This window comes from Schistocerca gregaria, chromosome X, assembly GCF_023897955.1.
Source record: "Schistocerca gregaria isolate iqSchGreg1 chromosome X, iqSchGreg1.2, whole genome shotgun sequence".
Taxonomy (NCBI): domain Eukaryota; kingdom Metazoa; phylum Arthropoda; class Insecta; order Orthoptera; family Acrididae; genus Schistocerca; species Schistocerca gregaria.
The window spans coordinates 299,364,783-299,653,140 of record NC_064931.1 but is presented as its reverse complement, the minus strand read 5'-3'; the positions used below and the strand labels follow the sequence as shown (position 1 = coordinate 299,653,140).

At 41.6% G+C, this 288,358-nt stretch overlaps 1 protein-coding gene across 19 annotated transcripts; it reads left to right on the top strand.

Moving 5' to 3' along the window:
* Positions 1 to 64,327: 64,327 nt before the first annotated feature.
* Positions 64,328 to 263,939, top strand: LOC126297808 (ELAV-like protein 1). Of its 19 annotated transcripts, none has more exons than XM_049989027.1 (10): positions 64,328 to 64,482; positions 116,557 to 116,823; positions 188,584 to 188,687; positions 207,579 to 207,732; positions 246,285 to 246,344; positions 250,690 to 250,728; positions 252,445 to 252,700; positions 253,207 to 253,248; positions 254,108 to 254,149; positions 254,761 to 263,939. In XM_049989027.1, the coding sequence occupies exons 2-10, from the start codon at positions 116,574 to 116,576 to the stop codon at positions 255,083 to 255,085; spliced, it is 1,272 nt and encodes a 423-aa protein (XP_049844984.1). In that variant the 5' UTR covers positions 64,328 to 64,482; positions 116,557 to 116,573; the 3' UTR covers positions 255,086 to 263,939. The 19 variants fall into 19 exon arrangements, with proteins under 19 accessions (XP_049844984.1, XP_049844982.1, XP_049844989.1 ...); XM_049989019.1 differs by lacking the exon at positions 64,328 to 64,482 and adding an exon at positions 81,220 to 81,480; XM_049989026.1 differs by lacking the exon at positions 64,328 to 64,482 and adding an exon at positions 114,304 to 114,421.
* The last annotated feature ends 24,419 nt before the right edge of the window (positions 263,940 to 288,358 follow it).

Here is a 288,358-nt window from a genome sequence, read left to right as displayed (position 1 = left end):
AATTTGCGCTAACACTTATAGTTATGGGGAGAGCATAATTCACTCTGGAAAATGAAGCTGAATCCGGAGTTGCCTCTTATATTAAGAAGGCAAACTAATAAAAAACTTTATCACCCTCGTATTTTGCAGTGATTAGCATTTTGAAGATTGTGCTGTAGAAGCAGAAATTCATAGCTATAGTCACGATATAATTGGCTCCTTCTGGCAGTTCTGAGTTGTTTACGAAACAAATAAGCACATTATTGAAGTTTTCAACTTCTAAACAAAACGAGGTAATATTAAGTTGACTGGATCGCTGATTTCCTGTCAGAGAGGTCACAGTTCGTTGTAATTGACGGAAAGTCATCGAGTAAAACAGAAGTGATTTCTGGCGTTCCCCAAGGTAGTGTTATAGGCCCTCTTGTTGTTCCTTATCTATATAAAAGATTTGGGAGACAATCTGAGCAGGCGTCTTCGGTTGTTTGCAGATGACGCTATCGTTTATCGTCTAATAAAGTCATCAGAAGATCAAAACAAACTGTAAAACGATTTAGAAGAAATAACGGAATGGTGCGAGAAGTGGTAGTTGACCTTAAATAACGAAAAGTGTGAAGTTATCTACATGAATGCTAAAAGGAACGCGTTAAACTTCGGTTACACGATAAATCAGTCTAATCTAAAAGCCGTAAATTCAACTAAATACCTAGGTATTACAATTACGAACAATTTAAATTGGAAGGAACACATTGAATATGTAGTGGGGAAGGCTAACCAAAGACTGCGTTTTATTGGCAGGACACTTAGAAAATATAACAGACCTACTAAGGAGACTGCCTACACTACTCTTGTCCGTCCCCTTTTAGAATACTGTTGCGCGGTGTGGGATCCTTACCAGATAGGACTGACTGAGTACATCGAAAAAGTTCAAAGAAAGGCAGCACGTTTTGTATTAGCGCGAAATATGAGAGAGAGTGTCACAGAAATGTTACAGGATTTGGGCTGGACATCATTAAAAGAAAGGCGTTTATCGTTACGACGGAATCTTCTCACGAAATTCCAATCACCAACTTTCTCCTCCGAATGCGAAAATATTTTGTTGACACCGACTTACATAGGGAGAAACGATCACCAAGATAAAATAAGGGAAATTAGAGCTCGTACGGAAAGATATAGGTGTTCATTCTTCCCGCGCGCTATACGAGATTGGGATAATAGAGTATTGTGAAGGTGGTTCGATGAACCCTCTGTCAGGCACTTAAATGTGAATTGCAGAGTATCCATGTAGATGTAGATGTAGAAATGATTAGACCGTACCTATTCTATAGCTGTACATACGTTCCTTGCCCTTTTATGGAATATATCTCTCTCACACAAACTTACAAGAGTTATGCAGGCCAGCAGTGAAACTATTGATAATATTTCTATGGCCTCATCGAGGTTTCAAAAGCTTTAAGAAGTATTTGAGAAATACGGATAGCGAAGAAGTGTACGACGCACTAGGCGCCACTGAAAAACGTTATGTATTGTATAGCATAGCGTAGTCCTAGTTTCCAAGCAAAACCTTTCAAAACAACTTTAATAAACTACAAATCCCGTTGTATTTCATTTACTTCATTTCTAGTATTGGTGGATAAATTGAGGTCACCGTCACTGCTTCTAAACGCAGCAGTTCATTTTCCACAGCAGACGTTCACGAGAGAGGCGTTCGAAATGCCGGATGAAACTTATTGGGAAATGGCTCCTGCGCTGCAAGGTCGAAGCCAGCGTCCGATTGCAGGTGATACCGCTAGCGATCGGTCGCTGGTGTGTGGGCCCTTAATGGAAGGGTACTTTTGCATGTCACGTCATCGCATCGCAGGCGCGAGCCGCCAGCACGCAGCAGCAGCCGTTGGCACGTGCCGCTGGCGGGGCGAGTGCAGATGGCGGCCGCGTTCTGCTCGGCTGCGGAGCCCGGCCGCAGCTGGCCGCTCCCCTCCACGCCAGCAGTGCCGGCCCTCTGCTCATCGCTATCAATCACAGACCTAAGCTGCACCAGCGCATAACGCCCTGTTAGCAAACAATAACGAACGTATTTATTCACTGAAAAGGAATATAACATAACAAGCGCATATCCTGTGGGAATTTCATAAAAATTTGTGTTAAATACACACTCTAACAAGGAGAGGCCACGACGTTTGGAACGCGGATTTACTTCAAAATTCGTACACTCGTAGTACTCCATTAGGACAACAAAATGTGTAAGCAGAAGCGCGAACTTCTCAAGCGCTATGGAGAAAATTTCGGGCGTCAAATAAATACCTGTACGTGGCCATTTTTTTACCACGAAGCGGCGGCAGCGGAGTGGAGCAGGCACAGTAGCTCAGCGTGTACGCCTGCACGGTAGCTCAGCGTGTTCAGTCAGAGGGTTATTTGCCCTCTGTAATAAAAAAAAAAAATTGAGTGAATGGATCAATAATGAACTTCAATGGAGGTCAAGGGACGTCCGGCACGAACAATATCAACGAACAACGAACAAAATGAGATTAAATTTAAAAAAAGCGTGTTCGGTCAGAGGACTGGTTAGCCTCTGTAATAAAAAACTGAGTGGAAGGATCAACAAACGAACTTTACCGGATGTCATGTGACGTGCGCAACGACCAAACACAACGATTATTGTGTTGGCAGAAGAGCCAACACCGTGTTACGAGGGGAGGTCGAAATGCACGCGTTTTAGCTCACGCAGGCTGGCGTGAGGAGGGAAGAAGTATACTGACGTGAGGTCTGGAACATGACAAGGAATTAGAATTCAGAAAGCGGACGTAATTAGTTTGATACTTAACTTTAATCCATTAATGAGGAAAGTCGCTCTTGACGGTACATGATTCACAATATTATCTGTTCAGAAAACATTCTTGAAGGATATGGCGCCTTGCTAGGTCGTAGCAAATGACGTAGCTGAAGGCTGTGCTAAGCTGTCGTCTCTGAAAATGAGAGCGTATGTAGACAGTGAATCATCGCTAGCAAAGTCGGCTGTACAACTGGAGCGACTGCTAGAGAGTCGCTCTAGACTAGACCTGCCGTGTAGCGGTGCTCGGTATGCATTCACTGATAATGACGATACGCGGTTCCGACGTATAGTAACGGACCGCGGCGGATTTAAAGGCTACCATCTAGCAAGTGTGGTGTCTGGCGGTGACACCACAACGACCAACAACGAGCAAAATGGAAAAAAAAGTGGTTAGCGTTCAAGCCTCGTAATCGCTGGATCGAGTCCGGTTCCTCAACTTCTTTTTTTTTTCAGCATAGTCATTTTCTTTACTATTTATATAGCAATATGCGGCTGTTTGCTGATGATGCTGTGGTGTACGGGAAGGTGTCGTTGTTGAGTGACTGTAGGAGGATTCAAGATGACTTGGGCAGGATTTGTGATTGGTGTGATGAATGGCAGCTAACTCTAAATATAGTTTAATGTAAATTAATGCAGATAAATAGGAAAAGGAATCCCGTAATGTTTGAATACTCCATTAGTAGTGTAGCGCTTGACACAGTCACGTCCATTAAATATTTGGGCGTATCACTGCAGAGCGATATGAAGAGGGACAAGCATGTGATAGCAGTTGCGGGGAAGGCGGATAGTCATCTTCGGTTCATTGGTAGTATTTTGGGAAGATGTGGTTCATCGTATAGGAGACCGCTTATAAAACACTAATACGACCTATTCTTGAGTACTGTTCGAGCGTTTGGGATCCCCATCAGGTCGGATTGAGGGAGGACATAGATGCAATTCAGAGGCGGGCTGCTTGATTTGTTACTGGTAGGTTTGATCATCACGCGAGTGTTACGGAAATGCTTCAGGAACTCGAGTGGGAGTCTCTGGAGGAAAGGAGGCGATCTTTTCGTGAATCGCTACTGAGGAAATTTAGAGAACCACCATTTGAGGCTGACTGCAGTACAATTTTACTGCCACTAACTTATATTGCGCGGAAAGACCACAAAGATAAGATAACAGAGATTAGGGCTCGTACAGAGGCATATATGCAGTCATTTTTCCCTCGTTCTGTTTGGGCGTGGAACAGGGATAGAAGATGCCAGTTGTGGTACGAGGTACCTTCCGCCACGCACCGTATGGTGGACTGCGGAGTATGTATGTAGATGTAGATAGATTACAATTGATATAATGGGAAAAATACGTGTAATCTGCTGAACTTTTACTAAATTTACAATGTTATTTGGCAGTCTACAAATTTTTATTTTCACAAATAATATAATATTCATAACTATCGACTAGTAAACGACCAAACGCATAAAATGTTAACGAGGTTTGTTTTTCCACGGAAAACCTCCAAACACCTTGCGTATGCGAAAACATAACATTTATTCAATGCAGCTGGAGCCGCTTAACTATATGTTTTCCATGTTTTTAAGAAATATACCATCCTACAACTTGTACTCGTAATGTCTAAAGCGACGATTAACTGTACATCTTTCGAAAGCCGTTTGTGGCGGTCAAAACTTGGAGGTTACAAGTAGTTTCGGGCTCCTTCCAGGTATAAGGGATTTCTCAAATCACGGACAAGCATACATTTTCAGTATCACTTAATGCGTTTGGTCCTTTACTAGTCGGTTGTTATCAATGTTATATTATCTGTGATAATAAAAATTTGTAGACTGCCAAATAACATTGTAAATTTAATAAGAGTTCAGCCAATTACACGTATTTTTCCCATTATATCAACTGTTATACAAATAGTAAAGAAAATGACTGAGTTGTAAATTAAAAAAAAACCAACGAACGCGACTCGATCCAGAGATTACGAGGCTTGAACGCTAACCACATTTTTTTCTTTTTTTCGATATTCTTCGCTGCGTTTGGTCTGGGCGAACGTCACAAGACATTCGTTCAAGTTGACCGTTGATTCCTTGACTCAGTTTTTTTTTATTTCAGAAAGCACGCAGCCCGCTGACCGAACACGCTTTTTTTAAATTCTTTGTTGATCTCATTTTTGTCCTATTTTGTTCGTTGTATATGTTCGGGGCGGACGTCCCATGACACCCGTTCAGGTTGTTCGTTGATCCGTTCACTCAGTTTTTTTTTTATTACAGAGGGTAGCTAACCCTCTGACCGAACACGCTGAGCTACCGTGCCGGCATACCACTCGGCTACCGCCGCTTCATAGTAAAAATGGCCCTTCAGAGGTGTATATTTGACGACCGAAATTATCTTGCGATTTTCTCAATAACGCTTGAGGAGTACGCGCTACTGCTTACACATTTTGTTGTCCTCATGGAGTACTACGAGTGTACGAAGTCTGAAGTAAATCCGCGTTCCAAAACCTCGTGGCCTCCCCTTGTAAGACAGAAAACAAACGACGCACTAAGAATGAATTATCCGAATGGGACGGAAATCGGTAGATGTGATTACATTTACAGACAAACAAATTATTACGATGTCGGAAAAAATGGAGGATTTGTTCTAGAGAAAGAATTTCACAAATTGAGCAAATCAATAACGCGTTGGTCCACCTCAGACCCTTATTCAAGCCGTTATTCGGCTTGGTACTGACTGCTGGAGTTCTTTGATGTTTCCTGAGGGATAAAGTGCCAAATTCTGTTCAACTGGAGTCTTAGATCGTCAGAATCCCGAGCAGGTTAAAGGGCCCTGCCCATAATGCTCCCTGTCCAAGGTAAGGTTTGGCAAGCAGGAAGACCAGCAGTAGATACTCTCTCCACATGCGAGAGAGCATTATCTTGCTGAAATGTAAACCTAGAAGGGCTTCCCATGTAGGGTAACTAAACGGGGAGTTGAATATCGTCAACGTACCGCTGTGCTGTAAGGGTGACGACAACCAAAGAAGTCCCACTATGAAATGAAATGGCACCCTAGACCATCGCTCCTGACTGTCGAGCCGTATGGTGGGTGACAGGTTGATATCCCACAGCTGTCTGGGGCGTCTCCAGACACCTCTACGCTGGTCATCGTGGCCTGGAATTATATTGACTGAAGTAGAATTGTCGTCAGTGATGAGCTCCACTTCTAACTGAGCCCAGGTGATCAGCGAAAACATGTCTGGAGACGACCCGGACAACGGTGGGATACGAATATGTCACTACCATAAGGCCTGAAAACCAGGAGAAATGGTCTGGCGTGCCATTTCAGGATTTCTTTGGCTGTCATCCGCAGCACCCTTACATAGAAACATGACGACTACGATATTCTACGTCCTGTTTTGTTTCCCTTCATGGGAAGCCTCCTGGGATTACATTTCAGCATCATAATGTCCGTCTGCACACGAACAGCTTTTCCACTACTTGCCTTCGTCCTTGCCAAACTCTTACCTTCGCCAGCAAGGGCGCCGAATCTTTCCACAATTTAGAACGTTTGGAACGTAATGGGCAGAGATCTCCTAGCAGCTCGGGCTTCTGACAGCCTAAGGTGCCAATTGGACAGAATTTGGCTCGATATCCACAGGAGATTACATGGGTAGATCACTTAACTAATGAGGAGGTATTGAATAGAATTGGGGCGAAGTGGGGCTTGTGGCACAACTTGACTAGAAGAAGTTCGTAGGACATATTCTGAAGCATCAAGGGATCACCAATTTAGTATTGGAGGGCAGCGTGGAGGGTAAAAATCGTAGAGGGAGGCCAAGAGATGAATACACTAAGCAGATTCAGAAGGATGTAGGCTGCAGTAGGTACTGGGAGATGAAGCAGCTTGCACACGATAGGGTAGCATGGAGAGCTGCATCAAACCAGTCTCAGGACTGAAGACCACAACGACATCCACATGAGGACATCAAACAACTCTGTCAATCAATACCAAGCCGGTTAACTGATTGCACGAGAGCCAGAGGTGGCCCAACCTCGTTATTGACTTGGCGGATTTGTGAAGCTCTTTCTCTTGAATAAAACGTCCAATTTTTCTGAAACTAAAATCATTTGTTTGTCTGTACATGGGTACATGGGTTTTTCTGTACATGTATGAGCGTAGTGCACAAAAATCAACGAACAAAACCAGTATGGATCTAGAAAAGACACGAACAATGTTTTGGCATGTTCTCAAAAGGAATCTGAATATGTACGTAATTGAAATTTTACAGAATCTGGAAGAGGAAGACTAAGACAAACGTTGGACTTGTGCTCCGGCAATGCTGGAAGCCACGGAAAAAGAAACATTTACTACTCGTTTCACTTTTAATAATGAGACAAACCTCCAATAAGTGACAATCGTAACGGGCCTAACATTCGAATATGGGGTACAGAAAAGCATTTATCTGTATTTGAACTTTACAATGACTCATTCTATGTTAATATGTTCTATGCGATTTCAGCACAAAAATTATAGTCCATTTTTCTTCATTGAGCAAAGTGTTAAAAATCACATTTATCGGGACTTGATGACTGATACGAATTCTACACATCACATCATTCAGAAAGACAGAGGACCGCACATAGGGGTATGGAGGTTCGCACACATTTAAACCAACGTCTTCGGAACCGTTGTGTCGGTCGTACGGGACACGACGACGCTGTGTTCTGCTCTTGGCCACTTATATCCCGGACCTGACGACCAATGATTTCTTCTTTTCTGGGCTTTTGTGAAAAACCTTGTGTATGTACATCATATGCCGAAAATAATTTCAGAAACAAAGTGCGCATTTCTAGTGCGCTCGCGTCGGTGACTCGACATATGCTTCAGAAAGTATGACATGACATGTATTATCTCTTTATATGTCAGTGTGAGACGGGCAGTCGTACAAAACACTATAAAGTATCACCAAAAAAATCCTTTACGTTCTCTGCAGTTCTTATCGATGTATCGATGTGTAGTAAATAGTCACGGGTTTGTCTAATAATTACATTCTTTTAGAAATACCCCTATTCTTAAAAAACACAACGATCAGTAGAATTTTTTAAGCAACTATGGTATTTTTCGCCAGAATATATCTCTGGGAGACAAATTCAGAGAAATATGTCTTTTGTATATTTAACGAAAAACTGCAAAGTAAAATTACTTTGAATAGTTTACGCCACTCTCCAGAGAAATTACCGCCCTTGAGACAAGTAATACTTTATGCTTATGTCACTTTCGACTGCGAGTGTAGTAAACATTGGACGGATAGTAAGTCAAAGAACAGTCATCGTATTCAGCATATTTTTCTTCCGTGATTTTTTTGTCAGATCTGTAAAAGAATTACTGCACTAACTTCGTCTCATATAGGCCTGCTATTCTGGCACAGAAAATAACATACTCTCATTTTAAAAATACTAGTAAACATTTTATTTTTTAGAATATATCGTTCGAGTAGTTTTCGATAGTGTAAGCAGAAAGGACTTACCGAGTCAAATAACCATTGTCTGAATCATTTTCTTGTGGCATCAAAATTAGCAAAGTTTTTGCAGATGACAGTTTAGTGTTACACCCTGCATATGTATCCCTACGTCATGCTTCTTGCACAGCCACCACCGATTTCTCTTGAGAAATTCTGTAAGGGGACTACCTCTCTAAAACGGTGTAAAACACTGCGAAGGAAACAAGACCTTCATTGACAATCAATTTTGTTTCATATCAGGTTTGGCTACTGTTTAAGCTGCTTCCTCACTTCCGACACGGTGCACAGCCACTAGAAAACGCATAAGATGTTCAAGCAAAACTTCAGCATGGTGCTGTCATTAGTGATGGAAGATAAAAGTACGAGCATTGCTCTTGAGGTGATCACAAGGCCATTTCGTCTGCAGGTGGAATGACGTGTTTGTAAAATTTTGAAAAGTTTCTGCTGCTGCATAAAGCAAGAGGGAAATCCACACACAAAATAGCGTAACTCAGCTATATATGTGGTTATGACAGAATACAGTCAAAACTCTACCTCCATAACAATCCATGTATATCTGTGTGATTTAGCATTAGCTTTGGAAGTTAGTGTTATGTGGACTGACATTCAAAAACGTCAAAAATACTGTAAAATCCGGATACGCAATGGTCACACACAGTATCTATTCTGTACTTCCCTAGAATGCTACAGGCTTGTGCCAAAGAAGCGAACTATTACAATTACGGAACTATTTACTCCCAAAAAGACCGAGAGTTCTGAGCTGAAAGTTGAGACAGCCTGCAGACCCCTGGGAAAAAAATATATGTTGTTTGTTATTTGGACAGAGGGAGGCAGACACATAACATCACACGTACACTTCGAAATAAAAGATCATTATATAGATGAACTTATCCGAATATACCGCAGAGAGGGCATGCAGGTCCCTAATGCAACGACTAGATACAAGAGAGAGTATGGCACCACATATGTCTTGGTGGTGGAAAGGCGGTGCATTCTAGAGAGACACGGTGACATATACGAAATTGTTATACTTCCACTAGTTCTGTGTGCGTGAGGAAACAGTAATGTTATTTGTTTGAATTCTGTATGCTGCGGTATTCTCTCCTGGCACATGCGAGATGCAAGTCATACCCTTTTTTAACTGTCAAATATTTGGATGCAATGTAAAGTGGCATGATTCCATAAACAAGAAGCTATACACATGGATCACATATTGATGCTACTACAGAAGGATTGAGAATAAAGAGGCTCTGTGTACAACACAGGTACCATACATTTTATCTACATAACTTAAGAGTACCACTTAATAGTATTACTCGGCATTTGTACAATTTTTTAAACCATTTATCTTACTTATAAGCATTCTTTCGTTTGTTCTTTCCAGCTGTATTAACTGTGGATAATACACTGGTTTCGACACACATACGTATGACTATTTTGGAGGAGAATTAATGGACACTGAAGAGAGACAAGTACAAAAATGCTGTCAGCTCTGTTGCTGCTCAGGTCTCATTGCTACTATGTGGCAGGTTATGCCTGTCGCTGATGATTCATCAGGACCACCTGGTATCATTATCTGCCAGCTCCTGTCGTAGTCCTATGATTTCAATGCATTATTATTTTTTAAACAAACAAATACACTCATCCTATAAAGTTGATCTGGACCAAGTTAAAATGATTTTCCTCCATCAGTATGCATTTTGGTGTGTTGATTAACACTATGCATACAAAAAAATCTCATCCACCCTACCCATGTCCCCTCAGCACAGACAAAAAATAATATGACTGAACTGCAACATTACGTCCACATTTAGACGATATGACCGAAAGTGCTGACATCTTGTGTCTTTACTCAAGGGTTTGTATTACTGATATGAATAATCGACTAAACTGTGTTTAACACACAGTAGTCTAATGCAAAATATTATCTGTCTGGCTATAATTTTAATTACTGAACGTGGAAATCTATTCCACAAACTAATGCTGTTGGTGTACTCACATAAAAAATTCTGACATGGTTACCACTGCAGAGGGTGCACAAGCGCAGGATTAGGTAAGGACTACGGGCCAGAATCTAGATTGTGCATATTCTTTTGTGATTAATGTCTTAGTTCTACTTAAACGACATCAGAGTCATCCACACATCACCAAAACCCTCCATGCAATAGTAACATTACTTCGTTCTTCTATAGAGTTGTCGGTGTTGGGCTCCACTGTTTCATTGGGAGTGGCATCTCGCATTTTACTATAGAGATTGGGGGTATCACTTTAATAAATATACGCTTTTTAATTTCCTCGCTTAGTATGCGCTTTCGGTGCTCTGAGGGATACTATGCACACAAACAAAACTCACACATGCTACTTGTCGTTGTTGGATGCACTCCCACAAGCTACCCCATGGCCCTGAGCTACTCATGTGGCAGCACACACAAAACGGTGCAACTAGATTGCAAGAAGAATCGAATGTAGACAGTATGACTAGAAAACCACATGACTGGAATTGTTATCATCGTGATATTTACCCAAAGGTTTTTGCTTCTGCTACGAATAATCATCGTCAGCAAAAAGCATTTGCTGTTGCTGGACATTCTGATCATATTGCTATGTTAAAACAAATTCTAGTGTTTCTTCTACACATACACAAGTACTAAGACAGACTTATGTGGGCTCTAAACCAGCATCTTCCGGATAATTGAAGTAAATTCGGTTGACTTGTGTAGTAGTACACACATTGCAGGTAATCAGAACCGACAAATTGGTTATAAAACTCTGCTCTGTATATCTACAGTTTTAATTATTTGCCGTGCACACGAATTACCAAACAGTCATCCAGATAGTTCTGCTCCAGAAAATATCTTGGTGGTCTATTCGTCGTGAGCAAATCACATTTCAAAATTAGTAAGGCATGTGTATGCATTAAAGTACCTACCCAGAGGTCTTTAGCTAGAATTAAGAATATGGAAAAGTCTAGCGACAGAAAATCTGGATATGCTAAGAACAGCTAGGGTCCTGACTGCCTCGCTGGCAATTCTGTAGATACCTAAAGGGATCAATGTGTTGAGCAGACTTAGACTATTACCCATTAAAGTTTTAGAATATGTGAAATTTTAATAACACTTCATTTCTGGAATTATTCCCAGCGATATGTAATTAAAGTTAAAACAAGCTGTATCCTGGTGAATTGCTGTTTATTGGGGCCAGGCCCTATTTTACATCGTTATTTGCGTAACGATGGGTGCATGCCTCCGCATCACGTTTATTTTATTTTTATATAAAATCTATTTCCTACCCTACACCTTTTCGTGTCGTAATTGTTTGCATTGTACCATGTTTCGGGGAATTACTCGAATTTTCAAGTGTGTTTTTCGATGTGTGTTACGTAAAAACACGGAAGGATATGTGATTTACTCGTCAGTCTGAGACTCGTACCTAATAGTATTAATACAAATGACATATAATTATCTTAAATGTATGTTCCCTAAAAAAAAATAACCTCAGCAGAGTGCAAGCTATAAGAAGTAATCAACACATGCAGGGATTGGAGACACCTTCCAAACGAAGCGACGCAATCACCGTCTTAGAAGAGATCGAAGAAGATATTTAGTTACATCGTATCTACAGACTTCCCCCTCGACAGCATCAGGCCTTGAATTTGACTCTTATGTTAGCCAATTTGTTCTTCGTCTTGAAGTATTACGGCGGAATTTATGGACTGCAACTGAGTCAACAACTTCGCTGGTGATCTCTCTTCAAGATACTTTTCTGACAACTTCTATTTTGATTATTTTCTTTCGGTAGCCTTGTCGTAGTTCCTTGAAGTTGTGGACCTGCTATGCAGTACTACTCCGTGTTCCGTGTGATTTCTTCTCCATCTACAGAGGTTCGAGGACTGTAAAAGAACTCAGGTCTACGCCAGCTCGCCATGAAATGACGTAATTGCTTTTTAAACAAAATCTTATGTATTTTGTTGCTCTTATGTAACAATTACAACACTTGGTGAACAGACCTCTTATTAATCAGAACAACAACTCCGATACGAATCTCAAAACGGAACAGAAGAAAATGACATTTCTCTTCAGCTTCTTTCTGGGCTTTGTCGTTGTAGGCAGCGCCTCTTGTTCTCTGCCTTCGAAAACACCGCCAGGCCTCGACGCCAAAGCATAAGCGACCGCTTAGCAGCAGGTGGAGACGCCCAATCGCCGCCGAGGCTTGGTGACGTTCTGTTTTCACGCGTCTCGCTCTAACTCTGTACATTGATCAAACCTGCGCACGCAGTATGGAAAGTTCTCTATGTGCTCACTACCCAAACAGCCTTTTGAGAAGAACATCTCTCATCTGACAGCGAGGAAGAGAGGATTTGATGGTACAGTATGGGGGTGTTTTTCGTGGTTAGCGTGTGTACACTCTTTGTGCTTAAGAAGACGCCAGATGTGGAAAGATATGAACACATTACACAGCACTCTGTAGTGCGTACAGTAGAGGAACTGTTCGGAGACGTTGACTGTTTGCATCAGCAAGAGTATGCACCCTGTTATTAAGCAGCACATGTGAGACAATGTTTCGTGGACAACAACATTTCTTAAGTTGTCTGGCCTTTCCAGAATCCCGATTTGCACACAATGGAACACCTCTGGGATGAGTTAGAGCGTCAGATTCCTGGCTCTGCGCGTTCAACATCACTATCTTCTCTGGTTTTGGCTCTTGAGGGAGATTGGGCTACCATTCCTCCACAGACATTCAGACATGTCACTGAATGTACTTGAATAATTATAACTAAACCAGCGGCTGTATTTGAACCTACGTTGTTTATTCTTTTTAACACATGCTACCAGTTTCGAGAACAAATGGTGTCATCTTCAGGCCCCAAGCGTAACCTACTATCCACAATCGTTTTCATGTGCAATGAACAGAATAACATGCGTCCGCACCGGGCTTTGTTATTGCCACGGAAGGTACGGAATGTAGTTAATTTTGGCCCGCTGCATACTATTCTGTTCATTGCACATGAGAATGGTTGTCGATGGCACGTTACGTCTAAGGCCTAATGATGACACCATCTGGTGTCGAAACTGGTAGCATGGTAGCATGTGTTAAAAAGAATAAACGACGTAGATCCAAATACAACCGCTGGTTTTGTTATCATTATTCAAGTACTTCGTGTCCGGCTGCGGTCTCTCTTTCCTCGATGGATTACCAGAGCGTCATTGACTGATTTCCCAGTAGTGTTGAAGCCGTTATAAAGACACAGCCCGTATTAAAGTCCACTCGTATGTGTACGGATACTTTTGATCAGATAGTGAAATATCCTGAATGCCGAACTAATGTATAGAGAAGTTTCACAACAGATATCATTATAATTGGTAGTTATTTAAAGAAGTGGGTATACATCCAGGAGAACATGAGCCGTTTAAGCCACATGGCCGACATCAGTCAGCTTGTTTGAAATGCACATTTGAAAGAATAGTGTGTGGAGGGTATAGATGGATCAGCAAACGCACCCCTACCATAAACAAGACTTGCGAATAGTGTGCCAAGTGACACAGGATCCCTGCTTCAGTTCTGACAATGTACGATAGGCCTGCAGAGCAGTAGTGATGTGCCGAACCTCCTACAGTTGCATTGTGCACGATTGAGGCCTCTTTCAACGGCAATGGTGTTTGCAACTACCCGAATAACAATGTTTGTAGTGATGAAAATCTACATGCACCGTTCCGCTTAGACCACCAGGAACCAGTAACCTGATGGCTGGAATCGCGCAAGATCGACGATCTGGGCTGTATTTGTCGCAAACTCTTTATTTTTTGTTCCCGTTATTTTGTGTTCATTCGAGATGTACTGTCACAGCTGCTTCAAAATGTAACTCTTGTTACCCGCGAGTGGATGTGGTTTAATACGGCAAAGCACCATCCCAATTCGATATTAACGTCCTTGAGTATCTGGATACCAGATACCTTCGTCTATTTCTTGAATCGGGAGGCCCTGCCCAGCTCACTCGTACAAAATTTTACCAGTAGGGTCACATGAAGTCCTTGATACATGAAACTCCAATAGAAATGAGCAGAAACAGGTTAATAGGATTCTACCTGCCTGTCGCATTACACAAAAGACATTAAGGATATTGAGGTAAAATTTTGGCATTGTAGTTTCAAATTCAATGAAATATTGCTATGGCCTTCAGTTGCTTTACGATATAAGTTCAGCATACAACATATTATTCGGCCCGTTAAAAGAGCACCCTGGTTAGCTTAGAGCGCATCAAATGGTGTAGACGTAGTATCAGGCGCTCCTGTAACCCTCCACTAATCACATAAGACACGGCAGTGCAGTAGGATGGGCAGATGTGGAGCCGTGGCAGAACAGAAGAATAGAGTTATCGTGTTTTGTCGTGCTCATGACCACAACGTGAATGGAGTCACCATATTTATTGGTGGATCGACACAGCCTGTCCACAGTGTCTACAAGAAATGTTGTAACGCTAACAATCACTACAATTCCATGTCCGAAATAACAGGCGCCATACATGTAATTGTATAAATACGTCTCGACGGGCATACTACTACTCAGTACAGATACATACCATCGTTCATCTCCTTGCGGGATTACAGTGAGGCTGCGAGCAATGGCGCTAATGAACGAGGTCGCAACATCGGTGTTGAGCGCACTTGGCGTCTAAGTTGGACGGGAAGTGTGTCCGACTGGTCGAGCCTGTTAAGGCAACCCTTCTAGAGATGCGGAGCAATGGCGCTAATGAACGAGGTCACAACATCGGTGTTGAGCGCAATTGGCGTCTAAGTTGGACGGGAAGTGTGTCCGACTGGTCGAGCCTGTTAAGGCAAACCTTCTAGAGATGCGGAGCAATGGCGCTAATGAACGAGGTCACAACATCGGTGTTGAGCGCACTTGGCATCTAAGTTGGACGGGAAGTGTGTCCAACTGGTCGAGCCTGTTAAGGCAAACCTTCTAGAGATGCGGAGCAATGGCGCTAATGAACGAGGTCACAACATCGGTGTTGAGCGCACTTGGCGTCTAAGTTGGACGGGAAGTGTGTCCGACTGGTCGAGCCTGTTAAGGCAACCCTTCTAGAGATGCGGAGCAATGGCGCTAATGAACGAGGTTACCACATCGGTGTTGAGCGCACTTGGCGCCTAAGTTGGACGGGAAGTGTGTCCGACTGGTCGAGCCTGTTAAGGCAACCCTTCTAGAGATGCGGAGCAATGGCGCTAATGAACGAGGTCACAACATTGGTGTTGAGTGCACTTGGCGTCTAAGTTGGACGGGAAGTGTGTCCGACTGGTCGAGCCTGTTAAGGCAACCCTTCTAGAGATGCGGAGCAATGGCGCTAATGAACGAAGTCACAACATCGGTGTAGAGCGCACTTGGCGTCTAAGTTGGACGGGAAGTGTGTCCGACTGGTCGAGCCTGTTAAGGCAAACCTTCTAGAGATGCGGAGCAATGGCGCTAATGAACGAGGTCACAACATCGGTGTTGAGCACACTTGGCGTCTAAGTTGGACGGGAAGTGTGTCCGACTGGTCGAGCCTGTTAAGGCAACCCTTCTAGAGATGCGGAGCAATGGCGCTAATGAACGAGGTCACAACATTGGTGTTGAGCGCACTTGGCGTCTAAGTTGGACGGGAAGTGTGTCCGACTGGTCGAGCCTGTTAAGGCAACCCTTCTAGAGATGCGGAGCAATGGCGCTAATGAACGAGGTCACAACATCGGTGTTGAGCGCACTTGGCGTCTAAGTTGGACGGGAAGTGTGTCCGACTGGTCGAGCCTATTAAGGCAACCCTTCTAGAGATGCGGAGCAATGGCGCTAATGAACGAGGTCACAACATCGGTGTTAAGCGCACTTGGCGTCTAAGTTGGACGGGAAGTGTGTCCGACTGGTCGAGCCTGTTAAGGCAACCCTTCTAGAGATGCGGAGCAATGGCGCTAATGAACGAGGTCACAACATCGGTGTTAAGCGCACTTGGCGTCTAAGTTGGACGGGAAGTGTGTCCGACTGGTCGAGCCTGTTAAGGCAACCCTTCTAGAGATGTGGAGCAATGGCGCTAATGAACGAGGTCACAACATCGGTGTTGAGCGCACTTGGCGTCAAAGTTGGACGGGAAGTGTGTCCGACTGGTCGAGCCTGTTAAGGCAACCCTTCTAGAGATGCGGAGCAATGGCGCTAATGAACGAGGTCACAACATCAGTGTTGAGCGCACTTGGCGTCTAAGTTGGATGGGAAGTGTGTCCGACTGGTCGAGCCTGTTACGGCAACCCTTCTAGAGATGCGGAGCAATGGCGCTAATGAACGAGGTCACAACATCGGTGTTGAGAGCACTTGGCGTCTAAGTTGGACGGGAAGTGTGTCCGACTGGTCGAGCCTGTTAAGGCAACCCTTCTAGAGATGCGGAGCAATGGCGCTAATGAACGAGGTCACAACATCGGTGTTAAGCGCACTTGGCGTCTAAGTTGGACGGGAAGTGTATCCAACTGGTCGAGCCTGTTAAGGCAACCCTTCTAGAGATGCGGAGCAATGGCGCTAATGAACGAGGTCACAACATCGGTGTTGAGCGCACTTGGCGTCTAAGTTGGACGGGAAGTGTGTCCGACTGGTCGAGCCTGTTAAGGCAACCCTTCTAGAGATGCGGAGCATCCTGATTCGAGTCCCAGTCCAGTCACAAATTTTCAAGTGCAGCTGTTGAATTGTTTCATCGCCCAAAGCAGCTAAGCCCTATAAACTTCCCTTTAGCTACTCCCAGTCATGAAACATGGTATAACAGCAGTGGTCACAACATGATCGTAATCGAAAGCGTCGAAGATGAGTGTCACACCTTTTCAATGACAATGAGTTTCAAACCCGACATAAGCTGCGGCTGTCAGTCATTGCAAGTCAAAAATGGTTCAAATGGCTCTGAGTACTATGGGACTTAACTTCTGAGGTCATCAGTCCATCTCGACCTCTCACAAGTGAACACTGTGTAGGAGACAGTACGAAATGTATATCTGGAGTCGCGTACCTTGCAAAAGACCATTTCTCACAGTGACGCATAGAACTATACCTCTTCAACGGAACAAACAATACAGAAACTGGAAAGTCGCTGACCGGAGGAGTGTGGTGTGGTCCGACGGATCGCGATTTTGCATGTTTCTAAATGATGCAAGGCGTCGATTGTACCGACAATCCAATGAGGCTTTTAACCTGCAGTGCGCGGTGGGTATACTCAGGCCAGAGGTGGGTATGTAATGTTTTGGGAATGTTTCTCGTACCGCGAATTGAATGTCTCCATTCAATTTTCCATGAAGATGAACCGGTATGTTTAGTTCAACATTTTTCTCCTATATCTTCATGAGTATGCTGTGAACATTCCCGTCTTCCAAGACGACAACAGCCACGTTCACAAATCTGCACGCGTACATTGGTGGTTTGATGAAATCTCGGGCATCTTGTTGCTCCTCGACTGGTTCACTAAATCACTTGACCTTCATCTCATAGAAAATTCCTGGGAACAGAGCATAAAACTTAGCAATCAGTCTCCAGCAGTTTCATGGCTCTGCGGAATCTGATAAGCAGCGAGTGCCTTTTGCTGTATAACACATACCCGACAAAACTTGTCGACTGTTTTCCTCTCCGATTTGAGGCAAGAGGCGATGATACGCAGTATTAGTGTGACGTGTCCTGGAGGTAACTTTTTTCCCCGCTTTGCTTAAGTTGTTTGTGTCAGTAAAAATTTAGCTGAGTGCAGGATGCTGGCGGATTTATGACGACAATCGGTTTTTATATTTGTAGTAACAAATGATCAATCGATGGCCAATAGAAAATTAAAATGGAAGTTTCCAGCAGGTACTGGCTACAATGTCGCCCATACTACTGCAAGGCAGAAGCCATCGTGACGACAGGAAAATAAAAATATAACTTCAGTATGCCCCATTTGTACACGAGCCGGAAAAGGCTCAAAAAGTAATTTATATGAATAAACAAATATTTCAAAAGCTACTGGTTGTAGTTTTATGTATTCACTTTCAATACACAGTCACATGATATAGAATATTCCTAATGGAATAAGCTTAATCTAAATCGTCACTTCCGACCATCAGCGACATATCTCAAAGATGTCAGTTTAGTAACTTCTAGCAACCGGATAATTTCGATCCCAAAGGTTTGGAAGACACTGGAGATGTGCTTATACGTGCGAGCACGAGCGGCGTGCATCAAAAGAGGATTATCGCCAAATATTCGATAAAGCTATAACAAATGCACGCCCTCTGGACATGGGCGTGCAGAAAGTAGTCTGTCGGGTCCCATACCCGCGCGTGGCGATGAAATGATAAAAAGGGGGATGTAGCGCATCTGGGGTCGTGTCGTCGAGGAAGCAGCAGTTGCCTTTCTGCGAGGGGGCAGTGCAAGGGGTGCGTGCATTCATCTGCCACCGGGGGAAGCGGTACAGTCATGCTACGGTATGGATTCCAAGTCACAGAACAACAACGCACATAACAAAACGCTATCTGATTAAACTGAAAGATCATTCTCTATACATAAAAACAATAATGAGGAGGCAGTGATTGCTTCCTGAAGAGATTAATATCGTACAATTCTTTATTTCTGACATTTTCCAGTCGTGTATGTCAGATTTCTACATATCTGAGGCTGCATCTGGCTTGCCAATTACAGGATACAAATTACTGCGGATGAAACAAGACACATTCGCATGTCGTCATAACACACCCAAGAGCATACCTAGTACCCAGGACGTTAGCTGGAGAGGAGGAGGGGAGGGGGCCGCAGCTTAGAGATTATCATTACAAATAACTTAGGCTGGAACTCTCACATAGATGATGTCGTGGGGAAAGCAAACAAAAGACTGTGATTTATTGGCAGAACACTTAGAAAATGTAACAGATCTACTAAACAGACAGCTTACACTACGCTTGCCTGCTTTATTCTGGAGCACTGCTGTGCGGTGTGGAATCCGCATTAGATAGGACTGACGGAGGACATCGAGAAAATTCAAATAAGGGCAGCTCGTTTTGTATTATCGCTAAATGAAGGAGAGAGTGTCACAGATACACGAATTGGGGTGGCATTTTTCGCTACGGCAGGACCTTCTCGTGAAATTTCAATCACCGGCTTTCTCCTCAGAATGTTAAAATATTTTGTCAGCGCCCATCTACAGAAGGAGAAATGATAACCATAATAAAATAAGAAAAATCAGAGCTCTCACGGAAAGATTTAAGTGTTTGTTTTTCCCACGCTCTGTTCGAGTTTGGAACGGTAGAGGAGTGGTTTAAAGGTGGTTCGATGAACCCTCTGTCAGGCACTTAATTGTGAATTGCGAAGTCATCATGTAGATGTAGATGCAAATGTAGGACTCAAGCTATTTTGGCGGTGAGTAACTAAATACTTTTTGAAATTTCACGACGAACGGCTTTAGGCCCACATGGTATTAGTCAGTATGCGTTATACGTTTTGGCTTCCTCAGACTGATACCGAATGGATACCTCTGTAATTAGCAAAGTATTATTTTTTCCTATGGTAGTCACAAGAGACGGGACGACAAGGACTGGGAACTCATTCTGCCGCGTCCTTTTCCAACAACAATCCTAGTATTTGCTTTAGTAGATGTGCTGGGCAATTTCGGGGAATTTCGGAAGGATTTGGACATATTTTCTATCCATAAAATGTGGATAAATACCAGATAACGGCCTCTGTGTGTGTGTGTGTGTGTGTGTGTGTGTGTGTGTGTGTGTGTGTATGTGTGTGTGTGTGTTGTGTGTGTGTGTGGAGCGGGTGGTGGAGGAAGAGTCATATTGATAAATGATATGAAAACAATTAATGTGAAAGGCGAATGGAAGACTTAGATTTGTTGCAAGGGTTCTGGATAGGTGGAGCGCATCTGTAAGGGAAGCTACCTATAACAAGATTGTGAACCCAGTTCTGGAGTACTGTTCCAGGGGATTTAAGCACTTATAAAGTAGCTATCGTAGTAGACGCCTAAATAATTGACGTGTTGCACGGATTGTAGCGTGCAAGTATAACACAGTAAACAAAAGTGTACCAGAGACTGTCAGGGAATATTAACGGAATGTTTGGAAGAAATGCGCCATTATACTCACGAAACCTGCTGGATACATTTTGAGACCCAGTAGAGGTAGGCGGTGCAACAGCTGTACCACCTCCGTGTGTATTTTGAATATGAATAAGTATAAGAATACAAGAAATATTAGGGTATAAAGGCATATACAAAGACTTCTTTTCTCATTCAGTACAAGAATGGAATAGGGCAAGTGGTTAGAATTACACTCTGCCGGACTCTGTACAATTACTTTCGGAGTGTATATGTACATGTAGATTTAGGAAACCAACGGACTATTTCAATATGAATGGTCAGATGGGACTTTGAACTCCGTTCCTCCTGAACATAAATCCGGTGTTAAATACTGAGTATCTCGCTCGATGTTTGCTAGTAGGAGTCTAGCCAAACAGCAGATGACCCATACTTACTACATATTGACAGTAATACCACAGCGTAAATTTCCGCAGTCGAATAGTACTCTTCACTGAGCAATCAAGTCTCCAAAGATCATGAAGTTTACAGCGTGCATGTTCTGATAAACATCTGTACGACCAGAATACGACATGTCTATTAGAAACATTTAAGCTATAGGAAAACTGGAGGGCCAGTACTACAGTCACCTACTCTTGAGGGTAAGAAAAAGAATGAGCTGGATAACTTTTGTGGTAGTGTGTTGTCCAACTAGATGTCTTCCTCCTTGTCTAATAACCGAGAGCAGTAACACAGTCGTTACGACGGGAACAAGCGGGCTATACTTATTTATGTTCAATCCAAGCTTGTGTTCCGTCTCCAGAGAAAGTTACACCTTACACCCTAATCTTCCTTTCTATGTATGACTTCCCACCCTCCCGATAGACAACCACTGTTCTACTCGCAAAATGTGATGGAAATGTAATTAACTATACCTTCTCAATTTGGTACCGCCATATTCTAAACCGAGCTTAAATTTAAATATCATTTCTAGTTCTCGAATTGCAGCCATTAGTTGTAATTTCTGTTCTTCCGCTAATTATTGCGTCCTACGTATAGCCAGTAGGCAGCACTGTTTTGAGTATGTAATTCTTACAACATGGTATCATTCCATGAACAGATAAATTCTCTGCACGTATTCATTACCTAATCATACTATTGCGTCCTACATATAACCAGTAGGCAGCACTGTTTGAGAAGGTAATTCTCACAACATGGTATCATTCCGTAATCAGATAAACTCTCTACATATTTTCAACACCTTATCGGTAACAGTATGGCCAAATAAGTGTCTTTAGTTCATTAGTATTGATATTTTGATGCTTCCTGAAGTGCCTTCAAGTGAATTGTGATATGCTTACAGCTATAAGTCTACCTTTAACAGGCGGGACAAACTGTGGAATATATGTCAATAACTTCTGTAATATTTGCGGTGACTTGTTACAACGAAATGTCCAGTTGCGCCTATTATAAGAACAAATGTTGTTGTTGTGATCTGTGGCCCGAAGACCGAGCGAGGTGACGCAGTGGTTACCACACTGGACTTGCATTCGGGAAGACGGTGAATCAAACCTGTGTCCGACCATCCCGATTTCGGTTTTCCATGATTTCCCTAAATCGCTCCACGCAAATTCCTGGATGGTCGATTTCGTTCTCCATCCTTGACGCAATCCGAGCTGGTGCTCCATCTCTAGTGACCTCGATGTCGACGGGACGTTGAACCTCTATATTCCTTTCTTCCTTTTTTTGGTCCGAAGACTGGTTTGATGCAGATATAACGTTAGTCTTTCCTGTACAAGCCATCTCTGCAGAACAACTCTAACCAACAACAATTTGAAACAACTTTCTATAGACAAATGTGGTTTCCCTCTACGATTTTTACCCCATCCATACCTACAATCACTACCAAACTGATGATTCCTTGATAGCTCAATATGTGCCCTATAAACTGATCCCTTCTTTTAGTGACAACTACGTCCGAACAGACCTCGTAGGCCCAAGAGTACTGACCGATCACAATGTCATTCTTAGCCTACAGCCATCATTGGATGCTGATATTGAGAGGCATGAGATCAGCACACGTCTCTCCCAGTCGTTGTCTGTTTTCGCGACAGAAGGCGCTACGTCTCAGTTAAGTACCTCCTCAATTATTGGTCTTACAAGCGCTGAGTGCACCCCGCTTGCCAACAGCGCCCGGCAGACCCTGACGGTCACCCACCCAAGGGATAGTCAAGCCCGACAGCTTCGGATCTGACGGGATCCTCATCATGACATACGAAAATGCGGCTCACGCTTACCACTCTGCTGACACTCAGGTGCGCAGTATGGCTGCAGCAGTCGCTTGAGAATTCAAGTTCAGCCCCAATATTTGTGAACAGTTCTAACGTGGAGACGTTTCTGTCCTGTCTTCGACTCCCTGCGCCGAAGTCTCCTCTGCTGCCATCCCAAGGCGAAGTACCTTTCTCTTCTCTCCCACAAAACCTCGCTGGTTCTACCAGCATCAGAATCTTAGTAGCCATTTAGAGTTCCAACCAATGAAAAGTTTACAACAGATGCAAAAACTTCCCTTCTGCTAACGAAGCTGTCGTGATTAACCACTACTGCTCAGCTCTCTCATAGAGACGGGCAGCAGACAAATTCTCTCCAACTATGAGTATATTTTCACTTTTCACCAGACTGAAATGCCTGCCCATACGTACTCACTAGTCTCAACCACTGTTACGAAATTAATTGGGATGAACCAACAGTAGACAGCCTTCGACCCACAACGGTTGTCTCCCACACCGAGTGCGTTTTGTTTTTCTCCTGCCGTAGCAGATTTTATCTCTTCCCTTTTTCAAGAGCATTCTGAAAGCTCCTAGCTTTCTGAAGGTTTACAACCTGCTGAGCACTCTCGCTCTTGCCCTGCCGCCCACTCGGCAACCCCATAATGTTTTCGCATTTGCCGAAAAAGCAGTGCCCTGTTCCTGGTCCGTGTGGCCCGTACTTGGCTAACTCATGGTTTTCAACGAAAACATTTTTATAGTCTGCCCGCCTCGCTCTCCCTTGGATCCCTCAACCGCTCTCATAGCCGGCTGACCGTCGCAAGTTACAGAAAAACACTAAAGGACCCGTCACGATACCGAGTTAAAGAGTACTACTTATATCTGCAGTCATTTGTATGAGATTCAACTGCATGCATACTTTCAAGTGGCATTAATAGTTAAATGGATTAGGTATCTTCATCTGCATAATAGTGTATTAATGAGGTTACAAAGCAGTTTTGGAAAAACTATCCCATAACAATGTAAGTGTATGCAACATTCTCAAACTGAAACGCTGTTAGACAATACAGCACATAAAAAAGATCAGTGCAGTGAGCGTTAAATTTCCGGCAATCTAAACTAATGGTATTTGCCCAAAATATACCATAAACACCCAACCCCAAATAGTCTGGACGATGTAGCTTGTGACATCTGTGGTATTCGATAAGCCAGACGACATTCGCGAGTCGGGTTAAATGCCAGGTACATCAGGAAAACTAAATATGAAAGGCTTACTATCAAAATATTTTCGGAGTCAGTTGCATAATCCGCAAGTAGAAAACTTTGTTGAAGCAGGTGTCATAGAAATTCTCATTCAGCACGTGGTTGCCTCTAGCTGTTAGCAATAATTTCACTGCTGCCAAGGCTCATTGTAGTACATGGAGAGCTTGGGAAAATAAGTGGGTAAATGGCAACTGCATCTAATGGATGTTTTGTGTCTGCTACACGGACCCCTTTCTCCATTTCCCTCACCCGCACCACGGGATAGAATTTTTGTCCCCCAACTGACTGCGTCTACTGTTGGCAACAGAACTTTTTATTAATGTTTGCGTATCGTGTAACTAAGGCGTGACGTAGATACCAGCCCAGTATTCACTTAGTCAGATGTGGAAAACTGTCTAAAAATGGCATCCACGTTGGCCGGCACACTGGCCCTCGTTGTTAATACGGTGAGCAGATTTGAACTGGAGTCGAGCGTCTCCCTGAATCCCGAAAAGCAGCATGCGACTACACGGGAGGGTCTGTGATATGTCATTCATTAGCTAATTCCCAAATTTAATAGAAGATAAAATTAAATTAATGTCCAGTTATCGTTGTCTGCTCTTTTCTGAAGGAAAAGTCAGACTTTTCCTGTCGCTGAGAAAACTGGTTATTTCAATATCAGCATTCGCACCAGTTCCAGTATTTACTGTATGGTTGCATACCATGTATTCCCACGTTTCATAGATATAAATAATAACAGTTACTTCGTTGTACACTCAGGTACACTAATCACTCGTTCTCGCATTCACTCTGGCGCCCTAAATACTACGTTTTGTTAATAAAAATCCACCATAGATGAATGCGACTACTTCGTTGAATGTATCTGCACTGTAAGCCAACCGTATTGCTCTTTTATTTGAACTAGGTTATTTGCAGAAAAATTACACCTGTAAATTCCTTCTAAGGATAGTATTCAATATAAAAGTATCAAAACCTTATTTCTCCAAAGCTGAAAATGTAACGTAATGTTTTCACCAGGCAAAAACCGACAGCCATCAACTGCTTCAGAAAATGGAAAAAAATGTTCAAATGTGTGTGAAATCTTATCAAAAAGCTCTTTTAATCAGAAGTGAAGTTTAAAATTTCATCTTAATCTGACGATTAGAAAATTATATATAGTCAATCAAAGGTGGTAGTTTTTGTAACAGTTGCGGTCCAAGTAATCAAACATCGCTCTAGCCAAGACAGATCAAGTTCCAGGTGTTCCAGACTGTGGGAGCCTCACTCCACAGCATATCTACGTACACGTTAACAGAGAGGCGGTCAAAACACTGCTTCTTGACTAGCAAATCTAATACTGCTATGCCAAAGACGGCCAGATGTGTCCCATTCTTTTGCGAGCATATCTGGATTAACTGCATTCACTGCTGTTGCTATGTAGCGGCGCAGTTCACCTAAAGACCTTGGAATTGGTGGTACTTAGACTGAGTCTTTCAAAGACTCCCACAAAACATATCATAGATCGTGATGCCAATAGTGGAATGGACCCCTTACGCTGTAGAAGGTGCAGTATCACACTTTCAACAAAAATAACAGGACGCAGTTGTAACTCAGCTGCACTTGTTGAAACTGAGAATACAAAACATCTTTCGTTGTTTTTTTATCATCGTCTCGATTCGACGCACATTGGATAATGAATGAGCAAGCGATCAAGCTAGTTCCCCTACCACCAACCAGCTAAAGTGGCAACTTACGTCTCGCTCCAAGGTAAACTTCTAGTAAGTGACGCGCAACTTAAAACCCATCCCAAGTTTTTTTATCTTCATTCATTTAGAACAGGGATGGCCAAGAATTCGGCTCACGCTACCCATGCCCTAGCACGAGGCTAATAGCGCTCAGCCCGGCTGCAAATTTCCCACAACACTACGGCACGCTGTCCGTGCTTCTGGAGGGGGAACAGGAGTAACTGTGAACGCGCCGCATTTAAATGGAAATGCAGCAGCACTGCAATGAGATGGTTTTATATTTCATATTAATTTTCTCAACAACATAGCTCACAAACAAAATAAATGTTCAGTCTTATGTAATTATTTTTGGCGTTGGTTGATTGGTTGGTTTGGGAGAGGGAATCAAACACAGAAGTCATCGGTCCCATTGGATTAGAGAAGGATGGGGATGGAAGTTGGCCGTGCCCTTTCAATGGAACCATCCCGGCATTTGCCTGAAGCGATTTAGGAAAATCACATTTTTGGCGTTCCAACGACAGAATGTTACTTTTATCTGGCGCCTATTATCGCCATACAGACAGAAGCAGACAGTTTCAGGATTTTCGCACTCAGGTTACCACGTAATCGTTACTTATTTATTTTCATAATCGAAAACCTCATTATGTTATATCTGAGGAAAACAATGCAGACGTCCTGGACAGTTTTAACATAAGAGTATTTGTCTTTTAAATGAGAATTACACTGCAGATCAATCAGTTACATCTGCACATGTGCAGGGTTACCTTCAACTGAAACGCCAGACGGTCTCGAAAACAGCTTGAAAACAGTTGTAAGATTGACAGTGACCCCATTGTAATTTTTTTTTTTTGCTGTTTAACCCATTGATTTACTAACATTTTTCCCCATAATAGACCATTTACCTACTATTTAAATTTACGAAAAACAGCATATTTTGTTTTACACACTTCCCTCAAAATTATATAATTTTTTCATAGGAATTCTTTACAAATCTCTCCTTACTATTTATTAAAGTGATGAGGAGTGAAGATAATACTGTTTTAGAAGATTTGTTAGTGTGGTATACCCGAAAACGTACAGCCATGTGCAACGCTACTAGACATTTCTCATATTCATACGCTGTATCATTTTTTCCTTGCTTTGGGCACCATACAATTTCTGGAGGGTGTTTTCTTGATGGGATTGGAGGGGGGGGGGGGGGGGGGATAACTCCAACAAAACCTGAAAACAATTGCTTATAATTCGCAAAATATCGAGTGAAATCGAGAGTATTATACACCACTAAATAGGTTTCTCAGCTTTACAATGGTATAGAACATGTTATGTCATATATTAACAAGAAAGAAGAAACACTACGAAGAAGCAATAGCTGTTCAACCTGTCTCACAGCCAGCAATGTAATGACCGACTTGGAACCTGCAAATGGCTATGACCCGGCTGTGTAAGCCAATGGGTTAAATCTTTAAATTCTTTCTGCATGGTATTGTAATGTCATTTTATAGCAAATTAGCAGTACCTTTCGATTATGCAAATGCGTTCTAGAAATTGAGAATTCTCATCCCTTCTTCTGTATTTCCCATTCAATTTTAAAGGCTTGTGATAAGATATCGCCAAATAGCCCTTTTTTTGCAAACAGCCACTGGATTTGCGAATGACCTCCATACCACGAATAAATACCGAAGGGTAAACAGCGCTGTTACCATGATTCTGATGAAGCGACGAGAGTTGTGCCAACCTGAAAATGCAACACCAGAATACTAAATGAAATGTCTCATTGTGTCGGGTACTTCCGAGAGTGGCCTAGCAAAGTCGAGACAATTGAAACCTCGGCTCTATATGACTTGTACATCTGGCTCAGGTGCGGTCTGGCACGCCATGGCCGGCCCTGATGTAGAAGATGCGGCCATGTAAAATCAGATGACTCTCTCTGAAACACCCTGCACTTTTAGCGTAAAAAGCTTTTACCATTCGAAAGATTATTTCAAACACTTGATCCGGTGTATTGCTTGTTGATCGCAATGAACAGTCCAGTTATCACTTGCAGAATCAGAGTATTCGAAAATAATAGCTCTAGAAAGCCCACAACCATCTGTGCGTAATATGTTCTCAAAAAAATAAAAAAACTGCGTTTCTCATTATCAGGTAGTGGATTTCCGCAAGTTGTTGTTGTTGTTGTCTTCAGTCCTGAGACTGGTTTGATGCAGCTCTCCATGCTACTCTATCCTGTGCAAGCTGCTTCATTTCCCAGTACCTACTACAACCTACATCCTTCTGAATCTGCTTAGTGTACTCATCTCTCGGTCTCCCTCTACGATTTTTACCCTCCACACTGCCCTCCAATGCTAAATTTGTGATCCCTTGATGCCTCAAAATATGTCCTACCAACCGATCCCTTCTTCTAGTCATGTTGTGCCACAAACTTCTCTTCTCCCCAATCCTATTCAATACCTCCTCATTAGTTACGTGATCTATCCACCTTATCTTCAGTATTCTTCTGTAGCACCACATTTCGAAAGCTTCTATTCTCTTCTTGTCCAAACTAGTTGTCGTCCATGTTTCACTTCCATACATGGCTACACTCCAAACAAATATTTTTAGAAATGACTTCCTGACACTTAAATCTATATTCGATGTTAACAAATTTCTCTTCTTCAGAAACGCTTTCCTTGCCATTGCCAGTCTACATTTTATATCCTCCCTACTTCGACCATCATCAGTTATTTTACTTCCTAAATAGCAAAACTCCTTTACTACTTTAAGTGTCTCATTTCCTAATCTAATTCCCTCAGCATCACCCGATTTAATTTGACTACATTCCATTATCCTCGTTTTGCTTTTGTTGATGTTCATCTTATATCCTCCTTTCAAGACACTGTCCAATCCGTTCAACTGCTCTTCCAAGTCCTTTGCCGTCTCTGACAGAATTACAATGTCATCGGCGAACCTCAAAGTTTTTACTTCGTCTCCATGAATTTTAATACCTACTCCAAATTTTTCTTTTGTTTCCTTTACTGCTTGCTCAATATAAAGATTGAATAACATCGGGGAGAGGCTACAACCCTGTCTTACTCCTTTGCCAACCACTGCATCCCTTTCATGCCCCTCGACTCTTATGACTGCCATCTGGTTTCTGTACAAATTGTAAATAGCCTTTCGCTCCCTGTATTTTACCCCTGCCACCTTCAGAATTTGAAAAAGAGTATTCCAGTCAACATTGTCAAAAGCTTTCTCTAAGTCTACAAATGCTAGAAACGTAGGTTTGCCTTTTCTTAATCTTTCTTCTAAGATAAGTCGTAAGGTCAGTATTGCCTCACGTGTTCCAACATTTCGACGGAATCCAAACTGATCCTCCCCGAGGTCCGCATCTACCAGTTTTTCCATTCGTCTGTAAAGAATTCGCGTTAGTATTTTGCAGCTGTGACTTATTAAACTGATAGTTCGGTAATTTTCACATCTGTCAGCACCTGCTTTCTTTGGGATTGGAATTATTATATTCTTCTTGAAGTCTGAGGGTATTTCGCCTGTCTCATACATCTTGCTCACCAGCTGGTAGAGTTTTGTCATGACTGGCTCTCCCAAGGCCGTCAGTAGTTCTAATGGAATGTTGTCTACTCAGGGGGCCTTCCGCAAGTATTGGAGCTGAAAACCAGCAAATAACCCAACAAATCTCAGTGAACCGTTAAACAATGCTATGGCTTCAGAAGCAGATTTTGTTCCGATCTTCGATGACGGCCATAGAATGACATTAACTGGCTATCCAACTGGCTGGTTTTAAAAGTAGTCCATTAAATAAAAATCAGTTGTGAGCTACAAAGAAAGCTATGATAAACGCTGTCACGCCGATTGCACAATTTGGCGGCTTTTTGCAATATCGGGATGTTCACCCTTCGACAACGTAATCTGGTTATTCGGAGAGCACAGGGAATTTGGGCTAATCCAGCCGCTGCCAAATGCCTCCGCAATACTCGCCGGTGCGGTATCCTATCCCACGTGCCGCTAAACAGCATACCATTCACGAACTGACATTTCGTAGTAAGAGACCTCCACTCGACTCCCGAGACGCTTTCTTTCTGCGTCAATACTTCGTGATTTCCAGCGACGACTCAAAACTGCACTGCACCTAATTTTTATTTAATATCATGGTTGTCCAGAAAGTAAGTTCCGATTGGTCGCGAAATGGAAACCACTGGGAAAATCCGGTAAAGCTTCGCACAGATGTGTTGGGCAGTGTCTCTAGTGTGCCCGTCGGTCGTGTCGCGTCGCTCTTTTCAGTTTTGAGTAAACAGTGAGCACGTAAAGATGCGTAGGGAATAGCGTCTCCCGCCAAGTATGGGGGCCTGGTTACGGATTTCGCCTGTCATGTAACCCACATAACACAACTGTCGAGCAGTTCCTTCTCCAGGACAATTCTCGGCCGCACACTGCAAGGGCAATGAAGACGCCCCTGCAGCGTTTCCGATGAGAAGTGTCTGATCACCTTCAATACAGTCCGTAATTGGCTCCCCTGAGTCTCGTCTCTGCTCACAAGAACCGCTGGCTCTGAAGACAAAATTTTTCCACAGACAACGAGCAGCAGACCAGTGCAGATAACCGACTGAAGGCACTGGCGGCTGCTTTCTATGACGAGGATATTGGAAAGTTGATACAACACTACGACAAAACTCGAAGTTGGAGCGGCGACTATACAGAGAAGTAGGTGGAAGCTGTACCTAACTGTTGCAAATAAAACGTTTGTGGTTTTCACTGTGGTTTCCTTTTCGCGAGAGATCGGAACTTACTTTCTGGACAACCCCCGTACGAGCCGAGTAGCTCCTTCATACATGCAGTCGTTAGTTGTCGCGCGTCAGAGAACTAAGCTGTTCATTGAGGCTGAATGGGAACGGTGGATAAGGGGAATGTGCTATATCAACTATTAAGTTTCTCCCGACATATACAGTTTCGAACAACTCGCGTGAATGCGGTCGAGCAAATTCGTTAAAAAGAAGTAAAATCTTGACAGATAACCACCTGCTGGTGGTGGGCTAACCAAGTCTACGTATGGATTCCAGCAGGTACAGTTTGGCATATACTATCTGATTAAAAGCATCTGGACAGCCCCATGTAATGCGGAATTGACCGTTAGATGCCACGAGAGGCGGACTCGCCACTATAAAATGAGGCGGGGAGTGTTGTGTTGTCAGCATAAAAGCACTGACACCAGAGTAGGCCCCCAGGAGAGCACAGTGACGTCACCTGAAAAAAAAATCCATCAAGGGCATTTAAACCCTTCTAATGCAGCTAAAGCAGCTCAAGTCGATTGTTACCTTTGTGCATTTGAAATGGAAACACGAAGGAGCAACCACAGCTAAACAAAGATCAGCCAGACCGCATGTATGACTGACAGGAACCATCCAGGATTCCGGAGAGTGCTTATAAAAAAATCCCATGAAATCAGCGGAAGGAATGACACATGAGTTCCAGCATACTACCAGCTTCGAGCTAGCACAGTGACTGTGCGTGGGGAGTTAAAAGGAGTGGGTTGTAATGGTCGAGCAGCTCCTCGTAAGCCACATATTTCTGTTGTCAATGCTGAGAGACGCTTGAGGTAGTGTAAAGAGTGACGTCACTCGACTGTTGATGGCAGCATTGGTTTTTGTTTGATAAATGACTGGAGATGTTACCTGTCACAATGTGTAGTGCCAAAAGCGAAGCACTCGAGCGCAGGAGTTGCTATTGCCGTATTGGGTGTTTTCGGTGGTTAGGGTGTGGTACTCCTGCAGCACTGAAGAAAACGCTAAATGTGATATGGACACAGTTTACAGCATTGTGTACTGCATTCAGTAAATGAACAGTTAGGAGCCGATGAGTGTCTGTATCAGCATCGCATTCATCCTACCTCAAAGCACCATCTGTGAGGCAATGGCTTGCGGACAATAACACTCCTGAAATGGACTGGCCTGCCCAGAGTCTCAACCTGAATACAATGGAATCCTTTAGGATAAGTTAGAACGGCGACTTCGCTCCAGGTCCCAGCGTATAACATCACTTCCTTCTCTGGTTGGCCGGCTGGAGTGGCCGAGCGGTTCTAGGCGCTTCAGTCTGGAACTGCGCGACCGCTAAGGTCGCAGGTTCGAATCCTGCCTCGGGTATGGATACGTGTGATATCCTTAGGTTAGTTAGCTTTAAGTCGTTCTAAGTTCTCCGGGACTGATGACCTCAGATGTTAAGTCCCATAGTGCTCAGAGCCATATCAACCATTTGAACCTTCTCTGGTTTCGGCTGTTGAGGGAGAATGGGCTGCCATTCCTCCACAAACATTCAAACACCCCACTGAAAGAGTCCCCATCAGGTTTCTAACTAATGGCGGGCATTCCCCATAATAATGTTCACTAATAGGCAGATAGTATACACTACTGGCCATTAAAATTGCTACAACAAGAAGAAATGCAGTTGATAAATGGGTATTCATTGGATAAATATATTATACTAGAACTGATATGTGATTACATTTTCACGCAATTTGGGTGCGTAGATCCTGAGAAATCAGTACCCAGAACAACCACCTTTGGCCGTAATAACGGCGTTGATACGCCTGGGCAATGAGCCAAACAGAGCTTTGGATGGCGTGTACAGGTACAGCTGCCGATGCAGCTTCAACACGATACCACAGTTCATCAAGAGTAGTGACTGACGTATTGTGACGAGTCAGTTGCTCGGCCACCATTGACCAGACGTTTTCAGTTGGTGAGAGATCTGGACAATGTGCAGGCCAGGGCAGCAGTCGAACATTTTCTGTATCCAGAAAGACCCGTACAGGACCTGCAACATGCGGTCGTGCATTATCCTGCTGAAATGTAGGGTTTCGCAGGGATTAAATTAAGGGTAGAGCCACGGGTCGTAACACATCTGAAATGTGACGTCCACTGTTCAAAGTGCCGTCAATGCGAACACGAGGTGACCAAGACGTGTAACGAATAGCATACCATACCATCACGCCGGTTCGTTACGAATACACGCTTCCAATGTGCGTTGACCGAGATGTCGCCAGACTCGGATGCGACCATCAAGATGTTGTAAACAGAACCTGGATTCATCCGAAAAAATTACGTTTTGCCATTCGTGTGCTCAGGTTCGTCGTTGAGTACACCATCGCAGGCGCTCCTGTCCGTGATGCAGCGTCAAGGGAAGCCGCAGCCATGGTCTCCGAGCTGATAGTCCATGCTGCTGCAAACGTCGTCGAACTGTTCGTGCAGATGGTTGTTGTCTTGCAAACGTCCCCATCTGTTGACGCAGGGATCGAGACGTGGGTGCACGGTCCGTTACAGCCATGCAGATTAGATGTCTGTCATCTAGACTGCTAGTGATAAGAGGCCGTTGGGATCCTGAACCCTCCGACTCAATATTCTGCTAACAGTCATTGGATCTCGACCAACGAGAGCAGCAATGTCGCGATACGATAAACCGCAATCGCGATAGGCTACAATCCGACCTTTATCGAAGTCAGAAACGAGACATCACAACAACGTTTCAACAGGCAACGCCGGTCAACTGCTATTTGTGTATGAGAAATCGGTTGGAAACTTTCCTCATGTCAGCACGTTTTAGGTGTCACCACCGGCGCCAACCTTGTGTGAATGCTGTGAAAAGCTAACCATTTGCATATCACAGCATCTTCTTCCTGTCGGTTAAATTTCGCATCTGTAGCACGTCATCTTCGTGGTGTAGCAATTTTAATGGCCCGTAATCACGAAAATACTGTTGTGTGGAACATAATCATTACACACGTTTATAAGTCAAGCAAATAGGCGATTGCTTAACACTGCCTCGGCACTGGCCTCACATGGAATACAACACCATGAAGATTTGGTCTCCATTTCCAACTATTTGGACTCTGTTATAATCACATCAGATGAATTCACAATTGTGAATAATAACTACCATCAGCTGTAGAAGGGAATGACGAAATTGTTTCTGTCGGAACGGGACACGAACACGGATGTCCCGCTTATCGCCTTATCACTTGACTATCAGTGCACAACTCACGGCCAGACCCAAACTTCCACATGTCGTCTACCATACGGCTAATATCTGTGGTCGTACATCCACTATGTGTATTCCCTTAAGGATCAGACGTTGTGCTTGAAAGTCGCATGCCCCGTATCGGCAGATAAATACGATATTGCAGTGCCGTTGTTATTCTGATGACGATGCAGTGCGGCGACGTATGGTTGACGAGATATGGAAGTTTGGGTGTGCCTGAGTCGTGCACGTATAGCCAATTGTAAGGCGACCGCTCGCGATAAGCGGGAAATGCGGGCTTTGAGTCCCGGTCCGGCCCATATTTTCATTGTCGTCTTCCATTCTACAGCTGATGGTAGTTATTATTCGCAACTGCGAATTCATCTGATGTGTTTAGCAACAGCTGCGGTCGCCGCAGTGCATCGTCATCAGAATACCACCGACAGTGTAATATCCTATCTTTTATAATCAGTCGTCGTGTGACTAGGGCCTCCCGTCGGGTAGACCGTTCGCCGGGTGCCAGTCTTTCGATTTGACGCCACTTCGGCGACTTGCGCGTCGATGGGGATGAAATGATAATGATTAGGATAACACAACACCCAGTCCCTGAGCGGAGATAATCTCCGACCCAACCGGGAATCGAACCTGGGCCCTTAGGATTGACGTTCTGTCGCGCTGACCACTCAGCTACCGGGGTCTGACTGTTAGAATCAGTGTGTTGCCTTAAGAAATTGGACGGAGGGTAATTGTTCGATAAATTCTCGTGAATGTCTTTCCTGATGATATAATAAAATTACTTGGGACTTATTCCCATATAAGTCATGAATTTGGAGCCCATCTGACCACTGAAGAGAGATTTTCGTTAAGCTAGAAGTTTGTAACATTTATATCTTCAGTAAAGCTATCATCGGCATAGATATGATACTCACAGTAGGATGCAAATTATCCCCGTAATGCAAATGAAAAAATGATTGACGTGGGACATATGGTAGTAGAACTGATAGTAGATGAACCAAGGAAGCTCTTTGCTGAAGTCAAAGAGGAAAGAAATGCCCAGACTATGACTAAAGTCTGTTAGGTAGATTACATTAGAAAGCAGCCAGTAGCAACATTTATGTCAATGACTAAAGATCGTATTGCATGGACCAGTCTTGATGTTTTTATCCAGCAGTTCATCTCAAACAGATTCTGCTGCTGATAATGATGACCTGAATGATTATAGGGTTCAGCGTATAGTTGAGGTCAGTCTGCAGAACAGCGTTGCTAACAACGGTCTGCGGCGCCTGTAACTCCAATGAAATCGGTTTCTCTCAGAAAATCCGAGGTTTTTTATGTCCCTGCAATCATACTACACAAGTCACTCATTTCTCTTGTTTGGCTGAGTTTTAAAGGAAATTCTTTTGTGTTGTTGTCGGATTAACCTCGCACTTGCATGTCACAGGATGTTTAGTCTGATGTCACACAAAGTTCGATCATTTCCATGTCCTGAGACTTTTGGTCATACGTGAGTATCGATGCCATTCAGGGACGCAGAATTCCCGTCCTTTTTCTATCTGAGAAGTTTAAGAAACAAAGCATAGTGGAACAGTATTTAGAATGAGTTCACATGTAACATCTTAGGATTCGTAGGAAAAATGAACAATATTTTATGTTACCGTCAGTGTAAAATAATACCGTATTCATCTGTCGCTCTTATATCGTAGTAACTACTAACGTGTGTTGATTTGTCTTGTGTTCACCATCGCACAGCATACGAAAGATTACGGTCATTTTCTCAAGGGTGTGAAGCAATGCAATGATTACCTGGTAGTATGACTCCTCCCTTCCTTTGATAAAGTCAGATCGAGTGTCATAAAATATTACCGTTTTCTTCTAAAAGATCTAAATTGCTATATCAGGTTTTGCGCTATTTTATTCCTCATTCCAGACGACATGGCTACCTAGGTGAAGTAGAACCTTTTTTCGTTTGATGGCAAGTTAAAAAATACGACAAAGATGATTTTTTTTCTTCGTTACAGTGTGATGACACAGGACTTGCATTTAGGTGCCCGGGATCCATTTCCGTTTCCGGCAAACAAGATTTACGTTTTCTGTGGCTAAGACAAACGCCTGGGGGGTTGCTTTGAAGAGGATATTACCTGTTTCATTCCATATCCTTCCCCGATTCGAATTTGTGCTCCGATCCTGATGACGTCGTAGTCGACAGGGCCTTAAACCCTAATCTTCTTTCTTTTTTCGTTAGGACACATACAAATGCGTGATCGAATGAATTTCTTGCAACTACGCAACACTTATGTTCTATTTTCTGCTGCCATGTTCCTATGCAGATTGGACATGAAATATCCGCCTTTTGAGAACCGCATATATCTTAATTCTTAATTAGTTATAATGAAACAAAAGCTTTCTTCTTTGCAATAATTTAATATGTCAGTATAGTTAAATTTTCATGTAACCAATGACGTAGCTCGCCAACTTTGTAAACGGGTGATACGTTTGCCAGCCGGCCGCTGGTGGCCGAGCGGTTCTGGCGCTACAGTCTGGAACCGCGCGACCGCTACCGTCGCAGGTTCGAATCCTGCCTCGTGCATGGATGTGTGTGTTGTCCTTAGGTTAGTTAGGTTTAAGTAGTTCTAAGTTCTAGGGGACTTATGACCTCAGCAATTGAGTCCCATAGTGCTCAGAGCCATCTGAACCATTTTTTTTATACGTTTGCCACAAACGCCTGAGGGTGCTCCAGTTGCGTGTTTGTAAATGCTCGTACGTTATGAATCGGCTAGTCCAGCTGATAAAGAATTTTTGTTCTGGTACAATATTCCCCGCTTTCAGCTAGGAGGTTTAGTCAGGGCTCCCTGGCAGTCATTCAAGTTGGTCACTTACCAACTAGCGTACTAGAAAATTGATGTCGAACAACAACGTTAAGAAAGTGAATAATGAAGAGGCACTCACCTTGCATAGCAGTTGAATCGTTAAGTTTGTGCCACTGAAACTTCCATTCTCCGGATCGACAGTTCCGATCGGTTGTCTCCGTAGAGCAAGGTTTGGGCGCAAACTAAAATATGTTTTCTACATATGGATTCCTATTCAGAATGTTATGTACTCACTCCCCTCTACAACTCTTGCAAGTTTCTAACGGGAATTTCCTAACACTTTCTATAAGCAGCAAATGAAGAGGACCAAAAGCAAAGAAGAGTGACTGAAGAAGTTATGACTCAGAGGCAGTCAGTACTACAACCGAGTTGTCGCAAGCAGTTCCACTGTCAAGCCTCGAATTCACTATAGAACGACACGTCGGTGCAACTACCGTAAGACACCTACAAGATTGCACGCATTCCAGGGAGGAACAGCTATTACCTTCCGTTCTCTACCTGTAAAGAAGAAGAACCACTATAGAGTTTATCTCTAGCAGATGTTACCAATATCTGATATTGTCTCCTATTGTGAATAAGTTACCTGATTGTGTAAGTAACAACAGGTAGTAGTTAAACTTTCTGTCTGTCAGTATGTTAAGAGGAACAAGTGCTGTCTCGAACTTGTCTCCATTTATCATTAAAGTATTTGACTGTGTATTGTCGAAACGAGCTGGAAGCAGAGCTGTCATATCTGATAGAGAAAAATAGAACTCAGAAAGGGCGAGTTGCCGGAAAGGCCTACAATAAAGAGTGGTAGAGTGCACTCTTTTGCAAAGATATATAGTCATTATTAAATAAATCTCCGAATTAGGTTGAACTGTTAGGAAAATGTTTTGTTCTTAAAATGAATCCGTTAAGTGTTTGCACGCTTATTCACCTCCTACGAATCACAGCTTCTCGTCTCCGTTCCAGAATCGCCTTTCCTGAGCATCCTAGGAGACTTCCTCCCTCTCATTCCGTTACGCGTGACTTAATAGATCTCTACCCATATTGTCCTCAACGTCGCTACGCAGGTCACACCTTCGTCCAAGCTGGTGACTGGACCCATACCGCGACGTGCTATCGGCGAGGACAATCAGCAAGGACAGTGCACTCTCCTGGCCACATCAATCGCCTGATCTCTCTCCATTTGATTTTTACCTGTGGGATAAACTGAAGGGTTAGGTGTAATCGAATCATCTTCACGCACTACACGTCCTACAACCGAGCACTGAAAACACTACTACTAATGTTCCCCAAGCAGAGCTTCTATGTGTGTCTCACAGTTTGATAAATAGAGCACAGCGCTGCATTGACGTTGAGGCGGCCATTTACAGCATCTTCTTTGATGTTCATTAACAAGGGTCAATCACGAATCTGTCTTATTACAAATATTTCCCGGGCTAGTTTTCTTTTTTTCTCCACCCTGTATTTGAGTATGTTGGAGTATGTCGGTAGGGGAGCCTAAGGGTGTACGGGAACCGAGAGAGACACGCAGCTCGAGACCAAAGATTTCTGAGGGAGAAATGGCGCCGCGAGAAAAAGCAAGAAACGCTGAAGTGTGAGAACGGCAGTGGCAGCAGAAATTGACTCACAGGAGGGAGCGGTAGCATGGGAACGGAATAAGGGGCTGGCAATAAAACGGGATCGCGGGAGTGGAAGGAGTTAAGAGCAGGGAAACGGCACACTAGGAGGAAGGGTTGAGCGGCGCGCTGGGGGGTGGGAGGGGGGATGGGGGGAGGGGGGGACAGCGCAGCCCCTTCACCTGTTATGCCTATACCCTGGGTGACCACCGCGTTCTCAGCGCTTAAAGCAAGGTTTACGCCACGTTCCACAAACCATTGCGTGGTGTAGTAGAACAAGCGAGCTGCTGTCTCACTGTTTAGTGCACCACGAATGGGCGCTCTCGGCCTTTTCCGCCGCAGTTAGTAGATTAAGTATTTTCCGTTTCCATTGCGAAATCTTTGACTTTGGAAAAAAAAAAAAAACATAACCATTTACAGTAAGGTGACAAAGGTCGTGGGATAGCGATATGCACACACACATATGGCGCTATTATCGCGTACGCAAGGTATAAAAGGCTGCCATTTGCACTCATGTGATTCACGTGAAAAGTTTTCCGACGTGATTATGGCCGCACAACGAGAATTAACACACTTTGTACACGGAATGGTAGTTGGAGCTAAACGCATGGGACATTCTATCTCAGAAACCGTTAGAGATGGTTCAAATGATTCAAAAGGCTCTGAGCACTATGCGACTTAACTTCTGAGGACATCAGTCGCCTAGAACTTAGCACTAATTAAATCTAACTAACCTAAGGACATCACACACATCCATGCTCGAGGCAGGATTCGAACCTGCGACCGTAGCGGTCGCTCGGCTCCAGACTGTAGCGCCTAGAACCGCACGGCCACTCCGGCCGGCAACCGTTAGGGAATTCAATATTCTGAGACCCACAGTGTCAAGATTGTGCAGAGAATACCAAATGTCAGACTTTACCTTTCACTACAGACAACACAGTGGCCGACGGCCTTCGCTTAACGACCGAGTGCAGCGGTGTTTCCGTAGAGTTGTCAGTGCTAAGAGACAAGCAACACTGCGGCATATAACCGCAGAAATTGATGTGGGACGAAAAACTAACGTATCCGTTAGGACAACGGTGATATTTGGCGTTAATTGGCTATAGCAGCAGATGACCGACGCAAGTGTCTTTTCTAACAGCACGACATCACCTGCGGCACCTCTCCTGGGCTCGTGACGATATCCGTTGGATCCTAAACGACTGGAAAACCGTGGCCTGGTTAGATGAGTTCCGATTTTAGTTGGTAAGACCTGATGGTAGAGTTTGAGTGTAACGCAGATCCCACAGAACCAAGTTGTCAACAAGGCACTGAGCAAGCTGGTGGTGGCTGCACCATGGTGTGGGCTGTGCTTACATGGAGTGAACGTGGTGCTTAGGTCCAACTGATCCGATCATTGACTAGAAATAGCTACGTTAGGCTATTTAGAGATAGATAAATTAAGGACTCCATGTTCCCAAACAGTGACATGATTATTATGAATATCAGCCAACTAGATTAGTCTTTAAATGGAAATTATAAAAGCAAGAAAACGGATAAAGTGATAAATGAGAGACACTAAGTAATACATATCCATAACAACAGCGATAACAACATGAAGAGTTTACAACAAAGACATAACAACAGCAAAACATCACAAATCGTAGGCAATAACAAAATTATTACGAAAGAATAAAAACATCACATAAAAATCTCAACTAAAACTAAAACAAATTCCAAGTAAAAACGTAATTAGAACGTAACCTACAAAAATAATAAAACAGCCTAATTCCCACATATCACTTACTTGTAATGGTATGTATGTAAGTATGTGATATCGCTGATATACTGTCATCTAAGCTGTCAAGAAATAAATAGCATAAGAAAAACCGACTAGAGTCAGATATACGTCTCCAACGTACATCTAAGGAAAATCTAATAAATCTAAAAAAAAATAGACAGGACATGGGAGCAACGATATCATATGTAAGATAAAAACACCAATCGAATGTATTATAACTTTTCTGATAATAGTTAAAGGCCATTATATTAAAAGCAACAATGAATTATGTATTTACGGACCACCTGATGATGGCAATATTCCGAAATGGGCTCATAGTGAGTGATTAACAAAATAAAAAACCATTTCAAGAGCGAGCTGGCTGATATTCACAATAATCAGGTCATCAGAGAACATATTTTGCACTGCGGGCACTAAACTACAAAAGCTCCCACATAAAGATGTGATTTGTATGGATGACAATGCGCCATGTCACCGGGCCACAGTTGTTAGCTGTTGGTCTGAAGAACATTCTGGACATTTCGAGTGAATGATCTGGCCGTCCAGATCGACGGACATGGAACATTGAGACATAACAGTGCGGTCAGTTCGTTCACAAATTCCTGCTCCGGCAACACTTTCGGAACTATGGGCGGTTATAGAGGGGCTTTCCAACCACCTGTCGAGTCATGCCACGTTGAGTTGCTGCACTACGCCGGGCAACAGGAACTCCGACATGATATTAGGAAGTATGCCATGACTTTTGCACCTCAGCGTATAAAATAATTGAAACATATTTTAGTGAAGAGAAAAGAAACGTTTACGAATCGTGTGAGGCGAATAATGACTAAACTAGTCCATCTGCTGCTCACTTTCACACTGAATACATTTTGTGTCCGTCCCCGTAAGTTTGTGCACATGTTCCTACTGCATCGCAAGCACACTGTTTTTGCTCTGTTGCTTTTATGTGTGTCATGTGTGTAACCATGTCCAGTTTTGGGTTCACCAGCCTGCTCTTTTTGATGCCTATACATAGGAAGAAAGACATGAATATCCTTGGGATAGAACGACATTTTCACTCTGCAGCGGAGTATGAGCTGATATGAAGCTACCTGACAGTTTAAAACTGTGTGCCGGACCGAGACTTGAACTCGGGACCTTTGCCTTTCGTGGGCAAGTGCTCTACCAACTGAACGACCCAAGCACGACTCATCACCCGCCTTCACAGCTTCAATTCTGCCAGTACCTCGTCTCCTACCTTCCAAACTTCACAGAGGCTCTTCTGCGAACCACTTGCCCTAGAGCACATGCCCGCGAAAGGCAAAGGTCCCTAGTTCGAGTCTCGGTCCGGTACACACTTTTAATCTGCCAGGAAGTTTCATATCAGCCCACACTCCACTGCAGGGTGAAAATCTCCTTCTGGAAACATCCCTCAGGCTGTGGCTAAGCCATGTCTCCGCAATATCCTTTCTTCCAGGAGTGCTAGTTCTGCAAGGTTCGCAGAAGAGCTTCTGTGAAGTTTGGAAGGTAGGAGACGAGGTACTGGCACAATTGAAGCTGTGAAGGCGGGTCGTGAGTCCTGGTAGGCCCTAAATTGGCATCATGAGGCTGAGTGGACCCTTTTCCACAAAGCCCATCAAGGAAAAATCCCTGACAGTACTGGGAATTGAAACCGGGTCATCTGCATGCCAGTCAAGAGCACTGACCACTGACCTAGAGAGACTGACTCCATTGTCCTATACCCACTGTTACTTTGTCTGATTAAAATGTAATAACATTTTCGAAGTGATTCGTGGTACATTAGTACGTTACGGGAGAGACACATGGTCCTTAAGTTCTTTTTATCAAGTATACCAATTTTTATTGTTAAGAGAGAGAAAAAGCACCTTCATAAGCGCTTGGTGGACCATAGACATAGATGGAACACGAGTCACTGGCAGTGAAAGCAAATAAAACCCTTAAGGCTATTTGAAACTGGTCAACTTGTAATTTTGAACATAAAAAACAACGTGAATTTCATCTTAAAGATGGAATAAATTCTGTTACTTTAAATGTATATAATAATTCCACAGATTTTATAACGAACTCAGTTTTTTACGGATGAATACCGATTACCACCTGGAGTAGGAGGAACACTAGAAGATGCCAGAAAAGAGGATGTCGTCAGCATATTACACACTGCGTTGTAGTCAGTAACTAGGTAATATTCATCCATGGACTCAGTCCTTAGCTATGGAATCAATTTTTCGTAATCTAGCACTCAGAAAATGGACACCGTTTTCAAACTACAGAACGAGAAGTAAGAATAAAGTAGTAACCGAAAATAGTAACTGGATTTGGTGTTAATAATTGTTCAAGCAGATGGCGATTCTAACTGTAACATACTAGAACATCTACCATTATATTATGGACACTACGAAGCACTTATGAAATTGAAAGTTACACCCCGTGGAACTGTCTGTGGTTAAACAGTTATTTATAAAAAAAATTCCCAGGTATGTACTTATTCCAGTCTTCTGTTAGCCAATCTCCTCGTTCCCCCTCTCTTTCCATCTCTTTCTACCTGCTTCTCTGCCATCTCCTCCATCCCCTCACTCTGTCCATGGCCTCCTCCCCCCCGCTATGTCTATCTCATCCTCTACCCACCCGCTGTTAATCTCCTGCCCCCTCCTCTCTCCATCCGTCTCCTCCTATTTCCTTTCTCTGTCGAGCTCCTCCTCTCGCCGTTAACTGTCCATTGCCTCCTCTCCTCTTCCCTTTCACTATCCATTTCCTGCGTTCTCTCTCTCTGCCCACCTTCTCCTCTCTCAATTTGTGTCCATCTCCTCCTTCCCCTTGTTTGTCTGACCATCCCTCATGCCCCATTCTCTCTCCAAGTAATCACCCCCGCTAGTAGTTCTTACCCCCACAGTATTTCTACCCAGATCGTAACTAATATGCGTACCAAATTGGATTGAAATCATTCCAGGGGCTTAGAATGAATTTTACCAGTGGCTTTGCCCACGTATGCAAATGTTAAATGTATTTCGCATTTATTTAATATGTCTCATACTTGAAACTTCGTGGCAGATTAAAACTGTGTACCGGACCGAGGCTCGAACTTAGGACCTTTGCCTTTCGCGGGCAAGTGCTCTACCATCTGAGCTACCGAAGCAGGACTCACGTCCCATCCTCACAGCTTTACTTCTGCCAGTACCTCGTCTCCTACATTTCAAACTTTACAGAAGCTCTGTGCGAACTTTGCAGAACTAGTACTCCTAAAAGAAAGGCTATTGCGGAGGCATGGCTTAGCTACTGCCTGGGGGTTGTTTCTAAAATTAAATTTTCACTCTACAGCGGAGTGTGCGCTGATATGAAACTTCCTGGCAGATTAAAACTGTGTGCCGGACAGAAACTGAACTCGGGACCTTTGCCTTTCGCGGGCAAGTGCTCCACCTACTGAGATACCCAAGCACGAATTACGCCCCGTCCTCACAGCTTTACTTCTGTCAGTACCTCGTCTCCTACCTTCCAAACTATACAGAGTGAAAATTTCATTATAGAAAAATCCCGCAGGCTGTGGCTAAGCCATGTCTCCGCAATATCCTTTCTTTCAGGACTGCTAGTTCTGCAAGGTTCGCAGGGGAGCTTCTGTAAAGTTTGGAAGGTAGGAGACGAGGTACTGACAGAAGTAAAGCTGTGAGGACGGGACGTGAGTCGTGCTTGGGTAGCTAAGTGGTGCCGGCACGGTAGCTCAGCGTGTTCGGTCAGAGGGTTAGCTGCCCTCTGTAATAAAAAAAACTGAGTTAATCGATTTATAACTAACTTAAACGGATGTCTTACGCCGTCAGCCCCGAGCAGATGCAACGAACAAAAGCGAACAAAATGATGCGGCACGGTAGCTCAGAGTGTTGGGTCAGAGAGCCGGTTGGCCTCTGGAAAAAAAAAAAAAAAAAAACACCTTGCGTGGAAGGACCAAGAAATGAACTTGAACGAATGTCAATGCGACGTCCACAACAACCAAACACAATGATCAACAACGAACAAAATGGAAAAAAGTGGTAGAGCACTTGCCCGCGAAAGGCAAATGTCCTGAGTTCGAGTCTCGGACCGGCACACAGTTTTAATTTGCCAGCAAGTTTCATATCAGCGCACACTCAGCTGTAGAGTGAAAATTTAATTTTAGAAACAACCCCCAGTTAGTGGCTAAGCCATGTCTCCGCAATATCCTTTCTTTTAGGAGTGCTAGTTCTGCAAAGTTCGCAGGAGAGCTTCTGTAAAGTTTGGAATGTAGGAGACGAGGTACTGGCTGTGAGGACGAGACGTGAGTCGTGCTTGGGTAGCTCAGTTGGTGGAGCACTTGCCCGCGGAAGGCAAAGGTCCTGAGTTCGAGCCTCGGTCCGGTACACCGTTTTAATCTGCCAGGAAGTTTCATATCAGCGCACACTGCGATGTAGAGTGAAAATTTCATTCTTGTCTCATACTTGTTTATGCACATATCTCATCCGCATCTCTAGAGAATTTCGCCCCGCGGTTTCATTTTCACGCAGCTCAATGTTTATGACGTCGTATCTCCTGAATTGTGTGTCGTACAAAGATATAATTTCGCAGGTACATCCAGTAGTGTATATCACTATGACTACGAAGAAGTACCAGTAAAGAAGTAATAAATCAAAACGCCATACATGTTGCAGCAATTTCTCACGGAACTCGATATTTGACGTCATATCTCCTGAACTATGAGTCGTATAATGATATATCTTTGTAGGTACATTCAGCTACATATGTGGATCCTGTCTGCGAAATTTGTCGCGAATCCAGTTAGCCAGTTAGTAGCAAAGAAGTAATAGATTAAAACGTCGTGCAGTTTCAGTGCACGAACAGTGAATATGTTGTAAGTGAGGAACTACTTTCCTTTCATCATTTTTTGGGGGTTGCCAACCAGAGAAACTTTCATAGATGTTTGTTATTATGTGTCAAGTTTGTTGCATGTCACAAAGTGCTCTTATTCTCAAATACCGGATGAAAAAGGCATATGAATTCGCGGGTCGTGGACTACACTACATTTTTATCCCCATCCCCACCCCTTTGATAGGTAAATATGTATAAGATAACCTGTGTGTTAATTCAGGGTATAAGCTATCTCGATTCCAAATTCCGTCAAAATTCGCCAAGCAGAGCCGTTTCAGGGTGAAAGAGTAACAAACATTCTAACCCCCCTTCCCTCTCTCTCTTTCTCTCTCTCTCTCTCTCTCTCTCTCTCTCTCTCTCTCTCTCTCACACACACACACACACACACACACACACACACACACACAGACAAATTTTCTCATTCATAATATATATAAGATTACCCTAACAGCAGTATTCATATTGACGGAACATGAGCCCGATTTAAGTTACATTTAACCACAAACATATATAATAAAGCCGGCCGATGTGGCCGAGCAGTTCTAGGCGCTTTAGTCTGGAACCGCGCGACCGCTACGGTCGCAGGTTCGTATCCTGCCTCGGGTATTGATGTGTGTGATGTCCTTAGGTTAGTTAGGTTTAAGTAGTTCTAAGTTGTAGGAGACTGAATATCTCAGATGTTAAGTCCCATAGTGCTCAGAGCCATTTTTGTTATATAAGAAACACCAAACACTTTTTTTTTACCAGGGAATAAAATTCTACAGACAATTGCTAAAGGAAATTAAAGAAGCATCTAAAATCTAGTAGTTTAAAACGTGCATCTTGAATAATGCATACTATACAGTTAAACATTGTTTAGGGAACATAGACAAGGAACTGTAGAAAACTGAACATAAATAATGCATGTGATATCTGTTCTTTCGAACATTTACAAAAGAACAGATACTATTTTCATTCGGCAGCCAGTATGAATCAAGGCATAGAGGAATTAAAGACATTACCTGCCAGTGAGCATTGATTTATATTAATGAGGAAGTTGAAAATTTGTGCCGGACCGGGATTCGAACGCAGGTCTGCTTACTAGGCAGATGCGCTGACCACACCAGCCACACGCAGTGGTCACCACAACCGCACTTACTACCCTTGCGTACCTCCTTTCAGACCCAAATTCTCAACTTATATCCGACATTACTGATGTAGTATCCCTACTCAGTAGCTTCGTTACTCGTTACATCTCACCATTCCCGTAATGGTTCGAGCTTGGAATGCATCTGCACTGAAGGGAGCACTGGTCGTCATCGCCGTAACTATATATGTGGTGTCTGTTCTTTTGGACATATTCTGATCCTGCAGCCACTACGAGTCAAAACACAAGGGACTTAAAGACATTAGCTGCAGTGGGGATTGATTCATATCAGACCAGGATTCGAACCCGGCCTGCTGCTTACTTGGCAGATGTGCTGCCACTACACCACACGGACTCAATGATCACCACAACATTAAGGGCTAACCCGGCACTCCTCCCATCACATCCAAGTTCTCCACTTATACTACAACTGCTGACGTCGTGCCCCTGCTCATTAGCCTCATTACTCGCGGCATCTCACTGATTCCCATAAGAGTTCGATCGATAACCGCGCAGTTGAGCGCCCCACAAACCAAACATCATCATCATGAGAGTTCGAGCATCCATCTGCACTGAAGGAATTATTGGCCATCATCGCCGTAACTCTGTATGTGATGTCTGTTCTTACATACACTCCTGGAAATGGAAAAAAGAACACATTGACACCGGTGTGTCAGACCCACCATACATGCTCCGGACACTGCGAGAGGGCTGTACAAGCAATGATCACACGCACGGCACAGCGGACACACCAGGAACCGCGGTGTTGGCCGTCGAATGGCGCTAGCTGCGCAGCATTTGTGCACCGCCGCCGTCAGTGTCAGCCAGTTTGCCGTGGCATACGGAGCTCCATCGCACTCTTTAACACTGGTAGCATGCCGCGACAGCGTGGACGTGAACCGTATGTGCAGTTGACGGACTTTGAGCGAGGGCGTATAGTGGGCATGCGGGAGGCCGGGTGGACGTACCGCCGAATTGCTCAACACGTGGGGCGTGAGGTCTCCACAGTACATCGATGTTGTCGCCTGTGGTCGGCGGAAGGTGCACGTGCCCGTCGACCTGGGACCAGACCGCAGCGACGCACGGATGCACGCTAAGACCGTAGGATCCTACGCAGTGCCGTAGGGGACCGCACCGCCACTTCCCAGCAAATTAGGGACACTGTTGCTCCTGGGGTATCGGCGAGGACCATTGGCAACCGTCTCCATGAAGCTGGGCTACGGTCCCGCACACCGTTAGGCCGTCTTCCGCTCACGCCCCAACATCGTGCAGCCCGCCTCCAGTAGTGTCGCGACAGGCGTGAATGGAGGGACGAATGGAGACGTGTCATCTTCAGCGATGAGAGTCGCTTCTGCCTTGGTGCCAATGATGGTCGTATGCGTGTTTGGCGCTGTGCAGGTGAGCGCCACAATCAGGACTGCATACGACCGAGGCACACAGGGCCAACACCCGGCATCATGGTGTGGGGAGCGATCTCCTACACTGGCCGTACACCTCTGGTGATCGTCGAGGGGACACTGAATAGTGCACGGTACATCCAAACCGTCATCGAACCCATCGTTCTACCATTCCTAGACCGGCAAGGGAACTTGCTGTTCCAACAGGACAATGCACGTCCGCATGTATCCCGTGCCACCCAACGTGCTCTAGAAGGTGTAAGTCAACTACCCTGGCCAGCAAGATCTCCGGATCTGTCCCCCATTGAGCATGTTTGGGACTGGATGAAGCGTCGTCTCACGCAGTCTGCACGTCCAGCACGAACGCTGGTCCAACTGAGGCGCCAGGTGGAAATGGCATGGCAAGCCGTTCCACAGGACTACATCCAGCATCTCTACGATCGTCTCCATGGAAGAATAGCAGCCTGCATTTCTGCGAAAGGTGGATATACACTGTACTAGTGCCGACATTGAGCATGCTCTGTTGCCTGTGGCTATGTGCCTGTGGTTCTGTCAGTGTGATCATGTGATGTATCTGACCCCAGGAATGTGTCAATAAAGTTTCCCCTTCCTGGGACAATGAATTCACGGTGTTCTTATTTCAATTTCCAGGAGTGTATATGGTGTCTGATGATGCTGATGTTTGGTTTGTGGGGCGCTAAACAGCACGGTCATCAGCGCACGTATTAAGTCCCAATTTTTTCACAGTCCAATTTTTTACACAGTCCAATCTAGCCACTTTCACGATTGAGGATGATGATGAACTGATGAGGACAACACAAACACCCAGGCCCGGGCAGAGAAAATCCTCAACCCAGCCGGGAATCGAACCCGGGACCCCGTGATCCAGAGCCAGCAGTATGGTGTCTGTTCTTTCGAATCCTGGTCCGGCACAAACTTTCAGCTTGCTCCATTAACATAAAACAATACCAAATGGTAGCTAATGTGTTTCATTTTTTGTCTTGAACCAAAATGAATTACGAACAGCGCGATGCTGCAAAATTTTATGCCCAAGAACTGCTATGGGTAATGTACCATCTTCCTTCCATTTTGTTTGGCTTAATATCTCGTTTAAGGCGTAACATTGCTACTTCCCCGGTTCTTCGGATAACTGGTAAAATACGAAAAACGTAACACAGAGACAGTGGTCCAGATGTCACCCGAAAATGTGTGTGTGTGTGTGTGTGTGTGTGTGTGTGTGTGTGTGTGTGTGTGTGTGTGTGGTGAAAGCAATACCTGTGAAACAGTATGACTATGATGGACCAGTGTTTCTTGAATACAAAAAACGGATTGTGCGCACCATACAAATCTTTCGTCACCTAAAGCTGTCTGTAACAATGTGGATATAGCTACGAATTAATTAACTTATTTATTGATTATCTGTTTGTATTAAGAAAATATGTCAAATATCATTCTGTAAATGATCTATGGACCAACAAATCAACTACGTACTTCAGTTAAGATGTCAGCGTAGTTTTTTATAAGACTGTGAATAAAGTAGTTAATGGGGAAGACGGAGCATGCGCCAAGTTTGCTATCACGAGCATGCTCAAATTCCGGGAAACACGTTCAGATTGACCAGGTCACACGCGAGGCATGGCCTACACAGAAAAGCATGATGCGAGGCGGACGACAGATTGGTTTGAAATCTTAAGACTAGAATGTTCGAAATCAGTGGCTGGTCTTTCGGTGGAACTGCGTTACGAAAAACATGCTGGGCGTGCGCAGCTATAACTTGCTCCCGAGATACGTTACATGCCTCGATATCGTTCTTAGAAACGCTCGAGTCTGTGGCGACCAGTCACTGTAGTTTGAATTCCACGAGAAAGAAATCACTGTCGGTCGTTATCATCTTCCGTTGAACAAAGGAATGGGAGTCCCTTCCCCCATCGTAAGCCCTGTGCTCGTGTGAGGCGTGCTTCGGGCAGCGCGATTGCAGAGGCAATGTAGATAAAAAAGATCCGTCGGCCCGGTTCCGTAGAAGCCTGCTCGTCGCGCTATCGCAGCCCTTAAGCAGATTCACAGGAAACGAACGTTTGTTAGAGTCTCCCTGCCGCCAGTTCGTGCTTAAACACTTCCAGTTCTCCTTTAACGAGATACCGCGGCGAACACGTCCGTTTCCGAAACACCGTTTACGAAGTGATTCATTCACGTACGGTATGCAATATCTTGCTACACAGGCCCTCGATTTTTCCGTTGCGGTGAAATTATGAAAGTGTGTGCTGTGTAGTACTTCGCATATCGTTTAAGCACAAGTCCAAGGAGGCCAAGACGAAGAACATATCGAACTGCACTTGTGTAAGGCCACAGATAATATTTGTACAGAGAGTATAAACATTATTCGAGAAGAAGTACAGAACAAGCACACCAAATCAGGGGGCGCAGCCTAGTACCAACACAGGAAGAATAGCTGCTGTTAGAATTTTAAGAAAACCAGGAATATATTGCAATAGGAATGCAGTCGTAAAATTCTTCCGTGCTTTTCAAGTTTCTTTGTTATGACCGTCTGCCATCATTCATTACGAGCAACGGCAGTGTGGTTGGCACCTAGATGCCCCCGCATGGGTGTGCGTGACGTTGAGCAATACTGACAGAGCCTGCGTTCCCGGCCAGGTTGGAGATTTTCTCTGCTCGGGGAATGGGTGTTTGTGTTGTCATCATTTCATCATTATTCGTGACAGTGGCTTGACTGGATTGTAAAAAACTTGGATTGTGTAAAAATTGGGACATTTGAGTGCCCCACAAATCCAACATTATCATCAACACGGCGTGGCCAAGCAATGGTGCGACGCCACTGCTTCTGTCAGCAAAGTCCTCTGGACTCAGCAGATGAGGCAGCGGAAGCCGAGGTACAGCTGATCTCTCCAGGGCTGCAGCAGCTGTGAGCCACTGCAGAAGTGTTGTGGCCAGCGCCCTTTGTCCCAGCACTTGGCTGGCCCCGTGGTGTGGCAGCTCTACATCTTGTGCCTCAGGGTGGACTGCCCTGATGCAAGGTCGAACTGCCGACTGCGTACAGTATTCCAGATGCCGGCCCAAGTGTTGCCATATTTACACAAAACGATTTTAGTACAAAAGTGGCTATGTATTTATAGGCTTACGGGGTGCGCTTGCTTGGGTTTTGCTATTCTTCGTGTCATGTATGCTAAACGCTTCCACAGCTGCTGGTGTGGAAAGATTTCCGTGCTGTGTCAAACATTCCCGTACCCCGCCTGGCCGGCTCGTCTCGCAGTGTGCAACAGCTATGTTGTGTTTTGTGAAACATCATATCTGCATTCACCTGCGGCTCACTCTGCAGTAATCGACTTCCTACTTCGTACATTTTTGACTAAATATTGTCAGAGTGCTGCAATGTTAATAAGAATCAACAGAAGCAAGTAGAGCAGTTGGCGAAGCAGAATGACAGTCTCAAAGAAAGGGGATGGGCCCACAGCAACAAGCAATACTATGGGGCAGATAAATAACTGTGTGCCACTTAGAAGTGTTACCGATTAGGAAGACAGCTGCGATAGAGGATGGGGTGTGGAAAGAATAAATTTATCCAAGTCACGAGAGAACTTTAAAGTGTGTGGAGCAGAGGCATTCAGCCAGGTAGAGAGATGTGCTGTGCTGGTACTGCGAACGGCTGAAAGCTAGGGGAAACTACAGCCGTAATTTTTCCCGAGGACATGCAGCTTTACTGTATGATTAAATGATAATGGCGTCCTCTTGGGTAAAATATTCCGGAGGTAAAATAGTCCCTCATTCGGATCTCCGGGCGGGGACTACTCAGGAGGACGTCGTTATCAGGAGAAAACTGGCGTTCTACGGATCGGAGCGTGGAATGTCAGATCCCTTAATCGGGCAGGTAGGTTAGAAAATTTAAAAAGGGAAATGGATAGGTTAAAAGTTAGATATAGTGGGAATTAGTGAAGTTCGGTGGCAGGAGGAACAAGACTTTTGGTCAGGTGACTACAGGGTTATAAACACAAAATCAAATAGGGGTAATGCAGGAGTAGGTTTAATAATGAATAGGAAAATAGGAATGCGGGTAAGCTACTACAAACAGCATATTGAACGCATTATTGTGGCCAAGATAGATACGAATCCCACACCTACTACAGTAGTAAAAGTTTATATGCCAACTAGCTCTGCAGATGATGAAGAAATTGAAGAAATGTACGATGAAATAAAAGAAATTATTCAGATAGTGAAGGGAGACGAAAATTTAATAGTAATGGGTGACTGAAATTCGAGTGTAGGAAAAGGGAGAGAAGGAAACATAGTAGGTGAATATGGATTGGGGCTAAGAAATGAAAGAGGAAGCCGCCTAGTAGAATTTTGCACAGAGCACAACTTAATCATAGCTAACACTTGGTTTAAGAACCATGAAAGAAGGTTGTATACGTGGAAGAACCCTGGAGATACTAAAAGGTATCAGATAGATTATATAATGGTAAGACAGAGATTTAGGAACCAGGTTTTAAGTTGTAAGACATTTCCAGGGGCAGATGTGGACTCTGACCACTATCTATTGGTTATGACCTGTAGATTAAAACTGAAGAAACTGCAAAAATGTGGGAAATTAAGGAGATGGGACCTGGATAAACTGAAAGAACCAGAGGTTGTACAGAGTTTCAGAGAGAGCATAAGGGAACAATTGACAGGAATAGGGGAAAGAAATACACTAGAAGAAGAATGGGTAGCTCTGAGGGATGTAGTAGTGAAGGCAGCAGAGGATAAAGTAGGTAACAGAAGAAATATTGAATTTAATTGATGAAAGGAGAAAACATAAAAATGCAGTAAATGAAGCAGGCAAAAAGGAATACAAACGTCTCAAAAATGAGATCGGCAGGAAGTGCAAAATGGCTAAGCAGAGATGGCTAGAGGACAAATGTAAGGATGTAGAGGGTTATCTCACTAAGGGTAAGATAGATACTGCCTACAGGAAAATTAAAGAGACCTTTGGAGAAAAGAGAACCACGTGTATGAATATCAAGAGCTCAGATGGCAACCCAGTTCTAAGCAAAGAAGGGAAGGCAGAAAGGTGGAAGGAGTATATAGAAGGTTTATACAAGGGCGATGTACTTGAGGACAATATTATGGAAATGGAAGAGGATGTAGATGAAGACGAAATGCGAGATAAGATACTGCGTGAAGAGTTTGACAGAGCACTGAAAGACCTGAGTCGAAAAAAGACCCCCGGAGTAGACAACATTCCATTAGAACTACTGACGGCCTTGGGAGAGCCAGTCATAACAAAACTCTACCAGCTGGTGAGCAAGACGTACGAGACAGGCGAAATACCCTCAGACTTCAAGAAGAATATAATAATTCCAATACCAAAGAAAGCAGGTGCTGACAGATGTGAAAATTACCGAACTATCAGTTTAATAAGTCACAGCTGCAAAATAGTAACGCGAATTCCTTACAGACGAATGGAAAAAACTGGTACATGCGGACCTCGGGGAGGATCAGTTTGCATTCCGTCGAAATTTTGGAACACGTGCGGCAATACTGACCTTACGACTTATTTTAGAAGAAAGATTAAGAACAGGCAAACCTACGTTTCTAGCATTTGTAGACTTAGAGAAAGCTTTTGACAATGTTGACTGGAATACTCTCTTTCAAATTCTGAAAGTGGCAGGGGTAAAATACAGGGAGAGAAAGGCTATTTACAATTTGTACAGAAACCAGATGGCAGTTATAAGAGTGAAGGAGCCTGAAAGGGAAGCAGTGGTTGGGAAGGTAGTGAGACAGGGCTGTAGCCTCTCCCCGACGTTATTCAATCTTTATATTGAGCAAGCAGTAAAGGAAACAAAAGAAAAATTTGGAGTAGGTATTAAAATTCATGGAGAAGAAGTAAAAACTTGGAGGTTCGCCGATGACATTGTAATTCTGTCAGAGACGGCAAAGGACTTGGAAGAGCAATTGAACGGAATGGACAGTATCTTGAAAGGAGGATATAAGATGAACATCAACAAAAGCAAAAAGAGGATAATGGAATGTAGTCAAATTAAATCGGGTGATGCTGAGGGAATTAGATTAGGAAATGAGACACTTAAAGTAGTAAAGGAGTTTTGCTATTTAGGAAGTAAAATAACTGATGATGGTCGAAGTAGAGAGGATATAAAATGTAGACTGGCAATGGCAAGGAAAGCGTTTCTGAAGAAGAGAAATTTGTTAACATCAAGTATAGATTTAAGTGTCAGGAAGCCATTTCTGAAAGTATTTGATTGGAGTGTAGCCATGTATGGAAGTGAAACATGGACGATAAATAGTTTGGACAGGAAGAGAATAGAAGCTTTTGAAAAGTGGTGCTACAGAAGAATGCTGAAGATTAGATGGGTAGATCACATAACTAATGAGGAAGTATTGAACAGGATTGGGGAGAAGAGAAGTTTGTGGCACAACATGACTAGAAGAAGGGATCAGTTGGTAGGACATGTTCTGAGGCATCAAGGGATCACAAATTTAGCATTGGAGGGCAGCGTGGGGGGTAAAAATCGTAGAGGGAGACCAAGAGATGAATACACTAAGCAGATTCAGAAGGATGTAGGTTGCAGTAGGTACTGGGAGATGAAGAAGCTTGCACAGGATAGAGTAGCATGGAGAGCTGCATCAAACCAGTCTCAGGACTGAAGACAACAACAACAACAACAACAGAGAGATGTGGGCTCGAACAATTCGATTAGGAGCATTACATGTCAGTATATAAGTATCATGTGTTCAAGGAGAATGGGAATATGTTCCATACCGAGGCTTCAATTGAACAGTTCAATAATCTAAATCATCCATCATGGTCACTGATGCAAAAACTTAAATACATATGCAGTTTATTCAGTGCTGAACCCACTGTGAAGATGCATCAGGTAGCACTAAGGTGCACATCACATCATGAGTTTAAGGAGGCATTTTTGGCCAACTACTAGTATAAACCGAAACAGGTATGAGATAAAAATGAGATTATTATAGGACATGACTTTCAAATGATGCGACTGAGGAGCCCCTCAAATTTTTCGAAGAGATGCTGAAAAAGAATCACTTCTCGGATATACCGTAGAGTGCAGAAGAGATCATGAATTTTTCTTTCAAAGACTGCCACGGCAGTATCATCATATTCGAATTAGATGTTGCAGTAATGACACAGGCGAGTTCAGTGACCTTTTGCATGAAATTCAATTTGCATATCAAGGCGATCGTAGACTGAATCAGCCAATAGTGCACGAACAGAATTTAATGGTCTGCAGAGACCACACTATGAAAGGATAAATAATCGTTCACATTCCAACGGTGGCAGACGTTTCAGACTTTATCAACAGAACCATACAGGATGCATTAATTCAAATGGATAGCATACTTACAATGGAAACAATAATAACAGGAATACAGGTAACAGATAGGAAAGGAATAAGCATGTAGTCATGACAAGCAGTAAACATTGTTGTATTATTAGTTCCTGGCCCACATATGAACCCAACTGCAGGGCTATCATCACAACAACGACTTGCGAACACCATGGGCACATGAAACAGAAGACCTGTGAATGAATTAAGAACAGAAAATGTAAACTACACTGCATATGAACATTTACAAGAAGTGTTATTAAGAAGAGAGAGACTACATGGATGCAAAACATACATCCATTAGCAAGTACATTAGTTGATAAAATAGGTTCTGAGGCAATCATCGAGAGAAGTATACAAATTTTGGCAGTAGCAGATGGCATATTTCTGTTATGTATGCAGGGGAATGAACAGCCAATACCAAAATTTATACAAGACGAAAATAAAGGAGGCATTAACTAGAAAGAGCACAAACATGTGGCAACAAGTACAGCTGAAATTTATGTATTGGGCCAGTACCCTGGAATGCAATTCCTTGATTGTACCAAACTTTCAGGGCAATAATAACCTGCAAAGGAATTCCTTGATTCTACCGAACTTCTCTGTATCAATGATTTTAGGAATGGACTTGAACCAAACATATCACACAGTGATGGACCTAAGCAGAGGCGAGATCTTTCTACAAAAGAACAATGAAAAATGCATATGTCTTGAAGAACACACCGAAGAGAAATACCATAGTCAGCTGCATGAGGACAATGAAATAATTTAATTGTGACAAGTGTCCCAGTCAGGAATTTGAACCCAGATTTCCCACTTTACGCAAACATTAACTGCTTTGGCTATCCAAGCACACTCCACATCCAACCCAAATCCCCAACTTGTTCCACATTATTTCCGCAGCGCCTCCTGTCCATCATCCTCACTGCTTACAGCATTAATCATGATTCCTGCAAGACGTCAGACCAGGGTGTATCCACACTGAAGTTATCATGAAATGCCATCAAGGCATATATATTACTTTTATATGTGTGGTGTCTCTTCTTTCAGACACATCCCAAAGAACAGATACCACCCATGTAATAGTAGTATATACACACCTTCACAGCATTTCATGTCTGCTATCCGAAAGGGTAGACATCACACACCACAGTAATATATATACCTTGGTGGCTTTTCCTGATATCTTCATTGTGAATATGCCCCAGATCCACCCACTTGAGGAAGTCATGCTAAATACTCTGAGCAATGAGGATGGTGAACAGGGGAGCACTATGCAAGCAGAGTGTGACAAGTTAACGATTTGGGTTGGATGGGAAGTGTGCTTGGATAGCCAAAGTAGATAAGCTGACCACTCATGTAAACTGGGAATTCTGTGTTTGAGACCTACTCCGGCACAAATTTTCGCTTGTCGCCAGAGATTTATTTCAATGCCCTCATGTGGCTGACGTCGGTATTTATCTTTCATTAAGGGCCGGGTAGTCAAAAAGTCAATATGCACTCCTGGAAATTGAAATAAGAACACCGTCAATTCAATGTCCCATGAAGGGGAAACTTTATTGACACATTCCTGGGGTCAGATCCATCACATGATCACACTGACAGAACCACAGGCACATAGACACAGGCAACAGAACATGCACAATGTCGGCACTAGTACAGTGTATATCCACCTTTCACAGAAATGCAGGCTGCTATTCTCCCATGGAGGCGATCGTAGAGATGCTGGATGTAGTCCTGTGGAACGGTTTGCCATGCCATTTCCACCTGGGGCCTCAGTTGGACGAGCGTTCGTGCTGGACTTGCAGACCGCGTGAGACGACGCTTCATCCAGTCCCAAATATGCTCAATGGGGGACAGATCCGGAGATCTTGCTGGCCAGGGTAGTTAACTTACACCTTCTAGAGCACGTTGGGTGGCACGGGATACATGCGGACGTGCATTGTCCTGTTGGAACAGCAAGTTCCCTTGCCGGTCTAGGAATGGTAGAACGATGGGTTATATGACGGTTTGGATGTACCGTGCACTATTCAGGGCGTGAGCGGAAGACGGCCTAACGGTGTGCGGGACCGTAGCCCAGCTTCATGGAGACGGTTGCGAATGGTCCTCGCCGATACCCCAGGAGCAACAGTGTCCCTAATTTGCTGGGAAGTGGCGGTGCGGTCCCCTACGGCACTGCGTAGGATCCTACGGTCTTGGCGTGCATCCGTCTGTCGCTGCGGTCCGGTCCCAGGTCGACGGGCACGTGCACCTTCCGCCGACCACAGGCGACAACATCGATGTACTGTGGAGACCTCACGCCCCACGTGTTGAGCAATTCGGCGGTACGTCCACCCGGCCTCCCGCATGCCCACTATACGCCTTCGCTCAAAGTCCGTCAACTGCACATACGGTTCACGTCCACGCTGTCGCGGCATGCTACCAGTGTTAAAGACTGCGATGGAGCTCCGTATGCCACGGCAAACTGGCTGACACTGACGGCGGCGGTGCACAAATGCTGCGCAGCAAGCGCCATTCGACGGCCAACACCGCGGTTCCTGGTGTGTCCGCTGTGCCGTGCGTGGGATCATTGCTTGTACAGCCCTCTCGCAGTGTCCGGAGCAAGTATGGTGGGTCTGACACACCGGTGTCAATGTGTTCTTTTTTCCATTTCCAGGAGTGTACTTCAGATTTTTACAAGATAGTCTAATAAAAGTCCAGACTGCTATATATCTTTTAAACAACAATGCACAGGTTTTCTGTTAAAAACGACTGTGAGAAAGAAAATGCTCTGCTATGCTGTGCTGAAAAAAATGACAGTTTAGTTTTCCTTCTTGTAGTCAGTTTTTTAAGCATGGTAGCAGCGCAATTAAACATTAGAAAGATCGGTTCTCCCATATATATATTCTTTATCCTAGCATATAATTTTAAAGAAAAATTGTCTTCGCAATTACGTACCGTTTTGTTTTTCTTCCTTGTAATCTGTTTTAACAGACAACAAGAAAGTTGTGTTTATGTCTTATAGGCTTATTATTAGAATACTACTAAGGAATCTGAATCGTCCAAAACGTGGTAGTCCAACCCGTTTGGGGAATAACACTATACGACATACTGTCACTGAATCTACTATTCTCACAGATCCAGCAGTAGGCGAAGTCTCTCATATCCCATACACCAATGAACCCATCCAGTTTACCCATTAATTTTAAGCGACTTCAGTTGCCAGTCAAAGATTCGTTGGCAATAGCAATAACCAACGCGCAAGGTCAGAGACAGGGGAGGAATGGGAGACGGACAGAAGGGAGCGTGGAGGGACGAAACGAACATAGTGAGGTGGAAGGGAGATAGACAGAAAGATGTGAGAGGAGGTGGTGGAGAGAGATATGGGAATGGAGAAGGTGAAGAGAGATACGGAGGAGCATCAGATGGACAGAGAGAGGGTGGAAAGGACATTATGATGTATATCCGAGTCTCATACATATTTAGCAATTGCGATGCATTGCCAGATTCGCTAGTCTATGTACATAATCTGCCTTCGTAGCTGAGTGGTCAGCATGGCTGTCTGTCTTGCAGTAGACCTGGGTTTGATACCCAGTTCTGTCAGGGTTTCTCCTTTAACACCTATATGAGTTAAAGGGTGAGAGTGCTCCTTGTATTTTCAAATTTACCGGCCATTTTAACTTAGGCCACATGTGCTGGGACGTCTGTGGGGTTCTGGGGGCGGGGGATGGGGATGACTACAGTAGCAATGTACTTGTGGTGGATCTCAGCACTATTCTTTCGAAGTTTTGAATTTCTGGCAGTTCTTATCTTATGGCAAATGGGCTCTTGCGTTCTAAACTTAGGACTTCTTGCCCGTGGTTTACGGCTAAGCAGGGACAGCTGAGGGGTCAATGGCGGTGCGAGGGTGTTGGGGCTATCCTCAGTAAGGCAGCTATCTAAGACATAAATTTTTCATGTTAATCACTGTGGAACATCGTGTCAATGGGGAACTACAATCATTTCATTGCGAACTTAGCACAACTAGTCTGTCAACCATTCAAGCTGTATCAGCAGGGGAAATCAAGGATGCTAATAACAATACCATTTCAAGAAGATTTTAGTGTGTGTGCTACATACATGCCATGGCCTGTCCAAACACATCATCCTGTAAGATTCATCCTGTTGGGTAACCTAATGGCTCAGCCTAAACTTGGGACAACTGGACTACCACAAAATTAAACTTAGTGCAAGTGACCATACAAACATGCACGTTATGACAGTGAGCTGTGATGTCAGAAGGATGGAGGAAAATTCAGGATAACTGGCAATCATGCAGGCTGGTGCAGTCAGCAGTCTTGGATCCTATACTAATCACAAGTGACCTGGAAGCCATACAGGCTGACCCAGTAACCCCAGGCCTACAGTGCTGTATTGTGTCATCATAGGCCTGTGACCATCTTGGGTTGTCTTCTTGGATTCTATCCTTAGCCCAAGTGACCTGGCATCCATGCAGACTGTACTAGTATCCTCAGATCCACCATTGTGGGTTCTATATTTAGAACAGGTGGTGCACTTCCGCCATCTTGGATTTCTCACCAATAAGACAATTGCCAAGCTTGGAATTATTGAATTTCCCACCAGCTTACACTTAGGACAACTTGGCTCTGAGCTCTGATATCAGAGGAGTGGGAAAAACCCTAGACTTCTTTAAACGTATCAGCAGTTTTTTGAATTTTCTGCCGTTTCATATAGCCTTGACCCATGTCACTGTGATGTCATAGGAGTGGGACGAAGGGTGAGGGTGTGGTGGAGGGGTGTGGGTGGAAAGTGATGGCTGTGGTGGAAATATGTCATTATTACATGTGACATCACTGATTACGTTATCAGAAATCTGGCAACAATGAAGCTTGGGTCAGAAAACACACAGCTGCCCTTTTTCTAAGATGGTGTAAAGTAGGAGATGCCACAGGGTTCTACTCTTAGACCGTTTCTACCCTTGATATGCAGTAATGAGCTAAAATATTAAGACAACATGCTTCAATGCATGCTGGTCCATATTTGGAACATGAATGCCATGGATCCAACAAATCTCTGGTAGTTTCTGGAGTTACGTGCCAATAGATGTCTACACACATGTCAAACAAATCCCACAAATTTCTGGCCAGTCTTTTGTGGCTACAGAACTGGTGCCCCATATTGCCCAAATGTGTTCCATTGGGTTCAGGTCAAGTGGATATGGTGGACAAGACATTAATGTGGTTTAACTGCTATGCTACACAAACCACCGCAGCACAAGCAAGAAGGGATGCAGGTAGTCCGCAACAATGTTCACGTAGTCCATAGCTGTCACTGTTCCTTTGAGAACTACCAGAGATCCCGTGGAAGCCCAGGTGGTTTTCCACATAGCGAAAGACGTCTCCAGTGGCCTGCATCCTTGGCGTGGTACAGTTTTCGAGCAGCCGTTCGCCTATATAACGATTATCTCTCCTGTACGAGCAGAAACGTCATTCAACAAGAAACGTCATTCAATAAGAAACGTCATTCAAATGACTAAGCGACACTTTTCCATTCATCCACGGTCCAATCTCGATGGTCCTGAGCCTATTGTAATCGTAACTGGCGACGTCGTTGGGTTGACATGGTAGCCCCATGCTGCAGAACGCCATGTTCAACAGCCTGCTCTGAACGGTGTGCTCCGAAAGACCTGTGCCTGCACCAGTATTTACGGTCGCCAAATCTACCACAGATCGCTGCCTTACAGAATGTGCCAGCCTCTGTCCGATCTCCACCTTCTGAGGTGAAGCGTCCAGTACATTGTTGCCTATTCGTGGTTTCCCCGTTCTTTAACCACTTCATAAAGATGCTCACAACACTAGCGCGCGGACAGCCGATCAGTTTTCCCGTTTCCGACATGGTTTCTGCAGTGCGCCGGGGCATAACAATCAGCCCTTTGTCAAATTTTTTACATCAGTTGATTTCCTTATTTACGGGCCCGTATCGCCGCTAGAATGATTTCCCATTCGTCTCTGCTCCTCTTATATACCGGGTGATCAAAAAGTCAGTATAAATTTGAGCACTGAATAAATCACGGTATAATGTAGATAGAGATGTACAAATTGACACACATGCTTGGAATGATATGGGGTTTTATTAGAACCAACAAAATACAAAAGGTCAAAAAATGTCTCACAGATGGCGCTTCATCTGATCGGAATAGCAATAATTAGCATAACAAGGTAAGACAAAGCAAAGATGATGATCTTTACAGGAAATGCTCAATATGTCCACCATCATTCCTCAACAATAGCTGTAGTCGAGGAATAATGTTGTGAACAGCACTGTGAAGCATGTCCGGAGTTATGGTGAGGTATTAACGTCGGATGTTGTCTTTCATCATCCCTAGAGATGTCGGTTCATCATGATGCGCTTGCGACTTCAGGTAACACCAAAGCCAATAATCGCACGGACTGAGGTCTGGGGACCTGGAAGGCAAAGCATGACGAAAGTGGCGGCTGAGCACACGATCATCACCAAACGACGCGCGCAAGAGATCTTTCACGCGTCTAGCAATACTTTTTTTTTTGTTCTAATAAAACCCCATATCATTCCAAGCATGTGTGTCAATTTGTACCTCTCTATCTACATTATTCCGTGGTTTATTAAGTTTTCAAATTTATACTGACTTTTTGATCACCCGGTAATTTCTCTATCGTTTAACGCGCCCACAACGCTACCGGTGGCATGCAGTCTCTCAGTGGGCAATGATGACAATGTTTTGGCTGGTCAGTGTATGTCAACGATCCATCAGTTATCATGGTAGTTAATATTTCTAAATCTACCTACACACGTAAAAGTTGCATCGAAACAAGCTGATGTAATGTATATAATTTTCTAACTCCATAGTGAGTAAAAGCAGCAGAATCCTGAGGGAAAACTACTCACAGTTGATAAATCTGCTATGGATAATATGGCTGACATAAACTGTAGAGCAAAAGTCCTTGTTATAGCTTGGAGAATTTTAGCGAGTCAAATGTCCAAACAACTATATTATCTTTCTATGGTACTTTTAACTATATTCTGTACAAAATTACTTTAGGACTGACAGATACGAGGAAGGCATTGGCACGCTTTCAGCCAATCCCACGAGGTCTGTAGTCGCGGCAACCACACCTTCAATCCCCCGGCCCCCACCACCACCCTTACCACACCACACCCACACTACAATGCATTCAGCTTTCACATGCTGCGGTTCCCGTTCCTAAAACAAAAGTATCTTGCATGTCGAAAAGTCGGTAACGTCGTCAGAAAATACATTTTTGTAATGTTTCCGTATGTCGTCTTAAAAATTTGTAGCCGCAAATAAATTGAAAATGAAAACATAGTATTAGAGCTTTTCCATCTTTGTACGCCGAATAGTTTGCGAGTTTGTGCGGGTTGAATGACCTGTATGATTACGTGTGTGCTCTGTGCGTGACGTAGAAGCTCGGCTCTGCGCCTCCGCGTGTTCCTGTCCAAGTATCAACCCTAAGGTAATTTTGAGCAGATTGTAGAGTTATTATTAAGCAGCATGTGTGATACCGGATACTTTTTAGCATTTACGATAGAGAGTGACCGTCAACTTCACTATTTTAAACTCAATTACGTGTACGTGAAGGTGACAGTACAAACAGTATCTCAAGCTACTCAACAGGATGGTGGAGCAACTGTGAAGGTCATGTCCTTAAAAAGAAGCCCTCGAAAGAAAGAGACTAACTGTTTATTTCTTAGGCTATAAAATTCACAATTTTTGAAGGTTGAAGCAGTACTACAGAAATATTTGTACTCGGCTGGACCTGATGGCCAGCTCTGGGAGCATTTTGGGACCATACTCAGGAGTTATTTATTATGATAAGCCAAGAACCTAACAGAGATAACTAGCGTGCTAGTTTTCTGTGATGCAACGTATACGCGACCTTCCGCTTGCGTGAAAACATCAAGCGATTCGGCTTGAATTTAGAGTTTGATTCGACGTGTACTTCGCTTTCTGGGAAGATTTCCTACTGGAACTGACAATGCATCATTATGCGTTGCTTGCAAAGTTATCTGCAACGGCTGTTTAAACAATAGATAACGCAAATGAAAGTATTTAGATGATAAATATTGCGCCAATATTGAGCTTTATTGTCACGTGCTATTCTGCCTGGAGCTTTCAGCTACGCACGACTCTTTTGCAACTGATGGAACGCCTCTAGTTTTGGTTTTTATGTCTTACGCTAATAAAATTTTGCAGAGCGCAGTGTGCTCACTAGCTGGTCATTTGTTGCTTAACGACTGGTGTCTGACGTATCGTAGGAGATACGAAATGGTAAACTCTAGGAGCATTCTGGGACCATACTCAGGAGTTATTTATCATGATAAGCCAACAACCTAACAGAGATAACTGGCGAGAAAGTTTTCTGTGATACAGCGTACACGCGACCTTCCATTTGCATGAAGACATCAACATGCTCCAGAAATATATAAATACTGCTCATTCTGAGTGAACAGGACGTTAAAAAAGCAAACGTACTAGCTAGAATGAAACGACAAACGTGTCGCAGCAACAACTTGAAAATTTCAGAATGCTACTTAAAGTTTTCGAACCACTTAAAATGACTCCTGTCCCACATCTGTGACATATTACGCAAAATCAGTGCTAATTACAACTGTGTACCTGATACCACGCTATATTACTAATGTGTAACCGATAGCATAGAGACTCCTTAAGCGTTCCCTCTTTTCTAGCGACACAGAAGTCTTTCCGCATCTGTTGCTGCCTTCATAAAGCGCACAGTACAGCAAACTGCATAGAATAAGTGAACAGACGATGAGAAGTTCACGTTTCAAACTCGGCGGGACGCTGTGTTTACACGCTGCAGCCTAGTGTCTGCGCATGAGTTGCCTTCCCTGCAAGTTAACTCCCGCCCCTTCCCCTCCAGGCATCAGCCTAGCCCCACCATGTCTTCACCGCGCGCCACTCACTCACGGCTCGTTTGCTGCCAAGGTACTGAATTCATTAACCCGTCACAACAATTTCCATTGTTGGGTACTATTTCCGAGAATCGGTCCTAATATCGTGACCGTAGGAATGATGGATGGAGAATTGTATCCTCTTCAGATCGTTTCAGACTTTCTGACTGCCAAACATCCACGTTTGTGTGTTACGATATTTTCCTCGTGACATAGTGCAAAACCCGACACACAGCAAGAAATCTATTTAAGGCATTTTGATTAAGAAGGTGATATCAGTGACAGTCATTGTTTTCCAAGGTATTAAGCTCTGGCTTAAGCCGGTGAAAATTTAGCAAGTGATGTGCTGGTGACACGATCCTGGCGGCTTGCTACGTTGCTGGAGACTGACCTGTGTCGAAGTCGCCCATTTGACTGTCTGGGCGCCGGCCTGCAGCGTCGTGACTGCAGCCCGAGGGCCCGTCGCGACGGCAGCCTGCCCGTGTCACACCGCTCCCGATCGATCTGACTTTGAACCACGCGCTCTCTGCATATGCGCACTGCACAACAGAGCACGGGATGCTTACGCGTCGAGAAAGAGTCCTCAGCTCTTAGCGTTTGTTTCTGTGGTTTTTCTGCTTAAATGAGCACGTAACTTTAACATTGCAAATTGGACGCCCATTGTGTGCCTATGAGATCCGTTTGCCAGCTGTTTATATACCGTTTTGACTATTTGCTGGATGGGCCATGGGGCAAGGTTACTACTAGCGCATCTTGCGCTGCGGTTCAATTTTCCCCCTTACATCTCGTTGACCGCTGTCATTTAGTTCCCGCACTGTCTGACTGCAACTTGTGTTCCGTTTGTAGGGATTCGTCGCAGATTTGGTTGCTGTTTTCCCTCCGTTTTGATCTGTTTCTCGGTCTGGTTAGATTCTGCATTTTCTAACTGGTCCAACGTCACCTAGTTTTCTTCAGATTGGTAGGTGTTTTACTAAGTTTTGTTTCCGAGAATTTTATTTTTCGAAACTGCCTTCTAAAATTGTTGCACGTTATTACAGCTCTTATTACGAAAGCGGTAGATTATGAAAAGCTGCACGTTTAGTTTTAGTACAATATTCCGTAAATTTTCTTTTATTTAAAGCATTATTTTCTTTTCTTTAAAGTGATAACGAAATTTTGGAGCTGCTAATAGCTAAAATAGCAGACGAATTTTAATATAACCAGATATTTACTATAAACAGTATTTTCTGTATTTACTTACTTTCCAGCTTTATAAAGGACGTGGCCCAACAGTTCCTTCGTTGGATTGCAGATGCCTTTACTGACACAATAATTGTCAGTACAGCATATAATAGTAATATTTCTCCTTTTATTATTTGTGACTTTCAAATATTTTGTTGCTATTGGTTCTTTTACTTTATCACTATGTTATCGGTGAACCAACGTCGACTGGATTACAAAGAGCGACGAATCTCTTATACAGATTTGTTTTGTAAATCTGCGTTTTATCTCTGATTTTTTTTTCCTTTTCATGTTTTTATTTTCATGCACAGCAAAACTATGTTATGTGGTGTCTACTTCGAGTGAACATGAAAGGTGCTGCAGAAGGCGTTTATAGGAAGAAGGTATCTGTTTACTGAGTTTATTTACGAATGATTTCTTGTTATTTAATTTAAATTGCCATGAGTAGATTTCCCTGGCGAGTGACATTCGTAACCGGCGGTTTCGTATAATATCGATTGCTTTCGTTTCCCTTTCAACATGGCGGTCAGATAAACTACAGTAGCAAACTAAATGTAGACGCGGATTCCCTCACCATCATTTATGGAAATTATGTGGATTGCTAGTGAAAAGATTAATAATATGTCCATAAAAGCACCCTATAAATACAAGTACTACATTTTCTTGTTCATGCGTGTAAGCATATTAAATGTTGCATTCTGCCAACCCTATTGTTACAATTTATACTAAATGTTGTGGTTCTACACATATAACATGAAACTTTGTATCCGTTAACATTATTTAGTTTTAATCTTATCTTCGAATTTCCAGCAATTTACAGTGTTTTACGCAACATCTAGCCATGTGCCCATCATTAGAATATGCTGTTAGTTTATTACATACCCGATCGACTCAACGTTTGTAACAACCACCTCTCAATTTATACTGAAAGCGAAATTTGACCAGCTGAATGTTAGAGCTGGAGAGAGATGTTCGCTTAAATGATACTACGATTTCGTTTGTAACTGAAAAGAACATCATCAAAACGAATTTTTCGCACAGTAAATATTTTGCTAGTAGTCAGACTACGTATATCTTATAACTCTGATGGTAACAGTAGCTGAAAACAGAATAGTGTATTAAATTACTAAGTCTAAACCAAAGTACTAATTGTAATTGGTAAACACATAACGAACTTGAGGCCTGATTTCTATTGTTTCCTACAGCTGTGTTCTGCTCTATATTGTTGATATTACATGTAACAGGTATAAAATATACTATGTACAAAATTAAAGGGAAATTACTACAGTCCTGATTTGATAATCATAGTAGGGAAATTAATATCAATTTGACGTGGGGCGAGATCATGATGTTATTTGAGAGTTACATCGGCATGGGGAGGAAATCATAATTATGTAAGTTTAACGTCGTGTAACACATTTCGTAGTCACCAGACTAGTTGAAAATAAACACCATCGGCTGCATGTTTCTAAATTTTGAGTAACAAACATTTATTTCACTTTATTCATGAACTGCAGTATGTTGAAGGATTTTTCCGCCGCAGAACAGTTTTGTAAGAAATCTAAACTGCTTTATGCTCCTCATGTACACACAAAATACTATAGCGTTTGTCGGCATAAATGTAAGGAGGTTCACTTAATCTCCTTATTAGAGCCAAAGAGATGTTAATGGAAAATACTATATTTATGATAAAAATAAAGACTCCTACAAACTGAGTGGTTTCAGTGTGAAAATTATTGTTGGTAGAAACAGAGGTACAGTAAATAATCACTTTGCATGATACATATTATGTCTAATCCAATTAATTTCAGCCATATAAATGTTTATTTCAAGTGGCTAGACTTAATTTTCCTATTATCAGCAGTTGCTTCAAGCTAGATTTCTAAAATAGCCACCGAACGGCTAACAAGCCATACACTAAAGGAAGAAAGAAATTTATAGAAACTGAGAAAGTATGCCTTAGCCACGGGTTCTTCAGTGAAGTAAACAATCCTGATGTAATCCTTGATTAAATTCATCCCGTGGTTAAGCGAGCATAACATTATGAGTAAACACTTTTTTTAGTAACATAACTGATTACATATTGATGACTAGTGGTTTTCAGTCATTTTCCGAATGCAGCTTACAAATCAGCCAAAAGCCGAAACTGGAAATTGATGGATAAGTAAGTTATATAATTGGCCGATAGTACAATGCTGTAATTTTAATTGTCTTCCTATTTTACTGTATGTGTGCAATATTCCTGTCAGTTAATCACTAATACCAAAAGAGAACACGGTATTACTGAATACGTTCAGCCGTGGTTGAGTCCGTTTATGACTCAACAGACCTACAGCTGGGTAACGGACGTCAAACTTCAAACAGTAAGAATCATTTTGCCATTGACACATAAACAGGGATACATGAAAAAATGTGACCCAAATGTTAGTTTCAATGCAAGGACGATTATACAATGAGTATTTGGAGTTAAAGTAATTCTCTGTCTTCATTATGGTGTAATGTACTCTGGCGGTCCTTAACACACTCGATAATTACTCAAAGTCAGTAAAAAACTATTTAATTTTTCCAGTCAGCCAGAAAATTTGTTTGTCTTTACTTACTGATAAATTTGTAAGATTATTCCGAAACAGTAGTTACTATGCTGAGCCGGTACATCACCAACCAAACGTTAACTGTCGTAAAAGCGGGATATAAAACGTCATTCGAAGTTTAATAATTACACTGTATAGTTTTAGTCGAGCCATTGTCGTCGCATGTTTATTGGCATTGGCGGACACGATTAAAAATGAACTCAAATCGCCCAACCCTTTCCCAAATCTAAGTGACGTGAAACACGAAAGCACGATCTCACGTACGGTGCAAGAGAAAGTAAAGTTGGTCTGTGCACCTCGGAGATTGTGCTTTACTCACTTTATTTGTGAATTATGAGTTTTGCTGGCGATCGGGGTGGGATCAAAGAAGAATTGAGAAGAATGGCTTTCTGTCACTCCCGATAAAAAAAAAGCCGTACAGTATTGGAATACTACAGTAATTTGACAGTCACTTCATCCTTACAGACGACACCAAGTCGGTGACATTACATGAGCAGCAATGGCGCTGTTTTTGTGAACACTTGATATGCGAATAATTAAGAGCATTGAGGGAGAAAATTATTTTGCATCTCACGCATCTTCCAGTAGGGTGTTATTTCAAAGTTGAAAAGGGGCACATTCTGGGAACTTTGAAATATTTTACAGAGACGCAGATCTGTATGAGGTTACTTTCAAACTACGCTTTCGAAAAGCAGTAGACTAACTCACAGATGGCTGGCCATCGGACCGAAATAATCGACGGAAGAAAAAGCCTTCGAGAATTGTGCAAGAAGCTTTTCCCAGAGGGCGAACAGGAGTGGCCGGCCAGCTGCTAGGCCTAACAAGTACGTGTCCAGAGGCAGGCGGCAAGACCAGGCCAGTGATTACAAGTGGCAACGTAGCAAGGGGGGAAGGGTAGTGCACGTGCTGTTGACAATGCGCGCCGCTTTTGGGGGGGGGGGGGGCGGCGGAGGGAGCGTACAGCTGTTGTTGGGGCGGCCCCAGCTGCTAAGTCTGCGGCGGACACTCATCAAAAAAATTGCACGCGCCACTACGAATAATGAGCCGGCCAGTGACCGGGCACGCGGTGCACCGGTACAGCTCATCACGTCGCTTGGCGGGGGACAACTTTCCTATTTATTGGAAGGAAAGGGAGATTCCTATCTACAGACGCCAAATACGCCAAGAGTCAAGAAATGTGGTATCAGATGAGAGTAGACCATAACGCAGAGACGGTAAAAGACCAGAACAGAACTTACACACCAGAGTTGTAAGTTATATACTCCATGAAGTAAAAAGCTACCCTTGCTTGATGACAACCTTGCACCTATATTTCGTTGGTTACTTATTATCCGGTTACGATAGTCTTTTCGGATAAGGCCCTCTGTTTGAGACTTCATGATTATTCCGATCGTGGGGACAGGACTTCCGACTAACCAAAAATTCCTGGGTGTTTGAAAATGATTAGGAAGGCTGTTAAATTTAGTGTCTCTGGGTTTTTAGTTGTCCTTCTCTTCCCACTCTGTGACTAATAAGACGCACTAAAATGGAACTTCAGAACTGCAGACTAAGCACCATGGATATCTTCATCTACTCTCTGTTTGTCTCCTCGTTGTTTTGCACCCTTTAATTGACAAGCTTATGTGCCCTGTATCGGTGAAATACCACGCAGCTGTTCAACTAATAAGTTTTCATACAGTTACCAAACCTCCTCTTCGTATGAGCTCCTCAGATGCAGTGCAAGCACATTTTGATGTCTTCTGTATTTTTTCCCTTGTAAGAGACGAAGTTCTGTAACGAGCAGCCAGTAATGAAAGCAACATTGCTTGGTAATGTGTCATCGTGTCCCTACCGTGGCTTGATAATTCGCAACGCTCAGAGTACTTAGATCACAAACACTTTATTTCTTCTTGTGACGAAGTGTATTGTGTCTCAAGGCAGCTAATATTGATTTTAATAGCCTTTTTCATATCCAGAGCATCTGGCCGTACGACTCAGTAAGTCAGAGCAGAGCTTGAATTACTTTTTCAAGCGTAGTATTTATTTATATGGAAGGGATGTCATCAGGAACACCCCAGTTTCTTCGCTTTTTCTAACATATTCGCAATTTCTAATGGGACGCAAGAAGGTATACTAGAATAAATTAAATGGTTGCCACAGAAAAAGACAGTAAGTGGTTACCAGTAATTACGACTTCCTGAAACCTCCGGTACATATAGATTACATCACGCCAAAACACACACTATCATTTATCTCCTCTTTTCAAAAGTACATACCTACGTTCAGCGGTTGCCCTCCATAGAACACGTAAATGTACGGGAGATTTACTACTGAAATGGGTTGCTTGCGAAACTGCCAAAGTCTGTGTTAGTGCATAATGCTCAGAGAGCAAGACTATGCTTGTTTCTAGGTTCCTCGTGTTCCCCACGTTTCTTCAGAAGAATGCCAGGACGGTTCCCTCTGCATATGACTTATTTCTCTCTTGAGTAGGAGCGACTCCTCTAACGACCTACCGGATGAGGGACCCCTCTATATCAGTTCTACCCAGTAATTCCTTATCGTCTGAGAGTGGAAATTCCCGAAGGAGACAGCTATTGCACTCTTGCAAATATGGCTATCTTCGTTGTGACTTTTATGAGGTTACTTCCATTTTTAAATTGCTCGACACCACTTATTTATTTGGAATGGTATACCCCAAATGACAGTCATGAACGATAGCGACATAGCTCACTATCAGATGCTATAGCAAATCCATCTCAAACAGTTTCCATGTGTAAGGGAAATTAAACGTTGCAATCATTGCAAACTCAATCGCTGAGCTTGACGAGTGTTGAAACGAAGCCTTGTCCCACATCCCAACGTTGTCTCCAATTCGCCGTTTGTGGCAATACTCTCCACTGTCAGCATGAGCTGTCATGTTGATGACGAAATAACAAGTGTCTTTGCCCACTGACCGCAAGGATCTCTCGTGCTGGTTCCTGGAAATTTTGTGAGATATGTAAATGAATCTTAATTGTCTCCAAAGGACCAATCTTCTATGTTTCTTCTATGTTTTCACTATAGTCTTATTCGAGAGAGGCCTTGTACATCGAGAAAGCTGTTCTTTCTCAATTTTGATAACAAGTGGGCTATCAGTAACGCATAATGTATCCTTGTGTGACCAAAGATGGACCTTGTTCCGTTTCAAAATATATTCTGTGATAAGCTGATATTGTCCAGCAACATTAATTTGCGCCTTTCAAAGACACTAAAAACATGGCACTAAGAAGCTGGTTGCGACCACCTCGTAATCATCGCAGCAAATGCGAGAGGTTAGTGTTGCTCCGGTGAAGCGTTTCCAACTTGCATCACTTGTTTATTCCTACTGCGTGTCATACGACTGGGAAATCACGTCATTTTGATGTTTCTGTGTTCTTATAATTCAAAAAATGCTACACGCATAGTTCCATTATACTGATATTACAATGCTGGGAATTTATTCATATTTTTATTCATTTGAAAGCTCTTACTTACAGATGTTGGAATTTTTATTTACTCAGTTTCAGTATCTGTCACACTTTCTTGTGCACGCTATTTTTTTGCTGTTGGTAGTCAACTGCTTATGTAAAAGAATAGCCTTTGTCATGGTGATCTGTGTCTTCATACATTGATTAGCTCCAGGAAAAGCCACTGATGCTTCAGTACTTTTGTAACTACAACGTCGACTGCACGACACAGGACAGCACATAATTCTTGGTCGTTCGTACTGAAATCTCACCTCACATGATGTGAGCTGCAGATCCTTATTCACCACTACGGGTGTGGTTAACTAACCAGTTTCGGAGAATATGTGAGCTATGATTTAACATTTAACTAACAGTGGCTCCCTACACTGACCCGAGCAGCAAAATCATTTAGTCGTTTGAAAAATTCCAAACAACAAGCAAAATAACGGATATGATTTGTGCGGACTACACAATATGAGTTTTACAGACACTTCCAAATCAAAAGGCAAAATACCCAAGAATTGTATTAGGCCAAAATGTTTCAAATATTATTGTTTCAAGCATACTCATAATAATAAAAACGAAGCTACTGTATGCTTCTTGCTGAAAGTCGACATCAGAAAAAAGAGAAGTAAACGATTTTGTATGAGCCATGTTGTTCCCGACTATAAACAAAACTCCAGGATGGGTAAGAAGTCGGTTTTGACACTCTTACAAAAGACTAGTATTCAAAAATTTGTTATAACTGCCTAGTAAAGAATTATTAAAAATCATGTCTGTAAAAACGCACCTGAATACGTAGAATTTAAGAAACTAAAGCATCGCAACACCAGTTGTGGCACCAGTACATTGCCCATTTCTTCTCGCTGATAAAGTTTAATAACTTACGAAGAACCAAAACTTAAGAAGACTCACACTATTTTCCATACTGGGCAGAGCTTTAATCACAGAAACATATACGAGACTTATTTAAACTATGTGCTACATCCGGGCTTATATTTACAATTATGTTGTTAAACCCAACACCAAGCTGTTGCGGAAAATTTGTTTCTTTTCAGTCTATTTGTAAATTTTTCCTGGTACACCGGTATACGGCGAACAAAGGTGTAGTAAAAGAGCCATTTGGCGAGACTGGTTTTCGGAGAACAACCAATACCCCAACTTGAGCTAGTCACATTTCAGTCCTGTCGAACTATTCTGCAGCAAGTGTAGTAAATCTCTGCGTAAAATAGTTGAATTACGTAAAAAAATTACTGTACTATTAGTTATCAAAATACCCTCTGAAGACTATCGTACGCGGCTTCAAACTTTTTTATTTCGTTTCTCAACATTCAAATTCAATTTCGTAAATATGAAAAAAGATGTCTAATATTCGCTATCAGCATCAGATGCTATGTACCTGAGAAGAGTTTCGGAGTCTTGGTTGTATGAAGTGAGAACCAGTCTCACACAGATTTGTATTTTGTCTGTTCTTTACTAACTTTTTTATACAGCATACAGTTACAAGGCAATTCTGAAACAGGTGACTGCACTGCTACAAGGTTACAACAAGGCCATTTTATACGAAAGTAGATGTATCCCGTCACCGACCATCGTAGAATATATCACATGGATCCACACCTAGTCCACTACAACTACGATATGTGTATGATGAATTATCAGCCGACTGTAGAAGGCATAGCAAATGTTGGTATGTCTACGCCTTCATATCTTTGATATGACATAGAAATTAACTGCAACCTAGCTGTCCTTCGGTGTGTCAGTGTTATTTTATGTGTGTTGTACGTACGTGTTGGTAATATGTAGCTAATAGTCGAAAGTCACCACCATTGACGAGGTAGAAGATCGTTCACCGAGACTGTGAATGCCTAAGGTAAGTCAACACGCAAGGATGACACGACTTCGTTGGTGCTTTATGTGTGTTCGTGTTATGGCGATTTACAGATCAACTCGCCGATTTCCTTGATGTTTTCCTTACATGTTTTCGTCTGTGCACGTATGTGTATGTGTATCTGTGTAATGAAGCGGAAGAAGACAATGATTAGCATCCGCATTTAGTAATATGTGTTCCAGATTCCAGATCTCATGCTGTGGGATGCAGTTCTGTATGATGATTGTTTTCATTGGTGTTGTCATGCGGCATGAGCTTATGTGTTACCCAGCTTATGCCCATGTGACGTTTGCATATTTGTGTTTTCTGTGTGTCCAGTATCAAAACTTTGCCGTTTTTTGTGTCTTTTTCCACCCATGTACAAACAACATTAACGGTTCCGAATGGAAAAAAATCTTTTCAAGATCAGTTTGGTTATGGAATTCGAATACCTTACACATAGGAAAACAACCTCATGATCAACATTTATAGTCTGTTCTATGTATCGAGTTTCTTTTATAGATACCAGAAAATTTCAGAACAGTGTCTGCTAGAAGATATCAGCTGCTTTTCTGTGATTACTGCATGAGCATAAAGTTATGTTTTAGGGAACATTAAAACATTCAGCGGTTGGTACATGGTGGAAATGCATGTGCGTAGAAAGGAAACATCAATGACATCTGTGCAACATCCACAGTTTTGTTGTAAACTGTTCAGAATTACGATGAATCTGTGGAATGTGTGCAAATGAGTTGTATGGAAACGACGTTGCAGCCCAAACTGCTTATGTTTAGAGAAAAGAGGGTAAATGACAAGCTCTCTAAAAGCTATTAGGAAAAAGTTACGTTTTAAAATCTGATATGAAAAGAAGCACATATGGCATGTAAAATCTGAGGATTAAAATTATGATAACGTAAATATCAATTAGACGCATTTACCAACCGTCTAGTTTCGTGAAAAGATTTGAAAACTCATATTCTTATCTGACGTGCGAAAACCACTTTATGGAATGTTGAGAGTAGACATGATGGAATACAGATGAACTAAAAATTGTATGCATTATATCACTTAAAATTAAATGTTAGCCAAATACGTTTCGAAGACGTGATATTTTCGGCTTATCTTGTTCGCTGCAGTACTTATCGGAGTTACATAGGTTTCAATTGTAGCTGCCTAGCGATAATCTTCCCTCGATATGTCGGCTTTAAAAAAATAGTAACCCTACTGAATGCTTTTGGGATAACCCGTTACTATATTTCCAATGAAGAAACTGTAATTGCAAAATTCTTATTCTGAATAAATGCCAAGGATTTGAAAGTCAGTGTTATAATCAGCGTCAGTAAACCGAGTGGATACGTTTTTAAGTCATTTGAAAATCTTACGTACTTTTTTTGTGGAATTTCGATTATATCATTGTTTCATATTTTGCTAAGCTCCGTGTCGTCAAACGCACAGGCATGAGAAGTTAATAAGCGGTTGCAACTGTGGCGTCGTTTTTCATTGCTTTCTTTAAAGTCAATGGTATCTATAATAGAGTAATTTGTATTTTGAAATTAATATTTAATTCGTGTTATACTGATGATTTTTCATACAGGGTGGTTACAATCAAACTTTCTTTACTTCAGAGCCTCCCGCCCCCACCACAATCACCATGAAAACGTGTGATCGTAGGACAGTGAAACTTTGTGGAAACATTTATAAGTACGTGCAGAAGAGGAATAACGAATTAACCACTGAAAGAAACAGTTTTTAATTTCCAAATGAGAGGGTAACTTTTAAAAATTGCGTACTATGTTTAGTTTTCTGGTTACAAACCTCACCAATCAAAAGTTGGTGAGTAATGTCAACTTTGTACTGATATCATTTCACAATTGTTCGTGGCATTTTTCGAACGGTGGACCGTGAACTGTTCAGCTGTTGTCACACAATCCGTGAACTGCTTGAAGATCGCAGTTTGCGTCTAGCATTCTCAACCATGGCAACAATAACATGTTCAACAATTTGTGGCGTTGTTGCAGTAAACTTTTTCCAGGAGCAATTCCCAAATCGCTAGTTAATTTGAACTTCCCAGTCATGTTTTTGAACCCCAGTGCGGAAAACTGACCTCTCCGTATTCCTTTAATGCGTCGATACTCGCTAAAGGCAGCAGGAACTATTGTTACTGTTGTGATAAAAAGCTTTACGAGTAAAACCCTACTGACCTTGCACAGACCCATGTTGAGTATCGGCAACTGTCATGCACACTAAAGCTTTTGTTTCAACCCTGTCTTGCCGTACCAGCACCGGCGCCTAATGGCAAGTCATGACACACTACTAACAACGCAAATTCTGTAGACACGGTCTAAACATCATTCCTATAAAGTTGGATTCACATACGGTAAATAGTTTTCCGTCTATGCTGGCTCAAGTAGCGAAAGTTTTATTATAACCATCATGTATAACAGTTGCATATTCCATTGTATCGCACCAGACTTGGAGAGATTTTCATGTGTTGTTGGTGTTAAAATGAGCAGTAATGGAATCGAATGCATGTATGTGCATGTTTTGGAAGTAACGTACTTATTCGTGGTACTGTTTTGTCAAAAGTATATGTTCTTCATATTACTCAAATTATTAATGTACTTTGTTAAAAACTGTTACTGATGAAAAAAAACAATGTGATGGTTAATGTAGATCAGACGTGGTTCATCAAAGCTACGTGTAAGAAATCTAAATTATATGTCTCTTTATAAATATATGTATCACTGATTAATTACAATTCTCGAAGGAAATGAATGCTTGGCTTCCTGTTTAATGTCAGAGGAAGATGTCGGATGGGTCGCTAACAAAATGACTTTGAACTGACGAGCGACAGAAGCAACTGCCAAAAAATTAGTTGCCTTGTATCTTCTGTAAACGAACATGTCACTCAGCATTTGCTGGAGTACTATCATATAAACATATGGATATTACTAGCTGTCAGTATTGTTTTCAACGTTAATATTTCAGTTTGTTTCATTACAAAAATTTGCATTGGACGACATTTTTTCACTTCTGTAGTAACTTATTTTAATGTGATTTGATCCATTAAAATTGATAACTTATTTTACTATTTTATTTATTTCTGTAAATCTGGTCGTCATCAGCTGCTTAGTAACAAGTGTACTTAGTGACAACTTCTCTATAGTATAATTTTATATCTCTTGCTAAATAGCGTATTTACGTTTGCGTAAAAAATTACTACTTATTTCTGCAAAATGTTCAGCAAAGTCCATTGCTAAACGACAAATACGGTTCATGGATCATGGTGTACACTCTCATTTGCAGGCTTCCTGTCCAACGGCTTCCAGGGGCAACAAAAATTACATTTTCAGTATTTCGTATAATTGGAGGAGGAGGAGACAAGTGTTTCACGTCGATAACTACGTCATTAGAGACGGAGCTACAAGCTCGGATTAGAAAAAGGATGGAGAGGGAAAGTGGCCGTGCCCTTTCCAAGGAATCGTGCTCGAATTTGCCGTAAACAATATAATAAAATCACGGAAAACCTAAATCAGGATGGCCGGACGCGGGTTTGAACCGTCGCCCTACCGAATATGAGTCCAGTGTCCTAACGACTGCGCTACCCCCTCGGTTTAATGTAATTATTCACCAAATTTACAAATTTAAAATGCTATCACAATCTACTCGTTAAGAGATATAGTCTTACGTTAAAGGTTTAAAACAGCAAGACAAGTATTACAGTTAGAAACTGTGTAATGTCTTGAGGCAGTTTAACTCACAGCGTGTAAACTATCCAGTATATATTCATCTTGTATTTGATAATGAGAGAACTTAGCGACTTCCAACGAATTTTACACATAATTTCAACCATTTAGAACACGCCCACAAAATTATAAAAATGAAAAAGTTTATCGCTGATTACATTTTTTTGTTCATGTAGTACAACTTTAGCATCAGACAAGACATTTTAATCTATTACTTCTTTACTACTAGCTCTATTCGTAACACATTTTGCAGTCAGTTTCCATATATATCAATGAATGTATGTGATAAATCATATCATTGTACGGAAAATAGTTCAGGAGATATGACGTATGAACATTGAGGCGCGTGAAAGCGAGATTTTGCTTATAACGGAACGCGAATTATCCAGACTATATTCATCTAATGTTTCATAACGAGAGCACTTAGCGCCTTCCAACAAACTTTTAAACATAATTTCAAATCTTTTATATGCCATTTCCTCGCTTACATGCATGACATCAAATATTTAACACATTAACTCACTTGTAAAATAACCAGAAACTTGAAGCTTTTTCATACATGGGAGTTTGAATACAAAAGAAGGAAGTGCTTGGAGTGACACGCTAGGAGATGGTACAGTGAAATAACAATATGTGCCTCTCTGAAACAGCATTTACAGCTTTAGTGGTACGAGATATACTTCAAAAGTAATGCACAGTGTTTTTTTTAACATCTCATTTATTTACCACGCCTTTCAAGGTTTTACAGTGCATTAATATATTTTTGAGGTAAAATATGTCATTTTCCACATAATCTCTGACAATTACAAATGCGTTACGTCTCCGCAGAAATAAGGTCTGCATATCTGCATGACAGAAGTCAGGACCAACATGTTTGAGTCAGTGTTTAGCAGACTTTGCAAGGGAGTCATCATCTTCAAATCTCGTTCAGCAAAGTGATTCATTCAGTTTACCGATGACGCGGTAATCACACGGTGTCAGATCGGGGTTGTAGGGTGGGCATTTCAGTGTTGTCCACCCAAGCTTTGTAATCTTTATGGGCGTCACCATGCAACAGCAAAAAATCTTTTTTTGTTTTGTTTTCAATACTCGTTTGAGTTGAATTTCCTCATCTTCAGCGAGTTTGCATGACGTCACACCATCTATTGCCTTTTCGTCACCGATTGAAAGTTATGCAACCATGTTTCGTCTCCTGCCGCCACAGTTCTTGCAAGGAAGTTATCTCCAGATTTCCTTCACTGTTCCAAAAGTTCTCTGCATCCTGCCTTCCTTCTTTCTTTGTGGGAACCCACCTGGCGCAAACCGTTTCAGCCTCAGCTGTCTCAATATCCTGCACACATTCGCTTCTCCTATTCCTATATGGATTGACAGTTCGTTCACTGTTGTGCATTTGTCAGCCAAAATCAGAATTTGAATCACTCCACATTGTCAGGAGGCTGTTAGGCGCTCAGTCTGCCGTTACGCGAGAGGTTCCGAGTATTAGCGTGACCACTTTCGCTAGATAATCTGCTTGTCCAACGACTAACTGTACTGCAATCAACAGTTTCATTCCCATACACCTACTTCAATCTCTCGTAGATGTTTGTCTCTATTTCGTTCTCATAGCTCAAGAATTCCATAACAGAACGTTGCTTCAGACGAACATAAGTGCGGCTGCCATCTCGACATGGTGGTACGACAACGCGACTTATGGGGACAGGTTGAATTAAATTTGAATACAAGCGGAAGGCAAGTTTCTGTGATTTCCGTGAGTAGCAAAGATGTAGAGCAAAAGTTGGGTTTTCGAAAAAATACTGTGCATTTCTTTTGAAGTGTTACTCCAACACATCCAGGAACTGAGTTTTACAGAACCGGTGTAGTGGGACGCCTCCGTCGGATACTAATATCCAGTAGCGAAGGGCGCTTGTTTCAGAGGTAACCGATTTGAATAACAGCGACGAAATAATTTTTCATTATTAGGATTTTAACAACAAGGGAAGAGGGAAGGAAGACGGTGGCTTTCAATTTCTAGATCACCAGGTCGTGTACCAATGCCCCGGGGCAAGTCCGCAGCCACACGGTAGTGTCGTACGGACAGAGGGCCTGTTGTGCTGTCGTTGGGGTGACCATCCGCTGGACTAGGAAGTTAAGCCTGTATCAACACAACTTCACTGTGGTGGACTTCGCAGCCATCTTTACTAAAAGTATATACAGGGTAGCCAAAATAAATGTGGCTTGAAACACTAACATTATCATTATGCAGCTGCTGTTCAAGGTGCCTATGAGGATTTTCTAGTGCGTAATAGCTCATTGAATATTAGTTCACCTATCCATTCAGGCTGAATCAGGACCCACATGAATAAGTTAAAAACATGCTGCAGATATCTGCATCGAGCCGGCCGGTGTGGCCGAGCGGTTCTAGGTGCTTCAGTCTGGAACCGCGGGACCACTGCGGTCGCAGGTTCGAATCCTGCCTCGGGCATGGATGTGTGTGATGTCCTTAGGTTAGTTAGGTTTAAGTAGTTCTAAGTTCTAGATGACTGGTGACCTCGGATGTTGAGTCCCATAGTGCCCAGAGCCATTTGAATTACAATCTGCATCCACCTCGTTTACCAACCACAGGCTGAAAGGGAAGCCTTCACTCATACACAAGAGAGAAAATCTAAAATTACAGAGCATATCCTGTGTTCAGATAGGACAACATTTTAACTCGCTCTTGCCCAGTTAACAGACGTTTTGATGATGCCGGGTTTTACTGCAATATTTCTTTCGTTTCAGGTTGTAGTCTGGTGTTAAGAATCATCTCGAACAGTATTCTAATAAAATCTTTGCTGTTTAGATTACGTTGTCGAGAAATGTCGAAAACAGTTTTTGTGGCAGGACACAGTTTTAATTCGGCCACTATATACTTGACACTTAAACAGATACTGGAGGACGATACCTTTCGTGACCACCAAGACGCTAATGGGAAATAATTTCTGAATTCGTACACCGTTGACTAGAGACCTGACTTCCATATTTGCATTACGAAAATAGGTAAGTGTTCAACCTCTGACCTTTTAATCGCTCGCTACTGTACAGTAGTAAGGCAATGCAGAAATACACTAACAGTAATACCGGGGAAAAAAGGCATTTCCAGTCTTGGAATAGGAACTATTACCTCTAATTCCAGAACCGCCACCCTTATTTTTCTTCTTCTTAGCATTTACATAATGCTGAATAGCATTATACATTTCAAGTCCTGTATGTTTGTGTACATGCATTAGTTCACTAATGTTATTGACCTATGAGTCACTACTGGAACTAGGAAATTATCGGCGAGCTACTGTGCAGTGCGTCATCCATTTTTCGGCAGATACCTGTGCTGCTTCATAAGAGGCAAGATTCTAAAACTGAAACTGATTTCATCTGAACTGAACTCATACATTACTTAAGAGCCTAGAAACACAGGCTGATCTTCATCACTTTTCACACGAGCAGAATATAAGTAAATATTGATCACGTCTCGTTTCTAAGAACCGAATACGGTGCGTTGTCGGCATTTCTGGCAGTCTGCTGCCTGAAATACTTCATTAACTACTTCCTGTGATTAGGAAAGAAAACACAGAACATGAATGGGTCGAATTGCTTTTAAAGGAGACAGTTTGCGTAATAAAGAAGAGCCCCACGTAGGTATCGTCGGGATGTTGTGTGAGTCAGCAGCAATCGATAACGCTTAAACATTAACCGCATCAGTGACTGCTAAACCGGTGTCCTACAGCTCACCTAGCTGCGAGCTGTGTACTTTCCTAGTGAAGTGTAACACAAACTGAGGCAAAACAAGAAGCAAGGATACCACTTACTACTTTTAAAAGTTTGTAACCTATAGCTATGATCCGAGGTACCTATCAAGAGACACGGTTGCCTCTTTGACAATAGTCTTCGTTTTCAGCGTTCTAGTGCTAACTTTGTGTGCTATCATTGCTTATTTACATTTACCGATATGTAAGTTCTATGCCAATGTACAAGGTGGAGAAAACATACGCGCTAATAAAGTCAGAGAAACGACAACGTACTCAGTTCTATCTACTAGGAAGTCTTCAACCCTGTCACAGCGCTGATACGATATTCTGTAAGCTCTCATTCTGCAGGCTTACCGTAAGAGCCATATCATACTGCAAATCATCCTTAATCGAAACTCCATTTGTTTGAGATGACGGAAATACCGCATGATGTGCATTAACCGCTTTAGGAGCCTTTTAAGACGTTTATTCAGTCCGGGTCGAGGCAAGTGTTTTTTTTTTTTTTTTCAGACTCAGAAGGCGAATGTTACGCTGTTAGTAGTACTTCATATGGTGTTAATTATTGCTGTCGAAATCATGGGTAATACTGTTACTCAACTGAACGGAAAGCCAGAAGGGGCAACTTCCCGTTCTATTATATTCATAAACAACTCCAAAGAGGTAAAGACACATATCACTTGAAGAATTTCGTTTTTAGTGAATTTCTGTGGATGGACTGGTAATCCTTTTCTAGCTCTGCGTGTGACAGTATAGTTCAGTGTCAAGCCAAAGATACCCGGTTAGACTAGAATCGACTCGTATCGTATAATGATTTAGGATGTGTGTATATTTTTCAGCACACTGCATTAAACGATGAGTCTTCTGATAAAACGATTTACTTACCAACATGGGATAAGCACATATTAAGAGGTTCCTGGAAACTAAATGTTGTGCCAAGCAACAAGTAGGCCTTGTATGCTGCCATCGAAGCTCTTTGACAGGAAAACAGTCTCTGGACAAGGAAGGAGGAAAGCGGTCGCGACCTAATGGGGCTCGCGCAGTCACTCTTTACGTTTCTTGTGTGGAAGCTGGCTCTTCCTCATCACTTGTGTTTAAGAAATTAGCGTATTTATTTTTTCAGTGCTTATTTTCCTGTTTTCTAGTAAGAGCTCATTACTAAAAATGGAATTACATTTGCCTCATACAAATGGCGTACATTCGCCTCATACAAATGGAGTAAACATGGACTTACATTCGCCTCAGACAAATACGTACTCCGCCTTTGATTTTGCAAGAACGTCATGCCGTAGATTATTTTATGAAGGTACGTCTAATTATGAAATAATGAATAGTTATGTCGGGATGTAGATAGTGCACACTTACTTCGTTCATCCATTTCAATACCGCTAATAAGAACTCCAGCTTCAAGAGCAGCTTGGTGACTCGTAAAATTGTTGGAAAAAATGTATTTGCCGTATGCGAGCATCATGCTGAATCTAAACGTTTTGAGCTATGTAGGGTAGAAGCAGCAGCAGGGAGAATTCCTTGCTGTTGATATAGTGGTAAAACCAGATAGACATTACCCAGCACCAACGTTAGCGAATGTTTGAATAAAAATAAAGTGCCCTTAAAATAATCAGACTTTAAACATAGTCACTAGATCTAGATATAACTAGCATTTTGTTCCGTATCTTCGTAACACCCCCCCCCCCCCTCCCTCTCCTGCCGTCCCGTTCCATATGGCAGCTTATATATGGAATCAAAGGCTTAAAAAACCACAGCTGCGGTCAAAGATTTCCTCTCAGTACGCTAACGCCTAAATGAGACAGGCACCAGCTAAAGATCTGTTCCTGAAGAAACGCTCGTAAAGATTTGATGAAAATCTCTACATTCGGTCTTAGTTAAACCTCATGCAGAAAATCTTCGTAGTTGAAGTTTCGTATTACATCCCGCACTTAACTATAATAGTTGCTTCCAGTTGGTACTATACGTATTCATTTCAGGTAATAAAATACCTACTCGTTTTGACAGATTTTTTTCAGCTGCCGTCCTAAAAAAAAAAAAGCCAAAAGTCGTTCCCGATCTTTTGTCAGGACTGTCAAATCGTTATGGTGGCTTCCGGTAATGTAAGATTAACATATGGTTGTCGGGTTGGTATTTGGGTGGTGTGCAGTGCACAACTCGGATAAATACTGTATGACAAATCTCGTCCGATCGTAAAGGAAAACTGGAGACTAGTTCACGTATAAAAAATGAACTAAATCTTTCACCACTTTGTATGTTCCCATGGCTCTTGGTAATCACGCTGGATAAGGGCGGCAAGCAGTAAACAAACAGTAGGCTGCGTTAGCTTGAAAATTATTGCCAGGAAACACGAGGGACTACCTATAAGATTTCCAAAGACTATTCTGAAACTAGGTTTGTAGTAGCAAGTTGTTAAATTTCTTTTAATTGCAATTTACTGTCATCTCAGATATTTAAATCCTCTGAAAATATAATTTAACTGCGCCATACTTTACTTGGGGTAGTAATTTTGCCCGTGTCTTAATAGGAGTCAGGATCGCCCACCTTTTCAGTTAGTTGCGCTGGAGGAGAGCAGGTGTTTGAATTGGATCACTTGTAAATACCATGAAGTATAAAATGTTGTTTATTTCATCTTTTCCCCTATTGTAAGTCGCTTCCTGTGCATCTGGTGAACACCAGTAAAAATTGTATCCTAGGCTCTATGGTGGATTTCTCCACCTGGCGTAGTCAGCTGTCGGGCAGTAACTATGTAAGAAAAACGTTCTTGCTGATAGCGCGAGATCGGGTGAACAGTAAAGGGGAAAAAAACTAAGCAACGAAGTTTGTAATTTCATTGGTAGCTTTTCAGCTATGAAATATTTCAAACCACCACCATCGAAACTGATTTCCTTCTATTTCAAGCAAAATGTCTGGCCACGATTTTATTAGCCAGGTACCTTGTAGATTCAATGTAAAGTGAACACAGCTATAAGTTTTAACGGTGTTTTTTTCCCTTTTTCAAGAAATTGGTAATGTTCTAAATGTCATTAAGTGGACGGAGAGATAGTTTTAACCTGGGCACCTACGCATAACGTTCACTGGCAGATAAGATAGGATCGAAGCAGGGAGAGAGTATATTGTCATTGCAGGACAGTAGCTTGCACTTATGCATAATGTAGAAACCTCAAGAATATTAAATTGTCCCAGTAATCAGGTGTCTTCTTACGGATTAGTTAACTGCCGTCGCTGCTTGAATACTTCCTCGCCATGTATAGTTTCGTGTGATGGGAGTTCAGATCAGTATTTGACGCAGTAGCTTGAAGTGAGCTAAAACAAAATGCTTTGCGTGAAGAATTTTACGAAGCATCTAAGCATGTTGTTTCTTAGCGACACGCGATCAACATTAACACCTTCCCACATAAATTCTTAGCGATTGTTGGTTGTACTGTATCATACTGGACAGTATTTAAGAAAATATAGTTCTGGGCATTCGGTCGGTTTACTTATACACTCACTAAATTTTCCTCTCGTAGGTTTTCAAATTCGAATGGGTTAAATTAATCTGCTTGCTGCGTCATGTAGTTTCAGATAGATGAGTAAATCACGCTTCTTAAAATGTGAATGTGTTAATAAAAATAAGATACCGCTTGGGGTAATTCGAATGTTGGTAATTTTGAAAGTTTCAAGTCTGAAATGAGGTTCGGATTAGTTGAATTCTCAGAAGTAAAGCGAAATAAGTGGAGTTACCCGAGGAAAACATGCTTCGTCTATAAGGGAGTTGGACTACATAGACCATCTAGAAGGTGCGGTAAAAGTAATGTACGGAAATACTAATAGCTGACAGTGTCGATGTTACCGACATGATTCTTGGCGCCGAAAGTAGCGCTTCATAAGAAGTTGGTTCCTACAAGTGGGTGACACGACGTAATAGCTTACGAAGTTTACATGTATGCTTATTCCGGTTGGCATCGAACCAACTTAGATGTACCGACGGTAACTACCAGTGAATCCTAAAATAGTTTGCAACCATTTCTGAAACGGAAATGGCCCCTTGAAGAATCTTCAAAGTACCTGCTAGTTGGACACTATTGTAGTTAAGTGTAATCCATCAGGTTTTATGGGTTTACTGTAACGAAATGACCGAGCGAGGTGGCGCAGTGGATAGCACAATAGACTCTCATTCGGGAGGACGACGGTTCAATCCCGTCTCCAGCCATTCTGATTTAGGTTTTCCGTGATTTCCCTAAATCGTTTCAGACAAATGCCGGGATGGTTCCTTTGAAAGGGCACGGCCGATTTCTTTCTCAATCCTTCCTTAACCCGAGCTTGCGCTCCGTTTCTAATGACCTCGTTGTCGACGTTAAACATTAACCACCACCAACCGCCTGTAACGAAATGGATGATTTAGAAGTGTTATATTGATGTTGTGCAAGATGCCTTGACGTAAATACACCATTACAGAATTATTCCTGTGGCTATATGGAAAGAGCGGGCGTTCCCTGATTACTTGAAAACTTAATTTGTTCTAAGAGAACAGGTCATTTTGTCTTGTGGTTAAACAAATTAAAAAATTGTTAAATTGACCAGTGATGTGAGCAGTAATTGGGAAGAAATTATGGGGATATTCCAATGGAAGCCTTCGTGTCTAGGACTGCATTGCAAAAGTATCTTAACAGCAGCCTATGTAACACCGAAGGAACAGACTAAAATACCCCGTGTCATAATACAAGGCTGCTGATGGGGCCATAAAAGCAGAAAAATAAGAGCAATAGTGACTGGGAATCATAATATTCCGTTTAATTTCTTTACCCTGCAGCCTCCGTATTTTGGCGTTTACCAGGGTTTCTATTGTAATATGGGGCAGCTGTGACTTGGTTACCGACAAGACGCCACACAGTAATATCCCTCCCTATTTTGCTTTCACATCCACAGAGTGCTAGATGACTCCGACAAAACTAGTCTTGGAGTACTTTGTAAAGCGCTTCAAGCGATAGCTGTACATGGAATCAAAACATAGCTTGAAAACCATTAAATTTATTGTACTATAAACAATCACATTACCCGTGGAAGACAAACGAAAGCAGATGTAAAATATAGTGTTCTGATCTCGGTTCGTTTCGACTAGGACGTGTCGAACTCTGTATCGTTTTTGCCACTCCAACACACGTCAGATGTTGCTAGTCGAAACAGACGCATGGGGAATTTCTCATCATTACTCACTTAAAATTTTTCCTTCCTACATCTCCATAACGAGCTTAAAGATTTTTACTCGAAGAGTTTTGACCTTCCTCTGTGACACACAGATCATCCATTTTTAGAAGGCTCCACTTATGAGCGTGGTACTATTCGGGTTTACGTAATTTGTAGTTTTCAGTAATGTTTAGCTTAGGCTATGACGAGTTTAGTTACCTGTAACGTCTGGTTGATAGACGTTCGGATGGATAAATGTGCGTCAGGACATCGGGTAACGTAAAGTTTCCGAGCCATGCGACAAAGAGAAAATAGTGAATTTATCCTGCCAATGTACTGGTACGGCGTACAACCTCATTTTGGAAAGAGCTCCTTAGGAAGTAGATCGCATCTTTGTCGATGGAACAATCCATGTAGTCCTTCGGAGTGATTTAAGGAAGCCGCCGTGAACTTAAATCAGGAAGGAGTCGCCTTAACAAAAGGTTAAATTGTTGACATTAACCTTTTTCACTAAAAATTACTTTCGGTGTAGTAGACATTCACATGCCTTGCAGCTGTTTTATCAGTGATCGTCACGCACTGTGGGCAGCAGCAGCAGCCATCAAACCTGCTGAGGCAACTACGGGCAGCGGACTGTGACTCAAATTCATCTGTCTACAGAGATCTTCATGTACAGAATCTTCATTATATACAAATTTTGACCTTGGCCCTGTACAGTTCTGTAACAATCCCATCCCGTTCGCAATGCTTGTGAACTCATTTCTACTTTGGTTTCTTTGTACGTGGTTGTGAACTTGACTACGCAGGCATGGTGTGAGGATGCGTCCACAAAAGCAGGTAAAAAAGCTGCCGTGCTGACGTGCGTCGCAGGTCTTTGATTAAACGGGCTGCACAGTATGGCGCGCTTTGTCCCTTTTGTTGCGAAAGCTTCACATGCCTTGTAATGGCAATCAAAGGACGCTCATTTTGCCTGTCTGAGGTAACAACGTATCGACGCTCCGTGCAGAACGGTTCCAGCAAAAGACGTGTTTGTAAGCAACTTACGTTACAATATTACACTGTCCAATTTTATCTACTTCTATTTTTGTAGAAAGGAAGCAGTTTCATCGAGATAATTAAATGGGAAACAAGCATGTGATGTATATGAATCCCAGTCCGCCGCTTCGTTTGAATACCTTTATCGCGGAAAGTCTATTTCGGCTACATTTGCCACAGTCAAGCTTTGTATTTACGTGTCACAGCTATACCGTATGTGTATTAGTTGGTAATTATGTCTATTACTGACTTCCATATAGCATCGGTGGGTACTTAGCTTACTGAATTGCTGTTTTTGATTTTGTGATCTATGTTTGTATTTCAGCGAATTTGTGAGAACTTACTGGTTCCTTTCCACGTCAATGGATGCTGTCCAGGATATTTTGGTTTGTTTTCGAATTTGACAGCGTAATAGGGAGCTGCACCAACAATACCATATGGTTACAACATTGCGTCTTGTAGCCTATGAAGTTAGTTGCTGATTTTATCTTTAACCATCAAATGTATTATTTGTCTGTTTTGCGTTGCAAATTATAATTTTCACTTTCGTGCTGCGTGTTTTAGTTTGGTTGCTTCGAATTTTTGGGGTGTTAGCGGTGAAAAATAATTTACTTTTCTAATACACTCGTTTCCGTCTAACCAGACTAATTCATTTGGTGTTACGGCTGTTGCGTTATTTGCTATGATAAAAAAGCGTAAATCATAGTCATAGCTGACTTCCCATGACATTTTGGAAGGCGTAAATTCACTCTTTAAAAATCCACATTACTTCCGCAAACACAGCTTGCTACACTCAGCTCGCTGTGTTCCTCCATGACAACCACATGCCCGCTCAGGTTGCCGTGTTCAGGCAATGAACACCGTGCCGCACTGACGATTAGTAAGAAAAATGCCAACTTATGGAGTACCTGACATTTGCGACTGGGTTAAAGTTTAATTGGACAGAACTCAACGGGTCACTCACAACGCCACATAACCGATACACGTATAAGTAATTTCAGGCGTACCCAAAGGTACGTTTTTAATCATAGCAAATAACGCAATACGTACGTTGCTGCTCAGACTACATTTAAAAGATCTAGAAAATAACGTCGGAAACAGAAGCTTGTCTGCAAGGCTGTAGCTAACTGCAAGTAGACCTGTAGGGCTGATGAATAGTGCAGCCTCGCAGTTGACCCTGAGCGTAAATAAATATAACATATCAAGCATACGTCCACTACTGTACAGTTACAGTTTTCGTTACAAATTGCTGCAAACTACCGTGAAGTACCTAGGAGTAACCATCCCGAGCGTCTATAGCTGGCATAACCACATAAATAGTATCAAAAGCAGATTCCCCACTGACAAAGGGACCGCGCCTTCTCGTCATCATCGATTTCGTCCAAACTTACTACATATACAGGGCCTTACCACAAATAAATGACAGGAGTAAGAGCTCCAGATGGCCAAGCGTTCAGAAAAATATAACATTTTGGCGCGGGAAGGGTGAAGTATAAGCCATTGTAGCGTAGTTTCCATACAGCGCGAAGATTACTGAAAGGTAATCCAAGTGTCGTGGAGTCGAGTCCTTAAGCGGAAACTAATTTTTGTTTTCTAAGTTACTTAAACTGCAAATGCAAATAACTCAATTACACTGTTTATTAGTACTTCCGTAACAGACATGAAAAGAATAATTTGGGACTGCAAATTTCCACTAAGGGATTGTAATACGTACGTCGAACTTCGCATATGACATTGGATATTTCATTGTTTCACAGCTGATTATTTACATCTGCTGGGGTGATGTTCATTGTAAAAACAGGGAAGCAGTAATTCTCTCGGCATCTTGCAAACGTTATAAACAAAACATTCTTACAGTTACATGCTGGTTTTGAAATGTTAACATAGAAACGAACGTGGTTTACACTCATAAAATTTCTGGCAGCAAATCAGGCGCAACGCAGAATTTCGCCAGATATTGAGGATGCCTGGTGAATTAAAATGGAATGTATTTTGAGGCAATCTTCTCTTTGACGCAACCTTCTACAAGGTTAAAATGAAACTAATTTAATGCTAAGTATGTTATTTACAATGCCTTCGTGAAATGAAATGTTATTTGCAGCGTCTCCGTGAATGCTGAAAGTACAATTCTTCCTCGGTAATTTGCAATCCCAAAATTTCCTTTCCTTTTCGTGTCTCTAATGAAAATATTAATACAAATTACTGAGTTATTTCGGTTCATCTGCCGTGTAAGTAATGTAAAACTTGCATACGTACTCGACGCCACGACCCCCTGATAACCATTCTATAACATTTCCACCGCGCTTGGAAACTACATACCAAATGGTTCATGCCTCATCTGACCCGCGCCGAAACTACTTCCTCTAAACACTTGACCACGTAAAGCTCCCAGTCCTGTCACTAATTTGAGGAAAAGCCCTGTGTTTACCAAAAATTTGGACGAATTCGGACGAGAAGAGTCGGTGTGGTCCACTGTGAGATTCATTGGAAGAGTCTTAATGAAATTTAATAGAGAGAGAGAGAGAGAGAGAGAGAGAGAGAGAAAATGAAAATGAATATGAATATGAATATGAATTACAGAACACTTCTTAGACTGAATCTTTAACATTATTGACCACTCCGGGACCCTTGCAAGTTAGGTTTAGCAGAAGAGGTAGAAAACACCCAGCTGATCCAACTCTAGAGTGTTACTGAGATGCTCCAAAAACTCAGCTGACAAACGCGGCAAGAGTCGTTGGGATCACGATGAGGGTTACTACTGAAATTCCGAGAGAGTAGGCTACTTTAAGCATAGGGAAACATTAAGTCTAAAACTTTGCTTCCGCCGTTTCTTCCCTAAGTTTGGAGCTTTGTGAAAAATTTTCAAAAATTTTGTGATTCAGAATTTTGGCCGTTACTAGCCACTACTTTCTCCCATCTTTCGAGCAGTACACGGATCCTGCGGGGGAAGAACTGTGTCTTTTGAAGAGATATATGAATCTATCCAAATTTGCACCCGTTTGTATGGCCGGAAGTGCTAGTCAGCCAGGCCTTCCATCGAAAATAGTGGTATTCAGAGAGCGATGTCTGGAGAATAAAGCAGGTATGGGTAGGTCATCCCATTTAAACGTTTCTGAGTAGGTGTTGACGGGTTTTGCGACACAGTCTAGCCCTGTTATGCTGCAAAATCACCTTTTCATGTCTGTGTTGTGGCCGTTTGTCTTTGTGTTCGTCTCAGACGCATCAGTGGCTCTTCTTAACGATCTCCTGTGATTGTTTCCGTCTGTTTGGGTAGCTTCGAAAACCTTTCTTCCACTTCCATGTTGGTCTTCGACGTCAAAATAATCGTTCTTGAAGCGTTGAGGCCGTTCATAGTAACAGGTGCCTCACCCTAGATCTTTCCCATCATTTTATGAGCCTTAGACTGAATTATTCATATTGAGGAAAAAAATTTAATCTTCCCGCAAACGACGAGAATAGTCTTACTTTACGATATAATCACAAATCGACTAATAATCTGATAGCGTTGGGTTTAAAAATTCCTAAGCTTATTGTATGACAAGACCTAACGCGTGCACCATCACTTGCCACTTCCTCTTTCAACTGTAAAACGGCGGAAACGAAGTTTTAGACCTAATCTTTACTTCCTCCCACATCTCTCTTGAAATGTTAAGAGAAAATCCGAAAAATTTGAGCTCATACTGAAGTTTACCGATATTCGCTCTTCTCTCTCTCTCTCCCAATTCACATACGAAACAGGGATTGGGAAGGGAATCGGATAGTGAAACCAGACGTACCGTCCACCACATGCCATCAAGTGGCTAGCGGAATATAGACGCAGATGAAGTGAATGTATACTGCAATAGTGCATACCAAAGTCTTTTCGAAGGTCTCTAGTTAATTAATGACAGCAAAAGCACCTTTTACAATATTTGGCGAAGTACGCGAAAAGATGACTGTTCTTAACTTAGATGCTTCTCGCTGTAAAGAGTAATGCACTTTCTTGTAATACTTCGGTGCTACGAACTTCTCTTGATTGATGACTTTCCTTCGGGGAGGTATCACATACTTAACAAATTTCGGAAGCTGCATTTTGCACCGACTGAAATATTTTGTTTTGAACTGTTTTCCAGTTTCGGCTGTTACACCTTTTTCCCCACTATTGGTAGTTCACCGCTGCTGAAGTAAGCTAGAGCTGCGATTTCCAGCTCGTTCTACAGCGTTTCATAAGTGTCTCATATTTTTCTAATCTTGTTTTGGGGTGCGGGAATGGGCGGCTGGTGAACTTACAGATCAACTGACAACAGAGCGTAAATTACTATATTTCGGTTCTGAGGCGCACAGTTGCCCATGTTTCAAATTACGTTTTAATAGAAGACTAAGATGTCATTGTCCGCATTGATTCTGTAGCTACTGACATCAATTTGAATATATTAAAGATCATGCTGAACCGTACTGCGTTTCATGCTTTGCCATGAACAAACTGGTATGTACGCAAAACCTGCCGCAGGATAGGAAAGGATACGTTCTCAACACGAATTATATAAAAAATAATCACGTCTAATACCCTGAGTCTTTCAGTAGTTAGTGGTTTGGTGTCATATTAATGACATGCAGTGAGAACTATAATTTTGCAGGGCTGTCAACTTAATACTTCAACAGCATCTCTAACCAGGGACGTATCGTAGGGCTCTCTATATTTTATTGAGATTGACCCATCCCAAAAATCCGAAGGAACCCAACACACAAAAACGCTGCACGAAATAAGAAAAGTATAAAAAGTTGCAACGCAAAATTCATAACGAAAACATTTAATGGTTAAAGATAAAATCATCAGAGTTTAATCAACTGACTTAATAGGCTACATCAAACAACTTTGTAACCACATGACATTGTTGGTTCAACTCCCAAATATGTTGTCAGAAATTCGTTAACATAAACTAAAATATTCTGTACAGCATCCACTGATGTGTAAAATGACTAACAAGCTCTCACAAATTCGCTAAAATACATAGATCACGAAATCAAAAACAGCAATTCAGTTAGAGACAGTACCCGTCGATGTGATATGAAAATCAATAACGAGACGTAACTACCAATGAATGCACATACCGTATGCCTGTGACACGCGAATAAATAGAATGGGTAAATAATTCTGTGTGTTATTCGCCGACAGCTTGACAGTGGGAATTGTAGCCGAAACAGGCCTTCAGCGATAAAGGTACTGAATCGAAGCAGCGGACTAGGATTCATATACATTACACGCTTGTTTCCCATTTAATTATCCCAAAGAAATTCTGCTTCCATTCAACAAAAGTAGTAGATATTCCAATAGACTGACGTCAACAATGTATCCTGTAAGCCTATAATATGTGCGTCTATCCTAAAACCCTTCTTCAAAGCGGGAATGACTTAAGTGTTTTTCCAGTCGCTAGGCACCCTTCATTGCTTCAGCGACCGAAGATACTGCTGACAGAAAGGGAAAGGAAGGTAGGAAGACTTAAACATCGTTTCGTCGTCGAGACCGAGGCGGAGCACAAGCTCGGATTGTCAAGGATGGGAAGAAAATCGGCCGTGCCCTTTCAAGGTAACCATCTCGGCATTTGCGTGGAGCGATTTACGGAAATAACGGGAAACATAATCTGGACGGCTGGATGCCGATTTGAACTGTCGTCCTACCGGCTGACAGACCACTGCGCGACCTCGCTAGGTACTAGAAGGGAGTAAGTTCTTTGGTGTAATCTATTTAGAATCGTACAGGTACCTCAACGGTTACAAATGCTCTTCCACTAGTAAGCGGTAGTAGTTGCTTTTCTATTCCGCCGTCACTTATTTCTGTATCTACATCATCTATTACCTCCGTAACGCTTCCGCGATTACTAAATGATCCTGTAACGAAGCGCGCTGCTGTCCGTTGGGTCTTCTCTCGCTCTTCTATCAACCCTACCTGGTACGGATCCCACACGACTGAGCAGTATTCAAGCAATGGGCGAACAGGCGTACTGTAACCTACTTCCTTTGTTTTCGGATTGCATTTCCTTATGATTCTTCCAATGAATGTGTCTGGCATGTGCTTTACCGACGACCAACTTTATAAGGTACATTCCATTTTAAATCACTCCTAATGCCTACTCACATATAATTTATGGAATTAACTGCTTCCAGTTGCTGACCTGCTATATTGTAGCTAAAGGATAAGGGATCTATCTTTCTATGTATTCGCAGCACATTACACTTGCCTACACTGAGATTAAATTGCCATTCTCTGCACCATGCGTAAATTCGCTGCAGATCCTCCTGCATTTCAGTACAATTTTCCATTGTTACAACCTCTCGATATACCACAGCATCATCCGCAAAAAGCCTCAGTGAACTTCCGATGTCATCCACAAGGTAATTTATGTATATTGTGAATAGCAACGGTCCTACATCACTTCACTGCGGCACACCTGAAATCACTCTTTCTTCGGAAGACTTCTCTCCATCGAGAATGACCTACTGCGTTCAGTTGTCTAGGAACTCTTCAGTCAAATCACACAATTGGTCTGATAGTCCATATGCTCTTACTTTGTTCATTAAACGACTGTGGGGGAGCTGTATCGAACGCCTTGCGGAAGTCAAGAAACACTCCATCTACCTGGGAAACCATGTGTATGGCCCTCTGAGTCTCGTGGACGAATAGCGCGAGCTGGGTTTCACACGATCGTCATTTTCGAAACCCATGCTGATTCCTACAGAGTAGATTTCTAGTCTCCAGAAAAGTCATTATACTCTTACATCTGCGATTTCGGTACTCGTATGATGATGATTGAAAGGGAGGACTGTGTGTTACTCACTTGCACGGTGAAACAGTTTCTGAAGACCGGATTCAGGATTTCGGCCTTTTGTATCGTCTTCAGTTTCTGTGCCATTGTGGTCACTCACTGAATACATGTCCACCTGCTTCTTAATTTTACGTAAATCGAGAACTTCTCAAGGTTTTTAGTCAGATCGAGAAAATTTTACTTGGAGTCACTGAATCTCTCTCGTTGCTCTCCTTTCGCTCTATTTAGCTTCATTCTACTATTGAGAACTAGGTTTTGACTTAGCTCAAATCTGCGGTGTAGCTGTCTTTGCTTCCGTAGCAACTTTCTCTCACGGCTGTTAAATCACAATGGGTCCTTACCATGCCTTAAACTACACAACAAATTTCTCTCATCTCGACCTTTCGGTCGGTGCTGTTCCGCTAGCTCGGCGCTTCGAATGGTTGGCTCTTGCTGATACACACTAGTGACCACTTTCCATGTATCCTTAGATTGCAGCCACAAGTGCCATATATGCGCCCGAGACGCTAGAAGATTCCCCAAGCCGATTGGACACTTTTTTTCGTCTCTAGCGTCGACGATGAGGTCACTCATATTACAGAAGTTATTCTTACAGCTGCGGAACGTTCACTACCTCGCACCTCCCAATTGCCCGGCGCCCCCCAGTTCCTTGGTGGAACGAGGCGTGCCGTGACGCAATACGTGAGCGGCGACGTGCTCTTCGTGTTTCCAGACACCATCCTACTTTGGCCAACTGTATCCGCTATAAGCAGTTCGGTGCGCGATGCCGTCGCGTGATCCGCCATAGCAAGAAGGCAAGCTGGGACTTCTTTAGTAGCTCATTCAACACCTTCACACCCTCCTCGGAAGTTGGGAGTCGGATTCGGCGGTTATGTGGAGCGCCTACTTTCTCCCCGATCTCTGGGCTCACTGTCGCTCATGATAAGTTAGTGGACCCCGTCGCAATTTCTAACTCATTGGGTCAGCACTTTGCTGAGATTTCGAGCTCTTAAAATTACCCTCCAGCGTTTCTCCCGAAGAAACGTGCAGCGGAAGTGCAACCTCTTGCCTTCGCCTCTCAAAATCGCGAAAGCTATAATACTGTTTTCTCCATGCGGGAACTCCAACATGCACTCTCTTCTTCTCGCTCTTCCGCCCCAGGACCAGATGGTATCCACATACAAATGTTGCTGCATTTATCATACCATAGATTGCGTTACCTCCTTCGCCTTTATAATCGAATTTGGACCGACAGTACTTCCCCAGACGATGGAGGGAAGCTATCGTCGTTCCTGTTCGGAAACCTGGAACGGACAAACATCTCCCCTCTAGCTATCGCCCCATTTCTCTCACGAGTAGTGCATGTAAGGTTTTGGAGCGTTTGGTGAATTGCCGATTGGCTTGGTGGCTGGAGTCCCGCAGTCCTTAAATACCTGCTCAATGCGGTTTCCGAAAGCATCGTTATGCAGTTGACCATCTTGTTGCTCTCTCCACTTATATCATGAAAAAATTTCTCCGGAAACGCCAAACAGTAGCGCTATTTTTTGATGTGGAGAGAGCATACGATACCTGTTGGAGGACAGGCATCCTCCGCACACTGTTCTCTTGGGGCTTTCGAGGTCGGCTGCCCCTTTTTCTTGGTGAATTTATGGCAGAGCGCACGTTTCAAGTGCGGGTGAACACTACTCTCTCCCGTACCTTCCCCCAAGAAAACGGGGTACCCCAGGGCTCCGTATTAAGTATTGTACTGTTTGCCATTGCCATAAATCCAATTACGGATTGTCTCCCTCCCGATGTCTCAGGCTCCCTCTGTGGACGATTTTGCGATCTATTACAGCTCTCAACGGACCAGCCTTCTTGAACGTCGTTTTCAAGGCTGTCTCGATCGCCTCCACTCTCGGAGCCTCGAAACAGGCTTCCGCTTTTCTCCCAGTAAGACCGTTTGTGTTAATTTTTGGCGTCGTACGGAGTTTCTTCCGCCTTCCTTACATCTAGGCCATGCCAACCTTCCGTTCGCGGACGTCGCTTAATTCTTGGGTCTTATGTTTGACAGAAAGCTGTGCTGGTACTCCCACGTTTCCTATCTTTCGGCTCGCTGTCTGCGATCCCGCAACACCCTCAGTGTCCTGAATGGCACCTCCTGGAGAGCGGACCGTGTGGTCCTTCTCCGCCTCTATCGCGCCTTAGTGCGCTCGAAATTGGACTATGGAAGCATAGTTTACTCCTCTGCTCGACCGTCTATTCTTCGGCGCCTCGGCTCTATCCACCACCGTGGATTACGTTTAGTGTCTGGAGCTTTTTACATCAGCCCTGTGGAAAGCCTTTATGCTGAGGCTGCTGAACCTCCTCTGTCCAATCGGCGATCTGTCCTGAGTCGTTACGCTAGCCATTTGTCTTCCATGCCTGCAAATCCGGCCCATGACATTTTTTTCGACGCCTCCTTGGATTTATAGTATGCTGGCCGCCCTTACTCCCAAATACCACCGCGAGTCCGCTTCCGTCAACCGCTCCATTTTATTTCCTTCCACTTTCCTAGAACTTTCTTGACAACTTGGGGTACAGCACCGCCTTGGCTACGGCCCCGGACCTGTCTGCTCCGCGACCTTTGTCAGTTTCCCAAGGATGGTACCCCTTCTGTTGTTTATCGTCGGGCATTTGCTGCTCTCTGCGCACAAATGAAGGATGCCCCATTTATTTACACTGATGGCTCAAAAACATCGTTTGGAGTTGGGAGTACCTATATTGTTGGCGACACCCCAAATCGATTTCGGCTTCCCGACCAGTGTTCAGTTTATACTGCGGAGCTTTACGCTGTTCTCCAGGCTGTCCAATACATCCGTCGCCATCAACGGATACAGTATGTTATCTGCTCAGACTCTCTCAGCTCTCCCCAGGCCCAAAGGTCTCGACCCTGTCCACCCTCTGGTCCACCGGATTCAGGACTGCCTCCACTCGCTCCACTTGGGGCGGGGGGGGGGGGGGGGGGGGTCTGTGGCGTTCCTCTGGATCCCAGGACATGGCCTCTCTTCTTCAGCCAGCTATTCGCATGATTCCCTTCGCCGATCTACGGAGTGTTTTATGTCGTCGTGTTGTTCTTTTATGGCACGCACATTGGTCGACACTTCTCAATAATAAATTGTGGGACGTAATAGCTCTTCCCTGTGCTTGGACCTCTTCCTCCCGAACTCGTCGTCGGGAGGAGGTAATTTTAACTAGACTCCGCATAGGGCACTGTCTTTTTTGAAATCTATATCTTTTAAGCGGCGATCCTCTCCCACTCTGTCCCCATTGATGTCAACTGTGGACGGTGAGACACTTTTTACTTGAGTGCCCAAATTTTACTCCGTTACGAGCCCGTCTACAGCTGTCGCCTGATATATTTTCCATTTTAGCAGATGACGGCCGCGCAGCCGATCGCGTTCTCGAGTTCATTAGTGCCAGTGAGATTGCAGTCATTTGAAGCTCTTTTTGGGGGCAAACAACCTCCCCTTCTATAGTGGTTTTTTAAGCTTTCCTTCTGTTTTTGGTTTCCCCACTTCTTGAGTTTCGCTCCCACTGCTGCTGGCTTCCAGTTTCGTTTTTTAGCTTTTCCTAAGTCACAAACCGGGCGCTAATGACCGTAGCAGTTTTGCGCCCTAAAATCATAACAAAAACCATAAATGTCACATGAGCATTTCATTTCAAAGAAATAACTACTTACTCAAATTTTTCGGAACTTAAGTGTCTTCACCCCACACTTCGAGCTGGAATTTCGAGTGTGAAAGGAGCCGCAGATGAATTTCTTCACATCAAGGGAGCCGTGGACCCAAAAAGTTTGAAAAGTACTATACTAATACGTAGTTAGGTACACTTATCCCGCATGTGTTTCTGGATGATTTTGTTGCAGAATGTGTAGGTGATGCTAATTGTGGAAGAGATTCTCTTTCTGCTTTAACAGCTTGTACAAAGCCTCACAAAACATAAGACGTGGCCCACTGTACAGTCAGAATTCTCACGTTTCTGGCATTAGAATAATAGGAGTAAGTGACATCGGTTCTATGAGGTTTGCAACGGTTAACAAACGCATGTACTTCGCCAAGACGGCTCAGAGGGATCTACACCTCAGAGAGAAGACAGTTACCAACACACTGCCTGCAGGACGGTAAGACCATATTTACGTAATTCGGTGGTGCAGAGTGGTTCTGGCTCACTTTGCTTGAACATACCGTCGAGCAGGCCCACCTTGCGTTAACAGTAACTGTTCCTCAAGATTTTTGAAATTCTGTATTTTGGGTTCAAAAAGACATTGACAAACTAGTTTCCTAACTTTTAAGAACTGAGAAATCAATAGCCAACATAAATGACTTGTGAATCGCTGCTTCCGTATGGAAAGCAAACGGATAAACCCGAAATGTGAAAATATCCGTTAAAAAAAGCGCGCAGGAAGATTTTATTAGTGGTAGGGCTCGGATTAGAGATGGGCAATGATCGAAACAATCTACCTTGGTATAAAAGAGCAATAGGAACGATTAAAATCAATGAGGCGCCAGGTGATACGGATTTGTTAGGTTTCTCAGTAAGCGAATATGGCAGAATTAGTCCCCCTCCTCTTCCCCCATTCGTAACGAAAGTACATAAAAATTATCGAACGAGATTGTAAGACCACCACCAGTCTGCCAGTTGATGAGAAAGGCAAACAAAAATTACAAACAAATTATCCTACCGTCGATCAGTAGCTGATTCTCCTTGCACAGTCATGTAACTCATGACCATAGACGAACGTCTGTTTTTTTTTCCATTTGAAAAAGGCCTCCCAAACTGTCATACTTGCCCTGAAGAGGCCCTCCGTCTTTGCCTCGCTTTCTCTAATATTTTAAGCTCGCTGTGGCTATTACGTCGTTTGTTTTGTGCTTTCTAGTCTTGGCCTGCCTCTAATTTTCACCTCTATTGCCAGGTTAACTATTTCTGAGTGGCATTTCGAGATGACACGACTTAACTGTCCCATCCATGATCTTAAGGATTTCTATCCTCACTTGCCCTTAATACTCCATTTCGAACTGTGTCCCCCAATTTTAGACAATTCTCTATAGTACCGCGTGTAAATGATTCTCTTCCTTTGCCAAATTTCCGATGTTTCACTTTCATAAAATTCAATGCTCTAGACGTAAATTATCAGGAGCTTTCTCAGTTTGATATCAATATCTGACATCAGAACTCTGAGGAAAGCTTTCTTCGTTTTCAAATTACTTGTGATACTTTCCTTGCTTCGGTCATTCTGCGTAATCTTGCTTCGCAGATAGTCTTTTACTTCTTACGCTATTGTTTTTGTTCTGTTTTGATAAGCCAGTCATTACCTCCTTCTACTGACCACCGCCTTCGTTTCGCCCTGTTTATCCTAAAGTCATCTTTGGGGGGTCGGAATTATTTCGACTGGTGTACTGTTAACGTAACTTGGTGGGCGGATGCCAGTTCTGACGCTACCAGTTCCCCTGGGAAGGAGTATGTGTACCCCATCTGTCTGCATTTAGAGTACCGGTATATCTCATATTAAAGTGTGAGAACGTTTTCTGAATGTTGGCCTTACGTGTCCCGGGAGGCAGGGCATGAGTAGCAACCAGGTATTTATCTAGTTGAATATAGGAAACCGCCTAAAAATAGTATTAAAGCTGTCCAGCCCACCAGCCGTCGTCGTTAACCGCAAGGCGGTTTCGATCCGGGGCAAGCTGGCCTTTCCGGCTCTCGTAAGCGGCAGCTTTAACTCGTTCGGCTGTCCGTGCTGCTCATTCGAACTATATTCAGTGCTAAATATGCTGTCCAATCCTTACGCATGATCAGAATGGCGGTCTTCTGCAAGCCTTAGCGTTATTTCTCATGAACTTACACAAGACGTCTTCAGAAAAGTTTTGATTTCCATTATTACAGAATAGCAGTAAAAGTTAAATCGTGGCGATAAGCTGTAGCCATGTCTTGCACTCTTTTTAGCACGAATATGGATTTCTTGTGCTTACTCTTATTACTTGCGCATGAGTTTTGTGGGTTATTCGTCTCTGTACCATAGCCACTTACTGTTAAGAATTGGGAACGTCATATATTTTCTTACGTTGTCGAAGGTTTCCTCTAGGTCCACAATGCTTACGAGGCACATCGATTTTTTCCTTCAGTTTGCCTTCCATTACCAAGTGCAATGTCAGAATTGCTCTTGGTACCTTCGTTCTTCGTCTAGTAAGTCTTCTCATTTGTTTTATTCCTTTTTATGTTAAACTCAGGAACTGGTGAGCGTGACTTTTACTGACTTACTGTCAAATAGTTTCTGTATCTATACGCACGTGCCTTCTTCGGTAACGTGAGAGTGCTTTTCTGGGAGTGTAATGGTTAGTGAAGTTCTACACATTTTCATTAACTCAAATATCCTAGTCCCTACACCTCCCGCACATTCCACTAATTCCTAAGGAACACCATCGACTCCTGCTGAACTGAATTCAAATCTTTCAGTGCTCTCAAATTCTGCCTATATTAGTTGCTTGCCTAATTCTTTCATAAACACCGCCGCCGCAGCCGCCGGGAGCATTTTAACTAGGCTGCGTATTGGACACTGCCTTCCTGGCCATTGTATACATCTACATCCATACTCCGCAAGCCACCCGACTGTGGTACCTCTATCGGTTCTCCCTTCTATTCCAGTCTCGTATTGTTCGTGTAGAGGAGGATTGTCGGTATGCCTCTGTGTGGGCTCTAATCTCTTTGATTTTATCCTAATGGTCTCTTCAAGAGATATACGTAGGAGGGAGCAATATTCTGCTTGACTCTCGAAACTTCAGCAAAAGCCCGTACAGAGCTACTGAGCGTCTCTCTTGCAGAGTCTTCCACTGGAGTTCATCTATTACCTCCGTAACGCTTTCGCGATTACTAAATGATCCTGTAACGAAGCGCGCTGCTCTCCGTTGGGTCTTCTCTCGCTCTTCTACCAACCCTACCTGGTACGGATCCCACACGATTGAGCAGTATTCAAGCAATGGGCGAACAGGCGTACTGTAACCTACTTCTTTGGTTTTCGGATTGCATTTCCTTATGATTCTTCCAATGAATGTGTCTGGCATGTGCTTTACCGACGACCAACTTTATATGGTACATTCCATATGCTCTTACTTTGTTCATTAAACGACTGTGGGGAACTGTATCAAACGCCTTCGGGAGCCAAGAAACACGGCATCTACCAGGGAACCCGTGTCTATGGCCCTCTGAGTCTCATGGACGAATAGCGCGAGCTGGGTTCCACACGATCATCTTTTTCGAAACCCATGCTGATTCCTGCAGAGTAGATTTCTAGTCTCCAGAAAAGTCATTATACTCGAACATAATACGTGTTCCAAAATTCTACAACTGATCGACGTTAGAGATATAGACCTATAGTTCTGCACATCTGTTCGACGTTCCTTCTTGAAAACGGAGATGACCTGTGCCCTTTTCCAATCCTTTGGAACGCTTCGCTGTTCTAGAGACCTACGGTACACAGCTGCAAGAAGGGGGCAAGTTCCCTCGCGTACTCTGTGTAAAATAGAACTGGTATCCCATCAGGTAAAGCGGCCTTTCTTTTGAGCGATTTTATTTCTTTATCCTCCGTCGTCTATTTCGTTATCTACCATTTTGTCATCTGTGCGACAATCTAGATAAGGAACTACAGTGCAGTCTTCTGTGAAACAGCTTTGGAAAAGACATTTAGTATTTCGACCTTTAGTCTGTCATCCTCTGTTTCAGTACCATTTTGGTACTGGACATTTTATGTTGATCCACCTACCGCTTTGAAATAAGACCAAAATCTCTTAGGATTTTCTGCCAAGTCAGTACATAGAACTTTACTTTCGAATTCATTGAAAGCCTCTCGCATAGCCCTCCTCACACTACATTTCGCTTCTCGTAATTTTTGTTTGGATGCAAGACTTTGGCTATGTTTGTTTGCTGTGAAGTTCCCTTTGCTTCCGTAGCAGTTTTCTAACTCGGTTGTTGTACCATGGTGTCTCTTTTCCATCTCTTACGATCTTGCTTGGCACACACTAATCTAAAGCATATTGTACAATGGTTCTGAACGTTGTCCACTGATCCCCAACACTATCAGTACTTGAGACAAAACTTTTGTGTTGAGCCGTTGGGTACTCTGTAATCTTTTTGTCACTTTGGCTAAACAGAAAAATCTCCCTACCTTTTTAAATATTTCTATTTACGGCGGAAATCATCGATGCAGTAACCGCTTTATGATCGCTTATTTCCTGTTCTGCGTTAACTGTTTCAAGTAGTCCGGGTCTCTTTGTCACCAGAAGGTCTAATATGTTATCGCCACGAGTCGGATCTCTGCTCAAGGTAGTTTCCAGATAAAGCACTGGCTTCTTTGTCCCCGCCACCCGTTAAGAACGTTTGAGTCTCCCAGTCTATATGCGACAAATTAAAATACCCACCCAGAACTATAACATGGTGGGGAAATCTACTCGAAATATTTTCCAAATTCTTCAGGTGCTCAGCCACAACAGCTGCTGAGACGGGATTGGGGGGGGGGGGGGGGGGGGGGTCGGCGGCTATAGAGACATGCAATTACCATGTCTGAGCCTGCTTTAACCGTGACCTTCACCCAAATTATTTCACATTTCGGATCTCCGTCAATTTCCTTAGATACTACTGCACTTCTTATCGCTATAAACACGCCTACCTCTTCAGTGTCCAGCCTGTCTCTGCAGTATACATTCCAATCCGAGTTTAGGATTTCATTTGATAAGTGGTGCTACCCCACAACTTTGTACACATTGCTCCCAAATTTTGAGTGTCCGCCACGTCATGACGGAATGCCCATTTTTTAACCGTTTACGTTCCGGCTTGGGCATGCCGTCTGAGTTATCGGCCGTTTTAGCAAATGACGCGCGGGCTGCTGACTGTGTTGCGCGCTTTACTTTTTATCCGCCAAAGCAGTATGGCGAAGGCCATTTAATTTTTAGTTTTGGACCTCCATTTCTGTATGGTCTTTCTTCGCCCTTTCTCCACGTGCCTGTTTATAGCTGTCTTCTCTCACGTCAGTTAGGACTGACTTATAGTCGTTTTTAACTCTTCTGTCTTCGTGTTCTGTAGTTTTGACTTGGGCGCGTATGACCCCAGTTGTTTTTTGCGCCCTAAATCAAAACTAAAATCATCCACGTTACCTCCACTTCGGGGAAGTTCCTCTGGAATGTGCAGTCGTTAGCTGTAAAACTGCCATCTGTTTGATATTTCTTTCGCATTGTTTTCCTGTCTGCGTCTCCTAGTTCAGCACCTTTATACTTTATTTTTACAGAATTAAGTTCAATGTTCCTATACGCCGTATCATTTTTTTTCTGCAATCAAGTCTTTCTCAATATCTTGCTTTCTTCATCCACTTTGATGTAGCTTGTTTGCACCTCTAGCTGATTTAATTCCTAGGCAATCTATACTGACGCTTTCTTACCTCTTTCGCAAGATTCTTACCCCCGATCCTTTCGCTTAGGTTATTGGCCACCGTCTCATAATTTCTGCTTCTTTGAGTTCCGTCCTAAATTTTCAAGATTACATTTCATTTATAGTGTTGAATTTCAGCCTGCAGTTAATACTAGGTTATGGTCGGAGTCTATCCGCATATGAATATGCTTTACAGTCCAAGATTGGCTTTTTAATTCTTTGTCTAACCATGACGTAGTGTAGCTGAAATCACGTATTTTCGAAGTGCATCTACTCTTCTGATTTTGGAAGAGGTTTTTCGCTATAAGCAGTTGAAACCTATAGCAGAATTCCAGTTAGCATTTTACACCCTCTTTCATTCCCCTAGCGCCCTAACCTGTATCCTACAGGAAATTTATTCCTTCGTCTATGATACTGTTCCAATCAGCTGAGACTACTAAATTTTTGTGTCCCGTCACGTATTTACCAATTACTCTTTCTCATAAGTTTGACACAGATCTGTAAGCCTGTCCAATTTTAGCTGCTGTTGGCTTAGTTTGTCCTCATAACAATAATTGGAGCACTATATTGCACTCAGTGACTCAACGTTTGTTACCATCCTGTTAACGACGCCAGCACCATTTAACATTCAATGTCGCTGTTATTGCCCTAAGATCACAGGACCAAAGTTTTACTCTCTTCCCATTACATCTTACTGGTAACTATGAAGTCTAACTTCAGTAAGCTCATTTCTCTGTTTAGATTTTCCAGTTTACTGAAAACGTTGATTGTTTACATTCCATGCTCATATTCGCAGAACGTAGATCTTAAGTTTCCTGCTCATAAACCGCGCCCCAGGCAGTTCCCTATAAGGGAACAAACTCCAGGAAATTAAACATCTCCCAACGGCTTGGACGACCGTCTGTCGCTCCTCTTGTCATGAGGAGATCCTTTTAATTCGGCAGGGTACTGGGTACTGTCGTTGCCGTCACCGCCATTTAAGGAGAGACCCCACATCATTCTGTGCTTACTGCAACCAATCATTGACAGTGCGCCATTTTCTGACCGAATGTCGATTTTATAACCGTTTTCGTTTTAGTATTAGTCATCTGAATTATTAGGTATTGCAGCAGATACAGCACGAGCTGTAGGTCGCGTTTTATTTTTAATTCATCGTAGTAATATGGCGAATGAAATTTTTCAACCACTTCAGCATCCTACTCAAAGACGAAGAGATCGTTTTTAGCGATTTCTCTGTTGCAGTCGATTGGGCTCTGAATATTGCCGAATTCATCTTCATCCGGTGATTGACTGTTTCAAGTTATGACACGGGCGCTCATGACCTCAGCTGCTTTGCGCCCCGAAGTAACACCAGCCAGGCAGTCGCTTCTTGGAAATTCGAACTTGGGTTAGTTTCTCTGTGAAATTCTTTGCGAAGGAAGTGGTAAACACCAGAATCATATTAGAAAATTGTATGTCCTGTGAATATACTTTGTGCCTCTAATGTGGTTTCCATTGTTTCGCGTTCTCATGCGATTGGTCATTACTGATTTTTCTGTCGTTACTGGTAGTTTCCCACCCCAAGGCCAAGATGTGCTCTCAAACTGTCAGCTCCTCCGCTCTGTTAAAGGCCGTTGGTAGAATAAGAGGGGGACTTGGTACACCATAAGTCTTCTGACACAGCTGATTTTATCAAAATTTAGTGTTTTATATGGAACCTGAGACCCAGTACCCTCTACCGAATGGAGTTCCGCAAGAAATTATCAAAGGAGAGCGTTGATCAGAAATAGACAACATTGTATGCCCAAAGCAATAAGATTTGAGTGAACTGTTGCAGTTTTCTATTAAATTATTGTTGTAATTGAAATCTAAAAGTTCAGACAGTTTCATTTCTTGCAGTCAGTGGCAGAAAATAACATATCGATTAAAATGTTCATTACTCAACTTCGCGCTAATGTTGACATTGTCCGCCGCAATCGTGGCCATAGAGGTATTCGGCAACTGACTTATTTTACTGTGTAAACTACAAAATTACGAAATTCAGAAAATAAATGTAGTTCCACTAGTTCCAGGAAGCAGGAGATACGTTTACTTTAATACCATAAAACTTAAACTGCACGTGCCTGGGCTACTGCAACGTAATACACACGGATGACCTGAAACTCAATGCACCCTAGAGCTTGTTTCATTTGCCGATTTGATGTAGGTGTGGTTATCGACTTCTCGTCAGGTGCTGAGAAATAAAGAAACTAAAACCGCAAAAGTATCGATTATTATTTTAGACCTAGAAGGATGACGTCAAATGGAGGTATAAATCTCGCATATAATACAGCAAAGGGGGACATTTCAACTCTCTTCAAATAGTTACTGGTAAGTGGGAGAAACTAGTTTGACGTTGAGAATAGTAGGGTATTTTTGGAAAACAAGTACTGATGATCCACTGCAAGCCATTTACTCACGCGTCATTGATCCTCAAATGGACTAATCAGTCTCCATTAAAATCTATATTACTGGGACGTTGCAGTAACTTTAGATGTAATTAGATTGCTAGGTGGCATGACAAAGGGGTATGAAGTGGAACAGTCACGTAAAATTGGTTGTAAGGCAGATATCATTTGAAAAGCTCATCTTGGTACTATGCTTATAGTCCTAGGTTTAGTATAAAGGAAGAGGTAGAAATAAATTGTGTATCTTCTGCTAGGTCTGCTAGAGAGCGCTTAACTTCAGTCGGTGTAGAAGTACCGAGCAGAGGGAACACCTCGAAGAAACCGCCCATTATGATCTGCAAACGCCATCTCGTAGATTCAGAGAAGTTAGTTATGCAGACGATAAAACATTTCTTCTAACAATGTCTTCAGTGTAGAGACCACAAGCAAAAATAAAATGGCCACTACAGAGATAAAAGGGAAATACCCCATTGCACCTCAGATTTAGTGGCAAGATGGCCCAGTAGATAACCCGTAAAAAACTGAACATAGATCAGGCATGAAAACAGGAAGGTGTACTGACATCTGGAATAAAAGCAAAATAGGAACAGTGAACGGTCCAAGAACAAGAAGTGTAATAAAGAACAGTCTGAAACTGCGTCACTGGTAAGTGGTCATGGTGCTGAACTGCCACGCGGGCGAGTCGTGTTCAAAACTCGCTCGTGCTTGTGAACTGTCCGTGCGGTCATTGAAATGTTTCTCTTTCTGTAGTCTTGGCAGTTGTCATACTATACATTGGTTATACAAGACGTTAACGTCCCAAGAAAATGTAATGAATAGTGAGAGCGGGAGAGATACCACATCCATGTCTCACAAAAATAGGGGAAAAAGTGTGTGAATTATGGTACAACAATTAGTCATGACATCCAGAACGGAACGCAACTTCAAAAACGTTAAAAACATAAGTTTTGACAGAGCACAGAGAAACTGATTTGTGAGACTATTGCGTTCATTTGTTGCAACTTACGTGACGAACTGTTATGTTTCCGTAATTTCCTTGAGAGTGATGACATTGTCATACCAACACCTTTGTCGGGAAGGAAGCATATCTCACAAGTCCTACAAATTAGGTGCGTCGATCAGAGGTTGCTATCATATTCCACACGTGCTGTCACTAATACCGTGTATGAAACATCAGACGTGTTTTCAGGGGGAGGATTCGGTTGATTTGTCGCCTTGGCACCAAACGTTTGCGGTTCCCTTTCGAAAGCCAATTCCCTTCTGCTGCCAATGCAGTTGTGGAGAATCAACTTTAATTATACGTCCCTACCTTACATCTTCCTTTTGCTAACTGACATTACACCACTACACACATCTGAATAAAGCGAACAGCGAAGGAAAAAAGCACGAAGGAGATTTGAACACATCTCGCCCACATGGAATCCAACACAGTAACCACTTAACCGGGATACCATCTGTCTTTCCGCCTGCCCTGTATTGCATTTCTTGTCCTTGGACCGGTCACTGTTTCTATTTTTCCTTTTTTTCACAGTTCAGTTGACCTTCCTGTTACGCTTGATCTGTTGTGTTCGATGGCCCTCTTACCACTAAATGTGACGGGGGGGAGGGGAATTGTTTACACTGTGGAGCTGGTTGCTCTTTATCGTGCACTCGCTCACCGTTCCTCCTGCCCTTGGGAGTCATTTGCATTTGTCATATGCAGTGACTCCGAGTGGATTGCAAGCATGCGACCAGTGTTTTTCTTGGGACCCTTTGGTGCCAGGTATTCAAGATGCTGTTTTTGCTCTCGCAGAATGTGGGTCGTTCAGCGACTTTTGCGTGGACCCCGGGCCACATCGGCATTCCAGGAAACGAACGTGTCGATCGATTGGCCAAGCAGGCCACCCCTGGAGCTTGGTCTCGTGGAGAGAGATCTCCGGCCAGCCTTACATCGCAAGGTCCGTTATGTCTGAAGCTCTGAATGGTCTGTCTTAAACACGCCAAATAAGCTCCGCATGGTCAAGTCATTCACGGCCGTATAGAACTCATCATTGGGGGTGACGCCTGGGAACTTAGTTGTTCTCTGCCGTCTCCGAATTGGACATACGCGGTTGACCCACAGCTATCTCCTTCGTCGAGAGAACCGCGGAAGTGTCGCTGTAATGCAGGGCTGACAGTGGTCCATCTTCTAATGGACTGCCCCTTTTAGCCCCCTTGCGGCAGTCCTTTAATTCTAGGTGACGATGCCTCTATAGCTCACTCAGTTTAACGTTTTATCTAAGCAGCTGGGTTTTATCACTCACGCTAGTGTGGGTGCTCTCGCATGATTTCTCAGGCTACAACCACTCCAGCGACTTTTGTTACGTGGATACCAAAGTAGTGTCTTTTATGGTAACAAGTTGTGTTGGTACCTCTATCAACGCTTGCCAACTGGAGGTTCATTTGTAGTTGAGGTTGACCTTTTACCTGATCCATCAACCACTGTAGTCCGTTTTCCTCTAGTCAACTATTTGCTCTGCTCCTTTTAAGTGTCCTCCATTTTGTGTTACTGCGGTGTTCATTTTAGTTCTGTACCCCTTGGTGTTCCCTCCCTTTGGGTGCAGAGGTTACGCTTTTACTGCATAGGCCTTTTACGAGTATGTCTGTTTGGAAGAGGGGACTGATGGCCTCGATGTTTAGCCCCCATCAAACCCCAAAACACACCAATCAACCTATAGAACACCTTTGAAATGTTTTGGATCCACGACTTCGTGTTAGGCCTCTCCGACAGACGTAGATACCTCTGTTCAGTGCAGCACTCCGTTAAGAATGGACTGCCATTCCCCAAGAAACCTTCCAGCGCCTGATTGAACGTATGCCTGTGAGAGTGGAAGTTGTCATCGAGGCCTAAGGGTGGGCCATCGTTAAATTGACTTCCAGCATTACCGATGCAGGGCGTCACGAACCTGCAACTCATTTTCAGCCATGTGCCCGGATACTTCTGATCACATAGTGTATGCCGCCGTCGGATTGAATCCCCCAGCGGATTAACGAGGTTTTGATGTGCGGGCCAGCCTGGATGTGGAATTCAGGCTGTTTCCTACATCCCCCGAGGTGAATACCGGGCTCTGATACACGCGACGCAAACCTTCTCATACTTGCACATAGGATTTACTATATACCCAGCCGGATTACGTTGTTCTGTCGTGAGGTTGAATAGTAGACCGATGACTTCAGCTGTGCTGCATCATTTACCACTTACTCAGCATTAGCAGCAACAAGATTGACAAGAACAACTTAAAAAGCCATCGTGTCGTAATGTGATAGAATACGACCAAACATAGGACAAAACAGCTCCCATGTCACCGTTTCATTTCCAGGCTACAGGTGGAACATAGCCTCAAGTTGAAGTATTCATTCCAGCTAAGTGAAATACAAGCGAGATTGCAAGCTGGCAATGACTACCACTGTGGAATTCATTTTCTGCTCAAGACGAGAAGTCTGTCAACTAATTTTATCTTAATTATCTGTAAAACACCGTACCAATTTTTCTAAAAGGGTGTGTGCTACCGGGAGTATCACAAAACATACGAAAAACTGTTGGTGTTTGAAGGAGAAAAGTTCGTAGTAAAATGTATGAACTCCTAGATCAGCACAAAGTGGAGAACGAAAAATGTTACAGCACAGAACTCTGAACAATGTTAAATGAGTATGATGTAGTCGTTATGAAAGTATGATGTCTACAATAGAAAGACAACTTCATTCGTACACCAGAACGGCGGTGGTCAGTAAAAGTGATACAGTGACTGGCGCAAGATCTTTGGGTAGGTTCCCAATAAGGTGGTTCAACAATTCCGAAAGATGTAAAGAAAACTGGATACGTGATTAAATAGATGCAGTCTTTCAAACAAGTGCGTGGTCTACTGGATCTGATAGCAACCCACTCTTACCTCCTGATACCAGTTTCTGGAGTACATGGGAACATTTTAGAGTCAAAGTTGCACATCTTCCTTGCAGGATCACTTTACAGAAAAAAGAACAGCGTATCTCATCACTTACCTCTGCATGTGCTGGCATATTTTACTGCGTTGTCTTGACTGCCTGACGCGGCGACTTTCGTCAAAGTCAGATACCTACATGTCTTCGAACCATCAAAAGGCAACATTGCTGTTACGAAGGCAGTTTCACGGGGTTGGAGTTCGGGACACGGTAAGGCGTTCCTATGCGAAATGCTCGATTTAATACTGCCCAGAAAGTATCCCCATATTAGTAAGAGGGCGTGCTGACAATTGATGTCTCAGAATTTTTTTGTTCTCAGTGTCGGCTTAGAGTTAGTTACCATGCATAATAATCGGTCGGCTTCGCTAAAGAGCTGAAATCAATTGCCGCTAGAGGGTGTGTGTGTTGACCGTAGCGTAAGTTAGAAATTAAAGTTAGATTAAGTAGTGTGTAAGCTTAGTGACCTCAGAAGTTCGGTCCCATAAGACCTTACCCCAAATTTCCAATTTTGGAATCTGTCTTAAATGATCAATTATGCTCTTCTTTGCTCCTAATATGCTTTTCTTCCTCTTGAATTTAGTATTCTTTCGTAAAATGGAAATTTCAAATAATTTGAAAGCCCGCTAAAACGCTCTATTCGAATGTTATGCCTGTGACGTCACTAGCTAGGTCGCAGCAGCAGCTGCTGCTGCTGCGACGCTAATTCACAATGATGATTGTTTTGGAATTTACGTTTCGGAAAATGGATTACAAATGCTGTGTGGTACCACATTGTACAAGTACGTCTATAAAAAAATCCTAAAAAGCTGTTACTGAGCGTTCCATAGATGAGACGGTGGTAAAATGTGGTTGCACTGTACCGGCAAATTGTTAAAACGTCGACGCACAAGTTCACCGACTTAATTAACAAGGTGTTTCACTGTTACGTTAATATTAACTTACCTCCGAGCTCTGCTCTTCCACTGTTACAACGATGGATGTCATTCAACGAAATTAAACGTCTTGTAAAAATTGTAGTTTTGCATCTACACCTCGATTATTCGGTTGCTCAATTATTAGAGCGGTAGACCGTAGAATGTTAAAAGATGTCCATAGATACCTGTTACAAATCCAACCAGAAAGAACATTTTAACTTATTTGTAAAACGACTCGACACTCCTCCCACGTGAAAACCAAATCATAATTACAATACTTCACCACACCGATCAGAAACAGAATATTATCGTTTTCCTTGTGTTTTACATGCGCTTACGTTTGAAGTTGCTGTTCACGCAGGTCACGATCAAAAAATATATTTTCTACCTTGTGACCACACACTTTTTACTTTAATAGAAACAATGTTTTTATCTTCGTACTGTCCAATTGGGATCCTTACTGCTCAAACTTGTGCAGTGTCATCTTACATGAAGCTTAAGCAAGTACCCTTCAGACGCTAAATTTAAGTTACCCTCACAAACATCACAGCCTTGGGTTTGCGTCACCTGCATTTTGCACACGCTTTATATCTATCCGTATAACCTCGTCGCCCTACACTTCGTACTGTGGGCGTATGGTGATAACTTCACCACTAGCAATAATTTCCAAAAAAGTGAAGTTCGTTCACAGAGTAAATGCATTTACCATCTGTTGTTAATTTCTCAGGCTAAGACTATCCCCCAATCGAAACAAGTTACAATGAGTTCTTGCTAACGCTATTTTCGTATTTCGTGTAAAAGTTTTCAAAATACGACCCTTACGGTATTCGAACATGTGACCTACTTATCCGTAGTCACATGCGCTATCCGTTGCGTCACTGAGCGCCTGCTGGAAAACAGTATCTTTGCTGAGTGACTTCTACAGAGGAAATCAGCACTAAGTTCTGCCAAGAATAATTTTATTGTGCTTTGGGTTGTAACTCATGACTGATAGTCGACAATCCAGTTAGAATATACAGACCCGTTTCAAAAATGTCTGCAGTTGATTATTTTTTAGTGAGTTCATTGATGTTGCTGGGAGCAAGGCAAAGAATGTACTTTGTTGCTCCTATCGCCGCTCAAAATGGGCGGAGCGTAAGAGTGTCAACTTTCGCAAGGCTTCCACAATCGGCGTTAACAAATTTTCTTTCTATTCTTACTTGAAAGTTGTAATTGCGTTTTCCATCAATAAACAGCTAAACTGTTCGCAGAAAAACACGTAAAACCGCGTAACTTGGGCTAACGCTCCTGTAACACGTGTAGCTTCACCTTACTCCTAGTCTGTGACGTCACTAGAGCATCAGTCATTAACAGCGTTTACGATCACGTGACCAGATCCTGCTATTTAACGATTTTTAATCTTTAATTACATAAAAATAACATTTTGTGACAATATTGACCGTAAATTCTATTTAAATACCATCAGTCACAACAGCAGCAGTCTGAACCATATTTTTAACATAGGAAAATACCCTGTTCTAGCGTGTAACGTGGCACTGTAACGTAAATTTGTCCGTGAGACCCTTGAAAAACTGAACGTACAAATTCGAAGAGGTCGTCCACACGTGAGACGCTCTCCTCCTGAACGACAATAGCAGACCACACACGAGCACTGCGATATCTACAACAGACGCTTTGGGTTCACTGTCATCGATCGTGCTCTATACAGTTGCGACTTGGCCCCGTCTGTTTTTCATTTGTTTCCGAAATTTAAAGAACACCTTAGAGGGCTTAACTTTGATAGGATGAAGAGCTACAAGCAGAGATGAGGTTGTGACTCCGTCAGTAAAGTCACATTCTACAGCGACAGTATCAACAAACTGGTCTCTCGTTGGAAGAAATTTGTTCGTTACCAGGGTGACTTTGCTGAGGAATAAATGTCACACACAGCGCGAAAGTCTTTGTTACGGCTGTCTGCGACTCAGCATCTCCGCTATATGGTGAGCGGCAACTTTCCTTCCCATAATATTGTTCCATTCCATCCTGGATTTTCCATTATTTCAGGAATAAATATGTATACACGAAGGAATAAAGATGTAGAAAGCTAATGTTCATCTAAAAGGTTTCTTTACATAAATTCAGAGGCATTACTTTTCAGCACGCCCATCTCCCTCTCCTCCTCCTCCCTCCCCCCTCCCTCCCTCTCTCTCTCTCTCTCTCTCTCTCTCTCTCTCTCTCTCTCTCTCTCTCTCTCTCTCTCTCTCTCTCCCCCCCTCCCCCCTTCGGCTTATTCAAGGAGCTACAAAGACAGTACAATAACTGCTGAAACGCGGAGTTCTCTTACCGCTATTTGGCACTGGGCCCCACTTCAGATCTATGGCAGGGGTACGCCTTCATTCACTTATTTTTTCTACTTCTACTACTACTACTACTACTTCTTCTTCTTCTTCTTCTTCTTCTTCGTCTTCTTCTGAGTAATTGCGTAAACCATCTGTGGTTTGCGAGTAGTACTGTACACATGTAGGGAAGGGATTCTTTGATGTAGTAAGAGTTAATAAAACGGCATGCAGTTTCTCCACGATTTATGTCTATAATATCCTAACTGTTGAGACGACGGAAAACTTGGAATTTTAAAATGAAACTGGTGTAGGTAAAAAATGGTCTGCACTGTAACGTGAATGAACCTATGAAATGTTGAATCACTTCAATTTTCCATAATAGCTGTGAACCATCCAAAGAGCTTCAGCAAATTTTTAGAAGATCTGTTCACCTACTCTACTGGAATATCTCTATTTCAGTAAGCACTCACGAAATCGCTGATAAAACGTTGAGCTGCTAAAAGTTCTCCAGTTCTTAGGCGTATTTGGTTATTTTGAGAACTGGGCTTCAGGAAGTCTACATTGTCGCACGGCGAGCCATTACAGAATAGCAGCCCAACATTGACAGAAGCCGTCAGAGAAAACAGAACAACACACTATTTTAAGTTAGAGAAGCCCGCAAATGTAAAAATAGCATCGGGTGCGGTCCGAATATGATAGAGGTCAATGACGAAAAGCGGAAAACTCTATATGAACTAGTTTCGTTTTCTCTTCTCTGTATGTATATTATCCGTTTGGCTGCTACACAGGTAGCCGGGTTATCCGTATGTAGTGTTAGTCGTATTTACGCAGCATATGTTAACAAAGCTCGGATGTCGCTCTTTGACAACGTAACCAGATCACTGCCCAACAGTTCCTAGTTCTCGAAGCAGCAGCTTAATTACGGTTCCGTTAAGTTCGTTTTCGTTACTTAGAACGTTAGTATTGCACAATCACTGTTTACGAATTAATTAGAATGTATCGGTGTTTACTAAACAACAGGAAAATAATCCTTCAGGCAGATACACTGTTGCAAATACTTCGGTATTAACAAATACTGTTCTAGGATGTGTTCAAAGAACGTGCTACATTGTCTGTCTAGCGACAAATTGAATGAAACCCATTCATACCCATGGTTTGGATCCTAACGAAGTAACTTTGAGTTACAAAACGGCATTAAGACGGGATGTTCAATGTTCAGTGACTTACAGAAGTGTTCCCTCCATTGCTCACATATTACTTATAAGAGAAATGAAATAATCCCTAGGAAGTATGTTCAGTTTGGAAAAGATAAAAACCCAAACTCAGTGCTATACTCTTGTCTCAAAACACTGAATCTTTTTAGATTTCCTTATATAACGACTTACGTGGTAACTATAAAAAATCTTGCATTCTCTTTCAAATATTCCACTGCAGTTGGTGAATATCAGTGTCTCAAATCTTGATGGCTATTAAAATGCCAAACTTAGATTTTTTGTTTTCAGTGTAGCTAAGGGAAGAACACACTCAAATAGTATTGATCTTGTTGGCTAAAATCGAAAGATACTCTGCCGCTCTGCCGCTCTGCAACAGTTACTTTTTTCAACCATTTTAACCAACACATACGGCCAGTACTGTATTTTGGTAACATAGTTAAATCGTACAAGGTTCCGTTGCCCAAACCAAGAAAACTTTTCCGTTGAGAGGGCGAGAGAATATTACTGAAAGAAATGCGTACATTGTTTGATCGAATGATAGTGTCCCAGAGCGAACGAGTGTATATTTAGTTTAAACACAATTGAAATTTAAGTACAGTAAAATGAGATAGCTCCTTAAATTTTGTTGTTATCTAGCGGTACCGGTGTTACAGTACCAAGCGCTGCGACTATTCAGATGCGCTTAATTTCTGCCTTTTCGGGTTTTAATATTGGATGAGGGAGAGTATTTGGAGGGGGAGGGTTGATGGGTGCCGTGGTGGGGTCGGCGACTGCGCAGAGGGGCTGCATTGTAGCGCACATGGTTGGAGCATCTCAATGGATGTGAGCGTCGGCGCACCTAACCGATCTCACTCGGAAGCAGTCGGCGGTGCGCTGCCGAGTTGGTGGGGGTACGCAGGGTGTAGCTCCGCCACAAACGCTCCCGGGCTTCAGTTGCAGCATAGCGTTGTGCGAGCCAACGTGAAACTTCCCATCGTCTTCTCAGCTCACCTAGGTATGTTCGTAACACATACATTAGTGCTGTTCAGTAAAACCTTTATATATTAACTGGTGGTGCGAATGGCTGAGCGGAGTACCGGCTTTCCTGTCAGACGGCGCCCTCTGCTGAACGTGCGTGAAAACAGCACGTGCGTCGGGATAACTATTTACAAGCATGAAGCCATCTAAAACGTAGACGTGGAAAACGTGAGGCGCATAAATCGCTTTATTTTCCTAGTGTATACGAAGTCCGTTCTTTCTGAATGTTTTTGAGAAACACTATAGTATCAGGTGTTCACCGCGTGTTAGATACCGGTTAGATTTTGAACAGCGGTATCTTCCTAAGCAGCAGATGCAAGCGACAAAGCAGCTGCATTAAACTCGTAGCACCCCTCCCAGTTTATCCCCACCACTCTAGTCGCTTACTACCCTCTCTCTCAGTAACATCAGTCTGACGTTGCCACTTCTACGCAAAGTTCAACATGAATTTCTTTTAGTTTGTGAGCATTGCGGATCTCAACGTTTTTCACAGTACAACTTGGACTAAAGCATAAGTTGTAGGTATTATAATAGTGCTTGTAATTGCTAGTTTCGTCGTAAATAGTAGTTGTAGTTTGTGGTGATTATTTCTGTATATGTACCATAGATTTACTTTATTACCGAACGTTCATTTGCGCACAGAAACATTCGTGTTTGTTGTAATTTACCTGTTGTTAAAACAGTGGAAACGTCTCAGGCAGAAGCTGTTGGCAACAATAGCAGTTAGATTTTTTTGGTAGTTCCATAAATACAATAACATTATTTTGTACAGCCGACGTAATGATTAGTATAACGATTATGCATGTAAATGTTAAACCGCTCGTAAATTTGCCGGATTTTTGTGTGGAGACCGGCCTGATTATGTAGTGTCAGTACGCAACACGGACAAAATACATGGACCCGATGTTGCAGAAGATAATTTTCCTCGCGTTAATTGTATTGCAAAGGTATATGTAAGAGTTTTACACATTTACTATCTAATGTTTACAGATCGCTGATTTTCAATGGTGTGTCAGATATGTAAGTAAATTAAGTATGTGGCCTCCTGCGTACATTCAACTCTACGAAATTGCGCTCGACGAACTAGAAAATGCGAGAGTCATGTACTGTCAGAGATTAACTTCATACATCGTTAGTCATTGCACTATTGCAAAGTGTGTGTGTGTGTGTGTGTGTGTGTGTGTGTGTGTGTGTGTGGTTTGGGCGCGCGCGAGAGCGTGCGTACGTAGTTTGTTGTCGTCGTTCGGAATGTTGAAGCGATGTCGGTTAAGTGTAATTAGTTAGAAATTGATAAGCGCGTAATTTGAAATCACCAGTACCTCAAAAACAGTAAGCGCGGCTGCATAATTTTATTACAGTGATTAAAAGTAGTGATTTGTACTTTTTTACCATAGACGTGTACATCAGAAATGAATGTTACTTCTGTTGAAGTCGGGAAAAGCAGGGACATTGTGACAGTAGTGACCTTGGTGCAAAAAATTTACGTAACTGGCATGGAATCGTCGGATAACGAAATCACCATAGCTGGATAGGAGCGTCAAAGACATTCTCAAATTTGTGCTAAATGCACTTCCCACAATGAGGTACCTTCCTTGAACAGTAGTGGAACATTCAGCGGAACAAAAGCCGTTAACAAAGTGGTATTTTGGTATTTCTGCCTGCAATTTATATTGATAGTGTTAAGATTCGTGAGTAGAATCATAGTGAAGTGTATCGGGATCATATTTTAACCCGCTAGACTTTTCTTTAACTAAAATATCAAATTTTTCCTTCCAATGAAATTAACGTAGGAAAATTTTTAAACTCCGATAGTCGTAGGATGTGATCTCAGTAAATTACTAAATCATAAAATTTATCGAAGTCCAAGAAACGAGAAGGAATGTTGCATGTATCTTATAGTCTCCTGTATAATTTTCTTGATATGCCCAGAGGGCGCAGGGTACTGTAACATGTTCTGCTTGGTTTTAGCTATTTTTATGAGTAAAGAATCAGAACTCGATCAGTACATGTGGTTTTATGTTTCCAGAGTTAAGTCCACTGATTACCATCAGGAAGCGGCCCTAACATTAAGTCTAACGTTGTACATATTAATATAATTCTTCTTTGTTGCAGATTTCATAGAAAGCAAAATGATGCAAAATGGCATGGACGCAGTGCCCCAACAGAACGGCACTATGCACACAAATTCGTCAACGTCATCATCTTCAAATTCACATAATTCCTCTTCGCAAACTAATACGGGTGGACAACAAGAAGAAAGTAAGACGAATTTGATTGTCAATTATCTGCCACAGACAATGACCCAAGAAGAAATCCGCTCCTTGTTCTCGTCTATCGGTGAAGTTGAGAGCTGTAAACTCATCCGTGACAAAGTTACAGGTAAGATATTATTCCAAATATTCGTATTTAACCTTAAAGGTACTTTTTCTGTGAAGCGTAGTGTTCACGCATACGAAATTTGGTGCAGATGCGATTAGTGTTAGGGGGTTTGGCTTGGTGACAAGTTCCACGCAACCGGAAAGCCTCTGTTGCTCCTGAAATTAAAAAGAATTGACAACTCATAATCAAGAATTCAACGAAATGCGCTTTTACAGTCGCTCAAATTGGGATCAGTGTTGCAGGAAACTCTGCCGTAGCCGAACTGCGTGCTTTCGGCTTGGCTTTTAACTATTTCACAGCTGCAATCGTAGACTTGCATTCAAATTAACCTTCCATTGGACCACAGGAAAGATTTCCTTTGTAAAACAAACGATAGGCAAGGAAACCACCATGGTGCAATATACTGACAAAATTGCTCTGTCGGATAACGCTGTTTGACGCAAAGGTTAGTAATGTTCTCAATAATGAAGAAAAAGGTTCCAGGTGTCACACCAGATGAATGTCAGTGCGGTACTTTATTTCGACGTCAGCCAAAGGCGCCAACAGTTGATACAATATACAGTTCGTTGTCACGTCGAAACATCGTGCTACTTTGACTGTATCGTCCAGCTTATTACTTTCCCGATGTCAGCTGAATAAGATTACTATTTCCCGTAATGTTAGACGTATTTAAAATTACACAGATTCCTGAAAATAATACATTTATCGTCTGTTATAAATTAATACTCCAAAGTGCAGCTTCAAGTTTCGAGTTTCCTTGGACTTCACCTTAATTTAATAATCATCAAATTCGATTATAGATGTTTGCTGTCAATTGTTGTGAAACGAGGTATTGTTGAAACCCGCAGACCTGAACACTGGATCGCCTATCGTAATGTGATAGCTTACACAAGATTAAACACAAAACTAAAAATCTGTAAAACGTACACATTATGTTTGAAACACTTGCGCAGCGCCGATTCCTTTGGGCACAAGACACCAAAGGAATTGAACACACTGATAAATGTTTCACTCCTGTTTAGCACCAACAAGAAAAATAGGCAATATCACGCACTTTCACGCTGATAAAAATTCTGCTTGAGTGCAGAAAAATCAAATCGATCCTAGACATTTTGTTTGTTGCGTTTAGAATCTTCGAAGGATGTACGTATAGAACATAAATTTTTTAACCATAACTTTGTTGTTTCATGAGGTGAATTGACAAATAGAGATTACTGTCGTCTCCCCCAGCCTGATGTACAACTTAAAAATTTTTGCGTCACTTTGACATTTCAAGATAAATTGTAACTTTGGTAAGAAAAAATTTAGTACCTGATAATAAGTAAATGTTCTTAGGGCGCGTGTATTTGTCAGTGCGACAGCAAGTGCGCTGTCTGTAACACGGGATATGCGACTGTTGCTGTTAATAACATGCCATCTGAGTAAAATATTCTGCAGTTCAGTGGGTGAAACGCGGAATCGTAACGCCTTTCTAATGTTCCACGTACAATTGTCATATGACGACGTGACTCTTCCGAATGGCAAAGTTGCCTACTTCTGATGTTTGGCTCTATATAGCTCGTGACCGATTAAGGGTCACGATGTGGAGAAATCGAATGCTTAGGTAGAATAACAACATACTGATGCCACTGTAGTTGGTTAAAGAACGTCGGTATAAACGTGTCTTCATCTATGAGTGTACAGTAAATTTATAATTGTTGCATACGTTAATCGGATTCATTTTGTGCGCTGGACTTGGACATTGATGTAAAACGGCGAGAAAAAGTTCTGTAACTTTCAAATCGACTACCATGCAGTGGTGTACGCTCTAACACACCAGTATTAACAACGAGTAGAACTTAAAAAGGATCACCGCATTCATGTATTTCAGTACGAAAGGTTCAGGGTTGTAATGGAGCGGAGCTGTGAGCAGAGCGTGCCAGGCGGTGGGTGACATGGAAGCCATACAGTGTTCTAGGGAATACCATCTCTCGACGGCAGCAGCGCCTGTGCGTTCCTCGAAAAGCAGGTGGTTTCACGACGACGTCCCAGGAACTACCCTGAAGTAACCTTGGCTTGAGCCCGGCTGCGTCAAGGGCTGTACAAATTCTTCCACGTAAGCACTCTCTCCCACTGCGGTGTGGGCAGCTGATAGCAGAACCGTTGAACTGTGGGCGCCCACCGCCACCTAGCAGTTCCGCTCCCACAGTCACTAAGGACTTAGCGGCGATGCGTGTTGTACTTGCAACGTCATTTCTCACACATGTTCCTTGAACAATATCTACGGTTCGAGCTAGTTGAGCCTGCTGACGGAATATACGGAACATACAGCCGTGTAAAGTGTGCCCCGTCGCTCTCTCTCTCGCTCTCTCTCTCTCTCTCTCTCTCTCTCTCTCTCTCTCTCTCTCTCTCTCTCTCTCTCTCTCTCCCCCTCCCCCCCCCCTTCCTTCCTCCCTCCCGCACCACACTTTCGAAGCTGTATAGTCTGTTCGGTTTTATAAGTATGTCCGTATTCAGTTGTCGGTGGAAGATACATAATGAACTATTACTGTGCCGGATGCACTATTACGGTGCCGCCAACTGTCTGCTTACGCATCTATTGAAACTGTAACCATTTCAGAAGTGAAAATTCCTCTTCAGAGTTCAGATTTTCAGGATCTCCACCGTACCCGGAGGCAATTACGTATTTCTCGAAAGTGTTCTTCACCATTGGACCTTACAGGATAACCTTCTATTCGTGTGTATGCTATATACTCATCTCAGGGAGATCCATTGGGTACAAATAGTGAACACTTAAAATACAGGAAGTCCAGGTGTACAAGGCATCGGAGGATTGCTTCACATTCTGTCAAGCATGAGACAGAGCTTCCATCCGGCAGTACGTATAGGGCCAATAAAAGCTAAAGCCAATAAGCACGTGTTACATAATGTATAAACAATAATTTTTGATTGCTAGTCAGAGCCGATGGCCTAAAATGTAATGATACTAGTGATGTATGGTGGCATGGAAATGTTGGATAACGGCACTGGTGTTCTGAACTTTTGCCAGCGAGAGAAGTGTTTCAGAAACATTGCGTCCTTGGTCTGTGGTCTGTCAATGAGTGCAAGATGGCGTACACGGGCAACTGCGATCGAAGTTCCGCAGTCACGCAAGCTTCGCGAATGCGTCTCTGTCTGCAGAGTGCGCACCCTTCTGGCCGTCAGGTCTTAGGCAATAGTTCATCACATTTGATCGGGAGCTACCTGAAGCAAGTTAAAACAATTGCCGAGGAACACATGCTACTGATGTGGATTACTGAGCGAGGTTTCGCGGTGGGAAGGCACAGGACACGTATTCGGCGGGACGGCAATTCAAATCAAAGTCCAGCTATAATGCTTTGGTGTTTCGTGATTTCCATAAACCAGTGCAAATTACAGGCGAGTTCCTTAAAGAGATGCAATCGATTTTCTGTCTTATCCTTAACTAATCGGAGCGTGTGCTCGGTCGCTAATGAGAAGATGCGGGGGAGGTCCGACCACCCATATGAAATTCATTATTTGTGCTAATGAAATTTTATAATGTAAAATTAACTCTGAATTTGCTATGCGTTCTGTCAATTTTCAGAAAGCATAGGCGCTGCGTTCAGTCTAGACATAGTAATGTCTTTCGTTATGGCTACTAACATCTTAAGCTACTAAATTTAGCGTTGTTACTAAAATCTAAGTAAACGTTCACAATAGGTATTTTAGGCGCGGATTGCTGTTTTTCGTTTGTTTCGCTCATTTACTACTTCATCTATTCGTTGTTCGCTGTCACTTCAGTGCATCCACGATTCTTTCATATGCATTTTTCACCGTGAAAGGCTTCGTGTTACGGTTTTCGTTTCATGCTGTTTTTCATTCAAAGTCGGGCAATCGAAACGAATGTAGCTTGGAAGATTTGGCGTCCAATACTGCAGCAAACTAAAATTCCCAAAGCCTCCTTTGAAAATGAATGTGTCTGGAGGACAATTAGAAGTGCCCAGACTGTATTTCGTTCACCTGGGCCCCGACAACTGCAGGATTATTCTGTATTACCAAACAAGCCCTGCTAGGTCGGTGGACCTACTCACTGTCTTCGTCTTAACACTTAACGTACCCCCTCTTGAAGATGTGCCGGCCGGTGTGGCCGAACGGTTCTAGGCGCTTAAGTCTGGAACCGCGCGACTCCTACGGTCGCAGGTTCGAATTCTGCCTCGGGCATGGATGTGTGTGATGTCCTTAGGTCAGTTAGGTTTAAGTAGTTCTAAGTTCTAGAGGACTGATGACCTCAGATGTTGAGTCCCATAGTGCTAAGAGCCATTTGAACCATTTCTTGAAGATGACATGTGGTGAGTTAAGGTTGTTCCTTAAACTCCGTATCACGAATTCGCTCATCCCTGCTTCCAAATGTCTGACAATGTAAAACATGGTTTCAACATCACTGACTTCTTATTATGTAAAGACCGTCGTTAATGAAATAGTAAAGGCAGTTTAAGTGAGCACCGATGACTGTTATTCATCGTGCCGATAAAACATAAACGATAGGAAATAAGTGCTGCAAAATAATGTCGCAATTTGTGAATATACGTACTTACTAAGGTACTAATGTCTTACACACAACTGGCGTATATAAGCTACAGTCTTCACCACTAGCCAACAAGTCACTGATTATTCTGTGGTCAAGATAGTTACTACAGTAGAAGATGCTGAGGAAGTTAAGACTACACGAGTGACTTGGATTTCGTTGCTATATAGTTATAGTATAGATAGGAGTACCTATTGAACTCCTAGGGTCTATGGCTTCGTGGAGTTTGCGCCACACTTGAACCTTATCAGTTCTTACCAGCTGAAATCGGGACTCGTCTGATCGTTCAACGGTTTTCCAGTGGTTTAGGGTCAAACAGATATGGTCACGAGCCCAGAAGAGGCGCTACAGGCGATATCGTGCAGTTACCAGTCTCTCGCGTCGGTCGTCTGCTGCAGCAGCCGAATAATGCCAAATTTCGTCTGTTCTAACGGGTACGTTCGTCGTCCGTCCCTCATTTATTTGGTTATTTGACGCAGTGTTGGTTGTCTGTTAACACTGACAACTCTACGCAAACCCAGCTGCTCTGTTAAAGACCGTCGGCCACTGCGTTGTGCGCGGTGACAGGTAATACATGAAATTTGGTATTCCTGCCACACTCTCGACACTGTGGGTTCCGGAATATTCAATTCCTTAAAGATTTTAAAAATGGCATTTCCCATACTTCTAGCTTGAACTACCTTTCCGCGTTGAAGGTCTGTTAATTGCCTTTCGTGCGGGTAGAATCACGTCGGAAAAGTCTTTACCTGAGTCACCCTCGTACAAATGGCAGCTCCGCTAACGCACTGTTCTTTTATGCGGTGTGTACGCGATATTACGGCAGCATCTATTTGTTCAAATCTCTATCGCATAACTTTTGTTACCTCCGTGTAAAGCTTGTTGACAGCAGGGAAAAGCGTTTGGATACACAATTCAGGTGAAATTAGTTTATGAATCATAGTATTTGTTTCAATAAAGATAGGTTTGTAGCGTATTCTAAAATTTGATAGTGGAAAATTGACGGATTACGGTTTGTTAAGAATTAAAAATTAACAAACTTTTACCTGTCTTTGCCATACAATGAATAAGTGTTTTCAAAACCCGATTTTAGGTATCATTCGGTTTTAAAGTGAAGCACCCACTAAGCCTCTACTGTAGCGTACAACAGAACAGTACAAGCCATTCTACATGTATTATCGTTAGTGCAATTACTCTGTCAGCATTGAAAGAGCATACTGATACTTCGGGAATAACGACGGCCATTGCACCGATAGCTACAGAAGAAATAATTCATTAGTTCTAATACTGTGGTTGTAACGGCTGTAAATAAGCTGTCACTCGAAACATGGTGACGGGGGAGTGGACGGTTAGTAGTGTCCCTTGCTTATGACCAGGATTTGTTGCACGCGCACTTAACAAGAAAAAAATTTTCACCGTTATATCTGTTGCTGTAATAAAAAAAGGCGTCTTAAATGTGCGCGCAGGCGACACACGCTTTCTTAATCGGGAACCAGAAAATAGAACGCCTCCGCCGACAGATTTTGAGTTAAAATGTGACGTTTAGTGACAAAAACGTTTATTAGCAAGAGCATAGTTATTACTGTGAGTTAAGTATTCCTGTCAGTATGCGTTATGTATTACACATTTATGCGTATAGTACAAACTAAACACGACACTGCAAGGCTGACAGTAAACTCCGGTAGTAGCACAACAGTTCCCAGGCGTTGGGCATCCGCGGGGCGGAAGTGATCATGGGGACAGCTTCGTAGCTCCCCGCAGGTGTACTTTAGGGCTGGCTACTGTACTATTGCCGAGATGCCAGATAAGGTTCCATACCTCAACAAAGTACTGAGGAATCCCTTGTGACTATAAATGCCCGAGATGGAAAACAGCAAGATTTATGAATTTTGTACTAATTTCGTGTTACTGAATGAAACGGCTCTTACCCTGCAAGTAAATTAGCAAATTGATACTGCGCTCTCATAAAAAATAAGGGACGAGTGCCACGAGCTATTTAGCCAACTACAAAATTGCCTGTGTCTGCAGTGCTGTATCAGGTGTCTATAATATTCACACACCAAATATACGATTAAGGAGGGTTTCGAAACCAATCTTACACGATATTGTCAGCATGTATCTCTTCACTTGGCTTGTGTAATCTATCAACGCCTCTGTAAGTCATTGGCTTACGCGCGAACAAAACAAGCGTTCTGCATTAAACACACACATCATTTATGGTTTACAAAAGTGTACCGAAACTTCAACGTTTCATACCCCCAATGATTTCACGAACTTCAGACCAACTGTAGCTAACGCTTCCGCACTTCACATATGCCTATGCCGATTGCGTTGCTGTTCAGAGCATGAATTTAAGTTCGTAGATCGCTCTCATGATTATTGACAGAGCGCTCTTGAAGTTTTCGGCATTACTTTGTCACTACTCACTGACGTCACAGATTCGCGGCTTCTGACTGCGAATAACATCGAAGTGTTTGACAGAGGTTATGCAATTCCTTTCAGTGAGAAGTGGTAGTAAGCATCAAGTTAAGTGCTTTAGTGGCGAAGATGAATTCTTATTCGGCCCGAGAGTAGTTCGGATGCCAGTCCGCGTTTACCGATCTCAAATTTCCGCACATTTCCTAAATCTGCAATAATCGAGAAGAGTTATTTGAAATAACTGCGCCCAGTTCGCTTCACCACTGACACACTCATCGGAAGTTAGGGTGGGTAGGGAAGAGCTTTAGCGGTGGACATACTGTGTTTAGTTTCACAGGGTGAGCTCAAAAGAACTTCATACTTCCAAAATGTCGTGCAAACGAAACTGTTCAACTTACTCACTTCAAATCTTAACCTGTCAATAGATAATCCATGCAAGTTTTAAAGTATACTTGCCATTCTTTCGTTGCAGGCTGCCACTGCCAGAAAGCGGTAGGATAGAAAATGCAACTACACCACAATAGAATAGCTGATGTGCCCTTCATGTAGCAAAAAATAAGCCTTTAACTGCTGTTGAACGAGCATTCCGCACAATTTCACCAGAAGCTATGCAGCGGTCTCCGTTTTTGCCTGTTAGGTACAGTTGGGAGGGCGTAAGTCCTGGTCTGAGCAAAATGGAGACTGCCGGGTGGCTCCTGGTGAAAGTGTGAGCGAAATGCTCGTTCACCAGCAGTTACCGACCCATTTTTCCAAAATAAAGAACACAACAGCTCTTCTGTTGGGACGTAGTTGCATTTTCTACTCTAGTTTTGTGGCGGCGGCATCCTCCAACGAAACAATTGGGTGCATACTGAAAAAAAAAAAAACTGTTAAAGATAGTCTGTTAACATATAAAGATTCGAAGCGAATAAGTCGTACAGTTCCGTTGGTACGAATTTTTGAAAGTGTGAAGTTCATGTTAATCCTGTATAAATAGGTGTAATAAACAATAAACCCAAGACTAACACAGGGAACTGTATATCTGGAAGACGAAGAAAGAAGTGCTCGGATTAGGGTGTAATACATGGATGCACTCTCTCCTGTTGTTCAACCCATCCTTCAAAGAAACAATGAAGACAAAGGCTCAGTAGTAGTATTAAAATTCAGGATAAAAGGCTACGAATGTGTTCAGATTCGCTGATACCTTCAGTGAAAGTGAAGAATTGCAGGATCTGTTAAATGTAATCCACTACCTAATAAGCGCAGGCTATGGCTTGAGAATAAAACGAAGAAAGAAGTAAACAAAGAGGTGAAGGCAGAAGAACGACTCGCAGGGAACTAAACTTCAAAATTGACCACAAAGAAGTGTTACATTGGAAGCAAACTAATGCAGAACGAACGAAGCAAGGGTAAGATGCAGACTAGAACTCGAAAAAGGCATCTCTCTGAGATACGTCTAATAGTATTAAATGCAGGCTTTGAGCAGAAGGATAAATTTCTAGGAACTTGCATTTGGAGCGGAGCATTGTATAGAAGTGGGCTGTAACTTGTTTCGGAAAAGAAAATAGAAACGTTTGACATGCGCTGTAAACGGATGTTGAAAATTAAGGGTACGGATAATAAATGTGATTATCCACAGTTCCGGGGAGAAAAGGAATATGTGGAAAACCTAGACGAAAATGGACAGGATGGTGGGGCATACTAATACAGGTGGGAATAATTCCCATGGATCTAGTGAGCCTTACAGAGCAAGAGCTGTGGGGCAGCCAGTGCTGTGAATTGACGTTGCTATAGAACAGAACATTTACAACACTGGGACTCGAAGAGACTGTCTTCTACACGGTAAGTACGAAATCAGTGAGTGAAGCATCTAAATATTGGCAATTAAGTGTGTGTCTGCCGTAGTACAAATGCAACCTTACCAAGAGAGAAGAAAACCATTGGATTTAAAATAGTTTCTGGAAAGGTTATTGATAAACATTCCCCTACAGCTTGAGAAATATCTTATCCTTTCAGATATACGAAGAGTTACAGATGGTGCGAAGACGCAAAATACGAAGCAGCTGTTCGCCCAGTGAAGATCGATTTTTCATCTCGGTGTAAGAGAGATATTTTGCATGCAATCACAGCCTATGACAAAAGGGAGGGGACACGTTTTGGAGAATCAGAAAACTGAAAATGTTGATCCATCTTTGAAAGCGTTTTGAAATTGAAATGTCCTTTCAGATTAAAACTGGCGGACTGGGACTCGATCTTGGGACCTTAGTCTTTCGCGGGCGAGTACAATCTAAGCAAGACCCACGTCCCGCCCTCAAAGCGTTACTTCAGGCAGTACCTCATCTCCTACATTCGGTGCGTAGCACTCTTCAAATCAGAGCACACACCAATGCAGAGTAAAAATTCGTTCAGCGTTTTAAATTAAATTGGGACTTAAAGAAAAGGGAAGTGACGGCACTGAAATCTTAATCTATGCCCGTGTTTCTAAGCAGATGATGCGACGATTAACACCATATAATACAGTGCCTGCGTCATTGTTGTTCCGCTGTCAGACTTCGTGAACGTTTGCGCCAGTCATTCCGTGGCGTTCTTAATAATCTGATGTGTCGATTGGTGGACCTCCTATCCCAGACTTTGGGTTTCGCTGACACGTAAATCTGAACCGAAGTGCAATTCATAATCGGAAGTTCCTGCTAGCACGCGTCAGGGTTTCATTCGTATCCCATTTATCTCTTTGCCGTATTCTTCCCAACTGCTAAAATTAAAAGAATGTAATGGCTCTTTCCTGAATTCCACAATCTATATAAAATGTAAGAAAGAAATTAGTAATTAGAAAAAATTACATTTTTGTTGTTAAAGATTGTTGCTGAGGACATTACGCTATGTCAGTAAAGTGCTAAGAGTTCCTTCCAGAGGATAGCGACATATAAGTGGTCGACAGTCTGGCTTCTTGCCACAAATTAATTCTGACAATGTATTTTTTGGGCACGATTTTCTGGGTAGTCGTTGACTCCAGATGCTGCTAGTTTCCCAACGTTAAGGCATCCTGTAGCTATGAGCTTTTTACTATGATGAGAAATTTGAGTCCCATTGTGTTCGTGTTGGCATCATCATCATACTTACAATGATGAAGGTACAGTCCACTAGCATCAGGAGGTGCGTGTAAAAATGTTCTAACAAAGAGGTTTGTCGTTAGGTACCGCACGTTGAACATTGTGCTGTAAACAATAGCTGCTTGATGACCTCTGTAACTATGCCGCACGGTTTGCCAATTATGTCTGCTGCATGACATACATGGGAAAATACGCTTCTGAAGACGGAGGCGAATACGCCACTGCCTGCGTCACAGCGCCGAAAATCAAGAAAGTCTTTATTCCTGTTACGAATTTAGGTAATTCTGATCAGTGCAGCAATTCATTTTCCTGGCAACTTAGCGTGGATTACTTTTTACTTTGACAATGAAGATGAACTTAACCTTGTGAGTCGTACACAATTCTGAAAGTTCACACTCTGGGTAAAACAATGAAACCGTTTCGCACACACTACTGAAAGAGATGGGAATGTATTTGGTCTCAGTTGTATTTTCCACGTTAGCACAAGCGATAATACTCCCGTGATTTAATTTTGTGGTTTTTCCAAAAAACACTACTCTAACTTGTCAACAGAGCGAGGCGCTCCATTTTCAGACGTATCGACACACACTCACTGCCTGATAAAAATGTCACGCGCAGTGATGCTGTTTGACGGTGAAACAATCAACTTTTGACTCTTCGCTGTACCATGATTACCATCTAAACTGAAAAATTACACACGTTTACAAGTTAGGCACAAGTCGGTAGGCCGACAGATCATTATGAAGCTAGAATTACCGTATTAAACCAAACAGCGCCAATGAAATCTTCATTAAAGTTCTTGATTTTTCGGTTATCTTATTTGAAGTTATCATGATGAATTCTTTGTCAACTGGGTATTGATGATTTCTGGAAGAACGAACTACCTAGGTGTGTACTTCACACGTAACTCGAGTTAAAAAATGTTCCCTTCTCAGAGCTGAAGTTAGGCATTTCATCATGCGTTTTTGAGCACATAATTACATCTTCAAGGATTTAGCTGTTGGCGCTTCTAAGAGTCTTTTTCAGTACTTTGTCTGGGGCAAATAAAACGCTCTGCGAGCGAAACCATTTGCATGTGTTTCCTGAATTTGGAAAATTGTTGCAAGTAAAATTTATAGGACATATCAAGTGCTGAATGCTAAGAATTAGATAGAAGTAATGGGAAGAGTAAAAAGTGGCCTGGAGTTCATTCTAAATAGGACTTCCAAAACTACGTTTGTGGGTAATTTGATGCCGTCAGTTCACAGTGTTACAGTTCAGAAGTAGCGTAGGGAGACATGAACTGCTTATGCGAAAGACATTCAAATGATAAGGCTTGCTCAGAGACCTGCGGAAGTACGCATGATGACAATCACGAAGAGATACAGAAAAATAAATTTATTAAGAAAGGAATGCAATGAAAAACGTAATCTTTCAGCAGTGAAAATGGGATAGTAGGCGACATACACAACAAAACATATGGATGCTAGGTGGACAGAAGACGTGGTTTGCTTGATTTCGACACACTGTAAACGATAACTGAATGGAAGGTGAATAGATACTATTCAGATAAAGGGGAAGTGACAGGGATTCTTATAGGGAATGTCTTACGGCAGAGAAGTCTGAAGGGCTCCTTTATCAAACTTCGAAGGTAAAGTGCCTGATATTGAACATAATGGTCTAATAAATATTTTAGTCCAACGAAATAGTGAAGCGAAATTTTTAAATAAATAGACTAAACCATAAGCCAAGCCATCTCGAAAACGACTTCCCAAGAAGTTAATTATGTCTGCCTCGGTAGCTGCGCGGTCAGCAGGGCGGATTGCGAATCGAAGCGGCCCTGATTCATCCACGGCCGGGTCGGAGATTTTCTCCGCTCGGAGACGCTGTTCATATCTTCATAATTGACATTCCTTCGTTGAGCTGGCTGAAGGTAACCTCTCGAAATCCAGTAAATTCAGAAAAAAAGCAGCGAATTTATCCGGTTTGAAAACAGTGTAGAGCTTTTCACGTGGCAACCAGTGGTAACTGCTGTTAAAATCTTCAGATAGTGTAATGTCTCTCAGAAATCGAAAATAATAATGTAATAGGACCTCTAACAAAACTTTAATGATAATAGCATGAAAAGTAACAAACTGTATTATCTTCAACAATTAATTCTACTGGTGTCACTGTGTAGGGGATGAATGTTAAAGTAGATGTAGTAGTAGATGTAGTAGTAGTAGTAGTAGTAGTAGTAGTAGTAGTAGTAGTAGTGGTAGTAGTAGTAAATAATTATTTATTAATAATTAACCGATTAATCCTGCTAAATTTCGTTTGAAAATATCACATTGTTGGTGACACAGTGAATTTCATTGGGCGATACTTAAACTGTAATTAATACTTGGTGTTAATGTAGTGGGTTAATATTGTTGTTTCAACGTGATGTGACTTGTACTCCAGTGGGGGATTACTATTTCGTTGGCCGATTTTGAGAATCCTAATCGGGATGCTTGTTGGACAAAGTTAAGAATTTTGATGGTATTAGTAAGTAGCTGAAAGAAGTTCCTTCACTGGCGCGGCGTACGTGATTAAATTAATTCATCGAAAGAAGGAGACAAGGAAATGAGTAGTGTGGTGGTGGTGGTGGTGGTGGTGGTGGTGGTGGTGGTGGTGGTGGTGGTGGTGGTGGTGGTGGTCGGGTGCCCCGACGCGAGGTTGCGGCCGCGGTGCAGGGTGTGCGAAGTATCGCGGCCGTCGTGGGCGGGCGGCGGCGCGCCATCCGGTGCGTCAGTCAAGTCAGCTCCGAAATTAAACCCCACCCGCTGTGCGCGCTCGCGCTCGCCGCCAAACCGAGTCGGCCCTCTCCTAATAACCGACGCTCTCGCTACCACCTCAAAACTGATGATTGATGTTTGCCATACAGGGTTGTCTTTCTTTCATATTCTGGGGACGCAGTTCGTAAAGGAGAAGGCAGCGGTTGATACTTAGGCAACAAATAACGCAACCAATAGCGTGGTACCTAAAAGTGCTATTCTCGTTGCCGCCCCCCCCCCTCTCTCTCCCACCTGCTGCTGACCCTCATCATACTGCTGCTAGGACTTATTCAGTAAGCAATGGAACACATTTTTTCTCAAAGTAGAATAGTTTTATTCATGATAAAAATAAACCATAATGTTCCCCCCCAGTCTCTGGCTATGAAAACCCATTTTTCAACGTCAGCTGCGTTTAGTTCTATGTTTGTACTGAAATTTTCCCTTTGAATGTAAAGAATGACTGGGCTGGTGAACTACTACGTTATTTGATACTGAAACAGCTGAGTAAAACTGAACGTAGTTTTCTCTTTACTGATTCTGATCATCACTTAAATAACACACAATACTTTTAGCGCAACGCAGTCTGACTTTCAGTAATACAGCGAGCGCCAATACTGCCACCTAAATAAAAGATTCCAACTACTGAAGGCACTAATTACTGAAAGGTATATAGTTAGCAAATGAAAATTTGATGGGAACAATGTATTTACCTTAAGTGTTCAAAAGCCATAATATGTACAGGGTGGTGCATTGATCGTGACCGGGTCAAATATCTCACAAAATAAGCGTGAGACGGAAAAACTACAAAGAACGAAACTTGTCTAGCTTGAAGGGGCAAACCAGATGGCGCTATGGTTGGCCCGCTAGATGGTGCTGCCATAGGTCAAACGGATATCAACTGCGTTTCCTTAAATAGGAACCCCCATTCTTTATTACGTATTCGTGTAGTACGTAAAGGAATACAAATGTTTTGGTTGGACCACTTTTTTCGCTTTGTGATAGATGGCGCTGTAATAGTCACAAACATATGGCTCACAATTTCAGACGAACAGTTGGTAACAGGTAGGTTTTTTAAATTAAAATAAAGAACGTATGTACGTTTGAACATTTTATTTCGGTGGTTCCAATGAGATACATGTACCTTTGTGAACTTACCATTTCTGAGAACGCATGCTGTTACAGCGTGATTACCTGTAAATACGACATTAATGCAATAAATGCTCAATATGACGTCCGTCAACCTCAATGCATTTGGCAATACGTGTAACGACATTCCTCTCAACAGCTAGTAGTTAGCCTTCCGTAATGTTCGCACATGCATTGACAATGCCCTGACGCATGTTGTTAGGCGTTGTCGGTGGATCACGATAGCAAATGTCCTTCAACTTTCCCCACAGAAAGAAATCCGGGGACGTCAGATCCGGTGAACGTGTTGGCCAATGTATGGTGCTCCGACGACCAATGCACCAGTCATTAAATATGATATTCAATACCGCTTCAACCGCATGCGAACTATGTGCCGGACATCCATCATGTTGGAAGTACATCGCCATTATCTCATGGAGTGAAACATATTGTAACTTCGGTAGAACATTACGTAGCAAATAAGCATACATCGCACCATTTATATTGACATGGATAAAATGGGGGCCAATTATCCTTCCTCCCACAATGCCGCACCATACATTAACCCGCCGCAGCCATCGTGGATTTTCCGTTGACCAATAGTGCATATTATGCTGGTTTACGTTATCGCTGTTGGTGAATGACGCTTCTTCGCTAAATAGAACGCGTGCAAAAACTGTCATCGTCCCGTAATTTCTCTTGTGGCCAGTGGCAGAACTTTACATGACGTTAAAAATCGTCGCCATGCTATTCCTAGTGCATAGAAGTATTGTACGGGTGCAATCGATGTTGATGTAGCATTCTCAACACCGACGCTTTTGAGATTCCCGATTCTCGCGCTGTTTGTCTGCTACTGATGAGCGGATTAGCCGCGACAGTAGCTAAAACACCCACTTGGGCATAATCATTTCAAATGTGGCTGAACACTTCTTGTTTCCTTAAATAACACAACTATCCGGCGAACGGTCCGGACACTTGGATGATGTCGTCCAGGATACCGAGCAGCATACACAGCACATGCCCGTTGGGCATTTTGGTAACAATAACCATACATAAACACGATATCGACCTTTTCCGCAATAGGTAAACGGTCCATTTTAACACTGGTAGTGTATCACGAAGCAAATACCGTCCGCACTGGCGGATTGTTAAGCGATACCACGTACTTATACGTTTGTGACTATTACAGCGCCATCTATCATAAAGCGAAAAAGTGGTGCAACTAAAACATGCATATTTCTTTACGTACTGCACGAATATGTAATGAATGGGGTTCATATTTTTTAAAAAAAACGCAGTTGACATCCGTTTGACCTGTGGCAGCGCCATGTAGCGAGCCAGCCATAGCGCCATCTGGTTTCCCATTCAAGCTAGACGAGTTTCGTTATTCGTAGTTTTTCGAGGGATGCTTAATTCGTGAGATATTTGGCCCGGTCACTATCAATGGACCACCCTATATATATATATATATATATATATATATATATATATATATATATATATATATATATTATTTATTTATTTATTCTTGACATCTATTTTGACAAATTTTCTTCTTCCGACGGACACACGTCCAGATTGTCCGCTCATATTAACATCTCAAAACTCTGGCATCTCTCCCCCCACATCCACCATTGCTGGCGGCTCACCTCCAACTGCCCAACACTACATTAGAGAACAATCCAACACCGAGCGAGGTGGCGCAGTGGCTAGCACACTAAACTCGCATTCGGGAGGACGACGGTTCAATCCCGCGTCCGGCCATCGTGATTTAGGTTTTCCGTGATTTCCCTAAATCACTCCTGGCAAATGCCGGGATGGTTCCTTTGAAAGGGCACTGCCGACTGCCTTCTCCATCCTTCCCTAATCCGATGAGACCGATGACCTCGCTGTTTGGTCTCTTTCCCCAAACCAACCAACCAACCCATAATCCAACAATGAGTCCAATCAGCCACAGACTGCACACAGTGCAGTCAGCGATTTTAATACAGAGCGGTACGTGGCGTCACCAACAGAAAAACCTAAACATCCTTCATACATGTGAGTGCAGGCTTTCTGGGCGAATTTCATATATGAATTCTTCACGAGTTGTCAGCCGAGTAGCGTCGTCGTCTGGTAGCAACGTTTCGATGGAATGCATCTCCATTATCTTTCGGAGAAAATACGCCACTTTTAATGTGAGAGCCTGTATGTTGTCATGGTAAAACTCTACAGGTCTGCGTCACGGCAAAGTTCTCGACACATCAATAACTTCCCTTCATTTCTGTGATGCTACCCGGGAATCCTTCCTTCAGTTGGCCAAGGCGATGGAAGTCAAGGTAAGAGATCTGGGCTGTACGGAGGATGAAGAACTGCCCATCAAAGTTTCGTTATACCTTTTCGGGTGCGCACACTTGTGTATGGCCTAGAGTTATCGTGAAGTGCATTCATATTTTACGGCCACGTACTCTCTGTAATCGTCTGTTCAGTTTCCTGTCCTACAGTGGACTTCGGGAGTCCATCGTTTGACCATGACGGAGGACATCGAACAAAATGGCCCCATCAGAGTACTAGAAGACTGTGGGTACCGTTTTGAACTATTTCTTTGCAGTTTTGTTTAAAGTTCAAAGTGGTGAATCCATGTTTCATCGCCTCGTTTGTCGTCTTTGGATTGCTCGATCGTTTCTTGGATATTGAAAGATATTGGCCACATAAATGTCTAGACCAAATTTGGCTTTCTAATCTGCATCACCCGTAAACAACTTCTCCTTGTTTACTCTAACCTGTTTCGACGTCGTTGTTATATCTTCAGTCGGGTTGGTTTTATTTGTGATAAATGGTGCCCAAATGTTAGTTCTACATTTTACTTGATTATGATTGCTCACCTGAAAGGCTGCAAATTTTAAAGGTGACAGTAGTAGAGCAGTTAATGTGCACGTCAAATCCAAGAACGATAAATTACCTTGGTCTTCTGTGTATGGCATGTTACTTTTCATTGTACAGATTAAGATATATTCGACCCCCAAAATAAATATAACTGGGATCGGAAGCAAGCAAGTCGTCAGTTTGCTTAGTAATGACTGTAAATGGAGGAGGATGCGGAGCGTTAGCACAGGCGAATGTGCAATAGCTTAAAGCAGAGCAGACAAGGAATTCAGTAGCTGTGGATCACGTGTAAGACATGGCTTTTAGGCGTGGTTTTTGGCGCAGTATTTGGTTTTGTGTTTATAAGCCGTGTGAACTGTTGCGATGTTTTTGCCTTTCGATATCGAAAGAGAAGTTTCAGAGACGGAAAAAAAAAATGAGTAACAGTTCATTAGAGCAAGTCATATCCGCTAGGCACGAGAAAAGAAATGCCATGACTACGAAAACCCACACTTTATATGGCCGTCAGCCAGCGAATCGTCGGTTGGAATCAAGAAAGGGCAACTACTGAAGCTCTTAGAGGAATAGCACAGCAAGCGAGGTTGCCAAAGTGGCGGGGAAAATGTCAACATTTGGAGAAATGGGTGGTTCCGAAGGAAGAGCTCCCTTCTGGTCATTAAGTGGACAACAAGGTCTCCGCAGACTACGCTCTAGCACCATGAGATGCAAAACCAACCTGCAGAAGTGGTCCCTTACTGTGGAGTTGGCTTTTTGCACGTGCGGTGCTGTGCAGACTAACAAACATCTACTGTTCTGTTCATCTCTAGCCACGTGCACCATCAGACATCATGAGGGTAACACGAAATGCGTTCAGAAGCCAATTTCTGGTCAGTCAGTGTGTAATCCGATGTCACCGATAGGTTTCCTTTCTTCGATCATACACTTCGCACTTCTTACTATATGATAAATAATAAGTCCTGTAATGGTTTAGGTAGTGCAGATGACGCCGTGCCAAATGTCGTTCTTCAGAGTTCCTCACATAGCTGAGGTGATTCGATCCCGCGACCTTTCGGTTTCATGTCGCACGCTTTATCCGTAGACAACTAGGCAAGACTTCGTCGGAGACGTAATCCCTGGCGATCGGGCGAAGTAGGGCCGTGATGGCTCTTAGTTCTTATTCGGGAGGACTGTTTAAATTTACATTCGGCTCGTCCAGATTTAGGTCGTCAGTGATTTCTGTAATATCTTAAGTCAGAGATGTTTCCTATTAATGGGAACGGCCGACTTCCTTCCCAGTCTGATTTTGTACTAGGTCATTACGACCTCATGGGGACGTGACGTTAAAACTTAGTCCTTCCTTCAGTCATGGTGCGCACTTTCGTGCACCTCACCCTACGTCAGAGCGCGAGTTTTGCAAGAGTGTTTATCTAGATTGCTCGAAATTGTACATGAGCTTCATCGCCGTTGTAAAATTCGTAAACGAATGTTTGAATACTTACAGAAATGTTTGAATTTGTGCGGCATGTGCACAGTTTATAAAGAACACCGTTACCACCAGTAAGTCATGCCCATTAACATTAAATCGAGAGGATGACAGATGCAGTAAGCGATGACAATTTTGTACACACAGTCCAGACTGTTGCGAAGTTGTCCTTGATTCACACATTCCTCCTCCGCCATTACAGGATGATAAAGAAATAAAATAACATACGTCAGTATCCGGTGTCACGTTCCAACCTTCCACAATGGTGAATGACGCAGTATTTTGTAATACGATTGACAAGGAAGTAGTGAACTACGAAAGATACAAGATGGAAAAGGGCTGTATTTTAATTAAGACTTGTAGACGTCGTATTAACATGTACTGGAAGCAACATTGTGATTACTGAGTGCCACGGCAGAATATGTGAACGGTTGGATAAGCTGTCCAGTTGGGAATGCTAGCGCAGGGCTGCGGCGTGTCAGGTAATTGGCTCACAGCTGCTTCACCTCCAGCTGCGCGCGTAAACACGCCCGGGGACCAACACCAGTCTCTCAACGACGGTCCCGAGCTGTGTAGCGGGAAAATCACTGAAACCACTGACCGCCGCCCTGACTTCAGTCAGAGATCTCCACCGACAAATTTATTTACTTAAAAAATGAAAATCGATACAAGATGCATAGATTGTAGATAATTACGTTACTGCGATGCCTGTGTTAAGAATGATGCAATGTACCTTCGGTCGAGCACTGCAATAACCGAAGGAATAATAATTATTCTTAACAACACAGGCATTGCAATATCGGAATTACAAGTAGATACCGGGCCGCGACTTCCAATTAAAATATCGTACCGTGTACGGAAATTGAGATCAGAGAACAGGTTGTGACACAGTAACTACAACAGGCGGAAGTTTGGGTCTGGCCGTTAGTCGTGCACGGATAGCCGAAGCGATTAAGACGACCGGTCGCGTATAGCGGGAAATCAGGCTCCAGAGTCTCGGTCTGGCACAAATTTTCATTGTCATTCCCGTCCAGAGCTGACAGTTGTTCGTATTCGCAACTGCGAACACATTTCTTGTAAGTAATTGTTGTACTAAGGAGTCACTTCTATGTCACTGTGAAGAATTACGAACTGCGGCAAAAATGTCAGTTTTCTGTCTTACGTAGTCGTTAGTCCACATGCACAGTTCTAAAATAACGGAAGTGTGCAGCAGAGGATACTATTTATTGCTATTTTAAAAGCAGAAGTCGTCTTACATAACTACAATTTAGATAACTGGATTATTAAAGCGGCAAGAAAGTTGTCATGCACATAGTACAACGCATGGTTAGGTTCAAATGGCTCTAAGCGCTGTGAGACTTAACATCTGAGGTTATCAGTCCCGTAGACTTAGAATTACTTAAACCTAACTAGTCTAAGGGCATCACACACATCCATGCCCGAGGCAGGATTCGAAACTGCGACCGTAGCAGCAGCGCGGTTCCGGAATGAAACGCCTAGAACCGCTCTACCACAGCGGCCGGCATGGTTAGGAAGAGGGCATAACACATTTTTCACATAAAATCACACATCTGAGTTGAAACGGTTTATTGAATATTAGTATTCGTACTCTAATTTTAGTAAAGACACAGGATTAGCAGTATAGTGGAAAGTGTGGATCAATATTTGTATTTGTTTCTAGACGTCCAGGGCAGGACAGCGTCACTTACAGGGCTTCAGACACATCCACAAAACCAGACAATCGGCTAAACTACGTGCTGCAAATTACACTTCGGTAAATAAATACTACACACACACACACACACACACACACACACACACTTCAAAGCGTACGAGACAAAGCCACTTGGCAAGAAGACAGTAGCGTCGGTCGTGTTCTGCTAAGCGCACACGTGGCGCGGCAGTGCTTGTCGCCATCCTGTCTGGATCCATAGCTTCCTGTGACTTGTAACATCAGGGCGCTGATATTTACACAATAGCAATTATTTCAAAACTAGAAGTGGTGCTTCGGAAAAGGGCAAACGTTGGAATGGCTTGGGCGGTTGGTGGTGCAGCGTACCCGCATAGGCACGCGGCGGCTGCCCGGGCAGGTGTTCGCAGTGACAGCGGCCCAGGTGCCGACGTGAGCCGCTTCCCATCAGTCGCAGCGGCTGCCCGCCAGTGTAAGCGCCCGGCCTGCCAAGTCCTCGTGCGCACTCGTCACCTTCCGTAGCCGCATGGCATTTCACGATGCAGTGTCAAATGTTTACAGCACGATCAAGCATTGCTGCTATTTTCGTTTTCGTCAGCGGCGGTTACAGCTACTAACGCCACCAAATGTTAGAAAAAATGCTTAGTCTCCAGAAACGCTTATAGACGGACACACACACACACACACACACACACACACACACACACACACACACACACACTTTCTCTCTCTCTCTCTCTCTCTCTCTCTCTCTCTCTCTCACTCACTCACCCTCACTCCCACCCCTCACTTATCGTACCCCTCACTTATCGTCAGTTTTATGATGTCGAACCTAAAGATACGTTCTTCAGCTTTGTGATATATTTGATAGTAAAGGCGATTTTTCTATTAACTGACATCCATCAGACAATGCAGAGTTTAATTGAACATGATGGCAGGTACGGAGAAGGCGACACAATCAAGTGAATTCACAGGATATGACCGCAATAATTACGACGATAAGTCTTAAAGATAGATAGAAATTTCGACCATTTCCAACTGGAGTTAATTCCGTGGGTTTTTTCCGGATTGCATTTAGTAATACTTGCGAATTTTCCAAATCTAACTAGTAATCTATCTGATTAGATAGACTTAAAATCGATAGTCAATAGGCGCAGAAGTTACTGCGACTTCTAGGGCAGGCAATTAGCGTTGTCAAATAGCGAACAAAAGTAAAGTCCTGAATCTTTCCTTCTAATCTGTTCTAAAGCATTGTTATAGGTCAGTGACCGTGATCAATTTGAAGGTTACAGAATCGGTCTTCAGGGCAAGGTCCCTGTATGAACCCAGTTCGATGGTGGAATGCTAAGTGGGAAGTCATCGAGACTAGAGACAGGTGTTTATCATTGAATAATGGTTCAAATTATGCTTAGTTCCCTAAAAAAATTCGTCGGAAAGACAAAAATTGTAAATGTTCACTGAATAATCTCCAACTTCGCAAGGCACGAAGTGTACACCGGACGAAAAGATATCCACACACATTGTACAACGAATTCTGTCTCGGACAGCATTGAATACGGTAGTGTCTCAAAACTAGAGAATGACAAAAGGCGCTTCTGATAAGAGAGACAAACAATAGAAACTTACTTTCTCTAGTAGTAGAGTTCAAGCGAAGGTGTTGGGTGTCATTCACTTCCGTACAGTCAAAGGTGGTGTGGTGGTTCAGCAGCACAGATCAGATCATCATGCAGTGAGCTGATGTTTCAGTGCACTCTTAAGACGAGGGCAAGTACGAAATAACTCGCTCACATTGTTCAATTGGATGCCTAAGCGAACTAAGATTAGTGATAGTACGCGGAATATTAATCCATTAACTGTAGATGTTTCGGGAAGGTGGCCTCCGTAGACGTTATATTAGTGGTCCTTTATCTACAAGACACTAGACAGGTTGTGGTGAGGGTACACCGTGTGATGGAAGTGGACCTTAACCTCAATGGTCTGTTAGATCGGAGCAAAACAGAACGTACGGCTAAAGTTTGAACACTTTATATTTGTCATGTAACTACACTCCTGGAAATTGGAATAAGAACACCGTGAATTCATTGTCCCAGGAATGGGAAACTTTATTGACACATTCCTGGGGTCAGATACATCACATGATCACACTGACAGAACAACAGGCACATAGACACAGGCAACAGAGCATGCACAATGTCGGCACTAGTACAATGTATATCCACCTTTCGCAGCAATGCAGGCTGCTATTCCCCCATGGAGACGATCGTAGAGATGCTGGATGTAGTCCTGTGGAACGGCTTGCCATGCCATTTCCACCTGGCGCCTCAGTTGGACCAGCGTTCGTGCTGGACGTGCAGACTGCGTGAGACGACGCTTCATCGAGTCCCAAACATGCTCAATGGGGGACAGATCCGGAGATCCTGCTGGCCAGGGTAGTTGACTTACACCTTCTAGAGCACGTTGGGTGGCACGGGATACATGCGGACGTGCATTGTCCTGTTGGAACAGCAAGTTCCCTTGCCGGTCTAGGAATGGTAGAACGATGGGTTCGATGACGGTTTGGATGTACCGTGCCCTATTCAGTGTCCCCTCGACGATCACCAGAGGTGTACGGCCAGTGTAGGAGATCGCTCCCCACACCATGATGCCGGGTGTTGGCCCTGTGTGCCTCGGTCGTATGCAGTCCTGATTGTGGCGCTCACCTGCACGGCGCCAAACACGCATACGACCATCATTGGCACCAAGGCAGAAGCGACTCTCATCGCTGAAGACGACACGTCTCCATTCGTCCCTCCATTCACGCCTGTCGCGACACCACTGGAGGCGGGCTGCACGATGTTGGGGCGTGAGCGGAAGACGGCCTAACGGTGTGCGGGACCGTAGCCCAGCTTCATGGAGACGGTTGCGAATGGTCCTCGCCGATACCCCAGGAGCAACAGTGTCCCTAATTTGCTGGGAAGTGGCGGTGCGGTCCCCTACGGCACTGCGTAGGATCCTACGGTCTTGGCGTGCATCCGTGCGTCGCTGCGGTCCGGTCCCAGGTCGACGGGCACGTGCACCTTCCGCCGACCACTGGCGACAACATCGATGTACTGTGGAGACCTCACGCCCCACGTGTTGAGCAATTCGGCGGTACGTTCACCCGGCCTCCCGCATGCCCACTATACGCCCTCGCTCAAAGTCCGTCAACTGCACATACGGTTCACGTCCACGCTGTCGCGGCATGCTACCAGTGTTAAAGACTGCGATGGAGCTCCGTATGCCACGGCAAACTGGCTGACACTGACGGCGGCGGTGCACAAATGCTGCGCAGCTAGCGCCATTCGACGGCCAACACCGCGGTTCCTGGTGTCCGCTGTGCCGTGCGTGTGATCATTGCTTGTACAGCCCTCTCGCAGTGTCCGGAGCAAGTATGGTGGGTCTGACGCACCGGTGTCAATGTGTTCTTTTTTCCATTTCCAGGAGTGTATTTATACACATACAACAAAATTGAAAACCATTAAATTGAAAACCCAGAAGGAAAATACTTCTTTTTAAGGGACATCAATAACTTGACTATTTAACGGATTCTCCTTGGTGGCTCTGCAGAACAGCACAACCTTAACTCTTTCCTTGCGATTAAAACAGTCACTGAGACACACAGCGAGAAACAACTGTAACAACTGCGTGTTAATTGACGTTAGCCACTAGCTGGCTGAGCAGCACTAGAAAGTTCAACAGCTTTCTTTAAAATGAGCAATCGTTTGGAGTATAGTTTAAAGAAGTTACTTCTTTGTCAATGATAGGGCAGCATTTCCGCGCTGGACAACACAACTCACAATACCACTGCTATTTCAGACTTAGTAATTCGTTGACACATTGAAAACACGTTAGCCTAGAACAGCTATTAAACAACTCGGGCACTTAACCGGACCACTTCCACTTCCCTTTTCATTAAGGCCTATTTTATACACCAAGAGCTGCACTGGAAATGTTTCGTCAAAACGGGTTTTCCGGCTTAAAACCCATCATCAGCGGCATCTGACGCAGAGGAACAAACGATATGTGCATAAATGTCTACAAAATAACTGTACATACATAGCAGTAATTTAAGTTATATTATGCACTTCTATAACAATGACAAGCTTAGCAGTTACTACTTCAGAATCTGTAATGTGTTCCTTTTCTGTTGACAAGTCTGGTAGCAGAGCAGCTGTCCCCCAACTGCTGCTTGTACGTCGACTCGGCATTTCACCTTGTTTGTTCATGCATTCACCAGGGCCCAGGATTTCTCCCAGGGTTAGTGACAATCTGGTGTGGTAGTAACCGCCCCACATTCCGCAGAGTTGGGCGGGCTTCGATGCGCCGTACAGCAACCTTCACAAGCCGTAAACACACCGCGCAGGCAAGTGTTCGTCTTGACTTCACAGGCCACGCTATAACTACGGCAGCCAATCCCAAACATCGCCAGGCTGCACTTGCGCTGACTGTCCAGAAGCAACTTTTTCCTGCCCCCGAGCACATACTCGGAGACCGCACCCTGTCTCTATCCACGCTGCAACTGGGCAAAGATGGTCACAAAACTCCTAGTGGCAACCTCCTACAATAGTACCTCACTCGGCATAACCAGCGAGTACCGCCGCCGCCAGATGAAACTCCTTCACATATTAATATTCAATTCTAGAAAATTACCTTATCGTCCACCGCCCTCCTTCACCCCGCTCGCGTGCGACAGCGCGTCCACGCGAAATAAGCACGTCATGGAGCCATCCACAAAAAGTTAGGGTTGTGAAAGACGGTAAAGCGGTCATATCGGGATAGCTCCTAAACGCTTGACTTTTCATGAATTCGACATTGCATCCATCATCGCGAACGAGTGTGTTGCTTATCAGGTTTTTAAACTGGTTTTTAGTTCACATGTGATTAGATTGGAAGACTTCGTCCTGTTACACAGGTACGGGGATGGTATGGAGAGAGAGAGAGAGAGAGAGAGAGAGAGAGAGAGAGAGAGAGAGAGAGATAGGGTAACCATACATCTTATTAACCGATGAGTCAAATAAAACTGAAAGGAATTATTGTTTCTACACGCTGAAGGCCCAAAGCTTATAAATTTTCGACAAAGTTACTCGCCGTCTGAGCAACTTTATCAGAGTTTACGAAATGCGTGGGCACTCTTATATTGAGCTCAGTGATTCCTCGAGTGTTCGAAAACAAAGAAAACGACAGTAAAATGTTAGACATTTTTCACAGAACTGATGACACATTTCGGAAGTTCTCTTCTGAAACATGCTGTCAACTCAGTGGTGAAGGTCGAACATTTTAATCCTGTCTACCCACGTTGCCACGATCGTCGTCATTCCATCAGGAGTCGGTCAGTCTGCCAGACCGTTAAGACCCCTTACTCTCAGAAATTAGGCAGACGTATCAAGTTTAAATTCGTCACGTACTGAGGTCTATGTCCCCTTCGCTGTGTAAACAAATTGAAGCTTCTACGTCAATGCAATCAAAAGATACGGGCGTTGTGTCGATACCAGGCACAAATTGTCGAAATTCTCGATTCCCGGGATGGATGAACTCCCTATATACATAACAAAATTTGTACGGAACCCTCGGTGCGCAAGTCATATTCACAATTCTCAGGATTTTTCTTTTTTTGTTGAAATGCGCCCTTACAACCATCTCAACACAGAAAATGTTAGTTTGTTGCAAATCAGAGTACACATCAGTCATACCCTGGTACCAAGTTACATAGGTTTAAGGAAGAACATACTCAGACATCAAGGAAGTTTTACGCCCGCTGCATACTAAAACGCGTAAAAGGAAAGCTCTTACTGGAAGTCCTCGTTGTCAGCTGAACGCAGCAGACACTGAAACTTCTGTGACTCGCAACATGTTCGTAGTAGTGGGCGGCCCGGTTTAAAAACCTACAGGGAGCAATGGACGGAGTTCCTATTTCGTTGCACTCCTAAGACCATATTTCGTGGTATAGGACGGATTAATGGTATCACTCCCATATAGTAAAATACTTGTGAAATCTTAGTGTCTTTTTCGATCACCATACTCTATCTTCAAGGATATTTGCTGGGTTTTTTGGTTCTCTGCAGTGTTTCCAAAATGAGTCTCTGCACAACTAAATGGAGATATTGCTCGGAAACATAAGAGAAGCATATTAATATCTAAGTTTGTTTTAGACTCGTAATAGTTGATCGAGCGCGTCCATCTTGTCGTACATCCCATCTGTATAAAAAAAATTGTGACTAGCTTGAAGGCCATGTTTGGAAAAATAACCGACATACCGTGCACCAGCTGAAAGCACAACAAATCTGAGACTAATGCCTAAAGTTACAAACTTTACATGATCGTCAAAAGATTGCGTGACTTCGAAATGTCGGGGAAACCTCCGGAGAAATACTAGGTCAAAGCTTTTCAGCGGGGCTCCCGCGTCACAGCATTAAATTGCTTACTGTAGGCGCGGACATTTCTCTTCGTTCCTAGAACAAATGACAGATGTGTGAAGCTCTAACCTTCACATTCAACGAAAGCCTTGGCCTCATCGGGTCTACGATCATGCGAATCTGATGTACCGCTCCAAAAAATAAAATTATGAATTTTTATGTTGGTTGGGGTTCCTTAAGTTCCGTGTAGTTGGATCATGGTTCGTGGTCAAAGGACGGTTGGTTTTCATGTAACTTGGATGCTTCAACCGCCCTGTACTACCATTAATGCAGAGCCATTTATTTTCGCTTCCAATGTTTGACCTGTAAATCTGACGTTAACGTAAGTACCTGGGGGTACGTCTTTACCGAAGCAAAGTATAGAGTCGTGTGTAGCTTGTGCTTGTTAATTCGTGCTGACTACACAGAACTCACAAGTAGCAAGAACTGTGACTGAAAACCTTGGTAATTGGAAATCAGTGCGATACTTTTTATTGGCGGGGAAATAGTTCTGCATGTAGGATTAAGTAGGAGCGGTTCGGTGCACGTTACTCAAAAGTAAAATGCTCTGGTGTAGTTAGTTACCGACCAGTCAGTTAAAAGTTAATCGTGAACAAAAATATTGGTTCATGAAAAGTAGCTGGGTAGAGCGAGTAATGTGAGGTTCTGAATTGTATAAATGAGAAAAAAATTGTGGAGCAGCTCCTTTACGAAAACAAGTTGAAAGGGCACCGTCTGAGGCGTTACGGAATGGTTAGTGGCAACGGAGGCAAGTATGGGGTAATAACTGTACAGGTAGACAAAGGCGTTACTACAGTAACTACATCCAAGCGGATGTAGTGTGCAATAGTTAGGCAGAGACTGACAATGAAACACATACGGGATAGACGAGTGTAGAAAGCTACGTTAAACTCACCTTACTTCTTAGGACGGAAGACAATCAGAAGCAAAAATCCCGTGACATGAAAGAGGATGCAAAGTCCCTACAGTGCTTAAGTATTGGGGTGACTGATACTCCAGATACAGTGGTTACATCTGTATGACTACTCTGCAACTGACACTAAAGTACGGCGGAGGGTTTATAGAACCACCTTCAAACTATTTATCTGCCTTTGTCTTAGCGAACAACGCGCATGAAAAGCGAACACTTAAATTTTTCGTGCGAACTCTGATTTCTCTTATTTTATTACGATGATTTCTCCCCATGTAGATGGGCATAAACAAAATTTTCGAATTCCGAGAAGAAATGTGGTGACCGAAATTTCGTAAAGAGATCTCGCCACAACGAAGAATTCCTTCGTTTTCATGATTGCCACCCGAACTTGCTTATCATATCAGCAACACACTCCACTGTTTCGCGATAATACAAAACTAGCGCCCTTCTTTAAACTTTATACGTCCTCTGTCAATGCTATCTGGTAAGTATCCCAAAGGGCACAACAGGGCTCAGGGCATGAGGGACAATCACAGTCTTGGCCATCTCTTCAGTAGAACTATTGGGTCTATGTGTTGTGCCAAGAAAACGCTGTCTGTGGTTAGTCCGCCCCGAAACTTTTTCTCTGCGATAGTTCCAGTTCAAGCTATTTCTTAATTGTGATCTCTAAATATTTGACAGTCTTTGGATTTGTATGTTTATCGTGTAACCGAAATTTCAGGGATTCCTTTTATGGCTTACAATTCACTATTAAACCTTAAATTATTTAGCGTCAACTGCCACATTTCAGACCGTACATACACCGTATCTAAATCAATTTGCAATTTTTTCTTATCTGCTGACGACTTTAATAGACGGTAATTGACAGCAACGCCTGTAACTAATAAGAGGGCTGGTCCGACTGTCTCCTAAATAGTTAATATTTCCAGACGGGAAATCTCTAATACAGTGGCACAACTGAAACGATTCTCTATAGACAAGAAGTTTATTTAGAAGGTGGTTGAGAGGAATTATATAGAGCTTTCTGGAAATTCAGGAATAAGGAATAAATTTGGAATACCGTCAATAGCAATCATTACTTCGTATGAATTGATATAGTTGAGCTTCACAGGACTGAATTTTGTGAATCCGTAACAACTGTGCCAGTACTTAGTATTCTTGGTCATTCATAATGTTGGAACTCAGCATATGTTCCAAAATCCTACTGAAAATCGTCAGTGATTTTGGTCTGTAATTCAACGGATTACCCCTATTTCCTTTCTTTAGGTTTTTATGACCTGTGAAAGTTAATAGTTATTGGACACGGATCTTTTCTCGAGCGAGTGGTTGCATATGATTACTACTATGGTGATAGAACACAATACTCTGAAAGGAACATAATTGGTATAAAATCGGGTCCTGAAGGTTTGCCTTTATTGATTTAAACTGCTTCCCTGCACCGCAGATATCTACTTCTAAATTTATTTACGCAGGTGTTCTTTATTCGAATTCTGGAACATCTACTCGGCCTCTTAGGTGGAGGAATTTCTGAAAACTGTTCAGTAAGTCAGTTTTAGTGGCACGGCCATATGTACCATTATCATTGCTGTTGTGCAATGAACGTATTGCTTGTCTTGCCGCTGCTCTACTAAACATACGATCAGAATCCTGTAGATTTTCTGCCAGGTTTCTACACAGTTCCGTTGTGGAAGCTATTACAACCACATCACATTAAAGTTTGCGCGGTATTGTCTCGCTGCAGCGACCTTGGTCGCCGGGTCTCAACAAGCGCCCGTGTCGAAAATGACATAATTGTAGGCGCGTTGTAGCTGTGAGGACTGCAATTAAATTGCGCTTCCACACTTCCTTTGTTCACTTCCCATCTGTACTAGCTTACAGAGAGCGGGTTGCGTTGCAGGAACAAGCAGGCGCTGTCGTGCTGTATCAGCTGTCACCCACGCAGATAGCTTATCTACCGTAAATAAACGGCACGTGCCCTCGGCTTGCAAGTTTCCGAACACGGCACGAGTGTGAAACTTTAGATGATCATGATGACAAATGCAGAAAATAAGGAATTGTTAGAATACAGAATTGTAGTAGACAGTCCATAAATTACAGAAGCGGCACAGCATTTGAAAATACCACCAAAAATTTTGCGTAGAACAGTTGAAGATACATATGCTTTGTTATAGCACTAACACTATAATAGGTGGCACTTAGGCCGGAAATCAAATCTGGTAAGGAGGTGTACACTTCAACCTTAATGTTGAACAGAATAATCCCGTGGAAGTTGTTCCCGACCGGCACTTAATATGGTAACGCAGTTTAACACCAGAGTCAGTTCATTATTCAGATGTACCATAGATCACCGTTCGGTCATCTCGATAAAGGTTTTACCATAATTTCTATGTATCAAAGATAATACCAGGATATATCCTTCATCCCATTTGCGTCTATTCCATCAGCCCTACTGGGTCAGGGAAACGCGTCAGTTTAATATCCTTTTCTCCAAATGGCTGAAAAGTACCGCGAGACTTCCTGGTGAACGTAATGTTTTAGGAACGTAATGATTATCTACTTCAGCGAATTCTGTGGATGAAACATGTTTGCATTTATTCATTGCGGTGTAAGCTTTTATCATCTTAGGATTTCATTATTCAGTATGATACATTAGCAATTTTTAATTTGATTTTCAGTGAAAGTATCAAATGCATCATTTTGTTAGCATCCTTTTTACTGCCCTCGTATTCAGAAAGCGCGCACGCACACCAGTGGAGATCGTTAAGTGCAAAATCAAATGTGAATTGCTTAGCGTCGTGCGTAACTCGTCCAGTTTGCACTTCAAAAAAAAAGTTCTGTCTAAAAGGGTGGAAAAAGTCTTCTCAAGCAGGGCATCTTCCGTGGATCTGTGTAGTGTCACTTGCCCATCCACTGGCCTTGCGTTCCATTACCTCGTAGGTGCGAGAGAGTAAGATGGGCTGTGTTCAGCACACTTGACTCTGACACTTCACTATCGGATCCTAAAATATAGATGTACAGTGCTTTTCCTTCGGCACTTGAAGGCGCTGTCTGAATAGTTCCTTTGAAAAGTACAGTTCTTCCTCCTCGTCCTTGGATTATTGGGGCATTTGACCATACCTCCACGTCGCAGGACATTAAAATATAATTTTTCTTCCCTTGTTGCTGAGACGGTCACCAAAATATTTGTTTAAAATTGATCCGAAAGTCGTGTGGCTTCTTTCATTTACTGAATCGGTTCTTACTCTCTTGTAATATACAGGATTAACAAAAACTTAAATTTTCGGAGGTTGGTTTCCTTATACCAGCATACCCAGAAGGTATACCTGAACAGTCTCAGGCGGCTTGTTAGTATTACTGCAGTTTGCTTGGTTTCTTGTCCAAGTTGGCTTTGTATTGTATTAAATAGTGCATATCAGATCAAATGTCGTCACTCATTAGTCACGACTATCCAGGAACGTCTTTGACGTCCATCAAGCTGAATGGCCGGTAGTGCTTGTTTGGACACGCGTTCATGTCGGGGCCCCAGAGAGTGAACCTGCCGACCGCTTGGCGAAGTTGGCAGCCAAGGTGCTAGTTTTGGAAATGGGTCCAGCGTGAATTCTCCAAAGAGGCTAAGGGCAATGAAGAAAGCTAGCCCATGTGGCAGTCTTCCCTTGATGCTTCTCCCAGGGAATCCACTGTCCTTTGTCGGCTACGCATTCAGCACACTTGACTGACCTACAGTCTTTTCGTCCGAAATGAAAACCCACCTTACAGCATATATGGTACCCGCCTGACGGTGGTCCTAATACTACTAGACCGCCAAATTTGCCTGCTTTGCGGCCGTATTGTAAACTTCCTGACAAGATACCTGTGAAGCTAGTGGACGATGTCAAATCGGCTGACCTGCTTTTACGCTGTACCCGCTAAGATGGATTCTATTCGTCTGTGGGGTGGGGGCGTTTTGATCTCATTGACAGCCTGACGGGTTGGAGGGGCACCCCTCGCCTTCTCTGGCCCAGAGGATCCACGATTCCTTTCCTCAGTGATCCGTCCTGACACCCTTCCGACAGCATTATTCATGTTACTATTTTACGTTTGTAGTTTTTAATGTTTTGTCTTTCCTACGGTTTAATATTTTCTGAGCCGCTTATTTTCTTGGGGTAACGGACGTCAAACTAGTTGGGGTCGGATGCAGAGGGTTTCTCCCACCACATATGCCCTAGGGACCTCAGATCGCACCGCTCACCTTGTAGCATCTCACTCCCCCACCCTCTTTGACTTTTATCTCCTTCTTATTGTATCTTGGTTAGAATTTGGCTTCCTAGGATTAACCTTTCGTATCCTTGCTCTGAGGATTGTTTTTGGTTCGATACATAAAGGACGAAGGGACCGATTACCTCAGTTTGGTTCCCATTAGCACCAGCAACCAACCAACCATCAGTGCAGATATGTGCGACATGCGTGGTGTCATGTTTCCATTTGTTCACGGTACGTGGTGTTGTTGTTGTCTTCAGTCCTGAGACTGGTTTGATGCAGCTCTCCATGCTACTCTATCCTCTGCAAGCTGCTTCATCTCCCAGTACCTACTGCAACCTACATCCTTCTGAATCTGCTTAGTGTACTCATCTCTCGGTCTCCCTCTATGATTTTTACCCTCCACGCTGCCCTCCAACACTAAATTTGTGATCCCTTGATGCCTCAAACATGTCCTACCAACCTATCCCTTCTTCTAGTCAAGTTGTGCCACAAACTTCTCTTCTCCCCAATCCTATTCAATACCTCCTCATTAGTTACGTGATCTATCCACCTTATCTTCAGTATTCTTCTGTAGCACCACATTTCGAAAGCTTCTATTCTCTTCTTGTCCAAACTAGTTATCGTCCATGTTTCACTTCCATACATGGCTACACTCCAAACAAATACTTTCAGAAACGACTTCCTGATACATAAATCTATATTCGATGTTAACAAATTTCTCTTCTTCAGAAACGCTTTCCTTGCCATTGCCAGTCTACATTTTATATCCTCTCTACTTCGACCATCATCAGTTATTTTACTTCCTAAATAGCAAAACTCCTTTACTACTTTAAGTGTCTCACTTCCTAATCTAATTCCCTCAACATCACCCGATTTAATTTGACTGCATTCCATTATCCTCGTTTTGCTTTTGTTGATGTTCATCTTATATCCTCCTTTCAAGACACTGTCCATTCCGTTCAACTGTTCTTCCAAGTCCTTTGCCGTCTCTGACAGAATTACAATGTCATCGGCGAACCTCAAAGTTTTTACTTCGTCTCCATGAATTTTAATACCTACTCCAATTTTTTCTTTTGTTTCCTTTACTGCTTGCTCAATATACAGATTGAATAACATCGGGGAGAGGCTACAACCCTGTCTCACTCCTTTCCCAACCACTGCTTCCCTTTCATGCCCCTCGACTTTTATGACGGCCATCTGGTTTCTGTACAAATTGTAAATAGCCTTTCGCTCCCTGTATTTTACCCCTGCCACTTTTAGAATTTGAAAAAGAGTATTCCAGTCAACATTATTAAAAGCTTTCTCTAAGTCTACAAATGCTAGAACCGTAGGTTTGCCTTTTCTTAATCTTTCTTCTAAGATAAGTCGTAAGGTCAGTATTGCCTCACGTGTTCCAACATTTCGACGGAATCCAAACTGATCCTCCCCGAGGTCCGCATCTACCAGTTTTTCCATTCGTCTGTAAAGAATTCGCGTTAGTATTTTGCAGCCGTGACTTATTAAACCGATAGTTCGGTAATTTTCACATCTGTCAGCACCTGCTTTCTTTGGGATTGGAATAATTATATTCTTCTTGAAGTCTGAGGGTATTTCGCCTGTCTCATACATCTTGCTCACCAGCTGGTAGGGTTTTATCAGGACTGGTTGTCCCAAGGCCGTCAGTAGTTCTAATGGAATGTTGTCTACTCCGGGGGCCTTGTTTCGACTCAGGTCTTTCAGTGCTCTGTCAAACTCTTCACGCAGTATCGTATCTCCCATTTCGTCTTCATCTACATCCTCTTCCATTTCCATAATATTGTCCTCAAGTACATCACCCTTGTATAAACCTTCTATATACTCCTTCCACCTTCCTGCCTTCCCTTCTTTGCTTAGAACTGGGTTGCCATCTGAGCTCTTGATATTCATACACGTGGTTCTCTTCTCTCCAAAGGTCTCTTTAATTTTCCTGTAGGCAGTATCTATCTTACCCCTAGTGAGATAAGCTTCTACATCCTTACATTTGTCCTCTAGCCATCCCTGTTTAGCCATTTTGCACTTCCTGTCGATCTCATTTTTGAGACGTCTGTATTCCTTTTTGCCTGCTTCATTTACTGCATTTTTATATTTTCTCCTTTCATCAATTAAATTCAATATTTCTTCTGTTACCTACTTTATCCTCTGCTGCCTTCACGACTTCATCCCTCAGAGCTACCCATTCTTCTTCTACTGTATTTCTTTCACCTATTCCTGTCAATTGTCCCCTTATGCTTTCCCTGAAACTCTGTACAACCTCTGGTTCTTTCAGTTTATCCAGGTCCCATCTCCTTAATTTCCCACATTCTTGCAGTTTCTTCAGTTTTAATCTACAGGTCATAACCAATAGATTGTGGTCCGAGTCCACATCTGCCCCTGGAAATGTCTTACAACTTAAAACCTGGTTCCTAAATCTCTGTCTTACCATTATATAATCTATCTGATACCTTTTAGTATCTCCAGGGTTCTTCCACGTATACAACCTCCTTTCATGATTCTTAAACCAAGTGTTAGCTATGATTAAGTTGTGCTCTGTGCAAAATTCTACTAGGCGGCTTCCTCTTTAATTTCTTAGCCCCAATCCATATTCACCTACTATGTTTCCTTCTCTCCCTTTTCCTACACTCGAATTCCAGTCACCCATTACTATTAAATTTTCGTCTCCCTTCACTATCTGAACAATTTCTTTTATTTCATCGTACATTTCTTCAATTTCTTCATCTGCAGAGCTAGTTGGCATATAAACTTGTACTACTGTAGTAGGTGTGGGCTTCGTATCTATCTTGACCACAATAATGCGTTCACTATGCTGTTTGTAGTAGCTTACCCGCATTCCTATTTTCCTATTCATTATTAAACCTACTCCTGCATTACCCCTATTTGATTTTGTGTTTGTAACCCTGTAGTCACCTGACCAGAAGTCTTGTTCCTCCTGCCACCGAACTTCACAAATCCCCAGTATATCTAACTTTAACCTATCCATTTCCCTTTTTAAATTTTCTAACCTACCTGCCCGATTAAGGGATCTGACATTCCACGCTCCGATCCGTAGAACGCCAGTTTTCTTCCTCCTGATAACGACATCCTCCTGAGTAGTCCCCGCCCGGAGATCCGAATGGGGGACTATTTTACCTCCGGAATATTTTACCCAAGAGGATGCCATCATCATTTAATCATACAGTAAAGCTGCATGTCCTCGGGAAAAATTACGGCTGTAGTTTCCCCTTGCTTTCAGCCGTTCGCAGTACCAGCACAGCAAGGCCGTTTTGGTTAATGTTGCAAGGCCAGATCAGTCAATCATCCAGACTGTTGCCCCTGCAACTACTGAAAAGGCTGCTGCCCCTCTTCAGGAATCACATGTTTGTCTGGCCTCTCAACAGATACCCCTCCGTTGTGGTTGCACCTACGGTACGGCCATCTGTATCGCTGAGGCACGCAAGCCTCCCCACCAACGGCAAGGTCCATGGTTCATGGGGGGACGTGGTGGTAACAAGACTAATTCGCTATTAAACTCGTTGCCCTCAAATTTGCATTCAGTACTGCTCGGTTCTGTCTAGGGTTTTGCTTTCTCGCCGGCGTTAGTTGTGTAAGTTATACACAGCACTTCTGTGGACAGGTTCACTGATGAGTTGGCTAATACGCACCTTCTGTATGGGTTCGCGGTAATGGAAGAGCGACGTAACAAAGCCGTGCTGAGCTGTTTCCACGCTGACAGCAACCGCATCACGGTACTTACCGTTTACTGAATTACTGTGCGTAGTACGTTCATGTTGTTCCATATGGCAGGCTTTTTCTCTGTTCTGAAAGTATTGCCACAGGAACGAGGGTGAAAGCAGTAACAAATAGAATAAATCATAACTACATTATTTCTGTGTAACGAGCTACCGGTGACTGTGGATTACTTTCACCAAATTACTCAGAAGGTATCCCCGAACAACCTCTGGCAGTTTGGGTGTTCTGGTTCCCCTCACATATTCCTCCCTTTCGTAGATAGGTGATGCGATTGTAATTCATTTCGCAGTGTTCCGTGCGCGCTCTCTGCTCCTCCTCCGAACCACCCACAATACAGTATTTCACAAAGTGGTGTATAGTGGTTTCGTTCAGACATTGTATATTGCCAACTGTTTGTGATAGTTGTAGTAAAGTCACATTTAATCTCGTGCCAACTGTCCTCTCAGGGTATGTCCAACAAATGTACTCAACTATCCAGTATGTAAAGACTGATTTACTAGCGGTATCAGAGGGCAAAAAATATAGGTCAGTCTTAGGCCATCTAAAATGCTAGCGAATTCTATTTGTTCACAAGACTTACTACCCTTCAGTTCAGACTGTGACTGCCATTCCGAAATCTAAACGGTACATAACTACTTCTTCTCTGCAAAGAACTAACCGGATAATCCTGGAGAACCACTTAGATCAGAATGAATACTGAAGTGCAGTCTGTAAGACTAGGTGGCTACAATTAAACTTAACCTTCGTCAGGGCCCCGTGAAAAACGAGTGATCGTAGGACAGTGAAACTCTATGGCTACATTTGTACTAACGTGCGGAAGTGAAATAACGAAAAAACCATTGAAATTCACACATTTCAATTTTCATACGAGAGGGAACATTCGTTAATTCACGTTCCAGGTGACAAATGTCACATCGAAAAAGTTTGTAAGTAACGTGAAGCTTGTACAGATACCATTTCACAACTGTTGGCAGAACTTGGTCGAACGGTGGATCGTAAATTGTTCAGCTGTCGTGACACAGCTCGTGCATTGCTTGAAGAGCTCACATTGCGTCCAGCATTCTTAGCCATGTCAACAGTAATTAGTCCAAGAATTTGTGGCACAGTTGGCCGTAGACTTCTCCCAGGAGCAATCCTCAAATCGCTAGTTAATTCGAGCTTCCGAACGATGTTCCTTAATTCCAGTGCGGGAGTAGCACCTCTCCTTATTCCTGTAATGCGTCGATACTCGCGAATAGCACAGCAGCAGCAATTCCGCTGTTGTTGGGATAAAACTGCTTTAGGAGTAAAGCCCTGCTAATCTCATGCAGATCAATGTTGTGTCTGCAACTGTAATGCATACTGAAGCTTGTTTGTCCTACCCCGCCGTACCAATACTGGCGCCTAACGGCAAGTCATACCACTAACACTGCTAACAACGCAAATGCTTCAGCGCACATTCTGAACATTATTCCTGTGAAGTTGGGTACCCTTACGGTAAATAGTTGTCTACACTGGCTCAAGTAGCGAAAGTTTAATAACAACGCTGTATTACCTCTTAAGGGAGACAGACGTGACTACAGTAAGCATGTTAAAGTAATGTAGGTTGCAATGGTAATGCAGAAATATAGGCTTCCACATGATTCACTAGCTGTAACCTGCGTGAAAAATCTTTGGACGGAAAACGTCCTTCCAAATGTACGTGACTGAATCGCTAATACGAGTAGATACTGAGAATGTTCTGTTACAGCTGAACGTGTAGTGTGCTCCTGGTGCAAAGTCAGAAGGGCCTGAAAACCCGAATGAGTCGGGCAGTTTTTTTTTTTTTTTCAGGAACTAAACCTGTTTCATATAAGTACTTAAGTTGGTGTGGAAAAGTAATAGTAAAAAAGAAACACCCAGAGAAAATTCTAGCTCTGTGCTGACGTATTTATATTTCTACGTAAGCAGCTAGTTAATAAAACAATTTGCAACTGCGGTTACATTATTACCAGCCACGACTCGAAGATGCTGCGTGTAAAAAGTTCGTTGCCGAAATACGTATTTCAAACTGTAAAATTTGTACCCCCAAGAATTTTCTGGGAACACGACGACCGAGCCAACCTGTAAGAAGTGTCTCGTGTTCGTAGCAATTTGATGTCAAACGTATTTGTTCTGGAGAGGTTTGATGTTTGCTGAGAAAACATATTTATTGCTTGTGAATGAAACGTAACGGGTGGAGAGCAGGTGTGTTATATTAGAGTTTGTTTCTGTTTGAGCTGTAAGGGACGCAGGCCAGAAATCAGTTGCAAACCCGAGTTGGTGCCAAGAAATGTGCCGGCGGCGGGGAGCAGGTCCGGTCAGGAGCGCGCACGGACGTGGCAACGTAGGAAGCGTGCCCAACTATTCCTGCGCACAGTAAACTCAGAGTTTTGGGCCGCCGCATCGCGCCTCCCGATCGCGCCTCCATGTTGCGAATAAGATGTGACGCCGTACTTCCTGATCTACTTCGGACAGAAGGAGCGTTCCGGCATTAGTCTTCCGTTGCGACATAGGTAGTCGCTAACATGCATTAACGTTGAGTACCCCTGCGAAAGTATTAGCGAGGAACAGCCAGCCGTTCTGAGGAAGTAGTAGTCGTCGTCGGTCCGAAGACGCATTTTTGATGCAGCTCTCATCTGTAGTCCGTCCTGAACTATCAAACTCATCTGTAACTATTCCAACCTACTTACATTCAGCCTATTTACTGTGGTCGAGCCTTGGTCTGCGTAAACAATTTTTGCCCACACACGCTACCTTCAGTTAGCAAGTGGAAGAGTCGTTGGTGCCTCTGGGGTGTCTATCACCTGCATCAGTGCCATACGTTACTTTTCCCTCGATTCGGGTCCGTATCTCATCAGTTAACATACTTAATAATCAACTATTCAGAATTTTTCTATGTAGAATTTATAAAACTTCTGCCCTTGATTGAACTGTTTAGGCGCCGACGTTTCACGTCATACTAGGCTACAATAAAGACAAACGCTTCCAGAAGAAACTATCACTTAAGAATGTATATTATGTCAATAGATGCCTTTCATAGTTTCTTTTTTGGAAGAACATACAACGACAAAAATATTCCACCTGATATGTATTAAGAGAAAAGTAAAATAATTTCAGACTTTAAGAATAATATAATTATTCCACTTTCAAAGGAGGTAGGTGCAGACAGGTGTGAGTAGTACAGAACAATCAGTTCAATAAGCTTTGGCTGCTTAATACTGATATTTACTAACAGTGTAATAGAGAGACTGGTAAAAGCTACCCCACGGAAGATAGGTTTTGCTTCCGAGGAAATACAAGAATACAAGAGGTAATGTGGTACATTGAGGGAGTAGCAAGTTAGCGTCGCTGGCTGACGTGCTGCGAGCCGCCAGTTCAAATCCGATTACAAACAAATGCTTGCCACGTAGTGGTTACAATTTCTAGAATATCCTAGAAATTTAACTTTTTGATGCTTACATGTTCTGGAGTATTTGGTATTTGTATAAATAGTAGCACCCTCCGTCCAGGAGGCAGTTCTGTTCTATAAGTGTGTTAGTGACACTGATCAGTCTGTAAGATAGTGCCAGTAATAAACGTATATTCAGTGTTAAGTAGTGTCGTTCGCTGGCGGACCTGCTTTCGGATTTAGTTGAGATACTGGTTGCGTAAGTTTGATGGAGACGCAGGGTACTTCAAAACTACTACAGCATCGTGGCTCCAATAAAGCAACGTAAAAAGCTGTCACCTTCATAGACATGGTCTGAATGCAAGCAGTACCTCGGTCCTTAAAGTTAATTAATTCGGGAGACCGTGGGGATTTCAAGAGAGCAGTAAGTCAGCTGCAGATTAGCAGCCAACAGTGTTCTCCGATGGTGCCGGTCATGTCCCGACGAAAGAAAGGCTTGAGCGAATGGCCAAATACATACAATGGGAGAGGACAAATTCCAGACCGAACTGAAGAAAGTGTTGGGTGACAATCAGCAGAAAGTCCGCGTAGCGGAAGAACAATTGAACAGGGCCTAACGCCATGGAGAAACGACACTTACATTCAAAATGTTTTGTCGCTTTGTCACATGGTGAATCCGAATATTACAGAGGCAGACAAAAATCTCACTTGCTGAAAGTAGTCGCAGAAGATACGCCAAGCCCTTCTGCTAAAGAATGTCACAACAGAGAAATTCATAAAGTGGACCTAGCTGATCAAGGAAATACTCCGTTGAAAGAGGTGTGATAGACTGCCAAATGCGATCCCTTTGGCAGTCTCGAAAGACCGTAAGTTGGCCTCTTTCATACGCTAGGTAGTGAGAGGGTACTATGGCAACGAGTCAGGCGGGAGAAAGGAAGATAAATAGGGGTTTGACGTCTCGTAGACATTGTAGTCATTAGTGACAGAGCGCAAAATCCGAACGATTGAAGGATGGGGAAGGAAATCGGCCGTGCCCTTTCAAAGGCACCATCTACCACTGAATAGAAGCAGTGATCTAGTAAGAATGGCCTTGAGGTTTTACTAACAAGTGAGAATGACAAAATAATTTTTATTTTGTGTGGGGTGAAAGTATCCACCTCGCCATCTCGCTCGGTGACAAAGCAGGAGAGGGCAGCCATAAATGTCAACCCCGTACATAAAGGGCTAGTACAGAACGTTGAAGATGAGTGTCGATGTTGATCACTAATCTCCGCCACCAGTCGAACGCGCCATGAGGTAGTTACTCGGCCAGCTCGGAAAAAGTCGGGAGCCAGTAAACGAGAACCCAGCATCCAACCAACGCAGGTACAGGTAATTACTTCGCTAATTATAATGCCACGCAGAACAACGGATCTTAGGGTTACGGAGGACAGTCGATCCCCATGAGGCCGTAGCCGTCGTGGTCTATGTAAGCAGACCTTGTACAGGACGAGGTAGCGTTCGTTGACGAAGAGATAAGAGGTATGTGAAGTCACGGGAATTTCGCTTCACACGGCATTGCGTAGCGTACAAGGCAGGGTAAGACCACAGATGATTACTTAGTGAAGAGGAAGTGGCCAATTAGATAATCTTGAGCAGAACTTGCGAGAGACCATTTTGGATTTCGTCATTTTCAGTTGAAGCCAATATTTGTGGGTTTAATGTAAGCATTTTGAGGGTCTCAGGAAAACGCGCCAATACTGGTACGGTGTGTCGTAATTCAGTGTTGGGGAGCGTCATATGGGTGGTTAAAACAAGTTCGAATTTGATTGCTTTCGTATTATAACTTCGGTGTCACACGAGTATGTTATTTCAAGGCATACGTTACGTTGCAGTTTTCGGTCATAATTAAATTTCCTTAATATATCGGCTATTGAAGCCTTCTGGAGACGGTAACATGCACAATTGTTCACATGTTTCTAAAGTTAAGTGTAGTGTATTCTGCAAGGTTTCGGAGTTACGAAGTGAAGTCGATTAGCATCCTGATGTCACGAAACAGTTTATTCACCTTCATGTTTTCTACAAGGTTCCGGACTTTATTATTAAATTGATGTATGTATGTTCTGTAATATTCCGTGTTACGTAAATGAGTGCTTTTTATCATGAGTGATTGTTTGATTCTGTGAGTATACCAGGTAACATTGGTCAACGAATTCCAAGATTGATCCGTACGTCGTTGCTTAATTCGACCACATTCATACTAAGAACGGTCCACGTTTTGGGATGGCGAGCACCTCCTGTCTCCCCCCCCCCTCCAATGCGCATGTACAGTACAATAAACTTAATGCTAATATTGCAGTAAATAAATTTGTATAAAAGAAAGCTTGCGCTTCTTGAATTAGGATATTTTGTTTATTGCTGCGTAGAATAGTGATCTAGTAAGAATGGCCTTCAGGTTTTACAAAAAAGTCAAAATGGTGAAACACTTTTTATCTTGAGTGGGGAAACAATTCAAAATTTTTATCGCAGTGTATGTAACTGAATTTTTTAAGCTGATGTCACTGACAAGACAAACTTCCCTTTTTGCCTTAGAACAAGATTGTGTGTATGGAGGTTCAGATCAATACTACAGACAAACAATACTAGTAGGATATGAACATGGGAGGAAATGTGCGTTTTAATATTGCTAATGCAGGGGTTACGCGCCTGTCCGTTTTCGTGAACAAATGAGTTTTTTGCCAGATACACCCGACAACTGTCGCTTGAGAGCACTGCAGCCGCAAATAATGAGCAGAACGTTTCGTGCGATGGCACCGTCTAGTGCACTAACCAAGAGGAAACCACATGTAACAAGCTTAACGATGATAAACACGTCACGCGTGAGAATAGGTATTCAAAGCTACCAGTCGCTCGCCTACCGGCCAAACACAGGAAAACCAAACAAGGCGACTATCTGTTGATGGGGGGTTGCTGCAAATGAAAATCTCTCATGGACGACGGTCACAAAGATGTAAGGAAATACCATCCATGAACTGCTGGCGGCTAATAGACTCAAGCTTTTTTGTTTATAATGTCGGATTCTATCACCAGCTAAAGAACACTGAAGTTTCATGCTACGAAAGCTTTGTGGTGTAGGTCGCAGTTGGGAAATACACTATGTGAACATAAGTATCCGGACACGTGGCTGAAAATGACTTCAAAGTTCGTGGCGCCCTCCATCCGTAATGCTGGAATTAAATATGGTTTGGTAGCTTTGATGACAGCTTCCACTCCAGCAGTCATACCTCCAATCAGGTGTCGGAAGGTTTCTTGGGGAATGGCACCACCATTCTTCTGAGTGCTGCACTGAAGAGAGGTATCAATATCTGTCGGTGAGGCCTGACACGAAGTAGGCGATCCAAACCATCCCAAATATGTCTTACAGGATTCAGGTCAGGCCGCCTCGCAGTCCAGTCCATTACAGGGATGTTATTGTCGTGTAACCACTCCGTCCAGGCCGCTCATTATGAACAGGTGTTAGATCGTGCTGAAAGATGCAATCGTCATCCCCGAATTACTCATCAACAGTGGAAAGCAAGAAGGTGCTTAAAACATTAATGTAGTAATGTCCTGTGATAGTGCCACGCAAAACAAGGGGTGCAAGCCTCCTCTATGAGAAACTACTACACAACACAAACGCCTCCGAATTTTACTGTTGGCATTACATACGCCGGCAAATTACATTCGCAGGGCATTCGCCGTACTCACACCCTGCCATCGGATCGTCATATTGAGTACCGTGATTTGTCACGACGTTTCTCCACTGTTCAATTGTCCAATGTTTACGCTCCTTAAACCAAGCGAGACGTTCTTCGGCATTTACCGGCGTGATGTTACAAGCAGCCGCTCGACCATGAAATCCACGGTTTCTCACTTCCCGCCTAACTGTCACAATACTTACAGTGGATCCTAATGCAGTTTGGAATTCCTGTGTGATGGTCTGGATAGACGTCTGCCTGTTACACAATACCATCCTTTTCAACTGTCGGCGGTCTCTGTCGGGCAACAGACGAGGTCGGCCTGTAGGCTTTTGTGCTGTACGTGTCCCTTCACGTTTCCATTTCACTATCACATCGGAAACAGAGGACCTAGGGGTGTTCAGGAGTGTGGAAATCTCGCGTGCTGACGTATGACCCAAGTGACACCCAATCACTTAACGACATTCGAAGTCCGTGGGATCCGTGGAGCGCTCCATTCTGCTCTCTAACGATGTCTAATGACCACTGAAGTCGCTGACATGGCATACCTGTCAGTAGGTGGCAACACAATGCACCTAATACGAAAAACGTATGGTTTTGGCGGTGTCTGGATACTTCTGATCCCATAGTGTACGTCCAACCAACAGGAACAAGTAGTAAAAGAGTAAGATCAGTAATCGAGCACAGGCCTTAGGCTTCGTCGTTTCACATAATGTAGTCATGACGGTATCCTCTAATGCGACGTCTTACAGGCATCGCAAGTAGTCAGAGACAGTGGAAAATCAGAGTCCCAGATAAACGAAACTATTCCAGCCACCACACACAGGTAATATTGCTCCGGGCGGTTGCTCTCCGTTAAAGACGTTATCGTGCAGTTAGCGAGACGAGTTCCAGTCATCATTAAATATGGTCAGCTAAACTGTGAAGCTTTTGTCCACTGCAAAAAGCTGCTCACTCCTAAACGGAATTTACACACCAGCGGCGATCATAAACAACACTGCAGGTGATCAAAGTGGTCTGAAGATCACCAGATGTCACGAACAGCCATAGCTCATAGCTATATATTCATGTGCAGGAATACATCAGCCAATTCAGGATGGGCGGCATAGTGCCACTGACGAAGAGTTGTTCTGCTGCCATTACAGGAAAGCAGTAGAGGAAGGTACTATCGAACCGCCGAGTTAAAACGACAGTGTAAGCCGTTCTGTGCCAATTTTCTGCCGCTTCGAAATTGGCATTGGAGAAAACTCGGACCAATAATTCGGGAGGGAAGTGGAGAACATTCTGTAAGATAGCACCGGACCTTAAGAGTATAGTCCACTCCTTTGGACCTAGTGAAGGATGGCACATGACATTTCTGAATCAACTACCAACGACTGAGCAGTCAAGAAGAAATATGGGTTACTTACAACCACACACAGGGGACTCCCTATACCACTTCAAAGGAGCGAAGTACTTGCCAACTATGGACATGGATATTAGAGGTTGAAGAAGTTTACTGAGACAAGACTGCATTCATAATTCATGACTGCCTCTATGAAACCAGTTACGTCTTTCGAACGAGGTAATCCTCGAGCCACCTTCTAGTGTGTAATGGACAACGTGCTTTGACAACTTAAGTGGATGATGTCACTGTGCTCTGGCTGACAGTTTTCGAAGACATTTAAAGAACGTTTAAGCTGTCTGACAACAGTGTTAAAGTGGGCTCAGACAAAAGGCCACTATCTGAATCTCTAAAAACGCCTCTTCATCCGTCTAGAAATTAAAATCTTCAGGCACCAAGTCGATGTCAAGGGAATTTGTCCCAATCATAATAAGAGCAGTCCCTCATTTTCTGACTCCTGAGATAATTTGCGATGTAAGAAGTGCCCTCTGAATATGCTTGTACTACCAGCGGATCGTAAAGGACTTCCGCACTGACGCATGTACATTGCAAGAACTACTGTAGGGAAACGAGGTGGTGCTAAAATCTCCAGTTCTAGCAGTGTACGACGAGAATGCCGAGACAGAACATCAGGATGATAGCGGTTTGTGATAAAGCAATTCTAGTGTAAATCAGGAAGGTGCTGAAGAGGTGGTGCTGATGGTTCCAGAGAGCTCTAAAAAGTCAGAGGAGGAACTGCTCTTCAAGCGAGGAAGAGCACTTCATAGCTGATATGGAGGAACAGACCAAAGGAGAAACCCTGTGAAAAGTTATACAGGAAACTGATTTAATGGAGTGGAGTGCTACTCTCGTCACCCACTGGTTTTGGATATCCATGATGTTGTCTCTGACTTTCATGAGGCTGGACGGCTAGTCGTTTTCGTTTGGTCATGTGGGATTTCAGGAAATGAACGAGCTGAGTTGTGACTAAGCTGGCCACCAGGATGCAGATTCTGGAAATGGGATCCCAGCTGAACCAGACTTTCGGTCGTTTAATACGACATCCATTGCTGGAAGTCTAAATTCAAATTGGTCTGCCCTGTTTCCTCCATACTGAGGACAATTAAGGAGACCAGGACCAAGTGGTAGTCTTCCCCTGCGTGCCTCTCGCAGGAATCCACTGTCCTCTGTAGACTCCGCACTGGCCATACTTGGCTGACACACGGCCACATCAACACACGTTTGAATCCCCCTCACCCGATGCGGAGCCCACGTACTCATAGACTGCCCTAATTTGGGTGCTTTGAGATGGCATTTTCATCCTACTCGTACGCTACCTATGGTATTAGCAGGAGGAAAAACTTAAGGCAGAACTAAAGTAAAGGGTAAAGGAAGGGGTTGGTTAAGAAGACATCATGAGGCATCAATGAATAGGCAGTTTCATAGAGGAGGGAAGTGCGGGCGACAAACTTCTAGAGGAAGATCTAGACATGAGTAAGCAAGTAATCAGACAGAAGTGAAGAGGCTTGCACAGGATAAAGTGCAGAAAACTTCATCAAACCAGTCTTTGGACTGAAAACAACGAAAAACATTCTCCCTCGTCGCGAAGTTTTGTTTTTCCTGCTACTGTAGTACCGAACTTCATTTCCTCTAGATGTAATGTCATCCTGAGAATTTCTCATTTTAAATTATCCAAAATAACTATCCGACTAAGCGAACTAGCATTCAGTACGGTAACCTATGGAATGCTAGTTTAGTTTTCCTGGTTAAATCCTCCTGCATAGTCCTCGCCTGGAGACTTGAATGGGGCTCCTCTATCTCCAAAATATTTTACTCAAAAAGTTATACAGAAGAGCTGCAGGCCTTCGGAATAATAACTTCAGTTTCCTCTTGCTTTCAGGTGTTGCTAATGTAAAACGAGAAAATTTGTAAGCTACGTAGTGTAACGGATGATGAGTGATGCAAAAGCACTTGTCCAAAATATAGTCTGCCACTTCAGTCTCACATCCACACAGGTTTGCGAAGTCTAAAGTATTCGTGAGGGTACATTAGGTATAATCCCCAAAAGATGCAAATTGTTACTCAAATCCTACACAGTGGGTTCCTGAATAAAACACCACGAAATAGATACGCCAGGATTACGAAACACAGTGGATTTCAGTAAATGATGTCCGCGCTCACTATCCCTGGCATAGCTGGAGGCAAATAGCTTACCTCTCGTCTTTTGAAGATGTAACTGTCGTTCCAGTTGGTTTCTTATCCGCTAGGCGCAGGCTCTAACGTGCACGCAGTAAAGAGTGCATAACGAAGTGGGAACTAAGAAAGGAGTCAGTGCTATTTAAATTGAAATTACGGAGTATTGGAATACCACTATTTATTTGTGTTTATAGAATTCTAAAAAAGGTTCTGAAAGCCAACGTGTCGTCATCCGGAAACTTTACCGTGAATGATCATCCATAGTGCAACTCGAGACACTAAAAATCACCACGCGATTTTGTAGTACACGAGATTCCCAAACTAGCACAAGAACACCATCCTAGGCATTTTTTCAACATACTGCTTCGTCTTTACGTGAAATCGGATTTCATACACGGATTTATGTATTACCCCCTCGGAAACCGATCATAGACCAGTAATGAGCTATTTTAGCATTTTCACACCTGTCCTCTCAGGGTGCACTTCATATTGGGCCGTGCCTTCCCTCAGTAAGCACGGATGGTAACTATAATTTGTAATTACCATTTACCGATGAACTGAGTGATATTGAAATTATTAAGTTCTCAGTGGAAGTAACGTCGTTAGCACGAATGGAGCTGTATAGTAAAATATAAATGTTAATACAAATGATTAAATATTCTCTTCCTCGCGCCCAGCGTAATAGGTGAATTCCCACGGTCTCTCTCTGCTCCTGTACGATACGGGTCTTGCTAGCCCGGCCGATCTCACGCTATAAGAGTATGAATATCTGGCGCGTCGTTCGATGAGTTTGCCTCAGCCCCTACCAACTAGCTAGCCTCTCGCAACGAAATCTACCTGTATTCTGCACTAAAACATAACAACAAAAACGTAATAAACGTGGGCGGGATGGGGCATAAACGCCACAGGAGGATTGTTTGTAACTGCAGTATCAGGTAAGGTGGAAAGTTAGATAAAACCAAAGTTGCTGTATAAAATTGAGAGTATAAATCTAATGTACGGTCGTGGACTTAACGTGTAAAATAATACTACGACGGAACTGAATGAACAAATTTCACGCGAACTTGAGCTGCTATTCATAGAGAGAATCCACTTGCAACTGATTCAGCTCCAAAGATTGTGGCACTCAATCCATAGAACGTCAGTCGACCTACACTATGTGGTCAAAAGTATGCGGACACCACCAAAACATAAGTTTTTCCTATTAGGTGCATTGTGCTGCCAGGTACTACATATCAGTGCCCTCAGCAGTCGTTAGACATCGTGTGAGAGAAGAATGCGGCGATCCGCGTAACACGCGGACTTCGAACGTGGTCAGGTGATAGGGTGTCACTTGTCACACCTCTGTAGGTGTAAACATCCCTAGGTTCACTGTTTCCAATGTAATAGTGAAGTGAAAACATGAAGGGACACGTACAGCACAAAGGCGTACAGGCCAACTTCGTCTGTTGGCTGATAGATACCGCCGACAGTTGAGGAGGTTCGTAGTGTTTAATAGGCAGACAATCACACAGGAATTTCAAACAGCATCAGGATCCACTGCAAGTACTATGATGCTTAGGCGGGACGTGAGAAAACGTAGATTTCATGGTCGACCGGCTGCTTAAGACACGCATCACGCCGGTAACTGCCAAACGATGCCTCGCCTGGTGTAGAGAGCACAAGCATTGGACGATTGAACAGTGGAAAAAAGTTGTGTGGAGTAACGAATCACGGTAATCAATATGAGGAACCGATGGCAGGGTGTAGGTATGGCGAATGCCCAGTGAACGTCATCTGCCAGTGTGTCTAGTGCCAACAGTGAAATTCGGAGGCGGTGGTGTTACGGTGTGGTCGTGTTCTTCATGGAGGGGACCTGAACCAGTTGTTTTGCGTGGCACTTCCACAGTACAGTACAGTACATATATGTTGAAATCATCTTCTTGGCCTCCTTGCTCCCCACTGTTGAGCAGTTTCGGGATGGCGATTCAATCTGTCAACACGATTGAACATAATTCATAATGAACGGCCTGTGGTGGAGTGGTTAATCTAAAACATCCCTTTAATGGACTGGCCTGCACGTGCTCCTGACCTGAACCCTACAGAAGACTTCTGGGATATTTTGGAACGCCGACTTCGTGCCAGGCCTCACCGACCGACATTGATGCCTCACCTCAGTGCAGCATTCCGTGAAGAATAGGCTGCCATTTCCCAAGAAACCTTCCAGCACCTGATTGAACGTATGCCTGCAAGAGTAGAAGCTGTCAAGGCTAAGGGTGCCAGAATTACCGATGGAGGGCGCCACGAACTTGTAAGTAATTTTCAGCCATGTGTCCGGATACTTTGATCAGTGTATCAATGAAAACTGTCGTTGTGGTTTGGCGAAAGGGGGAGGTTATGTAATGTAATAGGCTATGTAATTGCTTGGGCCGTCACATAGTTAGCACGTGACCCTATAGTCATATTGAAAAAACTACAGGTAAATTTTCTAAATCCGTTTGAGGTGACAGTTTTCGTTCAGTAATATGGACAAAGCTTCTAGCATGGAATTGCATTTTTAACTATATCTCTCAAAACCGACTGAGAAGACCCGAGGTTAGTTTTAGTGAGGAAAAGTAACTTCGCTGGTTTCTGAAGTCAGTAGGTTTAATTCTGTCTAGTAGAGGTGAAGTGTATGTCATATCAAGTTAAGGGTTCATCATGTTACAGCTTTGCAGTAGTTTATTTCTTGCAGTTAACAGTAAAAACCATTGCGTATTCTTATGCTTGGATACTTAATTTCCAAATCAACGGCGTGTGGTGACGCGTGCTGGCAGAACAGGTTTGTAGTTTCAACATATAACAAAAATTCAGAGCAACCACTCTCTCAAAGCATACTTACAGGTATGTTGACGCGGATATTACTTGAAGTTGCCTCGGAAAATGCAAGTCTTGTTTCTTAGTATGAGAAAGTACTGAAATGACTGTCCTAAAATACGGGCAATGGTAATAGCTAGCATTTATGTAAGCATAGTTACAGTTGTCACTGTACAGCAGTTTTGGAATGCATATTGCGCATTCCATACATACGCGGGCAAGCATATGATTAGTATATGTAATTACATGACTAATCAGCTAAAACTGTGGGAGTGTCAGCGTGAATAATTAAAGATGAACAAAAAGTGTGAAATTTTCCTCTAGTGAGTTCAGACTCTTAACCTCTATTCGATTTAAAGAAAATGCTGACAGTAAAATTAAAATGCCGTGGATGAGTGAAAACGTAATGGTGTGACTCGATTGCCATCTGTAAAGAACTTGGCTGCTTCCGAAATACGGACAGCAGAGGCATCTGGAGAAGTGTTGTCACTTTGGAAGAGCTGCATTTATCGGCGTCAGATAGCGCTGTCGGAGAGGTGCTTGAGTTTCTAAGAGCGTTATTTCGGGCAGAGCCAGAATCTCACTGTGCCGCTTCTGGCATTTGTGGCAACTATGTTACATAAATTTACCCAAGTTGCCAACACTTGCCGCGTGAAACGCATCGAAACAGTTTGGATAACTTAGCCAGTAATGTTTTGTTAATAACTGTGGGAACAACGGGGAAACATCCGTTACTCTAGCAGAGTCGTCGCCTTGTGTGGTGCCAATGTCTGTCATAAGTCCGATAAGCGTGCAACCTGCTTCATTAATGGAAACAATACCTGGAATTTTTAATTTTCTCACGCGTGTTAAGAATGTTTAAATCTGTTAGACCACTGATGCGTGGAAATACAGGAATGTGTCATTCGTCCCAAGTGTTTTTCACTGCTCGTTTGAGAACAGTTAGTGTCCTGGTGCATGTAGCCCAAACACGCTTTTTTAAGACAGCCTTCACAAGAAATGTGGAACATGTAAACATCTTGTTGCTGTTCTAGCTCTTTGACGCTCAAAATTGTCCATCTGTGGCAGTGCTGAGATTTCGTTGAGTATTCAGTGAATTTTGATTCCATAAAAGCCATCCAGTGTGAGTGTTCACGAACTTTATATGAAATCTAATACCGATTTCTTTTGGACATATTTACCTAGTACTGTTCCTACTCCATAGGGGTGTTGTAGCAGTAAAGTTCTCTCTGTGGTGACTTATCAACCTATCGAAAGCAAAATATTCAAAACGGATCTAAGTGCGGTTCTGAACCCATATACGAATTATTGTCGCAATATGAAATAGTGTTGAACTTTGCATTGGAGACGGCAGTGTGAAGAGATTGAAGACAGTGATGATGGAACTTTCGGCGAACCTCATAAGAGAAACCGACGAAAACTGGAAACGAATTATACTTCAACTCATCTCTCAAATTTTCGAATTTATGTAGTCAGTCAAAAAGTCTAAGAGTCTTAATAAAAATAGATTTCAGTGCTTGACTTGTTCTACATAGTCTCCCTTTACTTTAGCAAAACGCACAGAATGTTCGTACGACCGTGTGAAACTCGGGCAAGTCCTCCTTTGGGATGTTGTTAAACTCGCGCGTCCCTTTTTCTTAAATGTCTATGTCGTCAGAGCGTTGACCCTTCGTGTGAGCTTCTGCTACCTGTCGTCTCGGTTGGTTCGTATTGATAAGTTTCGCCACCCACGATGATTTTCCAAAAAAAATTGTCCGCGATTCGCATTTGTCAGGTCACGACAGGCATCTACGCGTCATTTTTGTTGGTGAATAAATTGTGCAGGGCAAACGTTACACTCTCTTTCCTCGTCTACAGAGCGTTTTGGAGAATCCTTCAGAACATGATTCAGAGATGGTGCTACATTTGGATTTGTGACACAACGGCGTTGACGCCTGACGCCCGCACACAACGGTGTGAAGTGTTCGAGAACTTCGGAACAAGCATTTCATAATTAGTGAGAGGTGGGGTCAACTGATTCAGGAGATACTGCTAGGGAAAATCTCAGACGAAGCGTAACAAATGGCTTTAGTAATAAAGATGGAAACCCTCACGACACCTGTAGACGTAGTGTCCACGATAAAATATTGAAAATGAAAATAATGGTGGTAGTTACTATACATACGAAATACATTAACTGATAAGGAACATGGTGACATCAAACGTGCTAAGTTTACATAAACTATATATTATTGAGGTGCAAAAATTTGTCACTAATAGGTATTACAGTATAATCTCTACCTAACACCAGATGCCAAGATATTAGCATTTAGCGAATTTATTTCGGACTGTTGTCAATCGTGTTCCTGTCCAAGACATGAAAGTACAGTACAGCCCCTATAATCCGTCACCTTTGGGACTGGTATATGGGTTGGAATGCAAGAATGATAGGGTTGATAACCTGAGTACAGAAAAAATACGGATTTACATAAAATTAAACTATCTCTGAACGCCAAAATGACGTACTATACGAATGTACGTTTTCTACAGTAAAACATTGCAATAAACTGCCAAACGCTGTTACTACATGTCGAAAGAAGCAATACTGTACAGTGTGTGTTTACACTACTGTACGTACAGAACTGTAAATATTGAAGGCAGCCTTCACATTAGTTAAAAATGATTTAACACTACATACTTAAAGTGCAACGGATGAAATTCTAGACTTAGCTGCAGTGTTCGTCCATTCCTTCATCCATAAAATGACCGTAGGTATTGGGTTTGAGTGGTGCTCATGGTACTGAAGGGCAATATCAAAAGCGTTCTTGGCGTCTGTTTGTGAAATGAGTGTAAGGGATTCATCACCACCGTCAGTTCTTGTTCAGTTTGTTCAACACTGTTTTTATTTAAACAGCGGCAATAATTTTGTCATTCAGCTCATTACTGGTTTCGCAGTCTTTGCCACGTTGAGCAGTCCACTCCTCAACTTCACTGGCAGGAACATTTGGTTGTGCAGTTTGTAAGGCTTTGATTTCCTGCGCGTCGTTGTTTTGGTCACCTTCGATCTGCCCACCAACGGTCATAACTTCCATCCAAAGATTACGCCAAGATTTTCGTAGTGTCAGGTTTTAGTTCCTCCAATGACGCAGTCGTATTGATAGCATCTTTGATATTCAGGGATATCATTGTTCCAAGTAAGTTACACCCTTATTGCTTTGCTAAAATTGAGCTGATAAACTTTCTGCTATACTGCTTCTGTAACGTTTCCTTCCATGGCCCATTGGTTGGATAAGTGACCAGACATTTTGTGCAAGGAAAATTGCTTTTGCCCCCTTTCTCAAAATCTTCTTTAAATGGATGTGAGGCCCCATTATCCAACAGCAAGAGAGCGCGAACAGGAAGGGTTCTTATTTCCAGTCTTCCTCAACAAATGGATCAAACTCGTCGAAAAACCAGGGTTTGAAAAGATTGCAGGTTAGCCCAGGTTTTTAAAGTTTCTGCCACGGTTTCACTTAATGCACCGAGCGTTTTATTTTGCATTCCTTTAAAGCTTAGGCCTGTATTTCTGAAACTTCACAGATAACTCCTTAGCCGCCTCGGCATCAACTGAAAAGTTTTCACTAGAAACTGAAACCGAACGTCATGACGAGTTTCCCAGTTAGGACTCCAGAAACGGTACTAGATACGGAGCGCCACAACGGACAAATGGTAACACTTAATTGTGAACAACAATACAGTAAACAATAATGGCACGACGGGTAGCGAGTCACCGCAACGAGTCTGGGAAAATTCAGCTCAAATACGGTCGGATCAACCGGAGCGGAGGACCTCCCGAGGGCGAACGAGAGAGATTTTGCTGTATAGGTCATGATAAATTATCAACAAAGGTAGTGTGTGCTTTTGAGTTTGTAACATACTAAGTCACCTGTGCAACCATTTATTTATCAGTGGAACATTTCCTGAACGTTTGCAATACGTTGAACGTACGCATTTAAGGTGATAAAGAATTACCCTCGAATGTCCGTAAAATTGCCAGAATTTAAAAAAAAAGAAAAAACTAGGAAATGTCAGACAAGCGTCGTTTCAAACATCTGACAACACGTAATATCTCCAGTTGCAGTTCTTATTTCGAAAGGGTTTTGAAATTCAGAAGGCTATCTACACGCACAGCGGGAATGTACTTAACTCATTATAAATTAAATGACGTGCTATTGCTGAACTTTTTGCTCAAAGGAATTCCATTGTTTAAATCAGTGTCATTTTATGTAAATTAGAATGTTAAAATTTCCGAGGAAATGCTGCAAAATGGTTCAGATCCTCCATGTTCGGCAGCAAAAACGGGTTTGATCAGGAAAGACACTTCTATTAAGCCATCAGGCATTATACGACTGGGATCTGATGACATTCGGTGTCTCACTTGCGTGTACCAATAACCTTTCATCTGTAACATGAACTAATGCAAAGTCTGTTGTCTCTGCAGATATTATGAACAGTGCAATAAATAAAAAATAGTCATAGAAAGATCAACTAATTAAATTTTCATGAACATTACTAAATACAGTTTATCACTAAACCTTGAGAAAGCAAACTACATGCAGTTTATAATTTGTAAGACGTCTCCTGCCAGTAATGCGTAAAAGATAACGACAAACAGTGTTGACAGTGTTATTAGAATTACAGCGTGATAATCAATTTTACTGTGAAGAGTATACTATAGGACTGCAGAAGCGCATAAACGAGTATGAATTTGCAGTTCGAATGTGGTCAGACATAGGTGACACGAAATTTTTTTTTAAAAAAGTGGCATACTCTGTTTACCCCGTATGACTATGGAACGAAAGTAAAGTTTGTGTTGACTCTGGGCAACAAAAAGGTATCTGGGTCCAAAAACACACACAAGAATTATTTGTGGTGTGAAATCGAGAACATCCCGCAGAGGCCTGTTGGGGGAACTAGGGATGGCCGGCCGTGGTGGTCTAGCGGTTCTAGGCGCTCAGTCCGGAACCACGAGACTGCTAGGGTCGCAGGTTCTAATCCTGCCTCGGGCATGGATGTGTGTGATGTCCTTAGGTTAGTTAGGTTTAAGTAGTTCTAAGTTCTAGGCCACTGATGACCTCAGAAAAGTCACATAGTGCTCAGAGCCATTTTTGAACTAGGGATGCTAATTACTGTTTCCTACTATGTATCTTAATGAAACATTAATCACATAAAGCTCTTGCTCAAACCAGCAGCTCAGTTCATGATGCTGCAAATAATATTTACAAACATTTAAAATCACTTAATTCGGTCCAGAAAGGTGTCGTTTATTCAGGAACGGTTATTTTCAATAACTTTCTAGCAGCCATAAAAAGTAAAATTACTAATCTCGTTTAAAGGGCCATCTGAAAGATTTATTGATGGCATTTCTGCCTTACCAATGAACTTTTTAGTAGGGCCAATTGATGGTCTGTTTGTTCCTTACAAAATCGGATAATGCGACTGTTAGCATAGACTTCTGTACAAATTCAGTGCAGTAATGTGATAACAGTAAATAAATGATGGAAAATGCTTTTTCTGTTTAAAGATGCATGGCTATAATAGCATAAGAACTATCATATGCACCTCAGTTCATTGAACACTGATAAGTCCCATGACAAATTAGCCACCTTTTAAATGAAATAAAATATTTTAAGATTTTTATAACTTAATCTTCAGCTATAAGGACACGTTTCACTCGGGATGTGTGGAAGGTGCACTTGCTTATTTGTTTTTCTTTGTATATCTTCGTGTGTTGGTTGTTTGTCCGACATGTTCTACGTCCTACCAGAGTTTCTCACTATGGATCTATTGGAAGAAAGGTTTAAACTAAATTCCACTGTGCCTGCTCACAAATGAGTGGTCGAATCCAAATCTGTTGTTTATAGTGAACATTCGAAGCTGCCGCCTTAGTTGCTGCGCTGACGTCGCTTATACGCCAGCATTAAAGATTCTCGGAACTTTTTGGACCGGAATGAGGCTGTCGTTAACAGAAAAGTGGTGGAAATAAAGTTCAGTAGTAGTTCTACACCACGTATAAGCAGCTCTAGTAAGACAGTTGAAGTACACTGCCTACCACCGTTTGTAAACACGTTTTCCGTTACTGAAGGAGGAAAGTAGTGGCGATCCGGTGGCCTGGCTTGCTCTTGGAGCAGCTGGTTGGCCGTGTGGGAGCGAGTGGCCTCGCTTCCGGCCGGAAGCCTCACAATGGTCCCGCACGCATGCTCCAGTTACCATCTGGTCCCAGATCGAGACAAAGACAGCACGTTGCTACCGAAAAATAGCAAGAAAATGCTGAATGCAATTCCTTAACTGCTAATGGATAATAAATTAATTTTTCCTTAAAAATTAAATTTTCGATAGCTCATGAAACATGTTAAGAGTAAGAGCTTACATAAAAACTTAGTCTCTTGTATGTAAGACTGAATACGAAAGTAGTTTGAAGTTCCTCTGACCAGGAGTCGTTACTTTCCTGAGGTAGGTTTGGAATGTATTTCTGTATACCAGCATATACATTTCAGTGAATTCAGTGCGTGATTAAAATGCTGTATTTGTTACACCGTGAATAAAAATAATAGTAAATGTTGTGAAACAGAAGAATTCAGAATAGCTGTCATGTATCAGACGTAAGTTCGACAGGATATTACAGATGATATATTAACTTTTGGGATTTTAGAGTATGAAATTCGAAACATTTTGTTACGAGGAGCCTATAGCTGTAACTGTGAAACTGTTCCCACAGGTAACACTTCGTTGTTTAATATGTACTCACTTGGTGTAAGACAAGTTACCAGGTGAGATTGTTAACATATGGGCTGGGACTTCCGGAGATCACATTATTGGGCCACATGATCTTCCCAGATCGTTCGAATGATGATGGTTTTCGAATTTACTGGATAAAGCCTTGCCCGAAATTGTGGAGGATGGTCCCTTGCAATTGTGGGCTAGTTTCTGGTATCAGAACAGTGGTGCTCCAGCGCACTTTGATCGTCGAGCCAGGAAATATCACCGATAGCTTCAGGCAGATAGTAATTGGAAGATGATTTCCAGCCCCACGTACCTGTGCGCTCCGCTGACCTTGCGCCGCCGCACCCCCCCCCCCCCCCCTCCTCCTCTTTGTCTTCCTATGGAGTTAAGTCTCCTATGTATAGGAGGGGTACCTGAGACTGCTGAGCGCATCTTTACAGCGTTTGATACAACTACAGTATTTTGGTGTTTCATTTAGCCTATCGAATGCGTAGACATTGCATAGTGCTATAGAAAGTTCATATCACATTTGCGGCTATAGATTTCTTACTGATAAATTTTCAGAGTTTAATCATATATAGTCTCACAAATATGTTAACGTCATTTTGTAACGCACTGCATAGTATAATTACAAGTGCCTTAGACTTGATGTCCGCAAATTATTTCCGGGAGTGGGGCCTGAAACGTAAACAGGCTGCGTATAGTGCCAGGAAGCTCATGGTTCAGGACGTCATATCACCAGTTACAGGATATTTTTAGCTAGTTTGGAGTGGCAGTAAAATTTTGATGGCGTCAAACGAGTTGTATTCCAAGTAAGATGTAAAGACGCAGTGCTGCTTTTTAAATACCGATGCTAGAAAAAGATACAGGTTTGTTGTCTGTGTTACGCACTGGTTACACGGTCTGAGCGTAAAAGCAGCCACCATGCAAAATATGAAGAATAAATGGAGTTCGGGATTAAGATACTAGTTGGGGATTTGAACAAATGCTGCTAGAATATATTTACCTGTCGTTTACAGAACCAAATTCTGTCTCCTAAATGTGCTGATCTGGCGAATGTAATACTTCCAGTGGTGGAGGTAAAAAGCAGGAGATACGACAAATTCTAGCCATTGCACTGGCTTAGTTTCGATTATTTCAGGTAATTTTTTTATATTTGACAACTGGTTTCAAATATTGAATTGTATTCCTGAAATCCAACTTAACTGTGATACTTGCAAATGTTTTACTTAAAGAGAAATGCGACGAAAGTGACGATAGATGACAACTTCTCGTTGTCTTGATTCTAAAACCTGCATGAGAACAAAAATATTTGAGAGTCGGGTAAATGAATTGGTAATCTGTGAGAAGAAATACATTAAAGTGAGATCAGGGAGTGTGGGTCGGTCTGGGGAGCGTATTTGGATAGCCTGCGCGGTAAGGCGACGGTTAGCAATAACCGAGAAATCCGGGTTAGAGTCCCGGACCGGCAAAATTTTTTTGTGTCGTTTTAGGTAGTACATTCAGGAGTAAATTTCAGCGTTTTAGATCAGTGCGATCATGTGAAAATAAAAAACACATGTCCAGATATTCCCAAAGTTGTAACAGATTGTCTCGTGCACGTTTTGGCAAATGGTGGTGTAAAGGAATTAACAGCGAGAGGAATTCGGCAATCAGTTAGCCTTAACTATGGGAACTTGAAACCAACGCTACCAAGTGGAAAAAAATACACGCAGATTCTCAGTGTGACTCTTGCCCAGTCTGATTCTCATTGCCATTCGCACCGTGTGAAATGGCGCAGTGGTCATTGGACTGTCATTGAATCCCCGTCTGGCCATTCTGGTACAGGTATTCCATTCTTTGTCGTAATCATAAATTGCGCTATGTGTAATAACCTCGTTACCAACGGGACGTATATTAAGATACAAACGTGCTATTAGTGTAGTTCCTAAACGCACGTTCAAGCAGAGCGTGATTTTGTACTCGTGAAGTGGCCACGCGCTTCGCTACATTATTGGTTGACTCTAGTAGTTGGGGAAGACCTGCAACAGAAATAGGATTTGGCGACGGCCTGTACGGCTGCAATTAAACAACTCCGCACGCCGCAGAATTGCGGAAGAGCTCTTAAAGATCGGCACGTTGATCGAATGCTGTAGTGTCGACTGCACTTCCAGCGTGCAGTAGGTCGCAAATGCTCACGCAAGAAGGCAGTTTTGTGAAAGCGCTAACTTGCTGGCATGGGAGAAACTTTGAAGTCTATTTAGTGCTGACATTTTTTAATGGAAGCTACATCAGTTCCTTCGAAAGTGTCTATGGCCTAAAGCCGGAAAACAACAGTGGGCAATAACTTAAGGCTTTTCAGTAGAATGAAGCAAACAGCTGGTACCTTCAATAAATTTGCTGTAATTCAAACTTTCTTACCTACTTAACTTCATCAAAATTATCACAAGAAAAGACGACAGTATTTATTTATCCAGGTACCTACCTAGTTAAAACAGGTTGTGGTAGCAAAGCTAAATCCGGCAGTGTATTTCTAAAAGCAACAACATCGGCAGGTGCTTCAAAGAGCACTTCCAATAGGAGATAGTCAGCATATGAAATAATACTGTCAGAATTAATTTTCGTATTTTGTGCGTATGTTTACCTTGTTGGTGGAAAATACTTGAGAGTACGCTGTCACAATTTAGGAGTAATGTTTCAGCTACACGATATAACGCATGGGCTAAACATGTAATGGCCTTCGTCATATAGGGTCATTGCAGCTTAACGACAATAAGATACGTTTTATTTAAATTCGGTGGCTGGAGGTACGTTCACTTTCACAGATACACGTAGACAGAGCCAAACAATGGTGCTTGAGCTCATTATGTTCACAACCGGTAGCAAAATTCTGGAAATTACTCGTGTTCTGCACTTGAAAATAATTCATATGAACAAGATAGAATAAACGTTTTATCATGAGAGGTAGAACAATATATGCACAGAGGCCGAAAAATACGATACGCATTATACACGTATAAATTCATGCAGTTCCATCAGTGAAGTCTTAAACATAACGGTTCACTTCCCAAATTGCCTCGTGCAACACGAATTTCCGTGGATATCCGGGTTCTACTTATTAGTATCTTAAACAAAGATGAAATGGTATGGGGACGCTGTAATGGACATACGCAGTGGCCGGCGGCGTTGGTTGACGTTTGGAAACTGAGAAACGGACATTGCAGATAAAACATTTTGCAGATGCCACTCGATTTTCTGAAGTGAGTCACGTAGACCGACGCGTTAGAGTTCACAATCAACAACGAAATCTGTGTTTTTAAAATCGTTGGTCAAGAAACAAAATTCTGTCATTCCGAACTGGTTTTGATGCCTGGGTTAAACGATAGTGTAAATTTTTACACTACAAATGCATGTTGACTATGTTGATCGGTAGACTTCAAAATCTTCAGTTGCGTGCTTCTATCTTGCTCCTGCGTGTTTTTGTCATCAACGCACCTGCCGTTAAGTCGTAGTCTTAGACTTTTGTCTTGGGTTAAAACTCCCTTGGCCCATCTACCACCCATTGGTCCGGATACATGCCCAGCCTATCCTTGGCATTTTCATTGCGGTCGAATTAGGTTTTCCGCTCCAGATGATTAACTAATGAATTCCTAATATGCATATTTCTATTGCTCGGTGAGTAACCCTCAGTTTTTGTGCCCACATTTGAAGTCTGTGCCATTGTTACAATAAGAAAATGGTAATGAGTAATTTTACACTAGTTGTGTGCTGCTACAGTTTCATACAGGTTACCGTAATTTATTGCACCAAAAACACTCCCTGTTTAACTCAAATGAAAGTATTAGCGAGGAGTAATATCGGTTACAGGGACTGACGATTATTTATTGCAGTCGATTGTTTACGACGACGGTAAGTATACGTTGTTGCGGCCTCCCATCCGAAGACTGGTTGGATGGACTTCCCCATGGTAATCCCTTCTATTAAAGTTCCTTCGTCTTTGCACAACTACCACAACGCACGACAGTTTAAACCTGCTTACTGTATTAGTCTCAGTTTACAGTTTTTGCTCTCCACAATTCCTACCATTGCCTACCATTGCCTACCATTGCCTACTATTACAGTTCCTTAACGTCTCAAGGTGTTTAGTGTCAACCGAGCCCTTTATCTAATCAAGTAACGCTATAATTTTGTTCCCCAGTTCCGTTCAGTGCCTCATTTATTACTCGCTCTACTTTAACATCTACTTTTTAAAGTCTCATTTCCTAATCTAATTCCCCCAGAATTGATATTAGACTACATTCAATTTCCCTTCTTTGGTTTTGTTGATCTTGCATCTTCCTTTCAAGACACTGTCTGTTACATTCAGTCACGCTTCAAAGACTTTAGCTCAGTTGCTCTGTAATGGAATTAAAATGTCATGGGCAAAACACGAAATTTTAATTTATTATCCCATAATTTTAATTCCCTTGCTAAATTTCTCCTTTACTTCACAGCTTGCTTAATGTGCAGATTGAATAACATAGAGGATGGGCAGCAAACACTACGTCTCAACCATTGCCTACCTTTCATGTGCTTAGACTTCCAAATTGCAGTCTGGTTTCTGTACAGATTGGAAATATCCTTTCCTGCTTTGTACTTTATCATTGCTACCTTGAAAATTTCAAATGCTGTAGTCCAGTCAACATTAAGTTTTCTCTGCATCTGCAAATGCGGTTTTGAATTTCTGCAACACATCTTCTAGGATATGTCTGTCAGTAGTGCCTTCAGCCTTCTTACATCTCTCCAGAACCAAAACTGATCTTCCTCGAGGTCGGCTTCTACCAGATGTTTAATTATTCTGTAAATAATTGTCAGTAACCATGACTTAATAATGGCTCGGCAGTATTCACACGTTTCTGTACCTGGTTTCTATGGAATTAGAGACTTTGTATTATTCCCAATGTCTGAGGGTATTTCACATGTCTTATACATTCTGCAAAAGTTTTCACTCGTTCGAAACGTGAACACAAAGCAGTAACAGAACTGTTAGTTCACGAATCATTCCACAGTGTCGTTATTCGTTGCTGGCCATTGGCTGGTTTTAAATGACGGTGTACAGTAACCGTTTTACGAACTGAAATAAAGGAAAACTAGACGCTGGACGATGGTATTAACTTTCTCGTTCTTGATAAGGACGACGAACGATACATACTAAGTCACCAGTCTTCGGGCAGTGATGTTCCAGGAGTGAGAGCGGTAATGGTTGTTTACTTTTTAACGTGGTGGATACCAAGCTTTGAGTTGTGCGATACGTCGTGTCCCGGTACAGAGCGGGTGTCGGCGTAAGACAGGCGTGCACAAAAAAATGTCGGGGTGCGCGGGCGGTGGGCCAGCCGCAGCCTGAATCACGGCGCGGAGGCGGCCGAAATAGCTCGCACGGGCGGCCACGTGCGCCGCCGCCGTCTCCTCGACTTTAATTCTTGTGATTGTAATTTGCACGGGGCCAAGGTCTGTCTTGTTAGGACTCGGTTGAGAACAGGAGATATCGTCTTTCTTCCGCTATTGAAGAGTTTCATGCTTGCTTCGGTAATTCAGTAAAAATCGCAGCAAATACCTTTCCTCAAGTTGTACTCGGAACAGCTAGGTAGCTCGTCGAAATAAGAACCATGTATTACGTATCTATGCTGGCAATGGAACTAGTACGGATAAAAACAGTTGGGAAATTAATCAAATGTGGGACCTAAGCGACCATCTCCACATTCCTTAAAGCGCGAAAGAACGCGCTTGCTTGAGCGAACGGGAAAAGTCGCGTGTGGTTAGACGGACCACAAATCGCACGTCAGTAAACGCACAGAGCAAGTAGTTATTGTGGCGTCCATTGTTCAAAGGAAACGGGCGGCCGCTGTACGGTATGCCGTGGCAGTGAACATGAAAACTGGTCAGGGTGAAAAATCAGAACCGAACAAGTACACTGATGAAAGTTAATTCTTGTGTGATGTTGGCGTCTAATTTTGATTCCTTGGCACTGGCGAATTGAAATGTCAGAATACTATGCTGTTGTTTTTGTTGTTGTTGTTGTTGTTGTCTTCAGTCCTGAGACTGGTTTGATGCAGCTCTCCATGCTACTCTATCCTGTATCAAGCTTCATCTCCCAGTACCTACTGCAACCTACATCCTTCTGAATCTGTTTAGTGTATTCATCTCTCGGTCTCCCTCTACGATTTTTACCCTCTACGCTGCCCTCCAATGCTAAATTTGTGATCCCTTGATGCCTCAAAACATGTCCTACCAACTGATCCCTTCTTTGTCAAGTTGTGCCACAAACTTCTCTTCTCCCCAATCCTATTCAATACCTCCTCATTAGTTACGTGATCTATCCACCTTATCTTCAGTATTCTTCTGTAGCACCACATTTCGAAAGCTTCTATTATCTTCTTGTCCAAACTAGTTATCGTCCATGTTTCACTTCCATACATGGCTACACTCCAAACAAATACTTTCAGAAACGACTTCCTGATACATAAGTCTATATTCGATGTTAACAAATTTCTCTTCTTCAGAAACGCTTTCCTTGCCATTGCCAGTCTACATTTTATATCCTCTCTACTTCGACCATCATCAGTTATTTTGCTCCCCAAATAGCAAAACTCCTTTACCACTTAAGTGTCTCATTTCCTAATCTAATTCCCTCAGCATCACCCGATTTAATTTGACTACATTCCATTATCCTCGTTTTGCTTTTGTTGATGTTCATCTTATATCCTCCTTTCAAGACACTGTCCATTCCGTTCAACTGCTCTTCCAAGTCCTTTGCCGTCTCTGACAGAATTACAATGTCATCGGCGAACCTCAAATGCTACCGCACGTAAATACCCTCATTGCCATTACCACTTATCACAGAGGTCTCAATACCAGTTTTCGGCAGTACTGTGAACGCGGAGTTCTTATTTTTTATTTCCTCCGCTGATACCTGCGGCGTACAGTACTTTCAAGCACTGCATATTTCGTCCAGTGCCCGATCATATTTGTTCCTGTTGTGATAATCTTCTCAGAAAGAGGTCGCTTCATTTTATGTTTCCTATTAAAACACGTTCTTTGCACAGTTGTCATATTCTGTGTTCTCGAAACCACTTTGCCACCGCGGCGCGCGAGTTACGAAGCTCTCAGCTGCAGACGTCTTCACCGCAAGAAGTCAAACGTGTGAGTAAACCCTTCGGCTTTTATCGGCAGCATCATTGTAAAGCCGTATCCACACCGGACGCGCCTTGCTCCGTCGCGCAGGGCGGCAGTGCGCACAAACGCGCGGCGCAGAGCAGCACAGAACGGCACGGAACGAAGTGGCGTAATTCTGTGTGCGCAGCAGAGTTACTGTGTGAGCCCGTGCATGTCAGTACCAATGGACAATTAGAACGCCGTCCAAAGCCGCGCACGACCTCAAAATTTCCCTTGATGTACCGGCACTGCCAGGAACTTGATCGTTGTTGCGCAGAGCGGTACGGTTTGACGTCCACACTGGCCGCGTTACACGGAACCTCTTCATTCGGTTTTGCGCGCCGCGGTCGACGTGGACGCGGATTATCACCGCAGGCGCCTTCACGCATGGGTATAGACTTAAATTCCTGCAGGGTGGGGATAACGATTTTAGTCAATCTGCACGGCAGTAAATAGGGACTGTCTGCCGGCTCCAAGTTTTCAGGTCAGATATTAAACACAAAATATTAAACACAAAATATTAACAGGAGTTCAGTCATTCCGGAAGACATAACCCATAATCAGCTTTTCAGCGATGCTGGTAAGTTCACCTTGAAAATAAATGGAAGGTCCTGGGAATTTAAATTTCAAATGGTCTTTTCCATGAATTGGGTAAAGTGAACTAAAACTAACATCTGACGTGAGTTGGACATTCCCAGCCCACAGAATGAGTTCTGGAAGAAACTATTAAAATTTTAAACATGTTTGTTCCCGATTACTGCTATTATTGGAAAAAATAACCAGGCGTCTTTAAACGGGAACAACCGTGTTTAGTAATTGCCTGAAGGTTGTGAACCTGTACCACATAACATTACATTTAGAAGCATGTAAAGAGATCTGTACTGAGAGAAGATCGCTGAAGCACACTAAAAGAATTGAATGCGATTGAGTCAAGATATACACACCACAAAAAGTTTTTCCTCACCTCGGTTCCGAAACCAGTAAAGAAAATTGGAAGAGATCAACATACACATCATTTCCGCCCGTTGTATTGCTCATGAAAACCACACATTGCTTATCGTATCACCATACAGCGAGACCTTCAGAGGTGGTGGTACAGATCGCTGTACACACCGGTACCTGTAATAATCAATAACACGTCATCTTGCATTGATGCATGCCTGTATTCGTCGTGGCATACTATACACAAATTCATTAAGGCACTGTTGGTCCAGATTGCCCAACTCCTCAACGGCGATTCGGCGTAGGTCCCTCAGAGTGGTTGGTTGGTCACATAGTCCATAAACAGCCCTTTACAATCTACCCCTGACTTGTTCTATAGGATTCATGTCTGGATAACATGCTGGTCAGTCCAGTCGAGTGATGTCGTTATCCTGAAGGAAGTCATTAACAAGATGCGCACGATGGGGGCGCAATTTGTTGTCAATGAACACGAATGCCTCGTCCATATGCTGTCGATATGGCTGCACTGTTGGTCGGAGGAAGGCATTCACGTATCATACAGTCGTACGGCGCCTTCCATGACCACCAACGGCGTACGTTGGCCCTCACATAATGCCACCCTCAAAACAGTAAGGAACCTCCACCTTGCTGCCCTCGCTGGACAGTGTCTAAGGCGTTCAGCCTGACAGGGTTACCTCCATACGTCTCCGACGATTGTCTGATTGAAGGCATATACGACACTCATCGGTGAAGAGAACGTGATGCCAATTCTGAGCGGTCTATTCGGCATGTTGTTGGGCCCATCTGTACCGTGCTGCATGGTGTCGTGGTTACAGAGATGGACCTCGCCATGGACGTCAGGAGTGAAGTTGCACATCGTGCAGCCTATTGCGCACACTTCCAGTCGGAACACGACGTCCTGTGGCTGCACGAAAAGCAATATTCAACATGGTGGCGTTGCTGTCAGAGCTCCTCGGAGTCATAATCCTTAGGTAGCGGTCAACCACTGCAGTAGTAGCCCTTGGGCGGCCTGAGCGAGGCATGTCATCGACAGTTTCTGTCTCTCTATCTCGTCCATGTCTGAACATCAGTTTACTCACTCAGACGCCTGGACACTTCTCTTGATAAGAGCCTTTCCTGGCACAAAGTAACAATGCGGATATGATCGAACCGCGGTATTGACTGTCTAGGCATGGTTGTTGAACTAAAGCCGACACAAGGCTTGTACCTCCTTCCTGATGGAATGACTGGAATTAATAGGCTGTCGGACCCCTTCCGTCTAATAGACGCTGTTCATGCATGGTTGTTTACGTCTTTGGGCGGGTTCAGTGACATCTCTGAACAGTTAAAGGGACTGTGTCTGTAATACAATATCCACAGTCAACGTCTGTCTTCCCGAGTTCTGGGTACCGGGTGATGCATTTTTTAGTGTCTGTATTAGAAATACTTACATAATGCATACACTGATCTTCCCTGCGAAGACGATTCGTCCCAGAACACGCATTCTGGGAGAACATGCATTCTGGGATACATGCTCTGACTTGCTGCATGGAGATGTTTTGAAAACAGCAAGATTTGCTTGCGTGTCGTAAGACAGTGCAATATGCATAGTAGAAATCCTTGCATAATAACGTTCTTTAGCCTGGTAAATTGTATCCAGTCTCAAATAATTTCCGTTGTGACGTGACTTCCGACACTAAACAGTTACTGTATCTCGGCCGGCAGGCATCAGGGGAGACCGTATGTAGAGAGGTCACTTAAATATGCTTCTTAGGCATCCTGATTTTTGGTCACAGACGTATCTACTGTAATGGAAGTAAGAGGCAACACAACTACGTAAACTAGCAGGCGACTTAACTTTCTCATGGGTCAGTTCAGTTGAACGCAGTACTGTCATGGTCGCCAACAATTCATTAATTGCGGAATACATGTCTTGCCGTTATTCGTCAAATCAGTTCAGCCTGCGTAAGTCACTCGTAAACAGAATAAAGCTACCAGTGCCACTCACGGTAGAATATTACTTGCTAGGTTTTTAACATTTCCCTGTAAAATAACACTTCTCTGCGGTAAGTGTGATGTGAATATTTTGTGCACATTTTAATTCTACATTTCTGCGTAGAGAACAGGGCGTAAGAATTTCAGCCAAAGTTAAAAGTAATTTTGGTGTCTGATACACCTACAGCATCGTTCGGGAGAGTGTTTATTTCGATTGTAAGTATTTAAACACACCCAAACTATTTTGGGAGATAAGGTTTTGTCCAAGTCAAAACCAAATATTGATAAGTGATCTTTGGTAAAAGAAAAAATTGCTTGCTCACGTCACGCAAACTGCTAAACCGAAAATTAAATTCGTAGAAATTTTCTGTAAATTGCAGATACCTGTAAATTTACTGTGGAACCGTTGCTGTTTTAAGTTTTGAGAGAGGCCTCAGTTATTGTGGTTGGGGAAGGTGGACGGCTGCATTAAGCCATGTGATGTCATTCGAAGCTATGAAATCTGCAACTATTTGTTGAAAGGTGGTTTGAGAGATAATGAAATCGGCACATATTTAAAGATTTTCTGACTCATGCTGTTACCCCGGAAAGAATCATTCGCACACGCCGTTCTTACACGTAATTTGACTGAGGGTTGTATGTTTTGAAATACCGACCAACAAAGAACTGCATCACAGTTAGGACACACAAAGAAGATACTTTTCGACATGTTCTGGCTCTGACAGACGAAAGTTGTACGGACGCAACACTCAGCACCAACAGAAAAAAGCGATGTATTTGAGAACATTCAGGTCTGAATTCGAACACTGGTATCACAGTGCGTGCGCGCACACTTCTTTGTGCTGCATATATGGTTACTGGTAGATGAAAGGAAGCGCAGTCGCAGCCACTGTCTTCACGCTCGGTACGGGCTATACCCTGGCGCCCTCCGTCTCACACAGCCGTTGCGCGAGTCATACTCGCCGGCCGCGGTGGTCTCGCGGTTCTAGGCGCGCAGTCCGGAACCGTGCGACTGCTACGGTCGCAGGTTCGAATCCTGCCTCGGGCATGGATGTGTGTGATGTCCTTAGGTTAGTTAGGTTTAAGTAGTTCTAAGTTCTAGGGGACTAATGACCACAGCAGTTGAGTCCCATAGTGCTCAGAGCCATTTTTCGAGTCGTCATCGTGTTCCGTCCCGAAAGTGTTGAACTACATATTTTGCCTTCACTCATGTGACCAGAGGGGTATCAGTATATGTGGTACTCTATAGAGGGTCGTTTGAACATAAAAATTATTGCTACAGTTCGGTGAACTTAAATATCGTAGTTATTTTTACCTAACAGCTTTCGAAACATTAGGAAAGGGGAGGAGGAGGAGGAGGAGGAGGAGGTCAGAGGGCTGTTAAATACAAAAATGTTATGGTGGTGCCTGTGTATAGAGCTGCACGAGATAAGAAAGTATTCGGATACTGCACTGTTGCGGCGGTCGGCACCGATGACGTATCTGGCGCAGTAGAGTTAATCCCTGAGACTGGTTCTGTGCAAGAGGGCGGGATTCATAAATACTTCGTACTGGCCCGTAAACCACTTTCTGAATAAGATGTGATAATTGAAAACGGTTTATCGTGGAGGCAGTCAGGAAAGACTTCACTCCTTCCCGTAGTAACGCTTTGATTGCTCACTGTGTTCGCCACTTGGCATTTCTTCTACGGCGTTAGTTCCAGATTTGAAGATACCAGTTCGTATAATCGAATCACATTTGGAGTTATTGCGACAGAATCTTTTGTATGTGACCACAATTTTTTGGATTTGGTTTGAGATGAACATCGCAAATAATCTGGTCTAGACTACTGATATCAAGCATACGTATCTTGAAGTATTAATTATCAAGTAGTACGACTGGCAATAGAGATGACTAACAGAAGCAAAACTACTATGGCATCACGAATGGATCCTTTATAGAAGCATTATGGAAGCTCTGATATTACATTTGCAGCAATACGCAAATGATCTGAACGGAATGAATGGAGTAGATGAAAATCCGCAAAATAAGTGTAGTCGAATTAAATCGGTTTATTCTAAGGGAATTAGAGATGACACTGATGGAGTTTTTGCTGTTTGCCAATCAAAATAACTGACGATGGTGGAAGTAAAAAAGATACAAAGTGCACGGTGGCAACAGCAACAAAAGCTTTCTCGAAAGAAGAGAATTTCACATGGAATATAAATTTCATTGGACGGAAGCGAAACTTGGAAGATGCAGAATTAATAAAATAAATGAGTAGAAGTTCTCGAAATATTACGTTAGAGAAAATGCTGAAGATCAGGTCTGAAAACGGAGGAGATAGCGAAACGAATTAAAGGACAAAGAAATTTATGGCATCACACGACTAAAAGGGCGGCTTCGTTAATACGAGACATCCGAAGGTAACAAACGTAAATTTGGTGATGGAGGCGTGGGAGGTAAAAGTTGCAGAGGGGGCCTGAGGGTGGACCACAATAAGCAGATACTTGGAGATTACAATAGTTACGCAGAAGTGAAGGTAGATGTACAGTATAAACTATCATGGTAAGCTGCACCAGACTAGTCTAGAAGAAAGTCTGAAAACCACGAATTGTATAGCTTATCCAGTGAATGCGTATTATCGAATCTAAATACAGTCGAGGAATTACATTGTGTGAGTGCTCTTGGGAGCAACAAGGACCTAAGGACATAATTTGACGCACTGGCTATTGGGCGTTTAATTTTTGCATTTTTTAAGGCTGGTGTCTCGTATACCATTACTGGTATATTCGTTGTCCACGGTATTTTAAAGTGAGACAAGAGAGGAAAACTGCGGGAGTTTCTAATAGAACGCAGAAGAGAGATGAATGGCTACTGAACGCCCGAAACAATGTTCACTGAGCACTAGTAGAACTTGACGTTTCTTTCCCCGTGCTGCCAAAGCGTTTTAAAAATTGTACACATTTCTAATTAAGCATTCAGGACAAGCGCCTTAAACAGAGGTTCTAAGTTCCACGTTATTACAAAAATGGGTGTATCAACTAGTGTGTTAACGTAAAGTGATCGGTATTGGCACCGAAAACGTTATAGCTCTAAGAAATGGAAACTTCAAGCTCGCAGTATTGAAGACGGGCGTGTAGCCAAGATAAAACTTATTCTTCCGTGGCTCCAAAAGTGTGCAGTTGCTTAAATGTTGTTGAGTCCGCACTTACGGACCTGGTAACTCTTACTTTGTGTTTCCAACAATACATGGAAGTATGCATATTTTGAGATCTTTCAGATGCATTGCGTGATAAACTGGGGTGAAGGCAACCTGTGAAATTGTGGAAAACAGTGAAGCATTGACTGCTGCTGCTGCTGCTGCTGCTGCCGCCGCCGCCGCCGCCGCCCTTGTCTAAAGGTGGAGAACGTGGAGGATTGTGACGGTGGAGGTGTCTAGGGTCAGCCACATACGCGGGCAAGGTGCCAGTTTACGAGATGCATCTTTTTCCTGACGTCGAGCAAGAAATGGTCAGTGCCGTGCCGTGGTGATACAGCCGGCAAATTGAGAAGCGGCGTGGGGAGGCTACCATGATTCATGAGCCATGTGACTCAGCGCGAGCCCCCGCTAGTCTCCCCCTGCTGTCTGTGGCGTCGCGCTCGATGCCGATATTTCTCCCATGTCGAAAACGAAACTAGTACTAAGTAACAGGCAGTATTAGGGTTTTCCCTATTTTGTTACATTCGTATGTCACAAACTATTGCAATATTTTACTCCTAATACAAATATTTATAAGTGTTATGTAATTTGTCATAGTTCTTCTATCAGTACATAAATCTTTCACGAACTACGATGCATTGCTATTATGTGCATGCAACTAGTTCCACTTCATAATCGCACATCGTTATGAATCTGTATACGCAATGCAGTAGACGATGATTTGTTCCGTAGGTGCATTTCTATGACAGTTACTCTTACATATATCTACAGTGAGGTGGTTGCCGTAACTTTCAGATCAGTATGCCATGTTAATTAATTAATTAATTAATTAATTGTGCAATGGTTTATTACCTGATGGACGTATTAAAAACATAAACCACGTTTGGTGAAGTTCCGAGCAAGTCCTTCGAAAAAAAGTTAAGAAGCGGCTGCTATAAACCACAACCTGCTACCAACAGTGTTTATAACGAAGTAGTTTAATGTAGTAAACGACAGTTTCAAACTTTGACATTAGTCTGCTGAAAAGTGAGTGTCGTGGTTTGAATGGTATTTAGATTAATGGGACCGATAACATAAATTTTTTACACTTACCAGAGTTCAGTGTAGAAAGCATTTTAAGTAAACCAACAGCGAACTTTTAACTTAGTGTTAAAAGGCCAAATGGTCTGCACGTACAGCTGTACTCACGAAATTTACTGAATTTATTACTATGTACAATGTGAAATCTTGGAAAACGTAAATGGTTAATTATTGAAAATTGATCTGGTCAGTGTTAGAGCTTTGGTTCTTCAGTCTGTGTTACTTGGCGAAAATAATCCCGGAGGGACTATAACTTACCGTACAGTAAGTTCTCCAGCAATTACTTTATGACAATCGCGGTGACGTTTCTGTGCATGTTCGATAACAAAGGAAAAGTTGGCCAGATTGAGGCCGAACTTGGTTTCTCTAATAAAAAGCAGTGCCAGTAAACCTGATGAAATTCGATACAAGAAATTTATTTCGTAATATCGAGGTAGCTATTACGTACGAGTTCAGTTCTTTCGCCAGTATCCCGTGTACATCATGTCTACTTAATTTGTTTTTGTGTAGACCCACACAGCTGAACTATGCATGAAGAGCGTGTGGGTTGCTGTTGAACAGGAGACACAAACTACAGCAGAAATAATTTGAAAAGCTCATAAACTTTCCGAAACGATGCAGTAGTTCTCTCTCAGGAAAGAATAACATCTAAGCTGTCGTTATATGATAAGAATCTCACTTCATCTCATAGATCTATCTCCCGATCCCACAGGCCACAAAACGGATAAAAATAGCGTGACGGCATAGGACAGCCTTATTTAGTACAATCGAAATGATTAATACATAAAGGTCAGAATTGGTACATGGCGGCAGAAATGGTTTAATTCGAACCTACGCCTACATTATTCAAGTAGAGGTATTAATTGAAACTATAACGTAATGTTTCGTATTGTGTTACATTGTATGTTAACCGGGGACCTAGAAACGACGGAGAGGCTCCGTCTCCGCCGCAGTGGTGCACAACCCCACGATGACTACCGCAGTCCACTTAAGGGGAGCCGGAGGTGCCTATGCTGGCCATGTTAAAATCACTATGTGTGAGGAACATTCATGAACAAACTACCAAATAGAAAAATTTGAATTTTTTTACATATAGTGGTTTAGTATTGCAGTTATTACAGAGGAATTTTGAAGTATCTTTTCTAGTTTCCTTCCAATTATTTTTTATTAATAACCCAAACTTTTTACAAATAATTGCTTTATAACTGAAATGAAAGTACTGAACATATTGCCAAATGGCTGTGTTTCAATGTAAGTTTGACCACTAGGAGTGCCGTATAAAAATTTCATCTCTAGCTTGAGTGGATTTTGAGAAAATGTTCCTTATATTCGAAAAATTCTAATTTATGGGAAATGGCTATCAAAGTTTCTTAATACATTCCTGCACTGTAGGATGGATTATCAGGGTCTTCTTCATCCTCCTCCAAAAGCTTCCTCTCCTGTCTTCTTTTCTGGCCTGTTGTTCCATCATACTTCATATGCCTTTCTCTTCTTTCTGCTCCTCTTATCCTTTCTCTGTCAATATTTCTTAGTGCTCGTACAGTGTTCGCCCCCAGCTGTAAATCCTAATGCCTTCAGAACTTCACACTTCGCACTGTTCCCTTGTTTGTACGTTGCTATTGCATCATAAATGCCAAAGTGCAGTGTTTTTATGCTTACAAACACCCTTTTAGGAATCACTTTCCAAATCAAACTGTTTACGCTCTCATTAGGATGAAATTTTTTGTCACATCGAACCCATTTTACGTTAAATACTCAACTTTGGTCTGTAAATGAAATGACGTATTGTAGCAGGAGTGTTCGATGTGGAATATAAAGGAAAACTTTCTATGTTTGTTGCAGGACAAAGTCTGGGATACGGATTTGTGAACTACCATCGTCCTGAAGATGCAGAGAAGGCCATTAATACTCTGAATGGCTTGCGGTTACAGAATAAGACCATAAAGGTAAGTGATGATTCATCATATGGGTGACACGGGTGATAATGTAAAACCAGCGTGTCATGTCATCGCTTTACGCACCCAAGGCGGCGTGAAAAACGCTGGTATTTCTATTTCACTTAATAGATTTATATTACGGCCAAAACATTCTAGTGATCAATTTTCAGCAGTACGTAAACTACCAGCAAAAATCTTTCGTGGTTTTGATTACTGAAGGAGAGAAAATACCTCATAAAAATGGCAGTTTCTTTCGGTGGCAAACAGTTCTTAAATGCGTTGCTGTTTATGAGGCAAAGTTAAGAATGCACTAAGATTAGGGACAGGAACAGTCAACCGGCTGTTTAGTGATAACGCTTACAGTCGTTAGGTTTCGCGGGGGAATAGAAGAGATATCTAAGATCTATTTGAAGCAGGTATGAGTGCAATAGTAGACACCGTAAGGACCTCATTCCTGTAATAAATAAAAAATAAATAAATAAATAAATAAATAAATAAATAAAGCAAGCCCTGTCTTCAAGTGAAATGTCGTGCCTGCATCGTGGCGTTAATTGTGTGATTGGGCGCTTCTGAAACTCCCACAGTGGCTCATTTCCCCTCAGACACAGGCGATGTGGCTGCCAGTTGGTCCTTCAGAAATTTACCTGTGCTGCTCAGTATGTGAGCGTTTGGCAATGTGCCAGTCCTTGAACATGGCATGAAGGGGAATAGTAGTTCCATTCATCAGTTCGCTATAAAGTTCATTACTCGTAGAACGTTAAATCCTCCAATAAATCATGTGCTGAACAGTGTAGGTAATTTGCTAAATATCAAAGAATGGGCATACTTCGTTCCCGAATCAAGGTGCTGAGACGACTAAAAATTAAAATACCAACCTACTTTACATTCTGTCCAACAAGTGTCTGTATTTTCAACTCCTAAACATGGTCCCCAATGGACTTCAATAGTTGGGCAGAGTATAGATGTAATTTTTCGCTTTTTCCGTAGCAAACATCGGTGCCTTCTGAAAAACCACGTCGTCACGTAAACCAGCAACAAAATGTGTACTTTCTATCTAATTACTGTGAAACTCATGTGATATGAGGACTGGAATTGTTGAAAGTATATACTGCGTTTTTTCTGTTAAGTATATGCAGTTTCTGCATTTTCATACGTGAGAAATAACGAAATGAGAAGCCCGTGACTTCCCCGAGTCAAGCTGAAAGTGAAGGTAATGAAATGCAAAAATGTGATGACGTAATAATAGAATTAGAGGTACTTGCTTCGTTGGAGAGAGTGCTGATGTAAGTGGCAGTGTCACATGACTGAGCCATCATTAGAACTTACAGTGGGTGTTCATGTCTCAGAATAGACAAAGCGCTCCATATCAGCTCACGGATCTCAGATTATTGAATTCCCTAACGATTTCAGAAACCTAGCGTTCCATTTATCTAGCTTCAGTCACGTCGGAAAACTTTCCACATGAATCAGCTCAGTTCAAATGACAGCTGCGCCAATGCGCTGCCTTTTTATACCTTGTGTATACGATACTACAGGTGTGTTGGGTGTTGTGTGTGTGTGTGTGTGTGTGTGTGTGTGTGTGTGTGTGTGTGTTGGGTGTGTGTGTGTGTGTGTGTTGGGTGTGTGTGTGTGTGTGTGTTGGGTGTGTGTGTGTGTGTGTGTGTGTTGGGTGTGTGTGTGTGTGTGTGTTGGGTGTGTGTGTGTGTGTGTGTTGGGTGTGTGTGTGTGTGTGTGTGTGTTGGGGGTGTGTGTGTGTGTGTGTGTGTGTTGGGGGTGTGTGTGTGTGTGTGTTGGGGGTGTGTGTGTGTGTGTGTTGGGGGTGTGTGTGTGTGTGTGTTGGGGGTGTGTGTGTGTGTGTGTGTGTGTTGGGGGTGTGTGTGTGTTGGGGGTGTGTGTGTGTTGGGTGTGTGTGTTGGGGGTGTGTGTGTGTTGGGGGTGTGTGTGTGTTGGGGGTGTTGGGGGTGTGTGTGTGTGTGTGTGTTGGGGGTGTGTGTGTGTGTGTGTTGGGGGTGTGTGTGTGTGTGTGTTGGGGGTGTGTGTGTGTGTGTGTGTGTGTGTTGGGGGTGGGTGTGTGTGTGTGTGTGTGTTGTGTGTGTGTGTGTGTTGGGGGTGTGTGTGTGTGTGTGTGTGTTGGGGGTGTGTGTGTGTGTGTGTGTGTTGGGGGTGTGTGTGTGTGTGTGTGTTGGGGGTGTGTGTGTGTGTGTGTGTTGGGGGTGTGTGTGTGTGTGTGTTGGGGGTGTGTGTGTGTGTGTTTGTTTTCCTTAGCGTAAATTTCCAAAATAAGTAAAACACATTGCCAGCAGGATGGATCAGAAAGAGGAAACGGGTTGTTATCTCGTTAACAGTAAAATTCCTGTCGGTATTTTATCACTGCAGTTAAAGAAAAACGCCAGAGTTGCACACATTGACGACTGTACCAGTTCTTCTGTCATTCCCATGCTGGTCTAGAGCGAGGATATGTGGTCGTGACAGGACGAGTCTGGTAGCTAAGAATTGTCTTATTTCTCCATTCACGAATATAACTTAAAATTCATGAGCTTGACAAAAGTTTCGTTGAAAATGTAATGAAGAGTTATTATGTTTGTTCATGTATTGAAAATTTCATTTATATGTAGAACTTCGGAATGTAATATATAGTCTCGTGCTAAGACGTTGCGCAAAAGTGACACATTGTCAGAAGACAGTAAAAATCCCGCGTTTCCTGGAGTGACTTCCGATGCTGTACACATAACAGGTGCTTGACAGTGCTGGAGTGAGGTAGCGTTGTAGCTAAAAACTTACTTTAGAGTTGAAGTACATAGAACAGTAAGAATCATGTCGGCAAAACGTCTAAATTGCAGAGATTGATCGTGAAATTTTGTCGGTATATGGACCAAATGCAGTGTCGCGCCCAGCCTTGGTGAAATAGTGCCGACAATTTAATATATTAGTAAGTAAGGAAGGCTATAGATAACGAACACGGACGACAGTCCAGGCAGTCATGGAGCTGATTTGCAGCTTTCGAAGATTTTCCGACTATGATGTCCATAGAGCAGTTCATCAATACCTCTGTGACGGAGCTGATTTCTACCGTTGAGAAAACTGAATGCTTCGTAGCACGCTCAGAGGGTAGTTTACAGACACATGGTGACTACATTGAAAAACGTCATATGCATTGGTGACATTGTGCAGCATTCGATAACTAAGTTGACTTGCCATAATAATGTGCACCTTACTCATTCTGGTGCCAATATCGTTAAGAAATAGTTTTCGTTTGACTCTTTGATTTACAGGAATAATTTTTTTAATAAAAAGTCAGCAGAGTTAAGCTCATACTCCATAAAGGCTGTTGTAAATTCTCCAGTGGATTAGACATGTTCTGGCCACAAATTCATTTTTTGGCAGTAGGTGAGCCAAACCCGGTGAACCGGTCACATTCAGATAATTGATACTTCACAACACCCCAACAAGCCTTTCGCTGACAAGTATAGTAATAGACAAATTTAGAAAAAAAGTAACAAATTTAGGTAACTTGAGTAGAAAGAAGGTTGAGTAGAAAGGTTTTCGTTGTCTGTCTATAAGGGACAACCATTACCATTCGGTTTCTAAGGCAAGAGATAGTTCTGGTCGACAGTTTGTCGCTGTAGGAATCTAGTAGGATGAATTATTTGAAGATATGGCTTCCCAGTTAATCAGTTCTGTCGAATCTCACTCAGCACTACTACTTTAAAAAGCAGCTTAAACAAAATCATTCAGTAGATGAATCTGGTTTTTGGTTACTGCACCTGTGGCAAATGCAAAATCTCAATTTTCTTCTTCCTCTCGTATGGTTGTACTTACTGTTCATTTGGTTTTATCATTCTTCTCTTATGTTCTCCACTAGTATTGCAGTTATCCCTGCTTGCAGCGAGTTATTAAAAATAGTAACCTCACTTTTACCTAAGTTGTCAAGCAGATTATTTCACTGTGTGCGAGAGCTTTGGTTTGCACATTCAGTTATGCAGTCGGTCTTGTTCGTAGGGCAACCACAGCCATGAGCTATTTTGGATATTAATAAACCGCTTAATCTATTATAAAACTGAAGCGGTTTAATAATACCCAAAATCATCCAGTAAAGTTACCAATCAGCCAACTAGGTTCACTGAAGTAGCTGTTAGGTGACTTTCCTGGTCTGGATTCAATATTTTACTAGTTCCTTACGTTAGTTAAAACTTACGTACCGCCAAGACGGACTGTGTGTCCTAATGTGAGCAGTGCTAGAAAGTAAAAGTTATCTGAGGTAACTTTATAGCGTGCCTGTGTTTTATGTTTAAACGCTTTTCAACGCTTGGAGTAATAGCAAGAGGATATTTCTGGTCAAATTACACAAATCTTAACTTCCGTTCATTCTGTCGATTTCATGATGGCGCCTGCTGTGTTCGGACAGAGGAAACCAAGCCTGAAGAGTGTTCTCAACGTAGTGATAGTTATCACTAAGGACTAAGATTCTTTCTCGTTACCTCACTGATAGACAGCAATAGAAACAGTTCAAAATAAATAAATACTTCATGTTCCTTATCGGCGGCTCTGCATGTGGCATACTGATTGTACATCAGATGCATTGTACTAAAACAAGGTAAGGTTTATTTACTTACGTGGGCAATACAAGCTATATAGAGCATTTCCTCCCACTATTAGCGCAACTTGGATGCGCCCTGAAACTTCAAAACAGAAAACTTTATTTATAATTGTGCATGTCACTGTTGAAAAATGAGACAGAAGACCGAAATAAGGTTTATCAAGAAAAAACTCTAAAAGGATGCAGTATCAACAACAAATAACTCCCGTAATAACCAAAACTTTGAGGTGACAGTGCATGAAATGATTTATCAGGACAGAAACTCATCAGAAGGAAAACGGTACTTAAACGTGAAAACTAAAACCAGTGTAATACGCGTAGGTAACAGGGCATCTGGCAGAACGTTAAGTCTACGATTGGGGCACTCTAATCCGGCAGCAGGATATTTGTTGCTTTTCGGGTAACTTCGGGAACTAAGGTTACTAGCTATGTGACATGTCCAGCTAAGTGGAAGTAAAATCAGAAAACACGGCTCTGCAACGGAGAAATAAAACAGTTAAGAAACCCGATTATTATTATGAACAAAAAGAAAATATAGTATCACTGTGATTAAATAAATCTGACAGAACAGTATCGCTTCTGTCGATAATACACAGAACGAAATTCTTTTGAATTCTGAGATTTGTGCACCGACGTCCTCACTTCCGGAGGTGCTGATAAGGATTGGAGAGTTATGAGTGGCAAATCCCACTGAGAAATGGAGAGAATTAAATGCTGAAACTAAGACGAGACACACTAATTATTCCTAATGGGAATTCTTAGATATGACAGCAGAGGTGATACCGGTCATAAATTAGTAATATCTTGTAGAATACTCGTTCGTGCTTAATACACCTACATCGATACACTTCAGGTTATTTTGTAATTTGAACTACCGCAGTAATAAAACAGCGTTTCTTAATATGAAGTAATTTCATTGTATTGCACATTATTATAAAAATACTGCCCATATTTGAGCACTTAAAATGATCTGTCGAATATGAAGAGTGTAATAGTGATTATTACCAGTTTTAACTTCCGAGAATGAGACATTGACTCCAATGCCAAATACGGGGAAAAAGCCAGTTGCACTGGAAGTGGCATGTTGGGAAGCGGAAAACAAATGGGATGGAAAATGTGCTGAATTGGAAATTGTAATTTATCTTCATGAAAATCAAATAAGTGAGCGTAGCATGTAACGAGGCGATAGTGTGGTGGTAGCCGGACGAAGAAAAGCTGTTGCTGGGTTCCAAGAACTATGAAAGGGCGAAGAAGACCCCATAATGGAAGGTGGCAGATGTACTTTGTAAAAGTGTGGCTATGATCAATAGAAGACTGGACTGTATGGAGAAGTGGTGGTCTCATTCAGTAGTTAGGACAAAGTTACGGTGGGGTGGACCAGACTCGGACTACTCACACTGATCCAATGCAGTAACTCACAAAGGGAACTCCCCATCGCACCTCCCTCAGATTTAGTGGTGAAATGGCCCAGTGGATAGTCCGTCAAAAATTGAACACAAATCAAGTATGAAAACAGGAAGGTGGGGTGGTGGACTGTGAAAGAAGCAAAATAGAAACAGTAAATGGTCCAAGCTTAAGATGTGCAACATTGACCAAATCTGTACAGCTACGGCGTTGTGGTTATATGGTCACGATTTTGATTGCGAAGGAAGAGATCCTTGTTTAATTCTACCTCATGTCCCATATTTATGTGCTCTTTCTTTTACAAAATTATAAACTGTCCGCCCGGTTATTGAAGTCTGTTCGCTGTACTCAAATTTGTATCCGTGTTGTGGTGTAACGCTCATTTACAACAGCGAGACAAAAGGAAGCGACCTCCAGACGTACTAAATCCGATTTCTTCTACACAGTTGCCACATGTTGTTACGACTCTTGCGTTCCATTTTGGAAGTTCTGACTGTTTAATTCCTCTATTGTAACATACTTAAAACACGTTTGTTTCCCCCATTTCTGTGAGACTATCCACCGCATTTACCTGCGACGGCAATATATATTCCCACCACATGACTCGTAATCCGTAACCAGTGCGTAGTATGATAGTTTCCAGGACTACAGAAGAAAAGATACATAATTTTGTGAAAAAAAATTGGGCATGAGGAAGATGTGAATACAGATCTCCCGCATTACAGTCCAACACCCTGACCACACAACCACACGCCTTTGTTCCTGTAATTCACTCGATGTTGAACTCCATGTGCTTGGACAGTTAACTGTTTCTATTTTTTTTTTCACAGTTCAGTACACCTTCATCCTATTTTCATGTTTGGTCTCTGTTCATTTTTTGACGATCTATCCACTAGGCCATCCTACCACTAAATCTGAGAGAGAGATGCGATGGGGAGTTTCCCTTGCAAGTCATTATTGTTTGTCGCAGCCTGAGTTCTTGTAGGTAGCTTGCAAATTTTAAAGGTGGTGGTTGGTTTATGGGGCGCCAAACTACGCGGTCATCAGCGGCCGTACAAAGCACAAATTTTTACGCACTCGAATTTTTTCACAGTCCAGTCGAGCCGCTGTGGTGGTGGTGGAGAAGGACAACACAAACACCCAGTCCCCGGGCGGAGAAAATATCAAACCTGGGACCCCGTGATCCAGAGGCAGCAACGCTAGCCACTGGACTACGAGCTGCGGAAGGTTTCTTTTTTCCCCCCCTCAAGACGATACTGTTTGATAGATTACAGCATAGAGCATAACACGTGTGCAGGAAGAAAACTAGCCTCCAGAAGACGGCAAAGTTTCCCTCGTTTTACCGCCAAGCTAATTCCATAAGAAATAATTTCGTATCTTCTCTTAAGAACCCTTAAATTTTTTAGTTTTCTTTTTGTTGTTTGCGAGTCTTCGATGGTATCCCTTTCTAGTTTTCTCATTTCTGTAACCAACGCTATTCTTGATGTATATTCAGGAAATACAGGAGTATTTGTTTCATTAGCCGGCTCTCGTTCATTCGGTAGAGGTGTCCCAGAAGATGAATATTCGTTTTGCAACTACTTCTCATAATTTCCAAGGTAACGACGGTGACATCTTTACTTCTAGTTTTCCAATTATCTGTAGTTTGTATGGCAACCATTTTCCTAAAAGGATTCACATTCAGTTAAACATTCTCATCTTAGCACTAACTACAAGCCCTATGCTATATTTGCTTCGATTTTTTCTAGATGTGTTTTGTTGGTTATTTTTTGTCGAACCATATGCTCGTTTCATTTCATTAGCTCTTAAATAGATTGCAGATTCTATAGTCCGTTCTGCTGTATATTTTCTCAGACACTCTAAGTCTCACTAATTCGCTCTGTTTAACGTTTCCACATAAGTTGGTGCATTCTTGTATTTGTCGTGAATTCAGTTTTTCCATCTAATTCCGAAAGAATTCTTTTCACTATATTTTCCAGAAGATTTAAGGAACTACTTCTGTCATACTTTCTGGCAGTGTTGATAAATTGTCTGAAAAAATCAGACACTTTACCTTGGTTCAGTTTTCTTTCATTCATAGTAATGTTACAAATTCGAGCTTAATAGTGGTTTTTCTGTAACGCCGTTAAATAGTAAAGGTGCTAAGTCGTCACCTTGTATAACACCAATTTTTGTTTCAAGTGGCTGAGATACTTCTCTCATAAACTTCACTTCAGGTGTTGTATTCGTGAATTTTAAGAATTACATTTGCTAATTTTGCTTTAACACTAAATTCTCACTTGATTTTTATCAGTTGTATCACATTATACACAATCCAAATGCTTCCTTAAATAAAAAATTATTACAGGCTTTATTATTATAATTCCATGTGGCCCAATTTTGTCAGTCGTTCAATTTGACGCCCCATTGGGCGACTTCCGCGTCGCTAACTTACCCCAAGAATCTTCGGTTGGAAGGGGGCTAACAGTTCAACGTGGACTTTGAGGCACACGTTGTTCCTCGCAATCGTCTCATGGAGAGGTTAAGCGAATAGAAATACTCTGTGATCCGATGAGAATTAAATTCCGCGACGTTTAGATTTCCAGGCACTCACATTAGCACTATGCCTGACGGCATACACACATTTAGCAGTTAGTGTTTCGAGCGTTATATTCCAAATGTGTAATCAAACCGTAATTGACCTCCCTGACTATTTGCTCTTAATACATCACATCTGTGTTATGGGATAGGTTGTCAGTTCCAGTAACAAGCCTGCCCCCCCCCCCCCCCCTCCCTGTGTCTGTGTGTGTGTCTGTCTGTGTGTGTGTCTGTCTGTGTGTGTGTCTGTCTGTGTGTGTGTCTGTCTGTGTGTGTGTCTGTCTGTGTGTGTGTCTGTCTGTGTGTGTGTCTGTCTGTGTGTGTGTCTGTCTGTGTGTGTGTGTGTCTGTGTGTGTGTGTGTGTCTGTGTGTGTGTGTGTCTGTGTGTGTGTGTGTCTGTGTGTGTGTGTGTCTGTGTGTGTGTGTCTGTCTGTGTGTGTGTGTGTGTCTGTGTGTGTGTGTGTGTCTGTGTGTGTGTGTGTGTCTGTGTGTGTGTGTGTGTGTGTGTCTGTGTGTGTGTGTGTGTGTGTCTGTGTGTGTGTGTGTGTGTCTGTGTGTGTGTGTGTGTGTGTCTGTGTGTGTGTGTGTGTGTCTGTGTGTGTGTGTGTGTGTCTGTGTGTGTGTGTGTGTCTGTGTGTGTGTGTGTGTCTGTGTGTGTGTGTGTCTGTGTGTGTGTGTGTGTCTGTGTGTGTGTGTGTGTCTGTGTGTGTGTGTGTCTGTGTGTGTGTGTGTGTCTGTGTGTGTGTGTGTGTGTGTGTCTGTGTGTCTGTGTGTCTGTGTGTGTGTCTGTGTCTGTGTGTGTGTGTGTGTCTGTGTGTGTGTCTGTGTGTGTGTCTGTGTGTGTGTCTGTGTGTGTGTCTGTGTGTGTGTCTGTGTGTGTGTCTGTGTGTGTGTGTGTGTGTGTGTGTGTGTGTGTGTGTGTGGTTAGGAAAGTATATTGTGAGGCTTCATGTGACTGTTCTGTGCAGCTAGATCGTTTCATCCAACGGAAAAAAAACTCAAGGGTAGCTTCCCGTCGTACTCCGTTTTGACAGTATCCCGTAACAACTTAGGATATTCCGGTAGAACGCTCCTGTGACGGTTTCTCTCTTTACAAGAGCTGGTAGTGCCATGTTCGAAGCGCATTTTTATCCAGAAAGGAAGTTTCGTGAAGGTTGTTGGAGAGCGGGAAAGGTGTAAATCAGAGCGCGCTAGATCAGGTCAATAACTTGGGTGCGGAATGACTTCCCAACCCAGAGCGCATCACGGCACGCAGTCTTCGTGGTAATTGTTCTTCGATTGCGTCTGCAAGACGTCTCAGTTATTGACAGTAAATGTCAGCAGTAATGATCACATCCCGGGGAAGTAATTCGTAGTATACCACAATGTCGCTGTTCCACCAGATGCATAGCATCTTATTGTGGATGCGCGCAGGTCTTCTTTGTACTGGAAGTTGCTGCTTTATTTGGGCTCAACCATTCCTTTCTATTTCTTTGTTAGCATAAAGACAGCATTTCCCGTCACCGATAGGGATACAGGATAGTAATGGCCGTTGTTGATGAGCAAGCTGACGTGGACATACGGCCACCCGCGGTTTTTGTGATTTTGGCTTAGAGTATGCATTACCCATGCACCCTATTTTTTGAACCTTCGTCATTGGATGTAAATGTAGCACGATGGTCGGATGCTCACAGTTCATCACATATGCCAGTTCTTGAGTACAGTGTCAGATCATTGTGGATCAATGCATTTAAACGATCTTCATCAAAACCCGAAGTTCTTCCTGAATGTGGAGTCATTAATGTCAAAACTATTCTCCTTTAAATGAGAATTACTTTCTTGCCGTGCTCCGTCCAGTGGCATTATCCCCATACAGGGCGCAAATATTTGTCTTCTTTTACCCCCTCTACTGAATTCAAAGAGGGTAATATGTCGGAAATGTTTAGATTTCTCCACTTCGTACTCCTTTTTCCAGCGTCCACAGCACCACTCACTATATCCAAATGACAAAATGACAACTCTCAAATAGCAATAGTGAACTATAAAGGAAAGAAAGACAATCGATAAATAAGCCCATAGCAACCGGATTACCAATTTGCAAAACAAAAACGCTACGAACTCGTTCATCAACCTAATATATAGTCTTAAGCTAATAAGTTTTGCTCGTAAATTGCAAACGACAGGTTTTTTGCCCCTGAGAAAGGAAATCTTTTTCACGACCCATTCTGACATTTCATAGACGAACAACATAGTTCACATTTATTTAAAAAGCTATTAATAAGTTTCATTTCAAAGTAAGAAAAATAGTTCCACGTTGTTTATTCCAGAGAGTCAAATTATAGTCTGTATTCCCAGCACTGGATGAAGCAGATAAAGATAACAGGCTGGCCTTGGGATATGTGGACTTACGTAAGTGATTAACAGTCAGTGTTGAGAGCAAACTATGGCAGCTTCAAAAACTCCAGTGCATCATGCCTAATGACCATTCGGACTTCACCAATTTCGGCGGCGGTGAATCGACCTGTTCCCGCAGCTTGTTTCTTCGTCACGAGCTACTAGTTACACATCCAGCACTCGTCCACGGTAATAAGGCGACTACAGAAGTGATTTGGATTGGCCTGTCACAGCTGCTCCGTTTAGGTGGTCCTTATAAATGGGTGAGAGCAGTCTTGATGCATAGCGGGCAGCTATCTTTTATCATGTTCAAAATGTCGTGCAGGATGTTGGAAGAAACATTTTATTTTGGCTCCTAGGTGTTTCGCTTTGTTAGTCTTGCGTGGAGATTTCAGTGTGTACCAGGACTGCTAACAAACATTACGTAACTTTTTTTACTAGTGATGATCAGACTTTGACTATCCCTCAACACTAACGGCCATGTAACGGTTCTTTTCGTACTCACGAAATTTTTTCGTGTCAGACGATTCCGTCCTAACATGGCTAGTCATATCTGATGAAGATTCTTCTATCTTATTAAGTACTGAATCAGTTATGTGGTTCGATTGTTTATTAATAAACAAATAGTGCAGAACTATATCAAACGCCTTCCCCAAGTCAATGAAGACTTTAAGCTGGGTGTCGTCAAATCCTGCCTTCTGGCTCTCAGGGACGATGTCGGCTGGAGGAAATATTAATGCGTAAGAAAAATTTTAGTTTTCTAAAATGATATACTGAGGCGACAAAAGTCATGGTATAGAGATATGCACATACATCGATGGCTGAAGTATCGCCTACACAAGGTATAAACGGGTAATACATTGGAGGAGCTGTCGTTTGTACTCAGCTGATTCATGTGAAAGGGTTTCCGACGTAGTTATGGGCGCACAACGGGAATTAAAAAAACTTTGAACGTGAAATGGTAGATAAAGCTAGACGCATGGGACATTCCATCTCGGAAATTTATCGGAAATTTAATATTCCAGAATCCAAAGCGTCAAAAGGTGTGACGAGAATACCAAATTTCAGGCATTACCTCTCACCAGGGAAAACACAGTTCACTTAACGACACAGCAGCGACGTTAGCGTAGGGTTGCCAGTACTAACAGATAAGCAACACTGCGTGAAATAACCAGAGAAATCAGTGTGGGACGTACGACGAGCGTATACGTGAGGGTAGTTGGTGGAATTTGGCGTTAATAGGCTTTGGCAGTAGACGACCGACACGAGCGCCTTTGCTGAAAGCACGACATCGCCTGCAGCGCCGCTTCTGGCTTCGTGACCGTATCTGTTAGACCCTAGACCACTGGAAAACCGTAGCCTTGTCAGATGAGTCGCGATTTAAGTTGCTAAGAACTAATTGTAGGGTTCGAATGTGGCACAGACCCCACGAAGCCATGTAGCCAAGATCTCAGTAAGTCACTATGCAAGCTGGTGATGGTTCCATAATAATGCGAGCCGTGTTTACAGAGACTGGACTGGGCCCTCTGATCCAACTGAACCGATCATTGACTGGAAAAATTTATGTTCAGCTACTTGAAGACCATTTGCAGTCATTTATGGACTCCAGCTCCCAAACAGCAATGGAATATTCAGGGTTGACAATGTGCCACGGCACTGGGCCACAGTTGTTCGCGATTGGTTTGAAGAACAGTCTGCAGAATTACAATGAGTGATTGGCCACCCATGGGATATTATCGAAAGATCAGTTAGTCCACCAAATACTGCGCTGAGAACACTTTCGCAGCTATTGGCGGCTACGCAGGCAACGTGGCTAAATATTTCTCTAGGGGACTTCTGTCGACTTTCTGATTCCATACTATGTCGAGTTGCTTCCGGGCAAAAAGAGGTTCGACGCAATATTAGGAGGCACCCCATTACTTTCGTCCCGTCAGTGTAATACACAAGCATAGAACTTAATACAGTGCTTCATGCTACACTCAAATCAGTCATGTGGACGTACATTGACTCGTTCCACATCATTACCAAATATCGTGTTCATGATCCATGGAACTAGTATTAATCTAATCTAATCATCTGTCAAGTACCCTTCCGATAAACAGGAAAGATGTGCTATGTTTTCTAACCAGTAGGAATGCTTTGTTGCGTTACGGGCTATGATAGGCTGCCGCTTCAACAATAGCACGTTATTTCGCGTAATCAAAGTAGATCATCAGTAAACTAGTTGATTTACGTTGCATAATACTAAAACTCTTCATGTATGCGTAGTATCCTTAGTTTCCCCTAAACCTGTTCACTGCTATGACACTCGAGCCAGATATGCATCTACACATACACGTTCCGCAAGCCACCGTACGGTACATGGCGGAGGATACCGTGCACCACTACTAGTCATTTCCTTTCATGTTCCATTCTCAAATAGGGTGAGGGAAAAAGACTTTTTATAAGCCTTGGTAGGAGCCCTAATCTGTCATTTGATAATCATGGTCCTTAGGCGAAATATGTCTGCCGCAAATGACGGCTTTTCATATTTCCCAAATAGTGCGTGGCGAAAAGATCATGTTCTTGCTCTACGGATTCCCATTTGAGTAACCAAAGCATCTCTGTAATACTTGCATTGCTTATGGAAACTGCCTGGTAACAAATCTAGCAGCACACATCTGAATTGCTTAGTTGTATTTCTTTAATCCGACCTGATGGGAAATCAAAGTACTCGAGTAGTATTCAAGAAGAGGTCGCTCAGGTGTTAAATAGGCAGCCCCCTTTATAGTTGAGCTACACATTGCCAAAATTCTCCCCACGAAACTAAGTCGAACATTCGCTTTCCCTAGTCTCAACCTGACGTGCTCATTCCATTTCATATCGCTTTGCAGTGTTCCGCCTAGACATTTTATCTATGGGACTGTGTTAAGCAGCACGTCAATAATGCTGTACTGGATCATTACAGAATTTCTTTCCTACTCATCCGCATTATCTGAAATATTTATAAGCAAACTATTCACCACGCCATCTAGAAATTCTGTTGGGTTGGATTAATGTGGGGTGAGGATACCAAACTGCGAGGTCATCGGTCTCATCAGATTAGGGAAGTATGGGGAAGTAAGTCGGCTGTGCTTTTTTGAAGGAACCCTCTCTGTATTTGCCAGAGGTGATTTAGGGAAATCACGGAGAACCTAAATGATGATGGCTGGACGCAGGATTGAACCGTTGTCCTCCCAAATGAGAGTCCAGTGTGCTAACCACTGCGCCACCTCGCTCAGTAGAAATTCTGTCATCTTGTCTCCCACTAAAGTCACTAGACGACAACACCACAGCGTCATTAGCAAACAGCTGTAGATCGCTGTTCACCCTGACTATCAGATGCTTTATGTACGTACAGATTAAGAGCTGTCCATTCACACTTCCCTTGGGTGCTCCCGACGATACCCTTGTTTCTGATGATGAACACTCGCCATTGAGGACGACATACTGGGTTCTATTACTTAAGAAGCCTTCAAACACCTCTCATATCTGGGAACCTGTTCCGTATGCTCGTACCTTCGCTAAAGGTCTGCATTGGGGCACTGTATCAAATGCTTTCTGGAAATGCAGGATTATGGAATCAGCCTGTTGCCCTTAAACCATTGTTTGTAGGTATCAGAAAATGGCAAGCTGAGTTTAGCTAGAGTGATGCTTCCTAAGTCGGTGCTGAGTTCGAGACGTCTTCTGTCTTAAGGATATTTATTATATTCAAATTCAGAATGTGTTAAAGAATCCTGCAGAAAAACCGATGTTATGAATATTGGCATGTAATTATGCGGATCTGTTCCTTTACATTTCTTATACACAGTAGCCTCCTTCATTCTTTTCCACGGGACTTTGCCCTGGGTGAGGGATCAGCGATAACAAAGCTAAGTAAGGGAGTGACACTGCACCACATACAGGAGCACAAAAATATATAAACAGAGTGAGAAATGCATGATTGAACATCAGTGCAGATATTAGCCTAAGCTGCAGGTTACGCTGTTGTATTTGACCACGAATGGCATCTGTGCAGTGTCCTGAATGCATTTCAAGTGTTAGGTCAGAACAGTGTTCTAGGTAGCTGAGTGCGTTATGATGGTGCTAAGTGAATCTGAATGTGGGCAAATTGTTGATGCTCGTATGTTAGGTGCTTCTGTAACCAACGGAGCTGAATTGTTTAGCGTTGCAAGAGGAGCGTATTGAACATTCGTACCACGTACAGGGAAAGCAGAAAAAAGTAATTGGCTAAATCAAAATCCACATGAAAGTTTGCATTTAGTGATCATGACAGACATTTGTTGAAGAGGATTGTGACAAACAGTAAGGGGATGAAAGTTGCAAAAGTCATTGCAGAACTGAAAGTCGCGTGGATCTCCGTGGGCAGGGACTTGCAGGGCGAGCTTGAATTCCATACCCACTCGTTAGTGATGCAAGTGCCTGTAACAGGAAAACATGGCGTGGAGCAGTGGAAGAAAGTCACTTGGTCAGATGAGTCTTCTCGCACATTGTTGCTAACATCTGGCAGAGTTTACGTCCAAAGAGTTAGACTAGAGGGAGTAAGGGGGGGGGGGGGCGCGGGCGCAGTGTTTGATGCATTTCCATCATGGATCAGGTCTATCCCTCGGTCTAACGTTTCGTCGATGATGATGATGATGATGATGATGATGATGATGATGATGATGATGATGATGATGATGATGATGATGATGATGCGGATCTTAATATTATTGAGCGAGTTTAACAGACTTTGGAGAGAAGGGACTGTTACCGCCATTCATGTCCATCATCTTTACTTGAGCTCTACACTATTTTGTAGTAAGAATGGTATGAGATTCCCTTGAAAACCCTGCAGCACTTGTATTTATTCATTCATTCATTCATTCATTCTGAGACAACTGGAAACTGTTTTGTATTCCAACATGTTCCATAAACCCTGTTACGCATGATAATGTGTTGCTTTTGTTTCCCATATTTTTGTCCAAGCCCTGCATGTACAGAGGAGAAAGTATTTATTCAGTGTTATGTGGATTTTTGTTACACAATAAGTGAATCGTTAGTCTAAAGTGAACAATTCATATAGTGTTAACAGGCGACCAGCAGTTAATTATGAATAGATAGTAGACATGCTGATGTCATATTTCCCATACTTAGATTTATGGGATACTTGCAAGCGTATGTCCCTTGCTGTAAAGAAACTATTTCTTTAATATACTAGTACTCCTGTGAGTTGGGTGATCTGACATTCAGAAAGTGCCCACAATATTCTTCACAAACAGCAAGATAACGTCCACTTGAAAACATGTAAATTATGTTGAAGTAACTGTTATGGCTAGAAAAACTGTGCATCTACTAATGTGTGGGGGCTTAGATCCCACAGGAACAGAGAATGAAAAAAGGTAGTCATAAGTAACAAAATTACTTGGCTGTCAAATAAGAAAGCATTAACAAAAATAAATAAAGGCAATTTGGAAAGTCGACATAGTCTTTCCTGGAGGAAAGCACTATATTGGTTAACTCTTGTAGCAACGTATGCTCTCAGAACTTTCAACTTTGGGCCACACTGTGATGCAGAACACCTTTCTTGCAGCGTCTGCCATTGGAGTTGGCTGCACGTCTTGGTGATACTTCCGCGCTTTGAACCTGTAATGAAACGCGCCGCTCCTCATTGGTTCGTCTGTATTTCCTCCATAAAACCTATTGGGTGCGGGTCCCATACTGATAAACAATGTTAATGTACTGGTCAAATTAGGGTTTTCTAAGCTACCGCCTTGATGGTTGGAGTACATTTCCTGAGGATTGTTTTGGTGAGAATCAAAAGTAGGATATAATGGAGTGCTTCTTCGCTAACAAAACATTTGCTAAGTCTTCTGTTAGAAGCTTCACTATTGCAGAGCAGAATAATAACTCATAAAGTTAAGCGGATTCAAATCTCTCATGACGGTAGCTATCGTTCTCCTACTACAATCTTCTATTTAAATTTATAACTTACCTGAAACCAAGTCAGAATATAGTCAGCACATTAAAGTATCCTAAGTTCCTCAATTCAAACTCACATTTTATTAAATATGTTACTCATAAAAATGCTTAAATTTCCATGACTGACAATTTCTTTTGTATTATTATTATTGTTATTATTATTATTATTATTATTATTATTATTATTATTATTATTATTATTATTATTATTATTTCAACAGTCAACTTGAAACTGTAGATTCCAAATTATTTAAGAAATAAAACTGAATACGCAGATACTATGAGCTACAATTCAGAGATCTTAACGTTGATTCAAGTGTTAATTTCAACTATATTCTAAAGATTGCAATGCCATAATCAGTTTGTATTTGTCCATGATAATGTGGGTATACAGTCTTGTTGGTGTTGCAAGAAGTAATGCTCCTATAAAATTTATGTATTATACACCCACAGTTACTTTCACATCAGAAGACCTCTCACAAGAAGCTGCTGCAATATTCCATACACTTGTCTATTTGTTCCATATACCGCAGTGCAGAAAAGTATTGAACACCTTCTGGGAGACGAGGAACATGGCATCAAATTAGACATAAGATTTCTACATGTTGTAGATGAATACAGTGACCTGGGTTTCACGTGATGTTAGTTTACTGAAATGGCCTCAATCCCTACAGAGGAGTTCTGTCTCCAGAAATGTCATAATATGTGAGCATTAAAAATGCACCAAAACTCTTAAACACTTCAAAATTGGAGATACATTGTAGGGTCTCTCTCTCTCTCTCTCTCTCTCTCTCTCTCTCTCTCTCTCTCTCTCTCTCTCTCTCTCTCTCTCTCTCTCTCTCTCTCTCTCTCTGTGTGTGTGTGTGTGTGTGTGTGTGTGTGTGTGTGTGTGTGTGTGTGTGTGTGTGTGTGTGTGTGTGTGTGTGTGTGTGTGTGTGTTCATTAGAAACACTTGAAATCTCCAATGACCTATGGTACCCCTGATATTAGAGGAGCAGTAAGTTATTTCATATACTCTGCCTATAAATGTTTTCATATCTTGTCAGGTCCAGTGGCCTTCCCCATTATGCAATTTCAGTTGTTCTATCCCATGGTCACTTCGTTTTAGTCTGTCTTCCTGGGGTTCATGCAGTGATTTAAATGAGGAACTACCGTGCAAGCTTAGGCAACATTTAAATTTGTGGGAAGTTTTCTTTGATTTTGTAGCAGCTCTCTAATGCTGCTGTTGAACCACAGCAAGTCCTTTTCTTCCCTTACAATTATGCTCAGCCCATAGCTGTGTAAAGCCTATTGTACAGTGCTCCAGAACTTCATCCGTGGAGCAAAATACTTCTCATCTGATGTTGCCCATTGATGCTAAACATTGTCAGTGCCAGAAGTGAAGTTTTCATGCTGAGTGCTGAGACAATCAGAAATGAGTTACTTGACATTCCTGTTAAACAGGAAGATACTTATATCTTTATTTATATTCTTATTTACAACCATTTTCAGGATGTAACGGTCTCCTGAGAACAGTGTCAGTGTTAATAACTGTCTCATTAGAAATGTTAAAGCCTGTTCATGACCAGGAAATCTAATATGTTACTGTCATGAGTTGGTCCTTAGAGTAACTGCCAGAAATACATCTCGGATAAGACATTCAGAAAATTTCACAAGATTCCCTGTGCCTACCACATGCTCTATCAGTAGTTGCCCATACTATAGTTAAGTTGAAATCTGCACCTACTGCTGTAACATGAACATGAAATTTGTGTGAAATTTTCTCAAAATTACCCTCTTTAGATTTGGCATCTGTGACTGTTGGCAAAGATGTGTACCAATAATATTCATTGGCCAGTTGATGCTGTTAATGAGATTTATCAGGTAAAATAATATCCTTGGTGGAACCAATCTCTGCTCATAGTCTATGGCTATGGTACACTATTAGAAGAAAATTTTAGTGAAACACTTAGTTTCAATATTTGTTTCAGGTTTCATATGCACGGCCAAGCAGTGAAGCCATCAAAGGAGCAAACCTGTATGTCAGTGGGCTGCCAAAAAATATGACGCAGCAGGACTTGGAAAATCTGTTCAGTCCGTATGGCAGGATAATTACTTCACGAATTCTTTGTGACAATATCACTGGTAAGTTGGAAGTTATGTAAATATGTCTTGCAACTATCAGAGTCATCATTTCAGCTGAAAATTCTTGTATTAGCTGTGATAAACAAAAAAAACATTAATGTAAACTTAATGTTTCGAACTTGGCTGTGATCAGCAACTGTAATTAATTACAATGTCACAAATTTCCATCCAACTGTTTGCAAATAGAATTTAAAATTCTTTAACTAGTTTTCAACACCAACTAGGGGCGCCTTCTTCAGAAGAAACTGTTATCTTACATCTGGTTAAAAGGAAATTTGAGCAGCATCGCTCCAGTCAAAACAGTGACTAGAGAGATGCCGCTCAAATTTCTTTTTAACCACATGTAAGGTAACAGTTGATTCTGAAGAAGACACCCCTAGTTGGCATTGAAAACTAGTTACAGAATTTTAAGTTCTATTTGCAACCAGTTGGCTGGAAATTTGTGACATTGTTAGTCTAAAACACAATTTTTCTTGAGTGACACAGCTTGGACACATTACAATATTTTCTGTGGCTTCTGGAATGAGATGAAATAGGTAGAGTGGGTGGACAGTGCACTGCCACATGAACTGAGGTGGAAATGTATGTAAGTGTATCAGAACTTGCCTTCACAAGGAGTGTTTATAATATGTATTAAGTGAAAGGAAAATAGACTGCTGTGTTATTGCACACGGGAGAACTGCCCTTTTGACCTTCTGCCCCCCCCCCCCCTCCCCCCTTGCCACATGAAAGTAAAGCGTTCCTGTTGACAGCAAGCTCATTAGAGACTGAGCACAAGCTTAGATTTGGAGATAGGAGGAAAAGAATTGGCTGTGTCCTTTTCAAAGCAACCATGCCAACATTAATTTCAATTGATGCAGAAAAACCGAAGTCTGGACAGAGGATGGAGAGTGGAACAGACATCCACATGAATAAGTGCAATATCTGAAGACTTCACTATCTCTCTTGGTGTTAAAATCCCTGTTCTAACTTCACACTGTACATTTTGTTTGGTTTCTTAAATAACATAATGCAAACAATGGTATGTTACCATAAAGTAGCAGATTACCATGTCTCTGCCCAGTGCAGCTAATAGCAGCAAATCCATTAGTTTGTGTTAACAAATACAGTAAGTTGTCACCAACATAATTTTCATGGTAATAGGTACTCCGGTTAACTAAGACGAAAATACACAAAAAAGCTTTGTTACTTGGAGAAATGGTGGCACCAGGTTTTTGGGATCATGGTAATTGTTCGGGAAATGGTACAACACAAGGACTCTTGAGAAAATTACTGAATTATTTACATAGGTAATGTAAGGGAAAATGAAAAGAATGACAGTGTGCTGCAGACTGAAGTCTTCACAACTCAAGCTCTGCACCTGTACTACAAGGGTTTGAATGCCACTGACTGAAAAGAAAATTGATATTGTCATGTTCTTAGTGGTCAGTCAATCGTTAAAGCCTAGTGTTATCTTACTGTTCTCCAGAAATAAAATTCACAGTAAAGTGATCATCATGTTGTCCAGTCAGTGAAATGCTTATAACTGGTATAAGACAGTGAATGTATAATGTGCAGTGTTGGCACCTAGTGGTATTTCCTTGTCTGTCATAAGAAGAAGCTAAAAGGAGTCTTACACATAGCAAAGCTTTTTTGTTGATGACTCTGCTATTAATTGTCAATGTCAACAAAATTTTGAAACAGCTGTGTAACTTCAGATGATGAAGTCTGAGGGCTACCAGTTTCAGCATTTCACTATGACATCTTCAGGCCATGTATGCATATCTCCAGATATACAGAAATGCCGTACAGTGCCACAAATCCCTGGATGTTACAAATTCAATCATTTGAGTGCTTCATTTGAAAGCCTGAAGCAATGCTATCAAGTCTTTGAATGAAGCACTAGTGAAACAATTGAATTCAAGACATGCAGTGACTTATTGCACTAGGACATTTTTGTTTATTTGGAGAGATGTGTATGGGGCCTGAAGATGGACTAGTGAAATGCTGAAACTGGTAGCCTGCAAAATAAAATGACATCTTAAGTTAAACTACTCTAGGAGAATTTAATTAACATTAATTATTTAACCAGCCAGTGTCCCAGACTTCGCTGTTATGTCACCTGTCAATTTTAGCTAATTTCACAACCTTTTCTTCAACGTTTTGGCTTAATTACTTAGTCTCCTTTCAGGGTTTGACCTCCACTTACTTAAATTTCACGTAAGTGTGGGCCATTCAGGAAAGGACACCTTATGTGAGGCATCATGTACTAACTGTGCATTGTGCCTTTAAAATTCTGGGGAATTTGGAAGTGATAGTGGCCTGAAGTTAGATTGCATGGAAACATGCATGTGAGCAGGCTCAACATTCAGGTTGACTATGCATGATGATCAGAGGATTGCTGTGTGTGCACACCAAGCACATTTTAACCCTTCTGTATCTGTTTCTGCCATCTAAGGAAAGGTAAGGGACTCAATGCAACTTACTGTCTTCTTGCACCATTGTTCAGAAACCAAGAGCAGCTACACTAAGGAATAACAATCCAACATATACGTTGCTGTTAATGCCACAACACAGTTGGCATCATTTATACTAGTGCCTTGACCAGAAGTGTTGACAAATGGCAGCCCACTGTTTTCATTGATGAATTGTGGTTCTAACCTACCCTGGTCGATTAGCAACAAAAGTATAGTGATGACCGGGGGGAGAGATCCCATTCTCCCACTGCTGCAGTAAAGCACAGCTGTGTTACTCCTGGTGTCATGTTGCGGGGAGCCATAAGGTGTGACTTCCAGTGATGGAGTGAACTCTGAAGGCTCATCAGTATGTTATGGATATCCTGCATCCTCATGTCTTGCTTCTCATGTAACAGTATTATGGTGATATTTTTCAACAGGACAATCCTCATCCACAAATAGCATATGCATCTATGAACTTCTTCTCTCATAAATAGTGAGCTTCCGAGTGTTCAGCCACTGGCCGCTGTGGCGGAGTGGTTCTATGCGCTTCAGTCCGGAACCACACTGCTGCTACGGTCACAGGTTCGAATCCTGCGTCAGGCATGGATGTGTGTGATGTCCTTAGGTTAGTTAGGTTTAGGTAGTTCTGATTCAAGGGGACTGATGACCTCAGATGTTAAGTCCAATAGTGCTTGGAGTCACTTGGAGCCAGCATTCAGCCAAGTTGTTTACATTTTCTGCACAGTATTTTGATGACCAACCCAGCTACCTTCTTCAGGTGTTGCTAGTTTTGCTGTTGTGTGTACTTGCTGGATGGACTCAATAAAGACTGTGGACTATCGTTGGTTTCATGCAACTTTTTATAGTGGAGTTACATACCGAGTGGTCACTGTGCCCTTCGATACTCTGTTTTGCAGGGAATGTGCTGACAGTCCGTGAAATGGAAATTCCTTTGCTGTCTTCAAGCTCGGATGGATGCAATGGTCTAAAAGATTTCAATAAATTAAGAGCTACACGCAAAGTGTTACTGAAATTCGAACCCCATTCCTGTTTATTAGGTTTTCAGACATCTTTTTTTTGATAGAGTTCTTTAATTCTTCTGACCCAGAAACTTGCACAATAATACTGGTCTCCTTGTATCTCATTCCATGATTATAGTTAAATTGGGCTGGAGTCCAAGCAGTGACTACACACACTAGCAAAATTCACAGCACCTGAAGAAGACAGCTGGGTAGCTCATTGAAATACTGTACAGAGAATGGAAACTACTACAAGGCTGAATGCTGGGTAGCTCAATATTAATCCAGCACACAGAAAATGATGCGATGTCTGCCTGACGCTTAAGTACTCCCTTGGCTAGCAAGATCCTCAGATCTGCTCTCGACAGGATGTGTCGGATCAGCTCAGATGTAAACTCCATCCCAATGCTAGTATCCAGGTTATAATGGATCGCTTAGAAGGGTTATGGGCCTCCATGTCTCAGGAGAAGATACAATGGCAGTATGACACTCTTCCCGACCAAATCAGTGCTTGCATCCAGGCCAGGCTGGGAGCAAGTTCATAGTGATCAGTAGGCAAATACTGTCGAGTTCTTTGTGAATTTGACTTGATTTCATTATCACTGAAATCATCACTATCTTATTAACCCAGTAAACAACATACCATTTCTTTCTTTGGGGGGCTTCACTTTCTTGTCAGTGTATCACACCACAAGAAAAGCATTCGTCCAATGTCTAGGTGTGTGGAAGTTTGTGAGAAGTTCCCCACACACTTTTTTCTGTCATGAGTGCAATGTAAACATCATAGTATGCCTTTTCAGCATCTGACACCAATTCCTAGAGTTAATTACAACACTGACACATGCATAAGCAACAGGTGGTGGTTCCTTGTTTTTGTAGGCCATGAAGAATGCCATTTTTTATAGTGTAGTTGGTCATATGTGCTGTGTGTTGTGGACCTGTGTGTTGTGGACCCATATGCAACAGCGAGAAAGAGGAAAAGTGATTTTCTGTGCTACAAAAGGGAAGTACGAAGTTCCATAGTAAAAAAAGATGTCCATTCGAGGAGTTAGTGTCTTCTTGAATTCAATGGAGTGCAACACTGTGAAATACTCAGGGCAGCTACAAAATAAGTAGCCCGCTGCACAATGATGGCAAATTGGGGAGACGAGGACTGTTTTGGTTCAGTTGTAGGCTGATCAGTTATCTCAGTGAATTAAAAGGTAATTTTGGAAGCTTCCATCAGCCATCTAGTTGAATGTTGACCGCTGGTTAGGTGAACAGCCCAGAAATGTAGTTGCCACAACAAGTTTTCTTTCATTCTGATTATGACGGTCAACATTAAAAAAAATTAAAGGTTAAAAGTAACCCAGTAAATCCATTGACACAATCAGATGTAAAGTTGAGTTAGGCAACAGAGTTCTGTAGTTGCCACCAGTCCTGTGTAAGAGATGCTTCTTCTTCTTCTTCTTCTTCCCCCCCCCCCCCCCCCCCCCCCCCCCACACACACTTAGTAGCATTTTGTGCTGGTTGTTTTTCTTAATACCCAGGAAGACTTTCTCTGCCTTCTCACGGATATGCTGTTGTTAATGTCAACCCAACATTATTGGTGTGTGATAAGGAATATATATTTCTTAACATTTTGTAGTTTGGGTATATGAGGTTGACAATAAAGAAATGACTGATTTGAAAAAAAAAGTTTCTTACTGTTTTAGTCCAGTTTAGTGTTGTCTTCCTCAAAGTAGTTCCCTTCTGATTGCACGCACACACCTTTTCCAGGGCTTCTGACATTAATAGTAAAATTTCTGTAATTCATTTTATGTAATATCCTTGAAGACCATCATCGCAACTCTTTGGACGTCTTGTGTTGTTCGAAAATGGGGTCCCGTGACCGCTTATGACTCTTGGAAATAGAAAAAAAGTCTCACAGAGCGATATCTGGTGAATAAGGTGGCTGTGGTAGTACTGAAATTTGTTTAGAGGTTAAAAATTGCTGTACTGACAGAGCAGTATGGGAGGGCGCATTATCGTGATGCAGAATCCAATTATCAGCTATGTTGGCACAGACACGAAGAACTCTTTTTTGAAGTCTTTTTAAAATTTCTTTGTAGTAATATTGGTTAACTGTTTTTCCAGGAGGCACCCACTCTTTATGAAATCAAAGCAGCACACAAGCACGCATTTCACTTGAGTTTGACATGCGAGTTTGCGAGCTTTTTTTGGTCTGGGTGATCCCATTGCGAACTTTGGCATTTTGTCTCTGGATCATGGTGAAAAAACCAACTTCCATCACCAGTGATAACACGACTCAACAATTCTGGATTGATTCCCATTTGCTGTAACAGATCAGCTGCCACATTTTTCCATGTTTCTCACTGTTGTGGTGAGAGATTTTTGGGGACCATTTTTGCACAAATCTTTCTCATACCAATATCTTCAGTTATTAGACGAACCAATTCTTGCTTGATGTTCAGTTCTTCTATAATCATTTTCATGGATAATCTTTGATCAGATCATATGACTGCATGCACCCTGGCCAAGTTAACTGTCAGTGAGGATGATGGTTCTGCCTTCACTAAACATTTTATGCCAACAAAAAACTTGAGCTGTTGACATAACCTCCTCTCCAAAAGCCTTCTGAAGCTTACCGTAAGTTGTTGTCATGTTTTCACCCAATTTAATGCAAAAAGAAATGGCATACCATTGCACAAACACGTGTTAACTTATTATAGCACAACTCAAGACTGAGCGGTTGCATTGAGGTGCTGCTTGGACTAGAAGCAGCTTATAGACCAAGGTCAAAGGTATTGTGCCTATGCAAGTCTGCAAGGTTGCCACTTTGTGCAAAGAAATTAAGTTTCATTACTTTATTGTTGCACCTCGTATGATTTGGAATATATGTTTTTTGATATTTTCCAGTTTGACTTCCTAAGTTGATGTGTACACAATCCAGTCACAAATTAGCTGATCAAGATTATCTGGACACCTACTAGTGGTCATTAATGTGGGGTGTTGCCACAATTTTCCTTTGTGATGCCTTGAACTTCTCATAGGCACTTTTAGTGAGGAGTTGAATGTTTGAGGAATGGCAGCCCATTCTTTAGAGCCAAAACCAGACAAACTGGGGTTTGGAGTGAAATCAGTGTTTTAATTCATTCCAAAGGCTGTCCATTGGGACACATTGGGACGCGGGGTAGGCCACTCTATTTCAAGAATATCACCGTCTGCCCCATAAGTGCTTCTGGGTGGCAATACATCATGTCGGTAAAATATGCTCATGTCCTTCTGCATTTAGTATTTCCTTAAGTGCATTAAGGCAACCACACATCAACCAAAAACACTGCCATACTGTAACACCACCTCTGTCTTACTTCACTGTTAGCACTTAATGTGATTGCATGTAATGTTCCTCAGGCATTTGCCAAACTCAAATCCTTCCCCTTATGTTGCCACAGTGTATAGCATGAATCATTCCTCAAAATCACTCATTTCCAATCGACCACTGTTCAGTGACATTGCATATCATGCCACCTCAGATATTGCAGTTGCTTAGCATTCAGTACAGAAATGTAGGGCTTGTGTGGAGCTGCTTGACCATTGTACCTTATTCTTTATAACTCCGTATGATCCACTGTGGTATCGGGGGCTAGAACAGATCTTTGTTTTGTTTGTTTTGTTTGTTTTGTTTGTTTTGTTTGTTTTGTTTGTTTTGTTTTGTTTTGTTTTGTTTTGTTTTGTTTTGTTTGTTTGGTTTGTTTTGTTTGGTTTGTTTGTTTGTTTTTGTTTGTTTTTGTTTGTTTTTGTTTTTGTTTGTTTGTTTGTTTGTTTGTTTGTTTGTTTGTTTGTTTGTTTGTTTGTTTGTTTGTTTGTTTGTTTGTTTGTTTGTTTGTTTGTTTGTTTGTTTGTTTGTTTGTTTGTTTGTTTGTTTGTTTGTTTGTTTGTTTGTTTGTTTGTTTGTTTGTTTGTTTGTTTGTTTGTTTGTTTGTTTGTTTGTTTGTTTGTTTGTTTGTTTGTTTGTTTGTTTGTTTGTTTGTTTGTTTGTTTGTTTGTTTGTTTGTTTGTTTGTTTGTTTGTTTGTTTGTTTGTTTGTTTGTTTGTTTGTTTGTTTGTTTGTTTGTTTGTTTGTTTGTTTGTTTGTTTGTTTGTTTGTTTGTTTGTTTGTTTGTTTGTTTGTTTGTTTGTTTGTTTGTTTGTTTGTTTGTTTGTGGGGGGGGTTACTAAGAAGAGTGCTACACCCAGTCAAGCTATTCATGTTACCTACTTCGGTGTTATTAAGACACATGTCCTTTTCATTTCAAAACTTTCACTCTACCTTTTGGCTCACTTGTGGTCCCCTTTTAGGGTTTGACCTCGGCTTTCCATAATGTCACATAAGTTTGGGCCTTTTAACGAAGGACGCCGTTCATGGCTCATAATATATCCACTGTACGCTGTGTTCTTCTGCATATATTACTAGATTACAATAAAAAATACAGTGCTGTAGCTGTATCATCATTGTGAATCACATACTCTTAAGGTTCTAGCCCCCTGACAATGCATGGTAGCACTGCTGATGCCTCAGTTGTAACCTCCCCATGTATGCCAAGGAATTGCCAGTGTGGTGTGGTGCCTGTGGGGAGAGCCTCCAATCATAATGTGGTACCAGGACAGTTGATTTGCAATGTAATAGATCAAACTCACCCATATCGGTGGCCATGCCAGCACAGCTGTCTCAGCATATAGAAAGATATATTTTAATGCAAGTACTTAGTGTTGTTATTTTCCCACCTTAGGCCACCCCACAGGATGAGTCGGGCATAGAGAAATGGAGGTGGACAGTTCACTCAGTTCTTTGCATGGTTCAGAAATGAATTTTTCACAAGTTCTTGTTGAAAATGCTGAGGATAGTTAGAGATGTTTCTGCAGTTGAGAAAATGAGAAATGGATTTCTTTTAATAAACCCTTAAAATGATAAAAAGTTGTGGGCTGTAACAAGCTGGGTGAAACATCAGTTATCATGTCTCCTCAAAGCTGCAAACAGTTAGAGAACTGTGTATTAATCTAGAGTGGTGGGAGTAAGTTTTTTCATAACATTCAGGCAGTACTTTGGGATAATAGATTGGAAAATGTTTTAAATGAGAAAGTTAAGATAATGGTTTATACGTATGTCACGGTATTTTCCTCCCCTTGAGAGAGGTTTTAGGTGCCAGAGGTTCAAATACATCATCCTGCTGTAACAGTGCTACCTGTGGGGTGTGTGGAAGGGCTGCAATAGCAAACCACCACATACATGTGTAAACTGATTAGAACACTAGCCTCTCACTGGCTGACATGATCAGTTTCCAGGAGGTGAAGTAAAGTCAGGAATAGAAAACACTTAACTGTCTGTTATCAAAATGCTTAGATAAACTCTGAAAGTCTCTACTCATTCAATAAGACGTCGAATTTTACAAGCAGTGTCAAAATCTAATACTGAAGCAGTAACTAGGTCCCAAACAGCAACTCTTAGGGCCTAGCCACATGGCAATGTCTGTTTCTGTGTTGAGGGAGGGAACATCAGCTCCTTTGACCTCCAAATCCACAGCACTGATAGTAACTAACCTCATTAGTGCAGCTGGAGAAGTTTTGTCCTCTACTAGTGTCATCACTTTCCCTCCAAGGATGAAACAAACCAGCAGTCTCACACCAACCAAGGGCTGAAAGAGCCACATATTGTGAGCCGTAGAAAAGAACAGTCCTCTTCTAACCCAAAAGTCAATACACTGCTCCCACAAACTGAAACCTGTTAGACGACAAGGAGGAGAAATTGAAAGTTAAACAGAATTCTGCCCCCTTTGTTGAATGCTGCCCCCACCCCCACCCTCAAAGGTCAAGCCTATGAATGAATGCTGACGAAGAATTGCACATCCAGCTGGAGCACAATGTGGCAGCAAAGTAATTTGTATGAACAGTAGTAGTAAACTGAATGAACAGCAAATGGGATGGGAAAACGGTAGGAAGGAAATAATGAGCCCCGCCCCCTTCGGCGTCGCAGGCTAGAATAGACTCGCAGCCCTTCCTCGTGTGTTGTAAGAGGTAACTTAGGAGTCCTTTTATTTGTTCACGTTTTTCTCTTGGTATTTTGACTATGCTTTTGACTTCTGAAGGTTTTCGCCCTTCTCACTTTTTTAATGCTTTCCCCCCTCTCACCTTTTTTGGCTTTCTAAATTCTGGTCCCCATTTTGGGTTCGACCTCCACTTCCCTAATTTTACAGAAGAGCTGGCCATTTGGGGATGGACTGTAGTGCATTAACTCTCCACTCTGTGCTGTGATTTTTTTTTTTTCTTCCACCTACCAGTCAATTGGATCGATATCTCTCTCTCTCTCTCTCTCTCTCTCTCTCTCTCTCTCTCTCTCTCTCTCTCTCTCTCTCTCTCTCTCTCTCTCTCTCTCTCTCTCTCTGCCCTGAAATCAGCATGGTAACCAGTCTGTCATGGTGGGGCTGTCATGTATTCTCTGTGGTAGCACCCTGCAATGCAGTGATTGCACTGCCAATGCCTGAGCTTTAAACTCTCCCATGTCAGCCAAGGAGTAGGTGCCTATCAACTATGGGATACCAGGGCTCAGGGCAATGGCTACAGTGGCAGGTGGCCTTTGCCTTAACAGAATGATTCCCAAAAGGAGAGCCTCCGATTAGTGGCAGGCATTGGGGCAGATGATCTACAATGAAATGGATCATGTTCAATGGTGGCTGTGCCAACACCGCCATCACAGTGGGCAAGAACAGTGATTTTAATCAAGAGGTTTACAATCCTATGGCATTTCCATCTTTGAGCATGCCTCAAGACAAAAGCTGGGTAAGGAGAGATGGAAGTGAACAGTTTGTAGAGTTGTTGCTTTGTTCTCAAATTGACAGCGGCTCTTTCACTACAGTGAAGCCACTGTTTTTTGTCGCCATCCTTCCATGTGCACAGTTTTCTGTCAAACATCTGTTTTAGTGAATTGGAGTCTTGCAGTGCTTTGGCAGTGTGTCGAGATACGGCCCCTGGGCATGACAAAACCTACAACCAAATGTGGAAACCTCTTCGTGCTGAGAGCCTGAGATACACTCTCAGGCTTCTTAACTGAATTTGGTGGGAAAGAGAATTTTCCTCTCAATGGTGGGAAGGTGGTATTATTCCTGTCCTGAAAGTTTGAAAGGCCCCACATATTTTAAGTAACTACCGGCCAGTCTCACTGACAAATGGGCTGTGTAAGCTATTCAAACATATGGTCAACCTTCATCTTAGTTAGTGCCTTGACAATGAAGGGCATATATCACAATTCCAAAGTGGCTTTCAGGATTTCTGGTCTACCACAGATCATCTGGTTCATCTGGAATCTGCAATGTGCAATGCTTTCGTGCGTTGGCAGCATTGCAGCATTAGATAGCTGTCTTTTTTGACCTACAGAAGGCATAAGATACCACCTGGAGACGTCACATACTATCTACACTGCACGAGCTGGGTTTCTGTGGTAGTTTACCCATTTTTATCTAGAATTTCCTATCTGGATAGGTTCTAGTCTCAGCAACCAATATATACAGGAAACTACAGTCCCTAAGGAATTGGTTCCGATCATAAAGCTGTACGCTATCGCCATCAATGGTATTGTAAATGTCAGTGTTTCTGTATGTGGATGACCTTCACCTGTACCATCTCTCTGCGTCACTGTGAGACACTGCTAGCCAACTTCAGCGGATTGTCTGGATAGTACATAAGTGGGCCCTTAATCACAGCAAAATCATAAGATGTGTGTTTTTGAGTTGTGCATTTTTGCCAACTCTGGACTGTGCATCCACACCCAGAAATTTATCTTGGTGACTAGTCACTTAAAGTTGTTGAAATTTTTTAGTTCTTGGGTATTTTTATGACGACAAGCCAACTTGGCTGCCACATGTCTGCTGGCTTCAGACTTCCTATCTGAATTAGTTAAATGCTCTGTTTTATTAGTAACTCCTTGTGGGGGTACAGACCATAGTTCTTGTGAGATTTTACAAAGCATTGATTTTTATCCCACTAGGACTATAGCTGTGTTACCTATGGGTGTGCTGCCTATGGGTCGATAGCACTGTCCATACTCTGCTTGCTGGACTATGCTTACCACACGGGTGCGTGGTTGGCAATGGGAGCCTTCTGCAGGAGCCCTGTTTGACAGTCTCCTGGTGGAAGTCAGTGTCCCACCACTGCAGGTTGACGACAGCAGCTTCTAGCTAAATTAGGCCATCAAAATTTGTCAGATGCCTACTTGCCCATGTTACTCAAATATGTTCCACAACCAACAGTTCAGACTTCATGCATTACCCAAAACTGGATGGACCATGTGGGATCAGACTCGATCCGCTACTGAAGGGTCTCAAGTAACCTCCTTCAGTCTGTGTTCCTATGGCTCCCTTTAGACACACCCATTGGTCTGTACCCTGTCCTGTGATATGGATGGATCTCTTTTGTAGCTCCAGCAGTGCTTATCTCCCATGCAACTGCATGTTACTTCTTTCCCTCACCTTGTTGTGTCTCTAGACACTATTGTGCACAGTGCTGTCTGGCTTATCTTGATTTTCTTTCACCTGTCGTATTATGACAAGGCTACTGTCATGCCCTTTTTTTACTCTTTCACTTGCTTAAATAATTGGAGCAGCCAAGTCATCGTTTTTTTGTGTGTTTCTCGCTCATGAAATGGAGGGACTGATGACACAGTACTTTAGTCCCTTTAAACATGCAATCACGATAATCAATCAAAATGATGACTTCTAGCTGCATAGGGAATTGTGGCAATTCAGTCACAAGAATTTAAAATTCATGCCAGTCCAGGACACAAACCTGGATGCTCCACTTCTCTAGAATGGTTGCCTTAACCACCTCTGCCATCTGGACATGATTTCTTTCAGACCTAAATTCCCAACTTCCTGCTCACTGTGCCACAACGACCCTCTCCCATTAACCCCCTCTTCACAGATTTCTGATTTCTGTAAGAGTTCGGACATTGGTTGCGCATCTTCACTGAAACTTTTTCCTTAAACAGCCATTGTATCCATAGAATTTTAGATAAGTCATGTCCTGGAGGTCCAATCTGACATCCTTTTGATGGAACTCAGAGCTCCCAACGCACTTGGTGCGGCACTTAAGGATACAGGATTCTCGGAAATCAATCTCTTTAACATTAACAATTCCAAACTCTACTGTGAAAAAGCATAAATGCCAAGAGGGTGTCCGGAGGGGTCTGCATGCTCTTATGCTCTGACAGAATGAGTTAGCAGGTGCCACTATGTTAGCCTGTCAACAAGTTAACAGTATATAATATTTACCCATCACTAGACATATCTATGCAATATCATGAGCTGGTAGAGTTAATAGCATGGCTGCCTCTACTACGTCCATGCCTCACCCACCCTGTTGTGTGTACCCAGTCCCAAGTTTTTAATGTACATGGATCTCTTCTTTGGCTGTAAGTAAAATTGTGATCCCACCATTCTGAGTCACCTGTTCTGTTAGATTTTTCACAACAATCCAAATTTGGCATGCATCTGCACAGATGGCTAAGAAGTTGACGACAGCATTGGGTATGCTTTTGCACACAAATGGGCTCCTCCATACATTAAAACTCTGTCAACAAAGGACTTTCCAGTTCCTAGCAACACCATGAGCTGCTCAAGATGTCTGTGCTACCGCAGAAAATTTCTGGTTGCCTACGATAAAAACCCATTACTTGACCTCTACAACTCTACACCTATTGTAACATACATGTGGTCATTGAGCCACGTGGGTATCCCAGGAAATGAACTGTTCGGGAAATCAGCTAAAGACAAAAACCACAGGAGACATTTCTGAAGTCTTAATACTGGGGACAGACCTATGATTGTGACTGCGAAATCAAATTTTGAAAAAAAGAGATATGGAATATCATGCTACCAAGAGAGAAAAGTTGAGAGCAATCTAGGGCACCACCATGGCATGACATACTTCACTACAAGCCTCTTGGAAAGAGGACACACTGCTGACTAAGTACGTATCAGCCACACAAAACTTGTGTAAGAGTTCCTTGTACATCAAGATGATGCCCCCCCACCCACCCATTAAGCTGTGATAGTCTTATCATGATAGTTGATGTTATGACAGAATGTATGCTGCTTGCTGATTGGACAAGCCATCAACATGGTCCCTCCATACCCTGGATACTACTAGATGAAGGGAGAGCAGGTAACTATAGTATGCATTTTACCTATCTAACAGTTCCAGGTGAGTGACACTCTGGTCCATACAGTCTTAATTTTCACTCTTGCCCCATTTTGTACTTCAGACTGATAACCCTTCATGTATCCTTCAGTGACTAGCTACAGTTATTTGCTCCATGCCTTTCATCTCACTTTTAATCATCAGACAACAGCTATTCTCATGCCAAAGTTTCAATTGTCACCAGGTCAGATCCTGGATGTGACAATTCTCCTTAGATTTTTCATCATTTTGTGTAATTTCCAGTGTGATGGTGACTGAGAACAATGATATTTAGTTACTTTAAACTCTTCTTCTTCTTCTTTTTCTTCTTCTTCTTCTTCTTCTTCTTTTTCAACTACTCCCTATGTACGGTTATTGCGCTAGCTGGACTTGCGATAACATGAGGGATTCATGACTTATTCCCTCTGTTGACTTCATGAGATTCTTTTTAAATCATCTTCTGCAATGCTAGATGGCCTCTACCCATCAGTATGTAATATTTTGATTGGTCTCCTTTTAGCTGTGGTTGTTCCTTCACATTTCCACCTCAGTCCATCATCATCATCAGTCCACTTGGTCAGCCTTCGAAGAGCAGAAATGTCCCTGATGGATTTGTTACTCAGGCGATATCCAGTGACTAGTCCACATTCAAAGAAACTTAACTCTCCTGACTGACCCATTCTGCTGTTACTGCTTTTTTACTGGCAACACAAGATATCCTGCCTCCTTTTATACTGATGGGGTCCCAGTCTCATTGCACACAGTGGTAAATTTTTTATTTCATGGGGGTGTCAGAATATTTTTGATCAGATGGCGCACATTAATGTAATTTCAGATCATTAACTCGGAAACTGGCATCATGAATAAGACATGATGCACCTCACTTAAATCACTAAAATATGCTTACCTTTTTGGTATAAAAGTAATTTACTTTCAAAATTACATCGAGTGGATAACTGTCGGACATCTAAGATTAAAGACATGCAGAGTAATCATAAAATTTCATTCTGTCTCTTACTCCCCTCCTCTGATAAATTTCTGTAGGTGATTATGATAAAAATAATATACCATACATTGTATTGTAATGTGAAATAAACTGATCATCTCTTCAGCCTTCCTACCAGTGTTAACTTGGTGAAGCAGTTTGAAATGATGGCTCTTGATCTGCTATTTGAGAATGAGTTTATAAACTGGTTAAATTAAATGAAATGTGAAGAGTTTCTGCAAATGTAGTTGGCAGGTGATGGTATAAAATAAGGAATTTTATGGCATGCATTTTCTAAATTAAGCAATTTTCAGTTGTAAATGTTGGTGCTGTATGATGCTTAAAATGTTAATAAGAAAGATTAAAAATATTGCAGAGTAGTTCCTAAACAGTTGCTATATTTTTGTGTGGCGTCATAACTGCAGTGAAATAAAGAGTAGTGTTGTGGATGTTTGTAAATTCTTTTTTGAAATACTTGTCTTGTCACAAAATATTGTTATCTTTACAATGGTGGCATTATTATAACTAAGCATCACATAAATGGAGCAACTTGCACACTGTGAATCAAAGTTTCAGTGTGTGTGTGTGTGTGTGTGTGTGTGTGTGTGTGTGTGTGTGTGTGCACAAAAAAAAGTAAATCAACCTGAGATTTTGATTTATAATATGCAAGTTGACCTTGGATAAGTTGATAGTGTCTGTCAAGGAATAGGATAGATTGTAATTATTGGGTAGACTTTGGATTTGTAGCATTGCATAATTTTTTTTCTGAAATTGGGTTGTTTTGGGGAATGACACTTTTCTTTATGTAGCTTGCTAGGTGTCCTTAGTTTATAAAATTAATCCTTTGCTCACCACTGTAACCATATCATTTACCTCTAGCATAATTTTTGACTGTTTTGCAATTACCTTGATTCATTCTGGTCCATACAGTTTAAATTATTTCTGCTTTTTGCCATGTTGTTTTGAAGTTGTATAAGAATTAAATTAGGTAGTCTTCACGAAAAATTTGAACTGAGATTGTGCACATACACAATGGACTAGTCATATTTACACTCCTGAAATTTGTTTATTACATGCAACATTCTCAGAAAGTAACCTGAAATTAACTGAAGATGTAATCCACCAAAGGTCCAAAATTAGATTTTCTCCTCTTATAAGTTTCTACAAATAACAGGAAATTTGTATTTGTGTGGATGGTATACACAAAGAATGAGGCAACAGAAAAGGAAAAACTTAGTGATTTTGTGGTGAAGACATTTGCTATTTCTATAATTCATGTGATTCATAAACATCAAAACTTGAGTATAATTATAGATTATTCAGATTTTACTAAATGTATTCTATACGTGAAGTTCAGGTCATCCTTATGTGCCCAGATAATGTACCTATAATGTAACTATATTGTAATATTTTGAATTGGGAATTAGTAGTGAGAAGAGTACAGTTACATTTGCTCTCGAAGGAACATTGTGGTTGCAAAAGTAATACCATAGCAGAATGTAGGCATTAAGCTGTGTTACTTAGTGTTTGTGGTCATCCCAGTTTGGCTTAAAAGATTTTTCTTAAAAATAATTTGTGTATGTGAATTTTCATCGATGTATTGATTCCTTGAAAACTTACGCAGGTTACGAACTGTAAAAGAAGGCCAAAGTATGTTGTGAGATATCTAGAAGACAACACCGTTTTTATCTGCAGTAATTTCGATTCCATGTTTCTGCCCTTTAAATTACTGCATGGAGGAATTACTGGCTACATAGTAGTACACTATGTGGTTTGTAATTTTCAGACATAAAAACAATAGATGAAATTGATTTTGGTATAAGGTTTATGTCCTTAATAATAATTTGCAATAAAAATGATTATGATTTGAAATATTTTGGTGATAAGATATACCACATTTCTATCTATAAATGAAAAACTGAAAAAGTTACTGGCTTTCATAGATAACTCAAGTAGTTTCATCATTCAATTAAAAATCTCTTGTATTGGGCAGAAAGAATAGCTGTTGCAGCCTAATTGGTGGAAGAGTTTTGGAATATTGCCCAAAAAATTTTAATATGCAAAGAAAATTTCCCCTTCAGTTCCCTTGTTCAGTTCTGAAAAGTAAAGTTTTAGAAGGATGACTAAATTGCAGTGAGAAGGTGGAAAAGAGACAGGCAGAAATCTGATCCCTAGCACCTTCATGCAACTACCATTTTTTTCCCCTAAATTGTTGCATATTATTTCTAGCTGGTAGTGAGAGTGACTGACTTAGGCTAAAGCCTTCCTGCATTCTATGCCATCAACTGCTGTCCTGGCAGATTTTGATGCAGACTGACCAAAGAATCCTAATGAATGATTTAATTAGTAAGGTTCTCAGATTTTTGTGAGAAATCTTTAGGATGTCAGTTTATTATTAAACTTCACAGCTTATTTGAAATTTTATCAGAGCATACCACAGAACATGTCAACCACCTTAACCATTCACTTAAATTTTAAACAAGTTCCAGGTTGAGCAAGAATATTAAATATTTCGACGATGATGATGATAACCCTATCATCACATGTCAGAGCAGTTAGATCATTTTACTGATTTGTCTTGCAGTAGTATCTTCAATTCATATTCCTGCCATGACTGCATATTAACTAATTACTGCAAGGTCAGATATGTGTGACTTAGTTTTACACACTAAGGGCAGTAATGTGAGCTGATTGTGAAAACTGAAACTGGTAATGCTATGCAGAAAATTGAGTTTTGTCAGAGGAAAAAAGTCTAGAAGAAAAAATCCAAGATAGACATGTCTACAGTGACATATTTTCACATTTACTGGTTGAATGTCCACTGATCATTTTCCTGTAACAGAGTAGCATCATTGCAAACAATTTGTGCCATTCTTATGATAACATGTCGTGAATATATTTAAATCCTCTTAAAAGCTTCAAATCCAGTACAGTATTGACATAAATTATAAGTAAAATTTTGTGGGATCCTTAGCGATTATTGCATAGGCATTGGGCTATGGTCGTAGCAAGTTCCTATGCCTAACGTTGAGTCCCGTAAAGCTAGGTACATCATCAGAGGCTCTAAAGATGCTGTTAGTATTTTGAAACTGAAACAAGCTTAGGAGGCTGACAGTGCCATACACAGAGGGCACGTCAAACAGGATTGGTCATATTTTGTGGAAATATGATGTGAAACGTTTTTTGACCACTACCTAACCTCAGGGTCCTTCTAGGTTCTTAAAGGATGTTTCTGCTTTGCATAAGGTGGGTATCTACCGAATTCCGTGCCATTCTGGCATGGCATAAATTGGGCAGACTGTCAGTATTGACGAGGACCAGTGCACTGAGCATAAGTGTCACACATGCTTAAAATAGCCAAGCAACTCCACCACTGCAGAACATTGTCTTGGCACTGGTCATCCAATGGAATATGACGACATGGAGATTCTGGCATGCACTTACAGTTACTGAGATAGTGCTATCAAGGAAGCAGTTGAAATTAAATTAGCAAGTAACCTTATAAATAGAGATGGTGGTTTAGGTTTAAATTCTGCGTGGAATCTCTGTACTGCCTGTGATTGCCTAGTCACACAGTCTTGTACATCGGACAAGTTGATATTGTGTTTATTTTGCACTAAGGCCCAAAACTTACTTAACTTCACTAACCTCCTTCGTTGGAAGTATTCATGCTCTTGTATTCCTGTGGCTCCTTCGTCCACACCAGTATAACAATTGCTTCTTTAAAAAACTGTGGTGCTGGAGCATAGAACTTTAAGGTTTGCTGAGATCAATGAGAGATTTGGTACTGCCTCTTCATCTGTGCTGCCCAGACAATTGTTAGTGCTATTTCAGTTCAGCCTCAATGCTTCTTCCAGTAGTCACCAAGTACATTTGACTACATTCGCAAGGAATTTTGAACGGTCTTGCTGTGGCAAAAAGAAGATAAAGATCCATTGCAGTGGTCATATATTCATGCATAGAGCTATAAAACTACCATAGGATACTGTATACTATCATAAGCAAGCCTAGCCTATGGTAGTTTTGTAGTAGCATGGGTCAATTAAGGCCATACCTGCATTACCTGTATATTAAGTGTGTTGTGTACCTATAATGTGCAACCTCATATCGATAACTTTGTTTATGTATGTGTTTATTGCTAGATTTATCTAGAAACTGGAAGTGGTGAATGATGTAGAAACTGAGTGAGAAGATATAATGGGCCACGTAACCTATGGCATATTTCTGTTACATATAGTTATCCTCCTGTCTTTTACTTGAAAATAGACAGTATTTATAGCAAATCTTCAATAGTCCATGTTGAAGTCAGGTTTTATATGAAAACTGGTGATGTTAAATAGAGGGGGGTTGTAGTAAGAATAAATAAAGTACAGATTTATCCTATAACAATAGCAAAAGGAATGTCCTAAAAAAAGAGAAATTAACAAAAGGGCAAAACAAACTATATTGACACTAAATAATGAAAAGTGCGAAGTCCTCCATATGAGTGCTAAAGGGAATTTTGGTTACATGATAAACTACACAAATCTAAAGGCTGTAGATTCGACTAAACAGTTACGGATTAGTCACGAATGATTTTAATTGGAACTGTCACAAAGATAATGTTGTGGGAAAGCAAACCAAAGGCTGAGATTTATTGACAGAACAGTTAGAAAATGCAACAGATCTGCTAGAGAGACTTGTTACACTAGGCTTGTCTACACTCCCCTGTAGTACTGCTTTGCAGTGTGGGATCCAGATCAGAGGGGATTGACAGAGTACGACAGTGTGTGCTATGAATATGATACACTAATTTGGGTGGCAGCCTTTAAAACAAAGGCAGTTTTTAACTGTGGCACCACCTTCTCATGAAATCTCGGTTACCAACTTCCTCGTCAAAGTGTGAAAATATTTTGTTTGCACCTAACTACATAAGGAGAAGTGAACATCACAATGAAATGAGAGAAACAGAGCTTGCATGGAAAGATTATTCATTTTTTCCGGGTGCTGTTTGTGCGGAAGGGTAGAGGAATAGCTACAAAGTGGTTCAGTGAACACTCAGGTAGCCACTTACTTATTAATTGCGAAGTAGTCATGCAGATGTAGGTGTCAAACTTTACTTCAATAATTAATCAAACTTACATAAAGCATGTTCGTTGGTCGTAAACAACTTTTGCATTTATCAGTAATGGAAAGCTCTTGCGTTTGATCATATTGAACTTTTGAGTACTTAAAAATGTCTGTTATTACAGTCTTCACTGTTTCTGTGTGTAAACTCCTTCATCAAAAGTAATTGATTTGGTTGCATAATAGTGCAGAAGTCATGTGATCAACAAATTTTTATCACTTTTGAAATGCAATTTATATTCCTTAAGGATGTAAAATGCATAATGGGCTATCACTCTTTGATGTGTGGTTCTAATTATGTGCAAAGAAAACAGAAGTTGTGGGCTCCCAATTCTCTCTTTCATTCATGTTTATTTCCCTAACAATGATACCAATAGAGTGCAGCTCTATTCATGTACCACCATCTCCTCCTCCTCCTCCTCCTCCTCCTCCTCCTCCTCCTCCTCCTCTTCCTCCTCCTTCTCAGTTTAAACATGGTGTCAAATTAGCACTGGGACTGTTTTTATTCATGTTATTAATTCTTTGATGCTCACTGTGGGAAACAGAGAAGTGGTCTACAGAAGACCAAGAAAGCCTATTCAGGTGGATAAATGACCTCAAACATTTCACTCACTGTTCCAAGTAGAAAAGAGGAGTGATTAAAACACATGTAGTCCAGGCTAAAAACTATGTACTGCAGTACTTCAAGGAAGATATCAATCATTTAAGAGTTGATAGCAATAATAAATAGCTTCTCTACAAGAGAAAAGCCATGTGTGTTACACCCTAAAATATTAGGAGGTGAAAAAGAACCACTTAAATGAGAAGTTTTCTTCCATATGCTAAAAGTCACTAATAATGTAAACAGACTACAGAGAAGACTCTGTATTGACATAGTGTTGAAACTAACAAGAAAGCTGTGTGAATGGGAAGACGTGTGGAAAAACAGACTAACCCTCAAAAGTAAAAGCTCAGAGAAAAGTGTTTTCATCTGTTGCTGGTTATGAGAACTATCAAAATTGACATAGGTCTCACCCCTAAGTGATATTTACGGGTGAGACCATTGTCAGCTTTGATAGATCCCATACTCACCAACAGATGACAACACTTAGAAATAAGTTTCTACATTTATTGTTAGCCCATTTTTCTGCACGTGTCTTCGTGTGTGAATATTGTTTAAGACTTAGGCCTGCCATTTACATGGCACGAAAATACGAAATACCTTTCATGTAACTTAAAGTTTACTTAGGAGCTAGTAACAGAAGCATCAATACTTGACTTTAAGATTGAGAGATTGCCATGTGGGCAACACAAATACATAAGTGGTAGCAGTATATGTGCTAGGGGCAAGCAATTGTCAAATACCATTCTCCTGTACTACAGTTTTTTTCCAGAGCCTAACATTACTATACTAGGATGTAGAGGGGCCATAAAAATTGAAAACATTCAAACTACTTTAACACTAAAGGTGAAGGATTGCATTAAACAGGTTGTGTGTTGTGCTGGTAACTAAAGTAAATGGCAGCAACTGATGCAAAAACTCCACCAGTTGAATGATGTCATGAGCAAAGACAGATCATGATTCTCTATTAGGTTGGTGCACAATTTCATAGCATTTCTGTTTTGCATGTGGTATTCCAATTGCTGGGGGTTTGACAATTGTCATTTTCATTTGTAGTTTACTACTGCAAATTGAGTACATATATTGCCATTTGGCAATTGTGAATGGAACAGTGGGCAGTAGAAAAGGGAGTGTAAAGTGGAGAAATTGGAACATTTCCAACATATTCCTTTGTTTGAATTCAGGAGAGGGAGTGACAGCAGTGGAGGCAGCCAGAAACATTGCACCTTATATGAGGATAGTGCTATTAGACAGAGCATGGCATGAAAATAGTTCCCTGATTTTAAAGAGGCTAGTTTTGATAGTAGGGACTCTCCATATTCAGCTAGAGCTTTGGGTTTTTGTGAAGATCATTTGTACACATTAATCAACTATGTCATTGCAGCTATAATCAGAGGAAGACAACCAGTGTAACTACGACTGCTGACATTTTTCAACAACTGAGACATCTTGCAGATATAATTGGAGGAAGATGACCAGGAACATTGCATGAAGTGAGCTACTCCACCATGATAGCCACCCACATTCTGCTTGACTGACAAAAAAATACTACACAGGAGATAAGTTGGGAAGTAGTTTGACACATACCTTCTTCACCTATCCTTGTACCCTCAGATTTCCACCTTTTCCACTCTATTTAACAGCCTTCAAGGTACATTTGTCCAGATGAGATGCTCTTCAAATATGACTAGATTAGTTCGTCCCCTCACAATCACATTATCTCAACAGTCATGGAACTGAAAAGTTATCCCACTGTTGGCAGGCTATTCTAAATAGTGAAGGAGAATATATTACTGATAACTAAAGAACCTGTTATGTATATCTGTTGTTTGTTAGACTTACGGAAAAAATACTACAAACTATTCACCAACCCATTATAAGAATCCAGCAGAGGTGGCTGAACTTCACTGCCTACAGCTTTGTAACCACTGAGGATCCTTCAGCATTAGGACATGATAGTTAAGGCACAGAAACATGTCTTGGACCATGGTCTAATTGATACTTCAACAGAAACCACCAAGCATGTAGATACTGGTCATGCATGCTTTCTGTTACATGGCACAAGTGGCCTGCCCACACATGGGCATGTCTGGCTTAGGGGTGATAAATTACATACATAAATCATCCTTGTAATTCAGTTTATTAGTCAAAACTATATCAAAATACCAGCAGCAGTTCCCAAGTTTAGCTTTCACATACAGAAAGAAAAACATAGTGGGATGCTTTAATTTAGTAATATGTGTAAATGCCCAGCCAGGTTTTCCGCTGGCTTGAATAATTCCAGACTGATACTAGATTTTCAGCTTCACATTTTGATTCACGGGTATGGACACAATTTAAAGTATGATCCAAATTAAGTGTAATATGGCAAAAACCTCAAACATAGTGAGCTACATAGCTGGTTACTGTTTATATTAGTAAGAACCACTTCAGCTGTATTAATATATGTTCATTATGTAGTGGCAGGTTTGTTCAAAAGAACATAGGGTCACACTGACAGCAGTCTTTGTAAGAAATGTTTGTGAGGTTGTGCCAGTACCATATCTTCAGAAGCCTAGTTACCTCAGATAACTTTAAACGATAATTCTGAAAAGTGACTGTTAAATAAAATACGTTGACTGCATAATGTACAGCATGCAATGTTGCTTGCTTCTGCTGCTCGCTGTGCTTGTGCTAGCCAGTCAGTGTAGTGCTCACGATAATCATGTTCCAGAATTTACCTTAAGTATTACTAATAGTAATTGATTTCTTAAATGGTGATATTGTTACAACTCTGTGAGGATATTTTACAAAGACATTTGGTATTGAAACCTGATATTCATTCCAATGAAAGCAGTTGTGAGATAATAAATGTGTATGAAAGTTAGGATGGTTGTTACTGATACTATTGTAATAGGGTTATTATGCTTAATGATGAAATGGTAGCATGTAGTGTTGCAGTGTGTCTTAGGGAAATCATAGTTATTTCTATAACGTATTCGTAGATAATTTTGTTACTGTTCTCCAGACAGAATGATTGTGTGTATGATTTATGGACATATTAGTTATTACACTTTAACATAAAAAACTCAAAGTTTAGCACATCATCAAGTGATAAAATGTAGCAGTTTTGGACTAGGTTCCTAGAGTTGGAGTCTTTCATACTTGAAATCTGCTGTAAAAGGCATGATGGAGTATACTTCCCATTGTATCAAATATTATGGTTTATTCCTATTTCATTCACATACGGAGTGTGGGGGCAAAATGGCTACTTAAATGCCTCTGTGTTGCTTGTACTTAGTTTAGTCTTGCCTTGCAGTCACTACAGCAGCAACATATTAGAGACAGAATAATCCTAGATTACACACAAGGTACTTGATCTTGAAACTCAGTAAGCAGTCAGTCATGATATCTTACCAAGAACATAGATCTACCAACTGCTTACTTGTGATTCAACATGTGTGATATTTCCATTTTGTATCTCCACAAATTGCTAAACACATGTATTTGCACAAGTTTATTGACTCCAATTGCGGCTTACCAATAAAATAGCCATGTTCGTGTTTTTTGTGAAGTGTACAATTTTACATTTGCATTTGGTGCATACTTGAAGTATTATCTGGGAGTATGAAGTATATTTGGCAAGATGTTAAGCTGTAGGTAAAGCAAATGGCAGGCTGAGGGTCATTTGTATAGTGATGGGTAGTAGCTTTGATTTGTTAGTTGATGAGGGAGCTTACATTAAATGCAGTAGAGAACTTAAAAACACTTCCAATCAATCCGAATATTGCCTCCATTGTGAGAGTGAAACACACACTCTCTCTCTCTCTCTCTCTCTCTCTCTCTCTCTCTCTCTCTCTCTCTCATACAGAACCAGTCATTTCTCCCTCAATCCATCAATCAGTGAGAAGAAACCTGCTCTAACCTGATACTTAGAGTGTAGCTAAAGAGTCACCATTTCATATCTAGTTTGATACTGTGCTGTTCTAGACTTACTTACTGCCAGTCACTATTAACCGAATAATTAATGGATCATATTTTAGGGGTTAGTATTTTTTAGGGCAAGGAAAACTGATCCATTACTGATTCAGGACAATGTACTGGCTAGCAACATCGTCATTTCATATGGCAGATTACCATCTAAAATTTATTTTTAAACAGAGCCTATCAGCATGTGCAAAAGAAGCCAGTATTTCAGTTTCCAGGAGCATTACTAGACCTTCAGGGTCATTAAGTACATGGTCAAGATTTTAATTGGATATCATTGAAGTCACAGCACTTAGGAATCTTTAGGTAGGTGGCTTGAAAGCTGACTCCTTGAACACACATTTTGTGGTAGGTTTTTATACCAGAATCACTATAATGCTTTCATTGACACCAGATCCTTCATTTGAATTAGATTTAATGAAACAAAATGAAATCAATGGATTTTAAGGGTAAAATTAATGAATATGTAATGAAACGAACAACAAATATAGATCAGTCCTTACATTATAAACAGTTGTATGTAAGGGAAATTTGTGCCAGACAGCGAGTATGAGTAAACCTCAAATTTTCTGCACTTTGAGAAGTAATCTTACCCATCAGGCTATCTGAGTGAGCCTTCAGAACTGAATCAGTCACAGATCTCCACAGAAAGCAGTTGGAAGAAATATGGGTTAGTCTTGATCCAACATAAATTTTTCACTAGCCACAAAAAATTCTGTAAGTGCCTCGTATTTGTTTACTACATCTTCCTGTTTTCTATAGGGGATAATTCATTTATAGGGGGGATAGTTAATACTTCATTCATAGGTGACAGAGGGACTGATTCGTTGAGTTAGTCAATAGAGCATACAACACTGAATAATGACACTTGCATAATTTCTTTCCAGTTTACAAAATCTTGCCAACTAGTGTGCCTACCCCTCTCTAGAGTAGACGTTTCCTCTTTTGTGGTTAAATATTGGTTATAAAATTTAATGCAGTTTCTGTAAAAGGAGGATTTGGCACAGTCTCTTACTGGTGCTTACGGTGCAAGTTTATTACAAACTTGCATCGTTGTGAGTTTTCAGTGATAGGTTTTTGATAGAAATATGTCAGTAATAGTGTATTATCTTTAGTTAGTGTATTTTATCTATATACTTCCAATGCAATTTAAAACTAAAACTTAATGTTAAAGTGTTTATGGTATGTTAGTAGTTACATCGTCTTCCAGCAATGTAAGATGCCAAAGTCATCACAGAAACCTCTTTAACAGAAAAGTATGCTTTCTTGCATGAAAAACTATATGCACACTAGCAATAGTAGTTCCCATCTTCTTCAAACCATTCTTGTTATTAATAAAGGAAGCAATAAGATACAAAAACATTAATATTTTTAAAACAAGTCACATTGCAATAATAGACACAGATGCTAAACCATAGATGGAGGCAGAAGATGAAATCAAAAGAATAACAGAAGTATAGGGTGATTATAATTACAGTTAAACTTTGACTGCTGTAGAAATAGCAGCATTGGTCAGAATTATGTCCAATTGTATTGGAATATTATCGGAGAAAGAGGGGAAAATATATGACAGAAGAAAAATAAATAGTTACAAAATGTAGAATAATTTAATATAGTCGACAACAAATGTCAAATAATCATACAACAATGCCTAAGGTGTATGTTTGATGTTAAACAAACTGTACTACTCAGTGTGCATGGGTGTATAGTTGCGATAATGTTAGTTACATAAGCCCATCCACCACGGCAAGGTCATATCACATTAGATGGAAAAAATGTTTTTAATTGTCCTCGGGCCAAAAATTGCATAAAAAGCATAAATCAAAATCAAATCAGATTATTAATTTCCATGTGACTGGAGCAAAACATGTTCAGTGTGCTGTCCACCATGTTCTGCACCAAGTTGAAATTGAGAAACAGCAGGTTCCACAACTGATGGAAGTGTTTCCGGGATCATGTTCAGAATATGTTGCACAATTCGTGCCTTCAGTGCAGTTAAGTTTGCAATTGAAATGCTGAACACAATGTCTTTCAGGCAGCCCCACAGCCAAAAGCCACAAGAATTAAGATCAGGTGATAGGGTCGGCCAGACTGTAGGGGAATGGTGGTTGACAATTCCAGCATTTCCAAAATGGTGCTTTAGCAGCTGCTTAACTGGATTTTCTATGTGCAGATGTGTGCCATCTTGCATAAAAATGATCACATTCACATTGTTAGATTGCTGGAATGACATGGTTGCACAAAACACTCATAGTGCTTACCAGTGGCAGTATAGGTAATGGGACCGGAAGCACCTGTATCTACAAAAAAATGAGGCCCTATGGTAAATGATGACGTAAACCCACACCACACAGTGACCTTTTCAGGATGAAGTGGTACTGGTTGATTTGCGTGTGGAAGTGGCTCCGTGTCTCCAAAAAATCTTCCATGGGCAATCATTGTCCACTACCATGCGAGAAAGAAATTCTAAAGCAAAGGTATCTCTTGCTAACAGGTCTACAGGAAGCAACTTCTGCACATTGGTAATTTCGAATGGATTGCAAAGAAGGATGTTTCATAGGATTTTATGCACCATGCTCATTCTCCATGCACTACATCTTTGCACACCTCCACTCATCTCCTTGTGCTTTGCTGTGGCTACTTCTGCCACTGACGTCAGATCAATTTGTTTCTCCCTCTACCAGGTTGCACACCAAAAAACCCGTCTTCTTGAATTTCTGAATCATTTTCACCAGAACCATGACAGTCATTGGACTAATGCATTCTTTCAAACCCTTCAGTGTCTTTAAGTCAGAAGAGTGACATATGCACAGTCATCAGTCTTGTAATAAAACTTAACAAGAAGAGCGTGATCCTGCTTTTATACATTCATGGTAAACATTGCAGATGCGAAATTAGGAAAAGCCATGTACTCAGTGTTCATACTAACTTCAGTGGGTCATGCATATGGCTGGTGTTAACATTTATGTATTGTGACACAAAGTGCTAACTGATGATCAATTTTCACACTATTCTTTTCCTCTGCCATATGTTTTCCCTCTTCTTCGATAATATTCCATTGCCGTTTGACGTCATTCTGACCAGTGGTGTTATGTCTACAGTGTTTTGAAGTTTAACTTAAAATTATAATCACACTGTGCTAACAAAAGTGAAGGTCGACTAGAGTAATCCTTGAAGGTGATGTAAGTGCAAGGATAGACAAAAAAAACATTAAAACAGAACTGATCCTGAAAACATTAAGACTACATTCGCATGTCAGCTAACCTGAAAAGGTAATATACGTGGCAGCCAGCTGAAAAAGGCCAGTAGACCTGATGTTAAAAACGAGAAGGCATAGAGGCAATAAATGAGCAAGCAGTCCAAACATTAGCTGTAGCACCAACAGGAAAACATTACCAGTCACAACTACTTTCGAATAATCAGCAGTTAACAACCACCATTATACATCTACCAGTAGTTATGGCTCTTTCTTATTCCATTCATGTATGGGGCATAGTGAGAATGATGATTTAAATGCCTCCATGTATGGATCCCTGTGGGAGCAATATCTAGAGGCTTTTGTATTACCTTCCTGCAGTCAAATAAACCCAGTTCATGAGACTTTGTAAGTGGCTTCCTTAGGATAATTTCTGTCTGTCTTCTAGAATCTGCCAGTTTAGTTCTTTCAGTGCCAGTGACCTTCTCCCTTAGGCCAGATAAAAGTGAAACAATTTATTCGTGCTGCCTTTCTCTGTACGTCTTTAATCTCTCTTGTTAGTTGTATTTGGTCCAGGTCCCACACTACAGCAGTACTCTAGGGTAAGTTGCATGAGTGGTTTGTGAGCAGTCTCTTTATAGACGGCTTGCATTTCCCTAGTATTCTGTTAATAAACAGCAGTCTGCTAGCTGCTTCACTCATGACTGGGTCAATGTGATGGTTGCATTTCATGTCCCTACTAACAAGGAAAGGATGCTTACTCGTCTCCACTCAAATTTATGGTACATGTAGGGTATGGTGAGACAAGAAAGTGCCCTAAGTGGAAACTCCAGATGGCACAGTGTTAGGGAAATGAAACGAATTTTGATACGGATCCATCACCATGTGCACCATATCAATTGTTTCTTAACAATGTGTTCATAAAGTGGAGTTTCTCTCATTGGTATGAGAATGAATATGTATTCGAAGGGTAGCAGGTTTGACTCCACCTAGTGGCAAATATTTTGTGCTCTTTAGCAGTGCGTACACTACTGATGTCACAATTAACTGCCACATCATATAGGTTGTTTTGGATTTCTATGTGCACATCATCAGCATAGGACGAAAGTCTTTAAATATATGACGAACTGTTCCAAGAAGAAGGCAGATTGCCAACATGCAGTATCAAAGTAATTCCCCCCCCCCCCCCCCCCCCCAACCCGGTGCCACCAAAATGTACGCCACTTGTGCAACCCTGCAATGTATATTTTTGTTGTCAGGTAAAAAAATCAAATAAAAAATGTCAAAACTGCACTTACCTCATCAAGAAAGAAGACGAAGAAATCGCTTCCCGAAAAGCTTGCATCAGACTACATTCCATTATGCATCACCAGCTATCCTAGCATTCAGAATGTCAATAAAGTTTTTTTCTACGGTGACATTAATAAAGAATGTCACTGAAAAAAGGCGGCATTTACAACATGCGCAAGATGTGGTCAAAATTATTGCTTCCCCTGTTTGTTTGATGAATATCACCCCAGTACATGTAGTTGATAAATTGCAAAAGAATGGAAATATAGATTTACATACACAATGTTCCTATGTATGTGTTAACTACAATCCCTTTTTAAATGTTTGTCCTGCATTTCATCCTATGCCTATACTTTTTGTGCTTAAATAAATTAATCTATATGATGATGTGGTTAGTAATGTCAGTAGTGTGTGCATTGCCAAGGAGCCCAAAAATATTTGCCACGTGGCAGTCAAACTTGCAGCTCAATGAGAATCCGATCTCTTACTGCTGAGCTACACTGTGCTTCCTAAACACATTGTCCAGGAACAAATGATGGATGCACTTGGTGATAGATCAGTATCAAAATCCCTGTAATTTCCTAAATGGTTGACCATCTGAGGTTCCCACTTAGGAACTTTCATTTCTCACCACATTGTACATGTACCATGAATTTGGATGAATTAGGTGATAAGTAGGTGTCTTCTCCCTCTCCCTATAAGCATTAAACACGAGTATTCGTACGGATTCACAGATTCCAACTGATTCGCAGATTCATTGGATAATATGTTTCTCTGATTTTGGGAACTAAAAAAATTTCATTTTCCTGAACATTCAAGCTAAGTTCACAATCTATGCACCACTTTGAAATCTTTTTCAAAGCTGGACTGAATTCTTGTGCAGTGTCTTTAAGACAGTACTTCATGACAGATAACTGAATCAGCAAGAGTCTGTGATCATTATTAATGTTGCCCACACAGTCATTAATATACAAAATGAAAAGATAGATAGTTGTGACACTGCCGGGACTACACCCAAAGTTAACTCCTCTGTTGCCGAGTCCAAGGTAATATGCTGTGCCCTCCCTACCAAGTAATTCTTAGACCAGTCGCAAATTTTGCCTTGTACCCCATAAGATTAAATTTTTATGGTCAGCACAAATGTGTAACTGAGTCAAATGCTTTTGGGAACTCAAGAAAGACTACATCTACCTGACATTCTTGATCCAAAGGTTCAAGTATGCCATGAGAGAAACGTGATAGTTCGGTTTCATTGATCAATGGTTTCAGTATTTGTGCTGTTTGGCTCAGAATATGTTCTAAGCTTCTGTAACAAATGGGTGTCAAGGTTATTGGATGATAGTATCATGGATCACTTCTGCTGACCTTTTTGAAGATAGGCATGACCTTTGCATTCTCCCAGTTACTGGGCACTTAATTTATTTTTCTCCCCCTCCCCCCATTCCCAACTTCTCTCTGATAGATTATAGTTAACAGAGGAGCTGACTTTGCTATGTATTGGGTATAGATTCTGATAACAAATCCCCATGGCCTGATGGAATTGCTGAGTTTTAATGATCTCTGCCATTTCTGAACACCATTGAGAATAATACACTATGTGATCAAAAGTATCCAGACATGCTCAAAACTTATTTTTTCATATTAGGTGCATTGTGCCACCAGGTACTCCATGCCAGTGACGTCAGTAGTCACTAGACATCATGAAAGCAAAATGGGGCACTCTGCAGAACTCATTGACCTCAAATGTGGTCATGTGATTGGGAGTCACTTGGGTCATACATTTGTATGTGAGATTTCAACACTTGTAAACAATCCTAGGTCCACTGTTCCAATGTGATAGTGAAGTGGAAATGTGAAGGGTCACATACATCATAAAAGTGTACAGGCCGACCTCATCTGTTGACTGACAGAGACTGTCAACAGTTGAAGAGGGTCGTAATGTGTAATAGGCAGACCATTACACAGGAATTCCAAACTGTATCAGGATCAACTGCAAGTACTATGAAACTTAGGTGGGAGGTGAGAAAACTTGGATTTTATGGTAGAGTGGCTGCTCATAAGCCACACATCACACCGGCAAATGCCAAATGATGCCTCACATGGTGTAAGGTGCGTAAACATGGGGCAATTGAACAGTGGAAAAATGTATGGAGTAACGAATCACGATACACAATGTGGCGATCAGATGGCAGGGTGGTGAGTATGGTGAATAGTCAGTGAATGTCCTCTGCCAGCATGTGTAGTGCTAACAATAAAATTAGGAGGTAGTGGCATTACGGTGTGGTCGTGTTTTCCGTTAAGGGAGGCTTGCACCCCTTGTTGTTTTGCGTGGCACTATCACAGCCCCGGCGTACATCAATGTTTTAAGCACTTTCTTGCTTCCCACTCTTGAAGAGCAATTTTGGGATGGGGATTGCATCTTTAAACACGCTCAAACACCTGTACTGCATGGCCTGTGGTAGAGTGGTTATACGACAATAACATCCCTGTAATGGACTGGCCTGCACAGAATGCTGACCTGAATCCTATAGAAGACCTTTGGGATGTTCTGTAATGCCAACTTCATGCCAGGCTTCACCAACCAACATGGATACCTCTCCTCAGTGCAGCACTCTGTGAAGAACAGGTTGCCATTCCCTAAGAAAGCTTCCAGCACCTGACTGGACATAAGCTGCTAGAGTGGGAGCTGTCATCAAGGCTAAGGGTGGGCCAACACCATGTTGAATTCTAGCATTACTTATGGAGGGTGCCACGAACTTAAGTCATTTTCAGCCAGGTGACCAAATATTTCTGATCACATAGTGTATCTATTTCACTCATCTTCTCAGTGGTATGAGAATTAAGTTGACACAGTACTCCTGGATTTTCCTTTGTAAAGGAACATTTGAAAACAGAGTTTAGCATTTCTGCTTTTGCTTTGCTACTTTAAATTTCATCTCTTGCCTTCTCAAAGACTGATGGGCACTAAATTTGGTGCCACTATCAGCCTTTACATATGACCAAATTTCTTTGGATTTTTTGAAAGAATGTTTGACAATACCCTGCTATGGTAGTCATTTAAATTTTGTCACACTACTCGTGACTGCCAAACACATTTCATTCAGTGTCTGTCTCTCTCTCTCTCTCAAAGGACAATACTTTTTGTACTTAGAAGGGTGTACTGAAAATTGAAGCCTCTGAATTCTTTACACGAAAACTCATAAAGCTTCTATCATCAACAATTGACCACTTTATTCTGCTTGTCTACATATTTATTTCTCAAGATGGTCAACATGGTGGCACATACATTTTGCAATTAGAGAACAGTTTGTTGCTACTGTCATTGTAGAATGTTTGATTTCAACGTATTCACAAACTCGTGTCTGTGTGTACTGAGTCATCGCTATTGAAGTGAAGTTCTCAACGGTGTTGTTTAAGGTTTGGAAACAGATGAAAATTGGATGGGGTTAAGTCAGGACTGTATGGGGTGCAATTGATGACAGCAAAAATGGGTTGTTGCAGATGTCAAAGTGCTTATGTGGTCTGGCTTTGCCCTACTGAAAGAGGGGTACTTGATGTGTGGATGAACTGTTTGAATTCTAAATTTGGTTACAGCTTACTGCTCCTTTTACACTGACTTCGTTACCTTCAACCTCATTTTACATGCTGTGATTCAGAGCTCTGTACTGGCAGAGGACTGCCAATATGCAGATGAAGGGAAAAAGATTTTGAATTTTAATAACACTTTTTTCAGTTTAAAGAGTTTCCACATAAACCATTTGGAGGCATTACTTTCAGGCATTCCCTTCTATGACCCATTAGTCTGTTAAGAAGTTTGACAGTGACTGTTTACTGTGGAGGATCTCTTACATCATAAACTATTGTACTAGGTATGTGTGTATCTACTGCATGGTCAACTAGTCTTTTAAACTTGAGCCATAGTTTCTCTACACACTCCTGTCATGAGCCTAAATGTTTCGTATTGAGGTGTGATACTACAGCTCCTGTGTAGAGTTTGCTGAATGTAGAAGTCTTTCTTCAAAGTCCATGTCAGAAAAGAAATAAAAGAAATGGGACATACAGAATTTGAAATGAAGCCTAGGAAAAATAGAGAAAGCAATATGTCTAGAACAATAATATAACCTGTGAGCTTATACAAGGCAAAGGAGTTCATACAAAAAAATAATTGGTGGTGGTGGTGGTGGTGGTGGTGGTGGTGGTGGTGGTGGTGGTGGTGGTGGTGGTGGTGGTGGTGGACATAGAACCAAATGACTGACAGTGAGCAGAACACACTGAGATCCATTCATAGCACTCAGAAAATGCATAACAAACAATAGAAAGATTTGCATGGACATATGGGGAAAACCATTTTGAATCCATCTGGAACCTCCTACACAAGGAAACACTCTGAATACAGTACAAAGAAAACTAAAGACAGCTACACCAATATAACAAGACAGTGAATATCCAAGCAAAAACAAAGGCAAATCACAAAAGGCTTCAGGATCAGAGAGCATATATACAGAACACTTCAAAAAAATCCTGTCATGACAGAAGACTACTCGATGGAAGTAATGTATTCACGAAATGCATGACTGCAGGAGAAATACCTGAGTAATGGACAGCATCAAAGATGAAAATCCTTTCCAAAGGGAAAGGAGAAACGTGCAGCCTGGACTCATACAGAGCACATAGCTCATGAAAAAACATCTTTCAAAATTTTCTTGGAGATTTACTGCGAAGTACATGCCCAATTACAAGAAAACTAATTTTGTTTCAGAAATGAAAGGAGCACCCTACGTGTGATGAACTGAAAAAGAGAGTAAGCCCAACAGAGACTAATATATCCAGGAAAAGAAATTTTGCACTCTTTATAGACTGCAGAAAAAAATTTCAGTATTAACAGCAAATTCAAAAAACATTGCCTGTTAGTATGATGTGTAAAGATTCAGGAGGCAAAGAACAGCTAAAAAAGGCGCTAAACAGGTTCATGTCATGGGCTCTGGAAAATGGCTGACAAACCCAGCAAAACCAAACAGATGATTCTCAGAAGAGGTTGTAAACTCTCTCCATAAGACAGTGTTTCTTGAAAATAATCAATTAGAAGTGATACGGAGATAAAACAGCAGCAATGAAAGCAATTTCAACATCCAAAAACTTCGAAAACTCACAATAAATTTGACAGTGATAATGTAAAACTTCATAGCACCAATAGCAACTTAAAGGAGCCATGTAATCTGAGAAAAAGTAAGTCGATGACTTCTTAATGTTAGTGAGAGTCAAATCCCACACTAGGAAATAGTCTTGGCATCAAGAAAACAGTGCCTTAAAGACTGGCTTGTATCTTCGTGAAACGACCCTTCTTCATAGAATACATCAAAAGGCTGATACTGCTGCCACATATGACGGCCTACAAAATCACAAAACTCTGAGAGACAAATCAGTCTGGACTGACTTCTGTTCAACTGGCGCCATAATGAGAGAAGTCTGAAAACAGGTAAGCTATGAAATTCATGATGTGCAACATGTTTTTTTCACCACATGTTCTGCCAAAATGATTTCCACCAGCTGATTGAAGACTACATGTGTGAACTGTGCCACGAACACCGTGGAAGATACCATGCAAAAAATGACAGAAACAGATTGTCAGTAATAAAACTATAGTATGTGACTCAGTTTTGTATTTACATATTGAGTGCATTTTCAGTAATAATAATAAATAAAGCAGATTAAATCACATTCCCCATGTTTCTCCTGGGAGGAGAGGATGTTGTTATGCATATTAGCCTATCATATAAAGATGTGAGAGTTGAAGTAATGGAACATTAATTCAACTTATAAAGAGTTTGTCCTTAGCGTTGTTACGAAGCCTTTACACACTCTTGGATGAATTCATTCAATCTCTTTGGAAGTTAAGAAACAGACAAATGTTAATCCAGCTTCTAGGCAATTCTTGCAGATTTACAATTATTCTGAGAAAGTGCTTGTGGAAATACTAAAAATTTTTAGTGTTCTTCCCTAGGGAATTGAGGCCCAACTTAAACAATAGATCTTTAAAATGTTTCTGAAACATGCTCTGTAGGTCATTTAGCATTGCCCAGCTATGAATGCATTGTCCAATTTGGTGTTTTCCGCCAGGAATGCTAGTGACCAGTAATAATACTGACCTTGGCAAATCCTGTGGTTCATATTATCAGGAAGGAAAAAAGGTAGGAGCAACAATAGATTAATTTTTAAGGGCATCTTGTCACTATATTTTGACACCATAAGTTACCAACCGACATGGGCAGTAATGACATATAAAAGGAAAGAAAAACATTTATAGAGGAATCATGTTCTTACTGACAATGCCGCAGCTGCAGTATCCAAAGCTGCTAGAATTTGAATGAAATACATTTCCATTTGTGCTAGTTTCGTGTATTCAAATTCCATGAGATTTGGAGTGCCACAGCTATGGCCATGTTGATTAAAATTGAGTCACCTTAATAAAGAAGTTTTTTGAATATATGATATCTACATAACATTATAAAAAGGATAGATTGCTACTCACCATATAGGGGAGATTGAGTTGCTGACTATTGCAGCAAAAATACTACTAAATACTTAGCTTTCAGCCAAAAGAGACATTTTGGCCGAAAGCTCACATGGTCAGCAGTCTTCTTTTTGTGCATATCTGGACTCATCTCCTCAAGAAGGTGAGTAACAATCTATCCAGCTGGGATTTTCCATTGTTTAACTTTTAGGTAACACACACAGTTTTTAGTAAGTGTTGGTTGTACAGTGATCTGCTGGTGTACATTATTTTCCTAGCAAAATTTTGAACTGCCTTTCTCAGTTTGGCAGTCGTGTATTATGTAGGAGTGGCCATAGGCTCTATTGGTGTTAGCAGGTGTGTCCATTTATTTCGCTTATTCCCTTCATCTCGCATGTTGTTACTGTGGGGTCTTTGCTAATACTATTTGCTTGAAGGTTGAACAATCACAGAAAATCTTCTTTGACTCTTTAATCTATCATTCCTTGTTTGGCTGAAGGTAACGATGCACTAGTTATGAGGTGAAAAATGTGCACTACTTCGAATCTACTTTTGACACTTGTAGTTAAAATACACTGCAATTTCATCATATTTGAGAATTGTTGAGCGACATAGTGCTGGTCTCATTGGTAATGTGGGGGCTAAAACTGCTCTCACTTTTTAATTATAGGACACCTCTGGTGTCAATCTTCATCTTGAGTTAGTAGACTAATTTATCTAACCTTATTAAATAAATGCTTTCTACTATATACACTGAGGAGGCAAAAGTCATAAGATACCTCCTGATATTGTGTCGGGCCACCTTCTGCCCAGCACAGTGCAGCATCTCGACATGGCATGGACTCAGTAATTGGAAGTCACTTGCAGAAATACTGAGCCATGCTGCCTCATCAGGTGTCACAGTTGCACAGGTGCTGGTGGTGCAGGATTTGGTGCATGAACTCAAGTCTCAATTACATCCCATAAATGTTCGATGGGATTCATGTCAGGTAATCTGGGTGACTATATCATTTGCTCAAATGATCCACAATGTTCCTCAAGCCAATCAGAACCAACTGTGGCTTGGTGACATGATACAGTGTCATCCATAAAAATTCCATTGTTTGGGAACGTGAAGTCCACGAGTGGCTACAAATGCTCTCAAAGTAGCTGAACAGACCCATTTCGTCAATGATCAGTTCAGATGAACCAGAGGACCCAGTCAATTCCATATAAACACAGGCCACATTTCTATGGAGCCACCACCATCTTGTACAGTGTCATTGACAACTTGGGTTCATGGCTTTGTAGGATCGGCACCACACTTTAATCCTACCATGAGCTCTTACCAGCTGAAATAAGGACTCGTGCTGTTAGCATAGGCACTTGGGTAGGTTATCTGCTGTCACAGCCCACTAACACCACATTTCACCACAATGTTTGAATGGATAAATCCACTGTATCCCTATATTGATTCCTGTGGTTATTTCACACAGTGTTTGGTGTCTGTTAACACTGACACCTCTGCACAAATGTTACTGCTGTTGGTTAAGTGAAGGCTGTTGACCACTGTGGTGATAGGCAATGCCTGAAATTTGGTGTTCTTGGCACACCTCTTAACATGTTGGATTTCTGAATATTGGATTCCTTAACATTTGGTGTGTAAATTCCCATCATGCATCCATAATCATGTTTGAAATGTGAATTACTTCAGTACAAATGATAGCTCTATCATTTCTGCGCTCTTGCATGCCTTGCGCGCACAATACTATCGTTGTCTGTATATGGACATATCAATGGCCTATGACCTTAATCACCTCAGTGTGCAGCTTACTTGCCATTACTATAATAATCACTTCAGATGCAGTGGTTGCAAGATTAACCTGAAAGTTGGATGTTGCAGTATTTGTAAACATTTCAAAGACAGAATTACTTCTACTACAAACTTCGTAAGAAAGTTCAGAATTAACAATAGCACCTTATAGAGCCTGGCAGCTAACTTGCAGTAATAGCATTCTGAAACTTATTTAGAGTACATTTACAAAGAATAACATGGTTGTAGATTGAAAAGAATCCCACAGATGTGTACAGATAAATATCCAATCAGAAACTGAGAAAGATTGTGATGATGATAACAGTCTATCCGAAGCTCAATTTCGAAATATTCATTCCAATTCCAAAGTGATGTGGAACAGCACAAATGATGTTTCATACACTAACATGGATGGTGAACTCCACAAATGCATAACGGATGGAGAGATTATCTTCTTTCCACTGTAAACCTATGTTGTTATAGACATCAAAAATTGCTTTAATGGTGCATAAAATTCTTCATGCAAATTGATGATAAAATAGTTAATAAATATACCAAATTTTGCTTTGATAATTGATGTAAAGCATTGAAGACTGTTTCAGTTGAACAGTGACAATATCTGATAGTATAGAGATGTTAAGCAAAATTAATTTCACTTGTGCAGGTGGGACACCATTGAAAAGTATTATTTTGTAACTGGGTATTGGGCTTGTTGCATGAAGTAAAATCTGACAGTGCAAATACAAAGAAAGGTGAATATCGTGTAAACAATTAAGCGTAATACAAAAACTTTGGTATTTTGCAACACATTAAACAAAGTTTGACTCTATCTTAATTTGGCATCATGCCACTGTCACTGTCTGTGAAAGCAGAATACCTTTCAAGGTTAAGAATCCAGTGAGATTTTGAGTAGTACAGGAGATCAATGCCTTAGTTCCAAGTCAGCAAGTAGAGATCACTTGTTAACTTGTGATTCTCAGGATACTATAACAGTGATAACATATATTAAAAAACCACTAAAACATAGTAAGTGGAAGCTTATAATACAGAGCAATGTGTAAGTTGTTTTATTGCTGAGTACTGAATGTTTAGTTGTTCTTACAGTATGTATTTGTTAATAAGTATCATTCACTATCATTCCCCCTCCCCCCCCCCCCCCCCCCACCCCCTTCCAAGATTTGCAGGCTGAATTATGATATGTGGGCAATCTAGGCTGTATTTTTTTCTCTTTTTTAAAATACTGAAATTTTATTACAAAATGAGGTTCAAAGCAGTATACGAAGTTGTTGGGTGGATATACTATTCATAAAGTTTAAAAACTGTAAATGTTTAACAATGAAGCTACACACACACACACACACACACACACACACACACACACACACAAAAGGCATCCTGGATTCGCACTCATATGCCAAACCACAGGACACAATCGCCCTATAAGGCATTTTTTCTTGCAGAAACCAGCGAAAAAACAAGCAGTTCCGAGCCAGAATCCATGGAGCCTACTTCCTTAACGCGCAAGTATAATACAGCATTTTTTTGTTTCGACATTATTGTAAACATCTAAGTTCGCTGTTTGTTTTGCAAATGTAGGTAGACAAAAAGTGGGTGCCACTTGCCTTTGAACTTTCACCTAAGCCAGCTTCAGAAGTGAATGACACTTTGCATGAGAATCTATGTGGAAAATGGCACTCTGCATTGGATCCTTGGTAATTGTTGTGCTGCAGATTTGTTGTTGAGTTTAGTAGCTGTTAATAGTTGTGAAGAAAGAATGTACATAAGGCTATCAATCGAAAAATAGTGGAGTAGTAAGAGGACGGTGGGGGGGATAAACTGAGGTACTACAACTTACTACATCTTGTGGTGATTTCCTGTAGTATTCAGAGTTCACAAGATCAGTTTCTTCTATGCTTGATGAATACAGACATACAGCCTGTGACACTGTTAAAGCTTAGTATGAGCAAATACATGACAGTTCTGTTCTGCTCTATTCTCAGCACTTGTAATACAAGAAAGTGGTTATCGGTTGTACAATCGTATTCTTTAATATTCAAGAAATCTGCCTACAGTGATAACTTCAGTGAAGGAAGTTGTTCAAAATGTACACGCTGGTGTGGTAAATATCCTTCTTAGAAGAAAAAAGAGCTTTTTGTCGATACTCTAGAGATTTGAAGTTGCATAACCTCAAATGATAGGCAATTTTCTTCATATAGTGGCTTGTTTTATTGGTGGGAAAATGTGTTGAAACGTATCACTGTGGGACAATAATTTACTGGAACTACAGTAATTTGAATTTTCTACAGACAAGAGATTTCCGAAATGTTAACCTGTTGACATTGTATGAGGACAAGAGCTATATAGCTCAGCAGATCCCTGAAGCAAGTTTACATTTGTGCCACACACTCCCACTGATGTGATTACATTAGAGAGGAAACAGAGGCAAAACGGTCCACTCTGTTATAATTAGCTGTATATTTAGCATGTACTGACAGTGTCAAAAAGCTGCTCTGGCACTCTCAAACATAGCTATTTATCCATTGATGTGATTGAGTGGCATTTCTCCCATTCATTAGGATGCTTAATTAATTAATTAATTAATTAATTAATTAATTAAGACTACATTGTATTTTATCTACTGACGAGGACCATTAAATATGACACCAAACAGAATGAATTTGTATAATTAAAACTTTAATGCATTGAATTCTTTTATGATACTTTGGTAAATCATTTATTGTAAACTGATTTGAGCTGATTAGGTAACAACTATAAATTCACTGAGCTCCGAATCTAAAATAATGAAAAATGTGTTTTTTGTAGGAGGTTATGTAGTAGCAATGAACACTAGTGAATTACAAATGGAAAAGAAAAAAGTTCAGGATTTGGAATTGATTAAGGCTGTTTTGTTACTGCTGAATGGGAAACATTTTGTAAAAAAACAAAGTGCCTGTCGAATGAGAGTAGAAAGTCTTAGGTATTACTTTCCTTTCTCAGATGATGATGATTAAATGAGGAGTGTGGTATTCGTCGTCACCTCGGTTGAGTTATGCAATGTGTGTTGATAAAATAGAAAGTTGAACATCGAGATGGTTCAACAGCTAATGATTTAGGTTTTATTGAAGGAGGAACTCGGTGTAATTTCATGTACCTACAGACAGAAAGTAATATAAAATTGTGGATCTATCTTTCTATGCTGAAACATTATAACAGATTACCCAAACATTATGTATCAATATGTCATTGAAATTAACATAAAATACTGTGACTCGAATATAACCCTTAGATTCCTCATTAAAACCATGCTAAAGTCTCAACTGCTCATTCTTCCAGTTTTAATGAGATTTGGTGCTAAACTAATTGTGTAATGAAATACAGTATTCTCACTGTAGTTAATAGGAGAAGCTACATTTCCATAGTGTGTAAAACAAAATCTTACTGCAGCATTCAGACTGGAAGTTTCAGGGTTTTAGGTAGGTTTAACTCCATTATGTTGTTGGAAAACTACTTAACACATTTTACCTCTGAAAAGTTGTGTGTGACTGCATGAATGTGATGTACTGTTTGTATTTAGTCCATAATGGCTCAGTTATCTAAAAACATTTCTAACAGTTTAAAAAACAATACTAACAGTTGCAGAAAATGCAGCATTGCTACTGTTAAATTGTTGTTAGTAATAGAGAACACAGTTCAGTTTCCCCCAAAATCTGTTACACTGGTTGCTCAAGGCACTTAGGTGGGGATGTGGGTGCAGAACAAGAAGTGACTCAATTTTAACATTTCATGCAACTTTTCTTTGTGGATTAACTGTAGAAAACGGAGTGCAGAGTAGAGCTAACAGAATGTTCATTAAAATAATGCAGTTGTGCATTAGGTACCATATAGTATTTCTTATGACTCTTGCTAGAGGGTGTGAGGGTAGTTCACCGAAGTGGGATAAAATAAATATTATCATCATATTGAATCTGAGGAATGTACAGTATCATGTAATTTAAAATATATTTTTAATGAGCATAGGAAATCAGACTAAAAGTGAGATAGTGTGTTTTGGTTTGAGGTTTTCGGGCGCTAAACAGCGTGGTCATCAGTGCCCAAAAAGTGAGATAGGAACCTCTGTCTGTTCCTTAATCTGTTGTTAACACAAAAGGGGCATGAAAAAAAATCATTATTTTAGGAGGCATTTGCCATAGGTGGTCACACAGTAGGTATAATCATCAGTGACATTTGAAGTGGGAGGGGGGGGGGGGGGGGGGGGGGGGGTGGGGAGTGATGAACAGGTTCCTGACCACTCTACATTTGGATGGCAAATACATCTGTCATACAGTGGTTTTGATGGTATGTTACAGTTCCTTTCAGAGCAAATGTTGCAGGCCAGCAAGTAGAAATCTTGGAGGTGCATGTGATGTTATAGAACTTGTGCACATATGATATTAAGAGGTTTTTCATGCTGAAAATGGGATGTGAAAATGAGTAGCTCACAGATGGAAACCAGTCATGAAGATAAAGTATGTTCATCCAATGTGGTTAATTTGGTACTGAAAGTGTAGTAAGAAAACCTCATGATGAGAGATTGATTTTAAATTAGGATGTGCCTCTCTGTTGAAACAACGGTTTTTGTCTTTTCTGGTAGCATAATGATTTGGCAAAGCTTGGGGAATGATGGCATATGGCATATGGCATTTGGTGTAAAAAGTTACCAGTTAAGTCATATGTGAGCAAGAATACAATAGTGAAAACAATCTTCAGATTGTAACAAAAACCACATATGAACTGAAGTAGCCTTTGGTTTTCTCTGATGAAACTTGAAATCACATGTATTAAACTTCAAATAAATGCCATGTAGTGTGTGAGTAGGACTGTTTGGCTGTTACTTCTTTGCTATGGAGGGCATTGACTTAAAAACATGTAACTCGTAAAAGCACCTCCCCCCCCCCCCCCCCCCTCCCCCCATAAAACCAAAGGAATGTACACTACTGCTTCTGCCCTGTTTCTTTTCCATGAACACGGCAGTGCTGCCACCATGGACAGGTCCTTAGTTAGCTTTGTCTAGTAAAACTGATCGAACTGTCCATGTGTCCTTAAAGATCAGAAGCTAATTGCCAAGAGCATCTTACGTATCCCCGTTGAGGTCCGACTTGGTATAAAAGTACATAATCATGCACATATTTTAAGGCTATATCTGAGATTGTTAGGAAATAAATTGTGAAAATGCTAAGTAACACACACACACACACACACACACACACACACACACACACACACACACACACACACACACAGTGTATGTGCACACTATGTCATAAAAGGCAAGCAGACAATAAGCATTGACTTTGTTCCACTTTCAGATAGTATGTGTAAATTTTGGTTAGAGAAGTCAGTGAATGAGTCATGTTGATTACTCAAACTGGTGGCTCATCCATACCCTGATATATCCTGTGAACCACACTAATTTTAGCTCATGTGCATGATTTATTTATATATGTGTGTGTGTGTGTGTGTGTGTGTGTGTGTGTGTGTGTGTGTGTGTGTGTGTGTGTGTTTGCAAAAAGTTTTAATCCCTGCAAATAGGAATAAGTCATACGTAGTTTGATCTTCAGAGTAATGAGGTCTGGTGTTTATATACAGCCTGTATTTGTCAAATCCGTGTGTAATAATTGACAAAGTATGTTCATATTTATGTTAGCTGGGGTTCTAAGTAGAGAAGGGAAATTACACACAACGCACACTAAATCTGAGAAAGTTATATGTATGAGAGAATTTTGTGTGTGGTTTTTAAACAAATTTTTCTGTTTAGTATTAGTTGTTTAGTTTTTGAGCCATATCAATTAGGAAATTGTTGTACATTTTTGGTTTTCTTTTCCCTAGTCCGCCAATTTGTCAGTGGAGCCGGAGACAGTTTACCCTGTACGTGAGTGATTAATGTTTGTTTTTAAATTAGGATGTGCCTTCCTCTTAGAATAGTGGTCTTCATCTATCCTCAGTGCATAATGATTTGGTAAAGGGTGGAGTACAACTGTATTTCTTGCAGTGAGCAACAAACTGCTACATTTTTTCAGCTGATATAAAATTGCACAAGTACAGTGCCTATTGTTGTGGAATTTTCTTCTTCTAAGGAAGTATTAGTATTGGAGACCACTGCTCTAGATTAACCCAAGTAACTGTAAAATGTTATAAAACACTTACAGCTTCAAATAACATAACGAGTTCTTTAGTGCACGCTGTTTGGCTATATATAAAAGTTTTGATTCTTAGCAGTAGTTTTTATGTACTGACTCCTGACTAACCAATATTTAGTATCATGTGAAACTCCTCTATGTAGGCTTATTTGAAGTATTTATCGTGGGAGCTACTTAAACACTGTTTTCTCAGTGAAAGAAAGAAATTGTAACTGAACTCACAGTATAGGTATTTTGAAATAGCTTTCTGTAATGGGTTGTAGTTAAGTGTTTTAAATGTGGATTATTGTCAGCTTACTAAAAGTTCATGGGATCAAATCAGCAAATGTTAAATATGACTAATATGAAAAGAAATTCTTGCAGTTTTGTTTGGTTACCATTGACTATTGGAATAATGTGATACTCCTGCCATGGCATCATATGAACACCAGGCCTCTCATCAAATGCAGAACTAGATGAGTCTTACTTTTGTTTGAACACAAAATACTTTGGAACTGTATATAGGTACGTTATCTGGTACAAGCTGGTACTTAATTACAGTAAGAAATACTGCGGCCAGATAATCATTGTGGTCATTTATATCACTTCAGTGTTTGTGTGGGATGTTAGTCAAGAAATTATATGGTGTAACAAAGTCATCCAAGTATTAACAGGAGAAAATATTTTCATTTTCTACTGAATGAAAGTTTATCATACTCTATCTCTCTCTGTAAGAAACATACACTGACAAATTTTGTTTCTGTGTGGCTATCGTGAAGTTAGTGTATCTTAAAATGTGTGTACATACGAAGGTCCATTGTGTGTGTGTGTGTGTGTGTGTGTGTGTGTGTGTGTGTGTGTGTGTGTGTGTGTGTGTGTGTGTGTGGTTTTTTCTCTCTTCAAAGCCATTGTTAACTTTGCTTTCAGCTGTTGAAGACCTTTATTCATATGAAATTAAATTTAATCTTCACTGCTGTTCTATATTTTTTGTTGGATTTAAAAATTTGCAACTTAAAGTTGCCTTTTGTATGATGTGTATGTAGTTCACATTATCTAAAAATTTTAAACTCTTTACATTCTCCTGATTGTATTAATACCTTGGGTTTTTGCTTTCTTGATCAAAAGCATGATTTACATATGCATGTTCTGCCCTCGCCTGGTGTTCATGTCCATGGCAGAAGACTTATCTATATCAGAATATCAAGACATTTGTGAGGGTTAGTAAAAATATTGGTAGCTTGGAAACCTTTTACTTGTCTTGGCTTCCATGGTAGTAACTTACTCATTTTTTTGTTTTGCTCCTAGGTTTTTGTTTGTGTAGCTTGCTAACCAATAGAAATAGTTTTCAAATGAATGCAAATTTCTTTGCTTTTTGCTTTTGTTGCTTGCTTAGTGTGTGTACTGAAAAACTTTACAATTAAAGTATAGTTCAAATATGCTCCTAAAATAAGTTTCAATTTTACAGGTCTGTCTAAGGGTGTTGGCTTCATTAGATTTGACCAACGTATTGAGGCTGAACGTGCAATCCAGGAACTTAATGGCACTGTTCCAAAAGGTTCCACAGAAGCCATCACAGTGAAATTTGCAAATAATCCAAGCAACAACAACAAAGCAATCCCTCCTTTAGCAGCTTACTTAGCTCCTCAAGCTCGGCGATTTGGCGGACCGATTCACCACCCGACGGGGCGCTTCAGGTACATTCCACTGTCACCACTCTCCAGGTACTTGACTTTCCCAGTTGCAGTTCGTTTCATTACCACTAGTTCTTTCCAGTTAGTTTCCTTTTATATTCCTTTGACTATATTAATTTTTATTAATTTTTCTTGTAAATTTTCTGTAAGACTTTTTTTTTTAGTAGCCTACACAATTTGTGTGCTTCAACTCTTTAAATGCCCTGTATCCGTGGAAAGGTATGACATCTGAAATATAGCTTTGTACAATTGGCAAATTTAGCATTGTACTAGAATAGTACCCTTTAACAATATATTACCCAAATACTGTTCCCACCCTTCTAGCAAATTTGCTCAAAAGGTCTTGGTGACACTTCTGTAGTGTTAATGGGAAAGAGATTAAAGGTGGTAGTTACACCATCAAAAATCTTTAACTTTAGATTTGTGAGTAAATATACTTGCTGCCGCTTTTGGCATACTTAGTATAGGCGTAGTACTTTTCTCCTTCTCCAAATGTCACGTGATTGTTTGCTACATTGGCCTGCCTTTCCACCAAGCAGCCCGTACGGACTGCCGCTGTGGCCTGATGCAAGAGACTGGTAAGTAATAGCAGTGATTTTGCTGAGTTGCTGTGTTAAATGAATTGGCAAATCAGCAGTTTTTTGTTGCATGGTTAGGGAGATATTATTCTCCTAATATTAATTGTACTGTCTTTTCCATTAACTCGGGGGAACTAAAGTTTGTGCCTGCGAGAATTAGCTCTTTTTACTGTGAAGGTAAATGACAATGTGTACAGTGCAGTGTGTTAATAAAATCTTAATTTTCTTTCTTGTAGTGTGTTTACTGTAAGCTTAAAACCCCAAGATGCTCAAAACTCCTAGCATGATGTTCATTTGCTTCTGTGGAAATTATATTACACCTTTTATTAATTGGTTTGATATTCCAGGCTACATTAGTTGGCTGGTAGATGTATGGAACTAAATCTGTAGTGCGGCCTCAACTGAAATGTGAAACCTCTAATTTATTCATATCTCGGGGAAATCAAAAATGTAATACCTACTGTCTAAACAATACAGGACTATTATTTAAATGTGGCATACTGAATATGCTGCTTCCCTTTTTAGTTTCTCTTTCCATTTTTACAAGGCATCCTGAACGTAGGAGTATTTCTGTTGAAGGGTCTTAGTGAACTAGTGGTGTATCTAACTTGACTGAAGACTTGCCTTAATTCTTTAGTATGGCTGCCATCTCTGCATTTCATGTGGTCTCTTATTAAATCCAAGCAAATTCAAGTTTTTTTGCATTCAGATGAAACCCAATATCCATAGTTCTTTCTCTGGCTTTCTTGTCTGGAAACAAATCTCAATTTCCTGTTTAATTTAGACTTGACGTTTTAGCTTCACATTATATATACTCGCTGTTTAATTTTCTTATGTTGGTTTCTGTATTTTGTTTTAGCACTGGCAAGACCATGCTAGCCATAAACAAAGGCTTACAGAGGTCAGTATTAAAGAGTTTATTCCATTAAACTTACAGTACTGTTTCGTTTTTGATGTTTATTTAGCAGTTTCTTTGTGATGAGCATGCCCTTCCTCTCATCTTTTTCTTTCATTTTTCTTTTATCTTTCTTTTATCTTTCTTTTTTCTTTTTTTGTGTTTTGTGTTTACTCCCTTTGTAGAGCCATCTGTGTTCCTGTGGCAGCCACGCAGTTATACAAAGGGTAGGGTTGGGGCACTTCATTGAGGCACAGACAACATAAGGCCAGATGGCATCATCTGGGGTCTTTAGTTGCACAGTGTGACAAGTTCCCAGTCTAGTGGAAAGCATGTACTAAATGTTAAAACATGCTCTTGACCTATTTTTGCTTTATTCACATAACAAGATATGCATTTCAAATGTTGTCTTATACACCCACCACTTTCTGGAGCTGTAAAAATCAGCATTACCCTAAACATTTTAAATATCTGTTTTTATTGTTGTGATGAAAATAAATATGTCAGAAACGAAGGAAGTATGTGCATTTGATTTGTTATGTGAATGAGGTTTGTAGCATGTCCTGTTAATTCATGAAGTTGTGATTGTTTTTTCATTCAGCAGTTTAATATTTTAGGTATTCACCGCTAGCTGGAGATCTGCTTGCCAATTCAATGCTACCAGGAAACGCTATGAATGGCTCGGGATGGTGCATCTTCGTGTACAACTTGGCACCGGAAACAGAAGAAAATGTCCTGTGGCAGCTGTTTGGCCCATTTGGTGCAGTACAGAGTGTTAAAGTTATTAGAGACCTCCAAACCAACAAGTGCAAAGGTTTTGGCTTTGTAACGATGACAAATTATGATGAAGCTGTAGTAGCTATCCAGTCACTAAATGGATACACTTTGGGAAATCGTGTCTTGCAGGTGTCGTTCAAAACAAACAAAAGCAAAACCACATAAGTGGCTGAAAGAACTTGTACAGCTGCTGTCACATTGGCTGCTGTAGTGCATTTTGCGTGACCGTGCTAGTCATAAGCTGAAGCAGGTGAGAAGGCTGCACTTGTTTAATAATGATCACTCTATGAAACCAGGAATTGTGGACCTAATAATTGTTGGTGATTAGTCCATTTGGTTGCTAGATTTCCCTTATCCTCCCTGTTCATCCTTGTTCCCTTTTCCCATCAGCCATTCCAATCCCTGTGTTCTTCGCAGTTCCATAGAGTTTTTAGTGTAATTTCTGAAATAATTTTTGGAACAAATGCAGCTTTCCAGAAGGGTTAACTTTCCAGGTGTATTATGGTTTTATTGCCCAATAATATACTTGACTATAACAGATAAAACGCAGCCAACTTTGAGCTAGTCAAGACTAGTGCAAGTCATGTGTTTCCTAAAGAAAGGTGTATGAGGAGCAAAGTGGCATTTTATAAAATCCTCCTCATTCTCCTTGGTGGCAATTCTAGACATTTTATTGTGTAATTTATTAAATATTTTAATCGGTAATGTTACTCAAGCTGTGTGCAAACTGGACATTCGATACTTCAGTGTCCAGCATTGCAAGCCAAAGAATATGTTGTAAACTATATCTTAAGATATATGAAGCAGCTATTAATGCTATCATTTTGTAGGAATATACAAAATATGAAATTTCTCATTCTGCACACAATTCTTGTAACATTGCTGGCCAGGATGTACTGGCCCATTCATATATATATATTTATATATAGATAGATACATATTTTTTCTTTCTTTTTTGTGTGTGCAACGTTTGCGTTCATTTTTAACAAAACTTAATTCATCCATTTGTTTTTTGATATAGTTAACCTGCATTATGTAATTATTTTCTAATTTATGTTGCATATGGTTCTTACTTTTTGCCAGAAGTTGGCGAACGCGCATGCGCGCGGGTACGTACGTACACACACACACACACACACACACACACACACACACACACACACACACACCTTTTTTCCTTGGAGGTTTCTACCCTTTTTTATTTTTTTTAATTTCAGTTAGTGTCAAGGTGACCTACTGTCTTTGTAAAATTTGGCTGTTCCCATGAAACTTCAGTGTGTTACTTCAGTTGATGGTATTTATTATAATAATTTTTTACATGAAGGGATATATTCCACAACCCATGCACTAACTAATATTCCTCCTCACGGTAAAGTAACTGGAATCCTTCTCTTCATTTGGCACTGTTTTATTGTTCATGGTTACGCAATTTCTTTTCATTTGCATATTGTTTTTTTTTTTTTTTTTTTCTGGGGAACCACACAGACTTGCACAAATTTATTAAGTAAATAAATAATATAAATATTGAAAATAAATCAGGTAACCTATCAAATATGCTGCCCAACTTGATAAGTCAACTTCCATGAAAGAAATTTATTTTTATAAGAACACTTATCAAATTTAACAAATGATGCATTCCTAGTGGGCGAAAGGATTTTAAATGAAAGACATGAAAAGTACGAAGAAATTTAATTATATAACGAATGAGACTTTGTATCTCTTCATCTTCTTAAAGTTTATATAGTGTCAAGATAGTTCCCATTTCACTAGGAGTTTCCGAGTTAGGCGTGCTCAGCAGGAGCACAAGGCTGGCCGGGGCCTCCATTCTTCCGGCCTTTCCCCCCTTACCCCCACACTGGGCCTTACAACAGATTAACTTCCTGTTGTACTAAGCGCACCATGCTATGACAGTGCAAATATCTTAACTCGCTCATTGTGGAAGGAATCAGGACTCGTGCAATACGTCAGCAGTTTTTGAATACAAAATTTTGATGGACTTTATCTTTCATGGTCACAATTGTAAAGATTAAAAATGAAAATGTATATATATTATACTTTGCCTGAGATTAGGAAAGAGATAGAGAAACCTTTTTGATAAAAAAAACTTTATCATGCTGTTGAGGATAAGAGTTTAACTACTAAAGAGTAGATTATTAAATGGCGTTCAGTCAACTCGATGCACTTTTCAGTGTTATTTATCTCCCCCTCCCCCTCCCTTCATGAGTCAACGAAGCAGATGTACGTTAGTGTTACTTGAGAACATTCCTTGATAAATATCTCACAGGTGGGCCCTTTTGTCATTAATGCCAATGTAAGTAATTCTGTGAGATCGATTAGTGTTGAAACTATGTTGAACTTGAGAAAGGAGATCCACTTTATTCAGTGGCAGTGACTTGGTTCTTGCAGCCAGTAGCATTTCTTCCCTCTTAGATACCACAACAGCTCTTTAGAGGAATAAGTGGAATATTTTATATGATACTCAAATGGTGCATACATCTGTTAAATTATATATAAAACTGTACAAAGAGGAATTCCATAAAGACAATTGAAGTACTTAAAAACCTCTGATGTGATCATTAAGCTAATACAAAAGCCATTCATATAAGGAGGGTCAAAGTATATTTTGGGTTGTGGATAATAGTTTTGAAAGCTGCTTCTGCATTTATCAAGATTGTGATGATACTTGTTCTACATTTAAAGTATAAATAACTTTTGAAGCTTTATAGAACTTGTTCGTGTATTTGATGGATGCAATATGGCCAAGTGGTATTGGCTAAATGTGGGAAAAATTGGATTTGTTAACTTTGGTAATCCTCATTCTTCTTAAATAGGGGTTTGCTTGATTATACATTGTAATACTCTTTTTAAACATTACTTGCAGTTGTTCATTCTTTTTACCAAAGTGCAAGATCAGTCAATTGCAGTCTGTTGGATTAAAAGTTAAAGAAATGCAAAGAAGTTACACAAACCAAGATTACTCATTGATTTTAAGGTAAATAGTTTTATATGTATATATATATATATATAAAGTTTATGTATATATGTATAATAAATTGGATAGAATTAAAGAGACAATAACATGTGAAAGTGGGACAGTGGCACTGTAGTTTGAAGATGTGCAGGAGCGTGGACAAACAAACAAAAAAAAATTTGTTGCGGGGGATAGTAATGCAACAGTTAAGACATAGCATACAGTACCTCAATTGTCATATTACCCTGGTGCCCCACACACAGTATAAAATGAACCAGTTCCTCTTACTATCTCATGTTCCTGCATATTGCAGTGGTCTATAGAAGTTTTTAAAACGGTAATATGTAACTGTTACATATGTGAAAGAAAGTGGTTATAAGTAAATTAATATGTAAGTCTTGGTTTAGCATGTAGTTTGCTTCACTGCAGTGGTTGTTCGCTATGTCTTCATTTACTGATCCCTAATTTTGTTTGGACATCGCAGATGACTGATACTACAGCACAATACAAGCAACTGTGTCCCTATCCCTTTTAATGATGCCCTCTTTTCATTTCTATCTAATACATAATTATATAGATATATATAAAATTGTAAAGCAAAGCACAAAATATGCTTGGTTGGCTTCTCTGTAGTGTGTAGACTCCTCTGTGTTGTACTGATGGGGAGTCAGTCCTCATGTAGTGACTCTTAACTGGCCTAAATAGTGAAAAAGAGTCACTGGTTAAAATTTGAAGAACTTGACTGCACTTGAATGCTTTTGCTATCTTTCTAGAACTTGTATTCATCTTTGTGTGATGTAGCTCTAGGTTATAAAATTTGCGTTGTGAGGGCCAGACTCGTGCTATGTGTATCGTTTTCCAACACTGGACAATAGCATTTGAAGCTACACTCTGGTGTAGGACTGAGCCTTTTTTTGTGACTAAGCATTCCATATACTTTTATAGAAAGAGACGGGGTTTCTGTATTACAGTACCTCACACTGTAATCAATGCAATAAGAAAAGATGTTCTTAAATGTGTAGCTTTAGATTGAGTGATGAATATAGATCCACTGGCCAGTGACTTCGTACAGACTGGTAACTGTCAAGAGTACCATTATTGTCCACATGGCCTCTTGCCAGTTGGTTTGTTGTAGTCATGACGTGTCCTGCCAGTTTCCTGTTATAGTCCCTGCTCACTGAAGTAACAAATTAAGATTAACACACATCTCAGTTTTAGTGTTCCGTGAATGTTACTTTTGTGGGCGGCCATTCTGGTTACGTGCTTCTCTCCCTTCCATCCTATTTCACCCATAGCTAATAGCTGTAGTCCTTTTTCTCCTTGCATAATATTATATGTGCCATGGGCTGACTGGTAATGCTTTAAGCACAAGGACATTCTGAAAACAAAACAAAAAAAGTGAGTTTGATCTGTTTTGTGCTGTAATTTCTATGTAATAACCATTTAAATAACTGTATTTCAACAGTTAAAAGCTGTCATGCTGCTGCTATTGTTACTACTTCTACCTTGCAGTGCATGTCTTCATTGCTTCTGTCTAGTGTCACATTGCATTTAGGTGTATGTATTCAATTGGTTGTATTTACCCAAGGAAATGATTCACTACTTAAATAATTTCCATATAGCTGTAGACTTACATGGGTAGTTCAGGAAACATTTCTGAGTGTCAGGTGCCATACTTCTAGTTTCATTAAATTAGCCAAGTGATGAGGAGGAGGAGAAGTATCAGCACTAGAGCTAGAGCTTTCACCTTACTTCTCTTGGTCATTTATTTTTGAGTAATTTATTACTAAACTTGTGGTATTAATGGGTTGGATTTTGGTTGGAATTGAGTTATAGTACAAGAAAACAGCCAATTGGAAACGCAAGGAAAATAGGTTGAACTTCAGTCAGGAAAGCTAGAATGATTGCTAACTAGAATGGCCAAATTCTATCCCATTTAATTTATTGTGTTTGTTGTTAAGAGTAAGGAACTAGTCAGTTATGAGTTGTTTTAGAGTACTTCAGTAGTTTTCTTGGTTATAAGTAAAAGTACTTAATACTGTGCTGTGTGCAGCCATTTCATCCCAAGGATCTCTTGCACATTCAGTTGTGATAAGGTAGTAGGAAGCAAAACATTAAAATATATGGTTTGAAGTCTGACCACATATAATGTGAATTACTGTGAAGTCAAAGATCATGTCGATGGACACATTGTCATCCATTCTTACCCTTGATTTGCTCGTCTAGGAAAACTTAAAATTTAAATCATATGTAAAAACGTTTTTGGAATATATTACTTTATTAGTAGGTTTTTCTTGCTTTTCAGTTTCACAACTGTTTTTGGGATGTTTGGTCAGTTAAGCAGTGCCACTGCATCTGCTGAAAAAGTGTGGTTGGAGGCTGGTTATGTTTTTGTCTGTTGTATAAAGTGAAAATTACATTAGGAAACTAATAGCTTCCAAATATTTATGAACCTAATTTTGAGACTGTTGATGCTTTTTTAGTAAATTAATAGTAGTGTGGCCATTAATTTGTTCCCATAACAGTATGTATTACACATTTAGTGCATTATTTAACTGTGTTAGATAAAAGTAGAATTGTAGGTAAATGATTGTTTAAGTGATAAGCTGCAATATATGAAGCTCACTTTGTTTTTCTAGTCTGGTGCTTGTATGATGTATTGTTAAGATATAACAATTGACCTCAGTGTATATGTGTACATCTTTTCTAAAGTTTTACAAATGAAAGATTCACTATGCAACACGTTATCCTTGGTGTGAAGTGTCTCAGAATAAATGAATAGAACGGATGGTCAGGGAATAATAATACATAGGCCTAGGCTATGTATCGCTTCTTTCCTTTTCCATTTGTCTTGAACCTCTTACCTGAGAACACTGTCCGATTTACTCTACAGTTTTTAGACATTACTATACTCAGTGTCGTGGCAGTGGCATTTCTAGTCAACTTTCTGACTGTCTATTTTTCCATGTTTACATTAATTGTTACAAATTGTTCAATTTTGTAAGCAAGGAATATATTGCCTATTCATAATATTTTAATAAAATTAGTGTTGGACTAAATATGTTTTCACGTATTTCTGGTTCCTATAAATTCATGTATTTCACTAATTATTGCTTTTTACTAGTTAATAGTATCAATACCAGCAGTCCCTATGAACTGTATTTATTCTCTTTGCTGAGAACATAAGATGATCAGTTACCTTTTACAGTGATGTGCTGGATGAATAAAAGACTAGCAAAATTGCATTTACAGTAATACTATTAACTAAATTAAATACTGTAAGAAAAATATTTATTTATGAGCATACGAGTTCGATACAGCAGCCTGAGTTGGGATGAATTTCCAGTATCATTAGTTAGGTCTTCACAAATTTTAAAATTTTGTGTATATTGCTGTTAAATGTATTAAAATATTATTTCTCTACATTTAATCACCTAGTCAACATGCTGATAAAAATTGTCAGTTCAGTTAAAAGTTAAAAGCTGTGTAAGAAATTGTCTGGTATGGTATTAGCAGTCACAGATTTTCCTTTAGTTGGTAGGGTAATCGGAGGAGAATGGCAGGTGCACACTGTATTCTCTCTCTCTCTCTCTCTCTCTCTCTCTCTCTCTCTCTCTCTCTCTCTCTCTCTCTCTCTTTCTCTCTTTCTCTCCTCTTTTCCCTTTCTATTTGTGCGTGTTTCTATAGTCTCTATCACTGTAACAAAAATGCTTGGTTAGTTTCATGCGTAAGCAAATGTTTCCTTTCCAGTCAAACAGCTGTGAAAAAACATCCAATTGCAATACAGTTTGGAGCACTTTCAATTTGTGGCACAGAAATTGTGATCAGTGCTTGTGGCCTATGTTCTCCTGGCAGTTAGTTACATTCCTAGTGTTGATGAAAGGTTTTATCATTCAGTATTATATGACAAGCTTTTCTGTGAAAAGCATGAATTTACTGGAGTAGTCACAATTCTACCTCCTGAAACTGCAAATTTTAGTTGAGCAGTTCAGTGTACTGTCCATGAATATAAATAAAATTCTATGAATTCATGTAGTTTGAAATGTGAGAAGCCGCATTGGTTTAGCTTTAAAGATATTCCATTATAGCAGCACACAGAATTCATGTGACCTGCAGATTTTTCAGTAACTGAATAACTCTGCCTTTGGGAAAAAATCAAAATTAGATATTTAAAACTTGGATTTAGTGTATTACATGTTTGAGGTTAACTGAAAGTTGTTTGAACACACACGCCTTTGTGTAACTCTTTCAAAGTACAAACCTTTCTGTTGTTACTCTCAGCTTTGCTTCCTCCTACCTTCTCACTGTGCATTACTCGCAATAGCCAACTAAAGGTGCTGATAAGCTTTAGCAACATGAGTGATCAGTGGCTAAATGACACTGTTGTACAAAACTTTCTGTGGAAATAATTTAAATGCAGAAAATAGAGGTTTTGGCTGAATTCAAAGCTTCAGTACTGTTCTGACAATAAAGTTCAGTAGTTACCAATTGCTCTGGCATGTCAGAACTCAACAGTTTTGTCGCATTTGTGATTATGCACAAATGCTTCAGGAAATAAATGATCGAAAATATTTATAATTCACTGTGATTAAACTACAAAAATTTTGTTGGTGCTGTTGCTTTCAGTTAAATTTTTCTTTTCTTGTGGCAGAAAGCATTCAGTAATGTGATCTCCACTAAAAAAAAAATATATATATATATATATCTCTGGCTGTTAATGTATTTTAATAACTTACTTCCTGGGTACTCCGAACATACTGTGAGTAGTCTTATAGTATGATCATTCACATATTGTACAGTGTACAGACTGTAATGGTGTTCAGTAATTAAACTGTTTACTACTTCTGGTAGTATGAGTGAACTTGGTTTGAAATGTACGTTTAACCATATATTTCCTTTGTAACATTTCTTTAATTACTCATATCTTTATATAAAAACACTTAATGAAAACATCAAAATACAACAATACTGGGAATTTAGAAGTATTATACTTGGCAAAGCCTAGCTGTAAACAGTATTGAAGTCTTACATATCAGTATTTTGCATGTTAGAATTGCCACGATGCGGATCATTATGGAATGAATGAAAACTCTCCTGAGATCATGACACTATATTGTGTACGAATAGATTCTCTAGAGGCTCCTAATTTTATTTCTGTGTGTTAAGCATAATCAGTTAGAGCAAAAAGTTCCCACTTGATGTTGTGTGAAATACTTAGTTGAAGTTTATCAGCTTGTGCCCAATTCAGGGGAAACCAAAGTATTTATTAAATATAGATTTAACTTTGCATTGACATAGTTCTGAATATTTGTATGTAGTAAAATTACTTTCACTATCTGAATCAGATCTTAAAGATTTGAGCAGAATTACTTCATAATAATTGCATTTCAGCTTAGTTTTTTGTTTAAGTTTTTTCATAGAGAAAACAAAAACTTATGTTCGTGCTCCAGCGTGTTCGAAAGTAAAATTTGCTATACCAAAAGCAAACAGATTTCATGTGCTGAACACGGTAATTTTATATTCTAATTCTTCACAATTGTAATTGTCAAATAAGGAAAACGCTAATGCAAACCAGTAGGTGACGACTTCATCGAAGTACCTGATATCAGTACTAAAACTTTACTACATGTTCAGAATTACTTTCCAGCAGAATGAAGTTTGGTTACCATGTGCTGATTCACCAGTTATAGCTAATTACCAGTATCTATAATCGTAAGAAATCAAAAATGGTCAGGTTAATCTACTTATATTGTTAGCACATTTGAAAGTCATTGATTGCATTTATATGTGTTTTGATATCTTTGTAATTTATAAATAGTTTCTCTGAAATATATAATTTACTGGATTTAATTGTACTGTGTAATATTATATATACATATACATATATATACACATACATTATCATATTCTTGTTATTTTGCCTACCTTGAAAGCAGATAATCCACCATACAAAAGGCCTAACTCTGCTCCATTCAAAGTTTCTCACTACTGTCATTATTTTTTTTATTTTGATTAGAAGAGGAAGTGAAAATAAATAACTGAAGAAGCTGTGTTGTCATTATTTCAAAGTGGATTTTTTCTCCTCCCGAATAAGCAGAGACTAAGTAAAAGCAACACAAAAAGATTGTGTGTGTGTGTGTGTGTGTGTGTGTGTGTGTGTGTGTGTGTGTGTGTGTGTGTGTGTGTGCAAAATTTATTTTTTGGAAGGATTTGGATTAGAACCTACTCTTTCATGTTAATTTTTAAATTTTAGAAGGGACTGGTGCTAAGGTATGAATTAAAGATCTGTAATCAATTTTGAGCAATTTACTTTGACAATGCAGATAGCTTGCATCTTAAATTACTTCAAATACAGTTATTTAATCCTTACCATATTCAGAAAAGGTGCTACTTTAAATACATACGGAGAACTTTTACACAGTATTACAATACCTTAACATAAACTGGTTGGTTGATATTTTGTGGTTGGCTATCACAGTTACATGTGTGTGACTGACAGCTGCTGACTGATTATGCAAGAAAGTACAGGTTTTGATAATGATTTTTTGTAAGTATATAATGTGGTTGTGAACCCATCTAAACGTGTGATACTTTCTGACAGGGTGACAGCAGTACACTTTCTGCTTCTAAACAATTTTTCTTTTGTCACAGTAGTACAAATTCAGTTCAGTTTCATAGGATGTGAATATAGTGAATGTACATCACAGTGCCATTAACAAAACCACAAACGACTTACATCGGGGGCATGTAATTTTCATGTCAAGGTAAGTTATATGAATAGTCGCACGCAATGTGCCAGAATTAAATTTAAAAACTGCAGTTGACTGTTAAATTCAGAATTGAGAGCAAAGTGGAAGCTTTTGTTTCATAACACTCAGAATGAAAGGGATCATCAGTCACCACACACACACACACACACACACACACACACACACACACACACACACACACTTGTATACAGAAACTCCTCCTCCTGTAAGGATGTGTCATTAACTAAGCTTTGACAACTTGGCCACCCGAGCCTGTTCCTCTGCCTCGTCACAGATGTGGAGTGTGTGAAGTGTTCTTTCTGTTGCCCTAATCAGGTTTTTAGCTAACTTTTTCCTTTGACTTAACAAATTTTCTTCGCAATATTAAGTTTTGCCAACAAACAAATTCAGTTCTGTGTCAACTTCAAATAAGAGTATTGAATATGCATTGCTACGATTACTACATATATTATGTACAGTGAATCCAACATTTGTGTTAGACTTCATTATTAGTTGAAGTATAAATTCTTAAATAGGTGAGTGGCAGCATCTGTAAGATACTTACATTACTATACAAAGAAGGGCAGGAAAATAGCATATTTTGTGTATAGTAACACTTGAAAAACACGACGTCACTGCATATTGGTGAAGTTTCCAGGCCTAAGATGTTGCCACTAACAGTTATACTGAACAAATTAAATGAAATTTGTGACTAGCAATTGAAGCACTTGAGAAGCTGTGGCAAAATGGTAGAAAGGAGGGCTTTCAAGAGTTAATTGTAAAACACAAACACACGCATTAGTTTCACTGGATGTGAAGGCAAATGCTACTGGTTTGCAGCTAGTAGGTTCCCCTTAACTTTGATATTATCATGTTGCACATCTAGCATAGCAATTGTTATTTGTCTTCCCAAATATGAGGGATAGTGACATAGTGGCACCACATTCTGTGCTGGGAGATGTGGCCATCCTGATTTATATTTCTTGTGGTTTTATTAAACAATTTATGTTAATGCCATGATGGATACTTTCTGAAACTGCACTGTCAGTTTCTTCTGCCATCCCTGTTTGATCACAGATTGTGCTTTCTCATTCTTTTATTTTTTATTTTAATTTTTTTCCCTCCACAGTCTTTGTATGTTATCAACTCAAAATTTTGTGGATGCTTGTTTTGTTGTTTCTCTTTGTCTTGCCAAAAAACTGTTCTTTCATTTATTTATTCATTTAAGGCAAGTACTAGATATGTTACTAATCCATATAATTACAAGAAGTTCTTACACTTTTTGAACACTCATTGCAACCAAATTATTACAGTTACATCAAATATTTCTATTTCGAGGGTGCAATGAACAATCGCAGAGACTTCCAGTTAACTAAGTTCCTTGTGAAGTGAAAGTACTTAAGGTTCCTGATTCGAACCATATAGGGATGTGGTGACTCAGAATGTTCTTGAGATTAACTGATACAGTGGAAAGATGGACAAAAGTTTTAAACATAAGGTTTTAAAACTTCGCTTAAATTCACGTTTCACCTAGTTGTCATGCAACGTCTTTCTACTTTTCAGGCATGATTTGCCACTGAGCAACTGCAATTCACTTAAATATCAGTAATAATTAATTGAAACACATTTACTGACAAGTGGTCTAAATTGTATGTTCAAGATATCCGTTCACAATTACATGCCCTACTCTTACCTCATAATAATTAAAACTTCAGAGATCAGTCACATAGTTCCTATGTAATCTGGATTAAACTGCAAAAAGAAGAGCAATGTAGGTCTTAGCGTTTGTCATTTCTCGACCACGTAAATGTATTAAAATGTCATGTCTTCTGTCTCCATAAAGGTACTCAGTGATGCTTGTACTGCCACAAAAACCACACAGATGGCATCAATTGTCGCTCGTTTCACTGAGGAAGGAATACAAACAACATGGTGTTACATACACTTGGCATTCTCAAAGTGTGGGTGTGATCTACAGTAATGTCAAACACAGAAGTAAAAACATATATAGCTAAGTTGGCCATGATGACTGGTTTCGGCAAATCTAAGCTCATATTACCAAATCTTATGCGAATACAACTCGTCATATGTACAATATATTGTGACACATCATTCCAAGAACATGCGGGAAGTTAGACATTGGCATGTCGATAACAACACAAGATTTAAAGAAAGTATCATGAATATTGCACCAACTGTCAAAGATCATGTTTACACAACCATGTGAAAGGAGACAGCTTTCATATGCAGTGTGAATATGAGCTTGGGCAGTCAGTGCAGTTGGCATATTTTAGGTAGGTCTTTTTTTTTTTTTTTTTTCTTATTGAAATGTGATCATTACTTCCTGCACATCTCTGAAATGATGCATAACAACAGGACACACAATATTTTACTACTGATCGAGATACATTTGCATAAGATCTGATGATGGCAACATCGATTTTCTGAAACAAGTCATCACATGCAAAATTTTAATTAATGATCATGGCTGTTGAAATTTCCACATCTGTTTTTAACATGGTGAATTGTTTGCATCGTGGTTTTAAAATTCTCATTTTGCAGATGAGACAATTTGCTTCTTGTGAAGTGGAAACACGATAGAAAAGTTTCTTTCTGATGAGAAAATACAAAATGAATGTATCCAATATAAACGTGACAACTAAAGTAGAAATGATAGGAGAAACCATACTGTATGAGGGGGACCCAAAAGTAACCAGAATTGTAATGCTGCACATCGTGTACTTGTAGTAGCAGGTTGCGCCACCAGAGGGTTGTAGTAGGAGCTCTGCTGAGTCATTCTGCCATGTGACATCACACAACTGTGATAAGTGTGGTTTCTTTGACAGTTCTTTGAATATGGGCACAGTGCAGTTGTGACATGAGGAAATGGCTAATTCTTACGAACAATCAGCTCCATTCCGGTCGACTTTCAACTGCTTGAAGTGAAGACATCGACAAAATCTTTGATATCAGTAGTGAAGATTGATGCAGGACAATCGACCAACTCGAGAACTTGTCTGGGTTATCTTGGAGCTCAATTCGGCGCATGTTCACCATTGATTTGGGGATGCGAAGAGTGGCAGCAGAATTCGTGCCGAAGCGTCTTACCGGAGATCAAAGGGATCGTTGCGTTAAAGCCTGTCTCGAAATGGACGCATTCAGAGATGAACCACATTTTCCCAACAAAATCGTTACAGGTGAGTTGTGCTATGTAAACAAGTCATTACAATGGAATTCACCTGGCTCACTTCGACCAAAAAAAGCTTGACAAGTGAAACTGAATGTCAAAACTATGTTGAAATGTTTTTTTGACATCAAAGGGATCGTACCCTCTGAATTTGTCCCTGAAAACCAGACAATAAATGAACAAATCTATTCGGAGGTTATGAAACGGGTTTGCAGAATTTTGGCATGAAAACGTCCGGCTCTGTGGGATTCTGGCATGTGGTTCCTGCGCACACGGCTCTCGCCAGTTTCTGGCACCAACGAAGACTACTATCTTGACCCACGCGCCATATTCGTCCGATTTAGCACCCTCGGACTTCTTCCCATTCCCGTGGATGAAAAGAGACTCGAGAGGGAAGCATTTTGCAGATGTGGAAGACTTAAAACGCAATGTCATGTAAGTGCTAGCAGGTATCAAAGAGGACAAATTTAAAAGGTGCTTCGAACACTGGAATGAATGTTTGGACAAGTGTCTTAATTCTAATGGAGAGCACTTCGAAGGAGATTAAGGTTGTATTTGAAAACAATAAAGTATATGCTTTCTAGAAAGAAATTAGTTATTTTTGGGTCCCCCCTCGTATTTTGAATTATAACAAAAATAAGGATAGTGCCCTTTGGGGATAAAGCAAAGAATGTGGAAAATGATCACTGTCTGGAGACTGAAAGTGACACGTCAAGTCTTAATTTACAATTTCCAGCAAGTTGTACATTTCAAAATTCAGGTACACACCGCATTAAGCTTACAAAGTGTTACACTAATTTTATTTCTGTAACATGCAAATTTCTGTTCATGGTTGGAGTGACCACGTTCGTTAGATCTGCAAGTGTGTAATGGCCAGGTGTTGCTTCAAATATGAGAGTTACAGTAGAAATAAATATCTTGGATCCAGAATACATTATTTGCCTGAAGAGGTAAATGAACACTCCTTTTATTTTATTGTGTATTATTGACCACAGGGAATGGAAGTTTTTTCCAACTAAGCATTTATGGTCTTGAGAAAAAATGGGAGAAAAGAAAAAGTTGTGGGTTAATTGAGTGGAATAGCAAGTACATCATTAGTTAGTGGAAAGGTTTATGGTTGTGCAGGGCCTGTGATGCTTAACAGCTGTGGGGACGCTACTCAGCACATACTATTACTTTTTTTATTTATTATTTTCCATGTAATATGTTAACATGTAATGCAATTGTGTGTCATGTAATCACTAAAACATCTGTGCACCTTGGTTTTTGAGTACCTTGGTAACATTATTTTACTCAAAATACTAAGTCACATCACCCTTGACTTTAAACACTCCATTCACATATTAAGTAAGTTCACAGTTTGCGAATAAACTCTCTCTCCATTACGAAAGTGAAGTAAAATTTTCAAACCACTGCATACTTACGATGTGTGTACAGTGAAAACAACTGTGGCCAACTTCTTACTCTAGTTTCCATTTGCTGGCAAGGACAACAGTTGCCTGCCATTGCAAGAATTAAATTGGAAATTGATGGTAAATTAACACAGCTCTTGTTAATAATTAAAATTTGTCCACTACAAATTTAATTTCATACTTCTGGATGAAACAAAATTCTGAGACCGTCCATAGTTTCATAGCGCACAGTGAAACTAAACACACTGTTTAAGAAAGTCAGCTCTAAACTGTGGGTGTTGTTGGAAGACAGAAACCTCACAGTGCAACAAACAATCAGAGCAGTTGTGTATCTAATTTGGTTAACAGCTAAACCATGCATGAAAACTTCCAAAGAATCGTAATGTCATAAACAACATACTGTAAAGGTGTACTGTTTCGAAACTCAAAATCAATGAAATGAAGTGTCGCCAGTGTGTGTTTGAGGTTATTACTAACCTTAATTCAAACTAATAGGTGTCAGACTGAGTGTATCCTGATTTTCAATTAATTTTGCTGAATAGTCTACTTCATGTGGTGCAAACTTAAATCAACAAACTATTTTGAAGTAAACTTAAACTATGAACACCAATATCTATCGCCAGTAATGTGGTGCATGTTTGAAATAGTCCATAATCGACTGTTGTGGGACGTAACATGTAAATAATATTCCTTTTACCAATTTATAAGAGTAATAGTGTGCAGGACCCACATATGCTACATGGATATGGTAAATCGTCTCTGGTGAAAGTGACTTTAGTTGTGCCATTTATTTTTGTAAATAAACTGTTTTCAGTTTAAACAGATGTTTTGGCAGATACACTGAAAATGCTCATCGATACACACAACTAGTTTAGCGACTGTCAGTTATGCCCTCTTGTGCTTTTGAGAGTGTGACTAGTCTTAACGCAATGGCCACATGCCTGTGGAGTAGTTGTTACATAAACAATAATTCAACACACCTCTATATACTTCATGAAAGTCTCATATTTGGATTTTCCTGATACTCAATGGATTTCCATCCCTATTAGGAATTTAAGTATCTTCAAAAATGTTTGAACTGTCCTTAGTTTTAGCCACCTTGTGCCACTTTGAGAATTCTAATTTGGTTGTTTTTCCTTTTGGCTGTGCATCACACTGGTGAAAGTAAAGCACATTTTTGTTCAAAGGATCCCTACTTCTACAATACTTGGCTTAAAGGACCACAGATGAAATTTAATTTTTTTGCTTACAATCAGTTGTTTGACCAGACCTTAACTAAATTTTGTTCATAGGTGCCTCGTGGGCAATAACATGCAGTACATGGCTAATCTGCATTTTCTCTCGATAACAGTTTCTGCCCTGCAAAAATAATTTCAGTGTAAATGGCTGTGTGTTGAGGCGTTCAGTGCTAATTATGAACAGATGAATGTGACTGATGCGCACGAAGTAATGTGTGGTTTGTGTTTTTAAATGACCCACAAAGTGGACATTAAAAAAAAGTTTCAACAATTTCTCACAGATTTACAACTGCTGTTGCATGACAATGATTCAGCAGCACACTGCGCTGGGAAAGGGCACATTATATAGTGAAATGTGAATACCCACCTGCTCCCTTTATTCGCCAGAGGGACAAGTCGAACGCTATTACGCAGGAATGTACATAATCAGTAGACCCCAGAAAGAGGTTTGGGGGAGCCTTGATAAAACCTGTGAAAAGCGAAGTGTTCTGATGACACACTGAAATAATTAATGCAGAGTAATGTAATTTTGGGAATACATATGTCTCAGTAACATACGTGATTAACAATGCAAAATCTCAGGTTAATGAAAGCACGACATAAGTCGTTGCAAATGTGAAATGCTGATACATATATAACATACGTAACCGACAGAATGTTGAATGCAAGTGTGCAGATGTTCTGCATTGAGTTGTACTACTGCCGTATATATTTCCATGCTGGCACATACAAGGTCAATGCTGTTAATGGTTGATGCAGGGGTTGACGTCCGATTATGTCCGCACATGTGCTCGAGTGCAGACAGATCTGGTGATCGAGCAGGTGAAGGCAAAATGTCGACACGCGTAGAGCACATTGTGTTCAAACAGCAGAATGTGGACGAGCTTAATTCTGTGGAAAACACAGACGGTAATGTTATTTATGAATGGCAGCACAGCGGGTCGAATCACCAGATTGACGTACGAATTTGCAGTCAGGGTGCTTGGGATAACCACGAGAGTGCTCCTTATGTCAAACGAAATCGCACCCCGAACCATAATTTCAAGTGTAGGTCCAGTGTGTGTAGCACGCACACAGGTTGGCAACAGGCCGTCAAACTTCCTGCTCCTAACCAACGCAATCGTCTTCTCTTTCGGTAGTGCCACATGGCCGTTCGGTGCCCGGTCTTCTTGCAACTGTACATATTCGTGACCATCGCTGCAAGCAATTACGTACCCTGGTTACATTCCTGCCAAGCCTTTCTGCAATATCGCAGAAGGAAAATCCAGCTTAATGTAGCCCTATTACACGACATTTTTCAAACTCAGTGATGCGGTGACAATGGCACCTTTGTCGCCTGAAAATCATTTTTGACCAACATCAGCCCACAACGTTCAATGTCAAAAGTTACTAACGCTCATGACCGTTACAGCGTGTATCTAAAGCAAACCTGATTTGCATCTTCATAGTGGCGTTACTAGCTCCACTCCACTTCTATGCGACTTGAGCAATATATGAATAGACATCACTCAGAAGTAGAAACACGTCCACCAACTTCCGTTTACGTCGCACAACTCCTTCTTGGTGTTCTGATTTTTTCCGTCTGTGTAGAAACAACTTTAAGGGTAAAAATAATTTGTGAAAACTACCACATGTAAACCACAAAAAAGGCAGGTGCTTAACAATAATTAACGTTCTATACTGTTAAACAATGATAAACGTGAATGAGATTTTCACTCTGCAGCGGAGTGTGCGCTGATATGAAACTTCCTGGCAGATTAAAACTGTGTGCCCGACCGAGACTCGAACTCGGGACCTTTGCCTTTCCCGGGCAAGTGCTCTACCAACAGAGCTACCGAACACTTGCCCGCGAAAGGCAAAGGTCCCGAGTTCGAGTCTCGGTCGGGCACACAGTTTTAATCTGCCAGGAAGTTTCAATGATAAACTTAATAAAACTGTACGGCATCTCATCAAAAATTACAGCTACCGTTACATGAGATGTTACAAGCACTAGCCGTAGGAGAAATAAAAAAAATAAAAACACACACACATTTAGTTTCACGACTGGATACGTAGGAAGGGAAGCCATGATTATCAAAATAATTTTCTTTCCTTATGCCAATATTCGTTATTTGCTTAATACAACTTTGGCTTATAACATTTAGGTGCAAAGAGCGTGGAGTGGGTTCTAGTCATCAAGCATAAATCATGCACAACGTGAACTATCCACTTCGATGTACGATTCTGCCACTTCACTGCTGTTACGGAATCATACAACGTAACACTTCAAGCTATTTTCATTATATTCGTTCTGATACAATGGTGGTGGTTGACTTATTCGGTAATTAGCCAACTGGTGAAGAATACACAGCTAAAAGCGATCAGATATCATCCCCGGCAAAGAAACATTTAATTCAGATGGATGTGAATAAGTTGCCACCTGAAGAAACGCAATAAATTTTCCGCACCAAGCATTCGTGAAAGGAGGTGTAAGTAATAGGTTGCTGTACCATACAAGGAATGCAGGACGGAAGATAAGGTTTCTGCCTCCCTTCCACGATGATTTCATTAGAGACTCAGCACAAGTTCGGACTGGGAAATTAAATCAACCGTATCTTTTCGAAGGAACTAGCCTAGAATATGTAATCACAGCGTTTGATCCTAAGCTATTGTGGTCCTGAACAGGATAGGTGTATCAGTCAGTCAGTCAGTCAGTCAGTCTGTCTGTCTAAAGATTTCTTAAATGCGGGATTAGGATGTATCTGCGTGTAAATTACTGTCTTTAGGCGGGCTGTACGGCTTAGTGCCATCATCAACCGTTAGACGACACATTATCACGAAGTAAATGTGACTGCGCTTACACTGTTTCCCCCAAAGAGCAGCGTCCTACTATGTTCTCTCGCTAAATACTGACTTGATAAGTTAAAAATAATTCCATTATGCAAACACGAGCTCAGCGAAGTTATTAGGTCTATTCGTACAAGAGAACTGGATAGGAAGTACTGGAGAGACATATAGTCTGCCTGTAAACTGAAAACCAAACGGCACTCGCTGTGGGGGAAGTTTTCTTTCTCAGAAGAACTACAGCTGCTGTTTAGGATAACTATGACTCAATTTCTCCTCTTACTAGTGTAGCCCAGTGTGCAGAGGTTTACACGTATTCTTTCCACATGCATTACCTGCGTTCATGTTATTAGTAACTCATATCCGCACTCCATTTTGTGCAAAACAAACACTCTCCGAGCATTCTTTTGACTTACTGGGAGGGACAGGGGGAATTGAACTGTCCGCCCGCTCGATCTTGTGTTTGCAGACTTACGAAGGTAGGAAGTGCATGACCACAGTCCGGCGTCCTACCTACCTTCCTTCGTGCTTCTGCCACACACATCTCACTCAACCCCCCCCCCCCCCCCCCCCCCCCTCCTCTCCACTACCCTGTTACACTTCCGGAACACTACTTATCTATTAACAGAGCACTACTGCACTTAGATGTGATGATGTGATACACACATTTGAAATTTGATTCAAACGACTTCATTTAAAGACAGACGTTAATTTTATTCCATTAGAACTATATTTTTAGTGATAAGCGGTTTTCCGTCCCCACAGAACTGGGAACTATTAGCCCTAGAGACAGGGAAAAAAAATCAGTAGCCACCCGTTTTGTAGAAAATTTGATGTAAAGTCAACTAACTCTGTGATACTAAGCTTTCTGTATTACGGATTGTAGAACTCCAGACAACGATTATTTCGATTTGCATCATGTGAAAGTGGGATGTCCCACGAAGCATTTCTGACATGTACGAGTATACTGAAGTGACAATGTCATAGGATAGCGATATGCGCATGTACAGATGGCGATAGTATCATGTACACAAGGTATAAAAGCGCAGAGCATTGGTGGAACTGTCATTTGTACTCAAGAGATTCATATGAAGAGGTTCCCTATGTGGTTATCGCCGCACAACGGGAATTAACACACTTGGTAGGTAGAGTTACTCTTGGGAACCCATCCAGTTAGCCGTGCGGTCTAATGTACGGCTTTCCGGATTGGGAAGGAGTGCTTGGTCCCCAGCACGAATCCGCCTGGAGGACTTGGGTCGAGGTCCGGTGAGTCGGCCAGTCTGTGGATGGTTTTTAGGCGGTTTTCCATCTGCGAATGTTTGCTGTGCAAACAAGTTCTCCACGCACGCGTACACCACCACCATTACTCTACCATGCAAACATAGGGGTTACACTCATCTGGTGTGAGACGTTCCCTGGGGGGTCCACCAGGGGCCGAACCGCGCAATTACCCTGACACAGTGGTTCGGCGTGGGACGGCGGAGGGGTGAGGTGGACTGCGGTAGTCGTTGTGGGGTTGTGGACCACTGGGGCTGCGGCGGGGACGGAGCCTCTCCGTCGTTTCTAGGCCCCCGGTTAACATACAATACAATAGACCCATAGGACATTCCATTTCGCAAATCGTTAGGAAATTTAATATTCCGAGATCCGCAGTGTCAAGAGTGTGCCGAGAATAACAAATTATAGGCATTACCTCTCACGGCGGACAGCGCAGTGGTTGACAGCGTAGTGGTTGACGGTCTTCACTTAACGGCCGAGAGCTCAGGCGTTTGCGTAGAGTCCTCAATGCTAACATACAAGCAATACTGCATGAAATAACCGGAGAAATCAATGTGAGACGTACGACGAACGTATCCCTTAGGACAGTGCGGCGAAATGTGGTTCTAATGGGTTATGGCAGCAGACGACAGACGCGAATGTGAACAACATGACATCACCTGCAGCACCTCTCCTGGGCTCGTGACCATATTTGCTGGATCCTAGGTGACTGGAAAACTGTAGCTTGATCCGATGAGTCCCGATTTTAGTCGGTGAGAACTGATGGTAGTGTGCGAGTGTGCTGCAGACCCCACGAAGTCATGTGTCCAAATTGTCAACCAGGTACTGTGTAAACTGATGGTGGCTCCATAATGCTGTGGGCTGGAATGTAGTGGGTCCTCTGGTCCAACTGAACCGATCATTGACAAGAAAGGTTGGTTTGGCTACTTGAAGACCGTTTATAGTCATTCATGGACTTCATGTTCTCGAACAACGATGGAAACTTTATGGATGACAATACGCCGTGTCGCCAGGCCACAATTTTTCGTGATTGATTTGAAGAACATTCTAGACAGTTCGAACAAATGATTTGGCCACCCAGATCACCCAAAATGAATCCCACTGAAAATTTGTGGGACATAAACGAGAGGACAGTTCGTGCACGAAATCCTGTACCAGCAACACTTTTGCGATTCTGGACGGGTATAGAGGCAGCATGGCTCAGTATTTTTGTGGGGGACTTACATCGACTTTTTGAGCCCATGTACTATGTTTTTGTATCCGTCACGATATTAGGCGGTATCCCATGAATTTTGTAACCTCATTATATATTACAAATAACTGCATGTTATTTCTTGGAATGAACATACAAATATTGGTGGTCGGAGTAGGTAAAGCCGTGATATTCAAGCTACGCCATGAAAGTGTCCTAGTTATTCCGTGATAGTAAGCTGTTTACGATGAAGAGTACCTTTTAGATTTTGGAAACTAGTTTTTAATGTAAGAGAGGTGTTCAAATCATGTGCATAAGTTTGTCACCTTTTACAGACCACTGTGAAACACTCTACTGTATAAAATAGTTAGAAAAACAAGAAAATGAATTCCAGAAAAGAAATACTGTTGTTTTAGGTCTACAGAGCTGTTCATAGTCACTATTTGATTCCTCACCCCATCACACATAATATGCAGGGTGTTTCCTGAAAGTTTGGCCGCACCTTTTTGTAACACCCTGTATATAATATGCCTGCCGCCTCCTGATGTCGTTTTCTTGGGGAAATTACGTTCGCAGAACGCTGAAAGGCGTCGTGATAAGCTGCAGGAAGAAGTATATTGATATCATAACAAAGTTGTTTCTCTCTAAGACGAACAGTCACATATCCAGCCAACTACTTTTCCACAATTCTTTAAGAGGTTTATAAACCCCCCGACGTCCAGAGGCTGGGAAAGGTGAGATGTGTCAGCAGGGAATGTCACAATGTGAACATCATTCTCAGCTGCCTTGAAACCATCCAGAAATAAATCTGCATTTATTCTACCTTTCGGTGGTTAGTGAAGGCATGGGTGACTCAGACAATTAGTCATTCATCTACACCCCTTTGCAAACAACCATGGGTTGACTGCTCATTGCAGAAGCACATACCCAACAAAGGACAGTCGTAGTATTTCCCATTTCTCTGCAGCTCTTTGCTTATAAATGTGTTTATTTCCTACTTGACTGATAACCATGCTAGACTTATGAACTTATGAAAGCCCTGCTTTGTCACAATCCGATAGCCATACTAGTAGTGGAATGAAGCCAGAGTGGCGACACACTCCATTGTTGCTAGATTTATGCAAGATGGTGGCGATGACGTCATCCAAGATGGTGGCCTGTAGAATTGGCAACAGCGCATGACCCATCATTCAAGATGACGGAATTTGGCGGGAATGTAGGTCAATTGGGCTACCTACACTAACCTAACCCCCTCCCCCCACCCTCCCCTCCCCCTGCCCCACCCCTCCTCAAGAAAATGGGGCAATGTTAATATTCTATCAGGAAAATGCAACACACCTCTACCAACCTAAGAAAATGATGGGAAAGTAAGTCACTTGGGCTGCCTCCACTAACCTAAGTCATCTGACCGCCAACTCCTCTTAGGGATTGGAGGGAAATTTGAATTTTGGCGGTGAAGAAAGGCAACTTGAACTGTCTATACTAACGTAAGAAAATGGTGGGAAAGAAAAGGCAGTTGGGCTACCTTCACTGACCTAAGTCATCTGACCACCACATCGTCCTAGCAATTGGCTGGAAAAGGAACCAACATGTGCTGGACATAAGTCTTTATTTTGCATGCACCATTTATTTAAAAAATTAGAGGCAATACAGGCATCAAGTGTGTTCACCCCGAGATCCAGAGTTCAACTGAGCTAGTACACAGTACTGCCACCAAAGGGCGCTGTCGTCCATTCCGTGATGTAATCCAAGGTGGTAGTCTGGGGTGGGGGTGGGGAAATGGCGGGAAACAGTATTCACCACGGGGTCTCGACCGAGTACACCGTACTGCCACCAGTGGGCACTGTCGTCCATTTTGTGATGTAACCCAAGATGGTGGGGAAAAATGGATGCAACAGTTTCGTCACCACGAGGTCTGGACCCAGTACACAGTACCACCTCCAGAGGGTGCTGTTGTCCGTTCTGTGACATAACTCATGATCGCTGTCTGGAGTGTCTGGAGTGGGGACAAAATGACAGCCTGTGCTGGGCTGCTGGAGAGAGGAAGGAGTGTACTTTTTTTATTTTGGAACAATTTATTTAGGTATCGATTTGAGACATCACACTGGCACAAAATACGAGCTATGATATGCTTGTGATCACACCACACAACCTACAGACCTGTAAACCACTCCTAAATAACGCTCTACAGGCAAGAAAACAACTCCTAAATTACCCAAATGATTTCAGTAAACAGCACACAGAAATGAAAATTCCTCCTAAATAATGCAGTACACTGATGTGCAGACACGAAATCAACTCATAAACTAACCCAATAACACATAGTGCAGCCTATGGAGCTGCTCATAAAATAATGCAACAGACACTCAAGCAATGTGCACAGGCACCCCTTGCTACCCTCTGTCCACTGGACCACATAGGAGGCTACCGCACATGCTCCCAGACGTCGGGATGCACAGACAGACCCTGCAGCTGCCAACTGCCAAGCCACGCACAGGTGACCATTTGGGTACCTCGAGCATGAGGTAGCGGTATCTCTTTCATACTTAACACCTGAGAAATTCCTCTCGAAATTTGTGATCACCTAGGCACCGTTGCTGATGTGACCGGACAGGAGTGAAGACCTGTTTGCAGAGTGCAGACGCTCCAAGGGCATGCACACGTCGACACCGCTGCGAGCCACTGCTGGATGCAAACCAGCGCGAGCCATCGTTCTCGCCCCGCTGCTGCCTACGGTGAGCAGGTGAAAGTTAAGTCTATTTTTTGGTATACAGTTAGAGTTCTTTGAGTCTTATACGTCACATAACTCCAAGGAGTCCTCATGCTGGCCCCATATGCGAGATGCCTCTAGGTAGCGTGTGTGTTTACCATTGCTGGTGAGCTAACTACTGAATGACTGGCCCTTGCAGATGCTGCAGAAATCCGTTCCAGAATAGCACAGGGTTCATTGCTCCCAGCCATGTCTAGCCTTGCACACATACCCAGCATGGCTGACACATTGCCTCAAATGTTCGCCCTGCTTTCAATACATGTCTCAGAAACATTAAACGTTTTCACCGCTAAAAGCCTGTGCACACTCACTAGTCAATGTAGCTGACGTTGAATTCTTCAGCCTATAATCGTGAACAAACCTCTTTATAACTTTAAGTTTACATGAATGCTTAGCTACAAATGGAGGTGTAACGTCTATCACAGATGAATCAAGCGTCTCAGCAAATTTGCACAACTGGTAATAAAAACGTAAGTCACTTTTTTAATGTTGGTCAAAGGATTTGAATTTTCTTTAGTTATGTATTTTAACCACTTCTATCTAAACCTAACATTCAGCAAATCAAAACCTGTCACATTCTGATATGTCTCAACAAACTTTGCTCTAATGTAATCGAGGTACACTTCTTCTTTAAGTGTGAAGTAACTGTGTATCTGTTTATCTGTATGATTATGGTAATCCACTTCAGCAATACAGTACTCAAAAAGTTTGTCACCAAACATACTCACAAGCCACGTATACAACTGACCTTTACTACCCACTGTGCTAAGTGGAGCTGTGAAGCAAGTGCTGGGACGCTCTGATAACTGAGGACATCACGTGCGTTGAAATTATCTAGCCCTTTTACTTTATCAACTTTTGGTCCACGTAACGGCTGGGTCACTGTTGCTCTTGTACGTGGACCAAAATTCGATAAACTACAAGGGCTAGATAATTTCAATTCACATTATGTCATCGCTTATTGGACATTTCAGATTTTTGAAGTTTACAACAGAGATAAGGATTCATCTTATTACATGTCGACTATGCCTTTGGTTCTCAGGACCAGGAATTGTAAAATAAATGAATCAGAACCTGTCCCAGTGTGGGTGAAAGGTGCTGACAACTGTAATAAGATCGCACTCGTTAGTGATCTAACTCATTATTATATAAATTAAATAAATTTCCCTTCCTTATACTTAATAGTTATGTATTAAAAAAACTACGCATTGATCTTGCCAAAAGCCGAGAAGCGTGTCTTCTTGGTGTTGTAGCTCTCTGGGGCACCCTGGGATATTCTCTAGGGTACCCTGTGATGCTAAATGCTCATTCATATTTGTTCATTTGGGCGAATAGCCCGTCTCGAAAGTGTTATAGCTGGTTGCCTATCTGCCACGCCAAGCTGTCTAGTTTTAACAAGACGGCCGCGGCACTAAATTCAAAACTTACGGTCAACGACCTTCCGCTTTCGCTGTCACTGTGCCGCACCCCGGAAGTTGTGGTTTGGTAACTGGTAGCTATATAAGTAATGAATCTCGAAAGACAGCGCCAGTCGTCGAGCAGCAGCACATGCAGCAGCATCGAGATAAATTATTTATGCCGCGTTATTTTAGGATCAGGCGATCGCGTCTTACAGTTTTTAATTTAAGTCTCTAGTTTTAAAACACTGTTAATCATAAAAGCATTCTTGTTGTTTGGAAAGAGAGCTCTCTCTAAGCACAGACGGAGTGAAATCAGAACAATTACGCAAACAGAATTCGAAGCACTGCGTTACAGAAGAGAGAAGAAAATTCATGGAATTTTCAGTATCCTACAGCTACAGGCCTGGAGATGTCCTAACACCACAGTGGCGGATGAGTGACGGCATCCCCACCAGATATGGATGGTCTGCTTCAACTTGTCTCTGAACACAAACTTTCTCAGAAGTTTCCGTACATACCTTGCATCCATTTTGTTCGAATCTGTTTTTTAGATGTTTGTGCATCCCGACACAAAGCATGTCTTCTGGAGCAATCGGGCATTATGATTGGCTCTTAACGAATTTACCCTCCGAATTACTGGTGCCGCCAATGTGGAAGGACCATCCACCTTTTCTTTTTTTCTGCAGATGAGACTTTCAGCGGCATAAAGCTATTTTACACAGATCGCCATGTTGCACTGACAATTAAACCCTGCAAAGTACCTCCACATATCGTCAAATACAGAAAGACTCTTTCTCAATTACACTGTTCTCCCACTGAGGACAGGAGCTTGAATATTAAAACATGAAACCGATCTCCGAGGCTTCAATATATCACTGCATGCCGTGTCGATCTAGTAAACATAAAATTCGTGTTCTGCACCATACTAAGTCAGCCCTTTTACATCATTCGTACATATACCATGAAGACAGACATCATCATAGGTATACTTGCGGTACTAGATATTTACGGCGAAGTTGGGCAGGCGTCCACCACCAATGCATGACCAGAGTGCTCTTAGTGGATCGAAATCACTATCAGAACTGTTCTACAAATTCGGACTCCTTCCCCCCTCGGCACAAACCAGTTACTGTTTCTGGTCCAGACCTGGTTGCTTCCTTGCTCGCTTTTCTACACCCATCACCAGACTCTGGGATTGCAAGAACATATCTAATTTCGCATGGCTTGCTAGAATATACCATTTTCGCGGTATTTCCCGATATCAAGCACAAACCAGTATCCTACTGAATGCTCGCACAGCATAATTCCGAAGATATAGACTAGAAATTATTTCTCTACAAACCTGGAAGTTTAGATAGGTGGGGCGTGCTGTAAATAACTAACTAGAAACGAGTCACGTCTGCGAAGACATTTACGTGGAAACACGAAGAAAGAAACAGAGAAAACTGATATTTTCACTCGCAAATACCAATGCTGATGATGTAGCAGATTCCAAAGCATCCCTATAATTTACAAGCTCAACTAAAGTGTTTCTCATGTCTAGAGAACCGGCAAACATGTCTTCCACATGCCTGATGCACACACCACAATCGATCTTCTCTCAACTAAATAAAGGCGTGAAATGTGCAAAAAGCAGTCAGTCGAACAATTTACATGGGAGGGAAAGACGGTCCAGTGCAAACACACCACAGTTTTCAATCTTCTTAAATTTCCACGCGATTACAAAAGTTATCCAACCAATACTAAGTATTAGTTCGCCATTCGACCATCTAGACCTCTACACTTCTACACTCTAACAAGTCTCTCCATTCGGACATCTACAGTTAACTGGGAACGTGAATCATCCTCGCAAAGGTCACTGGCACTGCACACCAAGAACTCACAGGTAGAATCATCATCCTAAGAAATCGGTCACATATGTATTTTATCCGTGTACTTACAACTAAATGTTATGATCGCGGTCTTAATTGAACGACAATCGACAGTGAGCGAAGTATCAGAAATACACGCTGTTGGTGGCTGTGGCTCTGGAAATAGAAATATCAGTACCATTCTTATGACTTGACATACTCTTCCCTTAGCTGTCACAGTACTCGAATTCAGATCCATACATCCATACCTTCCTTCTGAACGGACATTGTCATTTCCTTTGCACATGTTGGAACACAGGCACATACTTCATAAGGCTGATGCTCAAGGCGAACCTATCGCTCACCCCCTAATACTAAGTACAATATTTCGTCAATAACTGATCGCTGGCGATTCGAAATAATACTGACCAAAAATCAACGATGAGTGGACATGCCTCATAAGTTTTTCTTGTTAGTGCTACCACGGTGTCTTAGAAAGAAAGTGAGGTTTAATCGTCTTACAAACTGTCAGATGTTAAAAAAATCAGATCCCAACAACTACTGTACGTTACTGTCACAAGCGGTCTTGGTTCTATATGTGCTCTCAAGTATAAATGTTAAAAGGTATATTGGCTTTATAAATCCACATGTGGCATTACCTACGAATCATGTGTTTTTTCCAGACAATTACCGAGACGATGATCGCTGGAGTGTATATTATGAGACCAGCAGTCTGGTTACACGTAACCCACGATGCAATATCGACATAAAATCGCTGGATTTTGAAAGTGAGACGGCTAAAGGAACGTGGTATGAAACCGCCATTTGCAATCCCCTCACGCCGCCGCCACTAGATAGTTCTCCCGGATTTGTAACATATTCTATCTCAATACCATGTCAGAGGTTCGGCGGTATATCCAGTGAGTTATAGGCGATGACTGATCGAGAAGGATCACAAACAGTAGTAGATGGTGTGCAGATTGAGGCCGTAAGAAGTGCACACTAGGTTTTCAGATCTCTAGTGCTACGCTATCAGCTAGAAAGCTAGAAATGATGTCTATGATTTGGAATCAGGTCTTTCCATCTAACCACATACATGCATTGGATCCTGTAAAAAAGTCGCTCCGTACATTCTGCATGGCGGTTCCACTTTAAAGCCATATTCTGTGCTTGCCGTATTGTGGATTCGCACCCGAACATCACTCCGGAAATAACGCGCAGTGGATCCAAACTCGAACACTAACATGGGTCTGCTGCGGGTCCTGGGAGCTATCTGCGATGCATGGATGTACACAGATATACAGAAAACAGAGCAAACATTCTCCAAATGTCTATGTTACTGGATACAATATAGTACAATGCTATACTACACCTCCCGATCATAACATTTGGGCTAGGTGTTGGCGGATGTACTACATTTACAAGCAATTTTGGATCACAGAACGAGAGGTTATTTCATAACATAAAATCGATAGCATTGCTAAAAATGACGGGGGGATGGGTATAAATTGACCAAATATACACCGAAACGCGGGGAAATTGAGGAAGTACTTGCATATCTTCTGGTTGGCGTAGAGCAATTTGTACATGGGAACAAGTATGCGGCACCAAGACGAACCCGAGAAATTGTCGACATGGAAGCGAAGGGAATCAGGGAAGCTGTATTTTTTTTTTCCCATGAAGGCAGCATTATGCTGTATGGCTATTGAAGTACCATTGATCGATTGAGATTTAGCTGTAACAATGTACAATTTAATGGTGGACTGATGATGCATTCTAGAGAGGGAGAAGTTGCTGTAGGTTAATTTTTCCACTGTTCTGTCAAGGTGCGTCAGACGCATGACATAGCCTGCGTTCGACTCTTATACATCCACGTGTTCTGTATGTGATTTAAATCACTGTCTACTTGCACTCATTAATGGTAAACCTGTTGGTCATCAGAGGACTTCCATCTCATGTGTGATGAAACATGACACATTCCTCTACACGAACTATGATTTATACGATGTTCTCCATCCCCTTGTCACATCTTGGATGTAAAATCAAGACTTCAGCGTCATAACTAAGTTAGCGATAGGTGCTTGTGAGGCACTGCAATCCCCGTGTATACATTTGCATGACAGTTGCGCTGTTTACAGAGTTCGTGGCGGAATAACTTGTAATTTTCTCATGTCGGATGCCGCTGCTATGCGTTTATCTGTTTCCTTGTAAGAGGGATTCCCCGTTACTAACCATAATTGCATATAGGGCAGATGCAGGCATAGCATAATTTCTGAAGTGTGATCCGCTGTATGTCTCTGGGAAGCTACATTGTGCATATATCACACAGACCCAATGTTTTAAAGAGGTAGTTTTCTTGTTTTACATTCGATAAGATAGTGTATCGTAGAGAAACCGGGAAGAAGGATGTATGTCACGCGCTTGAAATATATTTCTTACATTTGAATATTAACAGGACTACATTCCACACGACTGATGTGTCGGAAACGCAAGTGATCTAACATTATAGCCCGATTGAAGTGTAGAATGTTGTAGCCTTAGAAGTACGTGTGTTTATGTTCTCTCTTATTAATTGCTTCTAAGTGCTGATCGTAGATTATGGAACAATACTTTAAAATTGATAGCTTGGTTGATTTACATAAAAATGCTTCGAACTTCATCTCTGTGGAGCTCCATCGTGCATAAAAATCACCAATTTCTTGTTCTTCTTCAACGTCTGTTATTACATCACAATACTTACAAATCTGTTACTATACATCGATAAGGAGAGCTAATCTCTTTGATACTGACGCATCTCGAGAAATCGGGTGCACTTGGATGGGCGAGGACACGACAAGCCCCAGTCATTCATGAGACGTGGAATATAACGCTCTACTTCTGGTCGATTGTAGATTAAATCGGTAACTGTGTTGCTGACGGGTTGTTCAGTGACAGTCTGAGGGTGGTCTTTCAGTCTACAAAAGGCTCTGAACACTATGGGACTTAACATCTGAGGTCATCAGTCCCCTAGAACTTAGAACTACTTAAACCTAACTAACATAAGGATATCACACACATCCGTGAACGAGGCAGGTTTCGAACCTGTGACCGTAGCGGTCATGCGGTTCCAGACTGAAGTTCCTAGAACCGCTCGGCCACTCCGGCAGGCATAAATTAAACGCTATGTATGGCAGTGTACAAATTGTATTACAGCAGAAAAAAATAATGTTTCAAACAACAACCAGGCTCGCAGAGAGCATCTCTTATGACTTACGGTATGGTCTGTGGGATACGGTCATCCCTCTACAGTACAGGTGATGAAACTTTAAACTGGTCTGTGCAGTGGATCAATACTTGTATATTTAATAGGATCGTCACATGTACTCAATGCCGGCATGAATGCAGTATTTGTTTTCGATATATGAGAGGAGAAAGATGTGGTAAAAATCTTATTGAGTTCTCTATCGGTTGAAGTTAGTGGAGCTTTTATAGTTCGTAATTTTTCTCTGGTGGATGGAATAGAGTAACGATGATAGAATGTTGGGAAGATAGATGTGAATGGTCCCCGAAGGACGTGGATCTATAGTACCTTCTTGTAGTTTGGAGAAGAACCACAATACAGTAGAAAAATCCACGTCCTTCACCCAGTTCCTGTACTGTCTTTTATACTGCCTCGTGTTGCAGGAGCAGGCTTTGTTTCCATCGAATGGTCAAAACACTGTTCTGTCGCAGTAACTCAGTTTCACGTATTTCTACTCGGAATGCAGAAGCTGGTAGATTTAGTTTTCCTCTAACCCCTAATCAGTTCTGACTTAGATTGGAATGATAATGTGCACAAATCTGCGGGGGTGGTAGCGCAGAGTCTGAGGGGGCAGTTGCAGGATGCATAGGAGCTACCTAAAATGAGGTGGGAATTTTACTGTAGCAGATAGGTTCGAGAACGGTGACGTTTCGAGATACGAGAGTGCCAGAAATGTGATTCGCTTCTGACTGTAATCACTAAAAGACTTCTCCATAGCCTCCAATGCATGTATGTGGTTGAATGGAAAGACTTGATTCCAAATCGTAGACTTCATTTCTAGCTTTCTAGCGGATAGCGTAGCACTAGAGATTTGAAAAGTATGTGTTCATTTCTTACGAACCTCAATCTGCACACCATCTACTACTGTTTGTGATCCTTCTCAATCAGTCAACGTCCATAGCTCACTGGATATATCGAAGAGCCCCTGACATGGTATTGAGATAGAATACGTTACAAATCCGGGAGAACTATCTAGTGGCGGTGGCGTGAGGGGTTTGCAAATAGCGGTTTCATACCACGTTCCATAGCCAAATCAGTTTCAAAATTGAGCGATTTTGTGTTGAGGTTGCATCGTGGGCTACGTGTAACCGGACTGACGGTCTGATAATATACACTCCAGCGATCACTGTCTCGGTATTTGTCGGGAAATACCACATGATTCGTAGGTAATGCCACATGTGGATTTATAAAGCCGATATAGCTGTTAACATGGATACTTGTGAGCACACGTAGAACCGATATCGCTTGTGACAGTAACATACAGTAGTAGTTAGGCTCTAATTTTTTTTAACATCTGACAGTTTGTAACATGATTAAACCTCACTTTCTTTCTAAGACACGGTGGTAGCACTAGCAAGAAAAACTTGTGAGGCATGTCCACCCATCGTTGATTTTTGGTCAGTAATATTTCGTATCGCCTGCGATCACTTATTGACGAAGTATTGTACTTAGTAGTAGGGGGTGCGTGTTAGGTTCGCCTTGAGCATCAGGCTTATAAAGTATGTGTTCGTAATCCGACATGTGCAAAGGAAATGACTATGTCTGTTTATAAGGAAGGTATGGATTTGATGTGGAGTACTGTGATGACAAAGGGAAGAGTATGTCAAGTCATAAGAATGGTACTGATATTTCTGTTTTGAGAGCCACAGACACCAACAAGATGTATTTCCGATACTTCGCTCTCTGTCGAATGTCGTTCAACTGAGACCGCGATCATAACATTTAGTTGTAAGTACAGGGATAAAATATATATGTGACCGATTTCTTACGATGATGATTCTACCTGCGAGTGCTTGGAATGCAGCGCCAGTGACCTGTGTGGGGATGATTCATGTTCCCAGTTAACTGTAGGAGCTGTCCGAATGGAGAGGCTTGTTAGAGTGTAGGAGCGTAGATGACTTAACCACTTTGTCCTCTAGATGGTCGAATGGCGAACTAATACTTCGTATTGGTTGGATAGCTTTCGTAATCTCTTGGAAATTTAAGAAGATTGAAAATTGTGGTGTGTTCGCACTGCACCGTTATTCCCTTCCATGTAAATTATTCATGTGCTTGCTTCTGCACATTTCGCGCCTTTATTTAGTTGAGAGAAGATCGATTGTGGTGTGTGCATCAGGAACGTGGAAGACACGTTTGCCAGTTTTCCAGACATGAGAAATACTTTAGTTCAGCTTGTAAATTATAGGGAGGCTTTGGAATCTGCTACATTACCAACATCGGCATTCGCGGGTGGAAATATCCGTTTTTTCGTTTTTTTCGAATTTCCACATAACTGTCTTCGTAGACGTGACAGGGTTCTAGTTAGTCAGTTATTTACAGCACACCCCACCTAGCTAATGTTTTGGGTTTGTAGAGAAATAATTTCCAGTCTGTTTCCTCAGAATTATGTTGTGCGAGCGATCGGTAGGACACTGCTATGTGCTTGATATCCGGAAGTACCGCGAAAATGGTATGATATTCTAGCAAGCCACGCGAAATTAGATATGTTCTTGTAATCCCAGAGTCTGGTGATGGGTGTAGAAAAGCGAGCAAGGAAGCAACCAGCTATGGGCCAGAAACAGTAACGGGTTTGTGCCGAGGGGGGAACGAGGCCGAATTTATAGAAGAGTTCTGGCTGGCTCTGAGCACTATGGGACTTAACTTCTGATGTCATCAGTCCACTAGAACTTAGAACTACTTAAACCTAACTAATCTAAGGACATCAAACACATCTATGCCCGAGGCAGGATTCGATCCTGTGACTGTAGCGGTCGCACGGTTCCAGACTGTAGTGCCTAGAAGCGCTCGGCCACTCCGGCCGACTGTACAGTTCTGACAGTGACTTAGATCCACTGAGGGCACTCTGGTCATGCATTGGTGGTGGACGCCTGCCCAACTTCGCCGTAAATATCTAGTACCGCAAGTATACCTATGATGATGTCTGTCTTCATCGTATATGTACGAATGATGTAAAAGGGCTGACTTAGTATGGTGCAGGATACGAATTGTATGTTTACTAGATCGACACAGTATGCGGTGATATATTGATGGGTCGGAGATCAGTTTCACGTTTTAATATTCAAGCTCCTGTCCTCAGTGGGAGAGCAGTGTAATTGAGTAAGAGTCTTTCAGTATTTGACGTTATGTAGAGGTACTTGGCAGGGTTCAATTGTCAGAGCAATAGAGCGATGTGTGTAAAATAGTTTTTTGCCGCTTAAAGTCTTATCTGCAGAAAGAAAGAAAAGACAGACGGTGCTTCCACATTTGCGACATCAGTAATTCGGAGGGTAAATTCAATAAGAGCCAATC

What these genes read in the sequence shown, in the direction of transcription:
- LOC126297808 (XM_049989019.1), top strand. Translation starts at nt 81,339, where the DNA reads ATGGAATTACATTTGCCTCATACAAATGGCGTACATTCGCCTCATACA. An exon ending in GGAGCCTACTTCCTTAACGC is followed by an intron (nt 246,345 to 250,689) that starts GCAAGTATAATA and finishes TCTTTTCCCTAG; the next exon opens with TCCGCCAATTTGTCAGTGGA. An exon ending in CCACTGTCACCACTCTCCAG is followed by an intron (nt 252,701 to 253,206) that starts GTACTTGACTTT and finishes CTTTCCACCAAG; the next exon opens with CAGCCCGTACGGACTGCCGC.